We start from the raw sequence: 238,076 nt of genomic DNA, 5'->3' as shown, positions 1-238,076 counted from the left end.
TCACTGTGCGCAGCCTTCTTCTTTTCTCCCCAAAACGTGATGTGTGCTAGCTCCTTCTCCAAAACCGTCTTTTTTTTTTGTACAAGCCGTGATACCTCTTCTTATATTTTCACAAGTGACCTCGTTCCTGTTTCTTTTCTCTGTCGGGTCACATAAATCCTTGGGTCAAAGCCCAATTGTTTCCTGAATGCATATCACTTCCACTTTTGTTACAACCATACTAATTGACCAATAATAATACTAATAATGCACTACTTGACTCAATAAATTAAAAACTACGATTTATTTAAAATGACTCTAAATTAAATACTAAACTAATAAAAATAGACTAAAAAGTTAATTAAAACGACTCTAAAAATAGTGAATGACTGACTGTCATCACAACCACAAACTTGAACTGTTACTTGTCCTCAAGGAACAAACTTGTTAAATTGACAATCGACAGTAAAATAACAATTATCTGATCAAGCAGTAGTACCCAAAAGTTCATCTCCTTACTAGCTAAAAGTGAGCTAGTTTGACTTGAATGCAGCCACCAATTCACAACTCCACGCAACAATATGAAAAAGGTTCACACACAGTCGACATGCAATCTACATATTACCATACACTTGAAAAGTTTCTAAACGTCAATCAAAATCAATGTCAATGCACACTTTGAGGTCTTTAAGGGTTATAACGGGGCTTAGGTGAAGGTGGGATAATATTTGGATAAGTAGGCTACACAAAATTTGAGTTAGGCATTCCTACGGAAGTTAAGCACAAAATTCAATCCATAATCACCATGCTGCGAGTACGAACGAGCTCTCACTGAAATATCCATCCGGCTGCTACCTTGACGTCCAACCTGTTTATCTAAAACAAATAAGGATTTGGATGAGACATAATGTCTCAGTGAGTTCCCCTAAATCCTAGGCTATAGGTAACCTCAGGGAAAACCTACAGTCACCACATGTCTACAATACAACCTGACGGTTGATTATACGTGTGTGGTCATGCTTCCTAGACGGTCGTGCATACTAGATCCGTCGTAGGCTCATCTTAACTTGTTATAGGCTTCACTTCCTATACGTGTCATGGCGATCAAGGGGAATCTAACACCGCATTGCCAAGAATACGCTCTACGTATCGAGGCCTAAGCATAACATAGTCATGGCACGATTCTAAACCCGACTATTAAGGGAAAATTAAGATCGTCGTCGGTATTATATTCTTTACTTGTGCTAATCATAACTTGTACTTGTCTATTAGCATCTCGTGCTCTTGTTCTTCATTTAATCGTACATGAGTACATTCATGATCATAAACATAGTCGTGCATGGAATCATAATCATAACATACATGCTCGTGCATAAGTTCATTCATTATGTTAGCGTTGAAAAAACAATCATTATCTTGATTCATTTTACGGAAAGCCCCGGGTGGAGTAACCCCGAGAACAATCCCATACATGACCGATGAAACCTAGCAAGGGTACATCGGACTCCCTCGGTGTCGTGCGGGTCCCTTACGGCTTGAATCGTTCTCCTTGGGTTGAGAACCTCTCGTATCCCCCTAACGTGGATAACAAGAGACACGAAGACCTACATCTTGTTTATTCAGTGACATGTGGGTCCCTTGCGGCTTGAACCGTTCCCATAATGAGAACCCCTTGTATCCCCCTGGTGTGGATAGCAAGAGACATGCCACCTAATTTATATAAGTCATGGTCTTGTCGTTCATGTAGGTTAAACCTAATCATGCTTGCTTGTTTACCTCGGAACCTTGATCGAACCGATTAGCGGTAAACTCATACTTGTTCATGCTTGTACATACTTAATCATGCTTGCTATTCTAGCTCATGTGCGAAGAGATTACACTTCGCGTCTTATCATTCTATGGATTCTTGCTTAACATGCTAGTTCTTAATAACTATGTCGAGGCTCTAGTTTTTCCCTTGCTTAAGAATAACTTGCTACCCCAAATCGTATCGTATCATGTCATTCTCTCATGTACCAAGTATTACTAAACATATTAAATACTTGCTTCATTCTTGAGAAAACCCTTTTAAAAGATCATCATATAGGACCTTGGTTTGAGGGGTTTACGTTTATAAAAGATTGTACAAAGAAAACCGCTCGAAGAATGCCAAAACCTGCTGGAAACGAGCAAACCATGTGTGACCACACAGTCTGCTCGCCATGGCGAGTAACTTTACTGGGGAGGCGAGCAGAACCTTGGTTCTGCTTCGTTCTGCTCGCTGTGGCGAGTAATAGCTCGCTGTGGCGAGTTGTGACAGTCCAAAACTTGTAAAAATGGTATTTTTGACCCAAAAACCTCAAACCAAGTGTCGCTAAGTATTTTGGAACATATTTGATCATAGAATACTTGTAAAACACTCAGTTTGAACATGTTTAGTATACATGGCAAGAAAAGGGGCAACTAATCACATAACTAAACCCTTGAATTTTCATAGTTTTCATATTATTCATACAAGACATAATCATGATCCCAAAGGGTGGGAAAACTATCTATGGAACTCACCTTAACATAAACTTGATAATCCTTCAAGCCCTAAGCTCAAGCAATCAAAATCCTAGTTTGATTCTCTTGCATTCTTGGCTCATGACATTCCATTGTTCATATTACTTCTTTCTATTTGGTTCTTGCCTATAAAAAAACCACTTCATGCACAAGTTCAAGCTTCAACATCATCTTCACTCACCATCTTCCAAACCCTAACTCTTGATTCCAAAATAAACCCAACTTCCATCCAAGCCCATACTTGTTTCTTGCTTGATTCACCAACCCCATGAAGCATGTTCAACATAAGCTCCCAAAACAACAATCTAAAGCCTTAGCTTCTTGATCAAGACCAAACCCTAGATTTGAATCTCTTCATGAAAGGAATCAATGAAGAATCAAAGAAGACTAAGCTTCCATAAGTTAGAGGATCATGAAGGAACAAGAAAATATGCTTGCCATGGAAGGAGAATTAGAGAAGGATTGGAGAAAGAAAGAGAGAAAGGGGCGTGAGAGAAGAGAAGAGAGAAGGAAGAGAATTCTTTGCCAACATAGAGAGAGAAAGGATAAGGGAAAATGAGATATTTTCCACCCAAAAACATATAAATATCCTTTTTCGTGAAATTACAATTATACCCTTGCCTTAAGCGTGCTGAATCCGACACTGATACTTTATCCGTATTAAGCTGACACCTCATGATAAATATTTTCCATTAACTTACTTTCCATGAGCTTTAATCCTCTGACACGATTGTCTGATGAAAATTTCGGTACTGACAGGCGAGATATTACATTCTACCCCCCTTAAAGAAATTTCATCCTCGAAATTTAGAAATCACTTACCAATCATCATGAAATTTTTTTACCATCTTTGGTCTAAGTCATACATATTCTAATCATACATTCTCAAGGGGTTCATCGTATAATTTCCCATCTAACATGTGTCTCAGGACATTGCGATCTGGAACTTACCTTGCTACTCATAGACTTATAGTCTCGGATTTATATCTTATCCGCTTACATAAACCTTTCACATAAATAACTTATCATTAAATGGAACACTCATGATTTGCCTTTAAACTGGGGTCCGACCGGAAACCAGGTTTGCCCTGCAGTGCTCACTTGCATTTAAAACATCTTATCGTGTAAACATATAGTTCATACATCATCTTACTATACCTTGAGACACATGCCTCTTATTTACATTACTCATCTTGACGATTCCATGATTCACTTATCACTTTTCTGAGCCTTAGGAAATCTTCCGATCTCATTGCGAATCTCTTTGCACCCGAATTAGAGGGTAACTCATATAGCTTGACATGGAGAAGTGAAAATCAAAATTGCCAATTCATCTGACAATCTAATAACCAGTGTTGTGGTTCACATGCTCTTGAAACTTTCCACTAAATCCGTTTGCACTTGCATCGGACACTCTTAGCTAAAATCCATGTATCCCGTATGATATTGGTATCATACGGACATTGTTGTTTCCATAACGTTTGCATACTTTAAAGTGCCGTTTCTTGTTAAATGATAACGATACGTGTTCTAGCATCTTGCTTTAAGAATTTTTTTCTAAACTTGGAACGAATAGATATGATGACATGCTGTCATTGCGTAATTTTTAGGACTTATTTGACAATTTTATAGAGTTCTCAAGCAACTATAAGGGTCTAAGAGTGTTACAACAGCAAGAAAACATCAAAGTATCAAAGGCTTACAATCACGGCGCGTTTGTTCATAGCGTGACGCGATTTGGAGGAACAGAGAGACATGATTTTCAAGCTAGTCAAATCGTGACGCGTTGGTATCTGGCGTGACGCGATTAAGAAGAAGGATCCAGATGGACTCGAGGTTTTCAAGTCATCGTGACGTGATTGGAAGGCAACGCAGCGCAATTGAAGCTTCAGGAAATATTTCCTATATAAACAGAAGTCAGTCTAAGAAACAAGGGTTACGATTTTGGAGAACAAAAGTGCGATTTTGAGATCTGAAGACTGCTGGAAGGGCGATTTCATCATCCTTTACTCAGTTCATGTATGTTTTAATTATTTCATTGATTATGCTATTTGTAAACTCGATTATGAGTAGCTAAATCTCTCAGAGATTAGGTCAGAGATGAATCTATGTAACCCTAATTATTCCATGTTGCTGTGAAACTCTATTCGTTATTAATGAATTTCTAGTTTTTATTCAATTCAATTGTTCTTAATGCTTTTTGTATCCTGATCAAATATAAACATGATTTAGTGAGATCGAGTGACTACTGACCATAGCTTTCGACTTAGACCTAATTGAATTGTTCTAATAAACATGGTTAGTCTAGGAATGGATAATCGTTTGTTAATGATATTAGGTTAACGTTCGTTAAACCTTCAAAGATTATTAGACCACCTAAGGAATTAGGGGCTGTAGTTTAAGAAGAGGGTCCTAACTCAAGGGATTGATTAGGGCTAATTTGTTAACTATCGTGAAACTAGAGAATCAATAGTAATAATAGGTGCAGTAACCAATTAGGGGAACATAGAGGATTCGACGGACCTAATCTCATCTCTCTCCATATTTTCTTAACCAATCTTTATTTTTTGTTATTTGATTTCATAAAATCAAACCAAATCTTCTGCCTGGTGGCAAATCAAAAATAACTTTTATACATCCTATTTCTATAACGCAATTGAATTATTGAGATTAAAACAGTCCTTGTGGGATCGATATTTTTACTACTTCGATAGTTATTGGTACACTTGCCAATCTTCTATCAAGTTTTTGGCGCCGTTGCTAGGGACTGTTGATTATTTCAACAAGGCAATTACGTTATAATTTAGGATTTCTGCAATTTAATTTTCTGTTATTATTTTATTTTTCTGTTTTAGTATTCATTGATTATTTTGCATTGTGCAGTGCTACTAAGGTATTTTGCTGTTTATGCGAGGTAAAGTGAGCTCCGACGATCTCGAATTCAATCTAGAAATTGAAAGGACTGCTAGAGCACTCCAGAAAGCTGCCCGGTTGAAAAGGTTATCTCATTCCGTTCCACCGGGTGTTCGAGAACAAATACCGGAGCAAATCTCTCTTGAATCTGAAACATCTGCTTCTCCTAAATCTACTATCATGGGAGAACAAGTACCACCGAGACCTAAGCTAGGAGACTATGAGTTAGCAACTCATCGCGGACTGACCCACACTTTTCAACCAGCTAACCCCATTGCTTTTGACATCAAGACAACTGTTCTCAACGGTTTGAGGGACAAACAATTCGATGGGACTGAAGCTATGAGTCCACATGAACACTTGAGCCGCTTTGCTGAAACTTGTGAGTTTTGTGTGCAGCCAGCCACCGTGACTGAAGCACAAAAGAAACTGAGGCTATTTCCTTTCACCTTGACGGGAAGAGCAAAAAATTGGTTGCTAACAATACCAAACGGGATTGTCCAAACATGGGAAGAGTTAGAGCTGAAGTTCTTAGAGAAATATTTCCCTATTTCTAAATATTGGGAAAAGAAGATGGAGATTTCTAACTTCAAGCAAGGGGAGAATGATTCATTATATGATGCTTGGGAGCGACTCAACTTGCTTTTTAAGAGATGCCCTAATCATGAGTTCACCGAGAAACAATAGCTCCAAATCTTCACTGAGGGGGTAACACCAAACACTAGGATGTTCTTAGATGCTTCCGTGGGAGGTAGTCTCAAGAGCAAAACTGATCATGAAGTCCAAGCGTTAATAGAAAACATGGCTGGGAATGAGGATCGTGCTGAAGCTAAGAAGAAAGAAAGAGGAGTGTTTGGGGTAAGTGAACAAACTGCCATCTTAGCCAACCAAGCAGCTATGAACACAAACAAATTGAGGCTCTAACTAAGGAGTTTCAAGGCTTCACTTTGGCTCATAAGCAACAACAAGTAGCTGCAATCAAGTGTGACTTATGTGGTGAAGAACATCCCAATGGTGAATGTGTACCAGAAGGATCAAGTGAGGAAGCTAACTACATGGGAGGATATCAGAGGCAAAATCAATACTACACTCCAGGAATCAACAAGCATCCCAATCTAAGCTACTCAAATAACAACGCTTTGAATTCTCAGATGCTTGCTCCTCCACAACAACAACAAAGAAAGCCTTCAGCTCTTGAGGAAACTATGATGAACTTTATGAAGATGACTCAAGGCAACTTTGAGGAGATGAAGAAAAGTCAAGAAGCTGAAAGAAAGAACAATGAAGCCTCCAGGAAGATGCTTGAAACTCAATTGGGGCAATTAGCTAAGCAATTGGCTGATCAAAACAAAGGCGGATTCTCAGGTAACACTAAAGAAAACCCTAAGAATGAGTCTTGTAATGCTATTGAATTGAGGAGCAAAAAGGTTTTAACACCTTTAGTTCCAAAAGCTCCAAAGAAAGTTGATGAAGTAGTAGTGGAGGTGGAAGAAGATGGCGAAGTTGAAAAAGAAAGTGAAAATGGTGTAGTTGAAAAGGAGAATGATCATGGAGTAGTTGAAAATGAAAAGAAAAAAAAATAGAGGGAGAAAAAAGTGAGAAATTGATAGATGAAGATTCAATCTTGAGGAAGTCGAAGAGTCAAATATTGAAGGATGGAGATAAACCACAAGTTATTCCATCTTATGTGAAGCTTCCCTACCTTCACTTATCCAAGAAGAAAGAAAAGGATGAAGGTCAATTCAAGAAGTTTATGCAACTTATCTCACAACTCCAGGTGAATATTCCTTTCAGTGAAGCTCTTGATCAAATGCCTTTGTACGCCAAATTCATGAAGGACTTGTTGACTAAAAGAAGGAAGCCTAAGGATGATGAGAACATAGCACTTTCAGAGAATTGTAGTGCTATTCTCCAAAAGAAGCTGCCACCTAAGCTGAAGGATCCTGGTGCTTTTACTATCCCTTGTTCCATTGGACCGGTACACATTGGTAGAGCTTTATGTGATTTGGGAGCAAGTATCAACTTGATGCCTCTTTCAATGATGAAGAAGCTTAAGTGTGGGGAGCCAAAACCAAGAAGAATGACCATTACTTTAGCTGATCGGTCAATCTCTTATCCTTTCGGTGTGCTTGAAGATGTGCTAGTCAAAGTTAATGATTTGGTATTTCAGGCAGATTTTGTGATCTTAGATATGGCTGAAGATGAAGAAATGCCACTCATTCTAGGAAGACCCTTCCTTGCAACAGGTCGTTCTTTGATTGATGTTGAGAGGGGAGAGTTAATGTTGAGGTTCCATAAGGAGCAGGTAGTGTTTAATATCTTTGAGGCAATGAAGCACCAAGATGAGAACCCAAAGTGTTACCGGATTGACGTTGTTGAAGGAATAGTTGAAGATAACTCCCGTGAGCCTCTACCCATTCAACCAATGGAAAGAGCAATTGTTAAATCTATAGAGAGTAAAGAAGTGTTTGAAGATGTTGAGGTGAAAGAGTGTGGTAATGAGCTTGAAGCAAGCACAAAACAAATGCAACAACAATCATCTGGAGACATCCTTGACAATAAGTATGAGGGATTGGAAACTTGGAATAATGAAAAAAAGACTACTCTCACTGATCCATGTGGTATATTTGCTTATAAGAGGATTCCCTTTGGGATGCGTAATGGGCCGGCTACCTTTCAATGGTGTATGCTTTCGATCTTCTCTTATACAATAGAAAGAACTAGGAGGTACTATGACAAAGGGGTGGTAAGGAACAAACCTTCTGATAAAGCTGTGGAGCTAAGGAAATTTGGTGCACAAGGAACTTCCAAAGGTAACGAACAAAAGATGAGATTGTACTTTGAAGGTGGACTACCAAACAAAGAGGGAGAGATATCAAATGATCTTTAGGAGTCGTCATCAGTCAAGCTAGTGACGGTAAAGAAACGCTGGGTGGGAGGCAACCCACTGAATTTATTTTCAGGTAGTATTTCTTTTATTTTCCTTTTACTTTTCAAACAACAAAACATAAAGCTGGCAGGATTGTTTTTCTCTAAAAAATTACATATATTAGCCTGCCAAGAAAATTGTGATGCAATACTGATGTTGTGTCACAATATTCTCCTCATCAACTCTTTTTCAAAAACTCATGTCCAGGAAAATTTTTCACTCAGCCATTAAAATCGCGTCACGCTCTTCTTTAATGCGTCGCGATTTTAAGGTCAAATGTAACCTGGACTTGACTGCTTCAATCGCGCCACGCCTGTCTATATCGTGACGCGATATCATTCAAAATTTTTGAGTAACTCCCTGTTGCTCCAAATCGCGCCACGCTCTATTCCAACGCGTCACGATTGAAGCAGTTAATGCAAATCTTTCAACCGTTACAAGTAAATCGATGCAGTTATTTAAATTTTTGACCGTTACTATTGCAATCGCGTCACGCCACAACCCAAACGCGACGCGATTTCACATTTGCCTATAAAAACCAGACCATTTCTCAAACTTTCCCAAGCCATTTTTCCCTAGTGTTACTCTGCCCAAACTTTTCTCCAACCTTCTTCAACCTTCTAACACGAAAATCCAACCATTCTCATCACTATTTCATCTTCTAAAACTATCCCAACACCAAATTCATTCGAAAATCATCAACCTACACCATCATATTCCATTACCCTTTTCATCACACCTTCATACAATCTTTCATCTTCATCAAACCTTCAATCATGGCACCCAAAAATCAAAACAAACCCAAGAAAACTACCAAACAAACAGCCACCTCAAGCCAAAACCAACCCAAACGCAAACAAAACGACCCTATCCATCCATCCGACATTAACCCATTCATTTCCGAAGAAGCAAAGGAAAGGTTTGATGAGATCAAAAGTTATGAAGTTGTGGGTGAGCAAAAGTTTGAAGTCAGAAAGCTCACCAAATATCCAATGTTTGACACAATGATTAGACAAAGGGGATGGGAGGAGTTGAATGGTATGATGAAAGGTCTCAACAACAAATTAGTGATCATGGAGTTCTTTGCGAATGCTCGGTTCTCGCCCACAGTGTATCAAGCTTATGTTAGGGGCAAGATTATTGACTATAGCCCTGATGCTATTAATTCCTTGTTGGGGTTGACACCACCGGAAGAGTGTGAAGTGCAGAGGTTGAGGAGGGAAGCTGCAAATATGACTGATGATGCGTGGGAAGAATTGTTGGTGAAGATGTGTAGGCCAGGAGCGAGATGGAAGAGGGCTATGATGCTTACTTATTCCGATTTTCTGCCTATCCCAAAAGCTTGGTGATCTTTTGTTATTCAAACCCTTGAGAGTACATCATGCAACTCGGAGATTCCTCTCAAGCGGGTTTTTACTGTGGCTGTGATTCTAGATGAGAAGGAGATTGATATTGGTAGATTGATTGCTAACAATATTCATGAGTTGGTCACGCAGAAAAGAGCGGTTGTTGGACATGGGAGTATTATAAATTGGCTTTGTGAGAAACAACTTGTGGAGGAGTATGATGGTGACCTACATACTTCGACTGTTCAGCCTATCACCGACACTACAATGGATGGTTTCTATAAGAAGTACGAGGCTTTTATGAGAGAGAGAGGAGGCGCACCTGAAGCACCACAACAGCAGCAGCCTGCTCAGATGGAGCAAGGAGAGGGTAGCCAGCACAGTTCTTATCCTCCGGTCCACCCTATGCTTCTGGAGTACATGTTTACTTCGGCGAATTGGATGAATGAGACTTTTGATCAGATGTAGGTAAACCGTCCTAGGTTTTCTGCTGAGTTTGCTGCAGAGGCCGAGATGCATAGGAGGCCCATCACTGGCTCTTACGAGAGGTTTGACAAATCCCGTGAGCGGATGGATGCTTATTTTGCTCACCAAGAGCAATTTGCTGCTTTTATGAAGAAGGAAATCACTGATGATTTCGAGGCGGGAGAGAAGAGAGTAGCTGATGACTTCTTTGATGGGTTACCGACTGCTGGAGGTGGTGTAGCTGATGAGGATTTGGATACGGGACTGGACCACTGAGGGTTCAGCATGACTTGCTTTTATGTTTTTGTTGTACTTTTCTTTTAGTACTTTGTTTTTGTTTCGTACTGTTTTTATTTTCCTTGTATTGTCAAAGTCCGTTGAACTTATTATTCCCCGATTTGTAATAAATCTGCACTTGTTTATTATTAACGAATTTGTTTGCTAGTTGACTCTTTACAGTTTAGTAACAATTGTTTGATCAAGTGATATTCTAAAAGTTCTAAAGGAGGAGTGACTTGGTATTTCAAAGGCGAAGTGTACGGCAGTTCAAGATAGGTAGTCACAACTCCCAGAAATCTCAGCCATAAGGTTCAATGCCAAATTTTATTTTTCAATTTACTTATATTAGATTATTCCATGCAACTACATTTCTAGAACTTGCAATTTTTCTCTACTGTTGATTGGTCTTTGTCATTAGCACATTGAGGCAAAAGTGCTTGGTCATGTGAGCCTTTTGAAGCCTTAGGACTTGTCCCATAATGTTTTTCTGAGTTAGGCATTGTAGAATGTTGCTAAAGATTAAGTTTGGGGTTGCTATTGGAATTTGCAACCAATTAAGTTTGGGGTGGGGATACTAGAGAATAATAGAACAAAAGAATGAACTTTATCATGAAAAATACACACAAAAATGGTGTATAAAAAAAAAAAGGAATGAAAAATGAAAATGAATGATGAAAAAAGGGACAAAACATTGAAAATCCGAGTAACTTCAAACTCGATTGTCCCAACTGTTATGAATATTCTCTAGTACCTTTGTATTAATTGTTGTTCCATAAGGTGAATGAATGAAGGATTGAATTTTGTGCTTTAACTTCCATAGGAATGCCTAACTCAAATTTTGTGTAGCCTACTTATCCAAATATTATCCCACCTTCACCTAAGCCCCGTTATAACCCTTAAAGACCTCAAAGTGTACATTGACATTGATTTTGATTGACGTTTAGAAACTTTTCAAGCGTATGGTAATATGTAGATTGCATGTCGACTGTGAACCCTATTCAATTTGTTGCGTGGAGTTGTGAATTGGTAGATGCGAACAAGTCAAACTAGCTCATCTTTAGCTAGTAAGGTGTTGAACTTTTGGAAGTATTATTTGATCAGGTTATTGTTATTTTACTGTCGTCTGTCAATGTGTAAATGAATTCCTTGAGGACAAGGAATGGTTTAAGTTTGGGGTTGTGATGACATGCTGTCATTGCGTAATTTTTAGGACTTATTTGACAATTTTATAGAATTCTCAAGCAACTATAAGGGTCCAAGAGTGTTACAACAGCAAGAAAACATCAAAGTATCAAAGGCTTACAATCGCGGATCGTTTGTTCATAGCGTGACGCGATTTGGAGGAACAGAGAGACATGATTTTCAAGCTAGTCAAATCGTGACGCGTTGGTATCTGGCGTGACATGATTAAGAAGAAGGATCCAGATGGACTCGAGGTTTTCAAGTCATCGTGACGCGATTGGAAGGCAACGTGGCACAATTGAAGCTTCAGGAAATATTTCCTATATAAACAGAAGTCAGTCTAAGAAACAAGGGTTAAGATTTTGGAGAACAAAAGTGCGATTTTGAGACCTGAAGACTGCTGGAAGGGCGATTTCATCATCCTTTACTCAGTTCATGTATGTTTTAATTATTTCATTGATTATGCTATTTGTAAACTCGATTATGAGTAGCTAAATCTCTCAGAGATTAGGTCAGAGATGAATCTATGTAACCCTAATTGTTCCATGTTGCTGTGAAACTCTATTCGTTATTAATGAATTTCTAGTTTTTATTCAATTCAATTATTCTTAATGCTTTTTGTATCCTGATCAAATATAAACATGATTTAGTGAGATCGAGTGACTACTGACCATAGCTTTCAACTTAGACCTAATTGAATTGTTCTAATAAACATGGTTAGTCTAGGAATGGATAATCGTTTGTTAGTGATATTAGGTTAACGTTCGTTAAACCTTCAAAGATTATTAGACCACCTAAGGAATTAGGGGCTGTAGTTTAAGAAGAGGGTCCTAACTCAAGGGATTGATTAGGGCTAATTTGTTAACTATCGTGAAACTAGAGAATCATTAGTAATAATAGGTGCAATAACCAATTAGGGGAACATAGAGGATTCGACGGACCTAATCTCATCTCTCTCCATATTTTCTTAACCAATCTTTATTTTCTGTTATTTGATTTCATAAAATCAAACCAAATCTTCTGCCTGGTGGCAAATCAAAAATAACTTTTATACATCCTATTTCTATAACGCAATTGAATTATTGAGATTAAAACAGTCCTTGTGGGATCGATATTTTTACTACTTCGAGAGTTATTGGTACACTTGCCAATCTTCTATCAAGATACATAACTTAAAAGAATTATCATTTCAAAACTGAATCTATATTGGTACTACAAAACCACAGGACGAGTCTTTATATTTCAAAAAAGATTTTTCAACTCGCCTCAAACTCGTTTATAACGAGTCGGTTCTGAAATTCTTACGTCTTAAGTGAGTTTACTTACTTACGACGTACCTCTTTAGTTTCGATAATGTAAAATTTCATGTTTTAAAATAAGAATCGTTCCCAAGTTCCTTAATACCAATTTTAGCATTAAAAGTTACAAAACCATGGCTTAACATATCTTACCAAGTATCATTTCTACTCAACAAGTGTTGCATACGTTGGTATAAATCTCATTGTACAAAACTCATGAGTTGCGTCTCCTTCGTGATAACATGCTTAACTTCGAAGGTGGATTCTTCCCTTCTAACTGATATACATACTTCAGACACACATTAATGCATAGCATAAACCATAGAAGATCCTTGACCCACTTGACGTTAACTTGTTCCTCTTCACTAGGAACACTAAACTTGCATCTTCAAAATATCTTGCTCGGACATTGCTTGAGTGTTACCACCTTTTCCGAATACCGGTCATCATACTTGATACTTCGATCGTTACTTTGAGTCACAAGAGGAAGCCTTCTGAATCTTACTTGTATTCAATATTGCCAATTGAAGTAACCTGATTAATTCTTAGGTAGTGACTCTAGTCTTTCACATCTCACCTAATGATGATACATCCTTTATACTTTTACCTTATCCATCACTGACTGTATGAGCATCAATACTTACTTATTCTGTCGAGAACTCCTTGCTTGTCTTGATGTGATCCTAAAATTCTCTCTCGTGACAAGAATAATAAAGTCATTGTGGAATAAAAGAACCAAATTAATTTTGGGTTCAAAGTTTTATTTTCGTAGGTCATGATATGTCTGTCTGGTTTTGGCTATATCTGGAGCTCTGGATGTCCGTTTGAGGTGATCTTTAACTCGTTGGAAAGCTTACGAAATTCTCTACATTTCATGGTATAGAATGAGCTGTAAGTTGACGACGTGGTTAAAGTATGTAAGCTGAAGAATTAAAGGTGGTGTATGTGGAATTGTAACGTGTAGAAATAATAAGCCTTCACAAATCAATGTCAAAATGAATATGTAACCTCCTCATGCATTGATCAGCCACCAACTTTAAAGATCCAATTAAATTGTAACCTTTTTTGTAATAACTAGCCACCTAGGAGTTATAACACTAATTATGCTATGATTGTAAGCTTTTCAGCATCCAAGCCTATTTCCTATATAAAGGGGGCGAAAATAATGAAAAGGATAGAGAATTTTGATTAAAAAAAGTCACTTTATGTGAGGTTGGAAGCTTTTCTTCTTTTTGGTTCTGGATTGAACCATGCATTGATCTTATCAAGAAACCACGTTTCTTGTGGCGATCCTCTACCAAATTAAATATCTTCCTTGGATTGGGAGTTTGTTTGGTTACCATTTCTGTCTATTTCCACCATTATTCAATTTTTATTATCATATTTTATCCAACATTCACAAAAAATACAAAACTAAAATTACACCCTTTTTTTGTCCTTTATCATGTCTTATGATGCTTCTTGTTAAATTCGTGTTACCAACCGAACATTCTTCACGAAGATTCATACATACCAAAATTCCATGCTCCATGATTACCGATTAACTTCCATGGCGCTACTCTGATTCCCACCGGTTGGCTTAAACCAATACTCTAATCCGTTGAGATGAGTGAAACTTCACATTCTTGTTTAGTACTTGTTTACTATCTTCTTGAACTATTCTCCAAATCTTCCATGTTGCAACCAACGTCACAATCTTACCCTTACCACCACTTGTAAGATTAAAACTCACGATAACTTATCATATACTCATATCACTTTACTTGGTGATAGACCTTACGTTCTTGCTGGTTAGGTTTACCTGTTGAGGTATACATATCATACTTAAACTTTGTTTCCGAGCAATCTCGAATTCTTGTAAAAGACTCTTCTTGCACTTGGACATACCTTTCTTAAACATTTAACCTTGTACCTTCGCATTCTCGTATACTAGGTTTTGCTTAACCATTTCTATGCTTGCTCATTAATTTTTCTTTCTAAGAAAATTTCGTAAGTTAGCAGACGGGTCATGGAAGTTGATGATTTTTCCACTAAAAATATATATGTATATATACTGAATCTAGGCCCCAGTCGTTACTCTAAAATCATAGAACGAGTTGACAACACACATGTGCCATCAAATCGGGGTTCTAATGAGTTTAGTCCACTCTACGCGAATCGTAACGAGCCCATACCTACAAAATTTCTTTGGAATTTCAAAATGTCAACTTCAATCACCCATATGCATATATCTTTCTAAACTCAAGTAAACTTTATGATTTATCATCATAACGAGCCTTAGCAAGTCAATTAAGCAAAACATAGGTTCGAGAGATACTCATAATTCTACATAATCCGAGAACCTTGCAATTTCATATAACTTTGCACCACTTTAACTTCTTACTTCATGCCTTCACATTTATGACTTCCTTTGGAAACTTTAGAATGTGATATGCATTCGTCACTTGATATCATAAAAGGTTTTCGTCGCATAAAAGATTATTTTGAAGACAACTCCCCAATAATCACTGCAAACCCTAGAGACGAACTGATGGTTTTCGGGAAAACAGAAAATTTCGCCCCAGGTTCGCTATTGGTGAGCTTCTCCAACCCAATTTTTCCGGAAAACATTCTTTTCATGAAAATTCTTATTTCTCAATTAATCCAATGCACATCATTCATTTTCCACATCATAAAATATTCTATAACATATGCATGGTAAACATCAACCTATTTCGATACAATTCTCGGCATGTCGGAAGTCACTGCCTTAATCCTGATAACATAAAACTTTCACTTACATCCTTAACTTCTTCCACTACTAGTAGCCTATCTCATTACGTTGCCACTTAACGTAACTTCACGAACACGAGGACCTTGTCCACTCTGAACATACAAGTCCAAAACTTCAACCACATAACGTCATTCCTGAGAGCCTACTAATTTCGTCAACATACGTCAACTTCTTACCATCTTGTAGCCTTGTACTTAATTCCCAGAATACAATCCCTTTCTATACAATAAACCCGTTCCAACAACGACTCTTATCATAGCTTTATATCATACTAAGATATTTCCAAACTCTTTACTTACGGGTATACAAAGTATTACTATCATCTTACCCAACGATGTCAGAACGTCCCTTCTTAACATTGCCTTACATTCCCGGCAGATTCACACTTCTACTACTTAGTTCACCGGCCACCTTCTAGCACGACCAAACTTCTTACTAATACTCATTCCGAGTTCTTACTTCTGAGTTCACACTTTACAGTGTATCTTTAACATATACTTCGTTCCACCTGGGTCCTATTCAGCTCTCAGGCATCCGTTCTAATCTTCGAATGCTAAATTGAGTTGATCAGGCTCAACTAACAACAACAACTAGAACATTTATCCGGAACCTAATGGTCCCACTACCTTAGTTGTAACTTAATGACCCATGGCACGATCTGAATTGACCTGCTCTGATACCAAATGTAACATCCATACTAGACGTATTTAGAAAGTCTAGCATGTGCGTTAGTTTAGTACTGGATACATTAAAATTTTACAACATAAAAATTTCGAATGAATATATTATACAACAAGACGTGTTCGTACATTATCAATCCAACAATTCTTGTCTAAGATAAGATAAATGCATCCATGTAATAAGTAATCACCATGATGCGAGTATGAACGAGCTCTCGCTGAAATATCCATCCGGCTGCTACCTTGAAGTCCAACCTGTTTATCTGAAACAAATAAGGATTGGGATGAGAGATAATGTCTCAGTGAGTTCCCCTATATCCTACGCTATAGGTAACCTCAGGAAAAACCTACGGTCACCACGTGTCTACAATACAACCTGACGGTTGATTATATGTGTGTGGTCATGCTTCTTAGACGGTCGTGCATACTAGATTCGTCGTAGGCTCATCTTAACTTGTTATAAGCTTCACTTCCTATACGTGTCATGGCGGTCAAGGGGAATCTAACACCGCATATGCTCTACGTATCGAGGCCTAAGCATAACATAGTCATGGCACGATTCTAAATCGGACGATTAGGGGAAAACTAAGATCGTCGTCGGTATTATATTCTTTACTTGTTCTAATCATAACTTGTACTTGTCTATTAGCATCTCGTGCTCTTGTTCTTCACTTAATTGTACATGAGTACATTGATGATCATAAACATAGTCGTGCATGGAATCATAATCATAACATACATGGTCGTGCATAAGTTCATTCATTATGTTAGCGTTGAACAAACAGTCATTATCTTGATTCATTTTACAGAAAGCCCCGGCTGGAGTAACCCCGAGAACAATCCCATACATCACCGATGAAACCTGGCAAGGGTACATCGGAATCCCTGGGTGTCGTGCGGGTCCCTTACGGCTTGAATCGTTCTCCTTGGGTCGAGAACATCCCGTATCCCCCTGACGTGGATAACAAGAGACATGAACACCTACATCTTGTTTATTCAGTGACATGCGGGTCCCTTGCAGCTTGAACTGTTCCCATAATGAGATCCCCTTGTATCCCCCTGGTGTGGATAGCAAGAGACATGCCACCTACTTTATATAAGTCATGGTCTTGTCGTTCATGTAGGTTAAACCTAATCATGCTTGCTTGTTTACCTCGGAACCTTGATCGAACCGATTAGCGGTAAACTCATACTTGTTCATGCTTGTACATACTTAATCATGCTTGCTATATCATTCTAGCTCATGTGCGAAGAGATTACACTTCGCGTCTTATCATTCTATGGATTCTTGCTTAACATGCTAGTTCTCAACAATTACTAAACATATTAAATACTTGCTTCATTCTTGAGAAAACCCTTTTAAAAGATCATCATATAGGACCTTGGTTTGAGGGGTTTACGTTTATAAAAGATTGTACAAAGAAAACCGCTTGAAGAATGCCAAAACCTGCCGGAAACGAGCAAACCATGTGTGACCACACAGTCTGCTCACCATGGCGAATAACTTTACTGGGGAGGCGAGAAACTGCTCGCCATGGCGAGTTGGAGGCGAGCAGAACCTTGGTTCTGCTTCGTTCTGCTCCCTGTGGCGAGTAATTGCTCGCTGTGGTGAGTTGTGACAATCCAGAACTTGTAAAAATGGTATTTTTGACCCAAAAACCTCAAACCAAGTGTCTCTAACTATTTTGGAACATATTTGATCATAGAATACTTGTAAAACACTCATATGGCAAGTTTTAACATGTTTAGTTTGCATGGCAAGAAAAGGGGCAACTAATCACATAACTAAACCCTAGAATTTTCATAGTTTTCATATTATTCATACAAGACATAATCATCATCCCAAAGGGTGGGAAAACTATCTATGGAACTCACCTTAACATAAACTTGATAATCCTTCAAGCCCTAAGCTCAAGCAATCAAAACCCTAGTTTGATTCTCTTGCATTCTTGGCTCATGACATTCCATTCTTCATATTACTTCTTTTTATTTGGTTCTTGCCTATAAAGAAACCACTTCATGCACAAGTTCAAGCTTCAACATCATCTTCACTCACCATCTTCCAAACCCTAACTCTTGATTCCAAAATAAACCCAACTTCCATCCAAGCTCATAGTTGTTTCTTGCTTGATTCACCAACCCCATGAAGCATGTTCAACATAAGCTCCCAAAACAACAATCTAAAGCCTTAGCTTCTTGATCAAGACCAAACCCTAGATTTGAATCTCTTCATGAAAGGAATCAATGAAGAATCAAAGAAGACTAAGCTTCCATAAGTTAGAGGATCATGAAGGAACAAGAAAATATGTTTGCCATGGAAGGAGAATTAGAGAAGGATTGGAGAAAGAAAGAGAGAAAGGGGCGTGAGAGAAGAGAAGAAAGAAGGAAGAGAATTCTTTGCCAACATAGAGAGAGAAAGGATAAGGGAAAATGAGATATTTTCCACCCAAAAACATATAAATATCCTTTTCTGTGAAATTACAATTATACCCTTGCCTCAAGCATGCTAAATCTGACACTGATACTTTATCCGTATTAAGCTGACACCTCATGATAAATATTTTCCATTAACTTACTTTCCATGAGCTTTAATCCTCTGACACGATTGTCTGATAAAAATTCCGGTATTGACAGGCGGGATATTACAGTAGTACTAGGATGGGTGACCTCCGGGGAAGTCCTTGTGTTGCACCTCTCCCACCTTTTTTTTTAATTTTAAGACTTCAATATATTTTTAATTTTTTGTTAATTGTCGTAATTTAATATTTTCTTGCAACACACAATTTGAGCGTACTACTTTCAGGTGGTATCGTACCAGCACTAATGCACCGGATCCCATCAAAACTCCATACTTAAGCGTACTTGGGCGAGAGTGGTACTAGGATGGGTGACCTCCTGGGAAGTCCTTGTGTTGCACCTCTCCCACCCTTTATTTAATTTTAAGACATCTATACATTTTCTTATTTTTTGTTAATCGTCGTAATTTAATATTTTTTTGCAATGAACAAACACATATATACAATTAGAGCGTATTACTTTCAGGTGCGATCATACCAGGACTAATGCACCAGATCCCATCAGAACTCTGCGGTTAATCGTGCTTGGGCACGAGTAGTACTAGGATGGGTGACCTCCTGAGAAGTCTTTGTGTTGCACATCTCCCACCCTTTTTTTAATTTTAAGACTTAAATATAATTTTAATTTTTTTGTTAATTGTCATAATTTAATATTTTTTTGCAACGAACAAACACATATATATAATTAGAGCGTATTACTTTCAGGTGCGATCATACCAGCACTAATGCACCAGATCCCATCAGAACTTCGCAGTTAAGCGTGCTTGGGCGAGATATATACAATTAGAGCGTATTACTTTCAGGTGCGATCATACCAGCACTAATGCACTGGATCCCATCACAAGTCCGCAGTTAAGCGTGCTTGGGCGAGAGTAGTACTAGGATGGGTGACCTCCTGGGAAGTCCTTGTGTTGCACCTCTCCCACCCTTTTTTTAATTTTAAGACTTCTATATTTTTTTGCAACGAACAAACACATATATACAATTTGAGCGTATTACTTTCAGGTGCAATCATACCAGCACTAATGCACCGGATCCCATCAGAACTCCGCAGTTAAGCGTGCTTGGGCGAGAGTAGTACTAGGATGGGTGACCTCCTCCTGGGAAGTCCTTGTGTTGAGGAAGTCCTTGTGTTGCACCTCTCCCACCCTTTTTTTAATTTTAAGACTTCTATATTTTTTTGCAACGAACAAACACATATATACAATTAGAGCGTATTACTTTCAGGTGCCATCATACCCAGGAGGTCACCCATCCTATTAAAAAAAGGGTGGGAGAGGGGCAACACAAGGACTTCTCAGGAGGTCACCCATCCTAGTACTACTCTCGCCCAAGCACGCTTAACTGCGGAGTTTTGATGGGATCCAGCGCATTGGTGCTGGTTTGATCGCACCTGAAAGTAATACGCTCTAATTGTATATATTTGTTTGTTCGTTGCAAAAAAATATAGAAGTCTTAAAATAAAAAAAAGGGTGGGAGAGGTGCAACACAAGGACTTCACAGGAGGTCACCCATCCTAGTACTACTCTCGCCCAAGCACGCTTAACTGCGGAGTTTTGATGGGATCCAGCGCATTGGTGCTGGTTTGATCGCACCTGAAAGTAATACGCTCTAATTGTATATATTTGTTTGTTCGTTGCAAAAAAATATAGAAGTCTTAAAATAAAAAAAAAAGGGTGGGAGAGGTGCAACACAAGGACTTCCTAGGAGGTCACCTGTGGGAGAGGTGCAACACAAGGACTTCCCAGGAGGTCACCCATCCTAGTACTACTCTCGCCCAAGAGGTCACCCATCCTAGTACTACTCTCGCCCAAGCACGCTTAACTGCAGAGTTCTGATGGGATCCGGTGCATTAGTGTTGGTATGATCGCACCTGAAAGTAATACGCTCTAATTGTATATATGTGTTTGTTCGTTGCAAAAAAATATTAAATTACGACAATTAACAAAAAATTAAAGATATATAGAAGTCTTAAAATTAAAAAAAAAGGTGGGAGAGGTGCAACACAAGGACTTCCCAGGAGGTCACCCATGTTTTTAAGGTGAGGATTGCCTCCACTATATAAACTCTTATCAAAAGTCTTATCTATTCGATGTGGGACTTGGAGTTTTTTCGAATACACCCCCCTCACGCCCAGCACTCTTTGGGCTTGGTACTGCAGAGTTCTGATGGGATCCGGTGCATTAGTGCTGGTATGATCGCACCTGAAAGTAATACGCTCTAATTGTATATATGTGTTTGTTCGTTGCAAAAAAATATTAAATTACGACAATTAACAAAACATTAAAGATATATAGAAGTCTTAAAATTAAAAAAAAGGGTGGGAGAGGTGCAACACAAGGACTTCCCAGGAGGTCACCCATGTTTTTAAGGTGAGGATTGCCTCCACTATATAAACTCTTATCAAAAGTCTTATCTATCCGATGTGGGACTTGGAGTTTTTTCCAATACACCCCCCTCACGCCCAGCACTCTTTGGGCTTGGTGCGTGAAAAATTATCAAGAGTCTTATCTATCCGATGTGGGACTTGGGGTTTTTTCCAATACACCCCCCCTCACGCCCTGCACTCTTTGGGCTTGGTGAGTGAAAAATTATAGCATGCCTCGAGTTGTTACGAATATCAAGGCCTAACTCATCCTTAATAAACCAGCTTTTAAGGTGAGGATTGCCTCCACTATATAAACTCTTATCAAGAGTCTTATCTATCCGATGTGGGACTTGGGGTTTTTTCCAATACACCCCCCACGCCCAGCACTCTTTGCGCTTGGTATGTGGGACTTGGGGTTTTTTTCAATACACCCCCCTCACGCCCAGCACTCTTTGGGCTTGGTGCATGAATAGGTTTAGGCGGCTCTTGATCTTTGGGCTTGGTGCGTGAAAAATTATAGCATGACTCGAGTTGTTACGAATATCAAGGCCTAACTCATCCTTAATAAACCGGCTTTTAAAGTGAGGGTTGCCTCCAATATATAAACTCTTATCAAGAGTCTTATCTATCCGATATGGGACTTGGGGTTTTTTCCAATACACCCCCCTCACGCCCAGCACTCTTTGGGCTTGGTATGTGGGACTTGGCGTTTTTTCCAATACACCCCCCCTCAAGCCCAGCACTCTTTGGGCTTGGTGGTGAAAAATTATAGCATGACTCGAGTTGTTACGAATATCAAGGCCTAACTCATCCTTAATAAACCGGCTTTTAAGGTGAGGATTGCCTCCACTATATAAACTTTTATCACTTTTAAGGTGAGGATTGCCTCCACTATATAAACTATTATCAAGAGTCTTATCTATCCGATGTGGGACTTGGGGTTTTTTCCAATACACCCCCCCTCACGCCCAGCACTCTTTGGGCTTGGTATGTGGGACTTGGGGTTTTTTCCAATACACCCCCCTCACGCCCAGCACTCTTTGGGTTTGGTGCATGAATAGGTTTAGGCGGCCCTTGAATTTGACAAGCTCTGATACCATGTTACGAATATCAAGGCCTAACTCATTCTTATAAAACCGGCTTTTACGGTGAGGATTGCCTCCACTATATAAATTCTTATCAAGAGTCTTATCTATCCGATGTGGGACTTGAGTTTTTCCCAATACGAGTCTGAAGGTGAGAAAAACACAAGAAGGGGGGGTTGAATTGTGTTTTGGAAAATTCTTCGTTTCTCCTAAAAAGTGAACACACTGGTCAGAAGCTAAGTGAGACAGCTTCTGAAGTGATAATCAGAATCTAAATGCAGCGGAATAAAACAGAGAGAGAGAGAAGAAGAACGACACAAAGCAATTATACTGGTTCCTTCCACAATCCGGAAGTAGTCCAGTCCCCCTTGCACTTCCAAGGAGATTTCACTAAGAGTAATATCTTATTACAATTGCTCAAGCACACAAGCAAGAGACTTCCTTTGCTCAAGCACACAAGCTAGAGACTTCCTTTGCTCAAGAACACAATCAAGAGACTTCCTGCTCAAGCACAACTGCAAGAGACTTCCTAACTAAACAAAATTACACAGAAAATTGTTTAAGGTTGAACACTTGATATACAATCAGAGGTGCTCACAATACAAATCAGATACAGACTCAATGGACTCAAGAATTTCTAAGATATGACTTTGAGACACAGAAATTCTAAGTGAATGCAGAACAATTTCAGCAGAGGTTTGGCACTTGTAAAAATATTGAGAGTCTGTCGTTCAGCATTAGCGTTCTTGCATTACCAAAACTCTAAGTCTTCACTCCTTTATATAGAGGTGTGAAAGAGACGTTGTGAAATTGCCAGCACACCAAAGAGTCGTTGTTTGAAGCTTGATCTTTCACCAATGATCTTTTGCCTGATTTGGTTGTTGTCCTATGAAGAACCAATTTGAAATCCATTCCTTATCCAAAGGAACATCTATGCAGGCGAAGCCGTATTCTGGAGTTGTTTTCTTGTCTTGTAGCGTGGACACAAAACAGAGTAGTGGAGAAGGTGGTTGTATAGTTCGTACAATAGTACAATGTCAACGCTTTCTTCCAAATTGCAAGCACATGCCTTCAAACACCTTTGAAATGACCGTTGCAATGTTCCACTAATTTTCTGCTATGTTTTCGAATCCAATAGACAGCTTTTGCAATGTAGATTCTTCAATCTTTGAATCTTTTGCAAATCCAGTTGATCTTCAGCTTCTGGTGAAATGACTTCTGATGAGGCAGCTTCTGATGATGCAGCTTCTGATAATGTGGCTTCTGGACCTCTTGTCTTCAGGAGCACTATTCTTCAGGAGCACTATTTCTTCAGGAGCGCTTTTACTATCTTCAGGAGCAGCTTGACTTCAGGAGCGCTTTCCACTTTCAGGAGCGTATTGCCTTCAGAATCGTCTAAGCTTCATTTTCTTTTGCTCTTTATTTGCTCATTCAGAACCAATTAATGATGTAACTTTTTAACTGTGGTCCTGTACACTTGAACAAATATTAGCTAGTCCAATTTACAATTTTTAATACCTTGTTATCATCAAAACTCTTTGAGGTTCATTGTTAAACACATTTTGTTCCAACAATCTCCCCCTTTTTGATGATGACAAACAATAGTATTTAAAATTTGTCAATTGTTGTTAATCTAATTAACGAGTTGACTTTGGGGTTTCTGAGGTTTGTAAGCTCAGAGTCTGAGGTTTGTAAGCTCTAACTCCCCCTGAGTCTGATAGTCTTTAAGGTGAGGTTTGTAAGCTCCCCCTATGTTCTATCCAGGTTAATTAAATTCATTTTTCGCACAATAATATCAGAGCTTAAAAAAAATTAAAAGAATTGACTTATAGATAAGAAGAATGGTTCAATTAACTTTTATTTGAAATTTGATACTCCCCCTTTTTGATACACCGTTTTAAGGTTAAAAACAAAAAAGGATAGAAATTTTCAAAATTTTCAAATATTAATTAATAGGGCTCAGAGCCTTTAAATACTATCACATATACTCCCCCTTTTGTCATTAGCAAAAAGACATAAACAAAAAGAAGAGATGAGAAAAACATAAGATTAAAGGTTCAGAGCATAATTCAAATAATTTTAAAGCAAATTTAACCATCTTCAAAAACTAAATAAACAGGTCATAGCAAGCATTATTATCAAAGCAAATAACAACACACATGATATAAACAGTTAATGATATTCAGAAGCAAGAAGAATTCAGAAGCTTATAATATCATAAGCGAAAAGAACTGAATCAGAAGCAAAGATGAACCAAGAATATCAAAAGCTTAAAAAGACAGAGAAAAAATAAGCTAAAAAAAATGCGACTATGGGTTTGGCTTATTTCTCTAAGATCTTCTTCAGAAGCTCTTGAACATCAGCATACTTCTTGTCCATCTCCTTTTTGTAGTTGTCTTCTCTGATCTTGGCTTCTTGCATATCAGTTTCCAATTTTGATATCTTCAGCTTCTGCTCTAGTAGCTCTGTTTCAAGCCTTTCATTTTCTTCTTTGAGCTTCTCGTTCTCCTGAGCTAGAGCCAGGTTAGGTGCATCATTCTTCTCCAGGATCTCAGAAGGAATAATCAGATGCAGCTCCTTAGGCAGGAATTCATCAGGTTCTCTGCCTCTGATACTGAGTGGATTCTTCACCCAAGTACCAAGAACTTCAACATCTCCAGTATTCTCTTCTATTCCATTCAACCAATCTTCCAGCTTCTGCTTGGCTTGCTTTTGAGCCTCAATGCAGGAATCATGCAAAGCTGAAATCAGGTTGACGACCCTTTCTTTTATCCTCTTCCATTGCTTCTGATAGCTTATTGTATGACCCAAGTCATTTCTACCTGCTATCAGTCTGAGAACTTCAGAAGCAATATCTTCCCACACATCTTGTAGTACTTGAGAATCCAGGAAAATGGTGGGAGGTGAAGGTTGTTTAGAGGGTTTTGGAGGGGCTAAGTGTACAATGGGTAGGTTTGATGATGATTGGTCATTTGTAGTTAAGGATTGGCTAGTTGATGGTTGGTCAGGAGTGGGGTCAACTACCATATCAGAGGCATGATCATCTTGATCATCCTCAGAGTTTGTGTCCATATCACATACACCAGTATGGTGGGTGATCTTGATGACTTGTACTGATGAAGAAGATATGGAAGCATGAGTTGGCTCAGAAACAATGTGTTCAGGAGCGACAGTTTCAGATGCAGGTTCTGGTATGGATTCAGGTTCAGGAGTGGGTTTAGTAACTGGTTGTTCAGGAACAGTATGTTCAGGAACAGTCTTTTGAGGAGTGACTTGTTCAGGAACAGATGGTTCAGGAACAGTTAGGGGTGATGAAGTTGTAGAGGGTGAAAATACTTTTTCTGGTGAAGGTTTTTGTTGTGGGGGGTCTTCTGAAACAACTTTATCAGAAGCAGCTGCTTCTGGAGTTGTCTCAGAGGCTTTTTCTGAGGTTGAGTTAAAGCTAGATTGGGGTAGTTCACCTAGATAATGACTTTCTAGGTGGTCTAAAAAAGAAGTGTCTTCAGAAGGAATAGAGGATGTGGTACAAGATGTGTGAGAAACTTGAGGTACCTTAGATAACATTGCTGAGTTATCTACTGCTTCTAAAGTTCGAAGATTATGAACTTGCTCTACATTTTCAGCATCAGCTTCATCCACGATTAGCATCCTTTCTCCTTCCTCTTCTCTTTCAAGTTCTTTCATGGCTTTCACTTCTCGCCTATTTGCTAAAAAGTCATCAGAATGTTCCTTAGCCATTCTCTTCATAGCTGGAGTCACTTGAACCATGGAGCTTTTCTTGTCAAGTGGAGCCTTCTTTCTTTTTAGCTTAGGCTCTGCCTCTTCTTCCTCTATCTCATCCAAAGCTTCATCCAGTTTTTCCTTGTAGTAAACTGTTTCAGCTTTCCCTCTCTTTCTCTTAGCATCCTTCTTTTGCTTGGGCTTATTATCAGTGGCTTCTGACGCAGTAACTCCTTTAACTTTCTTCCCTTTGGTCTTAATAGGAGTAGTTACCTCCTGAGAGCTTGCATCTTCCTCCAAGACATACTCAACTACAGATTTAGCTAAAATCTCAGGATTGCTCTTCTTAAATATGGAAGGAAAATCCCTGATAATCTCAGATTCAGCTGTAGTCATTTCCAACCATTTTTCATCTTTAGGGGCTGTCTTAAAATAATGCATGGAATGCAAGGTCCTGCTACTTATAGTCTTCTCAGCAGTAGAGGCCTTGAAGCATTTGTCAGATGCATCCCTTGATTTCTTCAGAACCTTCAGTACTCCTCCTTGGTGGAAGATTTCAGACAATAATCTTCCATAGGGTACTTGTTTTCTTCCTTTGATAGTGCCTTCATTAATTGCCCAACAGAGATGATCCAAGACATATCTTGGGAAGTTGATCTTGTTCTGAGTTGCCATGAAGTAAATAGCTAGCTTCTGTTGGAAATTTGGTTGATCAGATCCTCCACCTCTCTGAAAGAAACAATCAGTGCAGAACTTCACCAACATTCTGTGGTGAATCTTCATTTCTGATGTCTTGGCTTTTGGATTCCCACCCAGAAGCAAGTTGCAGTAGCTTTGCAGAAGGATATCTTCCGTCTTTACTATTTCTTGGAATCTTCCTTCTGCATCCACTTTGCATGCTTTAGCAATTATCTCCTCTGTGATGGTTACAGGAATACCCATCACTTCAGACCTTATCTCAAGGCTACTGAAGGAAGTGGGATTCAACTCTATCTCCATCTTTTTCTTCTTCGACCCAGCTTGTTTCCCTGCTACCTTCACAGGCTTTCCATTGACGATTTCAGCTCTTAACCAGAAATCTTTGACCAAGTTCACATAAGTTGGCCCATTTAGCATCTTGAAGTATCTGGACAGCTTCTCAGTTTCTACATAACCTTCCATGTCCACTTCGTACTTCTTAAGTGAAGCGAAGTCCACTGGCGATTCTACTTGGACGATTAAGGATTTCCATGGAATATCCATAGTCTTTTCTTTGTAGACTGACCCAGATCCTGATGCGCCTTGCTTGCTTGAAGTAGATTCTGAAACTTTTGAGCTTGATGATGCCATTTGATGATGATTGAAGAAGATTTAGAGAATTTAGGGTTCTAAGGTTTTTGCGCTTACTTCGCAAGAGGTTTGAGAGCAAAAGTGTTTGTTGTGAGTGAGTAGTGTGTGAATTGACAAAGTGTTAAAAGTAAAAACGATTGCAATTCAAAAGAGACAAACAAACATAACATTAATGAAAAATTGGGGGCGCGTGAAAAGTACTTTCAAAGCTATTAAATCATCATTGCCCTTTTAGTTATACACCAACACATACAGGCCACGTCAGAAGTTCACAGAGTAACTACCAAGTTAGTGGGCCAGAAGTTACTTTTAAAAAGTAACTCCCAACGTTTCCCCTAATTCAACTATTCAGAAGCAACAAATCCAGCTTCTGGACTTCAGATGCTGACGTCATCATTATCAGAAGCGAGTTTTCCTCAGAACCTCAATAAAGAGCTTCTGATGGACTACTGCTTCTGAACTAACTTCAGAACCTAAAATCCTATTCAGGAGCAAGCAAGCATTTAATCAGATACAAAGTGCATGTTCAAATTTTTCTTTTAAATCAAATCTTTCAACAGTTAAAGGCTTAGTAAATATATCAGCCCATTGATTTTCAGTATCAATGAATTGTATATCTAAAATTCCTTTTTGAACATAATCTCTGATAAAATGGTGTTTGATTTCAATGTGCTTAGCTCTTGAATGCAAAATTGGATTTTTAGACAAACAAATAGCAGCAGTATTATCACAATAAATGGGAATACTGTTAGCAATTATCTGATAGTCTTCCAACTGATGTTTCATCCAAAGTAGTTGTGTACAACAACTTGCAGCTGAAATGTATTCTGCTTCTGCTGTAGACATAGCAATAGTTGTTTGTCTTTTGCTAGCCCAGGATATAAGATTATCACCCAGAAATTGACAATTGCCACTGGTTGACTTTCTTTCAATCCTATCACCAGCATAATCAGCATCACAGAATCCAATTAGCTTATAATCTAAGGATTTCTTATAAAGGATTCCAAGATTAGTTGTTCCTTTCAAATACCTGAAGATTCTCTTGACAGCAGTCATATGAGATTCTCTAGGATCTGATTGGAATCTTGCACACAAGCATACACTGAATAAAATATCTGGCCTAGATGCAGTGAGGTATAACAAAGAACCAATCATACCTCTATACAGCTTCTGGTCAACTTTAGCTCCTTCAACTTCTTTGCTTAAGTTGCACGTAGGGTGCATTGGAGTGTTCATCACTTTACAATCTTCAAGCTTGAACTTCTTCAGAAGATCCTTTGTATACTTTGATTGATGAACATAGACTCCATCTTTGCATTGATTGATTTGAATGCCCAGGAAGAACTTCAGCTCTCCCATCATGCTCATTTCAAATTCATCCTGCATTAGCTCAGAAAATTCCTTGCAAAGAGATGCATTAGTAGAACCAAATATTATATCATCAACATATATTTGCACAACAAGAATATCTTTCCCAAGGGTCCTTCTGAAGAGTGTTGTATCAACCTGTCCTCTTTTAAAATCATTCTTGATTAAGAAATTACTTAGTCTATCATACCAAGCTCTGGGAGCTTGTTTCAAGCCATATAGTGATTTCTTCAGTTTAAAAACATGGTCAGGATATTTAATATCCTCAAATCCAGGAGGTTGCTTGACATACACTTCTTCTTCTATGACACCATTTAGAAATGCACTCTTGACATCCATTTGATATAATATTATGCCATGATTAACTGCATAGGAAAGAAGTAACCTGATTGCTTCCAATCTTGCAACTGGAGCAAATGTTTCAGTGTAATCAATGCCTTCTTGTTGACTATACCCTTGTGCAACAAGCCTGGCTTTGTTTCTTGTTACTTCACCTTGCTCATTCAGCTTGTTTCTGAATACCCATTTTGTTCTAATAATGTTCTAGTGCTGAGGTTTGGGTACCAGATCCCACACATCATTTCTTTGAAATTGATTCAACTCATCTTGCATAGCTAAGATCCATCCATCATCTGAAAGTGCTTCTTCAATTTTTGTAGGTTCAATCATTGAGATCAGTCCAATCATTGATTCTTCTTGTCTGAAGTATGATCTTGTTCTTCTTGGACTATCTTTGTTTCCAATGATTAGCTCCTCAGGATATGAAGACTTGTGTTTGAATGTGTTTCTGTGAGGATCTTCTTGATGTGAGCCATCTTGTGCTTCATCAGAAGCAGTTTCATCTTGCGCTTCTGATGTGGGTTCAACTTCTGGACTATCTTCAGATTCAGCTATCTGATCAGGTTCTGGAGTAACTTCAGGAACCTGTATCTCTGCAAAACTTTCATCTTGCTTTGAAGTTTTATCTTCAAGCTCCTTGTCATCAAATTTAACGTGCATAGATTCTTCAACATAGAGTGTTTCTGAATTATACACTCTGTATGCCTTTGACCTTTCAGAGTAACCTAAAAAGATTCCTCTTTGGGCCTTGGCATCAAATTTCTTTAGGTAGAGCTTGTTGTTCAGAATGTAACATGTACATCCAAATTGATGAAAGTAAGAGATATTGGGTTTTCTTCCTTTAAAGAGTTCATATGCTGTTTTCTCCAAAATAGGTCTAATATAAATCTTGTTTTGAACATAACATGCTGTATTCACTGCTTCTGCCCAAAAATGTTTAGCCAAATTGTTTTCATGGATCAGGGTTCTGGCCATTTCTTGTAAAGTTCTATTCTTTCTCTCTACAACCCCATTTTGTTGTGGAGTTCTAGGAGAAGAGAATTCATGGATGATTCCATGTTTTTCACAAAAAGCTTCAAATGGCTCATTTTCAAATTCTCCACCATGATCACTTCTGATTTTCAAAATCTTTGACTCTTTTTCAGTTTGAATTTGTGTGCAGAAGTCACTGAATACCTCATATGCATAATCCTTACTTTTCAGGAATTTCACCCAAGTCCATCTGTTGTAATCATCAACAATGACTAATCCATATTTACTTCCATATAAGGATGCAGTACTCACTGGTCCAAATAAATCAATATGGAGTAATTCTAAAGGTCTTGAGGTTGAAACAATGTCTTTGGTTTTAAAAGATGATTTCACAATTTTCCCTCTCTGACATGCACCACAGAGTGCATCTGAATGATAGTCAATGTCTGGTAGCCCTTTCACAAGTTGTAACTTACTAAGCTTAGAGATTAACCTCCAGTTAGCATGTCCCAACCTTCTGTGCCACATCCATTTCTTATCATTCACTGATAGTAGGCAAATCACCTTCTGATCAGCCACTTCAGAAAAATTGATTTTATAGACATTGTCAACTCTCTTTCCCTTGAACACAATGGATTTGTCTTCCTTGTTGATTACTGTACAGTTGGGTTTTTCAAAAAGCACATCATAACCATTATCACAAAATTGACTAATGCTCAAAAGGTTATGTTCAAGACCATCTACCAACCATACATTATTAATTGAGGTAGAGGAATTACCAATAGTTCCTGTACCTATGATCTTGCCTGACTGGTTGCCTCCAAACTTCACATTTCCTCCCTCTTTCATTGTTAGGCTGAGGAACATGGACTTGTCTCCTGTCATGTGTCTTGAGCAACCGCTGTCTAGGTACCATGATCTTTGTTTTGGCACTGCTCTTAGACATACCTGCATCATTGACATTTTTAGATTTAGGTACCCATTGTCCTATGGGTCCTGGAAGGTTAGTACTTAAGGCTTTACTCTTCACTTCTTGTACCTTGTGTTGTGAGTTGGGTTGCTTCTGATTAACCATCACCTTAGGTTTTGGTACTTCAGAAGCAGTAACTGTCTTCTTCTGAAACTTAGACTTCAGAGCCTCAGATTTTGGTTTCACCAGACTCTAAGGAATAGGTTCTGATCTTTTCAGGATCCTAACCTTTGAAGTCTTGGAATCAGATTTGATCATAGCCTTTGACTTAGAGTTCTTTTGCTTTGAAGTAATCTTAGCCTTAGAACTAGAAGCTTCAGGTTCTGATTGAACAACAGTTTCCAACTCAGCCCCTTCTGGTACAAAGAAGGTTTTCAGTCCTTCATTGATGCATTCACAACAAGATTTTAGATTGGTTTTCTCAAGTTTCACTTCTGGAAAACCAATTCCTCTGCCATTGTTCTTGTAAATGCTATAAATCATAGAAGCTACTCTGCTTCTGTCAATGCCAGATATAATAAAATCTTCAAGAGCAATATCATGGTTACTTAAAGGTTTTTCATTACACTTTTCTTGTAGCTTCTGACATAAGAACCTGAGCTGATCTTCATATGTTTTACACATGAAGTCAAAGCCCCTAAGTCCTTGTTCAGAAGCTTTTAGATCCAATAGAGTTGATTTTTGCTGTTGTACCAAATCAGCATATTTTTCTTTTAAATCCTTCAACTCATTGGTTCTTACTTCAAAATGTGTAAGAAGTTCTTTAAGTGACTCAACAAGTTCATCTCTGGGAATTTTGGAATATACCTCGTTTTCATCTTCTGAGTCTGAATCTGATCCAGCTTCTGAAGTTGCTGTTGCTACCAACCCAACAGCTACCTTTGCATCTTCATCAGCTTCCTCTTTATCAGATCCAGATTCACTTCCCAAATCATCCCAGGTTGCCATTAAACTCTGCTTAATCTGGTTCTTGAATTTGCTTGGTTTGAATGTAGACCTCTTTGACTTGTCCTTTGACTTTTCTCTTTGAAGATCAGGGCATTCAGCAATGAAGTGTCCAGGCTTCTTACAGTTGAAGCATCCCTTCTGATCTTCTTTCCTTGAGCTTCTGGAGTTACCCCTTCTGGCGAGAAACTTTCTGTTCTTCTTGGCCAGATACTGAAGTCTGTTTGAGAGCATGGCCATTTCAGAAGGATCTGGTTCAGAATCTAGTTCTTCCTCTTCAGATTCAACCACTTTGAGAGCTTTTGATGACTTGCCTTTGGATGGAAGAGCTATTGATTTACTCTTCTTAGTAGACTCATGTTCATTAAGACTTAACTCATGAACTTTAAGAGAACTAACAAGATCTTCGACACTTAAAGTGTTTAAATCTTTAGCTTCCTCAATGGCAGTCACCTTTGGTCTCCATCTGGCAGGTAAGCTTCTGAGTATCTTGCTTACATGATCAGAAGCAACATAGCTCTTCTTTAGAATCTGTAGCCCAGAAACTAAAGTTTGAAACCTTGAGTACATCTCCTCAATAGTTTCATCATCCTTCATCTTGAATAACACATACTGATGTACAAGCAGGAGAGCCTTTGCTTCTTTGACCTTCTTGCTCCCTTCATAGTTTGAACAAAGAGAAGCAAACATAGCTTTAGCAGTGGATTTGTCACTCATCTTCATGTATTCTGCTTTGGGTATGGCAGTGACAAGGGCTCCTCTGATAATATGATGTTTCTTGTAGAGTTTCCCCAGTTCTGGAGTATGTTTCTTTCTATCCACAGCCGCTCCATCTTCATCAAGGACTAAATCACCAACACCATCTTCCAGAATATCCCATAATTCTTCATCTAGGCTCATGATGTAACTGTAAAAGTTGGTCTTCCACCAAGAGAATTCTTCAGCATCTCCATTGAATTTTGGAATCTTCCCAACACTGGATTTCTTACTATCACTATAATCATGTGAGACATTTTTATAGCTAGTATCACCAGAACCAGTAGGAGGAGGAGTACACATGTTTTTCTCAGATCTTTGACTGTTGCACGGTTAAGTGTTTCACAACAGACCAAGGCTCTAGATACCAATTGAAGGTGAGAAAAACACAAGAAGGGGGGGTTGAATTGTGTTTTGGAAAATTCTTCGTTTCTCCTAAAAACTGAACACACTGGTCAGAAGCTAAGTGAGACAGCTTCTGAAGTGATAATCAGAATCTAAATGCAGCGGAATAAAACAGAGAGAGAGAAGAAGAACGACACAAAGCAATTATACTGGTTCCTTCCACAATCCGGAAGTAGTCCAGTCCCCCTTGCACTTCCAAGGAGATTTCACTAAGAGTAATATCTTATTACAATTGCTCAAGCACACAAGCAAGAGACTTCCTTTGCTCAAGCACACAAGCTAGAGACTTCCTTTGCTCAAGAACACAATCAAGAGACTTCCTGCTCAAGCACAACTGCAAGAGACTTCCTAACTAAACAAAATTACACAGAAAATTGTTTAAGGTTGAACACTTGATATACAATCAGAGGTGCTCACAATACAAATCAGATACAGACTCAATGGACTCAAGAATTTCTAAGATATGACTTTGAGACACAGAAATTCTAAGTGAATGCAGAACAATTTCAGCAGAGGTTTGGCACTTGTAAAAATATTGAGAGTCTGTCGTTCAGCATTAGCGTTCTTGCATTACCAAAACTCTAAGTCTTCACTCCTTTATATAGAGGTGTGAAAGAGACGTTGTGAAATTGCCAGCACACCAAAGAGTCGTTGTTTGAAGCTTGATCTTTCACCAATGATCTTTTGCCTGATTTGGTTGTTGTCCTATGATGAACCAATTTGAAATCCATTCCTTATCCAAAGGAACATCTATGCAGGCGAAGCCGTATTCTGGAGTTGTTTTCTTGTCTTGTAGCGTGGACACAAAACAGAGTAGTGGAGAAGGTGGTTGTATAGTTCGTACAATAGTACAATGTCAACGCTTTCGTCCAAATTGCAAGCACATGCCTTCAAACACCTTTGAAATGACCGTTGCAATGTTCCACTAATTTTCTGCTATGTTTTCGAATCCAATAGACAGCTTTTGCAATGTAGATTCTTCAATCTTTGAATCTTTTGCAAATCCAGTTGATCTTCAGCTTCTGGTTAAATGACTTCTGATGAGGCAGCTTCTGATGATGCAGCTTCTGATGATGCAGCTTCTGATAATGTGGCTTCTGGACCTCTTGTCTTCAGGAGCACTATTCTTCAGGAGCACTATTTCTTCAGGAGCGCTTTTACTATCTTCAGGAGCAGCTTGACTTCAGGAGCGCTTTCCACTTTCAGGAGCGTATTGCCTTCAGAATCGTCTAAGCTTCATTTTCTTTTGCTCTTTATTTGCTCATTCAGAACCAATTAATGATGTAACTTTTTAACTGTGGTCCTGTACACTTGAACAAATATTAGCTAGTCCAATTTACAATTTTTAATACCTTGTTATCATCAAAACTCTTTGAGGTTCATTGTTAAACACATTTTGTTCCAACAGAGTCATGCTTGAGCTTGACCAAAAACTTAAAAATAGTGTTTTTGAAAAGATATGCATGATATGAAAAAGTTATGTTCGAATCTATGATCATGAACAACAACTGAGAGATACATTTACATTAAATTCTAATCTTACCAGATAATTCCTTCCACCAAAGAGAAGAGTGATTGGCTCTTCACTCTTGATAAATCCGGCGATGAGACCACCCCCATCATATTTTGCGTTCAACACCTTCTTCCAAAGTGACACCTCATCCACTACCAATAAACGCCACCGCTTATGATTGATTGTAATTTCCTTAAATCATAAAATATTTTATAGTGCCAATGTAAATAGGAATTAAACTCATATTTATGATAATATAAAATACATTTAAAAAAATCATATTTTTGTATTAAACAATAAGTAATGTTATCAATTTCTTATGCTATTTAGAGTTAATCAGATTTTGGAGAATTGACAACATACCATTCAATCCAATGTTTTATCTGATATTTAGACAAAATGCATGACATTATTAAAGTTTTATCAGTTAAACCTCACTCTCTTATCATTCGTTATTGTATACAAATATGATATAGTACAAAAACTAATCAATGACTATCATTGTGTGATGATACCTTTGTGATTATAAATATAAGATTTTGCAAAGTAAATGAACAAAGTAAACCCCATGACACTTAATCCAGCAAGTAGCCAATAAAAGTAATCAAGATGTGCCTTATTGATATTGTCACAAAACCAAGTTTCATGTCCATCTTTGCCACTAAAATTTTCTATCAAAGAAATGAGAAAGCCACTAAGAAAGCTTCCAACACCAATAATACTCAAATAGAGTGCAAGTCCCATGCTTCTTAGTTCATTTGGGACTTGATCATAGAAAAACTCCTGAAGACCAACCATAGTAAAAACTTCAGAAACTCCAAACAAAAAGTATTGAGGAATCAACCACCATATACTCATTGGAAGAGTTGCATTTGGATCATCAACAAGACCATGCTCTTGTGCTATCTTTAGTCTTTTCATCTCAACAAAGGCTGCAACTACTACTGTGAATATAGATAGAAAAATTCCAGTGCCAATTCTTTGAAGCATTGTGATACCTGAGGGTTTTCCAGTTATAACTCTTGCTAGTGGCACGAATAAACGGTCATAGATAGGGCTGAAGAGAATAATTGCAACACCGCCTATCGATCCAAGAGAAGCGGGAGGTATGTTGAAACCAGGAAATATTGTTCTCTCCATAGAACTCCCTTGCTTGGTGAAGAATGTAAATATTTGAGCAAAGATAATACCATAAACTAAAGTTGTAGCCCAAATTGGAATCAACCTTAGTACTGCCTTTGCTTCTTCCACCTCACCAAGGCTACAATGATCAGCATCTTTGGATCCCTTAGGTGTTAGCAATGCCTTATTGAGGAAGCTGCAAATGTAGAAAATATAGGCCAAGTCAAAATAGTTTAACTTTATGACAAATCCATAAGTTGTTTTCAGTTTATTTCCATGAGCACGTCCAGATAACTTATGAAACCAGTTTTAGCATATATGAAAATATTTTGACATTATTTTATCTTTTGTGATAGAAATCACTTATACATAAACACTTATACGATAAACTCTTATGTTATGAGTGCTTAATTATGCTGTCTATCCAAACATGACATAATCTTTCATAGCTTTGTCTAGGATGAACCTTTAATTAGATAACACTGATATCTACACAGTACCCTCTCCAATCTTAGTACTCTTTAATTAGATCAGTCTTAAAATATGTTATTATGTATTTGTACCACATGTGGAACAAATCCATAGCTAACCGGTTTTTGCTAGATATAAGCAAATATGTTATTAGTTCCATTTTTATCTGTAGGAAATCACCGATTTTCTTGTAGTGTACATACAACAGCATCCTAGAGTGAAATCATGTTCTGAATTTTGTTGCCTTTATTTATAGCTCTTTCCACGAGTCTATTTCTCTTTCTTAACTCATCCCTCTTCCTTTCTTACCCTTGTCTCTCTCAAAGTCTCTTGTGCTGTGCTATTGTCCCTCAATGTATATCAAAGGCATTTATCAAAATAGTAATAATATTCTTGTCCTACTTCAAAACCAACTTCAACACCTACCCTCACGCCTAGTGTGGGTGGCTTGAGGCCAATTCCAACAGCCATGTTAAATAGGCTTGGATCTCATCCCAAATGCTATCTCAAATGATGAGGGCACTCAAGCATATTTATACACTGAACAGCCCGGAAATATGAGCAATGTGGAACTAACAACAAACTACAAACAACTTCAACAGATATAACAAGAAAACTCATTTCAACACATTCTAATCTATCTTTCCATTTCCCAAATGAATAAAAAACGATAAAAAATGCGTTAACCCTATTGGTTGTAACCCGGCTATGATGCCACCATATTATTATATTCTTGACAAAAGCTATTGATAAGAGGAAAGTATAATGCAAATTATATTGATAATGAAATAATTGTTAGATCAAGGGAAACATAAGACTTATATAGTCAATGAGAAACTAGTTTAACTAACTTTTATATCTAATATATACCGTAAATTGCTTCGAGATGCTTCGAGATGGCAACCACAATAATCAACAATGAGAATTGCTAGAATTGATTACTACAGTGTAACCGTTACTATAATATGTTTCAAAGAATGCATTTCATAAAACTCCAAAGACGAATTCAACATGAGTCCCATAATGTATTTCATCATATTTGCTGCTTTAAAAATCACTTGGTAGATATAATATTGAAAAACAAACAGAAATTAGCATTGTTATTCTTACTTGAAATGTTCAGAACTTTGATGGCGGCGAAGTAGTCCATCATGTTCCTCTTCAATATCCGTCGTTGATAAGGTATTTCACCAATTTCTTACAGCCACGACGAATACACGACCAATTCTAAGAAAGGGACTCTTGTTATTATCATTCATGTTAAACCTATATGTAATTGTTCCAATCAAGAAAACAATCAAAGCAATGATCATTACAACACAAGGTATTCCAAATCCAACAACCCAACTATAGTTATCTTGTATATAACTCAAGATTAAAAGTGTTGCCGAGGCACCTGCAACCATTGTAAAATACCACCAATTAAAGAATGAGCTTCTAGATCTATGTGTTAGCGTGAGCTGTCAATAGTAAGAAAAGGGAACAAATTATGTACAATATCCCATTATTTATGGGTCAACCATAATTCTAGTCTTTGACTATGTATAGCAGTAATTAGGTTTTTATTACTCTACCTATATGCTCTGATGTATATATAATTGTACAATGGAGAAAAGAAATATACAAGAAAAAAGAGTACTGTTTTGACATGGTACCAGAGCAAGGTTCAGAAACCTCTGCTCCATCCTAATCAAAATACACTTCAGATTTTCTGATCATGGAGAGTGATTCTGAGGTGGCGTCACACCCAAATACTGCTGAATCACTTCTTCAAGAATTGACCCAAAAGATGACAGAGGTTCTGACTAGAGCCCAGACCCCATCTAACCCACCAGTCACAGACACACCAGTTGCTCAAATTGGCATTAAGTTGGATGGTTCCAACTACGCTTTGTGGTCCCAAGTTGTTGAGATGTATATCTCAGGCAAAGACAAATTGGGATATATCAATGGAGACTCTCCTCAACCTCCAGAAAACGATCCATCTTTTCGAAAATGGCGAACCGAAAATGCCGTTGTCAAAGGATGGTTGATCAATTCGATGGATTCATCTCTGATTGCAAACTTCATTCGATTCCCAACTGCTAAACAGGTATGGGACTCTGTTGCTGTAACTTATTTTGATGGAACTGATACTTCTCAAGTCTACGATCTCCGCCGGCGCGTTAGCCGCATGAGACAAGACGGAGGATCTATTGAAAAATACTACAACGATCTTCAAGGATTGTGGCGAGAAATTGATTTTCGCCGTCCCAATCCGATGACCTGCCCTAGTGATATCCAGAAATACAACACAATCCTACAAGAAGATAGGGTTTATACCTTTCTTGATGGATTAGACGAAAAATTGGACAAAACTCGAAGCGATGTATTACAGATGAACCCATTCCCTTCAGTTGAGCAAGCCTATGCTCATGTCCGACGTGAAGATGTCCGGCAGACGGTGATGATCTCTTCCGCTGAACTCGGTCCTGGTGCAGTTATGACATCAAAAGGAATCAAGACAGGGCACTCTCAGTCAAAAATGGGGTCGCTGTCTTTGAGTAGTGCTGCAAAAGTGAATCAATCCTCTAAACCCAAGCATACTCAATCTGATGGAGAAAAATGCACTCACTGTGGCAATACAAGACATACACGGGAGACATGCTTCAAACTACATGGATATCCAGACTGGTGGAATGAACTTCAGGCACGGAAGAAACATGGAGCCACAACTACTGGTGAAGGCATGGGCAGAGTTGCTGTGGCTACTGCTGAATCTCATTTATCTCTTATTTCCCAAGAAGATGACTCTCTTAATGATCAAGGTAATTGTGCTCGAGTTTTTCATTCTTCGGCTCAGCATAATAACAGCCTCTGGATTATTGACTCTGGGGCAACAGATCACATGACATTTGATTCAAATGATTTCTATGAGTCGACTCCTCCAAGACGGAATTGCATTGCTAATGCTAATGGGGTCACATATCCGGTTACAGGAGCTGGAACAGTGTCTTTATCCCCATCTCTTTCCTTAGCTCACACTTTACTTGTCCCGTCTTTGTCAAATAAATTAATTTCTCTGAGTCAAGTTACTACAGATCTTAATTGTGTGGTACTGATATATCCTAACTTTTGTCTAATTCAGGATATTCTCACCAAGGAGATCATTGGGCGTGGTACTAAGAAGGGGGGATTGTATTACATGGATGACTTTAGTGTTGGAAGTGCTAATCACACACATCACATCGGCAACAGCAAGGAGAGAAAAATTTGGCTACTGCATCGACGTCTGGGGCATCCATCCTTTAGTTATTTAAGACATTTATTTCCTAATCTTTTTTCAACTGTAAAGGATTCTGACTTCACTTGTGACACATGTATTATGGCCAAAAGTCATAGAGTTCCTTACCCTTTAAGCATGAATAAAAGTAACATTCCTTTTGCCTTAATACATTCTGATGTGTGGGGACCTTCTCCTTTTACTGCTTTGTCTGGCTATCGTTGGTTTGTGACTTTTATTGATAATTGCACTCGAATGACATGGCTTTATTTGCTCAAAAGCAAAAGTGAAGTCTTTAGCGCCTTTCAAACATTTCACATCATGGTTCAAACTCAATTTTCAGCCAAGGTTCAGATTCTTCGCTCTGACAATGGGGGTGAATATATCAACCAACAATTTCAGACTTACTTCCAGCAACATGGTCTTATTCATGAAACATCTTGTGCCCAGACCCCTCAGCAAAATGGCATTGCTGAAAGAAAGAATCGTCATATCCTAGAAACTGCCCGCACTTTGTTGATTGGAGCACATGTCCCAAGACATCATTGGGACGATGCAGTTGCCACTGCTGTGTACTTATTGAACCGCATGCCTACAAAAGTCTTAGAATTTCTAACCCCCCTACAAGTCCTCGCTAAACATGTTTCTCTTCCTAGTGTTTTAATGATTCCTCCCCGGATCTTTGGGTGTGTTGCATTTGTGCACCTGCATAAGAACCAGCGCACCAAGTTAGATCCGTGTGCTGTCCGTTGCCTTTTTTTGGGTTATGCCTTACATAAGAAAGGTTATAGATGTTATGATCCTAAGACCAAACGTACCTATATCTCTATGGATGTTACATTCCTAGAATCAGACACTTTCTTTCCACCCGTATTTAATTCTTCTCCTCAAGGGGAGATTCAAGAGGAGGAGCAGAATTGGTTGAGTATGGAAGGGCCAGAAACAGTGACGGTTGAAGGGAGCCCCAACTTAGCCCAACCGCAAGGAAATGAAATGATAGAACCTACTGTTGAAGATGTCTCTGAAGAAGCTGGACATATTTCCTTGTCAAGTGAAGATCAATCCCCCCGCTCTTCAGTATCTAAAGGCTCTACTCCTGAGAATATTCCTGAGGTAAGATCCCCTATTACAACCCCATATATTAATATTGTGGATACTCCTGTGAATTATGTGTTACCATTTAGGCACAATCGTGGTAAACCACCAAATCGATACTCCCCAGATGTGGAAGAAAGAAGATCCAAGTATCCCATTACCAATTACGTGTCTACTGAAAGACTATCTGAACCTCTTAAGGCCTTTGCTCACACTATATCCTCATGTCACATTCCCAGCAGTGTTGAGGAAGCCTTATCTGATCGTAATTGGGCCCAGGCTATCGAAGAAGAAATTGAGGCTTTGGAGAAAAATAAAACATGGACAGTAGTTTCTCTTCCTAAAGGGAAAAAACCAGTGGGATGCAAATGGATTTTCTCTATTAAATACAAGGCCGATGGGTCTATTGATAGATACAAAGCGAGACTTGTGGCAAAAGGATACACGCAAACATACGGCATCGATTATGAAGAGACCTTCTCACCTGTAGCCAAACTAAATACAGTCCGAGTCTTATTATCTATTGCAGCAAATTTAGATTGGCCGTTGCATCAACTTGATGTAAAAAATGCGTTTCTTCATGGTGACCTCAAAGAAACAATATACATGGATATCCCACCTGGATATAGTGCAGCCTCCGGTGTTGAAATGGCTTGCAAGCTACAACGATCTCTATATGGATTAAAACAGTCACCTCGAGCATGGTTTGGTCGTTTCAGTTCAGCCATGAAAAAGTATGGGTTTCAACAAAGCAATTCTGATCACACTTTGTTTCTAAAGCATCGAGGGGGAAAGGTGTCAGCTCTAATAGTCTATGTAGATGACATGATTATTACAGGAGATGATGCAGAAGAAATTACTAGGCTTCAAAAGCAATTGTCAACAGAATTTGAAATGAAAAACTTGGGGGGGCTGAAGTACTTCCTTGGAATTGAAGTTTCTAGATCAAAACAAGGTATTTTTTTGTCTCAAAGGAAGTATGTGTTGGATCTGCTAACAGAAGTGGGTCTATTAGACTGTAAACCAACTGATACTCCAATTGTACAGAACCACAAACTTGGAGTATATGCGGACCAAGTGCCAACGAATAAAGAGAGGTACCAAAGGTTGGTTGGTAAACTTATATATTTATCCCATACTCGGCCAGACATAGCCTATGCTGTAAGTGTAGTGAGTCAATTTATGCATTGCCCGAGTACAGAACATATGGATGCAGTAACTCAAATTCTACGATATTTAAAATCGTCTCCTGGAAAAGGGCTTATGTTTTCAAAGAATAATCATCTGAAAGTGGATGGCTACACAGATGCTGACTGGGCAGGGAACATTTCAGATAGAAAATCAACCTCAGGCTACTTTACGTTTGTAGGAGGTAATTTGGTTACATGGAGAAGTAAAAAGCAAAAAGTGGTGGCATTATCCAGTGCTGAGGCTGAATTCCGCGGGATGGCGAAGGGTTTGTGTGAGTTACTGTGGCTTAGAAGACTGCTGACTGAAATTGGCTATGCCCCTAGAACAGAAATGAACTTGTATTGTGATAACAAGGCAGCCATTGACATCTCCCATAACCCAGTCCAACATGATCGCACAAAGCACGTTGAAGTGGATAGACATTTTATCAAACAGAACCTCGAAGAAAAGATTATTCGATTTCCTTTTGTCAAGTCAGAAGACCAATTGGCAGATATTCTAACAAAGGCTGTATGTAGCAAAAACTTCCATAGCTCACTTGACAAGTTGTGCATGAGAGATATATATGCACCAACTTGAAGGGGAGTGTTAGCGTGAGCTGTCAATAGTAAGAAAAGGGAACAAATTATGTACAATATCCCATTATTTATGGGTCAACCATAATTCTAGTCTTTGACTATGTATAGCAGTAATTAGGTTTTTATTACTCTACCTATATGCTCTGATGTATATATAATTGTACAATGGAGAAAAGAAATATACAAGAAAAAAGAGTACTGTTTTGACACTATGCTCCTTAGGATGTTTTTCGTCAAATTGATCCGCCCCGAAAGCTTGAGCACAAGGTTTATGTCCACCTTGTCCAATGGCAACTAGATAGAGTGAGATAAAGAATAAGATTACTTGTGACTGAGGAGAACAAAATGTGATGGAAGGCAGCATAGCCGACAATGTTAACAAGCCTAGTCCCTGCAATTCATTAAGCCAATGACCAACATTAAAACAATGCGTCAATGGAACAATCTTTTTGTCTATCTATTTATTCTCTAAAACGTTTTTCTCTAATGACATATGTATGAATTTCACGCGTCTATTTCATGCTCTCTTTTTTATATCCATGCAATTTTGCACGAGATCTCTTCTAGTTATTTCTAAAAAGTATTGGCTCTTATGTAAATTTAACTAGCAGATACGACATATACTCAGTACAGAAGCAAGGATATTAGGAATTAGGATGTATGGAATAAATCAGTTTCGTTGAAGGTGATATCTTTGGCTTGGAGGATGCTACAAAATAAGATCCTTACGAAGGATAATTGGATCAAAAGAGGTATTTTGAACGAAGATCAAAATCATTGTTATAGTGGATGTGGAAATGGCGAAAATGTTCCTAGTGTATTTTTTGAATGTTCTGTAAGTTCATTGCTCGCACACAAGGCTTATCGTGGCTAAATTTGTCTTCGGCACTGCACAATAATGCCTCATTAAGCTTTTATCAATTCGAGGGACTGTTTGGTAAAGGTAGCGTGTTTGCAGAAATATTTATAGTCATTTGATTCGCCTGTATTTGAGTTCTATGAAAAGCTCGTAATGAGAGGATTTATAAGATCAATGCTGGATTGCTGGAAAAAATGTTGGAAGGAATAAAAATCATGTCTTGGAAATGTCTAAAAAGAAAAATGTCCAACTTTAATTATTCTCTTAGCTGATAGATTTTATATCCGTTAGACTCTTTATGGCATGACTTATAGATTTTAACAGACTTGTAATTAAAGTAAAGTACATTTGAAAGATGAGTTATAGTTTGGCGTACTAGTGGTTTGAGTAACCCTTTTACTCGCATTAATACCATTTTGCCTATTGGAAAAAAAATATTCCAAAGTTTTATTTTCTATCTGAAGCTTTAATACTTTGTAATAAGGATTGTCGTGGAGATTAGCCGTATTGAAGTTTGTTGCAATGAGTGGTGAAATTGATTGTTCATGGCATGTTGGTTTATTCTTTTCATATTTATCGTTGGGTGGTCAATCTTTTGAATATGTTAGATCGCTGGATTAAAATTTCTGTTTGGAGTGGGGATATTTATACTCGCAAAGTTTGTACCGTGGCTTAGAAACAAGTTTGTCTTCATTGGGATTCTGGTGGCTTAGATCTCAAACTCACAAGGATTATTAATGACTCTGTTATTAATGACTCTGTTATGGCCCACCTCCTCAGCTTGAGTGGGCCACTACTATTTGGAGATCTTGCATTCTGCCATCCCACTCCTTCTCTTTTTTTTTGGCGTTTAATGCATCACAAGCTCCCCACATATGAAAATTTAAAGATTCGACGTTGTACACTGGTTTCTATTTGTGTGTTTTGTTATGCTACTAATGAGACTTTTTCCCACTTGTTTCTATCTTGTTATTTTACGGTTAGATTATGGCAGTGACTGGGTTCCAAGTTGAATTATTCCATTCTGTTGGTGTCTGTCGCCTCTCTTTTGAAGTGCATTCCAGCGCTTTGTAGCTTTCAGGTCCGTGATGTGTTTGTGGCTGCAATTGTACACACGCTGCACACTATCTGGATGGCAAGAAATGTTTTGCGCTAAAGTTCTAACAAGTTTTCTCTGCATGTGGCAAAAGCTAAAATTATTTCCTCTTTGGCGATGAGTGGATCCATTTCGACAGGTAATTGTTTACCATACTCTGCTGATGTCTCTTTGCTGGATAACTTCATGATCTCTCCTACTTATCGTCGGTTCAAGGATATTATTCTTGTTGTTTGGAAACCCCCTACCATTAACTGGGTCTAGGTTAATACTGATGGTTTTGTTCTTAATTTGCTGGCATCTTGTGGGGGTATTTTCCATTATCATAGAGGCATCTTTATGGGTTGTTTTGCTAGTAATCTTGGTGTAGTTTATGTTATTGAGGCGGAACTTACAGGTATGATTTTAGAAATGGATTTTGTAATAAATATTTACCATTTTATAGAATCCTTAACATGTGCCCTAAGAGCACAAGTTAGCATAATCCAGGGAAATGATAACTTGTGCCCTTAGGGCACATGTTAAGGAATCTAAAGTGGCAACATTGTCTAGGAAATTATTCCTTCAAAAAAAAAAAATGTCTAGGAAATTATGCCAATTTATTGTTCTAGAGATTAAAAATTAATGTTTTGTAATAAATATTTACCATTTATAGAATCTTGAACATGTTCCCTAAGTGCACAAGTTAGTGTAACCCTTTATTTAAATATATCCTATTGTTTGAGGCAAATGTAATATATTTTTTAGGTAGTAAAAAAATATGTAATAGTCCTTATGAATTTAACTAAGTTTGTAAAGACATTGCATAATATATGGAAGGGTCGGGGTTCGAACCCCAACATCTCATTTATATTACTAGCGTTTAGACTACGTGTAAAAAAAAAAGTAACATAATTCAAAATATAAATTAATAAAAAAATAATTAATGTAGTTAGAAAGTGATAACGCTACTAGTGCCGGTCCAACAATTTTAGAGGCCTAAAGCAGTTTTTTTACGAGGTCTTTTACAATAAAAAAATTGCATATGTTTTATGAAAATTAAAATCTAGATTCTATGGAGCCAAGATTTGAACTTTGGAAAAAGAGAGTATGAGGTCTTTATGTTTACCAATTCAACTTGGGAACATTCATTCATATATTTTCATATTAGATATTTATAAGTAAATTAAGATATTTTGAGGTTTTTTTCTAACCGAAAATTTTAAAGTCTAAAGCCCTTACTTGAGCCATGTGGCCCTTGGCCCGGCCCTGAACGCTACAATACTTTTTTTAAGGAGATCATGCTTCAATACCAACATGTGGTAAAAAGTTATTTAAAATATTATGCGGTAAAAAAACCTCAGAAAAAAAGGTTAGAAAGTGAATAATTGAACTAACCAAAATATAGATGAGAGAAGCAAGTATTATTGTACGGTAACGTCCAAGAAAAGAATCAGCAAAAAAAGCACCTAACAGAGGAAGGAGAGCAGCAGTTCCAGAATATTCACATTCTTAGCAGCTGTTGCAGTGCTCTGTTTGAGTGGTCCTGTTAGATATGATATCAAATTCCCTTGAATTCCATAATATGATACCCTCTCTGCCACTTCCACACCTATGATAAAGCAAGCAGAACGCCAATAACCAGATTTGGATCTGATGGCAGGTTGTCCTCTATAATCAACGGCACCATCTACAAGATCAACTAATTGAGCTTCTAACAAAACTTCATTGTATTCCTCCATTGAACCAAATTCTATTCTTTAATAAAAAATGAGTTGTTTGCGTTTAGGTATTCATTACTTCTTGACCCACAAATGTCACAACAACTTGCTTCTGGATCTGTCCTTCTTGTTATGGTGGTTGTTCAAGAGTGTTGAACTCTTTTTTTAATTGAAAATAATGTGTTTTTTTTTTCTCATTAAGGTATTATAATGAAAATGAAGGATACTTTTATAGAACAATGGGTGTACAAATTTGAATCACATATTTCTATGTTATAAATTTTGTTTATATACACACAACGCAATAAACGAGCATGCATTAAAATTTAAAGTCAATGATCAAGTACCATCTCTAAAATTAAATATTCATAATGAATGGATATCTACTTCGAATTTACAACCTGTAGCTATATGTCAGTAAATATATGTTTTATTTAGAACAATTTATTTTTTATAAATATTTAAAACAAATTGTTGTTAAATATATAATAAGTTCTTATTCTTCAAATTATTATTTTTTCGAGAAGGTAGAGATAAGTAAGACATCAGGGTGATTCTCAATAAAGTAAATATCTATTTTATACCACCTACTTATAATATATTATTAAAAAGGAAAATGCTTGTTTTCCCGAATAGAACTGTCCCGAGATTTTCCAGACACATGTGGCATGTATGTCATCCATCCATTAGTTATGATTTCCATCTTTTTCTCCCCCACCTCCCATGATTTCCGCTCACAGCTGTTTTTTATTGGCTTATTTTCATTCTTGATGGATTCGGGACAATACTTGTCGGGGTAAATAGCAAAGCTGTATTAAAAAAAAATATATATATATACAAGGAAGACCAAACCAAAACTCTCAAAAGCAAGAAAAAAGGAAAACAAAGAAAAATGGTCCTAAAAAAAGGTGCAGATCAATCACCTTTAAATTTTCCCCTAAAAAGAAGGCAAATCTCTTCTCTAATAAAAGAAAGCAAAGCGGTCCTCTCCCCATTATTGAGGAGTGGGGCGGATGGTGCCCTTTGTTTAAGAAAAACTCATAATTTATTTATTACATAAATTTTGGTATCATTGTTTAACTAAAATACTAATTGATGGATAATCTTGTTCACCGGTGTTTTTGGTAAATAAGAATGGTTGTTTTTGGTGAGGATGTGCTTTTTTAAAAGGCATGATTAGACTTAAATTTAAATCTTTGACAAATAATAAATTAGACTCTATTGAACCAAAAATGAGTTTTATACAATACCTCTGAAATTTTGATGATAACAAAAGTATAAGAGAGTACTTGGATATGCTAATGTTTTTCAAGTATGCAGGACCATATAATTAAATTCATATTGTTTAATCAAGTTTTGATTATGAAATAACAATACTTTGAGTACATATAAGAGCATCTGAAAAAAGTGAGAAGCTGAAGACTTGGAATGACTCTGAAGATGTCAAGCATCTGAAGATCACAAGACTCTGAAAATGTCAAGCCTCTGAAGGATTGAAGACTCTGAAGATCTTAAGACTCTGAAGAACACGTTAGCATTAGAAGACTCTGACTAGTTTTATCGTCTTCTGATGGAAGGTCACTATTAGACTCTGTAAAGTTCAATTAATTTGTCGCCTTCTGAACACGTGCAGAAATAAACAAAGAAATTCATGGACAAAGAGAATGTAACAGATCATTATAAAAGAAGCAAAAGAATTTTGAATGACTATTCAACGCCATTAACCAAATCAAGCACTATTTCAATGTTTCTGATCAAGCTTCTCAAGGACTAAATATGCATTGGCACTCTTCAACGTCTCTCAAAGTTTCCACTATATAAGGACCTGAAGAAAGAAATAACACTGCTTTGAATTCCACAAGTGCCCTTACTTTGTCAAAATCAATAACGCACGATGTGATAAATATTTCCTTCTTAGACTTGGATGGATTTTGATGATAACAAACTCACATCATGAAAGAAGAAAATAATCGTAAGTATGGTATTTATCTTTGATTTATCACTTTCAATAGTTATAGAACTTAAAATGCCAAGAAATTCATTTGAACTTAATCAAAAATTATTTTCTAAGTTAAATATAAGAGTCTATGAGAAGCAAACTTTTAAAATGTTGGAAAACTGATTTTCATTGTCAAGTAACATGTTACCAAATATGTGTAACATATTACCAATTCAAATTTTCATTGTCAGGTAACAAGTTACCACATACGTGTAACAGATTACTAGTTAAAGTTTTCAAATTTTTTTGAATGTGTAACAGGATAACAAAATTGTGTAATAGATTGTTAAAGAGACCTTGGGGTGAGGCTTGTTTGTAAAAAAGATTCTAATAAAGTGAAATCCTTCACGGGTTATGGAGGGACTGGACTACCCTTAGGTTAGAAGGGGAACCACAATAATTTCTCTCTGTTCTTTTTCTCTTCCCTACTCTTTTCATTTTTCTGCATTTCCTTCATTCTTTCATCAACTTTTAAAAAAAATAAAAACTCTAACATCTCTAAAATAACCGTAAAAGTTGCAAAACCTAATTCAACCCCCCCCCCCCCCCCCCCCCCCCCCCCCCCCCCCCCAGGTTGCACTCTGAATTAACGCATAAACACTACGAGAATTTTTTTATAAACTTTCTTAGAAATTCTTAAGTCTGATAGTCCATTTTGACTTTTGTATTACACCTCTGATTGTATATAAAATGTAAAACCAAACAATCTTTTATTTGATTAAATTAGATTGTAGAAGTATCTTTGAGTTGTGATTGAGCAATAAAAGTATTTTCATTGTGTGATTGAACAAATAAAGTCTCTTACTTGTGTAGCTGAGTAACATGTAATATGTGTAATTATAGAGAAATCCCTTTGAAGTGCAAGGTGACCAGACTACTCGCGATTTGTCGGAGAAACCAGTATAATCTCTCTCTCTCTCTCTCTCTCTCTCTCTCTCTCTCTCTCTCTCTCTCTCTCTCTCTCTCTCTCTCTCTCTCTGTGTGTGTGTGTGTGCGCGCGCGCGCGTGTGTTTTTTTGATTTCATACCGTTGCATTCAAACTTTGTTTTAGACTCTAAACAAACTTTGTTTTGTTTCAGACTTTGAATAGTTTTTACAAACACTTAGAAATTTTTTTAAAAAAACCAACACAATTTGACCCCCTTGTTGTGTTTTTCTCACGTTCAGACTCATACTTTAATTTTTTTAAATTAGATCTAACTTATCTAACCAATGTCTGGCCTGGCCCAACTATTCCCACCCACAGTGATAGAAATTAATGAAATTCTATCAGAAATAATAAATTAAATAAATTAATATTTGTTAAGATTTTTGCTTGGTCAATCTGTCATTACGGTCAAATTATAAAAACTTTTAAATTTAATCATAACCGCTTCTAATATTTTTTGAAAGAAAGATGCTTATTATATTTCATTAATAATAATATGTTCAATATAAATCCCAAGGTACATTGATATAAATAATCAGACTAGCTGATAATGTGACAACCCCCACTACTCGACTTTAGAATTGCTAAAATTTGTTGTAAAGAGACCTCTACATGCAAAGGGTACTTGACCAAATTTTGTGACATCGACGCAGTGTTGGTTGAAGGCATTTGTAGTAAGCTTGGAATCCAAAGCAAAATCAACATTTTCAAAACCAATATCACTCAACCATTCCAAAGCATAGAATAATCCCAAGGCTTCCCCCACCGGGGCAGAACACATAGGAGTAATTGGGACCGTCTTGGCTAGCACAATGATACCATCGTCGCCGCGTATGCAAATACATATCCATGTTCTATTGAAATGTTCTGAAAAAGAGGCATATATATTACATTTAACCCGCCAATTTGTGGTTTTGGCCAACAAAATTGATTCATATACCTGAGATAGCCATCTCATCTTGAGCATGAGAAAGAGATGCGGCTGACATCTCACTTGAATTCTAAGATGAGAATTGCAAGTTGTTGAAGTAGGAACATTAAACTCCAGTCCTCGATCAAAAGAAAAGCTCGATCAATAACATGTGTAACTGTTTATGTGACATCTTGACATAACTTGAGATTTTTATGCTTCCGTAGGATCCACATAAGAGCCGCAAAACATTGTTAATTTTCGCACGTAAGATGGTGAATATTGTCTCAGCTGCTGTAGTTATACAAGTGTGCACGTTATGTATCACACCCCCATTCCACTTCTATGCCAAACCTGCATAGCAAAAGAGCAATCGAAAAATACATGAATAAGATCTTCAAAAAGAGTCTTCACAAGTGACACAATTTATGGGACAATGCACCCCTTTATCCTATAGCTTAACTCTTGTGGGCAAACATCCTCTACAAATACACCAAAGTAAATTCTTAATCTTTGGAGAAACTTTCAACGCCAAATGCCATCCCAAAACCCCTGCCGGCAAAGATGGGATGCATCAATTAAATCCTCAATGCAAAGTCTATACCCACTTTTAACTTAGTATAACCCATTCCTTTCAAGTAAAGGAATCCGCATGATTGATTCATCCACGTCATTACTGAAAACATGTCGTATGACATCATAGTTCCACGTTTTTGAAGCAAGGTGTATTAGGCTACTCACAAAAAGACCGTTAATGAAGTGTTCCCCTTGAATATTTGCATCGATCCTATATCCATTCGCCAACTTCTAACATGACACTCATGATTCATCATAATTCGTAATAGTAAAATATTTTATAGCGACATTGTATAGAAATTTAATTCAGTTAAATATGTAAACATAATATATTTTAGTAAATAATAATTTTGTATAAAAAATAATAACATTTTCAATTAATTATCCTATTTAATGTTATGCAGAAAATCAACAAATATAGTGTATTTCATGCCATACAATCCAATGTTTTATCTGATATTATCAAAATACATGATATTATTAAAGTTTTATCAAACACTATACAATTAAACCTTAATCTCTTATCATGCATACCAAGCTCCCTTCAATACAGATATGACATAAAAGAAATATTAATCGGTTATTATCCTTGTGTGATGACACCTTTATGATTATAAATGTAAGATTTTGCAAAGTAAACGAACAAAGTAAACCCCAACACACTTAATCCAACAAGTAACCAATAAAAGTAATCAAGATGTGCCTTATTGATATTGTCACAAAACCAACTATCATGACCATATTTGCCACTAAAATTTTCTATCAAAGATATGAGAAAGCCACTAAGAAAGCTTCCAACACCAACAATACTCAAATAGAGTGCAAGTCCCATGCTTCTTAGTTCATTTGGGACTTGATCATAGAAAAATTCTTGAAGACCAACCATAGTGAAAACTTCAGAAACTCCAAAAAGAAAGTATTGAGGAACCAACCACCATATACTCATTGGAAGAGTTGCATTTGGATCATCAACAAGACCATGGTCTTCTGCTACTTTTAGTCTTTTAATCTCAACAAAGGCTGCTAATACTACTGTGAATATAGATAGAAAAATTCCAGTGCCAATTCTTTGAAGCATTGTGATACCTGAGGGTTTTCCAGTTATAACTCTTGCTAGTGGCACGAATAAACGGTCGTAGATAGGGCTGAAGAGAATAATTGCAACACCGCCTATCGATCCAAGAGAAGCGGGAGGTATGCTGAAACCAGGAAATATTGTTCTCTCCATAGAACTCCCTTGCTTGGTGAAGAATGTAAATATTTGAGCAAAGATAATACCATAAACTAAAGTTGTAGCCCAGATTGGAATCAGCCTTAGTACTGCCTTTGCTTCTTCCACCTCACCAAGGTTACAATGATCAGCATCTTTGGATCCCTTAGGTGTTAGCAATGCCTTATTGAGGAAGCTGCAAATGTAGAAAATATAGGCCAAGTCAAAATAGTTTCACTTTATGACAAATCCATAAGTTGTTTTCAGTTTATTTCCATAAGCACGTCCAGATAACTTATGAAACCAGTTTTAGCATATATGAAAATATTTTGACATTATTTTATCTTTTGTGATAGAAATCACTTATACATAAACACTTATATGATAAACTCTTATGTTATGAGTGCTTAATTATGTTGTCTATCCAAACATGACATAATCTTTCATAGCTTTCTCTAGGATGAACCTTTAATTAGATAACACTGATATCTACACAGTACCCTCTCCAATCTTAGTACTCTTTAATTAGATCAGTCTTAAAATATGTTATTATGTATTTGTACCACACGTGGAACAAATCCATAGCTAACCGGTTTTTGCTAGATATAAGCAAATATGTTATTAATTCCATTTTTATCTGTAGGAAATCACCGATTTTCTTGTAGTGTACATACAACAGCATCCTAGAGTGAAATCATGTTCAGAATTTTGTTGCCTTTATTTATAGCTCTTTCCACGAGTCTATTTCTCTTTCTTAACTCATCCCTCTTCCTTTCTTACCCTTGTCTCTCTCAAAGTCTCTTGTGCTGTGCTATTGTCCCTCAATGTATATCAAAGGCATTTATCAAAATAGTAATAATGTGTGCTATTGTCCCTCAATGTATATCAAAGGCATTTATCAAAATAGTAATAATATTCTTGTCCTACTTCAAAACCAACTTCAACACCTACCCTCACGCCTAGTGTGGGCGGCTTGAGGCCAATTCCAACAGCCATGTTAAATAGGCTTGGATCTCATCCCAAATGCTATCTCAAATGATGAGGGCACTCAAGCATATTTATACACTGAACAGCCCGGAAATATGAGCAATGTGGAACTAACAACAAACTACAAACAACTTCAACAGATATAACAAGAAAACTCATTTCAACACATTCTAATCTATCTTTCCATTTCCCAAATGAATAAAAAACGATAAAAAATGCGTTAACCCTATTGGTTGTAACCCGGCTATGATGCCACCATATTATTATATTCTTGACAAAAGCTATTGATAAGAGGAAAGTATAATGCAAATTATATTGATAATGAAATAATTGTTAGATCAAGGGAAACATAAGACTTATATAGTCAATGAGAAACTAGTTTAACTAACTTTTATATCTAATATATACTGTAAATTGCTTCGAGATGGCAACCACAATAATCAACAATGAGAATTGCTAGAATTGATTACTACAGTGTAACCGTTACTATAATATGTTTCAAAGAATGCATTTCATAAAACTCCAAAGACGAATTCAACATGAGTCCCATAATGTATTTCATCATATTTGCTGCTTTAAAAATCACTTGGTAGATATAATATTGAAAAACAAACAGAAATTAGCATTGTTATTCTTACTTGAAATGTTCAGAACTTTGATGGCGGCGAAGTAGTCCATCATGTTCCTCTTCAATATCCGTCGTTGATAAGGTATTTCACCAATTTCTTACAGCCACGACGAATACACGACCAATTCTAAGAAAGGGACTCTTGTTATTATCATTCATGTTAAACCTATATGTAATTGTTCCAATCAAGAAAACAATCAAAGCAATGATCATTACAACACAAGGTATTCCAAATCCAACAACCCAACTATAGTTATCTTGTATATAACTCAAGATTAAAAGTGTTGCCGAGGCACCTGCAACCATTGTAAAATACCACCAATTAAAGAATGAGCTTCTAGATCTATGCTCCTTAGGATGTTTTTCGTCAAATTGATCCGCCCCGAAAGCTTGAGCACAAGGTTTATGTCCACCTTGTCCAATGGCAACTAGATAGAGTGAGATAAAGAATAAGATTACTTGTGACTGAGGAGAACAAAATGTGATGGAAGGCAGCATAGCCGACAATGTTAACAAGCCTAGTCCCTGCAATTCATTAAGCCAATGACCAACATTAAAACAATGCGTCAATGGAACAATCTTTTTGTCTATCTATTTATTCTCTAAAACGTTTTTCTCTAATGACATATGTATGAATTTCACGCGTCTATTTCATGCTCTCTTTTTTATATCCATGCAATTTTGCACGAGATCTCTTCTAGTTATTTCTAAAAAGTATTGGCTCTTATTTAAATTTAACTAGCAGATACGACATATACTCAGTACAGAAGCAAGGATATTAGGAATTAGGATGTATGGAATAAATCAGTTTCGTTGAAGGTGATATCTTTGGCTTGGAGGATGCTACAAAATAAGATCCTTACGAAGGATAATTGGATCAAAAGAGGTATTTTGAACGAAGATCAAAATCATTGTTATAGTGGATGTGGAAATGGCGAAAATGTTCCTAGTGTATTTTTTGAATGTTCGGTAAGTTCATTGGTCGCGCACAAGGTTTATCGTGGCTAAATTTGTCTTCGGCACTGCACAATAATGCCTCATTAAGCTTTTATCAATTCAAGGGACTGTTTGGTAAAGGTAGCGTGTTTGCAGAAATATTTATAGTCATTTGATTCGCCTGTTTTTGAGTTCTATGAAAAGCTCGTAATGAGAGGATTTGTAAGATCAATGCTGGATTGCTGGAAGAAATGTTGGAAAAAAATAAAAATCATGTCTTGGAAATGTCTAAAAAGAAAAATGTGGAACTTTAATTATTCTATTAGCGGATAGATTTTATATCCGTTAGACTCTGTTTATGGCATGACTTATAGATTTTAACAGACTTGTAATTAAAGTAAAGTACATTTGAAAGATGAGTTATAGTTTGGCGTACTAGTGGTTTGAGTAACCCTTTTACTCGCATTAATACCATTTTGCCTATTGGAAAAAAAATATTCCAAAGTTTTATTTGCTATCTGAAGCTTTAATACTTTGTAATATGGATTGTCGTGGAGATTAGCCGTATTGAAGTTTGTTGCAATGAGTGGTGAAATCAATTGTTCATGGAATGTTGGTTTATTCTTTTCATATTTATCGTTGGCTGGTCAATCTTTTGAATATGTTAGATCGCTGGATTAAAATTTCTGTTTGGAGTGGGGATATTTATACTCGCAAAGTTTGTACCGTGGCTTGGAAACAAGTTTGCCTTCATTGGGATTCTGGTGGCTTAGATCTCAAACTCACAGGGATTATTAATGACTCTTTATTAATGACTCTGTTATGGCCCACCTCTCCTCAGCTTGAGTGGGCCACTACTATTTGGAGATCTTGCATTCTGCCATCCCACTCCCTTTTTTTTTTGGCGTTTAATGCATCACAAGCTCCCCGCATATGGAAATTTAAAGATTCGAGGTTGTACACTGGTTTCTATTTGTGTGTTTTGTTATGCTACTGATGAGACTTTTTCCCACTTGTTTCTATCTTGTGATTTTACGGTTAGATTATGGCAGTGACTGGGTTCCAAGTTGAATTATTCCATTCTGTTGGTGTCTGTCGCCTCTCTTTTGAAGTGCATTCCAGCGCTTTGTAGCTCTCAGGTCCGTGATGTGTTTGTGGCTGCAATTGTACACACGCTGCACACTATCTGGATGGCAAGAAATTTTTTGCGCTAAAGTTCTAACAAGTTTTCTCTGCATGTGGCAAAAGCTAAAATTATTTCCTCTTTGGCGATGAGTGGATCCATTTCGACAGGTAATTTCATGATCTCTCCTACTTATCGTCGGTTCAAGTATATTATTCTTGTTGTTTGGAAACCCCCTACCATTAACTGGGTCTAGGTTAATACTAATGGTTTTGTTCTTAATTTGTTGGCATCTTGTGGGGGTATTTTCCATTATCAAAGAGGCATCTTTATGGGTTGTTTTGCTAGTAATCTTGGTGTAGTTTATGTTATTGAGGCGGAACTTACTGGTTTGATTTTAGCAATGGATTTTGTAATAAATATTTACCATTTATAGAATCCTTAACATGTGCCCTAAGAGCACAAGTTAGCATAATCCAGGGAAATGATAACTTGTGCCCTTAGGGCACATGTTAAGGAATCTAAAGTGGCAACATTGTCTAGGAAATTATGCCAATTTATTGTTCTAGAGATTAAAAATTAATGTTTTGTAATAAATATTTACCATTTATAGAATCTTGAACATGTTCCCTAAGTGCACAAGTTAGCGTAACCCTTTATTTAAATATATCCTATTGTTAGAGGCAAATGTAATATATTTTTTAGGTAGTAAAAAAATATGTAACAGTCCTTATGAATTTAACTAAGTTTGTAAAGACATTGCATAATATATGGAAGGGTCGGGGTTCGAACCCCAACATCTCATTTATATTACTAGCGTTTAGACTACGTGTAAAAAAAAAGTAACATAATTCTAAATATAAATTAATAAAAAAATAATTAATGTAGTTAGAAAGTGATAACCCTACTAGTGCCGGTCCAACAATTTTAGAGGCCTAAAGCAGTTTTTTTACGAGGTCTTTTACAATAAAAAAATTGCATATGTTTTATGAAAATTAAAATCTAGATTCTATGGAGCCAAGAGTTGAACATTGGAAAAAGAGAATATGAGGTCTTTATGTTTACCAATTCAACTTGGGAACATTCATTCATATATATTCATATTAGATATTTATAAGTAAATTAAAATATTTTGAGGCTTTTTTCTAAACGAAAATTTTGAGGTCTAAAGCCTTGCTTGGGCCATGTGACCCTTGACCCGGCCCTGAACACTACAATACTTTTTTTTAAGTTGATCATGCTACAATACCAACATGTGGTAAAAAGTTATTGAAAATATTATGTGGTAAAAAACCTCTGAAAAAAAGGTTAGAAAGTGAAGAATTGAACTAACCAAAATATAGATGAGAGAAGCAAGTATGATTGTGCGGTAGCGTCCAATCCGCAAAAAAAGCACCTAACAGAGGAAGGAGAGCAGCAGTTCCAGACCAAATATTCACATTCTTAGCAGCTGTTGCAGTGCTTTGTTTGAGTGGTCCTGTCAGATATGATATCAAATTCCCTTGAATTCCATAATATGATACCCTCTCTGCCACTTCCACACCTATGATAAACCAAGCAGAACGCCAATAACCAGATTTGGATCTGATGGCAGGTTGTCCATTATAATCAACAGCACCATCTACAAGATCATCTAATTGAGCTTCTAACAAAACTTCATTGTATTCCTCCATTGAACCAAATTCTATTCTTTAATAAAAAATGAGTTGTTTGCGTTTATGTATTCATTACTTCTTGACCCACAAATGTCACAACTCAACTTGCTTCTGGATCTGTCCTTCTTGTTATGGTGGTTGTTCAAGAGTGTTGAACTCTTTTTTTAATTGAAAATAATGTGTTTTTTTTTCTCATTAAGGTATTATAATGAAAATGAAGGATACTTTTATAGAACAATGGGTGTACAAATTTGAATCACGTATTTTATTTTTTTTTAGGGATTGAATGATCACATATTTCTATGTTATAAAATTTGTTTATATACACACAACGCAATAAACGAGCATGCATTAAAATTTAAAGTCAATGATCAAGTACCATCTCTAAAATTAAATATTCATAATGAATGGATATCTACTTCGAATTTACAACCTGTAGCTATATGTCAGTATATATATGTTTTATTTAGAACAATTTATTTGTTATAAATATTTAAAACAAATTGTTGTTAAATATAATAAGTTCTTATTCTTCAAATTATTATTTTTTCAAGAAGGCAGAGATAGGTAAGACATCAGGGTAATTCTCAATAAAGTAAATATCTATTTTATACCCAGTGGCGGATCCAGGACCCTAGCTCAGGGGGTGCAAATTTAATTAGTTTTTCATTGTCAAAGCTACTTTTCTTTTATTTTACTTACTATATTTTTAATTTCAATTTGAATTCTATTTTGTTTATAAATAAATAAATTTGAATTATAATTAAATGTTTATTTGAAAATATGGTATCTGACCTAAATACCGACTAATCTGAAGAACCAATCCCACCGTCCACTATATAAAAAAAAAAAACTACATCAGTATATAATATACTATAACACACAACGAGTATACATAAAAAACTTGGCCAATCCATACATATATGGATGGCCTATGCTCTATAGTGATAGTCCATCAAATAATAACTATCTTCAAACTTTTTAATTTAATTATCCAAAAGAATGTTTATAAGTTATATACTGTTAAAAAAAAGAGAGTTATCTAGCAGTAAAAACTAAACATCTCTCAACCCAAAGTAACATAAACAAACAGAAGCTGGTTGGCCCAAACCCATGATAAAATACAACCTTAATTATTTAAAGAATATAGCCGCCACCTTTCATCTTCTCTGTTTCTTTCCTGTCTTCTTTTCCGCTCCTTCCACTTCTTCTTCCAACAAGTGAAGTGTCAATCAAACTTTACTTCTTTTCTTCATATTTTTATTTCTTTATGAGAGAAGTAACAAGCCATGGGTGCAAAATGAAAATTTCAGGGTGTGCAAAGTGCAATAACTAGAAGGTTATCCAAGTAAATTTTGAAAGTTCAGGGTGTGCAGGTGCACACCCTTACTTGCATGTAGATCCGCCCTTGTTTATACCACCTACTTATAATATATTATTAAAAAAGAAAAATATATATACAAGAGGAAGACCAAACCAAAACTCTCAAAAGCAAGAAAAAAGGAAAACAAAGAAAAATGGTCCTAAAAAAAGGTGCAGATCAATCACCTTTAAATTTCCCCCTAAAAAGAAGGCAAATCTCTAATAAAAGAAAGCAAAGCGGTCCTCTCCACATTATTGAGGAGTGGGGCGGATGGTGCCCCTTGTTTAAGAAAAACTCATAATTTATTTATTACATAAATTTTGGTATCATTGTTTAACTAAAATACTAATTGAAGGATAATCTTGTTTACCGGTGTTTTTGGTAAATAAAAATGGTTGTTTTTGGTTAGGATGTGCTTTTTTAAAAGGCATGATTAGACTTAGATTTAAATCTTTGACAAATAATAGATTAGACTCTATTGAACCAAAAATGGGTTTTATACAATACCTCTAAAATTTTGATGATAACAAAAGTATAAGAGAGTAATTGGATATGCTAATGTTTTTCAAGTATGCAGGACCATAGAATTAAATTCGTATTGTTTAATCAAGTTTTGATTATGAAATAACAATACTTTGAGTACATATAAGAGCATCAGAAAAAAGTGAGAAGCTGAAGACTTGGAATGACTCTGAAGATGTTAGGCATCTGAAGATCATAAGACTCTGAAAATGTCAAGCCTCTGAAGGATTGAAGACTCTGAAGATCTTAAGACTCTGAAGAACACGTTAGCATTAGAAGACTCTGACTAGTTTTATTGTCTTCTGATGGAAGGTCACTATTAGACTCTGTAAAGTCCAATCTGTCGCCTTCTGAACACGTGCAGAAACAAACAAAGAAATTCAAGGACAAATAGAATGTAACAGATCATTATAAAAGAAGCAAAAGAATTTTGAATGACTATTCAACGCCATTAACCAAATCAAGCACTATTTCAATGTTTCTGATCAAACTTCTCAAGGACTAAATTTGATGCATTGGCACTCTTCAACGTCTCTCAAAGTTTCCACTATATAAGGACCTGAAGACCTGAAGAAAGAAATAACACTGCTTTGAATTTCACAAGTGCCCTTTACTCTATCAAAATCAATAACGCACAATGTGATGAAGATTTCCTTCTTAGACTTGGATGGATTTTGGTGATAACAAACTGACATCACGAAAGAAGAAAATAATTGTAAGTATGGTCTTTATCTTTTATTTATCACTTTCAATAGTTATATAGCTTAAAATGCTAAGAAATTCAGTTGAACTTAATCACAAATTATTTTCTAAGTTAAATATAAGAGTCTATGAGAAGCAAACTTTTAAAATGTTAAAAACTGATTTTCACTGTCAAGTAACATGTTACCAAATATGTGTAACATATTACAGATTCAAATTTTCATTGTCAGGTAACAAGTTACCACATACATGTAACAGATTACCAGTTAAAGTTTTCAATTTTTTTTGAATGTGTAACAGGATAACAAAATTGTGTAATAGATTACCAATTATATTTTTGAACGGTGTAATTGATTACCAGAACATGGTGTAAGAATGCATCTCTAAAATTATCGTAAAAGTTGCAAAACCTAAGTCAACCCCCCCCCCCCCCCCCCCCCCCCCCCCCCCCCAGGTTGCAAACCTACACATAAACACTACGAGAATTTCTTATAAACTTTCTTAGAAATTCTTAAGTCTTATAGTCCATTTTAACTTCATTGTATTACACCTCTGATTGTATATAAAATGTAAAACCAAAGAATCTTTTATCTGATTAAATTAGATTGTAGAAGTATCTTTGAGTTGTGATTGAGCAATAAAAGTCTTTTCATTGTGTGATTGAACAAATAAAGTCTCTTACTTGTGTACCTGAGTAACATGTAATCTGTGTAATTATAGAGAAATCCCTTTGAAGTGCAAGGTGACCAGACTACTCGCGATTTGTCGTAGGAACCAATATAATCTCTCTCTCTCTCTCTCTCTCTCTCTCTCTCTCTCTCTCTCTCTCTCTCTCTCTCTCTCTCTCTCTCTCTCTCTCTCTATCTGTGTGTGTGTGTGTGTGTGTGTGTGTGTGTGTGTGTGTGTGTGTGTGTGTCTGTGTGTTTGATTTCATATTGTTGCATTCAAACTTTGTTTTAGACTCTAAACAAACTTTGTTTTGTTTCAGACTTTGAATAGTTTTTACAAACACTTAGAAAAAGTTTTAAAAAAACCAACACAATTCGACCCCTCTTGTTGTGTTTTTCTCACCTTCAGACTCATGCTTTAATTTTTTAAATTAGATCTAACTTATCTAACCAATGTCTGTCCTGGCCCAACTATTCCTACCCACAGTGATAGAAATTAATGAAATTCTATCAGAAATAAGAAATTAAATAAATTAATATTTGTTAAGATTTTTGCTTGGTCAATCTATCATTACAGTCAAATTATAAAACTTTTAAATTTAATCATAACCGCTTCTAATATTTTTTTTGAAAGAAAGATGCTTATTATATTTCATTAATAATAATATGTTCAATATAACAACGTACATTGATATAAATAATCATACTAGCTGATAATGTGACAACCCCCACTACTCGACTTTAGAATTGCTAAAATTTGTTGTAAAGAGACCTCTACGTGCATAGAGTACTTGACCAAATTTTGTGACATCGACACAATGTTGGTTGAAGGCATTTGTAGTAAGCTTGGAATCCAAAGCGAAATCAACATTATCAAAACCTATCACTCAGCCATTCCAAAGCATAGAATAATCCCAAGGCTTCGCCCATCGGGGGCAGAACACATAGGAGTAACCGGGACCGTCTTGGCTAGCACAATGATACCATCGTCGCCGTGTATGCAAATACATATTCATGTTCTATTCAAATGTTATGAAAAAGAGGCATATATATTACATTTAACCGCCAATGTTGTGGTTTTGGGCAACAAAATTGATTCATACCTGAGATAGCCATCTCATCCTGCGCATGAGAAAGAGTGCGGCTGACATCTCACTTGAATTCTAAGCTAAGAAATGCAAGCTGTTGAAGTAGGAACATGAAACTCCAGTCCTCGATCAAAAGAAAAGCTCGATCAATAACATGTGTAACTGTTTATGTGACATCTTGACATAACTTGAGATTTTTATGCTTCCGTAGGATCCACATAAGAGCAGCAAAACATTGTTAATTTTCGCACGTAAGATGATGAATATTGTCTCGGCTGCTTTAGTTATTCAACTGCGCACGTTATGTATCACACCCCCATTCCACTTCTATGCCAAACCTGCATAGCAAAAGAGCAATCGAAAAATACATGAATAAGATCTTCGGAAAGAGTCTTCACAAGTGACACAATTTATGGGACAATCCACTCCTTTATCCTGTAGCCTAATTCTCGTGGGCAAACATCCTCTACAAATAACACGAAAGTAAATTCTTAATCTTTGGAGGAATTTTCAATCGCCATGCCATCCCAAAACCCCTGCCGGCAAAGATGGGATGCATCAATTAAATCCTCAACGCAAAGTCTATACCCACTTTTAACCGAGTATAACCCATTCCTTTCAAGTAAAGGAGTCCGCATGATTGATTCATGCACGTCATTACTCAAAACATGTCGTATGACATCATAGTTCCACGTTTTTGAAGCGGTGTATTAGGCTACTCACAAAAAAACCGTTAATGAAGTGTTCCCCTTGAATATTTGCATCGATTCTATATCCATTCGCCAACTTCTAACATGACACTCTTGATTCATCATAATTCGTATACATAGTAAAATATTTTATAGTGACATTGTATAGAAATTTAATTCACTTATATATGTAAACATAATATATTTTAGTAAATAATAATTTTGTATAAAAAATAATAACATTTTCAATTAATTATCCAATTTAATGTTATGCAGAAAATCAACAAATATAGTGTATTTCATGCCATACAATCCAATGTTTTATCTGATATTATCAAAATACATGATATTATTAAAGTTTTATCAAACACTAAACAATTAAACCTTAATCTCTATTCATGTATACCAAGCTCCCTTCAATACAGATATGACATAAAAGAAAAATTAATAGGTGATTATCCTTGTGTGATGACACCTTTATGATTATAAATGTAAGATTTTGCAAAGTAAATGAACAAAGTAAACCCCATCACACTTAATCCAGCAAGTAACCAATAAAAGTAATCAAGATGTGCCTTATTGATATTGTCACAAAACCAAGTTTCATGTCCATCTTTGCCACTAATATTTTCTATCAAAGAAATTAGGAAGCCACTTAGAAAGCTTCCAACACCAACAATACTCAAATAGAGTGCAAGTCCCATGCTTCTTAGTTCATTTGGGACTTGATCATAGAAAAACTCCTGAAGACCAACCATTGTAAAAACCTCAGAAACTCCAAACAAAAAGTATTGAGGAACCAACCACCATATACTCATTGGAACAATTGCATTTGGATCATCATCAAGACCATGCTCTTGTGCTATCTTTAGTCTTTTCATCTCAACAAAGGCTGCAACTACTACTGTGAATATAGAGAGAAAAATTCCTGTGCCAATTCTTTGAAGCATTGTAATACCTAAGGGTTTTCCAGTTATAACTCTTGCCAGTGGCACAAATAAACGGTCATAGATAGGGCTGAAGAGAATAATTGCAACACCGTTTATCGTTCCAAGAGAAGCGGGAGGTATGTTGAAACCAGAAAATATTGTTCTCTCCATTGAACTACCTTGCTTGGTAAAGAATGTAAAAACTTGAGCAAAGACAATACCATAAACCAAAGTTGTAGCCCAAATTGGAACCAACCTTAGAACAGCCTTAGCTTCTTCCACCTCACTAAGGCTACAAATTTCGTCTTCTTTGGATCCCTTTGGTGCTAGCAATGCCTTGTTGAGGAAGCTGCAAATGTAGAAAATATAGGCCCAGTCAAATTAGTTTATGACAAATCCATAAGTTGTTTTCAGTTTATTTGCATAAACTCGTCCAGATAGCTTATGAAAACAGTTTTTAACATATATGAAAATAGTTTGACTTTATTTTGTCTTTTCTTATAGAAATTACATATACATAAGTACTTATAGGATAAACTCTTATCCTATAAGTGCTTAATTAAGCAGTCTATCCACACATGACGTAATCTTTTACAGCTTCGTCTAGGATGAACCTTTATTTGGAATATAGTGATATCTACACAGTACCCTCTCCAAGCTTAGTACTCTTTGTATTCTTTTGCCTTATCAGTAAACACATTAAAATATTCTTTTTAGAAAAAACTTCACTGAATTTTAAGGTTGCATTTAATTTGCTAGGTGAAAATGGTGGATTGGATATAAAACATAATGAACTATTCAAACATAAATACTTATTCTATGTTTGATTTTGAAACTAATCATGAAAAAAACGAAAATAAGAAAAAATGTTATTAAGTATTTGTACCACATGTGGAACAAATCCACTTCTGTAGTCAATTCGGAACAAATCCGTAGTTAACCAGTTTTTGCTACATATTAGCTACGAAATAGCTAGACTTATCTGTAGCAAATTACCGATTTTCTTGTAGTGTACATACAACAGCATCCTAGAGTAGAATCATGTTCGTAATTTTCTTTCCTTTATTTATAGCTCTTTCCACGAGTCTATTTCTATTCCTTAATTAACTCATCATTCCTCTTTTCTTACTACAGTGTAACATGTTACTATAATATGTTTCATAGAATGCATTTCATAAAACTTCAAAGACGAATTCAACATGAGTCCTATAATGTATTTCTTCATATTTGCTGCATTAAGAATAACTTACTAAACATAATATTGAAAATCATTCTTAATCTTACTTGAATTGTTCAGAACTTTGATGGCGGTGAAGAAGTCCATCACGCTCCTGTTCAATATTTGTCGTTGATAAGGTATTTCGCCAATTTCTTACAGCTGCTACGAATACACGACCAATTCTAAGAAAGGGACTCTTGTTACTATCATTGATGTTAAACCTGTATGTGATTGTTCCAATCAAGAAAACAATCAAAGCAATGATCATTACAACACAAGGTATTCCAAATCCAAGAACCCAACTATAGTTATCCTGAATATAAGTCAAGATTGAAAGTGTTGCCGAGGCACCAGCAACCATTGTAAAATACCACCAATTAAAGAATGAGCTTCTAGCTCTATGCTCCTTGGGATGTTTTTCGTCGAATTGATCCGCCCCGAAAGCTTGAACACAAGGTTTATGTCCACCTTGTCCAATGGCAACTAGATAGAGTGAGATGAAGAATAAGATAACTTGTGACTGAGGAGAACAAAATGTGATGGAAGGCAGCATAGCCGACAATGTTAACAAGCCTAGTCCCTGCAATTCATTAAGCCAATGACCAACATTAAAGCAATGAGTCAATGGAACTATCTATTTGTCTATCTATTTATTCTCTAAAATGTTTTTCTCTAATTACAATTGGAAGAATTTCACGCGTATATTTCACGCTCTTTTTTATATCCATGCAATTTTGCACGAGATCTTTTCTAGTTATTTCTAAAAAGTATCGGTTCTTATTTAAAATTAACTAGCTCAGTACAGAAGCAAGAAAACCATGAAAAAGAATTTTCCATTATATAAGTATAAGGAAAATGGGATTTCAGGAATAGCGGAGAGGTTGGATATCTGAATGTCTTCCCACTACTTCCATGTCTGTTTTGATGAATCTAAGACTTGCAAAAGAGTTTCCGGTGAGAAGATGAATCAGACAAGGATAGCCGTTGTCACATTTTCTCTTTCTTTTGGCAGCTGAAGGTTTAAATTTGATGAGGTCAAAAGCGGTACAATTGAATCTTTTTGATGGGTACCTGTTTGGTATATCACACTTACAATTAATATTGCAACGACACGAAGATTGTGGTGAAGAAAAGTTGGAAAATCGTATGGGTGATTAAGGCAATTTTGCAAGTGTTTGAATTAGTATCTAGATTGATGGTAAACTTTCACAAAAACGTTCTAATGAGTGTAAATATACAACATACATGGAAAGTGGAGGCAACATATGTGATAAATTGCAAAGATGGTAGTTTGTCATTTAAATATTTGGGTCTATCAATTTGGGGAGATCCGCCGAAAGAAGGAATGTGGAAACCGGCGATTGATGTTGTTTGAAGAAGATTGTTTGGTTGGAACAATGCAGTTTCAGTATTTTTTTCTTTCTTTTTTTAACACTCCATCATATATCATTTCTAAACTTTAATCGCTTTTAAAAAGTTTATGCGGGGTGCGAGCTTGGAAGCTAGGACAAATAATTTGATACATTGAGCAAAGTGTGTCAAGAGAAAGATGAGTGTGGGTTAATGGGAATGGCAAATTCTTACGGGAAAAGCAGTTTGTGGTTTAGAACTTTCCGTGTTACTGTTGGATCAGATTATAACGAAACTTATAAGAAAACTAAAAAATATCAACAATTTCAGGTGATGTAAAATATATTTCTTTTTGACCCAAGGCAAGCTCAGGACAAAACCTTGTAGGTCATCCCCCACATATATAAATATTACTAGTGGGTATGTCCTCTCCTATGTGGGACATTTTTTCAATTCACATCAACAATAGTTCTATCCAATGAGACTTGTGTTTACTCTTCCAACTTCCACTTAATTTCAACTAGTGTTTCAATAAGTATTCATGGAGAGTAAAATGACCACATTAATATGGAAGAGAGATTTTGTTCAACATGGAGGAAATACTTAAATTCTTTAGAGATAGCGGTGGCGAATTATGTCGAATTGGTTTCAGAAAGTCTAAGAAGAGAGATTGGAAATGGAGATGAAACTACCTTAGATACTTTGGGGTGTTCCATGGATGGAGGGTATTAGACTATAGTTAGTTAGAGTGTTTGAGAAGCTTGGTTAAAAGTTAGTTAGAGTTAGTTACACAACTAAACTCTATATATAGGAACACTCATGTATCATTTCATTTATCTTTTATCAAATCTAGTTTACTCTACTATGAGTCACTATGGGTATATCCCACATGAATACACCTATGCTCTCTTTCTAGCTGATCACTATGATCTTTATCCCTGGGATTCCATGATTCATAACAGAGGGGATGCCACTAAAGTTCAAATATCTGGAGTTGTTTATGTTATCGATGAAAAAAACACTCTTGTTAGAGGTATAATTCATAAGGAGAGGGAAGAGTGGCAGTGGAGATTTAGTTGGAAAAGGAGGTTAAATAGAGAGGAAAGTGAAGTAATGGAGGAAATCAAAGTAAAATGTCTTATATTAGTAGTGCATAAAAACAAATAGGATAAATGGCTTCTACTAACTTATTCTAAACAAAACAAGGCCTTGGTAATTACATTTTTGCCCTCATTTTGGGCACTTTAGGGGCATTCATGTAATTTTCAATTTGATGAAATTTTGTTATTGACACATAATCTGTTTTTCTTCTATATATATATATACGAGACTACTTCCCTTGCCTCCGGTTCCCTTCAGCATCGCCGCTACTCTCATCATCCTGTCCGGTTCAGTTCTTCTTTGCTGCTGTTCAAAGGTTGGTGTTGATTTTCGTTTGCATGTCCCTTATATGTGTTGGTTTTGGGTTATTTTTTTCTTCTTCTCTGTGTTTTGCGATGTGTTCTTCTTTGTTTTAGTCATGTCTTTTGATTTAATGGCTTAATCGATTCAGAGATTATGATTGTTGTATGTGTTTTGTTTGTTTTGGTTGTTTGAGAGATTTTTGTTTAGTTTTGGCCGATTGTGTTTTAGATTTTTCAGATTTCATTTGTTGTTGGAAAGCTTTGTTGTGTGTATGTGTTTTTTCTGAGATTGTTTGTGTTTGTAAGATGTTGGATGAATTTGTTTGTATTTTGCATGTGTTGTGATATGTTTCTGGGTATGTTTGGTGGTTTTTTTTATGCATGTATGTTGATTTTTTTATTTGGTGAATAGTCACAAATGAACTTACAAGCTTATTTGATTATGGAAGTGATACTATCTAATTATTGCTGAAAATATGTGTTTGGATTTTGAAAATACTTTTATGGGTTTTGAATTGGTGAAAATGAAAGTATACAATTGGAGAAGTGAAAATGTCAACTTCAGAGTTTTCTGCAAGGGGAAAGGGGTGTGAATAGTAATAACAATAATATGAAGATGGTGAAGGTGAAGAATGTGGAGATGAAAGGAGAGATGGGTGGTTTTGTGGTGTGGCAGAAGAGACTAGAGTTATGGTGTTTAGAGTTGGTGGTTTCTGGTAACAAGATTAGTGCAGGAATGGAAAAGTTGCTTGGAGACAAACTCCTTGGCATAATTCTCATGCTCCACCTAGACCTCTTAGAAGTTTCTTACAGTTTTGCAGAAAAGTTTATGACCAAATCATTTGTTTTTTCTTTCTTTAAAAGGTTTGAATTTACTGAGCATGCTTAATTATGATTGTGATAAAATTGATGATGTTTGATTGTTTGTTTGTATGCAAAAAAGTGGAGCATGCTTAATTATGGTTAGTATAGTACTATATAGGTGGAGTGAAAAATGAATCATTCTACTTGAGAACTTTTTCTTTTTTGCTGATTTTCCTAAATTTAGCTTGCCTATAAAAATGCATTTTCCTTTAAGCCACTCCAGAACCAAGAGGTCTAACATTTAATAAGAAAAGCCAACTGTCTTGAGTAGAATGCAGGGAATTTTCTTCCCTTTTAAAGGTTAAAGTCAAAAAAGAGAATGTTTCTTTCCTAGCAATTAAAATAAGTCAACCATATCTTAATTTTTCCTTCCTGTGTGAACCTGTTTTTTGTCCATGCTAAAGTTGTTTATTCTTTTGCCTCTAACTAACCATAGTCTTAAGACAAAAATTGACCTATATGGTGCAATACACATACACTTTACTATATTCACATTTGATTCTTTTAGCAGATTTTACAAGACTTAACAATATTCTTAGCATATGATACTTAAAAAAACAATGATTTTTGTAACAGGGTCTTGATCCAAGGTCAACAGCTAATTTATTCAGCACCTCAATATGCATCGGGGAGAAAACAGTGAACAAAGAAGACTGTTTCATATTGAAACTCTAAGCAGAGTCATCAGCGCTACGAGCAAGAAGCAACAGAAACGTAGAGATAGTTCGACACAAAGTGTGGGGATACTTCAGCCAGAGAACAGGTCTATTGGTTCAGCTAGAAGACTCACACTTGCTCAAACTCAAGTCCTCAGAAACCGACTGCGTATACCGGGAAAACAAAGGTGTAGGAGTGTTAATATTATATGTGGTTGTAAAATTCATGGCTTTCTCATCCCTCATTTTCCTGATTCTTTTTCCTCTTTTTTGCAGGTTGTGAAATTATTTGAGTGGGTTGTCTTTTGGTTCTTTTTCGTGCAGTTTGTTTTGCCTCTTTTTTTTTATGGCCTTTTTCATTTTCTAAGTAATTGTTTTATGTTTGGTTGATGTTTAGTTAGTTTTCTCTGATGCAATATTTCAAAACTATTAGGTTGTTTGGTCATTAGTGTGACCTTTGAGACTAATCTATCAATCTACAAGATGCGTATTTCATGCCAATTTTGCCTTTCACAGTAGTCACATTTTTTACATCTTTAGAGTTTTATGTAGTTGAGTATGTCATATATATAATTTAGATCTATATAATCAATCTACTATAATGGAATTTGCAGTTTTTAACTTTCTGCTTCGGTACATTATTTTTTTTATCACATTGTATATATCCCTTTTTTTTTTTTTTTTACGATTTTGCAGGTTTTTTATGGAGAAATTCAGATCGTTACTCATTTGGTAAGTTGTTTTTGCAGGATATTAACTTGAATTGATTTGAATATGTTAAATTTTGATGAGTTAATTTATCTGAACCTCATATATACTGATTTGTATGTGTTGAATGTTGTTTAGGAGAGGTATTGTTGCTTCCAATTCACATGAATAGGGGATGGAAGGTCAAGTACAAGCTTTAATTGGAACTGCTGCATCTTATGCAAGAGGTACTAGCATCAATGGTTACTTACCTCAGATTTGTAAGTTGCTATTTGACTGCACTCTCTCTGAGCAAACAATATGCCTCAGATTTAAATGTTGTGACTACTATTTGATAGGGATTCTATAAATTAACTTAAACTTGAAAAATTTTGTGAACAAGAACTGAAACTTGAAATTAACTTGATAATTGAAGAGTTTCTTCCTTTGTCTGAAATCTAATTGATGCTCCATAAGTTTTAGTTCTATATTTCTTCTCCTTTCTATTTATCACCTTCTCACAAGGGGCTGTGGCCTGTGTGTATGTGAGAAAAAGATGCCTGTGAAAAGCTTTAATCTTGCTTGATTATAATAAGTTTTTGTTCTATATTTTATTAACATTAGCTCTTGAGTAGTGTTTGATGTAGGTTCATTGGGACACAAGCTAAAATAATTATGGTGAAATTCATCTAGGAAAACTGGATTTATGATTTATGATAAGGCTGATAGTAAATGTTCTTTTATCTTCCATAAGTTTTGAATAAAATATACCTATAAATGTTGTGATTATTTTTGACATTTAGTGTTTAACAAATGTAATTGTAGTCTTTTAGGTCATTTGTTTATGTTTTGAACTTATTTTTTTTTATTAATGGCAAATTCACTGATGTATGTCAAGGTTCAATTTATTTAAAATGGTTAGATAGGAGAAAAAAAATGAACAACTAGATATCATAATTACCAACATATTGTTAAACTATTCATGATTTCACCAATGAAGCTTTGTGTGGATTGTCATATTTATTGCTGCTTGTATCAGATCATATTTAGCTCCTTTTACAATTGACGCTTATACTTACCTCCTTATACTTGCCTTTATGCAGCCACTAAGACTTTAATCTATAGAAAGTGAAAGACTATGTAGAAATGAAAAATATTATTCCATGGATCCTTTCCTCAATGTATGATATATTTTCAAAATGTAATCTTTTGACTTGAAAAGGAAATATCTATTTAGACATTTACAAATCGCCGGAATGAGAAGTTGAGGAGTCTTCTGCATTTTCTCCCTTATACTGAACTGTCTAGAGCTTTTTGTCATAATAATATGTTCAATTAGAGAACTTCAAGTTATATGCTTGACAAGTAGATTTGGTTTGTACTTTATGTTGACAAATGATTTTATCTTTAAGAAACATTGATTCTACATTTGTGGTGTGCATGTAGAGATGCAGATTTAGTTCAAAGAATTGGAGCTACAACATCACTTGAACTTAGAGCAAGTGGAACTTGCTATAATTGTGCTCCTTGTGTGGCTGTAAGGCATCACAATCAACTTCTGAATTTGCTGTGCTGATTAACTACAGCTTTCTGTTAATTATTTTTCCTTATTATATTGTGCATAAGTGTCAAAGCTTGCTTGAAAGAAAATTGTTGAGAGAACCACATTGAATATGATATGGCCTAAAAAATGTATATAAGTGAGAAATATCCCTTACCTAAAAATGTTTAGATTACCATACAGGAGGTAAAGTTCTATTACAATGATATCCTAGCTGCACGTTCCATACTCTAGCAATGTAGCTATATTTGCTTCTTCTTTTTTTAATAGTATCTCCATTAGCCACAATGAATATATTCCCTAAAGTAATATCAGGCAAATAATCCTTTTTTCTGCTGCATTATCTTTTTCTGCTTGTGAGATGAACATGGACGTCTTATGCGTCAGCTATGTCTTCATTTTCCATTATAGTTACACACGTTTTTTGAATTTCCAAGGTTGCCTCATTTGCTTTCATGAGGAAGATCCACTCTTCTTGCATGGAACATGCTCTTTCTCATTGCTTTCTCATTTGATGTCTGAACAATTCATGATATAGAAACTTTTTGTTCTCAAGTACTATTATACAAGAAGAAATGAGCAAATTAAGGAAGATAGTATAATTTTAAAATCAAAAGTGTTGATCTAATTATAGGTTCGAAAATGCTTCCTGATAGTAAGTTCGTAATTTCATGGTTTGCTTTAAATACAAGATTATCATGATTGGTACTTCTTCAAGCATTGTGATTCGTAAAAAATATCCTTTCCAATTAGTCACTTCTATCATTACTTATTAATTATCAGTGTTGGTTAGCTATTTATGGTATTCATTTCAGGAAAGGATGGAAGTTGGATTTGATTTCTTCTTAAGAAATCAGAACACCCTTCAACTACGCCAACATGGCTTTGTTAGGGATAACAATGGGAGAGGCATAGTCATTCGTCTAGGAAGGGATGATGTAGGAATTTTCATGTTAAATGGTGCCTTAATTGCTGAGAAGTTTCAATTGGCAGCACCAACAAGAGCAAGATTTGAATATATGGGACCGCTGACATGTTCATGATAACATTCCTACCTAATGAGAACGATGCAGCAAATAACAGAGAAGTTGCTAACAATGCGGAGGTGGTACAAGAGGTTGTTAACGATGCAAAGGCAGCGCAAGAGGTTGCTAACAATGCAGAAATGCAACAAGAGGTCATAGACATCAGTTCTGATGAAGAAGTTCATATAAGCTCTGACGAGGAAGAGGAAATTGAGGAGATGCAAGAGGTTGAAGATCTACACCACTTTTATAACAGAAGGTCACAGCTGCTATGTCTCGGATTGATAAGGAGCAGGTTTTGGTATGTTTACATTATTGAATAATTAAGAACAAACATTTAATAATTGAAATTATATTAGTTAATCTATGGTCAGTTTCCTTATAGCCAAGACATTAGGTTTTATATTTACCTCTTATACATAAATATGATATTGTACATAATTTACCAATTATATTGCACTATATTCAGTTGATCTTTTTTGCATTGTATTAGCATTTTCCAAACCGAGTTTCGAGGGAGGTTCTAAGGCAACCAAGAAAGACAATGTGGTTGCTTTATGTGCTTACCGGTCAGGAATACGATTGCCACCTTATTACCGCTGAGCGTAACAAAGCTGAAAAATTCTTGGGAGGAGGTTGGTTCCAATTTGTAAGGGACAATCACCTACAAGAGGGCGACAAGCTACTATTCGATTTAGGTGTTCCTCCTACAATGTTGTTTGTTGAGGTGGGTCCGTAGAAAGGATCTTGCTTGAAGAAAAGTTCTAAAATTTTGGAAATTGTATGATGGCATGTATATTTTGTATAATATTTCGATGACAATATGTTTTGAATGTGGTTTGGATTTAGTAATCCAACCTTTTTTGGTAATCAACCTTAAATTGGTTGTACACTACATGGTAGCATCTATGTTTCTGCTGCAGTGCACTATGTATGTAATGACAATGATTGTTATGTTATCTTTTATGCCATGTCTTAGATTAGGCATCACAAATATTCAGATTATGCGACCTTCGTTCTCAAATTTATGAAGAATGACAATGTTTCGTAATTTGAACATTTCTCCTTTAGGCAATTTTTTAAAAAAGTACGTAATTCAACCCGTGCGAAGCACGGGTTTGTAACTAGTTGTTTAAGAAAAGATGAGTTATAGTTTGGCGTACCAGTGGTTTAAGTAACCCTTTGTCCATAAATATAAGATCTTTTGCTAAATTTTGTTGCCCTTTTTTCAAGACATTTTTCAAATATCAATGTGCATTAATTAAATTTTTTTTAAAAGACCATTAGTTAAATTAAAAGAATTAAGAGATCAATCATTTCTCCTCCCCTAAAAGAAGTTTGAATTACACTCTTCTTCCCTCTTATGTTAAAATATACACATCCCTCTCTTCAATATAATTAAATATGTACTACACATTGATCTATTTTAACTTAAACACTAATTTTGAATCGTCATTTTAAAAAAAAAAATTCGTTTCTTTATCATTTAAATATCAATGATAATTAAATTTAAATATTTTGTTATTAATTTTATAATTTAGAGTATAAAATTCACTTTTAAATAATCATACTTAATTGACTTTAATAATTTTTCACATATTTTAATTTTATTTAGGGCTGTTTCATATTTTAAAATAGGGTTTAAAACTATATGTTAATGAAATTGTGAATAAAAAACAGCGAAAAATATGTATTCAAAATTTGATTACATTAAAATGGACCCACAATACTATTTTTCTTCAAAGTGTGTTAAATTTTTTTTTTTAAATAGATTATTAGAAATATTTTTTTTAACAATATAAATAAAAAAAATTATTGAAGGAGTAAAACATAGATTTTAACATGAGAGGGAAGTGGAATGTAATTTAAGCTTCTCTCAAAGGAGGGAAGTGATGAGTCTATATTTAGTCTATTTTTATGCATTATTTAGTTTAGTTTTATTTAGATTTGAATTTATTTTATTACAATAATATTTCCTTTTTGAATCCTTTTACTACAATTGCATATTTTATATTTTAGGATCGAATATATGATGGAAGGTGTCTTGGAGCAAAAGAAAGGAGTCTGGAGCTGATTTGGAGCAAAAATACAAAAGATTCGGAACAAAAATATAAAACCCCCAAGTCAGAAGCTTGGCACGGCCCGTGCCAATATGTGGCACGGCCGTGCCACCTCACAGAAGGCCTTTTGCTGCTTTTTGCTTCGGGCCCAAGTTACTTTGTTGTAGTTTTACTGATTAGCCCTTATAGTTGCTTAGATTTTAAGTCAATTGTAAAGCTATAAATAGAGTAGCACTTCATCATAAACATTCATCTTTTGTTCTTGGAATAAAAGTTCACTTTTATATTATTGTTCTTTTACTTTATTGCTTTCTCTCTTCTTCCCCCATGTCTACAATGAACGTTAGTGAGTAGACTCTTCTTTGTCTTGAGATTGTTGGATAAGTCTAATAACGTAATCCGGATCAAGCCAAGCCTTAAACCCTAATTATATGTTACCTTAATTCCTAATCTAAATTCACCGTTTTAACATGAATTAATTATTATCAAACTGTGGAAGCGAACGCGGAGGGTTTGATAATGATTAATTCATCATCTTAGATATCAATTCATAAAGCGAACGCGGAGCTTTGATATCCGAACAAGTGAATTTAGACAAGGTTTGCGAAACATGAGAATAGTCTAGCAAACCTTGGGACACATAAAGTTTCGATCTTCAAGGGTCCCAAAGGCAATCACCCATGAGAATAGGTGTGGTTGTTGGAGGGATACACTCACTGACTTCGAGAGAAGCTGTGATATGCTAAAGAGAAACTTGTCCTTAGTAATTAGGATTAACGCATAATTATAAGTTTAAGGCTTGCTTGTGAAAAGATTCGTTGTTATGATGAACCAATAATCCCAAGGCTCTTTTATTATTATTATTGTTATTTACCTTCAGCAACTAAACCTCCCTTTTTATAATCTTTCTTCTTTTCTAACCATTCTCTAAAAGTTAATCGAATTCATAACTCCCTAGCGGAACGATAACTCTACTTACTACTATTACTTCGATAGGCCGTGCACTTGCGGTTTGGCCCTATCAAGTTTTTGGCGCCGTTGCCGGGGAGTTAACTAATTTAATTAGCTTTTTCTTAGTGATTAGAACTCTCTCTTCTTCTTTCTTCTTTTTTTTTTACTTTTTCTTTTCCTTCATCATTAACTTCTTGGAAAGCATAAAAATAATACCAAACATGGCTGAAAGACGTGCTCTTAAAGAATACGTGACTCCTTCAATGGGAGAGCCATATGCTATTATTGTGTATCCAACGGTTGAAGATGAAGATTTTGAAATTAAGCCTGCCCAACTTAAAATGGTGCAGCAAAATTATTTTTCGGGATCCCCCGATGAGGATCCCAATCTCCACATCTCAACTTTTTGGCGGCTCACCGTAACATATAAGAAAAACCAAGAAACCTTGAGACTACATCTCTTCCCTTTTTCTCTAAAAGATAAAGCTCTCAATTGGTTCCATTCCCTAAGAGTTGGTTCCATCACCTCATGGGACCAATTGAAGCGTGAATTTCTCACCCGTTTCCTTCCCCCATCAAAAATTGGCCAACTAAGGGCAAAGCTTTTTCAATTTACTCAAAAAGAGGGGGAATCTCTTCACGATTCATGGGGACGTTTTAAGGATATGCTTAAACTTTGCCCCCTCCATGGACTAGAGGAATGGTTGATCATTCACACTTTTTACAATGGTTTATCTCATGCTACTAAAATCTTTGTTGATACAGCTGCAGGTGGTGCTCTAATGAACAAAGACTTCGAAACAGCCTATGCGTTGATTGAAGACATGGCTCGAAATCTCTTTCTATGGACCGATGAAGAAATCACTACAAAGTCTTCACCCTCCAAAAAGAGGGCAGGTATGTACGAAGTCTCTAATTATGACCACCTTGCTTCTAGGATTGATGCACTAACCCACAAATTTGAAAAACTTAATGTTAGTGATACTACTCCTACATCACCTTGTAAAACATGTAGTGAATGCAAACTAGGTAGTGTTGAACAAATAAACTTTATTCAAAACAACCAAGGGGTAAGTCTTGACCAAAGCCCTAATGAAAATCCCTTGGTTCAAAGGACAACACCACCAAGTTATGCTAATAACCAAAAGGTTATTCAAAAGTCTAATCTTGAACTTTTAATGGAAAATTATCTTCTTAACCAATCCGAGCAGCTCAAAGAGCTTGCAAATCAAACTAGACTTTTGAATGACTCTTTTGTTTCACTTACATCAAAAGTAGACTCTATCTCCTCTCACAATAAGGTCTTAGAGGCTCAGCTCTCTCTAGTTGTTCAATTTTGCCAACCTAGAATGAACGCCGTTACACTTAGGAGTGGTAAGCAATTAGAAGACCCCTTAAGAGTCAAACCTAGTGAGGAAGAGACTAGTGAACCACAAGGTGAGATGGCTGAAGAAGAGAGTGAGAAACCACAAAGTGAGGAAGTTACTCCACCTCCCTTCAAACCAAAGATTCCTTTCCCTCAAAGATTTGCCAAGTCTAAGCTTGATGAGCAATTTAAAAAGTTCATTGAGATGATGAATAAAATCTACGTTGACGTTCCCTTCACCGATGTCCTAACTCAAATGCCCACCTATGCTAAATTTTTAAAAGAAATTCTTTCAAAAAAGAGAGAAATTGAGGAAAGTGAAACGGTGAACCTTACGGAGGAAAGTAGCGCCATCATCCAAAATAAGTTGCCACCCAAGCTTAAGGATCCAGGAAGTTTCTCAATACCTTGTGTCATAGGGTCTGAAATAGTAAAGAGGGCAATGTGTGATTTAGGAGCCAGTGTCAGCTTGATGCCTTTATCTCTTTATGAGAGATTAGGACTGGGAGAGCTTAAGTCAACTAGGATGACCCTACAATTAGCAGATCGTTCCCTTAAGTATCCAGCTGGAATCATAGAGGACGTCCCTGTCAAGGTAGGAGAAATCTACGTCCCTACGGACTTTGTTGTGATGGAAATAGAGGAGGATAACCAAGTACCTATACTTTTGGGAAGGCCCTTCCTTGCTACCGCTGGGGCTATAATAGATGTTAAACATGGGAAATTGGAATTTAATGTTGGTAAGGATACTGTTGAATTTGAACTTGCTAAACTAATGAAAAATCCTTCCATTAAAGACTCTTGTTACATGTTTGATATAATTGACCGTTGTGTGAAAGAGTGCCCTTTGGCATCAACTACACATGATGGTTTGGAAGTATGCTTGGTTAGTGATGCAGGTACAAAACTAGATGAAGACGCCAAAGAGTATGAGAAGATGTTAGATGGAACTCCTCCTATGGAAGATGTGGGCATAGAGGAGCTAATAGGAAAAGAACCAACCCCTTCACCGAAGGAAGCACCAAAGGTGGAGCTTAAACCACTCCCACCAAGCTTGAGGTATGAATTCTTAGGCCCCAATTCAACCTACCCTGTCATTGTAAATGCAAATCTAAACGAGGTGGAAACTGAAAAATTACTTTATGTCCTCAAAAAGTATCCTAAGGCTATAGGTTATACCATTGACGACATTAAAGGAATAAACCCCTCATTGTGCACACATAGGATACTACTTAAGGAGGACTATAAGCCCTCCGTTGAACACCAAAGAAGGTTGAACCCTAACATGAAAGAAGTTGTGAAAAAAGAGGTCTTAAAACTCCTAGATGCAGGTGTCATTTATCCAATTTCTGATTCCAAATGGGTTAGCCCGGTTCAAGTAGTACCTAAAAAGGGTGGTCTCACTGTTATTAAGAACGATAAAAATGAATCCATTGCCACTAGAACCGTCACCGGTTGGAGAATGTGTATTGACTATAGGAAGCTCAACAAAGCAACCCGTAAAGATCACTTCCCACTCCCCTTTATAGACCAAATGTTAGAAAGGTTAGCTAAGCATTCACACTTTTGTTATTTAGATGGCTATTCTGGATTCTTCCAAATACCCATTCACCCTAATGACCAAGAGAAAACCACTTTCACATGTCCCTTTGGTACCTTTGCCTATAGGAGAATGCCCTTTGGTCTTTGCAATGCCCCCGCTACCTTTCAAAGATGCATGATGTCTATTTTTTCTGATTTTGTTGAAGATATAATGGAAGTTTTTATGGATGATTTTTCTGTGCATGGATCTAGTTTTGATAATTGTTTGACTAACCTGGAAAAAGTTTTGGAAAGATGTGAACAGGTAAACTTAGTGTTGAATTGGGAAAAATGTCACTTCATGGTGAGAGAAGGAATTGTCCTAGGACACTTAGTCTCTGAGCGAGGTATAGAGGTAGATAAAGCAAAAATTGAAATTATTGAAAAAACGTCTCCTCCTACCTCGGTCAAAGAAGTTAGAAGCTTCCTAGGACATGCGGGATTCTACCGCCGTTTCATTAAAGATTTTTCTTCAATCACTAAGCCACTAACAAGCTTGCTCCTTAAGGATGCAGATTTTGTGTTTGATGATGTATGCCTAAAGGCATTTTGCAGGTTAAAAGAAGCTTTGGTCACTGCCCCTATCATACAACCACCGGATTGGAACTTGCCTTTTGAAATAATGTGTGATGCGAGTGACTATGCAGTAGGGGCTGTGTTGGGACAAAGAAAAGACAAGAAGATGCATGCCATTTATTATGCAAGTAAGACCCTTGATGGGGCACAGGTAAACTATGCCACAACAGAAAAAGAATTGTTAGCGGTAGTTTATGCCATTGACAAATTTCGGCCATACTTGGTAGGATCAAAAATCATCATTTACACGGATCACTCGGCAATAAAATATTTGTTAAACAAAAAAGATGCCAAGCCGAGGTTGATCCGATGGATTTTGCTCCTTCAAGAATTTGACCTTGAAATAAAAGATAAAAAGGGTACCGAAAATGTTGTAGCTGATCACTTGTCCCGCCTTAGGGAGACCAATGAAAATGAGCTACCCCTGGATGATTCCTTTCCGGATGATCAACTCTTCTTATTGGCACAAACTAACGCACCTTGGTATGCAGACTTTGTTAACTTTCTTGCAGCCGGAGTACTACCACCTGGATTGAGCTACCAACAAAAGAAGAAGTTCTTCCATGACCTCAAACATTATTATTGGGATGAACCCTACCTTTTCAAAAGAGGCTCAGACGGGATCTTCAGAAGATGCATTCCTGAAAACGAGGTAAGTAGTATTCTAACCCACTGTCACTCCTCTTCTTATGGTGGCCACGCCAGTACTCAAAAGACCTCTTTCAAAATTCTTCAATCTGGTTTCTGGTGGCCCTCGCTTTTCAAAGATGTGCATAAATTCGTTTCTAAATGTGACAAATGTCAACGCACCGGTAACATTACTAAGAGGAATGAAATGCCCTTAAACAACATTCTTGAAGTCGAAATTTTCGATGTATGGGGTGTTGATTTCATGGGACCTTTCCCCTCTTCTTTTGGAAATCAATACATATTGGTGGCAGTTGACTATGTGTCCAAATGGGTTGAGGCTGTTGCCTCACCCACTAATGATGCACATGTTGTTATAAAATTTTTCAAAAAGATTATCTTTCCAAGGTTTGGAGTGCCAAGGGTTGTAATAAGCGATGGAGGGTCTCACTTTATATCTAAACTTTTCGAAAAACTTTTACAAAAGTATGGAGTGAAACACAAAATTGCTACACCCTATCACCCACAAACTAGTGGACAAGTTGAGGTCTCCAATAGACAAATAAAAGCCATTCTTGAAAAAACAGTTTCAAACTCTAGGAAGGATTGGTCAAGTAAGCTCGACGATGCTCTTTGGGCCTGTCGAACGGCTTACAAAACTCCAATTGGAATGACACCTTTTAAGCTAATCTACGGAAAATCTTGTCACCTTCCGGTTGAACTTGAGCATAAAGCCTATTGGGCCATAAGAAACCTCAACTTAGATCCCAATCTAGCTGGTCAAAAGAGAAAACTTCAGTTAAGTGAGTTAGAAGAACTTAGAATTGATGCCTATGAAAATGCCCGTATTTACAAAGAACGAACTAAAAAATGGCACGACAAGCATATCCTCAAAAGGAACTTTAAGAGCGGTGACCTTGTACTGCTCTTTAACTCTAGGCTAAGGCTTTTTCCAGGTAAGTTAAGATCAAGATGGTCTGGTCCATTCACTGTTCGTATTGTTTACCCCTATGGGGCAATTGAAATTTTTTCTGAAAAGACTGGACCTTTCAAAGTTAATGGCCAAAGACTAAAGATTTACAATGCAGGTGAAGCTGTTGAAGAAGAAACAATACTAGCCCTCTTAGATCCTCCATGAGGAACCACTCTTGCATCTTTCGTCAAGCTAGTGACGGTAAAAGAGCGCTTCGTGGGAGGCAACCCACGCATTTAACTGCTTTCGTTTTGTTCTAAGTTGTTTTGTAGGTAATTGTCCGAATACGATTCAAGAAAATGAAAAAAATTGAAGTCCCTGGAACCAGAAGGTTGGCACGGCCCGTGCTAAGGTTGGCACGGCCGTGCCATGATTTTCAAAGAAAAAATAGGAGCCAGCCACAGAATGTTGGCACGGCCCGTGCTGAGGTTGGCACGGCCGTGCCAGCTTCCAGAGTCCAAAAATTCATTTTTTTTGCTATCTATACCACCTTGTGAGCTTTCTGCACCCCTTCTTTCTTCTTCTACTTCTTCTTCTTCTTTTACTTTCTTTTTTCTTTTGAATCATTGAGGACAATGCTTCCCCTAAGTGTGGGGGGGGGGGGGGCCTAATAAAGTGTCTAGAGTCGTAGTGTTCCCAAACTCCCTTGAACTTTATTCTTTTGTTTTGTTTTTATAGCAAGAGGCATGATTAGTAGCTTGTTTTTAATGTAAAATATGGCATAAATTTTTTTGTTTTGTCTCTTCTTTAAAAGTTGTTTCTTGTACATGAAAGTAGTTTCTTGTGTTTCTTGTGTTCTTGCTATGCCCATATCCTGTTTTAATGTGAAAATTCTCCAATGAGAAAAGCACCCGGTTGCAATCCTTGAGCAATTGTATGAATAGGTATTTTAAGGAACACGTTCTATCTTTAGTGTTAACTTAGACCCTTTAAAGTCTTAAGAGTAAAAGTAGTATAAGTTTGTGTGGGAAAATTAATCAAATTGTTCTTAATTGTTATATTCTTATTAATTGTTAAAGTTAAAATGGGGCGGGAGAATGGCACCAACATGTGGGGGAAAGGATAATCCCTAACTTCCTAATTGTGGTGGTGACTCCCTGATTTGAACTTAAAGTGAAACAAATTCATCAATGCTAGGGGGAAAGGACAATTACATCCAAAAAGACTTCCTACGCGGAGATGAAACAAATTATAATTTTGCAGCACTGCTTAGGGTGATTTTGAATCTAGGGGGAAAGGACAATTACATCCGAGAAGACTTCCTATGAGGATAGATAGCCCCTAAGCATCTGCAGCCCCTTTGTGCTTAATTGTTAATTTAATTTAATTTTAACTTAAATTCCCATCACTCTTATATGAAATGAAGAAAGGACTTTTCTCGGTTACTTTAGCATTAAGGATAGAACCTGTTCCTCATAATATCTGTCTTATACAGGAGCAAGAAAAGGGTTGGACTGCACACACACACTCACTTGAGACTTGATGTTGGGTTGAATAGGTTCACGAGGAATGTTTGAAATTGTGATTAGTGTACTTGAAACAAAACCTTCAAAGAGACTTGTGTTTTCAATTGCATTGCCATAATTAATCCTTTTAGTTGCTGCTATGTCCATTGCCTTTTGCTTGAGGACAAGCAAAGATTCAAGTGTGGGGGAGTTTGATGAGTCTATATTTAGTCTATTTTTATGCATTATTTAGTTTAGTTTTATTTAGATTTGAATTTATTTTATTACAATAATATTTCCTTTTTGAATCCTTTTACTACAATTGCATATTTTATATTTTAGGATCGAATATATGATGGAAGGTGTCTTGGAGCAAAAGAAAGGAGTCTGGAGCTGATTTGGAGCAAAAATACAAAAGATTCGGAACAAAAATATAAAACCCCCAAGTCAGAAGCTTGGCACGGCCCGTGCCAATATGTGGCACGGCCGTGCCACCTCACAGAAGGCCTTTTGCTGCTTTTTGCTTCGGGCCCAAGTTACTTTGTTGTAGTTTTACTGATTAGCCCTTATAGTTGCTTAGATTTTAAGTCAATTGTAAAGCTATAAATAGAGTAGCACTTCATCATAAACATTCATCTTTTGTTCTTGGAATAAAAGTTCACTTTTATATTATTGTTCTTTTACTTTATTGCTTTCTCTCTTCTTCCCCCATGTCTACAATGAACGTTAGTGAGTAGACTCTTCTTTGTCTTGAGATTGTTGGATAAGTCTAATAACGTAATCCGGATCAAGCCAAGCCTTAAACCCTAATTATATGTTACCTTAATTCCTAATCTAAATTCACCGTTTTAACATGAATTAATTATTATCAAACTGTGGAAGCGAACGCGGAGGGTTTGATAATGATTAATTCATCATCTTAGATATCAATTCATAAAGCGAACGCGGAGCTTTGATATCCGAACAAGTGAATTTAGACAAGGTTTGCGAAACATGAGAATAGTCTAGCAAACCTTGGGACACATAAAGTTTCGATCTTCAAGGGTCCCAAAGGCAATCACCCATGAGAATAGGTGTGGTTGTTGGAGGGATACACTCACTGACTTCGAGAGAAGCTGTGATATGCTAAAGAGAAACTTGTCCTTAGTAATTAGGATTCACGCATAATTATAAGTTTAAGGCTTGCTTGTGAAAAGATTCGTTGTTATGATGAACCAATAATCCCAAGGCTCTTTTATTATTATTATTATTGTTATTTACCTTCAGCAACTAAACCTCCCTTTTTATAATCTTTCTTCTTTTCTAATCATTCTCTAAAAGTTAATCGAATTCATAACTCCCTAGCGGAACGATAACTCTACTTACTACTATTACTTCGATAGGCCGTGCACTTGCGGTTTGGCCCTATCAGGAAGTGAAACATTTTCTAATATGTTTTGAATAAGAAGGGAGAGAAATGTAATTCAAACTTTTTGAACGGAGGGGGGGGGGGGGGTGTAGTTTACTCTATATAAAATTAGTTAACAATTAAAAAAGACTTAAATATGCCTTTAGTCCCTGTACTTTCATCAGATTGGCGTGATTCAACTTGAACTCTTAACATTGCGATTCAATTTCAAACTTCATCCATCATGTTTTGATTTCCTCCTCAATCAATAGATATGATTTCAACCTCCATCATTCAATTAACATTTCGTTTTCGTTACGGTTCATGATTTCTATCTCCGATGTCGCCTTCGTTTTTGTTTTGAGTTGCATTTCCATCATCGTCAGAAGCATTCCTACCACTGAATTGTTGTTGCTGTAAAATTGTTTTTGTTCTTTTGTTGTTTAATTGTTCAATTTATGTTTGTTTCACCTTTCTGCTATTTCGATTTTTGTTTGCTTATATTCTGTTAAATTTTTTTAATTTCTGTTCTGGTTCAATTTGTGATGAATTTAGGTTGAGTTTTCATGCCAACTATATGTAAAATCTGGCCTTTGAATCTATGTTAAATTAAAGGGCTAATTATGTTTTTGGTCCCTACAAAATTGCGACCTTGTAAGTTTAGTCCTTACTTAAATTTAATAGCATTTTTAATCCCTATAAAAAAAAATTTACTTATAATTTTAGTCCCTGCTAAAATAAATTTTGTTTAATTATCCTTAAACTTTTTAACGATTCTTTTTATACAAGTTTATAACACTATGAAAGGTTCATTTACTAAAATATATAATTTTTTAACATGAAATAAATTAAATATGAATTTTTTAAAACGACAAAAGTTTAAGATATAAGAAACAAAAATATGGACGTAGAAATCAAATTTTTGCGATATTTTTTTCGGAGGACCTTTTAATAACGTTCTTAACACGCCTGTAAAAAATTGTTGAAAAACTTAAGAGTTTAAGTATAAATTAAACAAATTTGGATTGAGTAAGGACTAATATTGAGTGCAGAAATTTTTTTTAGGGATTAAAAATGCTATTAAAATTAAGTAAGGACTAAACTTACAAGGTCGCAATTTTGTAGGGACCAAAAACATAATTAACCCTAAATTAAAAGAGAAGAAGAATGTGAAACTTGAGATGGGTGAAGAAAAAGAAGAATAGGAATAGACATGGTGGTAATGGTGGTGATGATGGGTTTTAGAGGAAGAAGATGTCTTACGATCAATCCTTCTTTGTAGAGGATTATTTTTTTTAATTAAATCTGTATAATAATAATAATAATAATAATAATAATAATAATAATAGCAATAAAACTAATTATTTTTTTAACCTCCTAATGGACGAGCCTGCCATGGAGAATGGGGGCGTTTTGCTCTGCTAGGGTTTCCCCTCCTAGGGTTTCGTGGCTGATCAGCTGGTTGTTGATCCTTCACGCTTGCTTCTTCTCCGATTTCTGGCTCCTTCTCACCCTAACCATGTGACCCAGTTATACAATTGAAATCGAAAATTTGGGTGCAATTGCGACCGTGTTTACATTGCCTCAGTGGTGTTTCGTGTTAGTTTTATTCAAGTTAGAATAAGTGTGTTTAGTGACTTAATCAAGTTTGTTTTGGTTAAGATCACATATTTCAATTAGTTTTGTTTGTTAAGCCCATTTACGGTTTGTTAAGCCCATTTACGGTTTGTTATAGTTTGTTACAGTTGGAAAACAACTTGTTTTTTAAGTAACACTTTGTATATAAAAACCTTTGTATGGTGTGATTCAATAATAGAATGCAATCATAATTTCACAACCTTCATTCTTCTATTCTTCTTTCTTCTCATTCTCTCAAATTCACTAAATCACAAAACCTGAAAACCCTAACAAACCAAAACTGTTTCTGGTTTTCTATTGCTTATGTGACAAGCATTGATTTGGTGCGCTAACATTTCGAAGGTTGATTCACAATTTGCACCTACATCGATTTCTTGTGGACATAGACACAGTGTTGTTAAAGGGTTCCGGCAGGGAGCTTTAGCTCGCGTTTGAAGCGGCTAAGGCTTTCTCCTGTCCATGGCCTTACGTGGCGGATTTTCCTGCCAAACTTCTGGTTACGCAGCAACAACGCTCTTTTGCACAGGTTCTATCACTTGCGGTTAACCATACTGCACCATTGCCCCTTCTGAAAATCCGTGGGGACAATTTGTCTATTAGAATTAACGAGGACATGTATGTCAGAGGGTTGGAAAAATGCAAACATAATCTGTTTTTGAACAAAGGCTGTAAGTCGTATACTGCCAAAGAAATCACTGCTAAGCTCTCCCAACAATGGAAAACAAAATTTCCTTGGCATTTAATCTCCCTTGGTCATGGTTTTTACGAATTCTCTTTCTCTTCTGATGATGATATGAGCACTTCACTTGCAATGGGAACAATTAACCTTAAATCGAGCATGTTGCGGCTTTCCCGTTGGTCCAAGGACTTTAACAAGTACTCTCAATGCCTCACTCATGTGCATGTTTGGATACGGCTACTTGACTTACCACAAGAATACAGGTTAGCAAGAACTTTACTGGAAATTGCAGGTGCGATTGGAACTCCGCTCATTATTGACGCCGCGACTCAGAAACGCTCGTTTGGTCATTATGCACGGGTGTTGGTGTACATAGACTTTTCTCATCGGTTGTTTTATGAGATCATGGTGGAAAGGGAAGGCTATGCGTTCCCTGTTGAGGTGGAGTATGAATGGCTGCCTAATTTTTGTACGCACCACCAAATTCTTGGCCATTCGGTCACGAACTGTCGTTGGTTGCACCCGGAAAAAGTTGTGAACAAAGATAGCGAAAATTCTCCATGGTTCAGGACAAAGGAAAGAAGTTAACCGTTCAACATAAATCGCAAACTAAGAAATGGTAGGCTCGCGAAAATCCGCATGGAATTGGGTCTTATGTTGCTTTTGAACAACCAGCTTCTGGTTCTACAGTACAGGTGTCTGAAATTATGGTCGCTGATGCGGCACCGGAGCAGCCTACTGAACATTAGTCCCCCCATGGTTAGTGATACACATCTCGAAATTGCTAAGGCAATAGGAATAATTAATAATGAACAGATGTCCCCCACGGATAATGATGTACATATTGCTAAGGCAGCAGAAACAAATGCTCTTGAAAACGTGACTGATGAAATTCTTAAGGCAGTGGAAACAAATAATAATGAACATCAGTCCTTCACGGTTTGTGATGCACATCCCGAAATTGTTAAGGCTATTATAATAATGACATTGGCGATAAATCTGCCTTCTGTTATCACTTGGCTCTTGACAACGTGACTGATGAGATTGTCGGTACAAATGAGCTTCCCAATGCGGTTGAACCGGTGCTGCAATTACAACATCAGATTGTGCTAGACTCACTTTCAATTGAAAATCATCACAATGAGGAGGAGAGGACTGCGCATGGTGGTACTGATGGGTTGGAAATTGCCGTAGCATGCACCCCCTACCATACAATCACATCCCTTTGAAACCGTTATTCCACATCGCTGTTTTATTACTACAAGAGACTTGGAGATCATTCAACGGGCACTGGTTGTTTCTAATGTCTCTGATGAGGATGGGTTCACCACTGTTGTTTCCAAGTGCAAACGAAAGAAGAACAAAGGCTATCAAACCCGTTCCCGGGGTCCGTTACCAAAGCCTCCTCAATGAAGTTTCTTTATTGGAACATTAGAGAAACTGTGAAGAAGCAACCTGTTGTACATATTTTTCCCTCTCTCTCTCTCTCTCTCTCTCTCTCTCTCTCTCTCTCTCTCTCTCTCTCTCGGGTTTGCTAGAACACACCTACTAGTTTTTATGTGGGAGTGTTTTAGCAAAGTTACACCTTAGGGTGTAATTAACCACTTTTTAGTTATTTACTTGCTAAAACACTCCCACATAAAAACTAGTGAGTGTGTTCTAGCAAATGCCTATAGGATTTGCTAGAACACACCCACTTGTTTTTGTTAGAAGGTGTGTTATAGCAACATACACCTTAGGGTGTATTTAACCACTTTTTAGTTATTTACTTGCTAAAACACTCCCACATGAAAACTAGTGGGTGTGTTCTAGCAAACCCCTATATATATATATATATATATATATATATATAATATGGGTGAGTGGCAGAGGATTGGAGTTCCCTAAGTGCTGACCTAGTCGGGATCGGGATGTCTAGCGGCTCCTTGATGTCTTCCTTACTCTTGATTCACTAAAAATAATTAATTATTTTCTTTGATTTATTTTTTTTTCATGCCACGTGGAGTGAAATGATTGGGCCACGTGGCACTCCGTTAGATTTGTTTTTTTTAATGAAAAGTTAACAGAGGGATCAATACCAATATTTTTACAAAGTGCAGGGAGTCAAACAAAAAAAGTGCAGGGACCAGTACCAAAATATGGTGAAAATGCAGGGATCAATGACACATTTAAACCTTATTTTTTTATACATATTTGTGTGCAATTTGTAGTAAATCAATAGTATATATATAAAGTAAGGTTTTTTATGCCACGTGTTACTTCCACATTCATTCTCAATATTTTTATTATTTTTTCTATTTTTAAAAATCAATATTTTATTGGGTTAAATAAGTAAATAGTCCCTGCTGTAAATATTCAGAATTTTGTTTTTAGTCCCAATAAAATAAAATCATACTTTTTAGTTCTTATAAAATTTTCCATCAGCATTTTTAGTCCCTATAAAATTTTTCCATTAGCATTTATAGTCCATATAAAAAATTTCCATCAACATTTTTGGTCCCTAAAGTGCTTAAGGAAAATGTCACAGGGACTAAAAAGTGTGATTTTATTTTATACTTAAGGAAAATGTCACAGGGACTAAAAAGTGTGATTTTATTTTATAGGGACTAAAAACAAAACTGTGAATATTTATAGGGACTAAAAACTTAATTAACCCTATTTTATTTAACATAAATATCTCAACAACATTTTGATCATATCCACTCAATATTTTCTTTCAATTTTTATTTAATTTCTAATATTTTTTGTAGCAGAAATATTTCAATAAACTACACATAATACTTTCAACAAAGTTTACATATACGGTCTTATTTTATGATTAAAAGACTCCAATTTGTTTATTTGTTTTTAGGAAAAGAAGTTTCCTTCAAAAAAGTTTCAATTAGTTATTACTAATCTTTTAGCACTATATCATTCAATTAGTTTTTATGTTTGAGGAAAAAAAGGTTCCATTAGTTTTTTTTTTTTTTATAAAAAAGGTTCGATTAGTTATTATGTTATCTTTTAACAGCATATTCTAATGCAAATGTTAACTATAAATAAATAAATTTTCGTTAATCACATATTTACATATTTTGAACACAAGCAAAAACCCCAAACCTTCTTTTCATCTAACGTTTTTCCTTCTTCAGGTTTGCCAAACACCAATTTTATTATTTCAACCACTTTCTTCCCTTTCAATCGATTTTTCTCTCTCATACGTATGGGCCACGAAACAAACCCATGACCACATGTTTAAAGGGACTCAAAACTCTTACCACTTGGACTAATTCATTACTGATTTTGTTACACTTTTAATTCTTGCATTGGACATTCATCTCATCATTTATATTTTTTTTATGATATTATTATAATTTTAAATTTAAATAAATTCAATCTAATATACTACACGTGTATGCATGTACACAAACTTATAAAACTTATTTAATATCTTACCCGGGCAACGCCGAGTCTCTAACCCGGGTTTGACCGTGAGAATATTTAATGAGGATTATCAGGATCGATATTGGGTCACTTATGGGTGTTTATTTGAATAAGTATTGACCACTAGAGTTGATATCACAAACAACTTTTTTAATTCACATAATTTATTTAAATATAGAGGAAATAGTAACTTTAGTTCTTGATTTTGCACCTCCTTGTCATTTTAGTAACTGATTCAGGGTAAAATGAAAAATAGTCGTTGTTATCAGTTTAGTCCTTATCGTTAAAAACTTTTGTTAACTGATGATGTGTCGATCATAGGGATCAAAATGAAAGTAATAAAAAATAATTATTTTTTATTAATGATAAAAAACCAAAAAAAGAATATTCATCATCTTCATCTCTATTTTTAATGTTATTGATGCGATCTCAAAATTAAACATTGTCTAAAACAAGAATCAAAATTAGGCAATAAAGCAATCTTAAAACTGCTTTTAGATTATGTTGTTCTTTTGGGTTTATTAAAGAAGATGTTGTTTTTTGAGTTTAAAGATGAAGATAGATATGGAGATGATGATTTTGTATCATTAATAAAAAATAATAATAATTTTTTACTTTTAATTTGATCCCTATGATTGACACATCATCAGTTAATAGAAGTTTTTAACGGTAAGGACTAAACTGATAACATAGGTACACATTCAGGACTATTTTGCATTTTATCCTGAATCGAGGACTAAAGTGACAGCGAGGACTAAAGGACTATTTTGTATTTCAAAGGTAAGAAAGTGAAGAATTGAACTAACCAAAATATAGATAAGAGAAGCAATTATGATTGTGCGGTAGCGTCCAAGAAAAGAATCAGCAATGAAAGCACCTAACAGAGGAAGGAGAGCAGCTGTTCCAGCCCAAATATTCACATTCTTAGCAGCTGTTGCAGTGCTTTGTTTGAGTGGTCCTGTTAGATATGATATCAAGTTCCCTTGAATCCCAAAAAATGACATCCTCTCTGCCACCTCCACACCTATATTAACATTCATAATTCATTTCAATGCTCCTTGCATTTAGAAACACATAAACAAAACAAATAAAATAAAAGTTCACGGGGACACGAAACAAACACGGCGTCGTGTCAATATCGAACACAACATGTGTCAGACAATATCGGAACACGCTTTTGATCAGAAGTGTTAGTGCAACAGAGCTCCCTGTTATTAAAGTAGTCCATTAAAAATGTACTACATCAATGCCCGACAAACTAAGGATTTTCTGAGTAATTCTTGGACTATCATGTCTCAGAACGGAGAAAATCTATTTCAATTGGTGGTTCCAAAAAAAAAAAAAGACGAGCAAGTTAAATCAGTCAGAAGCAAACTGAGTGAGACTAAAGGATTCAAGATAAATGGCTCAAGTAGTACCTATGATAAAGCAAGCAGAACGCCAATAACCAGATTTGGATCTGATGGCAGGTTGTCCACTATAATCAACAGCACCATCTACAAGATCATCTAATTGAGCTTCTAACAAAACTTCATTGTATTCCTCCATTGAACCAAATCTTCTTCTTCAATAAAATAGAGTTATGTGCGTTTATGTATTGATTACTTCTTGAGCCACAAAAGTCACACAACTCAACTTTCACTTTTTTATCTGTCCTTATTATAAGTGTGGTTGTGAAAGAGTGTTGAAGTCTTTCTTTAATTGAAAATAATGGGACCCCTTTTTATGGTACAATGTTGGATACTTTTATAGAACAATGAGTGTACAAATTTGAATCACATATTTTTTAGGGAATGAATCACATGTTTCTAAGTTATAAATTTTATGGGTCATGTTAACTTGTGCCCTTAGGGCACAAGTTAAGGAGCTTAAAAAGGAAATTAAAAATAAATTTTGTGTTGAAAGCATGACTTTTGCAACTTTTAAGGCATTAAATACACAAGTTCCAAAAAAAACCTTCTACATTTGATTTCTTAACTTATGCTCTAAGGGCACAAGTTAACATTTCCCAAATTTTATTTATATAATACATACAACGCAAGAAACGAGCATGCATTAAAATTTAAAGTCAATGCTCAAGTACCATCTCTAAAATTAAATATTCATAATGAGTGGATATCTACTTCGAATTTGCAACCTGTAGCTATATGTCAGTAAATATAAGTTTTATTTAGAACAATTTACTTTTTATAAATATTAAAAACAAAGCAGAACGCCAATAACCAGATTTGGATCTGATGGCAGGTTGTCTACTATAATCAACAGCACCATCTACAAGATCAGCTAATTGAGCTTCTAACAAAACTTCATTGTATTCCTCCATCGAACCAAATTTTCTTCTTCAATACAAATGAGTTGTTTGCGTTTATGTATTCATTACTTCTTGACCCACAAAACTCACCACTCAACTTGCTTCTTGATCTGTCATTCTTATTAGGATGGTTTTGCTTGGTTAGGTGATGTGTCTATTGTGTTTGTATGGTGTTTCTTTTGGTGTTCCACCTATATACCGGTATCTGGTATCAGTTTCCTTGAACAGGGATAAGTTTTTAATAAATTTTGACGTTAAAAAAAAAAAAGATGGTTTTGCAAGAGTGTTGAACTCTTTTTTTAATTGGAAATAATGTGATTTTTTCTAAGGTATAATCAAGGATACTTTTGTAGAACAATGTGTGCAAATCTGAATCACAATTTTTTTTAGCGATTGAATCACATATTTCTAAGTTATAAATTTTATTTGGTCAAAAAAAAGTTATAAATTTTATTTATAATATACACACAACGCAATAAACGAGCATTAATTAAAATTTAAAGTCAAGGACCATCTCTAAAATTTAATATTTATAATGATGGATATCTACTTCTATTTTTGGTTACCGATGGATATCTACTTCGAATTTACAACCTGTAGCTTCCTTAAAAATAAAAAAAAACTGTAGGCTATATGTCAGTAAATATATGTTTTATTTAGAACAATTTATTTTTTAAAAATATTTAAAGCAAATTGAGGGAGTATAATAAGTTCTTATTGTTCAATTTTTTTTTTCTTTTCGAGAAGGCAGAGATAGGTAAGACATCAGGGTGATTCTCAATAAAGTAAATATCTATTTTATACCACCTACTTATAATATATTATTAAAAAAGAAAAATATATATACAAGGAAGACCAAACCAAAACTCTCGAAAGCAAGAAAAAACAAAAACAAAGAAAAATGGTCCTAAAAAAAGGTGCAGATCAATCACCTTTAAATTTTCCCCTAAAAAGAAGGCAAATCTTTTTTTTTTTGAATGGCAAAAATATATATATATATATATATATATATATATATATATATATATATATATATATATATATAAAACAAATGTACAAGTACACCAACAAGATGCCAAAGGACACCCCACACACCGCACTAGGGCCCACCCGAAGCCTCACAGACGAGGGAGGGGGAGGACCCCAAAGGCACCAACCAAACAACACACCAAGAAAAAGAAAAACCACCCAACAGGCCCCCGGAAAGGGACCCACCACTCCTAACCCACCCAACAAGGAAAAAGGGCAAGGAGAGAGCGAAGAAGACATGCCGGAAAGGTGAAGGCAAGGAACCCCACCAGCACCCCAAGAACCCCAGAAACACAACCAGCACAAAACCCTACCGATGCTAACAAAGGACGGGCTACACCTCCCATTCATAAAAAGAGCAGGAACTAGCAGGGCACTTAGCCAGGAACCACTTCCAAGCTAAGAGTTTTGCTCTATCCACCACCGACCCCTCACTATGGGCGCCACCAGAAAAAATAAGGTCATTCCGAGAGGTCCAGATGGTCCAAATAACAGCATGCCAAACTATAAGTAAACCTATCCTCACACGCTTCCCCCTACCTAATCCTGTAAAGGAAAGGAACTGTCGGGCTAAACCTAAAGGGATCATAAACTCCCAACCCAACCACCTAGAGACCTGGTACCACACAGGAAGGATAGACGGGCACGAGAGGAACAGATGCACCGATGACTCAGTCGGCTCATCACAAAAAACACACCCTACGCCCCCGACCGGGAGAGGGACACCACGATGAATAAGATTGGACCTGGTAGGAATTCTATCTAAGATAAGCTGCCAAGAGAAAACAACCACTTTAGAAGGAGCACCAGATTTCCGAACCCGCGACACCGCCTGCAGAACCTCACCACCCGAGGCGTCGGTACCCGACAACATGCCTGAAAGGTGACTGTAAGCCGATTTAACCGAGTACCGACCATCAGAACTGCGGGTCCAAACCCACCTATCCTCTCTATCAAGACGAGAGTTCTTGGTCACCACCACTAACAGCTCTTCCAGCAAGCCCGCCTCCCAAACAAACAGAGGCCTCCGCCACCTAAGGTCCCACACCCAAACACTCCCCTCCCAGGCACCTAACTCCCCCACTCTACCCTCAGACTGGAGCGAAAGCTGAAACAACCGACGAAATCTAACTCTCAGGAGGGTACACCCACACCACGGGTGTAACACCCTCCTTTTATTTAATTATTTTTATTAAGTTAGAATTTATTTATGTGATTTATTTTTACATATGAGGTGTTAGTATTTTATTATGTGGCATTATTCTATTATTTATTAGAATATGAGAATTATTAGTGTAAGTAGAATTGGAGGTTGGAATAGAAAGAAGAATAAGTTATTGGGCCTAAATAGATTTAGGAAGAGTGATTGATATTATAAATAAGGAAGATTAGGTTAAAAAGAGTTGGGGGACGTTAAACCGCTTTTTGGAGAAAGAGGAGAACTCAGAGAGAGAGAACCCTAGGAACGAAGAACGCTGCTTTTGATTTTAGAAAAACAATCTAAGGTAAGGGTGAGACTATCTTTCACTAATATTAAGCTGTAGATCATTAGATTGCATCTAACATGTTTTTAGGATGAGTTTTGTAAGATTATGAGAATTAGGGTTTGAGTGAGAATTGATGATTAGGTGATGAAAAACCGTTGAATTGATGTAAGGGGGGAGTCTCTATTCATCATAAGGGTTGTATGATCATATGGGTAGTGAAAGGTTTTGTTTTCTATTTTGTTTTTCATGGTCTTTTGATATTTTTATTTATTAATGACTAATTATTTATCGATGCTTATTTGTTTTTTTTTATCCATCGATACCTCTACATTAATGGATCCTATTTTACGTAAACTATATTTGAGATTTCAAGTTATGGTTTTATCAAATGCCTCTGCCGAAATTGATGTGAAACAAACCCTTCTATTTGTTCTACCTTATACTACTATTTTGAATTAATTTATCTCCCTTTCCGTTCTCCTTGAATTTTATGTTGTCCTTTTATGTCATCCATGCTGTTGAAAAACTATAGTCACTTTAACATCTATCATCTTGCATTCATTTATTTATTGTTATTTTTAATCAAATATAATTGATACAAAGTGATTTATAAAGCAGAATCTTATGTATTGATTGAATCCTTTACTTTGTTGATGTAATTGTTTGCGTCTTTAATTGATTCACATATATTTGTACTTCAATTTAATTTTGAGACATAATGCAAAATAAAGACTATATATATATAATATAGGGTTATGATAGAAGACACCTTTTATGAAGGTGTCTTTTATCAAGTTACTCTATGAGCATTTGTTAAAAGACACCAACTACTTTTTATGAAGGTGTCTTTTATCAAAGTTATAACTAAAAAAGTGAAAATCACACCTTGAGGTGTGACTTGATAAAAGACACCACACTACTTTTTATGAAGGTGGCTTGTAACATAACCCTATATATATATATATATATATATATATATATATATATATATATATATATATATATATATATATATATATATATATATATAGGGATAGGATAGGGATAGGATCAAATGACACCAAGGTGTCAAATTAAATTTGACACCAAATCCTAGCCATTAATACTTTTTTAATCTAACGGCTCTCATAAATTCATTAAGTGCTCACATGCTTGATCAAATGCCCTACCTTTTAATTTTAGAAATAATTTATTCTTTCTTCTTTTGGTTAATTCATTTCCAAAAATTATCTGATTCTATGTTTTTTTTAAGGATTATACATGGCTTATTATTAAGGCTCTCTTGCACATGTTTTATCCCTATTTCATTACTTCAATTAACCCTTGTTTTTGTGGCGGTTGTCCAACTCTTAATTTTCGTTTTGCTCATCCTTGAGTTTATTCCTGTTATTTGACTTTTCTTCTTAAAAAAAAAGTGGCATGGAAGTGGTGTAAGGGAAGATAGAAAAATAGAAGATGGAAGTTGTGATGGTGAATAGCTTGGGAAGTGAAACATAAAATTCTTATATAGCAAAAAAATAGTGGCAATTGGGTTTTGGAGTAATGAAATAGGGGTAAAACATGTGCAAGCCCTAATAATAAGCCATGTAGAATCCTTAAAAAAAATTGAATCAGAGAATTTTTGGAAAGGAATTAACCAAAAGAAGACTGAATAAATTATTACTAAAATTAAAATGTGGGTCACTTGATCAAGCATGTGAGCATTTAATGAATCGATGGAAACCGTTAGATTAAAACTGTATTAATGGTTAGGATTTGGTGTCAAATTTAATTTGACACCTTGTGTCATTTGATCCTATCCCATATATATATATATATATATATATATATATATATATATATATATATATTCGGTTATCAAATATTTTGAGGAATATTTGTTTTAACCATCATTTTTTTTAGAATATATGTTCAGTTCATGCATTATTGCTTTCTTTGAGTGCCTATCTTCAATTATGGAATGTGTGGACTACTTTGGTTGTTTATGTGAACTTGTGCATTAAAGAATTATTTGATGATGCGTAAAGATGTGCAGTATAAAGATGTGTATTCTAAAGATGTGTAATTGTCGAGTCATATAAAGACGTGCATTGATGAGTCATTACTTGGTGTCCATGCATATATTGCTGAGTCTTATTTAAGATGTAAGTGTCGGTCTAAGTCAAGGAGTTATAAGATGTTCATGAAGTTCTAAGACGTAAGATGTTGAGTCCATGCATACTCATTTATAGATGAGGGCTCATGCCCTGGAGCTTTTGCTCAACCACGACGATGGAGCTTTTGCTAAACCACGACGATGAGAGCTTATGCTCAACCACGACGATGAGGGCTTATGCCCTAAAATGGTACCACATGCATTTGCATTTTCATGATGATCAAAGATGGTTTAAGACGTTAAGAGTTGCATAGTCGAGTCAAGATGGTTGAAGATGAAGAGTTGCATTGTCAAGTCAAGTCGTTAAGTTATGAAGTTAAAAGAAGTATTTAATGATGAATTATTATGATGATACATGACGATGTTTATGAGTATATTTATGATGATGCATGACGATGTTATGATTAATATTTGATGTTATGTGATGATTGTTTGCGACCAGTAATCGGTGATATATGAAGGTGTTCATAATTGATAATTGATGATATATGAAGATGTTTATGATTAGTATTAAGATGATATATGATGATGCTTATGACTAATATTTTGTAGATATGTGATGATATTTATATGATGATATATTGCTAAGATGAAATGATGATGTCTATGTATTTGATTATAGTTGTTAAATTATAAGATGTTTATATTGTTAAATGTAATTTATGATTTATGAGCTTAATATTATTGTTTGAGAAATCTCACCCCTTTGCTTGAAAATGTTGCCCTTCGTATGGGTAACTTGCAGGTAATCAAGATTAGGCGTGGTCGTGAGTGGACTCCTCACAGTGTGTCTTTAGGTGCTCTGATACGTAACAGGATGGGAGTTTTGACATTATTTCTATTCCTTACGTATTGTTTTAAGAGATTTATAATGAAGTTGTTGGATTTGAACTAATTATTATGTTTTAGACTATTTATGAGATTTTTATGATGAGGTCTTCGTGCCAAAGACTATTTTTAGAAGTTGATAAATTCCGCTGCAAAGTATTAATTAATTGTTGATTGAATTTTGAAGGATAAATATTAATTTATTCCATTTATGACTTTTAAGAAATGTGACATTCGGTTTTGTGATGAAAAACTCTGATTCTATTTATGAAAATTTTTACGTTGGGAAAACGGGGTGTTACAACGGGTCATGCCATAACTGGGTTGAGAGGCCATTCCCGATGACCCTGGCAACCCCCTCCGAAAACCAGTCTCCAAAAGCCTCCCTGTCACCCCCCAAGAGGGAGACATTCGACCACCACGATGACACCCCCCGAAGGCCGGACGGCCTAGCCCCAAGATGGGGAGAGGGGAGACACCCACCATAACGAGCAAAAATGATATCTCTCCAAATACCACCCTCCCCCACAAGATACCGCCACCTCCACTTAGCAAGGAGGGCGAGGTTGACCTGACGAAGATCCCTCACCCCCAAGCCCCCCTCACGCTTCGGCTTACAAACCACTGACCACGAAACCCATGTGATACTCCTGGTCCGCTTGACCCCTCCCCAAAGGAAATCCCTCTGAAGATGAACAATTTTCTTCCACACCAAGACAGGCATTTTCATGACCGACATATAGAAGATAGGAATCAAATTCAGAACAGAGTTCAGAAGGACAACCCTACCCCCAAGGCTAACATACTTATTGCCCCAGGAGCCAAGCCTACTAGCAAGAGACTTAAGGAGGGGCTGCCAAGTCTTCTCAAGGCGGGGATTCGCGCCGATGGGCAAACCGAGATAAGTAAACGGGACACTGCCCACCTTACAGTAGAGAAAACGCTCCGCCAATCCAAGAAATTCCCCCCTCCCCCCCCCCCCCCCCCCACATTAACCCATGACCCGGCTCTTCGAAAAATTAACCTTGAGACCAGAAGCAAGCTCGAAACACCTAAGAATCGTTTTAAGAGCCCATAGGTTTGCCATCGTCGCCTCCCCTATAAATAAGGTATCATCTGCATACTGGAGATGGGAGATGGCAAGACCAGAGGCGGCCACTTTAAAACCTTGATACGAACCCCTAGATACAGCGGAACGGACCAAACCACTCAGCCTCTCCACCACCAGAAGGAACAGGAAGGGAGCCAAAGGATCTCCCTGCTTAAGCCCTCTATGAATATTGACCTCCTCGGTTGGGCAACCATTGACAAGGACAGAGAGATTCCCACTGAAGACACAAGCACGATTCCACCTACACCACCTATCACTGAATCCAAGCCGCCTCATCATGTAATCAAGAAAACTCCAGCTAACAGAATCATAGGCCTTTTCAAAATCAACTTTAAATAAGACACTCCTTTTTGGACTTCCTGGCCACATCAATGATCTCATTGACCGCAACCACCCCATCCACAAGCTGACGACCTTTAATAAAAGCCGATTGATTGGAGGAAATCAGCTTATCCATTACAGGTGCGAGCCTACCCGCCAAAACCTTCGCCACCAACTTGTAAAGAGAACCAAGAAGAGAAATGGGTCGAAAGTCACCTATGTGAGTAGGGGAGGGAACCTTGGGGATGAGAGTGATAAAGTACGATGAAAAGGACCGAGGAAGAGTAGCAGAGTAAAAGAATTGATCAAACATGGTAACCACCTCTTCCTTTAAAAGATCCCAAAATCTTTTATAGAAGGAAAAATTGAAACCATCCGGGCCGGGGCTTTTCTCCCCATCAGACTCTAGAACAATCTTCCTTATCTCCTCTTCACCAAACGGGACAACCAAACCACCCAATTCCACCTCAGAGAGGCTAAGGAAAGCCACCCCATCGAGAGTAGGACAGTCCACCAAAGCTTCTGAGAAGTGATTCCTAAAATAGTCCACAATCTCCTTTTGAATCTCCGGAACACTCTCCACCCACCTACTACCCACCCTAAGCGCCAAAATAGAGTTCCTCCTCCTTAACTTAATACTAGAGTGAAAATAAGCAGAATTAGCGTCTCCTGCACGCAGCCACTTCGACCGCGATTACTGGAAGAGCTGGGACTCTCTAGCTCTCAGGAGCGCCCAAAGATCATGGAACCCCTTGAACCTTGCTTCCGTATCAGCCGGGGACAAAGTGGCGACTTCTGGCTTGAGATCAAGAAGTTTGATTGCCTCGACCTGCGCCTCAATCCGACCATCCAAGCAACCAAAAGCCTAAGAGTGCCACACCTTAAGGTCACTTTTCAAGGTCTTGAGATTCGCCGAGAGCCTAACCGCCATCCACTCTGGCGGCCTAGAACGGTTCCAACTACGATCCACCACTCCCCCCAGGTCAGGATGAGATAACCAAAAATTATTGAACCTAAAAAGCTTGGGTCCCCAACTTTAGGAGGAGTATCTCAGAACCACCGGGTTGTGGTCTGAGACATCTTTAGGAAGTGCCCATTGCGTCGCCTCCCCCCTAAGGTCCCACCATCCTCCTGAAAGCAAGAAACAATCCAGCGTACTCAAAGCACCTCCATTTGGTTGGCACCAGGTAAAAAGCCTACCAAGGAGAGGAAAATCGAAAAGACCCATTCTATGCACAAAGACGGAAAAGTCACGAATCTCGCTCCCCGAAGAGTTGCCATTACCGAACGGGGTGCCCCTCCTTTCAGACTCATGAAGAACAAAGTTGAAATCACCAGCCATACACCAAACATCCCCCCTGAAGGAATCTTTGAGAGATATCAGCTTATCCCACATCTCCCTCTTATCGGCAATCGAGCATTTAGAGTAAATATTCACCACAAAGCAGAGGTCCCTCAAAACCCCCCACTCCAGGCACACACCAAAAAACACCTGCCCAGCAAAAGAAAACACCGCATGACCTTTAGAGGTGCACCAGATGGAAAGAATACCCCCACTATTACCTACGGCCGGGACAAAACTCCAATCGCAAAAAGAATTGCCCTATAAGTAATGAACAAGGGACTCCGACACCGAACACAACTTAGTCTCTTGAATGAGCACACAATCGAGCCTATTAGAAGAGAAAAACTCTCTGACCTTCCTCCTCTTAATCCTACCCCCCAACCCACGGACATTGAAGGAACCAATAATCATGAAACACCTCTAGTCTCACCCATGGCGGCCTTAGCCGCACCATCACATGCCTCTAAGGACACTAACCTAGACTCTGAAATAAGATCTTCAACATGAAACACAACACCTAAAACCTTCCCATCACTAAGGACACGTTTGGCAATAAAGCTGTCAGATGGACCAACCGGACTCAACGGAGAACCTAAATCTGGAGCAATAAAGAGAAGGGCCGTCGCAGACGGCATACCCACAAGCTGAGTAGTATGACAAGCACTCGGAGTAGTCCCCACCCCCACCATGATGGGCGATGTGACCCCCTCACCATGCATAACACCAATAAAGAGAATAGGGGTAGTAGTACCTGATGCCCTAAAGGATGTCGAATGAAAATCCACCGCTCCACGCTGCCCCGAAAAATCCCCCAAGCTCTCCCCATGATATCCTTCCTTGAAAAGTTGTCGAGAAGTACTAGAACCAACCCCCATACTCAAGGATCCTTTCTTCTTCGGTCTTCCTCTTGATTTCTTACGCGGCCTCTCTCTTTTCTTCTTGAGTTGAGCACCTCTAGAGAAAAAATCGGGATGAGGTGGGGACCCCGAACGAGGCGAAGAGATAGTAGACGACACCACCCGCGGCCTAGAATCACCACGAGATACCACCGGAAAAAGAAGGCAAATCTCTAATAAAAGAAAGCAAAGCGGTCCTCTCCCCATTATTGAGGAGTGGGTCGGATGGTGCCCCTTGTTTAAGAAAAACTCATAATTTCTTTATTACATAAATTTTGGTATCATTGTTTAACTAAAATACTAATTGAAGGATAATCTTGTTTAGGTGTTTTTGGTAAATAAGAATGGTTGTTTTTGGTCCGAATGTGCTTTTTATGATCGCATTGCGATTCTTTTTCATAATGCGATTCTTTTTTACGATCGCATTGCGCTTTTTCATGTTCACATGTTATTTAGGCATATATTTAAGTCTTTGTTGTAAAATTTTAGGTTATTATAAAAAAAAAGGATTTTTTTACAATATGTTTTTAAATGTTATTCATCGATATCTGTAAATATTCATGGATACTTTGAAATATGTGGCTAATCCGCCTATGAAAAAAATATAACATCATTAAAATTATAAATTAGTAGAAAATAATTAATGTAGTTAGAAAGTGATAATGCTACAATATTTTTATTTTTGTGGTGATCGGAGTTTGAACCCCAAATCTTACATATATTATGTGTTGTACCTACCAATTGAGCTAAGCTCACGAGGACTAATGCTACAATAATAACATGTGGTAAAAAGTTATTTAAAATATTATATGTGGTAAAAAGCCTCTTAGAAACAGGTAAGAAAGTGAAGAGTTGAAGTAACCAAAATATAGATGAGAGAAGCAAGTATGATTGTGCGGTAACTTCCAAGAAACGAATCAGCAACAAAAGCTCCTAAGAGAGGAAGTAGAGCAGCAGTTCCAGACCAAACATTCACATTCTTTGCAGCTGTTGCAGTGCTCTGGTTTAGTGGCCCTGTTAGATATGATATCAAGTTCCCTTGAATTCCATAATATGATACTCTCTTTTCCACTTCCACGCCTAAATTAACATTGATAATTCATTTCAGGTGGCCAAAACTGCCACAGGTGCAAAACTTAGTGGGCGGTTTTATTGTTTTTTTCTTAGGGGGCCAAAATCGCAACTTTGAAAAAGTTAGGGGGCTAAAACTGCTATTAAGACTAAATTAAATTTTTCAAAATTTATAAGTTAACAACTATTATATATTTTGAAATGTGCTTAGGAAATTTCATAAGATTTTTTTAAGAGGGCAAATAAGTTATTTATTAAACGAGTGAATCATCAATTTAGTCCCTGAATTTTCACGCGTCGGCCAACTTAGTCCCTCAATTATGCAAAATTTCTAATTAGTCCCTAAATTTGTAAATTGTCAATCAATTTAGTCCTTCTGTTCAAACGGAGGGTTAACGGGCTGACGTGGCCGTTAACCTCTCACATGTCATACGCCACGTAGGTAGGGACTAATTTGGCCGAAAATAACAAACATTTTGAAGGACTAAATTGATTGATTTGCAGAAATTTTTTTGGCTTCTTCCCAAACAGCTCTTTTCTTCCCCAATGTATCTATCTTCCCCAATTGTATAAAATTGGAACCCTAATTAAACAATCTGCAATCTACATTCTAATATCACCTAAATTTCCTCCAATAATAAGTGGTCCAGTTCCAATTCTTCCCCAATTTAAAAAACTTGAAACCCTAATTTTTTCGTATTGAATTTGAAAGCCAAAATCCACAAAATTTCTTGAAGCAAAACTATTTAAATTGAATCTCCAATGATGGGGGGTGGGAATATGGGAAAAAACTGTTATTAAAGTCGAGCTTCATCTTCAAGCTCCAACTTTAATGGTGATGAAAAGAGGTTGAAGATGATTCAGAAATGTAACCTTCAAATACATCCCTAAGTAATATTAAAAACCATCAAATAAGTCCCAGAATTTTTTAATCATATATCAAATAGATCCTTGAAATTACAGAACATACAAATTGAAACTGAAATATTATATAGGCAAAAGTCATAGGTCATAAGTCATAAGTCTGAGAAATTACATAGGCAAAAGTAACCCAATTTTGGGGCATTAATAAGTCATAAGTCTTAAACGGCAAGTTAACCAAAAAGAAACCCAACTATGGGGCATAATTCAAACAAGCCTAAATATTACAAATCCAAAACATCTATTAAACTCCAGGAAGCATCGCTTCTTTGGAAATCCGGGAGTTGGTATAAAGTCCATGAATTTAGTAGGTTGAGTCGAACCAGGTGGACCATAGGTAGGATATGGAACCCTAATCATGCCAGCAGGAGGTTGATGAGTTGATGCAGGACCCCTCATTGGTTTTTGCTTAGGTCTATCAGCTGAAGGAACCGGTCCTCTAAGGCCATACCTCCTTGGTGCAACACGCTGAAATTGCAAAATCAATCAAATTAGTCCCTAAAATCATAACATAATCAATCATATCAGTCCTTCAGTTAATATACTAATTGCTAAAACGATCCTTAAAAATTAAGAGTCATACCTGTCCAGCATTTACAATAACATTTCCTGCAGTTTCTGCATTTCCAGGCACAACATTTTGTGGCACAGAGTATGAAGCATTTCCAGGCACAACATTTTCTGGCACAAAGTTAGGAGCATTTTCTGGCACAACATTTTCTGGCACTTCATTAGGAGCATTCCCAGCATTTTCATCCACAACATCTACATTGCCAGCATCAATCCAGTCCTTTGGTCTTCTACTAACACCTTGCTCCATACAACTTCTTGCATTATGACCAAGCAATCCACACCTCCCACATTGAGTGTCATTATAGGTCTTCTTTATCTGACTTCCACAAACAGATTCCTCATTACCATCCTTTCTTCTAGCCTTCTTTGGTCTTCTTGGAGCCCTTTTAACCTTTGGTGGCACAGGTTTGTCATAAGGAGTTGATTCCCAATATATTTGGGAATTAACTGGCTTAATGAAGTAGTTGTATGTTGCCCTATAAGATCCAAGGGTCAACCAAGCATGACAATGGTCTTCTGGCTTTAAACCTCTCAATGCAAGGGCTGATCATGCATGCATACATGGCATTCCTGTTGCATTCAAATCCAACATGTTCCAGTTCAAATCCAAAACACCAAAATAAATCATGTTCAACTATTGAAATCCAAACCAACACAAAAGTATAAAAATAAAACACTTACCAGTTAATTGCCAAAATCTGCAGGTGCAAGTTTGCTTAAATATATCAACATCCACCTTGATTCTGCAGTTGTTTTCTATCTGATACCTTTGCCTTGGATTATCACCACTCCACACTGGTGTCCAATTGTGATTGGCAAGCTTCTCTTTCTCTAGCCTACTTTGCTGCCAAGGACACAGTGGTCCAGCTCTCCCATCAAGTTTCATCTTGTTATGACTCATTTTTCTCATAACATAGCATCTAACATCCTCAGCCAAAGTGAGTATTGGTTTCCCTCTATAGTTCAAGATCTTTGCATTGAAAACCTCACAAGCAGTGTTCACTATGTTATCTGCCTTGCAATTTTCACTAAAATAAGCTTTAGTCCATGCTTACTTTGGCCATTTATTAAGATACTCCCATGCCTTCTCATTAAGCCTCTTCACCCTCTCCATAATGCGGTTGAATTGAGTGGGAGTTGTTGCCCTTGCACACTCCCATACCACTCCTCTCAATTCCTTTACCTTCCATTGTTTTGTGAAGTTCCTCCATAGATGCATCACACAATATCTATGTGGCACCCCTGGCATCACTTCCTGCATGGCTGGAATCAAACCCTGCCAATTTTAACAATGACAGAAACAATTTTCCCTGAATTATATCAATATCCATCAAAATAGTCCCTGAATTATATTAATTACTAATCAACATAGTCCCTGAATTATATTACTTACTATCAAAATAGTCCTTGCATTATCTTACATACTATAACATCAGTTCTAAAACTATAACATTTTCAGCTATTACTATACATCAGTATGCATGCAAAAAGGGACATAACTTGAATGAGAAAAAGACTAAGATGGTTATTCATACCTTTTGCATGTCTGAGATGAAGTTCCATCCATTACGCTCATAATTTCCTAGATCTTTATGTAGTAATTCCAAAAACCATTTCCAATTATCTTTATTCTCCACATCCACAATGGCATAAGCAATGACATAAATATGGTTATTTCCATCTTGTCCCACAGCAGACAACAGTTGCCCTCCATAATACCCCTTGAGAAAGCATCCATCTAACCCAATCAATGGTCTACATCCTGCCTTAAAACCTTGTTTACATGCATCCAGACAAACATAAAACCTTTTGAATTGTGGAGGGGACTGTGGCATTGGTGTTGTATTCATCCTCACAGTTAAATTTGGGTTACTCCTCATTAGTTCATTGGCATAATCCCACAACAAACCATATTGCTCCCTTTCACTGCCTTCAACCAAATCTCTTGCTTCCTTTGTTGCCCTAAAGATCATATTGTCATCCAATATGACCTTATAATCAGTCTTGAACAAATCCTGTATCTGTCCATGCTTAATTTCAGGATTAAACCTCAACACTTTCTCAAGCATCTTAACCACCCATTTCCTATTTGCCTGTATATTCTTAAAATCTGTAGGGCAGTCATGTTTACTTACAAAAGTTTTTATCTGAAAACATTTACTCTTTTTATTCCTCCCACAGAATATTACCCAGTTGCATGTTTCATGCTTGCATTCAGCCCTTTCCCTGTCCTTATCATTCTTCAACCACTTAATATCTTTCCCCTTGTGAATGGTGTAATCCTTAACAGCATCCTTAAATTTTTGAAGCGTTGGAAACTCCATTCCAAGTTCCAATTTTACCTCACCAAATCCAGCATTTTCATTAAATTGAGGATAAACTATATTCCTATTTCCATCACCTTAATCATCAGTGCTTATTGGAGTCCTTAACTCCTCAGAAACATAGTTGTCATTGTCATTGCATACGTCATTAGGCTCAGACATTTCAATGTTAACCTGGCTAGCATTACCTACCTCACAGTGAGAGTCCCTATGTCCAGCCATATAATCTACCTCAAAATCACTGTCATCACTAGAAGAATCAAACACAAGTGGGCCATCATCATTAATGGTCACCCTAGTCCCTCTTGAGTATCTCACTGGTCTTTTTCTTTTTGGTGTAGTAGTTTGTTTTTCCTTGCCTTTGTTTTTAGCTCCTTTTGTTCCAACCTTTTTCTGAGTTCCTTTGGTGACATTTTCCTCAACCTGAGTTTCTTGCTGGGTGACTGTTTCTTGAGGCTGACTTTCTTCAGCCTCACTTTCTTGAGCCTAAGTGACATTTCCTCCTCCATCATTATCAACCATATTGTCTTCTTCCATTCCTTGAGTTGCACCAATATTGCCTTCTTCCCTTCCTTCAGTAGCACCAACATTTTCCTCCTGCATATCATCAACACTTTCCTCTTCATTACCAACCCTATTTTGCACATTAGCAACCAAACAGTCCACCACTTTTCTTTCCTCAGCAGTTAGTATGTCAACCTCCATAACTTTAAATGGTTCCTCCTCAGTTGTTTTCCCATTTCTCAGAGATTCTTCCATTGCTCTCTCAAGCTCCTCCCTCTCTTTAGTTGTTAATGGAACAATTTCAACCTCATCGCTATCAACCACATGTTGTGCATATATTTCAAGTTCATTACCATTAGACCTTGCAGCTTGCACCATATCCAAAACATGTTGATCACTTGTCAATGGAGTCAAGCAGATGTTCAGATCATTTGCAACACCCTCATACGACTTCATGTACCCTAGTTTAGATACCTAGAAGTAACTTATGCAATGTTTCACCATCTTCTCAATATCCCACAAACACAACTCATCGACATATATCTTTTCCCATACACAAAATTCACCGCCAACGTATTGCAGCCTCCGATTCTCATTTCGCACTAAATCACCACCATGATGCAGTAGTATTAGTGTGATATGGTCTTCCATCCTATAGATTTCAGCATTTCGGCAAGCTTAGTTTTAATCACAAACAAAATAACAACAAAACACAAACCCTAAAATACAAACCCTATTTAGAAACTGTTTTATTCAACCTGTAATTTCCTTCATTACAAAGTTAAATGTTCATCAATTTTAGTAACCAACCAAAAAAAAAACCAAATTTTCAAATTTTTACAACTTAACCCAAAACCCTAAAAACGAATAATCAAACTAACTGTCTCAAAAACGCAAAACAAACACAATCAAAGAACAATGCAAGCATCAACGATCATAGAAACCAAATAAACAAGATGATCCAAACTTAAAACGAAAAAACCAAAAAACGGACATAAACAGGGTCAAAACGAACACAAAATCTTGATGAACAACAGGAAATGTGTTACCTTTAATCACAGTCTAACAGAGGAACTTCAAAAACGTCAGAATCGCCGGAGATGATGATGATTTTGGAGGGGTGAGAATGGAGAAATTTTTAGCGGGAAGGAGAAGGGTGAAGGATGTTTTTGATGGTTATGACTGAAATGTGAAGAAGGAGGAATATGTAATGCAAGGGCAAAATGGGAAAAGCAGGAAAAAAAACTGAAAAGTGAAAAATGAACTTTTTCCAAATCAATCAAATTAGAAATTTCGCATAATTGAGGGACTAAGTTGGCCGACGCGTGAAAATTTAGGGACTAATTTGATGGTTCACTCTTTATTAAACCCAGCAATTAAAGTACTACAAGTATTAAGATTGAAAGAATATATAAATTGCTAGAGGAGTGTGGGAGTTTACTTAAAGATATTTCTTTGCAGTCTAATTTTACAAATCAGTAGCAGTGGAGGTATGATCATTGCGGCAGTTACTCGGTTAAGTGTGCGTATAAATTGCTCACTAGCCAAGAGTCTTATAAAGTTACAGCTATCTCATATCTCATTTGGCACAAATAAGTTCCCCTAAAGGTTTTTATTTTGGCTTGGAGACTTCTTTAGAACAGGCTTCCGACTAAAGATAATTTGATGACACGTGACATTATTTCTCTTGACTCTTAGTTAACCGTTAATTGTTTGTCTTTAATATCTTTTGAATTAAGGATAAGAAAAAAAATATAAATTTTCAAGTTCGGGGGACATTTTGCACATAAGTGCAAAACTTCAGGGGGGGTATTTGCAAAACGTCATGTGGACTAACAGAAAAATTTGACGGAGGGGGTAAGTTGATTAACATTGTGCAATTTTTGGAGGGTAATTGACGTTTTGTTAATTTCAGGGGGGGTAATTGACGAAACTTACAATTACAGAGGGGTAATTGCCTATTTACTCAATTTTTATTATATATAATTTTACATATGTTTGACTTGTATTTTCAAGATAAGATTTCTTTTTGTGTGTACCATAAACAATACTTTTAAAACACTTGTTAGCTGATCCCTAAAAGATATATGTGAAGTGGTTGCATATAAAATGAATTTAGGAATGGGGGAGTATTTAATTACTTAAAATTAGAGATGGTTGACTTTGGTACTTATTTATTCTTCATGTGAGTAACATGCACGATTAACAATTTTTCTTTTTACAATTAAATTATTATTATTATGTAATTATTTAAAATTAGGGACGATTAGACTTGGATACTTATTTACTCTTCCTGTGAGTAACATGCACGATTAAAAATATTATTATTTTTTACAATACTTAAATATTTATCTTTACTTTTTTTCATCTTTCAAAAAAAAAAAAAAAACTTTACCTTTTTTCAATTTAAAATTGCACATATAAATTGCTTTTTCCCATTTCTCTCTGTTTGATGTCACTTTGTTGCATTCAAATCTATTTCAGACTCTAAATAAGGGGACTTCTGCAACGGACTATACCACCCAAACCGACTGACTCTTAACTGTTTGACAAACTCTTAGAAAAAGTCATATCGAGTTAAGAGCAATAATAACAATGAGACTGACATCACATCTTCATCCAAATCCTTACGAAATTAGGTGTATAGATACTAAATTCGGTTGGATAAATAATCATATTGAAAAAAAGAATGTGAACATGAGAGATGATAGGGGAAAAATAATTATTGTGCGTTCTGTTCGTGAGAGAATATAAAATAGTGAGTTGTCGGTAATTTTATGGATTTGTCAAAGGAGTTGGAGATTTTTGTGTAATTATTTTTCCAAACAATTTGATTCAATTAAAAAAACGTCACTTAATTTTAATTGTGTAATAAACATGTATTTTGTCCGCTCAACATAACACATCTGCAATTTTCCATTGTCGCTTGCCACAAAGCTCAAAAGTGAATGAATTTGAAATAATAAAGGTTTAATGATTTGTACAACAATAAAGTTGAATAAAAAAATTCACATAAAATAGAATGACATTTAAAAACTAAATTTTAAGATAAAAAAGTAAACAAATGATATCCAAAAACTAAATAAACAATTCATGTGACTTTTGAGAGATTCTACATTGAGTTTGATTATCACTTTAGACAAAAGGAATCCATAAAAATGATTTTGACACCACATATTTACCCTAAACCTTAAGAAATTAGGTATATGGGTCATATCACTTATATGTTGCTCAACATCTACTTCTGCATCCAATGCAGAACTTTAACTCACACTTAACACATTATTATTTTTCACTCAAGTATGAGACTCTCCGCATACGAGATCAACCATCATGAGTCAATCGCTTCCCCACAAAGTCGAAACGAGCTATGATGCCATCGTTAGACCTTATGAGGGAGCCATCACTGGTGTGGATCAACCCAATAAACAGAGAGGAACTAGACAAATGACAATGATACCACATCTTTACTCAATTTTTTTTAAGGAATTCTTTACTCAATTTTTAAGTATCACAAAATTCTAACACGTGCTTGGCACGGATATCTATACTACTTGTATAAAGATCTGACATATTACAAAAATTAATCAATGTATATCCTTATGAGATGATACCTTTGTGATTATAAATGTAAGATTTTGCAAAGTAAATGAACAAAGTAAACCCCATGACACTTAATCCAGTAAGTAGCCAATAAAAGTAATCAAGATGTGCCTTATTGATATTGTCACAAAACCAACTTTCATGACCATCTTTACCACTAAAATATTCTATCAAAGAAATGAGAAAGCCACTTAGAAAGCTTCCAACACCAACAATACTCAAATAGAGTGCAAGTCCCATGCTTCTTAGTTCATTTGGGACTTGATCATAGAAAAATTCCTGAAGACCAACCATAGTAAAAACCTCAGAAACTCCAAACAGAAAATATTGAGGAATCAACCACCATATACTCATTGGAACAGTTGCATTTGGATCATCAACAAGACCATGCTCTTGTGCTATTTTTAGTCTTTTAATCTCAACAAAGGCTGCAAATACTACTGTGAATATTGATATGAAAATTCCAGTGCCAATTCTTTGAAGCAATGTGATGCCTGAGGGTTTTCCAGTGATAATTCTTGCTTGTGGCACAAATATCCGGTCGTAGATGGGGCTAAAGAAAACAATGGCGACATTGGTTATCGTTTGAAGAGAGGCAGGAGGTATGTCGAAACCAGGAACTATTGTTTTCTGCATAGAACTCCCTTGCTTGGTGAAGAATGTAGAAACTTGAGCAAAGACAATGCCATAAACCAAAGTTGTAGCCCAAATTGGAACCAACCTTAGTACTGCCTTTGCTTCTTCGATCTCACTGTGACTACAAGTCTCGTCTTCTTTGGATCCCTTTGGTTTTAGCAATGCCATGTTGAGGAACCTGCCCTTGTTGAAAATACAATCAAAGTAAATTATGACATGTTCATAAATTACATTCTGTTTATTTCCATTTGGGACATTGATGTATTTTCATCATACAATGTATTATAAAGCTCAAAGAGTGACTTTAAAAACTGAAGAGAAAAACAAGATGAACTATATAATGTATTTCATATGTTCTACTTTCAGAATGCTACTAATTATATTAACAAAATTTAGTTACTAGACACAGAATTTCAAAACAAGCAGAAATAAGCATTTTTATTCTTACTTGAATTGTTCAGATTTTTGACGGCGAAGTAGTCCATCCTCTTCAATATCCGTTGTTGATAAGGTGTTTCGCCAATTTCTTACAGCTGCAACGAATACACGGCCGATTCTAAGAAAAGGACTCTTATTATTATCCTTAATGTTAAACCTATATGTCCTTGTTCCAAGCAAGAAAACAATCAAAGCAATGATCATTACAACACAAGAGATTCCAAATCCAAGAATCCAACTATAGTTATCTTGAATATAAGTCAAGATCGGAAGTGTTGCCATGGCACCTGCAACCATAGTAAAATACCACCAGTTAAAGAATGAGCTTCTAGCTCTATGCTCCTCGGGATATTTTTCGTCGAATTGATCCGCCCCAAAAGCTTGAACACAAGGTTTATGTCCACCTTGTCCAATGGCAACTAGATAGAGTGAGATGAAGAATAAGATTACTTGTGATTGAGTAGAACAAGATGTGAGTGAAGGAAGCATAGTTGAAAATGTTAACAAGCCTAGTCCCTGTAAATTATATTAAGCCAATGACCAACATCAAAACATGAGCCAATATGGCTATCTGTCTATCCCTATTTGCTTCTTTTTTTTTTTTTTTTTTTAAATATATGTGAAATCGTTAAAGGTTACTATAACATAGATAATTAATTGTAGCCACTTGATTGATATATCATACTGCCTCCGGTCACTGTTATAAACAAAAAAAATACTTTTTAGATTCAATAAATAAATGATGTATGTTGTCTACCACATACATCACTCATTCAATGAATCTAAAAAGTAGTTTTTAGCTAATAACAATGACAGGAGGGAGTGTACATCAAGATAATGAAAGATCGTGTGTTAGGATATGTAGAGTAAAGGGAAACTAATGTGAGATCTTCTGCTGAGGGAGTACAACAAATAGTGAAGAAAATAGTGCACAAAGTTAAATCAATATATAACTAAAGCCCAATCTGATTCTGCTCAGATCCGGCCCGAGTCCATTAACCATGCGATACCATACGACGAGCACACCCTAAAATCCACCAGATTACGGTGCAGGCCGATGGTTACCCACGAGGTTCAAGGGTTGACCACGCTCACGCAGGCCGAAGGTAGCTCCCCAGGGCTAAGGGTTACCCACATCCGTACCAACAGGTACAATTCTCATGATAAGGTTTGCCAGCCAAGTTGTACCTAACCCCTATATATACCTAGGCCTTAGCCTTAGGTCAGGTATGACACATCTTACCCTAAACTTGTGACCTCTCCTCATGAACCTCTCACTTTCTTGGGTGTCGGAACGTGTGCATGTACACAACCCCCCTTTGTCTCTACCAGGGGCTGACGATCAACCAACCTCACCAAAGTCATCATCTCACCACTGTTCAACCGAACCAGGAAAACGACAAATAGATCAGCGGATTAACCCCAACAGACGGCAGAACCAAGTAGCTCAACCATCCTCTTAGGTCATACCGAATCATTTCTAGACATACATTTTGAAAATTTCTCTCATAATTAGAGAATTTGATTTAAGTAGGGTTAATTAGTTTGTTATTTGGATTAGTCAAGGAAATTCTCTGTAAGTTTACTTTAGTTGATAAGGACATTGCATAATATATGTTGGGATCAGGGTTCGAATCCTAAAAAACTCACTTGTTCACCTTAAAAGATGAATGTTAACCACTAGACTACTTGACAAAAAAATAATAATAAACAAACAATGTAGATGGAATTTTAAAAAAAATGGTTTTTTACTTATAACAGTCATGGGAGGGAGTATTAAAATTAGAGTGTACTCCTTTTATTTTAAAATAAGTAACATTGTTTGACTATGTGCATTATTCATATAACATACTTTATCCATATTTTTCTACTATTAAATAAAGACAAATGGTCGAATATATCAAAGGTCAAAGATGTGCATTGACATGTGTGCAACAGTTAACAATATCACCTATTTTGGGACGGAGTGAGTATCTTTGAATACAAGAAATGTTAGGAACACTCTTTTTCTAGCACTCTCTCTAACAATCACTCTCATATTGAGTGAAATCCATGTAGGTCTAACCACTTTATGTGGGATCCATTTTCAAAATTTGATACCTACATGAATTTCATCAAATAGAAGAGTGAATATTAGAGACTAGAGAGTGTTAGAAAGAAGGTATCTATAACACTCCTCCTTTTTTTTGGTCGAAATAACACTCCTCCTTTGAATACTACAATTTTGAACATAGTATTTTAATGTGAAAGGTCTAGGAGAAAAATTGTGTAATTGTTACATTTTTTTTACTTGCATTTACAAAACAAAATTAGGACACTTGTTATATAGAAAAATTGAAAAACACATGAAAAGAATTTTGCAACAAATAATTTAAGGCCGTGATAATAAGTGGTCCAATGATAGTTTTTAAAGACACTAAAAGTATAAATTTTTTATTGAAAATAAAAATTTTAAAACGTAAAAAAAGTTGAATACACATTTTCCAAAAAAATAAATCTTTATTTAGTGTCTTTAAAGCATTAGTTGACGTTTTTCGATAATTTATACTTCTTCCAGAATGAAATATAAATGTAAAAAGTAGGTGAAAATCTGATGTATGTTGATAAACTTTTAACCATGTACATCGACTTTTCAACTATTAATTTTTGTTATTCTGATTATACCCTTAAACATATTTTCCTATAATAATGTTATATTGTTGGTGTTATTAAAAAAATAAGAATTTTTATTAAATTTTTTATATTATTGTTGTCAATACAAAATTATAACTATGGTTTGTTGAGTTTGTTACATTTGAAAATCACAAATATTCATACTTATAATTTTAATCTATATCAAAAAAATTATATAAAATATTGTTTGTAATTTACACGTAAATTTCGATAAAATATCGTTGTTAATATACACGCGTTAACGCAATAAAAAGATAAAAGAAAACGTAAAATATGATTGTTGTCAAATATAATAATTATTTAATAGATTAGAATTAGAATTGTAATGAAATAAAAGAAAATGTAAAAAAAAAAAAGTAAAGAACAGAACCAACCAATATATAGATAAGGGAAGCAAGTATGATTGTGCGGTAGCGTCCAAGAAAGGAATCAGCAATGAAAGCACCAAAGAGAGGAAGTAGAGAAGCAGTTCCAGCCCAAATATTCACATTTTCAGCAGCTTTTGCAGTGCTCTGGTTGAGTGGTCCTGTTAGATATGTTATCAAGTTTCCCTTAATTCCAAAATATGATATCCTCTCTGCCACTTCCACACCTAAACATAACATTTATAATCCATTTCAATTCTCATCATAATTTAAAAGGAATGTGAAAAGTAAACATATATTGTCCACTTTCCAGTGTGTTAGGAACTAGAATCTGTAGCAGCAATAAATTAATCCATTTTAAAATGGACTAATTCAAACTGCAGAAGATGATATAAAATTGAATTGGTGGATGACATAAGAAATATTAAATAGTAGAGTTTTTTTTGGTAACAAAATTTAGTTGAGTTGGGTTCCAAAGTTTCATCTGAGTCATACCAAATATCAAAGTTCAAAGAGCGCCGACACTTATATTTAGAGTAATATATCATCGTTTAGCAGCGGCGGCTGTAGGAGTTGAATTCATGCATTTATAGTGTCTAGACAATGAAGCACATTCACTCCTCGGATAAAGCGTGTCTTGATTGGTATCTAACACAGACGCGTATATTTATATTGAATTATGTGATTTTCTCAAACGGCATCGGCGTATTAGTGTCCAACAACCGTGTTTGTGCTTCATAGGTATAAACTAACTCTTTATGAAACCAACCTTTATTGTCACTATTAATTAATTAAGAGATATATGAAATTGTGTACCTATGATAAACCAAGCAGATTTCCAATAACCAGATTTGGACCTAACGGCAGGTTGTCCTCTGTAGTCAACGACTCCATCAACAAGAGCTAACTGAGCTTCTAACAACACTTCGTTGGATTCTGCCATCAAACAAACCTATTCGATAATTCACTTCTTTTTCATGAAATATAAGATTGTTTGTGTGTATGTATGTATCTGAATTGCAGAATTTTGAGCCTTGATTGATTGCTATGTCTCTTTCTTTATTTCTTTATTAAGGTGGTTCCGTGTGTTGAACTCTTTTATTGAACTGGTTTAGATTCTATGTGTAGGGTAATGAAAGATATTTTATTGAACAATGATGTCATCATGTGCAAAACATATATATATATATATATATATATATATATATATATATATATATATATATATATATATATATATATATATAGGGTTATGTTACAAGACACCTTCATAAAAAGTAGTGTGGTGTCTTTTATCAAGTCACACCTCAAGGTGTGATTTTCACTTTTTTAGTTATAACTTTGATAAAAGACACCTTCATAAAAAGTAGTTGGTGTCTTTTAACAAATGCTCATAGAGTAACTTGATAAAAGACACCTTCACAAATGGTGTCTTCTATCATAACCCATATATATATATATATATATATATATATATAGGGTTATGATAGAAGACACCTTTTATGAAGTTGTCTTTTATCAAGTTACTCTATGAGCATTTGCGAAAAGACACCAATTTACTTTTATGAAGGTGTCTTTTAGCAAAGTTATAACTAAAAAGTGAAAATCACACCTTAAGATGTGACTTGTTACAAGACACCACCAAAGGGTGGCTTGTAACAAAACCCATATATATATATATATATATATATATATATATATATATATATAGGGTTATGTTACAAGACACCTTCATAAAAAGTAGTGTGGTGTCTTTTATCAAGTCACACCTCAAGGTGTGATTTTCACTTTTTTAGTTATAACTTTGATAAAAGACACCTTCATAAAAAGTAGTTGGTGTCTTTTAACAAATGCTCATAGAGTAACTTGATAAAAGACACCTTCACAAAAGGTGTCTTCTATCATAACCCATATATATATATATATATATATTTTCTTTAATCTTTTTAGTTATACGGGTCAATTAAATAAATGGTCTTTTTAAATATCTAAGGTTTTATTTTTAGTCTTTGTAAAATAAAATTACACTTTTTAATTTTATAACATTTTCCTTTGACTTTTTAAGGACCAAAATCGGTGACAAAAAATTTGTACAGGAATATAATTGCCGATGAAATTTTTTACAAAGATTAAACATGTTGACGGAAAGGTTTATAAGAATCAAAAAATGTGATTTTTATTTGTAGGGTCTAAAAACAAAATTCTAAGTATTTATATGGATCATTTACTTAATTAACCCTTATTACAATATGCACATTGCAATAAACGAGTACTAAAACAATTTGAAGTACACTATAATAACTTTGCTATCAACTCAATGGGTTGCACTTAGGTGACATAATTTTTGGTGACATTAGTGTATTTTAGATGAGAAAAATTATAAAGAAATTATTTAAATAAATTATTTAAAATAGGAGAAAATAATTGATTAAAAAAAATATAAGAACAATATCATTAAAAACTAATATCATCCAATACAATCTAAACTTTATCAATTATCAATCCATATATCATTAGAGTAGTGTTATTTGAAAATCTATTTGCTTGACAACCAAATAAACAACCATGTTTTTACAAAGAAAGGTATGTATTGACACAAAAATCAAAGTAATAGAGATAGAAAATAAAAATATAATGTGAGTATTAGAAAGAAAGTTGTCACAAAAATTATTATAATATAATGTGAGTATTATAAAGAAAGTTGCCACAAAAATTATTATCTTAGGTGCCCATATCTTTATGGGTCCTTTTGGGTAGGCATGTCAATGGGGCGGGGTGGGGACGGGTTTTACCTTCCCCATTCCCATACCCTATTCTCATATATTTACCCGTTACCCTACCCATACCCAACGGGGATGAGAAATCGAACCCCATCCCCGTCCCCAACGGGTTCGGGGATCCCATCCCCATCCCCGTACCCGCAGTGAAATATTTTTTAATAAAAAAAGATTTTTTTTCCAACCCCAATGGCAATTTTGTAAAGCATTATGTTCCCTTTAACATTTCCTTAACATAATGATTTGGTTGCTCCTTTAAAAATCAAAGGCAATTTTTATAACATGGGAATTATTAAACCAAATAACATAACATGATCTAGGATTGTGTTTCTATTTATATAAAAAGGGGTAAAAAAAAATAATTTTTTACATTTGGGACGGGTATGGGTATGGGTTCGGGGTGGGTACATAAAACCCCGTTACCCGTCCCATACCCGTGTTTTGAGATCGGGGAAAACCCAAACCCATACCCAAACCCAGTCAAAGCGGGGAAAACCCGTCAAATCGGGGTGGGTTTGGGCGGGTACCCATGGGGACGGGTATTGTTGCCATGTCTACTTTTGGGTTAATTCTTAAGGGTTTAGACTTCTTTTGTGCCTTGTGCCTCAAGTTATATGACTTAAGTTCATTTAAGACTTTGGGTTTAACACCTTTAGGTCTTAAATCCCATATAGTGTTGGAGTAAGCCCTAATAGCCAATCTATATTGATTGGGTTTGGCTTTGTATCATGATATTGATATAAATATATATATATATATATTGTGAAAATATAAATTATAAGGCATTTCTTTATTGATTTTGTTTTGTTTCAAAATAATAAAGTCCCTAGAATAGTTAGTCCGTTTAATGGAACATTAAGTATAACTTAATTGTGAGACCCTGTTAAACGTAAGGAAACTATTCTAAAAGTATCTGTAATCAAGCTTTATTGAGAAGTGGGATATCATTAAAGCATAGAGACTATTATGTGGGTAGACTGATGATCACATCTCACAGATCATGGATAAAGAGTTATCAAGTCTTCACATAGATATAAATATTAGGAGTAATATTTATATTGGATTGACCCGCCGTGAGAATACTACATAGTAAGTTATGAAACTGTCATAAGATATTCTCACAATGATAATAGTGTATATAGCTCTTAGACCTGAAACCACTATGATCCCTAGATGTGGACTCAAGTGCTTTGTTGCCATTCTAACGTTGTCTGTAAAAGGATAACCATAACGTTGGTTGATGGGTACTTGATGAATCATGCTGAGGGACATGAGTGTCCTAGATGGGATTTGTCCCTCCTCATAAACAGGAGATATATCTTTAGGCCTCTTGATGAAATATGACTGTAAAATTGCATGGCCATGCCGAACTAAGTTAATATAAGATATTGGACTTATTCGTTATTCAGTATATTTCGGAATCAAGAAATATAAACATTGATCTATACAAGGGTGACAATATCTATGCCTTGGGATCAATAAAGATTTTGAGACAAAGGAGTAATTGTACACATGAGTATTATCATGGAAAGGTTTCGTCAGATCACTTGACATTCTTGTCACTTGGGTAGCAATGATGTGTTGCTAGATACCGCTCATTGTTTATAATATTAAATATTAGATTTAATATTATTGCCAACGTAACTAGAACCTATAGGGTCACACACAAAGAACAGTCAAAAGAGAAATATAAAAGTATGACTTATATAAGGGGTGTGTTTAGTAAATAACGCTAATTAGTTAGCAAAATTACTAAACTCGTTGTTGGGCTTACTGAAGCCCAATAGTGATTTCTGACTTGCAGAGCACACTAGAAGTTCTATAAATAGAACTCTAGTGCTGAAGTTTTTGGTTACAGGTTTTGGAGCAACCCTTTCTTCTCTGCACTTCTGATTCCTTGGCTAGCACCGAGTTTTGGAGGAGCACTGTTCGTGTGGACTAACTAGAGGCATCGCTGCTTTGCTTTGCTCGTGATCAGAAACAATTCTACTACAAAGATTCTGCTCTTCAAGAGGTAAACACATGAATCCTTAAATTGTTTAAGCATGTGTTTGATTTGTGATTAATGATTTAATCAAGATCCTTTTCAATGGGATTTCTTCCGCAAAGAGAGGATTAAATTTTTTGAAAAACCCCTCTTAAAATCCCTTCATATAGCAACAAGTGTTGGCCTTCTCTAAGCCTTAGGCTTTAAGACTCTAGATTCTGAGTTCATAAGAACCTGAGACTTAGGTTCTTGTCTCTTCAGAATCTGAATCTTGGAAGTCTTAGGTCCAGAGTTACTCATAACCTTAGACTTGGGAACCTTTGACTTTGACTTGTTCAGAGTCTTAGGTTCAGAAGCTTCAGGTTCTGACTGGCTCACAACTTCAATTTTATCATCTTCTGGCACAAAGTAAGCATTTAAACCTTTCTTAATACTGTCAGAACAAGGTGGAGGAGTGACTTTGGGTTTGCCAAACTCTTCAGTGAATACAATTCCTTATCCCTTGTTCCTTCTGACATTATAAACCATAGAGGTTACTTTGCTTATGTCAATACCAGTCACAATAAACTCTTGAAGTGAAATGTCTTGCTCACTTAAGGGTTTTCTATACCACTTATCAGTTAATTGTTTAAAATATCTGTTTTCATCTTCTATGTTTTCCAAATCTAAAAGAGTTCTTTCATATTGTCTAATCAGACTAACATATCTTTTTTTAATTCTTTTAACTCTTTGAATCTGGTATGGTAATGTGTGATAAGTTCTCTACAGACTCAAAAAGTTTAGATATAGTAAGTTTAAAGTATACCTCATCTTTATCTTCAGAATCTGTTCCAGATTATGCATCAGAAGTTACTGTTTGTACTAGAGTCAGATTATCTTTTACTTCAGCTTCATCTTTCTCAGATTCTGATTCCTTGTCAAGATCATCCCAAGTAGCCATCAGACTCTTCTTGATTTGCTATCTGAAATTGCTAGATTTAAAGGTTGTTTTCTTTGACTTGTCCTTTTGCAAATCTGGATAATCAGCAATGAAGTGACCAAGTTTCTTGTAGTTGAAGCATCCCTTATGATCTTCTTTCTTGGAGCTTGATCCTTTGTAACCACTGCTTCTGTTTAAGAACCTTTTACTTCTCCTAGCCAGATACTGAAGTGTTTTGGAAAGCATAATCATCTCCTCAGCTTCTAAATCTTCCTCAGAACCTCCAACAGAATATTCATCTTCAGATTCATTAGCTTTGAGAGCTTTTAAAGACTTTCCCTTTGACTTCAATGCAATAGATTTGGATTTCTTCACAGGTTCTTATTCAGTGAGGCATATCTCATGACATTTGAGAGAGCTTATAAGATCTTCAAGACTGAGTGTATTTAGATCTCTAGCTTCCTCAATAGATGTCACCTTAGTTCTCCAATTAACAGGTAAGCTCTTTAGAATCTTTTTCACATGATCAGCAGTTACATAACTTTTCTTCAGAATCTGAAGTCCAGATACTAGAGTATAAAACCTTCAGTACATAGCCTCCATGTCTTCATTCTCTTTCATTTTGAACATTTCATACTATTGAACAAGAATAGTAGCTTTAACTTCTTTGACCTTCTTGTTGCCTTCATAGTTGGAACACAAAGATGTAAACATGGATTTAGGAGTAGATTTGTCACTCATCTTCAAGTATTCTTTGTGAGGTAGAGCAGCAACAAGAAGACCTCTGATCTTGTGATGTTTCTTGTACATCTTCTTATGAGCAACAATGTGTTTCTTTCTATCAACAGCTACACCTTCTTCATCCAATGTAAGATCAACACCATCTTCAAGGATATCGCATAATTTTTCATCTATACCAATGATGTGACTGTACATTTTGCTTTTCCATCAAGAAAATGTTTCAGGATCACCATTGAACATAGGTCGCTTGTAAAAACCAGATTACTTGTCATCAGTACCATAATCATATGATACAGCTGCTCCAGAGTTTGCAATATCACCATCACCACATGCATACATGTTTTTCTCAGGATCTTTTCTGTCACACTGTTAAGTGCTAGAACAACAGAACCAAGCGCTCTGATATCAACTGAACGTGAGAAAAACACAAGAAGGGGGGGTTGAATTGTGTTACCTTTTTTTTTTTTTTACTAAGTCCAAAGTTCAGAGCTTGATAGAGTTCAGAGTCTGGAACAATGTTCAAAGTCAAATGCAACGCATAATAGAGAGAGAGAGAGAGAGAGAGAGAGAGAGAGAGAGAGAGAGAGAGAGAGAGAGAGAGAGAGAGAGAGAGAGAGAAGAGACACAAGCAATTATCCTGGTTCCTTCCACAATCCGGAAGCTAAGTAGTCCAGTTTGCATTTTCAAGGAGATTTTTCACTAAAATCACACAAGATTACAATTGCTCAAACACACAAGCAAGAGACTTCATATGCTCAAGCACAAAAGCAAGAGACTTCCTAACAAACAGAATACAAAGAATAAGTTTGGTTGAACACTTGATATACAATCAGTTGTGTTCACAATACAAAACAGTTCAGACTATAAGACTTAAGAATTTCTAAGATATGAAAGTTTATAAGAAATGCTAAGTTTTGTATCACAATGATTTTGACAGAGTTTGGCACAAGTTAAAATATTGCAGATTCTCTGGTAATCTTCAAGTTTTCATTCCTTTATATAGAGGTATGAAAGAGACGTTGTAGAGGTGTCAGCGCATCAAAGAGTCGTTAAGGAAGCTTGATCAAACATCATTGATTTGTTGCTTGATTTGGTTAATGTCTTAGGAGGGAATAATTTGAAAACCATTCTTTGATAGAGAATTAACCGTTCCAATCCAGTAAAGACACAGTTGTAGCTTGTACTATGCGCAGGAAATGTTGGAGTAGTGGAGGTAGTGGTTGTACAATTGTACTATTTGTCCTTCACTGTCCTTTCTCTGAGGATAAGCATCCAAAGCCTTCTAATTCTTCAGAATATCCGTTGCTTCAGTCTTCTAATCCCTTCTGCATCTTTATGTCTTCAAATAACCATAATAACTAACTTCAGGGTCTTCACTTCAGCTCCGATGAACTTTAGACTCTGACAATTCTTCAGATCCTAACTTGCAAATAAGCTTCCCTTGAAAATTCTTTTGCTCTAATTTGTTCTTCCAGAACCAATACTTTGTTTTAAGACATAAATTTTAGTTTATGGTCTTGCAACAAATAGTAGCATATCCAATTGAACTTTTAATACCTTGTTATCATCAAAACTTAAAAGCATTGTTTAAACTCATTTTGTTCCAAGAGAAGCATAACAAAATTATACTCCCATCGTCATCTTAGAAATCCATCTCGTATGTACATTAAGAATTCAGACACACTGACATGTTCCACTACCTTTAGCATCTCGTCTCCACATCAAGAATGCATTTGCAATACTTTTTCTAAAAAAGTGATAAATGGTAATATGTTACTGACCTATGTTAAGGCGAGGATGAACTTTGCAGCGCGCATCGCATGCATCTCTTTCTAACACCATTTGAAGGTCTTCCTCCAAAAACTCCTCCTGATATAAGGATGATTTCCCTAGGTGGAGTTTTTGCTATCCTACACTTTCTAACATCTCTGTTTTACCTCCTTTTAGGAATTCGTGGCTTCTTATGAGGTTTGAGCGACTTCGAATTCTACCTCCAATGTCGACACATGTATGAATGTTGGGGGCGATCCTTCTTGTCTACGTACTTTTGAAAGTGGAGGATGCACCTCTAGTTGCACTAGTAGTTGTCTATTTTGATCATCGAGAACTTTTTACCAATAAAAGAAAGTTTCCAACACGGAATAAGTTGTTGGAGTGGGTTCAAGAGGAAGAGAAGAAGCTAGGATTTACCGTCGTTATCAGAAAAATTAGATAAGTATAAAAATGGATGAAATGCATTTGTTACATTGATATGTGAAAGAGGAAGTTCATATATTAGTACATGAAGTTGTCCAAGTGTAAGATATCTGATTCAGTGAAATGTGAGTGTCCCTTTCGTATGAGAGGTTATTTTTTGATTGTTGGTGATTCGATTCTTAAAGTTGGTAACGGAAAACACTTCAGTTGTAGCCAAGGAAACATTTTTTATTCATTTAATAATAATTCAGAGAATTTTATCAAGTTCTAGTGGATTCCAAAATCCTATTTCACAGGTTTATCGCTTGCAAACTTGGACTTTTGCTATGTTTCGCTTCCGTCTACGTCACAATATGCTCCTCTAAACACATGCATAATACAAAGCCAAACAGCTCCTATATACAAATATGTATAAAACAAAAAATAATCAATGACAATCCTTTGACAAAAAAACAAAAAACAAAAAATCCTTGGCTATCCTTATGTGGTAGTGCCTTTGTGATTATAAATGTATGATTTTGCAAAGTAAATGAACAAAGTAAATCCCACCACACTTAATCCAGCAAGCAACCAATAAAAGTAATCAAAATGTGCCTTATTGATATTGTCACAAAACCAACTTTCTTGACCATCTTTGCCACTAAACTTTTCTATCAAAGAAATGAGAAAGCCACTTAGAAAGCTTCCAACACCAACAATACTCAAATAGAGTGCAAGTCCCATGCTTCTTAGTTCATTCGGGACTTGATCATAGAAAAATTCCTGAAGACCAACCATAGTAAAAACCTCAGAAACTCCAAACAAAAAGTATTGAGGAACCAACCACCATATACTCATTGGAACAGTTGCATTTGGATCATCAACAAGACCATGCTCTTGTGCTATTTTTAGTCTTTTCATCTCAACAAAGGCTGCAAATACTACCATGAATATTGATATAAAAATTCCAGTGCCAATTCGTTGAAGCATTGTGATGCCTGAGGGTTTTCCGGTGATAACTCTTGCTAGTGGCACGAATATGTGCTCATAGATAGGGCAGAAGATAACAATTGCAAGCCATTTTATCGTTTGAAGCGAAGAGGGAGGTATGTCAAATCCAGGAAATATTGTTCTCTCCATTGAAGTCCCTTGCTTGGTGAAGAATGTAAAAACTTGAGCAAAGACAATACCATAAACCAAAGTTGAAGCCCAAATTGGAACCAACCTTAGAACAGCCTTAGCTTCTTCCACCTCACTAAAGCTACAAGTTTCATCTTCTTTGGATCCCTTTGGTGTTAGCAATGCCTTGTTGAGGAAGCTACCAATGTTGAAATTACAAGCTAAGTCAAAATAGTCATAATCTTTCAGTGTTTTAATTTATTGGAATTAGTTTGAGTTGGTTAGGATTTGTTAGTTTTGTTATGATTACAATATAAAAGGTATCCAACACGTATTGTAATCAAATTCCAAATAATCAATCTTTCTCTCAATTTATTTTTTTCCTTGTTGAGCTCTACCTAGGATGAAACATTAATAATGTACAATAATTGTAGATGAACCAATACATTGAAATAAGCAGATGAATCAATACAAGAAAATACATATTAACAGAAGATTCAATACCAAACACTAACTGAGCTCTAAAGTAATCAACACTTAGAAGGTAGTTGCTTATAATGTAATTCATCATATTTTCTTCTTTCAGAATGCTACTAATAAGATTGAACTTAATAGACATAACATTAAAAAACAAGAATAAGTTAGCATTGTTATTCTTACTTGAATTGTTCAGAACTTTGACGGCGAAGTAGTCCATCACATTCTTCTTCAAAATCCGTCGTTGATAAGGTACTTCGCCAATTTCTTATAGCCGCAACAAAGACACGACCAATTCTAAGAAAGGGACTCTTGTCATTATCCTTAATGTTAAACCTATATGTCCTTGTTCCAAGCAAAAAAACAACCAAAGCAATGATCATTACGACACAAGGGATTCCAAATCCAAGAACCCAACTAATGTTATCTTGTATATAGTTCAAGATCGTAAGTGTTGCTGTGCAACCTGCAATCATAGTAAAATACCACCAATTAAAGAATGAGCTTCTAGCTGTGTGCTCTTTAGGATGTTTTTCATCGAATTGATCCGCCCCAAAAGCTTGAACACAAGGTTTATGCCCACCTTGTCCAATGGCAACTAGATAGAGTGAGACGAAGAATAAGATTACTTGTGACTGAGGAGAACAATATGTGAGGGAAGGGAGCAAAGCTGATAGTGTTAACAAGCCTAGTCCCTGTAAATTGTATTAAGCCGATGACCAACATCAAAACATGAGCACACATAACTATCTGTCTATCCATTTTTTTAATATATCATACATCAAAATAATGAAATATAGAAAGATTAGCAAAAACCATGGAAGACAGTGTTAGGATATGTAGAATAAAGGGAAACTAGCATGAGATCTTGTGCTGGGAGAATATTGCGAATACTTGAACAAGACGATGAAGAATATGATGATGGATGTACAAATAAATTCGAAATGGTGTGTGAAGACACAAAGCTTTAAGTTCGATTTGTCTCCACTAGTTTAGATGCAAACTAGATGCAAATGGGTAACTAGCAAATCCCCTTCAAGATATTTTCATGATTGTTGATTTGAATCGCACACTCAAATCAATAGTATCGATCAATAAAATTTTACAGAAAAAAATTCTCTCAATTAATCTCGTCCATGAAAGCATAAAAGAAATGATTCTAAAATAATTTTGGCATATAATTTTGAGTCAAGAAATCATGATTTTTGTCTTCTGTTTCAGCCTCCAAAAGTGTCTCTATGTATAAAGAAACTTGTGTCATTTAGTTAAGAGAGAGAACTTTCTATGTAATTCTGGTAAATTGAAATAAAATGAAATGTTAGTCTGATGTCACCTTTACCAGGGATGCAACTTGCAACTGCTGTCATTTAATGTCATGTAACTTTTTTATAGTAATTATTTTAAACTAAATTAATAAAAGAATTAATTTGACTAATGGTAGCACAACAAAAAAATGAGTAGAAATCACCAAAATAAAAGTTCTCATCCAAACTCCATGATACCGAAAATTTCTCCTAAAATGAACTATTAACAATGGCGTAAAAATTCAAGTTGCTGGAGAGAAGCCATTCATTTTAGAGTGTAAAAATTGAAGAGACAAAAATAAAAGAGACGAACTGAACTAACCAATATATAGATAAGAGAAGCAAGTATGATTGTTCGATAGCGTCCAAGAAAAGAATCAGCAATGAAAGCACCTAAGAGAGGAAGGAGGGAAGCAGTTCCAGACCAAACATTGACATTCTTAGCAGCTGTTGCAGTGCTTTGTTTGAGTGGTCCTGTTAGATATGATATCAAGTTCCCTTGAATTCCATAATATGATACCCTCTCCGCCACTTCCACACCTAAACAAAACATTCATAATTCATTCCAATTCTCATCACCATTTAAAAAGAAAGTAATTGAGCTGCAGAAAGAGATATAAAATTGATTTGGTGGCAGGGATGAGAAAGGTTAAGAAGTAGAGCTTTTTTTAGTAAAAAGTTTAGCTAGGTAGGGTTTCGAAAGTTCATCATAGTCAAACCAAAACTAAAGGTTCAAAGAGTGCTGACACTAATATTTAGAGCGACATATCATTCGTTAGCAACGTCTTATCACCGGTAGCAGAAGTTGAATCCGGGTGCGGGGTATTGACCAACTCTCTATCAAACCAACCTTAATTATTATGATAAAAACAAATCAGTACTGAAAATGTGTACCTATGATAAACCAAGCGGATCTCCAATAACCAGATTCGGACCTAACTGCGGGCTGTCCTTTGTAATCAACGGCGCCATCAACAATAGCTAATTGAGCTTCTAACAGCACTTCGTTAGATTCTGCCATCAAACAAACCTATTCAATAATTAAGTTTCTCTTTCATGAAAGATGAGCCACAAACACGACTTGATTGATTGCTATGTCTCTTTCTTTCTTTCTTTCTTTCTTTATTAAGGTGGTTCTGTAAGAGTGTTGAACTCTTTCTTTTATTGAAAACCTTGAGTTTTCTTTATAGAACAATGTCAATGAGTGGGAAACAAGTATTTTTATGTTATGTTATATAATATACACGCAACACAATAAACGAGTGGATAAACAATTCCAAGTTCATGTGCCGCTAAATACCATCTCTTCTCAATAATTAAATATTCATAATAAAGTAGACTTTTATGTTATATGATATGATAGGATATTGCTATGTGTGTGAAATCGTATTGTGTCAAGTTGTCACCTTTTCCTTATTTAATACTAGCGAAAAGACGGGTACGTATCCGTCTGTCTGGTTTTTCTACTGCGCTAACGCATGTGACTGTTTTATTATGTTTGTTTGTATAATTTTGATTAAAATTAAAACTTTATCCAAAAATACTGTTCATAATTTTTAAATGTTAGCGCAATAAAAAGAGCAGAAAGACGCGCACGTGAGGGAAGGCCATGTGAAAATATATGAGGTCCTTATCAATGATGGGGCGTCACAACTTGCATGTGAAGAGGACAACCATTGCTGACTAAACTAACTACAAAAAAACTTGAGTGGGGAAACAAAGATCACGTAGGAAGCATAAAGGAGTTGAGTGATAGAGTTTTCAATGTCATCATCGGCACCGACGTTACATACGTTGCTGAAGCTATATTGTCTTTATTAAACAAAATAATGATTTATTTAATAATTAAAAAAAACACGGTTCTCTTTTTATAAAAAAAGAAAAAAAAAAGTCACGCTAACATAGTTTGTATAAGCAATTATAAATCAGCAAAGTGAAATAATCCTTAAAATTAATCGTAAACAATTTGAATCATAATCACTTATAAACCAGCAAAGTCAAATAATCCATAAAATTAATCGACTTTGATTATTTGTAACATGAAAGAATTACAGGTTAATTATGAATTCTGATGCAAAGGGCTGAGAGAGGTTGAGAAAAACTAAACAATGCGGAACGATCTATGAACTGTGAGAACCCTACTAAGTAATATTTAATATATTGCTAACAAATCTTTTTCTAAAATATTCTAAGTCCTAATTTTTTTTAGAGGATTTAAATGTACAATCTTTAACATTATTTTTTTCTCACGTTTCTTACGAATCTTTATTTTAGAGGATTTAAAGTCCAATCTTTAACATTATATTTTGCTCACGTTTGTTACTAATCTTTTTTTCAGAGAATATAAAGTTCAATCTTTAACATTAGTTTTTGCTCACGTTTGTTACTAATCTTTTTTTAGAGGATTTAAAGTCCAATTTATAACATTATTTTTTTCTCATGTTTGTTACTAATCTTTTTTTTAGAGGATTTAAAGTCCAATCTTTAACAATATTTTTTGCTCACGTTTGTTATTAATCTTTTTTTTTTGAGGATTTAAAGTCCAATCTTTAACATTATTTTTTGCTCACGTTTGTTACTAATCTTTTTTTTAGAGGATTTAAAATTACTAAGATTTTTTTAGAGGATTTAAAGTCCTATCTTTACCATTATTTTTTGCTCAGGTTTATTACAATTGATCAAAGGCTAAGGAAGAGTAACTTATATTAATAACATAATAAAATAATATGGAAATATTGTTTTTGTGGAAGGGATATGAAAATACTTGACAATCTTTGTCGGTTGTATTGAGGGGAACAACACAGATGTACAACATAAAAGCGGCTGATAAAAAAGTAACATGAGTTTTTGTTTTGTGCTAGTTTTTTGAGAGTTTGATATGTGGTTAACGAAGTAAAAGATGGTTAACGGGGACGATTAGTGACATGGATTAGTAATCCACGTTATTTTATAATTGGCTAACAGTAAGAACAGTTTATAAGGAACTGTGTAAGTTTTCTCCTTAAATTAAATTTATTCTTATTTATTTGCTACATGTGTTATTTGTATTTATTTGTTACATGTGTTATTCGTATTTTAAATTTAATGTTAAGGATATTTTTGGAATGAAAAGTCCAACTCAAAAGTGCTGAAATAGGTAGTTTTCTTTATACATAGTATATAGATACACGCAAGTGACCTTGTATCATCTTCTTGATTTGTATTTGTGCAAGTGCAACAAGTGTTGAATCAAAATAGCTTTTGAATAATGCTTCTGAATAACAAAGTATGAAAGAATAATTGGATATGTTAATGCGTGTTCAAGTATGCATAACCATATAATTGAATTCTCACTCTCAAACTTAAGTTTTAATTCTGAAATATCAAGACTCTGAACACATATGAAAGCATCTAAAGCAAAACAGAAGCTTGTATGACTTAAAACAAGATCAGAAGAAAGGTCAACTAGAAAGTCAACGCTCTAATCAGAAGAGGATATTCACTCATAATTAGCTTATGAAGGAATGATGACTCTGAAGGAATGAAGCATCTGGAAATGACGCCAGGAACTAAAGACTCTGACTTGGTTTGTCGTCATATGAAGGAATGACGCTATCAGAATCTCAGTAGTACAGTTTGTCGTTGATGGTCAGATTAGGCTAGTGTAATAAATCGTTTACCAAGTAATAAAGTTATAAGTACAATATCGTATCCACAGAGATTGTCGTTACGTCTAAACAATTCGTGTTACTTATTTCGAAACAAAATAATAAATAAAGATAAGGTTTTAGAGTTTGCAATTTAATATGTTTGCAACAGAGCAAGTTTACTTGTTTTGATTGTTGAATGTTAGCGATGATTCTTTGAATCCCTTCTATAAATTTGTTAGAATTAATTAGCATTCAAGTCGTGTTCAATTATTCTAAGTAGACTATCTACGTTATGAGTTCGTCGGGACGTGATAACCTAATTAGTTTGTCAAGGTTCACTTGTTGGTCGCACGGTGATCCTTACGTGTTGGGTCTTACTCTCGGCCGATTTCGTTCTATCCCTCCGCCTGTTGAGTTGCACTTGCTGGTCAAACGGTGATCCTTACGTGTGGGGTCTCACTGCCTCAGGGGTAATTGAAACAAAAACTTAAATTGGATTTCCTGAATTTCCAAAGGTATGGTGGCCAGTGTTCCTAAAGCTTCTCTAATCTATGAATCTTAGAAGTACATTGCACACTCTCCCTCTCGGTACGTATAGTTCTACAAACGGGAAGCACTATCAGCGTCTACCTATCCAAGGTGCGAGGAGAATGGAGTTATTGGGCTAATTTAAGTCGTGAAGTCATTTGTTTCCTTAATTACTAACTAGTTACTACCTGATTTCAGTCGATGTTCATCAATATTAGGTATGTCACCTCCCTAAGTACTTACTATCAGGGTACACTCGCTTTCAGTTTATTTCGCTAGTTACTAACTAATTACTTCTGGTTAGACAGATATAAATATCAAGATATAAATAGCAATATTAGGTCTTGTCACTACAGTAAAACTAAATAGCGCACAGAAAATAACTGAATAAACTATTTTAAATTAAATAATTATCCAAAAAATAAAATAGTGGTTCATCTTAGAACGCTAGCCTAAAAGTATTTAGTTAATCATGATAACTAAAGACAAATTACAAAAGAAATAAAACATACCCTAGAGAAACTTGGAGTGAGGAGAGAGAAACTCCTCTCTGGAAGCTCGTAGTGCACGCCTTCCTCCGCTTCATTCTGAATGAGAAATTGTGAATGAGGAATGTGGTATTTATAGGGAGAGTTTCTAACTGAAGTCGGGCCTAAAAACCGAGATATTTCCCACTAAAAAGTAGCAAAAAGTAGTTTTGGCCCGCACTCAGCAATGCTCGGGGGCGCACACGCTGTGCTCGGGGCGTATGAGTGTGCAGAAAATGCATGCTCGGGGCGCCTGAAACATCCTCGGGGTGCATGGACCATGCTCGGGGTGTCTGTGAGTGCGTTCTGAAGCATAAATCTCTGTTTTTTCGCCCTTTTAGGTGTTTGCTTCCATATAAGATGTCTTGGGACTTGGGAACAAAATTTCTACTCTTCAATGCCTTCTGGGGCCACTTGAATCTTTATTATTGATCTTCCCGGAGTCTTCACTAATCTTCAGATGTCTTGATTTGCCGATTTGTATGATTTCTTCATGAATTACATCAAAAACACCCTAGAATTGCTATATTTCGGGAAGAATAGAATTGCATACTCAAATATAGAAAACATTACAAATGTCCCAAAATCATAAGAAATTGTTCTAATACTCCTCTGTTATGCTAGTATAACCTACTGGAAATGACTGAAAAACATGCTAAGAATAACGTAAGATGACTTGTCATCAGTCGTCTTCTAATTACGTGCAGAAACAAACAACAAAATTCAAGGATAAAGATAATGTAACAGATCATTCTATTAGAAGCAAAGAGTTTTCGAATGACTATTTAACGACATTATCCATTTGAAGAAACATTTCAACGTCTCTTATCAAGCTTTTCAAGGACTTAATTGATGCGTTGACACTTCTTCTACCATTTTACGAGTGCCCTTACACTATCAAATTATATAGTGCACAAACACTTAGAAATTCTTACAAACTTTCAATCTTAAATTGTTAAAATTTCATAAAATTTCTCTAAGACCTCTCTCTCTCTCTCTCTCTCTCTCTCTCTCTCTCTCTCTCTCTCTCTCCTCTCCCTCCCCCCCCCCCTCTCCCTCTCCCCACTCTCTTTGTGTTTAATGTGATTTCGCTGCATACTTTGTGTTTCAAACTCTGAATAGAACTCTACTTCTGATGAGACTCTGAACTGTTTTTGATAAACAATTAGATTTTTTTTTAAAAAGTCAACACAATTCAATCCCCCTTCTTGTCACATTTGACTCATAATTTGCAAATGACTTGATGAGAGAGATTGTGCTCTGGCGATTTTTTTAGGTCTTTTGATACTGTTCACCAAACAAACCCACTCACGAAGCAATCTTCTTCCTCCACCGCCCTCTCCACCGTGACCACCGCCCCAACCACCACCTCCTCTCCACCAAAATTTGTTGTCCCTTGGCCTTGTATTCCCGATGATGATGTACCTCCACCCATCAAACCGTCCAACACCAACATGCAGCAAAAAACCTTTGCCCAAGCCCTAAGCAATGTGTGTGATATACCTTTGAGCCAACTTCCCCAACCTTGCTTGAAAGGAGATCGACTAGCCATTGAGATTCCTGAGGATGAATACTTAGCAGGTGTTGATGAATGTAAGCTTGCTCTACAGGGGAGAATCATCTGGCCAAAAGGGTAAAGTCCTGTTACTATTGACATCTTGCGCTCTAAACTGTCTGTTCTTTGGAAATCAATTGGTAGATGGGGAATCACATCGATTGGTAAGGGATACTACGAATTCACGTTCTCTACCCTTGAGGACATGAAAAGGGTTAGATCAGTGAGTTCTTGGTCCTTGAATCCAGGTATCCTCAAGCTTTTTGCCTGGTCCAAGGAGTTTAACCCTAATCTGCAGCAACAAACATCTGCCCAGGTTTGGATGCGCATTTACGGATTGTCTCAGGAATACTGGAGGAAAAAAATCTTATTTGCAATCGCCTCTAGTGTAGGAACGCCTATATGTACGGATTCGATCACAAACAAGCCAAGAATGGAACGATCTTTCGGTCACTTCGCTCGTATTCTTGTTGACATGGATTTATCTCAGGAGTTGAGATACAGAGTTCTTGTGGAGAGGAAAGGGTACGCGTTTTTTGTGGACTTTGAATACGAAAATCTCCCTGATTTTTGTACTCACTGTAATTACACAGGTCACTCTTTAGAAAATTGCAAAAGGTTGAAGGAAACCAAAGGTAAACAGCCCTTTGTTTCTAACCCTAAACCTAGACAGGAATTTGTGCAGAAAGTTAAGGTGCCAGAAGTTGTTCCTTTGGAGTCAAACGCGAAAAGCAATGAAGATATTGAATTGGAAAATGAAATCAACGAGGCTTTGGAGGCACAGAAGGAAACAGACAAGCAGAATGTTGATATTCAGAACCTGGAGGAAACATCCGACGCTGATGAAATACTTAGCAGTGAAGGTTCCGAATTTGTAGAGGCCACTCAACAAAACTTTGAAACTGAAAGCAATGAAAGTTCCAGCTCAAAACACTCTGAGGATTTAGCGCAAAAAAATACAGAGTTCCTTAAAACATCCTGGGCAAATTTGGCAGAGTTAGAGGTCCCTTTGCAAGATGCTTCACCTCTTGAACACGTAAACAGGCAAGTTGTTCCCATTCTTACACCTACTGCTATCATTCACTCTAAGCATGCTGAACCACAAAACATTGATAAAGATGGCTTTCAACCAGTTTTATCTAAAAATGCAAAAAAGATACAGAAAACTGTTGCTGTTAAGAATAGTTACCCTATTAGATCAAGGGTTGGTACATCCAAATCCTTGAAATGAAGTGCCTCTATTGGAACTTAAGGGGAATATCCAACTCCCCCACTAAGTTGGCCCTGAAAAAACTTATAGTTTCCAATAAACCTGATTTCATTTTTGTCTCTGAACCATGGCTTGACATCTCTAAATTTTCTACATTTTGGCTTCACAAACTTGGCTACAAACTGTTTAGTGTTAACAATAGAGGTAACCTTTCCCCCAATCTTTGGTGTTTTTGTTTAATCAACCTTAGCCCTGTTCCTATTCATATTGATGATCAACTTGTTTCTTTTCAAATCATTTATAATGGTAAACCATTTGCTATTGCTGCTATTTATGCTTCCACTTGTCACATTAAAAGAAGATTTCTTTGGGAAACCTTAACTCAAATCCAAACCAACCACTTGCTTCCCTGGTGCATGATAGGAGATTTTAACACTATTTTAGGCTCACATGAACAAAGAAGTAACTTCAGACCCTCAACAGCCCCCATTCAAGACTTTCAATCCTGGACCAATACCAATAACCTCATCCACATCCCTACTAGAGGCGCGGCTTACACTTGGTCAAATGGCAGAAGGGGAAGATTTAATATCCAAAGAAGACTTGATAGGGTAATATGTAACCAAGATTGGTTCAGTTCTTGCAATTTGGTTAGTTGATCTACTCTCACAAAACTTAGATCAGATCACTTTCCACTTCTATTTGAATTCAAAAATGAAGATGTTCAATTTATTTCTCAATTCAAATTCTTGAAAATTTGGACTACTCATGAAGACTGCATCAATGTGATAAAGAACAGTTGGAATACTCCCTTTGTAGGTTGTCCTATGTTTGTTCTTTCTGAAAAACTTAAACACTTGAAGAACGCCCTAAAAGCCTGGAACAAAAATACATTTGGCAACGTGCATGATCATGTTAAAATTGCTAAGCTTAGAGTGGATCAGATTCAGAATGAGATAGACACTTTAGGACACTCAGACAACCTCATGTTACAGGAAAAGAATGCCCAGATCAGTTTGGAACATGCTTTGAATGTTGAAGAGTTATTCTGGCAACAAAAATCAAAAGTTAAATGGCATTGTGAAGGGGACAGAAACACTGCCTACTTTCATAGATTGGCCAAGATCAACAACTCATCCAACCTTATTACATCTATAACCAATGGTGACACAGTGTTAACAGATCCTAATGATATCTCTGAGCACATTATCAATCATTTCTCTTCAATTTTTAACGGTACTACAAATACTATAGACAATGGTTTAGTTGATGAAGTGATTCCTTCTTTGATCACAGACAGAATAAATAACTTGCTCACTATTCTTCCTTCTGAAGAGGAAATCCATCAAGCAGTCTTTTCTTTAAACAAAGATAGTGCCCCTGGTCCTGATGGATTTGGAGCACTATTTTTTCAAACTTATTGGAACATCATCAAGAATGATGTTTCAAAAGCAGTTTTACAATTTTTTTCAACTGGTTGGATTTTGCCAAACTTTAATGCTAATAATATTGTGCTTATTCCCAAATCTAACAATGCAGCTGCAGTTGGTGACTATAGACCTATAGCAATAGCTAATTTCAAGTTTAAAATCATATCCAAGATACTTGCAGACAGACTTGCAAAGATCATGCCAGCTATTGTTTCTGTTCAACAAAGAGGTTTCATCAAAGGTAGGAGCATTAAAGATTGCATATGCCTCACATCTGAAGCTATCAATCTTTTGAATAAAAAATCTTTTGGAGGCAATCTAGCTTTGAAGGTGGACATTGCAAAGGCTTTTGACACTGTTGATTGGTCATTTCTCCTAAATGTTCTCAAAAAATTTGGTTTTAACGAGAGATTCTGCAGTTGGATTCATTCTATTCTCTCATCTGCTAGGCTTTCTGTTTCTATAAATGGTAAGTTGCATGGTTATTTCTCCTGCTCTAGAGGAGTTAGACAGGGAGATCCTCTCTCTCCTCTTCTTTTCTGCCTTGCTGAAGAAGTTATTAGTAGGAGTCTAACCAAGCATGTTATGGCTGGCAAACTGAAGTTGATTCAAGGAACTAGAGATATAGCAGTAGCTTCACACATTCTTTATGCTGATGATATGATGCTTTTTTGCAAAGGTACGGCTTCCAATATCAAATGTTTGAAGAATATCTTTCTTGATTATGCTGAAACATCTGGTCAAATGGTTAACCCTCAAAAATCATCAATATATTCTGGCTCCATCTCCAATCATAGATTGAATCATTTAGCTAATCAAATTGGTTTTAAAATTGGCTCCTTCCCTTTTACATATCTTGGAGTTCCAATCTTTAAAGGCAAGCCTAAAAAATCCTACTTTCAACCTATTGCTGATAAAGTTAAACTCAAGCTTGCAGCTTGGAAAGCTTCTCTTCTTACCATGGCTGGTAGAGTGCAACTTATAAAGAGTGTAGCCCAAAGCATGCTCCTTCATTGTCTCTCTATTTACTCTTGGCCTGTCAATTTGCTCAAAGATTTAGAAAAATGGATGAGAAATTTCTTGTGGAGTGGGGATATCAACCAAAAGAAATTAGTGACTGTTGCTTGGCACAAAACTTGCAAACCCTTGAAGGAAGGAGGTCTAGGTATCAGAAATTTATCTAATATCAATGAGGCAGGTAACCTTTTGCTTTGCTGGGAGATTGTTCAATCTGACCTTCCTTGGGCAGTTTTTGTTAGAAATAGAGTTTTTAGAAACAGGAAGCCTATCACTCATCACATTTCTTCCTCTATTTGGACCAGTGCTAAACACAAACTTCCTACAATTCTTAACAACTCTTCTTGGCAGCTAGGTAATGGGGATCACATCAACTTTTGGTGCGACTCTTGGTGCGGAGAGCCTCTCACTTCCACTTTTAATATCCCTCAAATTCACCATAACGTTTTGACTACTACTGTTGATCATTACATTCTCAATAACCGTTGGAATGTCCCTCATGATATATTACTTGCCTTTCCTACCTTGCAGCAAATGTTAAACTTGGTTACTATCCCTTTGATCCATAAGGAAGATAAGCTCATTTGGAAAAATTCCCATGATGGTAATCTCTCCTTCAAAGGTGCATATCTGTTCCATAGCACATCTAATCAACAACATCTAAATTGGGCAAAGTGTATATGGCAGGCGGCTATCCCTCCCTCAAAATCTATTTTGGTTTGGAGAATGCTTCATCAAAAACTGCCAACAGACGAAAATCTTCTTCAAAGAGGTTGCCAACTTCCTTCTATATGTAATCTTTGTGCCATAGCCTCTGAAACCTCAGCTCACCTTTTTCTGGAATGTAGTTTCGCAAAGCAACTTTGGTGCTGGTTGCAATCTCTTATTAACATTAATTTTGGCCTGTCATCCTTCATGGAACCTCTGTTAGTTTATGAGAGAAACTGGTCTCCTCAATGCAAAATAGTAATTCTCTCTGCCATTATTAATTGTTTCAATACCATTTGGTTTTGCAGAAACCAAAGAAGATTTCAAGATAAGGTTATCAACCTTAGAACTGCTAAGAGTTTGATAATTGCTAATACCAACATGTCAGGAAATTTAACCAATCTTGCTGCTAGATCTTCCATCACTGATTTTGTTATTTTGAAGAACTTTGATGTTAAAATAAATCCTCCTAAGCCTCAAGTCATCAGAGAAGTTCTTTGGTCCCCTCCTTTGGTTAATTGGGTGAAATGCAATTCTGATGGAGCTTCTTTAGGTAATCCAGGAGCTGCAGCATGTGGTGGTATTTTTAGAAATTCCAACTCTGATTTCCTTGGAGCCTTCACTATTAATCTTGGTGTTTCTACTGCTTTATGCGCTGAACTCATAGGGGCAATGGTGGCTATCGAGATTGCGCACAAAAAAGGTTGGCTTTATCTTTGGTTAGAAACTGACTCCATGTTAGTTTATATGGCTTTCACATCTCTCAAAATTGTTCCTTGGCATCTTCAAAATAGATGGAACAATTGTCTTCATCTGATATCTTCCATGCATTTCTATGTTACTCATATTTATAGGGAAGGTAACAAGTGCGCGAACACTCTTGCTAACACTGGCTTAAGCATTGCTTCTCACTGTTGGTTCTACCAGATTCCTGCTAATATTATGGCTGATCTAGTGAGTAACAAACTAGGGTTACCTAGTTTTAGGATTTCCTAACCTTTGAGGGTTTTGGTTTTATGTCCCCCCCTCTTTTTGGCTTTGTATCTTTCTTTTCTTCTTCAATATATTTTGGGGTTACAGCTCTGGCTGTAATCTCCTTTGCTTAAAAAAAAAAAAAATCCCCCTTCTTGTGTTTTTTGTCACGTTCAACAAGGTCATTGTCACAGGGCTTCAAACATAAAGGGACCTCAAAATTTTCAAAAAAAAAAAAAAAAACTTGTACTTAAGGCCATAATCCGTCAATAAATGTCCTTTTTTCATAGGTAAAAGTATGAAAGACAACAATTTCAAAATGGGGTTATACAGATAATCACCAAATATAGAGCATTTGCATGCCATTCAATCCCATATATTATTTGATATTAACAAAATACACGATATTTTTAAAGTGTTATCAAACACTATACAATTTAACCTTAATCGGTGACTATCCTTGTGTGATGACACTTTTATGATTATAAATGTAAGATTTTGCAAAGTAAACAAACAAAGTAAACCCCAACACACTTAATCCAGCAAGTAGCCAATAAAAATAATCAAGATGTGCCTTATTGATATTGTCACAAAACCAACTATCATGCCCATCTTTGCCACTAATATTTTCTATCAAAGATATGAGAAAGCCACTTAGAAAGCTTGCAACACCAACAATACTCAAATAGAGTGCAAGTCCCATGCTTCTTAGTTCATTTGGGACCTGATCATAGAAAAATTCTTGAAGACCAACCATAGTAAAAACCTCAGAAACTCCAAACAAAAAGTATTGAGGAACCAACCACCATATACTCATTGGAACAGTTGCAATTGGATCATCAACAAGACCATGCTCTTGTGCTACCTTTAGTCTTTTAATCTCAACAAAGGCTGCAATTACTACTGTAAATATAGATAGAAAAATTCCAGTGCCAATTCTTTGAAGCATTGTGATACCTGAGGGTTTTCCAGTTATAGATCTTGCTAGTGGCACCAATATGCGATCGTAGATAACGCTGAAGATAACAATTGCAACACCGTTTATCGTTTGAAGAGACGCAGGAGGTATGTCAAATCCAGGAAATATTGTTCTCTCCATAGAACTCCCTTGCTTGGTGAAGAATGTAAATATTTGAGCAAAGATAATACCATAAACTAAAGTTGTAGCCCAAATTGGAATCAATCTTAGTAGCGCCTTTGCTTCTTCCACCTCACTAAAGCTACAAGTTTCATCTTCTTTGGATCCCTTTGGTGTTAGCAATGCCTTGTTGAGGAAGCTACCAATGCAGAAGTTACAAGCTAAGTCAAAATAGCCATAATCTTTCAATGTTTTAATTTATTGGAATTAGTTTGAGTTGGTTAAGCTTTGTTAGTTTTGTTATGATCACTATATAAAAGGTATCCAACACTCATTGTAATCAAATTTTCTCATTCTTTCAATTCCAAATAATCAATCTTTCTCTCAATTTATTTTTTTTCTTTGTTGATCTCTATCTAGCATGAACCATTAATGTACGATAATTGTAGATGAATCAATACAACAAAATAGAAGAAGTTTAAGTAACCACCGTGATTAAATAAGAAGGGAGTTGAACTATCTGGCGACACAATCACAATAACAATAGTGTGTTTAGCGGAAATATATTTTTTTAAAGTTGATTCTAACAATACCATTTAAAAGAAATAACTACATAACAACATACAATTTTCAGAGAAGAATAAAGACTAGGTATATTGAGTGAATGAGTAAACACTTAAAGATTTGGAACTAGTTGAATGAGATGATTATAACAAACTAATTTAGATCAAATTCATTGATTATATGGATAAAAACCTATGATTTTATCCTTGTGGAATGTAGTATCACAAGCTCAAGATTCTATCATGGTGGGTTAGATGCAATTTATTAATGCTACAATTTGTTAATGCAATGCAACACATGACTATTATATATTTCATCATATAATGCATCTCATAAAACTCAAGACAAACTCAAGATGAGTCTAATAATGTAATTCATCATATTTTCTTCTTTCAGAATGCTACTAATAAGATTGAACTTAATAGACATATCATTAACAATGATCACTTGCGAAAACCAGGGTATTGGAGTGGAATCTGGAGGTTAAAAGTACCTCCTAAAGTCAAGAATTTGGTATGGAGAATCTGCAGAGATTGCTTTCCAACACGGGTGAAACTGCGTAGCAGGGGGATTAACTGTCCGTCAAATTGTGTCATGTGTGAAGACCCTCATGAGGATAGCTACCATATTTTCTTTCACTGCCAGGCAGCCATTGATGTCTGGCTTGCAGCAAATGTGTGGCACTTGATTTCCCCATCTCTGAACGAGTTTGATAACGCTCTGGATATTATTTTTAATTTATTGCAGGAATTACCATCATCACAGATTGAAATTATCGTCACAATAATGTGGAGCATCTGGAAAGCTAGAAATCTCAAGTTGTGGCAACAGGTATCAGACTCGAGTATTACAGTTTTGGAAAGAGCTACACACTTGTTAGAAGGATGGAGGAATGCGAATTGTAAGCAACATCCGTCTAGTCAGAGTACCCTACCTGGTGCGCAAAGTACGTTACACCAAAATGGGGATGTGAATCTCAGATGGAGGAAACCCAGTAGGGGAAGATACAAATGTAATATTGATGCCTCTTTTTCAAATACTAACAATAAGGTAGGATTTGGAATGTGCATCCGAGACTCAGATGGGAATCATGTCCGTTCTAAAACAATGTGGATTACTCCAGTTTGTTCTGTCGATGTTGGGGAGGCACTGGGTTTATATCATGCAATTCGGTGGATACAAGAGCTTCAACTAACAAATGTTGACTTTGAGGTTGACTCAAAAAGAGTAGCCGATTATTTCAACAAAGGTCGTGGAGATGTCACCGAATTTGGTTCTATCATGGATAGTAGCATCCAATTATGTAGAAATCATTTAACAAACTCTCATGTCGAGTTTACTAGGAGGCAAGCGAATGAGGCTGCACATGTGTTAGCTAAGGCAGCCACATCTAGTACTAGCTTCCATGTCTTTGATGTTATTCCAGCATGTATTACTACTTTAATTCTTAATGAAATGATATAAGTTATTTTCTCTCAAAAAAAAAAAAAAAAGACATATCATTAAAAAACAAGAATAAGTTAGCATTGTTATTCTTACTTGAATTGTTCAGAACTTTGACGACAAAGTAGTCCATCACATTCTTCTTCCAAATCCGTTGTTGATAAGTTATTTCGCCAATTTCTTATAGCTGCAACAAATACACGACCAATTCTAATAAAGGGACTCTTGTCATTATCCTTAATGTTAAACCTATATGTCCTTGTTCCGAGCAAAAAAACAATCAAAGCGATGATCATTACAACACAAGGGATTCCAAATCCAAGAACCCAACTAATGTTATCTTGTATATAGTTCTGTGCTCTTTAGGATGCTTTTCGTCGAATTGATCAGCCCCGAAAGCTTGAACACAAGGTTTATGTCCACCTTGTCCGATGGCAACTAGATAGAGTGAGATGAAGAATAAGATTACTTGTGACTGACGAGAACAAAATGTGAGGGAAGGGAGCAAAGCTGATACTGCTAACAAGCCTAGTCCCTGTAAATTGTATTAAGCCAATGACCAACATCAAAACATGAGCCGACATAGCTATCTGTGTATTCATTTTTTTTTAAATACGCAAAACCGTCCAAAGACCCTATAACATAGATAATTAATTGTCGCTAGTTGAATGATATCTCATATATCAAAATAATGAAAGATAGAGACAGATTAGCAAAAACCATGAAAGGCAGTGTTAGAATATGTAGGCTCAGTTTGGCAAGGCCAAAAAACTTTAATTAGCTTATCAGCTATCAGCCATCAGCTATAAGCTATCAGCTAGAGTATCAGCTATCCGCTATTTTTACCAAACAGAGCCGTAGAATAAAGGGAAACTAATATGAGATCTTGTGCTGAGAGAATACAGCAAATACTTGAACAAGACGATGATGAATATGATGATGGTTGCACAAATAAATTTCAAAATGTGTGTGAAGACGCTAAGATTTAGATAAGAGAAGCAAATACCGTAAAAATTGAAGAGACAAAACTAAAATACGTAAAAGCAAGTGAAGAACTGAACTGACCAAGATATAGATAAGAGAAGCAAGTATGATTGTGCGATAGCGTCCAAGAAAAGAATCAGCAAAAAAAGCACCAAAGATAGGAAGTAGAGAAGCAGTTCCAGCCCAGATATTCACATTTTCAGCAGCAGTTGCAGTGCTCTGCTTGAGTGGCCCTGTCAGATATGATATCAAGTTCCCTTGAATTCCATAATATGATACCCTCTCTGCCACTTCCACACCTAAACAAAACATTCATAATTCATTTCAAGTCACGTCACCATTTTAAAAAAAAAAAAAAGTAAAAAAATAAATTTTACCAGTCAAACCAAAACTACAAGGTTCAAAGAGTGCTGACCAACTCTTTTTGAAACCAACCTTTATTAATGATAAAAACAAAACAGAAAATTTCAAGGTTCAATGATATATGAAATTGTAACAAAAAGTTTAATTGAGTTGGGTTTTATGACCAAATTTCAAGGTTCAAATAGTGTCTCAAACTTAGGTCAAACCAACCTTTATTGTCAATATAATAGAGATATGAAATTGTGTACCTATGATAAACCAAGCTGATCTCCAATAACCAGATTTGGACCTAACTGCAGGCTGTCCTTTGTAGTCAACGACTCCATCAACAAGAGCTAACTGAGCTTCTAACAAAACTTCATTGGATTCTGCCATCAAACAAATTGAATAATTCACTTCTTTTTTATGAAAGATGAGTATGTTTGTGTGTATGTATGTATCTGATTTGAAGAATTTTGAGCCTTGATTGATTGCTATGTCTCTTTCTTTCTTTCTTTATTAAGGGGGTTTTGTAAGAGTGTTGTTGAACTCTTTCTTTTATGGAAATGCTTTCTATTCTTTTTGTCTAAGGTAATGAAATTGAAAGATATTTTATAGAACAATGATGTCAATGATGTGCGAAACTATATTCTTTGTTATAAAATAATGCACATGCAAACCACAATAAACGAGTACTAAAACAATTCTAAAGTCCATCTGATGTGATGAGTACCTTCTCTAAAATTAAATAATCATAAAGATTACCTGCTCCGAACTGGAGTAAAAAAACAAAGCATTAAAATAACTCTTTTTCACTATAACTTTGCTTCCAACCTTGGAAGCTCATATACTTAATTGAACGTTTGCTTCCAATCTTGTATCATCTTGATTTGTATCTATGCAAGTGTAACAAGTGTTGAACTAAAATGGGTTTGGAACAATAGGGTTAACTAGAAAGTCAACGCATTGATCACAAAAGGTTTTTCACTCAAAAGTTTTTGGAATGAAGACTCTGAAAGACTAAAGCATCTGAAGATGACGTCAGAAATTGAAGACTATTACTGAGTTTGTCGTCTTTTGAAGGAATGTCCTATTAGATTCTGAGTAGTATAGTTTGTTGTCTTCTGACCGTGTGTAGAAACAAACAAGATGATTCAAGGGAAAAGAGAATGTAATAGCGGCATATTTTTGGATGACTACTCAACGATATTATCCATTTGATGAAACATCTCAACGTCTCTGATCAAGCAACTCAAGAACTTAATTGATGCACTAACACTTCTTCAACAACGGCTCTCTCATTCTCTCCTATATAAGGACCTGGGCAGTTGAAGATAAACAACAAGACTTCTATGATTTTATGAGTGCCCTTACTCTGTCAAATTATATAGCGCACCACTTAGAGAAATTTTTACAAACTTTCAATCTTCAAATTTCTTTAGTATTTCAAAAATCATCTGAACCTTAATTTTTCTTACACATTGTATATTTAGTGTAAACACAATCTCTTTTATTTAATTAAACTTAGATTATAGAAGTCTCTTACTGTGTGTTTGAGCAAATTGTAATCTTGTGTGATAATAGTAAAAAAAATCTTTGAAGTGCAAGGGGACTGAATTAGCTAACCTCGGATTGTGAAGGGAATCGGGATAATTTGTTTGCTCTCTCTCTCTGTGTGTGTTTAACTTGATTTCCATGCATACTCTGTTTGTGACTCTGAATATAACTATGTTTTTTATCATATTTTGAACTGTTTTTGATAAGTACTTACAAAACTCGTACCTACGGCCATAATCCGTCAATAATGTCCTTTTTTCTTAGGTAAAAGTCTGACAAACATCAATTTTAATGTCAATTATAATGTCAATTATGCATTTCCATAGATAAATATCTATTTGTCTGTAGATAAAAGTCATATTTAAACCATTGTACATATATATAACTACAACTTAGTTGTTTAACTATAAGTGGTGTTAGATTATTTTTCAATTCCTTAAGTGGTACTCACATTATATCCTTCGTTCTGCTTATGGTTTTAACTCTCATAATTGGTGAGGTAGATTGATTAAACTGAAATCGTATGTATCTCAAATGATCCTCTTGGGATTCTCCGTAAGTGGAGTGAAGTTGGAGAAGTATTATCTCATTCGATTTTTCCTTTTTGACTACGACCTCCACTTCGATCCTAGTCATTACTTAGGGGCCTCATGTGATCACCAATTTTGAAGTTGTTATGTCCTCCCTGACAATGTATACTCTTGCTTTCATTAGAATATCATCAATCAAATCAGTGGGTCTTGTTGCCAAAGATTAAACAAATGGTCTAGGTTTTAGACCAGCTACTAGTGTGTGTAAGGCCACATCTAGATTCAAATTCTTGATTTGAGAAGTTTCTCATTTATTAGTTGTGAACTTTCTCTATAAATAGAGAGCTCACACAATGCATTGAACACACCGAAATTCTCAGTTGATGTTTCCTGGGCTTTTCCTCTCTTCTCCCTCCGACTTGTGTTGACAAGTCTTTCTCATTTTTCTACTCCTTTTGTCCCTTCGGAATTAAGAGTGTTCCTAAGACCATAGTATCTATTCGGTTTATTGTCCTTTCGGAAATAAGAATGATCTTAAGAGCATAGTCCCTTCAATTTTTTCGGTACAATAAGAATGATCTTAAACACACAGATATATATATATATATATATATATATATATATATATATATATATATTCTTCTATTCATGGAGAAGTTAGATGTTAGAATGGTAGTAGCACCATATTTCAGTGGTTGAAGTACCATATTGATATTTGGAGAAGTTAAAAATTAGAATGGCGGTAACACCATATTTGAGTGGTCTCAGCACCATAGTAGAGCGGTCACAATACCATATTGGTTTCAGTATTAAGAGTGGTCTTAGTACCATATTTGAGGGCGTTATTTCTCGAACGATTATTTACGGTGCAGTACTTAATCGAACAGGTGAACTGAGCTGTTTTATCCTGGAGGCGCACGGTTGTTAGTCTACCTTGCACAAACTCGGGTAGTGTTGTGAAACGTCTTAAAGAAAGCAAGTGTCGTGACTCAACCCGTTAGTATCTTCGGCGGTGATTTCAATTTTATTAGGACGTGAAGCAGACTCAACCAGGCAATATCTTCGGTGGTGATTTCGATTTTATTAAAAGGTACTTTTCTGAACTCGAAAATCAACAATTTTAAGACATTTCAACTACTATGTCTACCGAAGAAATTACTTATTGAGGTTTCGTTGTCCCTAAATACAACAAGGATAAATCAAGCTATAGAAATACATCTTTTCGACTGAAACAATGAAGTGCTTGTTGTTATAACAACAACACTAACGAAATTCACATATGCTACTTTGAATATGTTCGAAATTTATTTTCAAAAATCAAAACCTCACTGTGAATAAATAACTCTCATTGCCAAAAGAATAGGTTCCCCAAAAAGGTCCTAAGTGAAAATCAGCAACCACCATCAAGAATTGACATTGGTTCACAATTTATTTTTAATACAATTGTGAGAAACCATGTCATATGTCCCGCAATTATATGATCATGTCAAGTGCTTTGTAGCCTAACATGACTAAAGATAAATTCACTGATATCACTAGTTAAATCAATCTAGTTGGTGAATAAATGAATGGTGGATAAACATTAGCGACAAACACCATGTTTTCTATGATTATGCTATGTTCAAAAACATATGCTACTGCTGAAAATAAGAAAGTATTGTTAGAATCTTCTTACACCATTAAAGTAGTTGGTATATTGGAGATTTGAAGTTACAATTCACGTCCGAAAAGAAAAATTATTCTCTAGGATGTGATGCATGCTCCAAAAATAAGAAAGAATCGGAATTTCAAATTTCTACTGAATAAGACTGAGTTGACTCAAACTTAAAGAGAGACTTGTGTACCATGCTTTCTTGTGGGAAAAGATTGCGCTTTGATGGTGTTATACCCTAATTTTGGACCTAAAAATACTTGTTCAAAATTCTCTGTCATCTTTGATACATGTCTATTACCCTTGAAGAATTGCCAATTTGTTATTGTTTACACTGACATTTCACTCTGCTTTATCTCTCAATTTAGTTTTACATATCTTTTCAACTGTGTGTTTGTCCATGTTTTCTTGCATTTCAAGTCATCCAAAAACATCTTTCTTGCATTTTAAGTCATTTGATATGTTTCTGATCAATTGCATCTTTCTCTGCATCTTATTTCAATGTTATTTGCAAAATTCATGAAAAAGGGTATTTTAGTCATTTCCTGTATCCAAACTCATTTTAGTCCTTTAAAAATTGTTTGAGTCTTTTTGGTTTGAATAAGTCTTTATTTCAATTCTATGTCAAAATCCATTTCAAAAAATTACATTTGAAGTCATTTTGAGTCAGTTTAGCCCCTAGGGGCATTTTAGTCATTTCCTACGTTAAGGTTTCTTTCAATCTTTGAAAAATTGTCCCTGAGTCCTTGCAATTGGTTTGAATGAGTTTTTGTTTAACTCCATGACAGAATCCACTTCAAAAATTGTATCTGAGTCATTTCGAGTCGTTTTAGCCCCTAGGGGCATTTTAGTCTTTTCATGTGTTAAAACTCTGTTTAATTTCCAAAAAAATTGTCTCTGAGTCTTTTAATTTTGCTTGTATAAGCTCTTGCTTTAATTTCCTGTTAAAAATCCATTTTAAAATTGCATCTGAGTCATTTTTAGTCGTTTTAGTCCCCAGGGGCATTTTGGTCATTTCACACGAAATTTCGGCAGAGAGAGGTTACTTTAAAGTACCTCATTTAAGTAATTGGTTCGTTTTAGTCCGTTTTGTCATTTTTAATCGTTTCACTTTACGTTATTTTCCGTTTACCAATTTTAATTCATTTTATTTTAATTTTCATTTTTTTAGTCCTAAAATTTCCAATAATTGCATTTTTAGTCCTTGTTGTCATTTTTCTTTTTAGTCCTTCAATTTTTAATAATTGCAGATTGGTCCAGAAGTTTGTTACAAGCTTGTGTCCACGTGGCAGTGTCCTATTGGTCCAGAGTGCACAAGTGGCAGCCTATAAAAGGCCACCTCATCAGTCAAAGTCACACAGATCCATTCACTTTTTTACAACTCATCACAAACACTTTTGCTTTCTCTCTCTCCACCAAAAACAGATCAAACCATCAAGATTCATATGAACTTGATGAATTTCATCAAGAACACATGAATCTCAAACCCTAACAAACTCAATTTTCTCCCAAAAACAACAAAATTTCCAGAATTCACCAAAATTCAACATCACAGAATCATCATCACCAAACAACAGTACCAAATCACAGATTCGAATCGAACAATTTCAGTACCAAATCATCACAAATTCGAATCGAACAATTTCGGTACCAAATCATCACAAATTCGAATCCAGCAATTTCAATACCAAATCATCACAAATCCGAATCCAGCAAGTTCAGTTCCAAATCACACGAATTCGGATCCAGTTCCAACACCGAATCACACAAAAAACTAGGAGTCGAAGAATCAACACAAAGGATTGCAAGCTCAATGAACTCGCAACACAACAAGAACAACACGCATCAGTGAAGCTCAAAGCTCAAAGATCCAAACCAATCCAGAGGTAATCCTCTATTTTATTTTCGTACATGTTTGTTTAGATCTAGACGAATACGTGTTTGTTTCTGAGAATCCATGTTCAGAATTGGAAAGAGGAGGAGAAAAGAAGCTGATTCCACAAAAAAATTTACGAAAAAAAAGGAGTTTAAACTTTCCGACGCGGTGGCTCCGCCGCCGGAAACCGGCCGGCCGCCGCGTCGGAACTCTTCTCTTCTTCTTCTCCGTCCAGACTTCTTTAGAGAGAGGGAGAGAGCATTTGTGACCTAGAGAGAGAAAGTATGGGAGAAATGAACCAAAAAACCGGTTCATGGCCTTATATAGGCCACTGAACCGGTTCAGCCCATGGCCTGACCCATAACCCATGGGTTCAGCCTGATCCATCTCTTCCTTTCAGCCCAAACCTGCCATGTGTGATGTTTTGCTATGCGCCCCCCCCCCCCCCCCCCTTTCTTGCATGTTCTTACTGATTTCTTGCTAGTTACACCCCCTGCCTTGCTTAAAATTCTCATAAAAATTCTTAAAATTTTTTCATATGTTCTTGATATTTTGCTTGACCTTCTTGTGATGTTTCTATGTGTCAAAACCTGAGGAAAATATATGTGGAATTTCTTGTTAATTTGTTTACTATTTTTGTTAAAATTTGTGAATTTTTGTATATTTTTTGAGTCTAAAAATCCTTTAAAAATTCCTAAAAAATTCCTATGTGTTCTTGATCTTTTTCTTGATATTTTTGTGATGTTGTTATGTGTTAAATTTTGATTAAAAAATATGTGGTATTTTCTAGTTAATTGTTTACTATGCTTGTTAAAATTTGTGAAGTTTTATATGTTCTTGTGTCTAAAAATTCTTTAAAAATTCTAAAAATTTTCATACACCTTTCTCGATAGTTTTGTGGTATTTTTGTGATAATTTTTGCATATTAAAACTTGGAAGTAATAATGTGATGATTTTCTTGCTATTTTGTGATGTTTTGTATTAAAAAATTTGTGAAAATTTGCTTGATTCTAGTTCCAATTTCTTGATAAATGTTTGTGACCTATACCATATGATTTTGTGAGGTTTTAGCTACTGTTTGTATGTGTTTCTTGCTGCATGTGAATATGGGTAATTAGTTTCTTGTTTTACAAGTCATGTAAATGTGTGTATGTGAAAATAAAGTGCTAAGTGTACCTAAAAATATGTCATGATCCTTGACTTGAATATGCCCTATAATTCTCACCCTCATGGTACAATGAAGCCTTTGAAAATTGCTTATGATAGGAGAATTATAGGTCATGTACTTATTGAGAGGTTATGGTGAATTTTTACTACATTTTGACACTTTATTCTTGTTATTTTTACTATTCTTTGTTTAGTATTTCCTTGCCTATCTCTCTATCATTTTATGCCTTATTTTCACTAACCACTCTACTTCATGTTTCATACATCATGAGCATTTCATCCTCCATCCCACATTCTCATCCTTTTATTTCTTGCACTTTAAAATTCATGCAAGGCTTAGAATGTAAAGACTTAGGAATTTTGTACTATTTTTCTTATGCTTTTACTTTCTTGCAAGACCATAGCATGTAAACTAGGGCATGATGTAAAAAGGACAATGGACTCTAATGATGTACACCGACACATGCACACACATCACATAGATACTTTAGATGTATGTTTAGGGAATGTATGTTTAGATGTATGATTAGGAACTTTAAAACTTAGACGAAAAATCCTTTTTTCCAAAAAACATGAACAACATCACTCAAATAATTTCCTAATAAACTTTGGGATCCAAATTCCCATTGATTTTCCCTTTCTTTTCTTAAATAAAATCTTAATGAATTTTAATCATACTTTGACTTTCTTTTGCAAAATAACTAATTCAACCTCACAATTTCACAATCTTATGCCCTTGAGGCCTCTCTCCCTCATTCTTCAAAATTCCAATTTTCAAACTTAAAATCAACCAACAAAAACAAAAAACATTTTTTTGGAAGAGAACTACGGTGGATTTGATCCCTTAAACGGGTACGTAGGCAAGGAATCAAAATTCCTTCAATTCAAATAAAATAAAAATTCAAACATCTTCGTCTCCCTCCAATTCTTCACTTAGTAAACCCTTAGGTTTAAATATCACTTTTCAAATAGCATTTAAAAATAAAGCGCGCGCGTAGAAAATAAAGACGGTTCCTATAGGATACTATAGTCGTTATGGGTGCCTAACACCTTCCCGTAGCGAAAACAACTCCCGGACCTCGATTCTCAAGGGTTTTGCTTATTTTTTCCCTTCCCAAGAAAAAATGAGATATCAAAAGGTTAAAACGGTTCAAACGTAATCAATGTTTGACACCCGAAAACCAAGATAAAACAGATGGTATGTTCAAAATTAAAGTATCCTTCTATTTAATTAGTTGTGTGATTTTAATATTTGACATATCAAAATTTATCAAGTGAACAAGCTTTTAATTTAAACTTGAAGTAACTTGGACTTAATTCCAAAGTTATATGATTGGACAATTTTATTTTTTGAAGTCAATTTAAATGAACCAAAAGTTCATATAATTCAGTGTTTAGATAATTTGAATCTCTAAACTTAATAAATTATGATATGTGTGAACTTAATGGCACATAACCTAGAAATGATAAAATGATATTTTATCATATTTATTGATGACTGCAAATTTTGAAAAATAAAATTGATATGCTTGATATGTTCAATTTCTATAACGAAAATTGAAATTTATGTTGGATAGAGGACCCAAGTCTATGAAAAAAAATTCTAATTAAATATTTTTTGAAGAAAAGACAACCCAACTTGTCTTATTTTTGAACTTGGGATTGTCTGAACTATATTCGGATTTCAGACCCCAAGAAAGTTAAACTCACTAGTAGAGCCTATGAATGTGTATTTGTTGGGTATGCTATAAATAGCGAAACATATATGTTTTATGACCTAAATGCTAAAAGTGATCATAGAATTAAAATATGTCGATCTCTATGTAAATATTTACCCCTTAAATAAAGAACAGTGGGGGCACTAGTGAGGCGCTAGTGGGAGCACGAGATGTTAAAGAACCTCAAAGAGGTAAGAAAGCAAGAATTGCTAAAGAGTATGAACCTTATGGTTTATACATTGGAAGAAGATCCATTAAGCCTTAAAGAACCTATATCCTCATTGGATGCTGAATTATCTGAAATCATTGTTTATCAACAACATTGATAAGAAAGACCTAGATGAAGTTGAAGTAATTCTTGGTTTCAAGATTACTAGATCAGAAAAGATAACTTCTCACAAGGTTGAGAATATCTTAGGGAAATGTGATTATTTGACTGTAAACTTGCAAGAACACCATATGATCCAAGTGTAAAACTTTTCAAGAACACTTGAGATGGTGTTAGACAAATAGAATATGCGAGCATCATTGGCAGCCCTTAGGTATGTCATTGAATGCATTAGACTCGATGTTGGCCACGTTGTGAGACTTTTGTTCAAGTTTACTAATAGACGGATGAGAAGCACTGCCATGCTATTGAAAGGGTCATAAGGTGCCTTAAGAAGATTATGACTTTAGGATTACATTATGAGAAGTATCATATTGTACTTGAATGGTACAAGATACAAATGAGAAGTATCCTATTGTACTTGAATGGTACAAGATACAAAATAGAACATCCTTCAGATGAGTCTTAAGCGACCAGTGACTGCACATTGAGCATCATTGGAGGAGTTGTTTGTTGAAACAAATGATATTGACTCAATCCACTATGGAATGAATCTGAGATGAAAACACTAAAGAAAACTAGTGAAGAAGCAAGTTGATAAGACGCTTGTTAGTTGAGAACCCTTAGTGGGTAAAACTATTTCCAGATGTGTTAACTCATTGCTGCAGCTATTACAAAAGTTAAGAATCGTTACTACAATGGCAAGAGACAATTATTAAGGCACGAACACATAAAGTATTAGAGAGCTAGCTACTCTCAAAAGGAACGGTTGAAGCATATCATGTACGTACTGATAAAGAATTAGTCAATCCTTTGACGAAAGGAATTATTAGAAAGAAAGTCATAAACACATCCAATAGGATGGGGCTAATGCTTATAGATCACTGAGTGATTCGAACCCGACCTACATGACTGGAGATCCCAAAACTTAGGTTCAATGGGTAATAACAAGTCATGAAGTGATAGAACATGTTATGCTAAGGATTAAGAAAGCATGATCCTGCAGCGAAAGAAGGATGAGGTAATAGAAACTCTTAATGAGATCTATACTCTATGTTGAGTGGGGTACATAGTTACAGGAGTACCCTTGATAGACTCACCTATACGAATGTGGAACAGAGGCCGGTCCTATGGAATTTCGAGGCAAAATTCCTAGAGCGTTCGTTAAAACTGGGATACACGTGCAGGGCCTTAAACGCACGTCCTATGGAATTTACGGTGCAGTACTTAATCGAACAGGTGAACTGGGTTGTTTTATCCTGGAGGCGCACAGTTGTTAGTCTACCTTGCGCAAACTCGGGTAGTGTCGTGAAACGTCTTAAAGAAAGCGAGTGTCATGACTCAACCCTGTAGTATCTTCGGTGGTGATTTCGATTTTATTAGGACGTGAAGCAGACTCAACCCGGTAATATCTTCGATGGTGATTTCGATTTTATTAAAAGGTACTTTTCTAAACTCAAAAATCAACAGCAGCATAGGGAAAATCATGAAACCAATCTTTTGTTCTTTCGATCAATTTGACAACAAAAAATCTCAATTTCTTTTGATATTCAGTCACTATATCTAGGCAATAGAACCGGCATGTTTCATAGAATCTACTCAAATTTACATTTGGGTCTTGAAATGATCCTCCATCATATTAATTTTCTCTAAGACCCGCAAGATTTGAATTTTTTTATATTGAAGGCAATTGGGTCTGCCGGTTGAGACCCATGAGTTATATGGCATCGGTTTGTTATTCTATCCTAGTCTCCTAAGGTGTGTATAGATGGGACATCTCCCATCTTAGATCAAATATTCGTTTCTTTAACAAAAAGAAGATACCTTACTAGCATCACACAACACAAAATAAAGCCACAAGAACAAAATTTTCATTTTGCCATTTTAAAATAAAGTGGCAAAAAAATAAATAAAATATAATTTCAATGGTCTTGTCAAAACTAATCAACAATTTCCGACAATGATACCAAAAACTTGATGGTTTATATATCATCTAGTAATAAAATTTAGTATCCAGGAAGATTGTGTCAATCTCGACTAAAAAATTTAATTAAAATAAGGAATTAACAAATTTGGGGTATGTAGAGCATATTATTTAGTTGAACAAATTTAATTGTCGTTTCAAATAGACAACTAGCTAAACTTATTAAAATAGTAAATAAAAAGAAAATAAAGTAAATAAAAGCAAATAAAATGAGGGGAGTTTGCAAGTTTGATTTGATGACGCAAAAAAGTTGAGTTGATCGCAGAAAATTAAATAGGTTTTGATTGCAGAGTTTAGTGATGGTTAGGATTCTCGAATCCTCTCTATTTCCTTGTTGGAATAAAGACAGAAAATTATCAGTTATGAAACAAGGGTTCTATTTAAGTGATGAGTTTGTGGGATTTTAACATCTCTCTAGTTGTCAAGTTGCTCCATCTAATCACCCTAAAGTTATACACGCGATACAGAGTATATGGTAGTCAATCATCCAAGGTCTTGTATACCTTCTTCGTATGGTTATTAAGATGGGGATTTACTCTCTTTGAGGTAATTGAAACATAAAAGAAGTGGTATTCCTAAATTGTAATCTAAAGGCTCCACCCACATCTATGAATCTTAGAAGTACACTGTATACCCTGAATGGTCCTTGGTAGATTAAATGGATAGGCCTAACCCTATCTTACTAAGGGGACAAATAAACGTTTATAATGCAATGTTCGGAAAAGACAACCAGAAATATCTTTTGCAGCCTCCTATTTCTATAATCAGTCAGAAATTCTAGGTATGTCACTCTAGAATTTGTAAAAGTATTAAAGACTTTTCATATAAAAATTAAATGGATCTCAAAACATAATTGAATAAAGGACTTTAACTAAATTGATCCAACAAACAAATAAAGACTTGTGGCATGATTCTTCACTTAATAACAACAAAAGAAAATAAACTAATAGGTTCCATCCCATTCAACGCTTGTTTTACATATCGAGTCTGACGGATGAGTATATGTTGTGCCTGGGGCCCCTATAGCTTCAGGGTCCTCGTCTTCAGTTCAAACAACCTAATCATAGTCTTCAGTTGTAAGGTTTTCTCAATCCTCTGCTGCGAGTTCAGCCTTGAGTTCTTCCTCCGCATACCTTTCTACCAGTTCTCTAAATATAAACCACACAATGAAACAATTCGTATCATTGTAATCTTCTTCTTTTGGAGTCATTGCCTTATAAGCTTGATACTGGTTGTTTAACTTGATAATAACCTCTCCTTGTGTAGTCTCTACCAACAAATTTGCAGGTGCAAAGAATGGCCTTCCTAGAATCATTTGTTGGCCGATATAACGGGAACAAGGATAAGGCGGGTGAATAGATTATCCCCTTAGTTCTAAAAAAAATTCGAAACCGTGGTTTTGAAACCGTATGACTACAGTGGATTATGCAAAAGCTTCAACGATAATAGAATAAGTAATGATGCACCGATAATTCAATTAGGAACGAGAAATTCACGCTTGAGTTATTACTTAACAATCAATAATCAATACACAACATAATCCACAAAATCATTAATTAACTATTTCAAACCAAACCTAGCCTTAAATAATAAATTACTAATACAAGTAAATGTACCACTTTGATATATGTGATGAATTAATCAACAAGTTAATTTCTAGCATGAAAGGTGATTGAATTGATGAGTCAACAAGTTCTTGAAGATAGTTTTTAAAATTTATTCAATCACAAAGCATATAGCAATTAACCTAATTCATCATTAACATACATCAAAGTAAATTTGTAGAAATTAAAGAGTAAGGGAAAGAAGAAAATCGGAGTTATAGAGGTTCCCCCTTTTCATCCTCGCTAGAGGTACATCCTCTCTTTGTAGAAGAAAACGTCTCTTCTACATGCTTCCACTATAATGTTCAAAATGTTTACAACAGTCAATTTCAAAGGTTTCTTCAATTTCAGAATCACCACGATCCTAAATCTTCTACACTATGTAATCACTCCTCCAATCTTCAAATATGGAGTATTTGAATGCCATTCAATCCAATATATTATTTGATATTACCAAAATACATGATATTATTAAACTTTTATCAAACACTATACAATTAAACCTTAACCTCATATAATGCATACCAAACTCCCTTCAATACATATATGACATAAACCAAAAATTAATCGGTGACTATCCTTGTGTGATGACACCTTTATGATTATAAATGTAAGATTTTGCAAAGTAAACGAACAAAGTAAACCCCAACACACTTAATCCAACAAGTAACCAATAAAAGTAATCAAGATGTGCCTTATTGATATTGTCACAAAACCAACTATCATGTCCATCTTTGCCACTAAAATGTTCTATCAAAGAAATTAGAAAGCCACTAAGAAAGCTTCCAACACCAATAATACTCAAATAGAGTGCAAGTCCCATGCTTCTTAGTTCATTTGGGACTTGATCATAGAAAAATTCCTGAAGACCAACCATAGTAAAAACCTCAGAAACACCAAACAAAACATATTGAGGAATCAACCACCAAATACTCATTGGAACAGTTGCATTAGGATCATCAACAAGACCATGCTCTTCTGCTACTTTTAGTCTTTTAGTCTCAACAAAGGCTGCAAATGCTACTGTGAATATAGATAGAAAAATTCCAGTGCCAATTCTTTGAAGCATTGTGATACCTGAGGGTTTTCCGGTTATAGCTTTTGCTAGTGGCACAAATATGCTGTCGTAGATAGCGCTGAAGACAACAATTGCAACACCGTTTATCGTTTGAAGAGAAGCAGGAGGTATGTCGAAACCAGGAAATATTGTTCTCTCCATAGAACTCCCTTGCTTGGTGAAGAAAGTAAAAACTTGAGCAAAGACAATGCCATAAACTAAATTTGTGGCCCAAATTGGAATCAACCTTAGCACTGCCTTTGCTTCTTCCACTTCACTAAGGCTACATTCTTTGGATCCCTTTGGTGTTATCATTGCCTTGTTGAGGAAGCTGCAATTAATGTAGAAAATACAAGCCGCGTCAAAATAGTTTATGACCGGCCCATAAGCTGTTTTCAGTTGTTTCAATAAGCTCGTCAGGGTAGCTTATGAAAACAGCTTCTAACATATATGAAAAAGTTTGATTTTATTTTATCTTTTGTTATAGAAATCACTTGTACATATCACTTATATGATAAATTCTTATGCTATTCGTGCTTCATTAAGGTGAGCCAATACATCAAATGAAGCAAATGAACCAATAAACCAAACAATATGAAGGAAGTTGAACACTAAAGCGATTAACAAGGAAGAAGAGTAACTAATCACATGGAAACATATGAAAGAAGTTGAATTGTGTTTCTATCCGCACAAGTAAGTATTTTTCTAAAGACAGTGTTTGAAACCAAACAATATACTCATCTTAGGAGTGAGCAATGGATTAAAAAAAAAAACTTAATTGAACCTTTTCCAAATACCTTTAGCAGTACTCCCTCCGGTCAATATTATAAGCAAATTTTGACTTTTTAGGTTCATTCAATAAATGATGTATGTGGTCTATATTGTAGACTACATACATCATTTATTAAATGAATCTAAAAAGTAGAAATTTGCTTATAATAGTGACCGGAGGGAGTAGTTATTTACAGAGAACTCACAGTTTAACATCTATAATTGTTATTCAACACGCAAATAATTTATGAGTGCAACAGACATGAGATTTATACTAGTTCACCTATCTATAAACATTACACAAGTATTCATTGTTCTCAATTTTCAACCCAAGAAACTCACTTAGTAGTATCTACACAGTACCCTCTCCAAGCTTAGTACTCTTTGTATTCTGAGAATGTAGCAATGTAACATATTACTATAATATATTTCATGTAATGCATTTCATAAAACTTAAAAGACGAATTCGAAAATCAACATGACTTCAATAATGTATTTCATTATATTTTCTGCTTTAAGAATAACTTTCTAGACATATATTGAAAAACAAGCAGAAATTAACATTGGTATTCTTACTTGAATTGTTTAGAACTTTGACGGCGGTGAAGTAGTCCATCACATTCCTCTTCAATATCCGTTGTTGATAAAGAATTTTGCAAATTTCTTGCAGCCTCAACAAATACACGACCAATTCTAAGAAAAGGACTCTTTTCATTATCCTTAATGTTAAACCTATACGTCATTGTTCCAAGCAAGAAAACAATCAAGGCAATGATCATCATAACACAAGGTATTCCAAATCCAAGAACCCAACTATAGTTATCTTGTATATAAGTCAAGATTGAAAGTGTTGCCGCAGCACCTGCAACCATAGTAAAATACCACCAATTAAAGAATGAGCTTCTAGCTTTGTGCTCCTTAGGATACTTTTCGTCGAATTGATCAGCCCCGAAAGCTTGAACACAAGGTTTATGTCCACCTTGTCCAATGGCAACTAGATAGAGTGAGATGATGAATAAGATTACTTGTGATTGAGTAGAACAATATGTGAGTGAAGGAAGCATAGCTGATAATGTTAACAAGCCTAGTCCCTGTAAGCCAATGACCAACATCAAACCAATGAGCCAATAAAACTGTATCCATTCTCTAAAAAGCTTTAACAATGATAAATAGCCACATCTAACTTTCATACACTCATTCAACACTTCATTTTCTCTCTAACTCTCTTTCTACCACATCGTTGAACTATCACATCACTCTCATTTTCTCTTTTTTCCTCTTTATTTCAAGGCGTATACATTCACATGGGGTTTACAAAAACAATTTCAAAATATTTTTCTCTAATGACAAGTGGTAGAATTTCTCACGTCTATTTTATATATATTGGAGTTTGGTTGGGCACCGGTAACATGTACTTAAAATTTGTTTAAAATTTGAATTTATTTTAAAATAAATTAATATAAAAATGCAACATGATATTGAATGATTTAGTGAGGAGTACATACTCAACCAAATTACATAGGTACCATTGGATGTATGAGATCTACTAGTTATTTCTAACGCGTATTTAAAACTTGATACAACCCGTTCTTAGTACGTGTTGTGTAACAAGTGTAAGTTAAAAATCACACATTGAATGAAAATGAATGTCGAACAATATATAAGTGAGACGATCCACAAATCCAACTCCATAAGGTTTTAGATTTATATGTTGTGTTAGTCTTAAACTCACTTGTGTGGTTGCTCTTGTCTCAAATGGATGATCTACCAGGCCCCCCCTCATGACCCAACAATGGTATATATACAAGGGAGATCATAATATAATGAATGAACTCACACTTGAAATGGAGATTGTTGTTAGACATGGCACATAATCCACATTTGTGGTTACCCGCCTGAACCCAGCACGATTTGACAGGTTTTCTCCGCGTTGATTGGGTTTAGGTTTTTACCGATATTAAAACACGGGTATGACATGGGTAACACGGATATAAATACTCACCCCGAACCCATACTCAAACCCGTCTTAAAAGTAGAAAATTACTACCCATTGAAATTTGTCATGTAATAAAAACTTTCATTGAAATTTAAAGGAGAAACCAAATTATTAATATAAAGAAATAAAGTGGGCATATTACTGTATAATGCATTATAACATTGCCCTCGGCATTGGGAAGGAAAAAAAAACTTATTTTCTTTTCATGTCACATCATTAAAATATTACTTTGATCACATCACACTCTTTATTTCCTAATTCCCATGATATAATTGTGATCTTTTTACTTTTTAATTTGTGTCCATCGACTATTTTTCTATTTAAAAACTTATAATGTTACAATACTAACATGTGGTAAAAACTTATATAACAAAAACGTGAGGTAAAAACTGAAGGAAGAAATAAATGTAAAAAAGTGAAGAACAGAACCAACCAATATATAAATGAGAGAAGCAATTATGATTGTGCGGTAACGTCCAAGAAAAGAATCAGCAATGAAAGCACCAAAGAGAGGAAGAAGAGAAGCAGTTCCAGCCCAAATATTCACATTTTCAGCAGCAGTTGCAGTGCTTTGTTTGAGTGGTCCTGTTAGATATGATATCAAATTCCCTTGAATTCCATAATATGATGCCCTCTCTGCCATTTCCACACCTAAATATAACTTTCACAATTCATACTGAATTTCATTTCATAAAAATAATTAAAACTAAACATGTATTTTCAAGTGTGTCAAAATTTATGATCTCTACGGCTCTAAATTAGTCCATTTTAAGAATGGACAAATTCAGTGCCGGAGAGATAATAAATTTTTGTGTTTTTAAGTACCTATGATAAACCAAGCGGATCTCCAATAGCCAGTTTTGGATCTAACGGCAGGTTGTCCTCTATAGTCAATGACTCCATCAACAAGTGCTAATTGAGCTTCTAACAAAACTTCATTGGATACTGCCATCAATAAAACCTATTAAATAATTCACTTCTTTTTAATGAAATATGAGTTTGTTTGTGTATATGTATTTGATATGATTAATGTTGAGACAAAAACTCCGTTTCTTTCTTTCTGGTTCTGTAAGAGTTTTGAACTCTTTAAGTTTCGTTTTTTTAGGTAAAGAAATATATTTTATTGAACAATGATGTCAATGAGTACGAAACAAATATTTCTTTATGTTACATAATACAAACGAGTGCTTAAACAATTCCAAGTTTCATGTGCCGCTAAGCTAAATAGTATGTATGAATGTGTCAAGTTGCCACTATACCTACCTACTTACCATCTCCTTGTTAGTGTAACGTAGTCCTTTATCCTTGTTTAGTCACTGCCTAGGTTTTTGGTGGTGTCTGCCCATTTCTTGACAGGTGAATAAGGAATAAGAAGATGAACAATTGTCCTCTAAAAAATATCTTGTCTCTTGGTAGATTCGCTGTTGGAATATGTGGGTTATTATTTAAAGTTGATTTTGAAAAGGCGTGTGATTCATTCCATTGGCAATACTTAGAGGCAATTATGATTAAGATGAATTTCTCAACTTTATGGCGTAAATGGATTTTGGAATGTGTAACCATCACAGTGTCAGATTAGAATGAAATGAAAGAAACGATGAAATGAATTGTAGATTAATCAGATACATAAATTTATATAAAATGTGATGCAATATTATCCACATAAATTGTCGGTGCTTTGTCCTCCACATAAAACATAAAAGACATATTTATGAAAGACATATTATCCACAACACATGTTTATTGATGCCAAATGAGTGTAGAGGCCTCGTAGTAATAATTTTTCAATTATTTGAGAAACATTTTTTACAAATAAAAAAATGATGGAATGGAGTATGGAAGGCTGGTGAGTGAATATTGTGTAGTACAAGTGAGCTGCCTGATATTGAGGCATGTCTAAATGCCTCTATATCAGGATAGTTAATTGTCGTCGGGATATTTTCGTTAGTTCAGAGTGCCTCGCAACAAATGTTGGATGCATGAATAGCAATTTTCTATAAACAAGAGATTGCTCTTTTTTGTGTTTTGATGATTTTTTTAATTAGGGCCCATTTGTAACATTAACAACGCCTCCAATTTATTTAAGACAGTCATGTGATTTCATTAGTGATTTCGCTTTAACAGCATGAACTATTACACCGTTTGGATAAGGTTTATTTTGAGCTTATGTAAAACAGCTGATGCAAATAAATGAACTTTTTGGTATTACTTATAAGCTTGTTGATGTAATTTATGGAAAAACAAGTTATGAAGATACAATTTTCATTAGTAAAAACTTATAAATTAACATAAAAACTTATTTATTTATTTATTTGCATCAACTATTTTTCATAAACTAAAAAAAAAAATACCAATCCAAACAAGTCCTATGTATCTTTCTTGGCTAAACATTCCTCTCCAATTTAAAATTTGATATGTTAAATAAAAATAATTCATTAATGATTTATCCTTCTGGATGTTATTTCGAATTTGATGCTAAATAAAAAAAAAAATCAATGATTTATCCTTTTCGATGTTATTAAGAGCACATCATCATAAATTTATTGTATCATACAATCAATAACTTATCTGGTATTGCAAGAAATATATGATACTATGACAAGTTTATCAATCATAATACCCATTAAACTTGCTCTATTGTCATCCATTATCATTTCATGCATACCAAACTGCTCTTCTGCACAAAAATATGTATAAGAAAAACTAATCAAAGACTATCCTTGTGTGATAGTGCCTTTGTGATTATAAATGTAAGATTTTGCAAAGTAAATGAACAAAGTAAACCCCATCACACTTAATCCAGCAAGCAACCAATAAAAGTAATCAAAATGTGCCTTATTGATATTGTCACAAAACCAACTTTCATGACCATCTTTGCCACTAAAATGTTCTATCAAAGAAATTAGAAAGCCACTTAGAAAGCTTGCAACACCAACAATACTCAAATAGAGTGCAAGTCCCATGCTTCTTAGTTCATTCGGGACTTGATCATAGAAAAATTCCTGAAGACCAACCATAGTAAAAACCTCAGAAATTCCAAACAAAAAGTATTGAGGAACCAACCACCATATACTCATTGGAACAGTTGCATTTGGATCATCAACAAGACCATGCTCTTGTGCTATCTTTAGTCTTTTCATCTCAACAAAGGCTGCAAATACTACCGTGAATATCGATATGAAAATTCCAGTGCCAATTCTTTGAAGCATTGTGATGCCAGAGGGTTTTCCGGTGATAACTCTTGCTAGCGGCACAAATATGCGGTCATAGATGGGGCTGAAGAGAAGAATTGCAAGCCCGTTAATCGATTGAAGCGAAGCAGGAGGTATGTCAAATCCAGGAAATATTGTTCTCTCCATTGATCTCCCTTGCTTGGTAAAGAATGTAAAAACTTGAGCAAAGACAATACCATAAACCAAAGTTGTAGCCCAAATTGGAACCAACCTTAGAACAGCCTTAGCTTCTTCCACCTCACTAAGGCAACAAGTTTCATCTTCTTTGGACCCCTTTGGTGTTAGCAATGCCTTGTTAAGGAAGCTGCCAATGTAGAAATTACAAGCTAAGTCAAAATAGTCATAATCTTTCAGGGTTTTACTTTGTTAGAATTAGTTGGAGTTGGTTATAGGTAGTTATAAGCTGGTCATAATTAATTGTAAGTTAGTTAAGATTTATTAGTTTGTTATGATAACTATATAAAAGGTATCCAATACTCAATGTAATCAAGCTTTCTCATTCTATCAAATCCAAATAATCAATCTTTCTGACAATTTATTTTTTTCTTTGTTGAGCTTTACCTAGGATGAACCATTAATAATGTACTATAATTGTAGATGAACCAATACATTAAAATAAGCAGATGAATCGATACAAGGAAATACATATAGACAAAAGATTCAATTCCAAACAGTCAACATAGAAGAGGTTCAACTAACCACATGGAAATATACGAAGGGAGTTGATAGTGTATTTTAGGAAAACCTTTCCTCAAATTTACAACCTCACCAAGCATTATTCTACTCCAAGCCTCTCAAGTCAAAAAAATGATATTGTGTTAAAAGAAAATATATTTTTTTAGAGTTGATTCTAACAATCTACCATGTAAAAGAAATAACTACGTAACAACATATAATTCTCAGAGAATAATAAATAGGTAGATTGAGTGAATAAGTAAGCTTGAAAGAAATTACTCTCAACCGTGTTATTTATAACCAAGAGATTACGATCAAATCCATTGATTATATGGATAAGAAGCAATAGTGGATTCTATCATAGAATGCAATGCAACACATGACTGTAATATTTCATCATAGAATGCTACTAATAAGATTGAACTTAATAGACAAAACATTGAAAAAACAAGTGTGTTTGGTTCAGTGGCAAATAAATTGATTTGATATGAATGGATTTTGTAAAATTGAATAAATTAGCATCGTTATTCTTACTTGAATTGTTCAGAACTTTGACGGCGAAGTAGTCCATCACATTCCTCTTCAAAGTCCGTCGTTGATAAGGTATTTCGCCAATTTCTTACAGACACTACAAATACACGACCAATTCTAAGAAAGGGACTCTTGTCATTATCCTTAATGCTAAACCTATATGTCCTTGTTCCAAGCAAAAAAACAACCAAAGCAATGATCATTACGACACAAGGGATTCCAAATCCAAGAACCCAACTAATGTTATCTTGTATATAGTTCAAGATTGTAAGTATTGATGTGCATCCTGCAATCATAATAAAATACCACCAATTAAAGAATGAGCTTCTAGCTCTATGCTCCTTAGGATGTTTTTCGTCGAATTGATCCGCCCCGAAAGCTTGAACACAAGGTTTATGTCCACCTTGTCCAATGGCAACTAAATAGAGTGAGATGAAAAATAAGATTACTTGTGACTCAGGAGAACAAAATGTGAGGGAAGGAAGCAAAGCTGATAACGTTAACAAGCCTAGTCCCTGTATTTCATATTAAGCCAATGACCAACATCAAAACAATAAACCAATAGAGCTATCTGTATATCTAATACTAATATGTACAGAAGAAGAAAAATTCAAGTCTTTGGATGTCATATTAAGTAACAACAATACTGACCAAGATATAGATAAGAGAAGCAACTATGATTGTGCGATAGCGTCCAAGAAAAGAATCAGCAACAAAAGCACCAAAGAGAGGAAGGAGAGAAGCAGCTCCAGCCCAGATATTCACATTCTCAGCAGCAGTTGCAGTGCTTTGTTTGAGTGATCCTGTTAGATATGATATCAAGTTCCCTTGAATTCCATAATATGATACCCTCTCTGCCACTTCCACACCTAAACAAAACATTCTTAACTCATTTCAATCCTCATAACATTTTAAAAAATTTAAAATAAACATGTACTGTTCCTGTCTTAAATAAAAGAAACACTTGGGTCAACAAAAATTGACGTATTTAATTCAAAATTTATACTTGAACCAAATACATCAACTTTTGTCAAACCAAATATCTCTTACATTTACGAAAGAGTTGATGAGTAAAACAGATTAATTCAAGCCTAAAAAAAAAATTAACCACTTAAACGAAAGAGTTAACGAGTAAAATGATAAGAAACTAACTAAACCACCAAATTGGTCCTTATGGCTGTAAGCTACTCTCAAATTAATCGCCAACTCTGCTAATATTTCAAAATAGCATTTGTCTTTGTCGAACGATTCTCAATTAAGTCCCTCGGTTAGTATCTATCATGTGATAGAGATTAGATTGAAATTATTAGAATATAAAATATTTATTGTATAAATTATTAGTATATTGTATATTAGTTAGAGATAACTGAGGCCGAAATTAGACATACTTGGTGCCCAAGACAACATCATTGTATAAATACACATTACAGACTAATGAAACAGTAAAGGAAACAATTATTTCATGGTATCAGAGCCTAAACCCCTATCTCTAACACCCCCTCCCCTCCGTCCTCGTGAGCTTAGCTCAGTTGGTATGGACAAACCCCGGCCACCACCAAAAAAACACCCCCTCCCCTCCTACTCTCCCCACACCTACTTCGTCTCTAGCCAATCCTCCATTATCTCCTCAAATGACCACCCGAGCTCAACATGGCATTTTCAATCCACGACAACTTTTTATTCTCCACACTTCTACCTCACCCATCATTTCTCCTTTGCCAACTAACCCTACCAATTCATTATTACCTAATTCCCAAACTCCCTTAACTTCGAACCATGGCCTATATGCACCTAAAATACTCAAAAACCTTGTTTCTCTTTGAAAATTTATCATTGACAATGAAGTTTCTGTTGAATTTGATCCATTTGGTTTGTTGGTAAAGGATCTTCAGACAGGAATGTCGTTAATGAGATGTGATAGCTCGGGTGACCTCTTTCCTCTTACTACTCGACCACACTAATTTGAGAGTGGCTTACAGAGACATGATCAATTTGGTGGTTTACCAGTAAGAAAATCAAAAACACATTCTCACTTACATTGCAATTGTAATGTTAAGATTTACTAACAAAATATTAAAAAAATAAAAAATCAGTTTTGCATAAAGATATGAAATTGTGTACCAATGATAAACCAAGCGGATCTCCAGTAACCAGATTTGGACCTAATTGCGGGCTGTCCTCTGTAGTCAACGGCGCCATCAACAAGAGCTAATTCAGCTTCTAACAACACTTCGTTGGATTCTTCCATCAAACTAACCTATTCAATAATTAAGTTTTTTTTTTTTTCATGGAAGATGAGTTGTTTGTGTTTATGTAACTGATTTGATTAATTTTGAGCCACAAACACGACTTTGCTCCATCTCATTATTTCTTTATTAAGGTGGTTCTGTAAGAGTGTTGAACTCTTCCTTTTATTTAAAGAGTTTTTTTTTTTTTTTTTCCCTGTTAGATATTGAACGATATTTTTTAGAATGATTGAATAAATTTGTGGTTCTTTTAAATATGGGAAATGTTAACGAGTGTCGGGGCGGGGCACTCGTTAAAGTCTTTAAACCGTAATTTTTATGAAAATACGTCTAATCAAAGTATTGAAAGTCAAAATATTTGACTTTTTAATAAAATAATTTATTCTTTTATAATCCTTAAAGAGTGTCACGAACACACTCGTTAACAAGACCCTCTAAATATAATGAATTTTGGTTTTAATCTTTGTAAAAAAAATGTTTTTTTTAAGGAAATAAAAAAAAATGTTTAATTTCTGAGTTTTGGTCCTTCATTTTTTATATCCTCAATTTTAGTTCCTTAGTTTCTCCAATTTCTAGAATTGGATCCAAGCTAAAATGGAATTTCAATAATCAAATCTCTTTGCTTGCTCCGCATAAGGTGTGTTAGAGAGAAGCAAAGGCGTCATCATGAGCTTAGCTCAGTTGGCAGAGACAATGCATAATATATAAAAGGTCCGGGGTCCAAACCTCAGCCACCACAAAAAAAAAAACAAATACAAAAATCAAGTTACATCAAAAATAGTTAAGGAACATTTAAAAGAAAATAAAAAGAACGAGGAAATTTAATAGATTAGTCCACCACAAATGGTAGTCATAAGCAAGATTTTTGTGCTTTGCTTTCAACCAACCAAAAGATTGAGCCTTTATGGTTTCAAGCAAGTGCTGAATAGTATTTCGTGAATTCTTGAAGATTCTTGCATTTCTTTCTTTTCATAAAACTTTAGCTGAAGAAAATAAAATTAAACGAACAATGTCTTTCTTGCGTTTAGAAGAACCAAACTGAGCAAAATGTTCTGAAATATCAAACGGCGTAACCAAGACAAAGCCTAACCAATCGTACACAACAAATCAAATTTGACGAAAAAATCGCAATGAATAAATGGATTAGTGGCGTCCTCTAGATTACCACATCCATCCACACATGTTGAGAAGTATTCCGAAGCACCCCTGTCTTTACCAAATTATCGTTTGTTGATAAACGGTTGAGGATAATGCGCCACAAAAAAAAATTGACTTTGAGAGAGACATCTATGTGCCAAAAAAACATGGAAGTCATCTTCATTGATATGTTGAGTAGAAGTTTGTTTAAGAAAATTAAAAGCACCGCAAACTGTGTAAGATTTTGTAGTGTGAAGATTCCACCACCACCTGTCTATAACATTATCCTACAAACTAATAGAGTACAAACAAACACTACACTTTCTTAGCTCCTCCTCCTCCCACGCCCGTAAAGGCAAATGCCACTTCCAAGCCTCTTCACTCTCACCCTACCATAAGTGCTCCTTTTCAGCCACCGTAGCCAACTTGTTCTTAGAATGCTCAAAAAGGCAACTAAATCTATCTTTCAAAGCTACACTTTCCATCCACGGATCCCACCAAATTATTCTACCAACACTTGTTAGAAAAGTGAGTCTTTGACCTGTATGATTTGTTTCCCCTATCGAATTCAATTTCTGCAGCATTAAAACTTACTTCTCTTTTGAATGATTAGTGCTTTGACCATACATATAATTTTAAAATTTAAATTCTTTATGACAAGTGAAATTTTATATTCTTTTAGTAATTGAGTATTGTCATCCAAGTGGGAGACTGTTGGTTTAATTATTTAATTAATCAATTATAGATTGACAATAATCAATTATTATAAGTTAATATTATAATATAAATTATGGTCTATTGTGTTAAGTACTAATTAGTTGATGAATATGAGCGATTGGGCTATTGTTACTAAATGGACCATGATGGGTTTGACCATTTAGCTAAGTCCAATGAGAGGTCTCTGCCCTCATCCGTTTAGCTATTTAAACGTCATCCCATCAGATGGTTAAACATTCTGAACAACATTGTGAAAACCTAAAGCTGGACGGAATGAAGGTAGTCATCCCTCTCATACTTGTTGGTGGTTATCCTTCATCAACCTAATTCTAAGGTACACAATTTTCTTCTTCCTTCTTTATTAGTGATGATATGTTATAACTTGTATATAGTGATCTGTGGTTAAATACTAAAACTTTTATCAATTCTTAATTCACCAACTAGAATGATTTAACTATTCATATCAGTAAATTTCTCTTTAATCATGTTAGACTACAAAGCAGCACCTGACATGTTCATATAATTGCGGGACATATGACATGGTTTCTCACAATTGTATTAAAAAAAATTGTGAACCAATGTCAATTCTTGATGGTGGCTGCTGATTTTCACTTAGGACCTTTTTAGGGTTACTATTCTCTTGGTTAGTGATGTTGTTAAAACAACAAGCACTTCATTGTTTCAGTCAAAAAAATGTATTTCTATAGCTTGATTTATCCTTGTTGTATTTAGGGACAACAAAACTTTCAATAAGTAATATCTTCGGTAGACATAACAGTTGAAACGTCTTAAAATTGTTGTTTTTGGATTTTCAAACTGTTGTATTTGGATTCCCAAATTCTATTTTGATAGAGAATATCTACCGAAGTTGTTACTAGATTGAGTCAGGACCATGCTCTTTTTAAGACGTTTGGTGGCGCTGCTCAAAATTGTGCAAGACAGATTATCAACTACATCGCCTCCAGGATAAAACAAGCGCAACTACAACTGTGCTGTTAACTACTGCACTGTAGAAAATCGTTCGCGAATTACACCTTCAATATGGTACTAAAACCATTCTTTCTGCTCTGATACAATTGATAAAAGTATTTAACCATAGATCACTAGATATAAGTAATAACATATCATCACTAATAAAGAAGGAAGAAGAAATTGTGTACCTTAGAATTAGGTTGATGAAGGATAACGACCCACAAGTATAAGAGAGATGACTACCCTCATTCCGTCTAGCTTTAGGTTTTTCATAATGTTGTTCAAAATGTTTAACCGTCTGATGAGATGACGTTTAAATAGCTAAACGGATGAGGGCAGGGACCTCTCATTTGACTTAAATGGTCCAACCCATCACGGTCCATTTAGTAACAATAGTCAATCACTCATATTCATCAACTAATTGGTGTTTAACACAATAGACCATAATTTAAATTATAATATTAACTTATAATAATTGATTATTGTCAATCCATAATTGATTAATTAAAGAATTAATCCAACATTTTGTTCTTGTTGTATTGAATAGTGTTTGATTAATGATAATTAATTTTGTTTTGGTAAAAAAAAAAGGATTAATTACGCATGAAATAAATTTTTATAAAAATAAAAGAGGAATGCTAGCAACAATCTCTTTTGAGCACTCTCTCTAACACTCACTTTTATATTGGGTGAAAACATTGTGGGACCTATACTTTGAAAAAGGAACCCACATAAAGTGGTGGGACATACATTGATTTCACCTAATAAACGAGTGAGTGCTAGAAAGAGTGTTCAAAAGAGAGTGTTTTTAGTATTGCTCAAGATAAAGAGGTGGTGGTAAAATTCCTCGTAAGGTGAAGGAATAGTTGGCGCGTGGAGACTCACATTCCTGTCAATGTAGAAAACTCAAGTGCATGACATGTGCGGCTGAGATTAGAAATAGAGAAAGAAAGATGCAAATTGAGAAAGAAAACGGCGGTGGAACGTGGTTGGTTATCATCTTATCCAAAACATAACAACAACACACCGAATACTATTTCTGGAAAACAAACAAACAAACAAACACAAAACAGACAAAATCTAATCTAATATACCTTAAACAGTACCTCTTTCTTACTATTTCTTAGGGATGCAACCTGTTTCTGGTGGTGGTGGTTTGACACGGTTTAACTCAACTCCAGCGAGTTGGTTCGAATCGTTTATTTTGAAAGAAGAAGATGAAGTTGATGAAAGACAACAAGATCATAACTTGAGTTTTACTCAACTGCTTTCTAATAATAACAACGTTGCTGCTGGTCATGGACCTGGTCCTTCAACTCCTGAGTCTCATCCGTATTTATCTGACTATTACTCTTCACCACTTACTCCCACTTCTGCCATTGTTGCTAATAATCCTTTCACTCAGGTAATTTACTTACTTTATTATTGTTCAGTCTGGAATCCGTATTTACTTGATTTATCTATCTTTATTTACTCTTCATTTATGAGAGATAACACTTATCGGATTAGGTGTGTCCCGGTATCAGGCATGCGTTGTGTCTGACACCGACACATATAATTACATTGAATTATTTGATTTTGTCAAATTATTAACGATGTCGGCGTGTCAGTGTCCGTATTGTCCGTATTGTGTATTGTGTATTGTGAGACCCCGTTTGCCATTTAATAAATGGGTCTTGCTAATATTCTACTTGTGAGACCCCGTATTGTCCGTATTGTGTATTGTGAGACCCCGTTCTCAAATTCACTTTTTAAAAGGGTCATGTTAACCGGTGCCCCGGGGCACTGGTTAAGGAAGCCAAAAGTGGAAAATTTAATCAAAAAGAAAACTTTTTAAGCTTTTAATACAATGACAGCACAACTTTCAATGTAAGATACTACTATATTTAACTCCTTAACCAGTGCCCCGGAGGCACTGGTTAACATTTCCCTTTTTAAAAACATTCAATTAATGATGTATGTGGTCTTTATTATATGTCACATACATCATTAATTGAAGGCTAAAATGCACTTTTGGCCCCCTATGTTTGGCTCCGTAGCAATTTTGGCCCCCTATTAAAAAAAATCACTTTTCAGCCCCCTAACTTTACCCCCTTATGCAACTTATAGGTCCCCTCTAATTTTGACCCGGTCAAAGGCTATTATTGAATTAAATTTAAATGGAAAAAATGATAGGAATAATTAATAGCCTTAGGATTTAATCAGTGGTCAAAATTAAAAGACTCAATATAAGTTTTATTGTGTCCCTTTTGTCTACTAAACCCCATTTCTTCTTCTATTCTCTTGTGATTCTTTCTAATAACACCCTTACAAAATCAAGTTACACCCAAAAATGACTAAACTTTGTCTTCCAAGTGTTTCCCTCCTATCCTTCGATTCCTCTTTCTTATCTTCTTTCGAAATTGAGTTGTAATCTACCAATTGTCTTTGATATTCAAAAGCTACTGAACTATTATTTGACTCCAATCCTTTCACATAATCATCCCTGTGTTGTTTGTGATTTACCTGATACTATTCTTTCCTTTATTATTTGACTTAATTCCTCCTTTAATTGCAGACTTGAATGCACCCACATTTTTAGAGTTTCTAATTAACTGCCCCATCTATTTTTCTTCGCCGTAATTAGTGGAGTTTTCTTCTTTTTACGATTTACCACAAGCCACTCACTGTGAGTATTTATTTGCACCTTTGAGTTTTTTGGGTTTGATTAGTTGATGAATTTGTGTTTAGAATTGAAGGGTTTGAGTTTGTTGGGGTGATGAGTTAGGAAGATGATGTTCCTGTCCTTGTTCTAGGTTTTTTATGTTTGTGTCGATGGATATGAAGGTGATGGAATTTTCTAGTTTCTGGGTCTGTGTTGATGATATGAAGGTGATATTGATGGAGCTTTACATTTCTGGGTTTGTGTTGTTGAGAAAGAGAAAACGAAGTAGTAATGAGGGGAGGAGGGAAAATTAGGTAAGAGAGGGAGCATGTGAGTTCTTTTAATCTTGACCACTAATTTTTAATCATAAGGCTATTAAGTATTTCTAATTTTTTTTTGTTTTTTATTTATTTTAAGTGGCCTTTGACCGTGTCAAAATTAGAGGGGGCCTATGAGTTGCAAAAGGGGGTGAAGTTAAGGGGCTGGAAAGTGATTTTTTTTAATAGGGGACTAAAATTGCTACGGAGCCAAACATAGGGGGTCAAAAGTGCATTTTAGCCATAATTGAATGTATCTAAAAAATGGATTTTTGCTTATATTAGTGACCAGATGGTGTGTTAAATAACGAATGATCCCTTTATAACAAATGAATAATTTTTGCTTATCATTGCATTGAAACTAAAAGTAACACTTATTTTAAAACACAATTATTTTTTATTAAAATGACACTTATTTTTAAACGGAGATGGTAATCAATAATTTTTTTTAGTAGTGTCAAACCTTTTTTTTTTTTGGTAGTGAGTAATCAATAAATTAATATAACTAATGTAAAAAGCAAATAAATAAATCAATAAAACACTCTATGTGCTAGGTTCCATACACTCCACGCGTTTGGCTTGGAGGCAACTAAAAACAAAGATATCATGGAAAGTATTAGCACATAGATCATAGATCATATACGTGTGAAAACTCATGGAAGGGATAAAAGATCTCTCATCAGATTTGCCTATCAGATTTACTTTGAAAAGTGCAACTAAACATATTTTATAGCATTATCCTTGTACTTATCCTTGCTAAAAGACAAAAACGTCCCATTAGATTGGATGAACAGTACTCCCTCCGGTCACATTTATAAGCAACTTTTGCTTTTTTAGGTTCATTAAATAACTAATGTATCTAGAATATAATATAGTCTAGATACGTCACTTATTTAATGAATCTAAAAAGGTAAAAGTTGCTTATAAATGTGACCAGAGGGAGTATATGGGAGTGAAAAACATCACGTAGCATTACAGGACCATGAGAAGCCTTAGACCACTTACAATGGGCTTGTTGAATCTCAATTCAACCTATTGAAACCATTGCAAGAGGCTATTGAATATCATGCAGAGGAAAGAGAGGATGAAAAAATTCAACAAGCTTAATCCCTGTCCGAGGTGCCACGTGGCGTTGCGTTATTGGACAAAACTGGCGCGTGCACGTCACGCGCCGACAGGGAGGGTGAGCAGCAGAGGCACGCGGTGAGAGAAAGGGAAGGGGTAAAGATAATGCCACGTGGCTTGCGTTGATTGGCTGCTTGGATTTTTATCTTCTTAATAATTTGGACTCAATTATTTCATTGTAAATAATTTTTTTTTTTTTTTTTTACCAAAATTCGTGATTTTTTTTTCTCTATAAATAGAGACTTGGATCATTTCATTTGGACACAGAAAAAAAATCGAGTTTTTCACTCTCTTAATCTCATTATTAGTCTTTCTTTTAAAGTTTTAGTCTTTGATTAGTGAAATGGATCCCAATAACAATCAATTCAACACCCAAAATTCTTCTGATTACCCATTTAGCTACCAAAATCCCAACAATTATCAACACCCAAATCAATTTCTCAACCAACATCCTCAAAACCCAAATCAATTTCCCAACCAATATCCTCAAAACCCAAATCAATTTCTCAACCAAAATCCTCAAAACATGCCTAATTTTGGTTTTGCCTCAAATTTCAATCACTCATCCTCTGTTCCAAACAACTTTCATCCATATTCTAGATCTATGATGGGATATCCATCTCAAACACCCCCATTTAATGGTTATATGCCGATGATGAATGAAAATTTTCAGAGTGTTGGAGAAATGACAAGAGACAATGAAGTCACTCCAGAGGATACAACTCCTAAGAGCAAAAAAAACCCCCAACCATCATGGAACACTGAACAAAATTTGGTGTTAATTAGTGGGTGGATAAAATATGGAACATCCAGTGTTGTCGGGAGAAACCAGACAAGTGAATCATATTGGGGTAAAATTACTGAGTATTGTAATGAGCATTGCTCATTCGATTCTCCACGCGATGTCATTGCATGCCGAAACCGTTTTAATTATATGAGCAAATTAATAAATAAATGGGTTGGTGCTTATGATACCGCTAAGCGTCAGCAAGCAAGCGGTTGGTCGGAAGATGATGTTTTGGCAAAAGCCCAGGAAATATATGCATGTGGGAAGAATGGTAAATTTACTTTAAAGGAAGAATGGCGCGCTCTTCGTGATCAACCACGTTATGGCAGTCAAGTAGGAGGCAGTCAAGTGGGAGGAAATGTTGGCTCAGGTAGTAGTGGATCTAAGAGATCTCACGATGACTCTGTAGGATCTAGTGCTCGTCCAATGGGAAGGGAGGCAGCTAAAAAAAAAGGAAAAAAGAAAAGCAATGACGCTGGCTTGAAGGAGGTGGAAAACGAGTGGGTTCAATTCAAAGAAATGAAGGTGCAAGAGATGGAACAATTTAAAGAGTACACCGAAAAAATGGAAAAGTACACTGCAGTGCAACAGGAGAAAAACAGATTGAAGAAAATGGACTTGTACATGAAGTTAAGTTCTCAAGAGCATCTCGATGACAGGAAAAAAAAATGTTGGAAAACTTGGAGCGTGAGCTGTTTGGAAATTAATTTCACTAATATTTGTTTGTATTCGGTCAAAATTGTCAGTGTTGTCTAGTCCCCAATGTTTACTTTAAATAATTGTCAGTGTTGTCTAGTCCTCAATGTTGCTTTAAATAATTGTCGGTGTTGTTTAGTCCTCAATGTTGCTTTAAATAATTGTCAGTTTGCTTTAAATAATTTGTCTCGTGACTTTACTATGCTTTACTATGCTTTTACTATGCTTTAAATAATTTGTCCCGTGACTTTACTATGTTTTACTATGCTTTTACTATGCTTTAAATAATTTGTCCTGTGGTATTCATAGCCCATGGTATTCATAGCCCATGGTATTCCTAGCCCATGGTATTCGTAGCCCATGGTATTGCTTCAACTATTTTCTTATATATAGGGACTTGAATAACATTCATATCTACTTCCAAACCTATTTGCCACTTCAATATTGTTTAAACTATTTCCTTTCTCAAATTACATTCATATCCACTTCCAATATCTACTTCCAAACACTATCAATGGATCCTTTTGGTTTTGATATGAAAGCCTACTTCCAAAAACGTGATGCTGAAGACACTTATATGGTCAACCGATTTATTCAGCGTCGAAAAAAACTAGAGGAAGGTAGTGGATCCGGTAGTGGATCTGGTAGAAGAAAATATTTAAATAGAGATCATGCAGCAGCTAACCAAAGACTCATTGACGACTACTTTGCCAATGAGCCTACATATGACGATGCAATGTTTCGTCGTCGGTTTCGGATGCAAAAACATGTTTTCCTTCGAATCGTTGGAGACCTTTCAAGTAGTGACAACTACTTCACCCAACGAGTTGATGCCACCAACAAAGAAGGTATATCACCCTTAGCAAAATGTACCACAGCAATGCGAATGTTAGCATATGGTGTGGCAGCAGATGCGGTCGATGAATACATTAAAATTGGAGGTACTACAGCATTGGAGTGCTTACGTAGATTCTGTAAAGGAATCATACGATTGTATGAGCATGTGTACTTGAGAGCACCAACCCAAGATGACCTTCAAAGAATACTCCATGTTAGTGAAATGCGGGGGTTCCCAGGGATGATCGGGAGTATTGACTGCATGCACTGGGAGTGGAAAAATTGTCCTAAAGCATGGGAAGGTCAATTTACTAGGGGGGATAAGGGAACCACCACAGTTATTCTTGAAGCAGTTGCATCTCATGATCTATGGATCTGGCATGCCTTTTTTGGATGTCCAGGAACGTTGAACGATATCAACGTTCTAGATCGATCACCGGTGTTTGATGATGTGGAACAGGGAAAGACTCCAAGGGTGAATTTCTTTGTGAATCAACGTCCCTATAATATGACATACTATCTAGCTGATGGTATCTACCCTTCTTATCCAACTTTCGTCAAATCAATTAGACTTCCTCAAAGTGAACCCGATAAGTTATTTGCAAAACAACAGGAGAGCTGTCGAAAGGACATCGAACGTGCTTTTGGAGTGCTTCAAGCTCGATTTAAAATCATCCGTGAACCAGCTCGCTTGTGGGACATAGCCGATTTGGGTATCATCATGAGGACATGCATCATATTACATAATATGATTGTTGAAGATGAAAGAGATACATATGCTCAACGTTGGACCGATTTTGAGCAATCTGAGGGAAGTGAATCTAGTACACCGCAACCATACTCGACCGAGGTGTTACCCACCTTTGCAAATCATGTGCGTGCTAGATCCGAGTTGCGTGATCCAAATGTTCATCACGAATTGCAAGCAGATCTCGTGAAGCACATATGGACAAAGTTTGGAATGTTTCGTGATTGAAGATGATTTGTATCAGAATAAATAAATTAGTTGTGTTTTGTGTGCTTGTTTGTTGTCTTGCATTTTAAGCTATTTGTGTGTCGCGTGCTTAGTTTGTTGTATTGCATTTTAAGTTAAGAAAAAAAAATATTTCAATAAATATTGTTTTTAAAAAAAATTAATTGTATTATTTTAATTTAATTTAAATCGATAATTATAATTTTATGTAATTATAAAAACAAAAATTAAATAAGAATAAGAAATAAAAAGTGGTGGGGTAGGGTGTTGAATATTTACCATTGGAGTGATAAAAATTGAATGGGTGTTGAATTAAGAGAGAGAAAATGATGTGGAGTGTTGGGAATTGAAAAAGTGGGTGTTGAAGGGTATTGAAAAAATTTTCCCATTGTATATGGTCTTAGAGGAAGGTGTGAACAGTTCTCTAAAATTTTACTCAATATTGGGTATATTGATGTAGTGATTGTTTATGTTTACAAAATTTCATATATTGATGATATTTAGGGTTAAATATGTTTTTAATCGCTATAAAATTACAAGTTTTCAATTTTAGTTCTATAAAATTTTAATCGTAATTTTAGTTCTTCAAAATTCTGTAGTTTGTAAGAATAGTTCCTATTTTGAAAACTTTTTACAAAAAAAATGTACATTTTTAGTCCTCCAAAATAGTCCTTATAAAATATAAATAAAGACTAAAAAAGAATAAAATTTTTGTAAGGACTAAACTTAAAAACTTGTAATTTTGTAATGACTAACAACATGTTTAACCCAAATATTTATGACTTCTAGAGAATTACCCATCAGACAAATAGTGCATTGTATAATTGTTGATTATCATGTCATATATTTGATCTAGCAATTTGGATTATCTTGGTTAAGGAAGGAGGAGTGGGTTGAAAGCCAAAGCTATCTTTAGATTTAGAGTAATGATATTTTGACATATATTTGATGACAACTTTGTTGACAACCTTGTTTTTCTCACTTCTTATTGGTCAAAAACAATGGAGAGAGAAAAAGGAAGAGAGAGGATAACAACATCATGTGAGTATGAGAGAGAAAGTTGTCCAAAAGTTGTCAAAAGGTGATTGTCAAAATATCATTTCTCTAGATTTATCAATGGGTTTTGATTTTGGTATTGGTATTGGTTTTAGATTTATCAATCATTTTTTTACTCATGTCTACTTCAAACTTATCTTAACTTGAGCTATGTAACACACTCTACTCTCTATTTAGAAATAGAGAAATGATATTTGAACAACTATTTTTTGACAATTTTCTTCTCATATTTACATTATGTTTTTACTTTCTCTCTGTTGCTTTGATTTTTGTGTCAATACTTCATTTTCTTTATAAAATTTTGAGTATCACAAAAGTTGTAATATAAATAGATGTTCAAATAACACATCTCTTACAAATATAAGAAAGTGTACACTTCCAATGGTTATGTATGATGTTTATCATTTAATGAGAAATAGATGTAATAATTGATTTATTCAATCTGATTGCATTGTCTTGGTTGTGCAGTGGTGTTAAATTATACTGTATTTTTAAAACGGTTGTTTTTTTTTTTTGAGTAATAAAAAGGTTGTTGTTATTCTTATTATTATTAGCACACATTTTATGGAAAGTTTTAGATGGGCACAACCCCAAATCAAAATGATTTGGGCACACTCACAAAACATAGAAAAATTTAAATGAGAATAAAATTAAATGATATTAATTGATGTGACTGATTTATTTTTGTTTTAATTTTTTCATTTTATGTGAATGTGTCTAAATCTTTTTGATTTAGGGTTGTGACTATATTAGACTTTTTCGTTATTTTGATGTGTTTTATTTTCGTGTTTGTAGTATACTTCTAAATTTTTATGGCAAATTTTTTTGTTAACCGTTTCGTTATCATGTGAAGATGGTTAAATCAAGAATTATTCCATCAAGAAATAAAACTCAAATTATATTAAACAAGTCGTTGTTTATTGAGTTCATTAATTAATAATTTAAATATTTTATTTTAAATTGAATTCATAAGCTTTGTTTTATTATTAGGGACGGAGAGAATACATTTTTATAAAAATAAAAGAGTTGTGTTATTTGATCAACTATTTGTGTAACAACTTATGTGACAACCATAAATTTACAAATTAAAATAAATATTTAGGTCAACAAAAGAAATTTAGGTCAACAAAAGTTAATGTAGTTGGGCTGATTTTTTTAACTAGATACATCAACTTTTGTTAACATAAGTTTCTCTTATAAATAGAACCGAAGAGAGTATTACACAACAATCAAAACAATAGAAAAAGAAGTAAGAATATAATGTGAGTATGAGAGAGAAAATTATCACAAAAATTCTAAAAAATGGTTGTACATATATCATTTCTCAAATAAAAAAGCGGTGGACCCAAGAGCGGTTAGATGTGATGAAACAAGTCTCTTCTAACTTAATCAATGTTTTGGGTTTCGAATCCAGCCTACGCATGCAGCAATGTTAAAACTTTTAGGGAGAGCTTGCTCCCCATTTGAATCCTACAATGCTCGATCATTTAAATCATACAATGCTCAACTGATAAATGTTTGCAGTTGCGTGCGGAGGATACCCTATTTACACATAAAGAAAATAAAAAAGTGGTGGTAAAATTCCGCGTGAGGTGAAGGAATGGTTGGCGCGTGGAGAAAATAAAAGTGAGTGACATGTGCGGCTGAGATTAGATATAAAGAAAGAAAGATGCAAATTGGGAAAGAAAAGAAAACGGCGGTGGAACGTGGTTATCATCTTATCCAAATACAATAAACTAAGTGCCTATTTCTGGAAAACAAACAAACAAACACAAAACAGACACAATCTATCTTAGATACCTTAAACAGTACTACCTCTTACTATTATTTCTTAGGGATGCAACCTGTTTCTGGCGGTGGTGGTGGTTTGACACGGTTTAACTCAACTCCGGCGAGTTGGTTCGAATCGTTTATTCTTAAAGAAGAAGATGAAGTTGATGAAAGGCAACAAGATCATAACTTAAGTTTTACTCAACTGCTTTCTAATAACAACGTTGCTGCTGGCCATGGACCTGGTCCTTCAACTCCTGAGTCTCATCCATATTTATCTGACTTTTACTCTTCACCACTTACTCCTACATCTGTCAATGTTGCTAATAATCCTTTCACTCAGGTAATTTACTTACACAAGTTGAATCCGGATTTGCTTGATTTATCTATCTTTATTTACTCTTCATTTATGAGAGATAGACATAGGAAACACGAACACTTATCGGATTAGGCGTGTCCCGGTATCAGACATGCGTTGTGTCTGACACCGACACATATAATTACATTGAATTATTTGATTTTCTCAAATTATTAACGATGTCGGCGTGTCAGTGTCCTTATTGTCCGTATTGTGTATTGTGAGACCCCGTTTGCCATTTAATAAATGGGGTCTTGTTAATATTCTACTTGTGTATATCGCTCTCATGAATGAAGCTAATACGAACTCTATCAAGATGTTCTCTTATTCATTTTATAACTTTTGTTTTATATGTAATGATTTAATTTGTATACGTCATAGGTTTTTTTATGTGCATTCAACCATATATATCAGCATGTAGATATTTTTAGAAGTGTTTTAGCAAGAATTAAAATATTTTTATGTGCATTCAACCATATATCAGCATGTAGATATTTTTAGAAGTGTTTTAGTAGGAATTAAAATATCAAAATGATATTAACATGTGATTTGATTGGATGCCTGTGTTGTTGGTGTGTCGAATTAGAGTTAGAAGCCCAATACTAGACGGAAAGTGAGAGGAAACATATATCTAATACATTCAAGTCTTAGGTAAAGATGTGGTGTCCAATTCACTTGTATGGTTGCATATGAGTTTTGGCCATGATTTATTAAGCTATCGGCATGTATAACATAGTTTTACAACTTTTAGGTACGTAATAATTAATTCTATGTATGAAAATTGAGTGAGCATTCATTTTGATTCTTTAGATTATAAGTGTTGGTCACACAATTTATTCTCTCGAATTTGCGAATTATCAATTTAGTCCATTAACTTAACAAAATATCAATCAATTTAGGTATTTTTCTAAATTTAAACCACTATTTTAAATGTTCTATTTAAATCTTCTATGTTTGTCTTAATGCAGCAAAAAAGTATTCAAATATTCAAGACAGTATGAGACTGTTCAAGCACGAAAAACACCTTAGAATCACTTATAAGGAGGATTGACTAAACCAAAAGATATTCATATAGTTACAGAAAGATGATAGGAATTAAGTTATCTATGTAATATACTGATATGGAGGTGTTATTATAGTGACATGGAGGAGTATAACTGAACATAATGAGGTTGTTTGATATGTATAAAACACTACTTAGTGAACAAATACTTTGGTTTTTGTTCTTATTCCTTATTGGGAAAAATTCAACTATTATTGAATTAACATGTTCTGTATTTGTGTGTTTAAAGGGACTTGAGGATAGTGGTATAGCAATTGACCTTAAAATGGACAAAATTTTAGAGGGTTCAGTTCCGTGTAAGATTCGAGCAAAGCGTGGATTTGCTACTCATCCAAGGAGTATTGCTGAAAGGGTAACTATCTTTACTTGTCATATTGCTAATACTAATTTGGGATTTGCTTAGTAATTTGTTTAATCCAAATTGGGTGAACTTTTTCTGTTTTTGAGTTTCTTGTTGTTATGTAGGTTCGGAGGACTCGTATTAGTGATCGCATAAGAAAACTTCAAGAACTTGTGCCAAATATGGATAAGGTTTAGCTTTTCATCTTAAACCACTATAACATGTTTGTTTAATGGTTTTTATTACCAAGAAATGATTTTGTTCAAGTTGTTATTTACCATACATTATGCTTTGTATCTTTTAACAGCAAGCAAGATGATGAATTGTCATAAGCATAACCTTTCTTTTCTTTTATTACATGTGAGGTTTTGAGTGAAATTTACTTGGAAAGATATTGCAATGATTATTTAATTCATCTATGATCAACGTGTGTTGTGTTTTATGATCGGTAATTCTTTCACTTTTGAGTAGTGTCTTAACTGTGAAGAAAAGTTCTGCATCCACTTAACTACCCTTTCTCTTTGAATTTGAAGTTAATTATTGACATAATGACATTGGTTAAGGAAACAAATTTAGAAAGTACTAATTGGGGATATTAAATTTTCCTCAAAAGTTCCTTTACTCAAAACTAGTAAAGTTGGGACCAGGTTTCTGTGTAGTTGAAAAGCAGTGCAGCAGTGCAGTCAGCATGCTCAAGGCCGTCCGATCAAGACCACATGGTCCAGATTTGAACCTCAGAATTTTATATTAAACAAACATAAAAACAGTCTTGATATCTGAACTGTCTGATTCTGATTGGGCGGTTCTAAGGTGCTGACTGCATACAATCATATGACTGCACCTAATCCAATTCCGCCAAGTTGATATTGTGTGTGGAGTGGAAAAGAGATGTTCTTTACTATTTGAATAAATCAGCAATCCGAAAAATGCCAGAATGTATGCACTGAATTTAAGTCCAACTTAACTACAAATCCTTAGGTTTTAATCCCCTTTTATACTTTTTATTCAGGTTCTTTTTTCTATGTATAAGTTTATTAGAAAATTTCCACTTTTTCAGTAACCTTAATGATTGAGAGATATCAAAAATCATAAATGTGAGGTAACCTTGTCTGATATGTCTCAGTTTTTTCCCAAACAACATATTTGGACATTTTGGAAGGTGAAGTCTTCCTCTATGGTAAACACAGACACGCTTGGACTACAATCTTAGGCTTTGTTTGGGAATTTGGAGGGGAGGGGAAGGGAGGGCTTTGGAAGGTGAGAAATATAGGGGAAAGTAGATAAATCTTTCTCATTTTTGGGAAGAGTATTAATTTTAGAGAATGATATATTTTTTTCTGGTAAGTTATGCTGTTCAATGTGGCAGTGTCTGTTAGGATCTCAAATGAGAACGTAGGCCCAATGGTAAATTGGCTACCTAGTTGCACAAGTCCATTAGGTGGAGAGTGATGTTATCAAAACGAGTCATGCTATTTGTTACAGATCTTGTTAGAAACGAAAGACAAGAATCAATACGTATGAATGTGTTAAAAAATATTGACACTATTAATCTCTTTTTTGGCGGAATTCACGGGCTTAGTGGGTGTAAAGAGCGGTAGAGATTAGTTCGTACTATACTTGTGTTGACAGTTTTGTAAAAATAAGCATTTCTCTATCAAAATATAGGAAAGGATAGGGAATAATATGATGTGGTAGGGAGCGAGGGTGAGCAAATGGTGTGACCAATTCTGTTATAAGAGGGAGAAAGGGAGAGAGGGAAGGGAGGGCATTGGATATTTTTGCAGTTAGTAACCGTTTGGGTTGGGCAGAGAGTGTTTCATCTCTTCTGCGAGGAGCATTTGATCTGGGATTACACGGGTTTATCTTCTATAATATCTTCTTTTTCGTCAATAATACAATTTCATTTTCTCTCTTAATTGTGGTTCCTAAGTTTCTTTTGTTCTTGTAGCAAACAAATACCGCAGAGATGTTAGATGAGGCGGTAGCTTATGTCAAGTTTCTACAGAATCAAATTGAGGTAATCTTTTGTGTGTGACTAAATTTATGCTTGTCATTTGGTATTCGGTACTCTCTGCATTTTGTCACGCACTAAGTTGTTGACTAATCTTGCATGAATTGATACATTACAGGAACTATCAGAACAGCAAAGGAGGTGTAAATGCACGATTCCCGAGTAAATGCATAATTCCGTTTGCATATTCTCTTTTGAATTATCATATTTTTGGTGTTTTGATGAAGATTAACCATAACTCAGAGTGAAGTTTGTGTCACATTACTCTACAACAAATACATGTTGGGGGTGCCATTATCAATTTCATGAGGAATCCACTTCAGATAGAGTTCTTAGATAGTGTGTTATAGTTTCATAGTTATAGTGTCGTACAACTCATACACAAATTTGCTAATATAATTTAGTAGCTTCTTGAGCTTTGTTTTTGCTGAGATATAATTAGTCATTAGTCATATGTAAAATTCTTCAAATGATCCGAAGTTTATGCAAATTGCCCATATAGATGATAAAATTTTGCATTAGGGTTTTAGTCATTTTTGTTAAAAGTTAGGAATTTTCTACTATTGACATATTGGCGTATGGAAACAAATCTAGACCGAAATAAATGAAAAACAAAGTAGTTATTATATGAAGAATACATACTTAAATAATTTGATACTTGCTTCTCATATAATGGCTAGCACCGGATCGGATTGAGTAGAAACGTTGCCGTTCGTGCGACACTCGTGATCCATCTTTTATTCGGTTCTCCTCAACGTTTCAAGAGGTAACCGTCGATCATTAATTCGATCCCAGCTAAAGAGATTTGTTTTTCTTCTTTTTTTGTTGCGATATATCTGTTTGTATGATCGCTATTTCCCTTCCATGTGAGTGTCCTTTGACTTGAAGTCATTATAATCCCAACTTGTAGAGTTGTAAATTTTAAGGCCATCAAACATTGTTTGTGATAGGAGAATCATAATGGTGGGTATTATATCAAAAGGTCTCTTCCAGGAAAACCATATATATATATATATATATATATATATATATATATATATATATATATATATATATATATATATATATGTTGCTCCTATATGAGTTTTGCTAGAAGACACCTTTTATGAAGGTGTCTTTTAGCAAATTTATAACTAAAAAGTGGAAATCACACCTTGATGTGTGGATTGCTAAAAGACACCTTCATGGGTGCTTCTAGCAAAACACTATATATATATATAGGGTTATGTTACAAGACACCTTCATAAAAAGTAGTGTGGTGTCTTTTATCAAGTCACACCTCAAGGTGTGATTTTCACTTTTTTAGTTATAACTTTGATAAAAGACACCTTCATAAAAAGTAGTTGGTGTCTTTTAACAAATGCTCATAGAGTAACTTGATAAAAGACACCTTCACAAAAGGTGTCTTCTATCATAACCCATATATATATATATATATATATATATATATATATATATATATATATATATATATATATATATATATATATATATATATATATATATAGACACACACACACACGGGATGTATCAAATGAGAGGAGTGGTAATTATGAGAGGGTGAGAGGACTAAATAATAGCCATTAGATTTAAGCCAACGGTTGAGATTCACTTTTCATTTAAAACTGCAAAACGCGTGTAACCACATCTTTCTCCACGTCCTTCTTCCTTTTCATTCTCTTCTCAATTATACTTTTCTCTCTCTTCTTTCTCACTTGAAATGCAACGCCATTCTCCCTTGTTCATATCTTTTCTTTCAATTGGGTTGTAAAAGCATTATCAATAAGGAAAAAAATAAAAATTAATTTTATTTTTGATAAAATAACTTCATCGAGACATAATAATGTACTGTTTTTATTTAGAGGGTACTATTTTTATTTTTGAAAAATATGTCTTGGGCGTCTCGATAAAGTTATGTCTTGTTCATAAAATTATTTTGATAAAGTCACATTCTTAAACAACCATTGGCGTGGAGTGGGTAGAGACATTATGTTAGTGTTGGTGATTTCTATCCTCCTCTACGCATCAAGAGGTAAACACATAAGCCCATATAGTGAAATTTTGTGCTTACGAAATTCATGACAATGAGTTTATTGCGCTTAGAGTTTTAGATTTTTGATGGCTATCTCGCGAAAACCCAACACTAGATGTATACAATTTTTTTTCTTTTCACTTTTAGTAATGTTTAAGAAGTATAAACATGCCTTGTCAAAAAAAAAAAAAGAAGTATAAACATGTAGTGATTAAAAGTATAATTTGTTTTTAATATTGTGAATAACATGAACAAAAATCTTGTATATGTCTAACCCAAACAACATTAGAGAATTCACTAGCATTTATTATATTTATTCTTTAAGTACCCCTGTCATAACTTACAGGAAAATTTTACATTTAGAAATATCATATAATTAATTTTCAACTTATTTTGTCTCGTATTTACAAATACATCGAAAGACCCAGCACAACTCAGTTAAACCAGAGCGACATATATTAGTATCACAATCATCGGTAGTAACACACCAATATGTATGATCTGTGATTTCAAATAAGAATTAAAGATTAATAATAAAAAAAGAGATGAACGATTATGGCTGTGATAAAGAAGATAATTTAAAATAAATGAGAAAAATAACTTACTGCCACCGGTTACAAGACCAATTAAAGAAAGAAAGATGACTAAAGCATGAACAAATTTGCAAATTTCAGCCATATTTTTCCTCCTTTGCAAATAATAAATAGAAAATTTGTCGATCACTTTATAAGTAAAAATCCATGCATTGTTAAGTGCAATTTAATAGCCTTCTGTATTTATAGAGTTGGAAAGAAATCATTTATAATTTAAGAATTATTGTAAGTGCCTCTTACTTACATCAATACGTTTTGCATATATTTTTAATTTACTTAACCTTAGTGAAAATCTCACATGAAACTTTTGATGATCATTAGAGGTCAATATTTTTCTTTTCTAAAGTTTCATTATATATATTACCTTTCAATAGAGACAATGGAAATATTCGAAAAGAGAAAAGTAGTGCTAAATAATAGAAAGAAAAAAATAGTTATAGTTGAGACTCCTGTCATTTCATTGGTGAAATTTATGTGACAAACATAAATTATTGTTTATAAAATTGTGAATAAATTAAAATATAAAGAGAACACATAAAGTATATTGAAGAGAATGTATGTAAACACAAAAAATATATACAAAGATAAGTTTTTGTGGCTTTTATAAGGTATAGTGATGTTGGTGTATTAACTTAATATATAACCATCATTCAAGCTAAAAATGCAATCCATTGAACAACAATCCAAAGATCATGCCAAAAGATACAACGAAATACCCAAACAAGCTGGCAAACACTATATACATATCGGATCATCACTTGTCACTTTCACCATAATTAAAAACTAAGGAGCCAATTAAGTATATTATGAGAACTTTGATACCTATGAGGACATATAATCCTCCATGGTCGTTCTCACTCTAGTAGCCCAACCACCACGTCTTGCAGTTCCATAAATCAATATGCAATGATAAAAAAAAGCCCCGCAAGTTGATTTTTTTTTTTTTGTGTGAGAGAAATTTGCAAAATATATTTGGAAAGTTGCAATGGTTAAACAATACTTTTTAGAGAAAAGATGTATTGCTTGACAATTGAAGCAATGTAACCATTCATGAATAAACTCTTTCAAAGGGTTGTTTCTCTTCACCAAAGTATATAAGTTTCTCTATAAATAGAGACACTTTGAAGGCAAAGAAAAATGGAAAAATATAAGAGATAGAACATCACATTCTTGTGAGTTTGTGAGTCTAAATTCTGCCAAAAAATTGTACTAAATCATTCTTTCTTTTCACTAGTGCACGAGAGAAGTTGACATAACTTTATTCTGTAAACTACCTTTGTCGATACGCTTGATGTGAATGTGCAAGTCAAGTCAAAGATTTCATCGTATCCTGAAGAGGATTCGCCGGTATAACCCTTTTGCATCTGGTTAGCCTAACTGGTGGGGCGAATCGAACCTAAAAGTTAGTGTATCCCACACACGCTTTGAAATTTAGTGCACACTTCATCATGTTCATCTTCATCATCTTCTTGGTTAAGTTATTGCAGCAGACTCCCAACACAGGTTCTAACATTTTGTTCAATACCTTGTCTTTTGAATTATACAATTGTCTTCTCTAAAAATATGAAAAGTTTGAAACCTCATAAACTAATCCAAACAAAGATAATTTTTGTTTTGAGATTTCAAGGAACAATATAAACTTTGGAGAAGGAATCGCCCACAAGTTTATAATCACACCTTCAACCAAAGATTCTTCCAACCCTTTTTATGATATATCTCAATAAATAACATAGCCTTTGAGAAATTGGTGTGATTAGAAGAAGTCTTACCCAAGAAATAAGAAAAGAAATCCGTAATTGTCGCATTAATGTCCTAAAAAATGCCACTAACACTAACAAAACTAGGCTTACCCAAATGGTAACATCAATGTTTTCTTTGATCCAACTGCAACAAGTCTTATTCCAAATTTCCTCCTTAATAAGGGGAGTAACTCTATGATGAAATGTTACAACAAAATCTTTTAGAATTGAGAAGCAATGATATGAATATAGCTTCTTTTTAAAAGACTTCCAAATGAAGACGATAAAGAGAAAACTAAATATACAATACTTTTAAAAAAAAAAAAACTTATTTGTTTCCTATACAATGTATCAAAGATAAAACACCAATACTGAAATAAGTAACAATATGATCGTGTATGAGAGACCCCCTATCACTATCAAACCTTCCATAAAATAGCACTAGAAAAAGAGTATGACAATGCAATGCACAATCACCCACCTATGTTTCATTTCAAAAGGACAACTCCCTGCACCTCCACCAATGCCACCACCAATACCATGTCCAAGCCCTCCACCAGCACCAAGTCCTCCACCTCCTCCGATACCCCCACCAATGCCACCACCAACTCCACCTCCAAAACCCCCACCAGCACCTTCACCGATCCCACCTCCTAGTCCTAAACCTCCACCAGCACCAATGCCACCACCACCAAACCTTCCATGTTTGAATCCGTGACCTAACAAATGTGGTGGAAGAATCAAATGCTTATCATCCTTAACTTGTTTACCATCCGCCACTTGAAACAAGCCAGTGACAAGTAGAATATTGCACAGGACGAAAGCAACCATAACGTCATTAGAAAAAACTCTCATTGTTACTGAATTTGATAAATGTGTAGTATTGAAGGAAGGAGTAGTGAGTTGGATCCTGTGGTGGAGGTTTCAGATATCGTATTACATCATCATTATCCTTCATCTTTTTTTGTTTTATCAAGTTTATTCTTTATTGTGTATAAATAACCTAACTGCTTAAGTAATTAATCAATGTTGCAGTTTTGTTGGGGAGAGCATGCATGATGATGGAAGCCTTGTGTTTGCTTACTACAAAGATGGTGCCACTGATCCAACTTTTCTCTACTTTGCCTATGGCTTGAAGGAAATCAAATGCTAACCTAAGCACATTTAGTTATCGTGTTAGGCTGAATAAAAGATTATGTTACTCTAGTGTTTTTGGGATTTTGGTTTTCGATATACAATTGAGTTTTTGAGTTTAATATTATTTTCTAATTAGGAGGTTGTTTCAAAATTTACATCTTTACATCCTTTCTTATATTATCATTATAAAATTTTCAGTAGTATAGTTTTTGTTACGTATTTTTGTTATATTTGTTGATTTAATTACGATCGTGTGAAGTTAGTAGGTAGTTGGAGTTTTTGTTAGCGAATAATAGGCCAGCGAAACTTTCATGACACATGTGGAATGTTTTTATATTGCATGATTATTGTTGACTTGTTTGTTATCCATGTATTCCGTTAGCACTAAATTTTAATTGGTCGAAGTTTTTATAAAGATGATTTTGTGAAGCTTTTGTTCGCTGTAAATAGCATAGCTCTTTTGGTACTAACTGAATTCTCGTGTGTCATAAAATAAATTTAGTAGACTTTCGTTGTTTTTAACTCAAGTATAGTGAGCTTTAGATGTGCTCAAGAGGTTTCATTTGGTGATTCCAGAACTGGTAGACAGACACATTTGACTAGTAGTTGGGAAGTTTATTGTTTGCCTAGCTAGGATAAGACCTCATATTGTGAAGATTTTTGCTCTTCACCCTGTGTATTTTGCTCGCGCCCTGCAAGCCTGCCAAATATACCCTTGCGTTAGTTAAGTAACGCAGCGTGACTTAACTAACGCACGTTATCAGCAATGCGTGACTTAAGTCACGCACCACTGGCCTATGCGCGAGTTAACTCACGCACGTTGGCCGGTGGTTTGTCCACAAGAACAGACGTTTTTGTGGACGGTGGTCACATTTTCAACCTTCAATCCACACGTTTTTAACAAACTTTACACGTTTTTTTTTTACCACATTTATGGTAGTTACAACCTAGGCTCCCATTTCTACCTATAAATACATCTACATATTTCCCTATTTCCTCACACCATCTCACTTTCTCCCCCTCCTCACTCTCTCCCTCTATTTCTCTTCGTTTTTTTTTCTTTTCAATATTCTCTAAGGTAAAAAGTGATCAATTGTCGTTGGGTTGAGAGCAAAATGTGCTGGGTGGAGAGCAAAATTCTATTGTGAGCAAAATGTGCTGGGTTGAGAGTTAGAAATTTGGTCGATTTGGATAACAAGTGGAATTTAGATTTGATTCACAATTGGTTTTTTTCTTGAAAACACTTAATCGGATCATTGTGATCTCGCCGATGACATAACTTGGTGGGGTGACAACAGCTCTAATGAGTTTCCGGTTAGCAATGCATACTATTATATCACAACTAAATGAATCAGATATGATGGTGAATGGAAGCTAATATTATAGAAATGGAAGATTAACATCGAATCCAAACTTTAATGTCTTATGGCTCATGAGCGTCTATTGACTGATCATACATTTCATAGTTGTGATATCTTCAACATGAAAGGTGTGCAAATGATGATGAAATTAGAGCTGTGCGTCTATGCTGTGACTTGTGTAAATAGAGAAACAAGAAACAATATTTTACAGCCCAATCCAACCTAATCTAATAATCAGGTCACGTTCGAATATGTTCCTAGATTATGTTTTTGACTGCAAACTATAGTTTCTTGATCTCAAGCAATAACATTACGATCTTGGCGAGCTATATAGGTTACAAATAAATCATGTGAACAAATAAATCATGTGATTAGAGTAAAATAGCACCCCAAATTAAGCTTTCACTTGGCCTGAGATGTCTCAGCTTTTTTTGAACTGAAAAATAGTTTGTTACAGAATCTAGCTTAAGCATAATAGTTCAGGCTTGCTTTCTTCTTTGCTTGGACTTGAATTATACCTTCATTAAAGTCCTCGTGGTTCACCTACATTTGAAACAAAAAGAAATAGAAAGGAAATTCCCACATCAACAGGTAATATAAGAAGCAAATTATATGTTGGTCTTGTACTTGCACTGATTTAACAAAATGGCGAAATCATTATGGCAACAACTATATAAAAGGTTTGATAACTACACACTAGAATTGTTAACATATTTCATTTTATCAGTGTAAGCATGCTTAAAGAGATATTATGCCTAAACGTATAACTATCATGCTCAATTATTATTTTATTAAGATGCCAAATTGGCCCACTGAAATTGCCACCGGGGAGATTAATCGCACAAACTACCAATGGGCAGCTAAAACCTATGCTTGGATTATGATGAAGAGTTGCTTCGTTATATATATATATATATATATATATATATATATATATATATATAAATATATGTTTTAATTAAATTCTCTTGTTTCAATTTTATAAATCTATCTATTATATAAACTTATCTAAATTTCAGTTTCAATATCCATGATGTATGTTTTAAAATTTCAATTTTCAATTAGAATTGTGTTACGAAAATTTGTACAGAAAAATGACCAACTAAAATTATATAAACTTACCTAAATTTCAGTTTCAATATTCATGATGTATGTTGACCAACTAAAATTAGTAAAATTCTCTTCAATTATGGTGTAGATTTAAACTTGAAAACGAAACTAAGTTGTTGCGGGTAAATTTGCCAAGACAAATGTACAACCAATTTTTTTTTTTTTTTTTTTTTTGAGGAACCAAAATTAATTGTTATTGGTAATTTATTTTGGGATATATATATATACACTTCATAGGATTTGTAGTGCTTATATAATTCATAGAATATATCTTGTAAGATGATTCAGGGTGTATAAATTAGTTGTTCCAAATCTGGCAGAAAACAAACCTCAGTTGCATCACGGCGCAGAGCCAACATGCCAGCCTCAACACAGACGGCTTTCAGTTGTGCACCATTGAAATCATCTGTGGACCGAGCTAGTTCTTCAAAGTTTACATCTGGGTGAACATTCATCTTCCTTGAATGGATCTGAAATACCAACATGGAAACAATCATCAAATATTCTCAAAAAAAATAAATAGAACAAAGCAGATGAAGTATGAGGATACCAAACCTGCAGAATTCTAGCTCTTGCTTCTTCAGTTGGGTGAGGAAACTCAATCTTGCGGTCCAATCGACCAGAACGCATGAGGGCAGGATCAAGAATATCTGCACGATTTGTTGCTGCTATCACCTGCAATTTACAAGCGTAAATGAAAACCTATAAATTTGGTTCCAACTTCTAAATCTATCTAATTAATCGCCATTCAAGTTGTTAGATTCAAGGTAGTCTTAAAAAAGTTGTTAAATGAAGGTCAACAAAATTATGGGAGGCCCAAAACACAGCATTCAGGAACATATGACCTATTATGCTTAACCCAAAGCCAGTATTCATCTATCATACATAACTTCATCACCTCAATAAAAACATACCATACAGATAAGAAAATTAAGACAAACCTTAATCCGGTCGTCGCTGCTAAAACCATCAAGCTGATTGAGCAACTCTAACATGGTTCTTTGAACCTCCCTGTCCCCACTCACTTCACTGCAATCAGCCACGATATAAATAAATTATAAGGTTGAAGAAAGTCCACAGTATTTTTACTATCTAAAATTCAATACTTGAATCATTAAACATCCCCTTCACCACAAAGAAAGAAAGAAAGAAAAAATCGAGATGTTGATCTAAAAGCCTGCATGCTAAAATTTAATACCTATCAAAACGCTTTGTACCAATTGCATCGATTTCATCTATAAATATAATGCATGGTGACTTCTCTTTGGCAAGTTGGAAGGCGTCACGAACAAGTTTTGCTCCATCTCCTATGAACATCTGTACAGAATTTCAGGTTACATCATCAACTATTAATCCCAATACAAAAATATAAATTCAATTTATAAAGGAATGAAGGCAAATAAAATAGAGGGATGGGATAGCAAAACAGCAGAAGAGATACTAGTAACCAAGCAAGTTTGTGTTGAAAATAAAGACTAAAAGAAATGAATAACAAAAAATCCTTGTACAATCAGCAGGGGGACGTTGTGCATGCTGAAGAAGAGACTAGCTAAGAAAAGATTGAACTGAAAATAACAGAAAATTCAGGCCCAATTGTACAACTATTCAGTTCAAACAAGGAAAAATGGAAGCTTTAGCCGAGATCAGAAATATATATAATGGTCATATACCTGGACAAGCTGAGGACCTGCTAACTTGAGAAAAGTGGCATTTGTCTGTGCTGCACAGGCCCGGGCCATTAAAGTTTTCCCAGTCCCTGGTGGACCATATAAGAGCACTCCCTTGGGAGGACGAATTCCTAACTTCTGGAAGCGCTCTTTGTGGGTCATTGGCAAAACGATGGCTTCAACTAATTCTTGGATCTGTTGACAAAAACAAAGTTATGACTGGCCACAAATTCATATTAAAAACATATACAAAATAAAAGATTACTACCTGCTTCTCTAATCCACCAATGTCATTGTAGTCCTCTGTTGGCTTTTCATCAACTTCCATGGCCTTAACTCTAGAATCATACTCAGAAGGCAGAGTATCCAAGATTAAGTAACTATCTTTGTTTACACCAACAAGATCACCAGGTTTTAGCTTGTCCGGGTCAACAAGTCCAACAACTGGAAGAAATATCGTCTGCAATCAAAAGAAAAGTATTGAATTTATGGTTGCGACAAGGTATATGAAGAGCATCTCTTCAAAACCTCCTAACTGTGAATAAGTTATTGCTAACTGAGGCCCCTAAAAACAAACAACCTGAAAATGGTATGGTATATATAAGCACAACATATATATATTGAAATATGAAAACATCTATGGAAACATGATGAAATGGTATATCTCACACACCTGTCGAGTAGATGTTTTTAGCACAACACATTTTCCCTTCCTTTGTGAGTCAAGGTCAATATTAGCACCATCTTCCTCAGCCTCATCTTCTGGATTCATTTCCAATATCTAAATTACGCATAGCCCAGAAAAACCATCAAAATCCATTATCATCAAATCCAGAAGATCATCTATATAAACAATACTCAACAGAAACAGAAAGGTACCTCAACAATGTTACCAACGAGATAGGGTAATTGTTTATTAAGCTTAATTTTCTCCTGATTCTCTTTAATCTTCTCTTTATACGATTCAAGTTCCAGATTCGTCCTCTGCAACTCTTCCTGCATCAAAAATTCAACCAAAATCAGGAACTAAGCAAACCCTAATAAGTAGAAAAATGAATGAATATAGAGAACCTTGAGGATGCGAATCTCGTTGTCGAGAAGACGAGAAGCTCTGACGATATCATCGGTGCTCATATTAGCTAATTGGTCATCTTCGAAGTTACCATCTTCTACCATTGCACTCGCCATAATGATTTCAATTCAATTTTCGTAAGATTAAGGGTACTAATAACGTGAATCCAAATAGACGCAGATTTCGGAATTTTTAGGTTGGTTCAATTCAGCAGTAGCAGCAGATTAGGGATTGATAAAGTGAAAACAACGATATATTAGATGCTTGAATTTCACTCTCATCTTCTCTTACGTTAAAATATACACTCTCCTTCCCTCTTATTTAAAATATATTAAAAAATATTTCACTCACCTCCCTTAAGAGAAGTTTGAATTACATCTTTTTTCCCTCTTATGTTAAAATCTACACTTTACTCCCTCAATATTTTTTTTTTAATTTTCTAATATTCTAACAAACAAATAATAATCTAACACACTTCGAAAAAATAGTATTGTTGATCTATTTTAATATATTCAAAATTTGAATACATATTTTTCGTTATTTTTTATTCACAATTTCATAAACATTTAGTTTTAAACCATATTATAAAATAAGAAACTACCCAGAATAAAATTAAAGTATGCAAAATATTACTAAAGACAATAAAGTACCATTATATAAAATTTAATTTTATACTCAAAATTATAAAATTAATAAAAAAATATTTAAATTTAATTATTAATGACATTTAAATTGTAAAGAAATTAATTTATTTTTCTTAAATGGTGGTTCAAAATTAATATATATCATAAAAATATTTATTTATGTTGAAATAGATTAAAGTACAGTTCATATTTAATTATTAAGGGAGGGACTTGTAATTCAAGCATCTTATATCATAGGAGAATATAAATTTTACTTTTCAAAGGAGGAAAGTGTGAAAAGTGTATATTTTAACGTAAGAGAGGAGGTGCGTGTAATTCAACTCAAGTATCTTTGAGAGAGGAGGGGAGTGTAATTTACTCAAAAAATTATGCCAACTCCAACTCATTGTTTTCTGTCTAGAAAAACTCCAATCCAATATTAAACAAAAAAAAAATAGTTTGCGTTTTTTGGTGGTGGCCGGGGTTTGAACCTGAATCTTGAATATATTATGCATTGTCTATACCAACTGAGTTATGTTCATGAGGACAAAAAAATAAAATAGTTTGGGTTTAAAAACAAAAACCCAATAGTCAAAATAAAAAAATTATAGTTATCCAATATTTCAATTTTTGGCGTTTCTTCAGAACAAATTTATTCATCTCCTATCAGACAACTTTTCTTGTCTCTTTTCTCTCAACGCATAAACCCACAACAAATTTAAGATTTTTCGTAACAACTTCCCTTTTTCTCTCTCAAAATTCTCCAATTAAGGATATGGATCTATCTTGTTGTGGATTTCACAGGGGAAAGGCAACATGTTGTGGATTTCACAGGGGACAGAATCGATTCTTGAAGAGAGAACCAAACATGTTGGCAGGTTCGAACGAATTTTCGTAGATTTTGTTCGAATTTTCTCTTATCTTAATTAAAAATCAAGGGTTAATTAAGTTTTTAGTCCTTATAAATATTCACAGTTTTGTTTTTAGTCCATACAAAATAAAATCACACTTTTTAGTCGCTGTGACATTTTTCTTAAGCATTTTAGGGACCAAAAATGTTGATGGAAATTTTTGATAGGGACTAAAAATGCTGACGAAAAATTTTATAAGGACTAAAAACACTAACAGAAAATTTTGAAGGGACTAAAAAATGTGATTTATTTTTATAAGGACTAAAAACAAAACTGCAGATATTTATAGGGATCAAAAACTTAATTAACCCAAAAATCAATGAATCAAAATTACTACATAAATATATTCACGATTGTTTTCACTTCAATTTTCATTCACTGTGTAGTGTAGTTGTTGTTGTTTGATGATTTTGTGAAAGATGAGAAAAATGAACGGAAGTTACGAAATAACATAACCTTTTTGCTTCTAACTCAAGTTTTTTTTTTAAGGAAACTCAAGTTTTTTTTTTGTAGGGTTTATTTACAATATCCAGAGATATATATATCTCTATTAATTTTTGTTAATTAGTTTTTGTTTACTAATTTGGTAAATTGATTGTTGGTTAATTTACTTAATCATTTTTCATTCGTTAAACATCTATTCTATTCTAGTCTCTACACTCATCCTTGAAAACCAAACATAGCCCTAACATTTTGACACGAAGAGTAATACGTGTGTAACAGTCAAACCTTCACAACACGTGTCACTCTTTCATTCCATTTCACAACGCCACGTGGCAACTAACCACCGCCAAAACCGGAACACATAGAAACTCAACAAATAAAACCGAACAAATCGCCACAACACAAACAACCTTGTTACACTCTTCATTCTTACCACAACACAATCCTAAAAATCCTCAAAAGAAGAAAAAACACCAAAAAAAACCAAAAACATAGTTCAATCTCAAACCAAAACAACACAATGATGAACCTTTTAGCTTTGAGTTTGTTCATAACGTCACTAACAACAGCAAGTATTTTCTCTCCAAATCCAAAACAACAACCAAACACAATCGTCAAAGAAGGACACAAAGTTGTTGTTGTTGAATATGATCAAGATGGTTACCAAAACACCAAAATCTCAATCTTACCAGAACAACAAAAACAAGAAGATTACACCAACATGGATTCTGGTTTCATAGAAAACACCAAAGACAGAATCAAAGAAGCTACTTCTGTTCTTCCAAACATGGGTCAAGGAATTTCTCACGATGCATCTTCATCACATTATAATCTTCATACACCAAATGCTAGAGATGCTAAAGAGCTTATTTGTGATGTATATGGTAAATGCAAACATGTAATGGAGAAAGCAAAGGATAAAGCATCAGAAACAATTGATAAGAAGAGAGATATTTTGCATTCAAACAAAGAAGCAGTGAAAGAAGTTGGTAACAATGTTGTTGATAAAGCAAATGATGTTAAAGAGAGAGTTTATGATAAAGCAAATGATGTTTATGATAATGTTCAAGAATACACAAAAGGGTCATTAGAAAAAGGAAAAGAAATGGGACAAACGTTAAAGGAACATGTTGTGAACAACGTGACCGAGACGAAAGACGGTGTGAAGAAGTTTATGTCATTATCTATGGAGAGAGTTGAATCTTTGATGAGTTTGTTGAATTTGTTGGGATTTGCAAGTGGTTATGGAATGTGTGTTTGGATCACATTTGTTTCTAGTTATGTTTTGTCTAGGGTTATGCCTAGACAACAATTTGCTGTGGTCCAGAGTAAGATTTATCCTGTTTATTTTAGGGCTATGGGTTATTGTTTATTGGTTACTTTATTGGGTCATGTTTTTGGACATGGAATGAGAAACAATAATGGTGGTGGTGTTATGCAAACTTGGAACCTTTTGGCTTCTCTTTTGACTGTTTTTGTTAATTCTGTTTACTTGGAGCCTCGGGCCACTAAGGTATGTTCTCACTTTTGTTTTTTTCAATTTTTTTATTGCTGCTCACAATTCATATTGTTTTGGTTTGACTATTTAGTTTAGTTGATTGATAAAAATTTATGTTGATGGACCCACTTGGGTTTAGCTTGGTGATATTGGCTTGGGACCTAAGAGAGTTCCTCCTCGAGGTCTCAGGTTCGATTATCTCCAGTACCATAAAAATTATAGTGTGCTTTACTTTGGATAACTTTGGTAAGCATCAATGTGAAATCTTTTCAATTTTGAGCCTTGATAACAAGATTGTGGACATTTGATAGGTAAAGTCTATTAAGAATTTTGTCTAGGATTTGATTTATTTGTAGTTTTTCAAATAGACAATTGTTACTAGTTAGTTAGTATATTGGGTAGGTCTACCACCCATTATGGCCATGTTTAATTGCGAATGCGATTGCTGGTTCGATGGGAGGCAGGCGCCCCCAAAAGGCTCAAATCATTTTATCGAAGTCACCATCGATGCAAACATATGACATTATTTTGATGCTACTATCTTCTAATGTAGGCATTTTTCCTTTTTGATTGATTAATGGCAAAATGAAGAATGGAAATTTTATAGGTTTAAATGTGTAATTGGTCCCTGCACTTTCAACAGATTTTGGCATTGGTCCCTGCACTCTTTTTTGTTTGGCATTGATCCCAGCACTTTGTAAAAATATTGGCATTGGTCCCTGTACTTTTTTTTGTTTGGCATTGGTCCTTGCACTTTGTAAAAATATTGGCATTGGTCCCTGCACTTTGTAAAAATATTGGTATTGGTCCCAATTAATTCATGCCACGTGGCACCAATACCAATATTTTTTCAAAGTGCATGGACCAATGCCAATATTTTTAAAGTGCAAGGACCAATGCCAAAAAAAAAAGTACTGGGACCAATGCCAATATTTTTACAAAGTGCAGGGACCAATGCCAAAATCTGTTGAAAGTGCAGGGACCAATTACACATTTAAACCAATTTTATATATAACTCTTTGCAATCTCATTGGGCTCTCTCAAGTCTCTGTAGTATGCACTGAATTTGAATAAACATAGTCTCATATTAGTACTTAGAGTGAAATAACACAGTTTTTATTTTCTTAAGTTTGTTATAACTTATGATCATTGAAAAAGAAAATTTAATTAAACTTTTGAGTTCCTTAAATATCAAGTTAAGTTGAATTACTTGCAAAATCTCAATTTCTTATCTACAAAGCTTATAAAGAAATTTCTATAGTCTTATAATTAACATTCAATATTAAAATTTAACTATGCTTGATTATACTCATACATTGTTCTGTTGTTTTCAATGATCAGTTAATGTTTGAAAGGATGAAAATAGAGAAAGAAGAAGGAAGAGGAAGAGAAGACATAACAACTACAGAACGTAACAGAACAGAAGAACATCAAAATTCACCAGATCCTAAAAAAACATCTACAACTACTACTGCCACTGTTGCTGCAGAAGGGACAGAATCTCAAACACAAAGGAAAGAGCATGATGATGCTGTTAGAGCAAAGATAATGAAGCTTAATAACAAGCTGAAGAAATTGAATTCATATTCTTCATTTCTAAACATCCTCAATCTCATGTCTCTTACTTGGCATCTGGTTTACTTGGCTCAAAATGTTCATCACAGTTGCTAATTAACCAAATTAGTGGTGTTAAGGGTTAATTAATTTGTACTTGTTTAAGTGTTGGTGTTTGTGTTGATACATGCAATGACTTGTAGTGTTTAGATTTGTATCTTTCTGGTTTGTTTTGGTTGGAACTCAAAGGTTTATGAGTAGACATATCACATATGTAGTGTATATTTTAGTTTGTATTCATTTTGTTTTTGATGGTGAGGAACTTTTACTATTGCTTTGCTTCATGGTTATTTAGTGTGTAATTCTTCTATATGACTCCTTTATTTTCATAATTTCAAGACCCCTCTTTGGCCATTTGTACTAACCCTGTACGAGGACCCAAGATCTATGTTGATCTTGGTATGAATGGTCAATGGTCAAACATTAACATTATAACCTACTCAAAAGTAATGTAAGAAGGAAAAAGGTAGAAGGAGGATGGAAATGAGTTTTAGATGTTAGAATTTCTTCTAATAATTTGTGGGCTGCAATCAATTGTTAGTTTTGGTTTTAATAAAAACGGACTGATGTTGTGATCCATTTGATGATGCTTAGGCCCTAATAAAAGTGATCAATAGATAATGGGTTTTTGGGCCCTTAATCTGATTTGTGTAGAAACATAGTGTAGGCCCAAACACTAGGCCCATGATGGGTGGTGCCTAGGGTTGCACGGTTATAAATAGAGAGGCTAGGTCCCCTTTGCCATCACTCTGACTATTCTGCTCATTAGCGGTTTGCCCCATTGAAAACCCTAAGTCCGGAGCATGTGAAAGGTAAAGGAAGAGTCTTGTCTCAAATCTCGGCGAATCCGGTAATCATCGTTTACAAGTAAGTGTGTTCTAATTTCATGTAATAACTCGATCTTGACGTATAGATTGTTTACATGTGGTATCAGAGCCTATTATTATATAATTTAGAACCCTAACGTTTGATATTTGTAGACTGCATCACATATTTAAATTAATATAAGCGTTGTGCTGCAAATCGCAATTTATCTCTATTGAGTTGTATCAAAATTTGTTTTAAATTTGATTTGGGATTACAATCGCCGTTCCTAGGCCTCTGTTATACCGTATTGTTGTGTTCTTGACAAATCGTTGTTGTCCCAAACTGTATTTTTAAGCTGAATTCATACCCTTTCTCTAATTTTATTTTTGGATTGCTATAAATTAAGAATTCAGCTTTTACGGCATCAAACTTTTATTTAATTCAATTTCAAGTTAAAGTTGTTGAAATTGTGTGCCAACTCAGTTTTAGTTTCATTCAAATCATATATGCTAATTTTCTAAATCCATATTTTGTATTCAACTGTACAGAAAACAAAAATTTAGAAAAGCTTTTAACTCCCCGAATATTTTGTTAGTCACCATTGTTCTTTGAGGGGACTATAATTACACGGTGATTGCCTTTTTTAAATTTTGTTTTGTTGAATTTATGAATATATATGTCACTCATAGACATATTTGTATTCAATTATAGACAAAAAAAAAAAAAACTTGTGCATCATATACACCGCAGTTAATCAAAGGATGTTTGAATTATCAAACTGGATTTCATTGTAAGACTGTTAGGTGTTGACTCAATATGAATGGGTGCACCTTCTATTCATCTTTTCATGAGTTTCCTTTTCATATGCTCTCGTAGCTTTTGGAATTCTTGTGAACCACTATGTGATATTGATTTTCAATTTCATGCTATGATTTTTTTTTTTTGTTTTAATTTGGACAGAATTTATCATATTTTGGCATGAATTGATTGAATCATATGCTATTAAAGTGATATCCTTTTGGATATTAATTTATTTTACATTAATATGGATCGGAAAAGATATGTTTCTCATCATACAATTGAATTCAAGTTCTTAAAGTGGATATGGATATCGATTAATTTTGAGTGATTTGTTTCTAAAGATTTAGAATCAAATCTTTTCACTTTGGCTCATTTTTCTCTAATATCGTTGCCATATCTTGGAATTTGATATTCTTTTCAACCTTGGTATTTTTTTTTTTTGGCTGATATATTTATATATATGGTATGTACTTCACGGTGAATTTGCATGTTTGTTTATAACGTTCAACTTTGTTCTCAAGAATTTGTTCTTGTTTTAAGCATTCAGTTTGAAGTTTTGAATTGAAAGATTTGTTTGTTAATATTCAATTTGAATCATTGAAATTGTTTCAATTTTCAAAATTATATGGCTGAAAGGGAAATTAAATATTTTCTATTGTTGTATGTGTTTGATCTTTGTTTATCTCACAAACAATTTTTAATCAAAATAAAGCTACTTGAACAAGAGTTTTGATTATTTTCTTTGTGAAATTTTGGTAAATTTCATTAATCTATATCAAAGATTGTTTGAGTTAAATAATTGTTTGCTCAATTATTATTATTATTATTATTATTTTTATATGTGTATCAAAGATTGTTTGAGTTAAATAATTGTTTGCTCAATTATTATTATTATTATTTTTATATGTGTCATAGATGCATTAATATGTGTGAATTTGGTAAATTGATCCAATTTTGTGTGGCTCCTTCTTCTGTTAAGTTTATGGATAGTTTCCTTTAAATATGACTATAGTTTCTATTCTATTATTTGAGTGGATTTGAGATTGGTTTATGCATAGATTGAAGTTGCTTTAAAAATATGTTTATCATGATTGAATTACAATTGCATGTGTGGATTCAGAGACAATTTTGAGTAGTCATGTTCAAATTAAGACCATGTATTTTTGTGCTACTCCTTTTGATGTTGTTTTTGTCACTAAAAATTGATGTTATATTTGTTTCTGTTGCCATAAGGTTTGCGATTTTTGAAACAAATTTCACATGTTGTGATATTGTGCATGTGCATCTAATGTGAATAAATATTGGCATGATTATTATATGAATATTCCATCATGCATAATTTTATTTTATCTCAAATCCGGAAGAAAACACCATGATTAATATTTTATGGATCAAATTTTGCATTTTCAAAAGGATTTGATTTGATTTTGGTGGATTGATTTGATTGGAAATAATTTCCAAACATTGTTTTCACATTTTTATTTATGGGAATAAATTTTATTTTGTGAAATATGTAAAAAAAATTTTTTTTTTTGTGAGATATATATTCCCATGGATGAGTTTAAAATATTATTTGTGAAATTCTCTTTTATAGAAGTGAATTATTCTATTAAAGTGTTGTAATTGTGAAATTACTTTAGACTCAATTTTGTCAATATCACCAAATACCAATGTATATGAATTTATTTTGTATAAATTATATATTGCCTTGTTCTTATTGGTATGTTCGCTTGTGGAATATCATAAAAGTTAATTTTTGAGCAATTCTGAAGGCAATTGAAAACTATTATCCTTGTATTGTATTGATATATTATTGGAGTCTTTCTTTTGTTATACTAGTTTGTTGTTGAATTATGAACCAATTGAGATGACAATATGCCAAATTGTGCGGAACTTTAAGTCATCGAAGCTTAATGACTCTACAAGGAGAATTGATTACACTTTTCGAGGTTAGCCATGATTTAATTAATTTAAATTCTTTTATTGAATTTGATTACACATGTTCCCTTATTTTATAGGGGATGGGCATATCCTATTGGTGTAATATTAATTGACATAACCATTGTGTGATAGAGAATATAGTTGAATATTTGTTTGAATGTTTTAAAAATCTTGGATTGATAATCCAACTATCATTCTCTATCAAGTGGGAGAATCTTACATGTCATCAATTATCTATAAATGAGAAACAAATATCCTTTGTTGAAAAATACTCTTTTGTTTATTATGGAGACTTACATTGAGGATATTATAGTCTTTTATTAAATATTTTTTTGTGACTCTTTTGTCTTTTATCCTCAATTGTGGTAAAATTCAAGTCTCATATATTTCCGCTGCGTAGATAATTGATTTAAATCATTACTTGTTAATGAGATTATGAGTTTAGCGGTAATAGTACTCTTCCAAAAGGATAACAGATAATGATATCTTGATTTTCTTCTATGTGCTTTTAACGTACTATTCTACCGCATTGTATCAAACAAAATTATGATGAATGCAAATTGAAACGATATTGACCAGTCTAGATGCATTTAAATGATGCATATTTTTTCTGTGTCATATTTTGACAAGAGTAATTGATTCCTATGCAAAAAGAATTTCTTGCGTTGATATAGGTCGTTACCACCAAAGTGGGACCGCCTCTATTGATTGATTGATGAAATTTCCTTTTGTAGTTTGAGGAATGTTTTTAATTGTAACATGTAGTTTCCTGCCCAAAGGTGGTTATTGCATTTTACAATTAAAAATTTATTTGGGATAAGTTATTGGAGAATGTTTTGAACTAAGGAATTTGCCTGCCCAAAGGTGACAAATTTCTGAATTCAATACATGTTCATTGATTAACTTACCTGAGGTTTTGACTGGGGTTATAACCTTAGTTTGTACATTCTGCCCAAAGGTGATTGTACAATTATATTGGCCTCATTGTGATAGCTTGTTTATTGTGAGCTATATCTTGTCAAAAGATATATTTTGATGCATTCATGTTTTGTCTCGTATATTTCCTCAATGGATAATTGTTATGCTTTTATTATGCATGCTCATTGATTAACTTATATAAGATGGAGTTATTGGAGTATATGTTGAACCAATGAATTTGTCTGCCCAAAGGTGACAATTTCCCAAGTTCAATGTATCCTCATTGATTAACTCAATTGAGGTTTTGGCTTGGGTTTCAACCTTAGTTTGTGCATTCTGCCCAAAGGTGATTGTATAATTATATTGGCCTCGTTATAATAGCTTGTTTATTTTAAGCTATATTTTGTCTTATGACGTCTTATGACATATTTTAATTCATTCATTTTTTTCCTTATCAATGAATGATTGTTTTACTTCCATTGAGATCTTAACCGAGTCAAACCGTAAGAAATGGAAGTAAGATCTGGAGTTATCTCTAGGAGAACATGTCTGAACTGAAATAACCTTTTGGTAAGTGGGAGATGACTCACAAGTTAAAGTATCTGACCATAATGGTCTCCATGTGTCAATGAAAAGTTATTGGACGTAAAAATCTGACAATGTTGTAATTTAGGAGTAATTGTGAAGTCAGTGGGAGATGTCAACTTAATTTCAAATTAATATCTAGGAGTAATTTTGAAGTCAGTGGGAGATGTCACCATAATTTAACATTCTAGTTTTGAACTTGTTTTGAAAAATATCTTTCACGTAACCTTCATTTAGGATGAAACTTGTTTGTGTTACCTTGTTGGAGCAAATTTGTTTTAGTTTTACTCTTGGAGGTAGAAAACTAAGTTTGAGTTTAAACTCACATAACCTTGCTTCATCCTTTGTTCATCTATATAAATTGTCTCTAGTAGATGGTTCATGACTCCCTGGATCTTTTGTTGATAGTTTATTTAAGTTGTCTTTGATTTCACATAACCTTGCTTAGTCTTTCATTGTCAAAACTTTTGTTGCTATTAGGTCTAATGTTGAGGAAGACATCCTTTACTTTATGACATAAACACTTGGATCATATTTATTGGGGAAAGGGCTGAGAAATTAATCAAAGTAAATATTCTACCTTTCTTAAAGTTTGATGATCCAGGTACTTGTGTGGATTGCATTAGAAGCAAACTTACTAAAACCAAAGGTTACAACTAGCATTTTTGAACCCTTTGAAATTGTCGAAAATGAAATTAGTGGCTCCCAACTCCTATAATTTATGGTAATGAATTATTTATTACATTCATTGGCTTCCTAACCTTGACATTAATTGTTCTTTTAACCAAATGACTTAGGTTCATTGTTTTCAAGAGTCATTTTGAATAACATGAATACTGTGAATTCTTTTGATGCATTTGGTTAGTGGGAGTTTGAATTTTATATTATTAATTTTTTGATGATGAATTTTTCTTTCACTTATTTTCTTTGATATATTGATGTGAATTTCCATTCAATTTAATTATTGATGATGAGATGAATTCTTGTATATATCAAATATCAAATGTGAAAAAATTATAGCTCAGTGTTGAAGGGATCACTATGCCGGTGATCGACACTATTTTGGAGCTGAGGCATTACATGTGAAAAATTTGAGCTCAATGTTGACATGATCTTTATGCCGGCTGTTAACATTATTTTGGAGCTGATGTATTATGTGTGAAAATTAGAGCTCAGTGTCGTTGGGATCACTATGCCGGTGATTGACACTATTTTGGAGCTGAGGCAATGTGGTTTTCCGTGGACCGCATAATTTCTCTGGCTTTAAGGCATTTGAGAGAAATCACACAATTTCTTTGGCTTTAAGCATTTGAGAGAAATCACATAATTTCTTTGGCTTTAAAGCATTTGAGAGAAATCACATAATTTCTTTGGCTTTAAGCATTTGAGAGAAATCACATAAATTCTCTGGCTTTAAGGCATTGAGAGAAATTGAGGATCGACAATGAAAATGATAGTATGGTCGATGATCACGTTGACATATCATTTCTTGCTACACTCTACACAAATGACTAGTCGACGGAATTGGTGATATTTGTAACCATGGAAGGTGTTGTATCAATTAAGGATATAACTACCGCCATGATTCGATATCATTCAGTTCTTAGTTGGACGGAGTCTTTATTAAGTGTTGCATCATGGGATCATGTAGTGGCCACGTTAGGAAGTTTGTTATCAGTCCGAGAGTCGTTTTCAAAAATATTTTTATTTTATTTTTCATTATTTTTATTTTAAATACACAATTGATTTTGCCCAAGTGGGAGAATGTTAGAATTTCTTCTAATAATTTGTGGGCTGCAATCAATTGTTGGTTTTGGTTTTAATAAAAACGGACTGATGTTGTGATCCATTTGATGATGCTTAGGCCCTAATAAAAGTGATCAATAGATAATGGGTTTTTGGGCACTTAATCTGATTTGTGTAGAAACATAGTGTAGGCCCAGACACTAGGCCCATGATGGGTGGTGCCTAGGGTTGCACGGTTATAAATAGAGAGGCTAGGTCCCCTTTGCCATCACTCTGACTATTCTGCTCATTAGCGGTTTGCCCCATTGAAAACCCTAAGTCCGGAGCATGTGAAAGGTAAAGGAAGAGTCTTGTCTCAAATCTCGGCGAATCCGGTAATCATCGTTTACAAGTAAGTGTGTTCTAATTTCATGTAATAACTCGATCTTGACGTATAGATTGTTTACATTAGAATGAGGAAAATGAAAGAAGGGAAGGGTATTTATATGCAACTGTTGAACATATAGTTTATCTAAGTCGATCAAAATGTGTAATACCAAAAAGAAAAAACAGTGAAGCATCATATTTGACCATCTGAAATGATCTCACACTTTAAAGATTTATTGACCAAGTTACTATTTAAATTATAGACAATTATAGATGATGTAATTCGAACTTGTTCTCAGTACTGGTATGATGTAATTCGAACTTATTCTCAATATTAGTTCCAATGTAATCCGTTTGAATGTAATCTGAAATGGGTTTAGACTATATTAAAACCTGTGGTTTAAAGGGTTTAACGTGTTTTGGATTATGTTGTATTATAGATTATATAATTCGAACCAGTCAAATATAGAAAGTTTGAGCAGCGTCGTACAACGATCTACTTAGATGGGCGTGTTCAGTTCACTTTGATGAAGCTCTAGAACGAGAGCATCTCTCTCTTCCCTACCAAATTTCTTTGCGTCAAAATCATGACGAAATTCATTATAAACAGCTTTAGCAATGGTTATAAAGCAACATTATATGAATGGTATTTTGACCGATTCCCTTTCTCTGATACCAAACTTAGTTCCCATGTTTTTTCTTTAAAAAAAAAACTAAATTCAACTAGGTTTGGTAAATCTCAATTTGCAAACAATTTGAAAAACACGTTTCAGAGAAAAATTTCATTTTCGATTGCAGAAAATGCAGCCATGAACATCCGAGAGAGAAGAAATTTGGTAGGGAAGAGAGAGATGCAATGTGCAATGATCCAGTGCGGTGATGAATAACTAAATCATGTGGGTCTATTTAATCTAAAGGTTAAAATTAGTGGTACACCGATGAACCACTTAATTGATGGTTCACCCTAGAATCCACCGTTAAAATCATGTTCTCTATATTTGATCAGTACAATTCAAAAGATTGATCAAATTAGATTCTTTCTTGGTTATCCTTTCACGAAATTCGTGAAAGTTTGATTCGTCTAATTATGTTTTCTATATGTGTTGAATTACACTTTGGATTATTTAATCCGGGCGATACAATTTAATTTTTTTTTATGGCGTGTTTCGTGAAAGTTTGATTCATCTAATTATGTTTTCTATATGTGTTGAATTACACTTTGGATTATTTAATACGGGCGATACAATTTAATTTTTTTTTATGGCGTGTGAAAAGTTAATAGGATAGAAAAAAAGTTTTAAAATAATTCTTTATAAAGGTAGGACGAGCCCAATCACCGAGACCTTGGTGGTAGAAAATTGGTCTTCTCACTTCTTTTTTTGCTTTCACATGCCGCAAAAATATTCGTAAAGTGTGAAGAGCAAAAATAAAAGTGAAAAGAGTTGCATTCTTGCTGGTAAGCCCTAAAATGCAACCCAAAAATAAAGTTTGGTCCATTAAAAAACTTAACAAGCGGTGCCAACCGAGACCTTTCATAAATGAACCTCCCATCACCCAGAAAATAAGATAATGTTATCACAAATTCATGACAGTCTTTTATTTCAGAATGTGTACTTGTTTAAAATTTCATTGTGATGCACCGTTGAAAATTTTTACACTTCTAATAAAGTTTACTTAAAAGGATGTATCAAAAGTGAAGATAAAAAACTTTTAAGGGATTAAAAATCGAAGAAATATTTTAGATAAGTTAAAATAAAAAGTTGGTATATTTATAAAGACAAAAGACATATTTAACTTTATAATTTATTAAAATTAACATGGTTTTTTTGATTGTTTACTTAAAATTATGGTCTCAGGTTGAGGGAGTCTAATATATAGCAATACAATTCGTAATGAAACATATTTAACTGATTGAACAATGAAGGTTAACTAATCCAACCGTATAACCATATTTAAACAGAAAAGATTAAGGGAAGGGACGAAAAGGATCAAAAGCTATCTTAATACAAAAATTAAGATAAAGAATATGTGTTGAAATTTGTCATAGATTACAATATAGTTATTAGTTACCAAACAAATGACTAGAAGTCTAGGCACTTATGAGTTCGTATAGAAAGTGGACCCTTTTCTGCTTGTTAGTCAAAATTGTATGTCGGTCATTGATATACATTGACGAATGACAACCAATACTTTTTTTTTTTTTCTTGGCATAAACAATACCCATTTTAATTAAGGATGAATTAGATAGGACCTAGCTTTTAAAAAAAAAGTTTTCTTGTTTTACTTTTAATTAAAAACATCTCTTTATTTTTACATTTTTCTTAGTTTTTTTTTTACAACTGTAATTAAAGTATTTAACTCTATACATTCATCAAAGTGTCTCTAGTTTTTGGTTCATCAAATTTGTCTCTATTTTTGGGAAAATACTTAGGTGACATAATGTCACCGTGCATTAAATCTGGTTCACACAAAGGTGTTGTGTTGTGTGGCCCAGATGTGTTGTGTGGCCCAGATGTGTGGCTCAAATGTTGTGTGGCAATGTGTGTTGTGTGACTCAGATTTAATGTCACGGTGACATTATGTCACCCAAGTGCGCATGAGAATCAATAATAATCTGTTGAGTTTTCTGACCTCCCAAATAAATGTCCCCCATCTAAGAATCAAATTTAGGTACACTTCCTAAAGGTTCTCAAGCATATGCACTCTAACCAACGGTTGTTGATACCTTGTTCTTAAAGTATTAAAATCAGACATAAAGAAAATAAAATATTTTAAAATTAAAATCCAACACAAAAAACAAAACTAAAACTAAACAGAAATATTTAATTATGTATATGAAAGCTTTAAATTAATGGATGTAAATGTTATTATAAGTACTGAATAGGTAAAATTAGTTATTAGTATTAAATACATAATACTCCCTCCGTCCCGGTATATCTGAGCCAGTTTGGTTTTTCACACAGATTAAGAAAAATATATAAATAAAGGGGAAAGTGGAATATATTGAATAGGGAATGATGAAAGTGTATTAATTAGAGTTATATTGTATTGGGAATGATGAAAGTTGTATTGAAAATTGAAATGACTCAGTTATTTTGGGACATTTTTTTTTAGTAAATGGGTCAGATATTTCGGGACGGAGGGAGTATTATATAAAAAGATGTGATTCATTTTTATAAGATATACACAACAGAGACGTTTATGTATTAATTAGAGTTATATTGTATTGGGAATGATGAAAGTTGTATTGAAAATTGAAATGACTCAGTTATTTTGGGACATTTTTTTTTAGTAAATGGGTCAGATATTTCGGGACGGAGGAAGTATTATATAAAAAGATGTGATTCATTTTTATAAGATATACACAACAGAGACGTTTATTCGAGTATATTCTATTGGTTTATAACATTCTTCTGAAAAGGGCGTAATAGATAGATAAATATGAGAAGAAAGTGATGACCACAAAAGCTGGCATGTGCATGCACTTCCATGTGGAGTACAGCGACACGATGCCAACTTCACTACCAAAAAACTTAAGAAACAAATACACGTATATATTTTGTCAAAAAAGAAAAGTAAAAACAAGAATCAATTATTCACCTTAATCTTTCACTGTGTTAGTTTGATTTTTTGTTAAATATAATCATCAATAGTTACTTGAATGAGATGATAAAAAGTCGTCAGCTTAAAAAAATAATTTAATTCAAACTCAGTTATAAAAATGCATCGATATTAATGTTTTAAGAGAGAATTTGTTATTCATTGCGATATTATTCAACTTGATACCTGACTAAAGAACTATATATAATTAAAACATGTACATTTTTTTCCTCCCTAGTCTCCAATATCTTAAAAGAAAAGTAAATACATATTTTAAGATTTTTGTTTTTGTTTATATTTTATAGACGAATTAACTCAAAGAGAAAACAAATAGGAAAAATGCACTCTTAAAAATAAAATGCTAATAAATTGTATATGAAAACCGACATCTACCTCAATCATTGATCTAAATAGAAGCTTGCAATTAGAAGTTGTCGTAATCGAGCATTGTCCCATGGATAGATATTGACCCAACGTGGATCAACGAAGTAGGCCAAGTTTGTTGAACATGTGTAGAAGTTGATTGAGAGGAGTCAAAGACTTAATGCTTTAAAATTTCAGGTAAAAAAATGATGTTTATTTTACTTGTATGATTGATTCGAATTTAATATAGATCATCCTCTAACTTTCTCTATCATCAGAGAGTGGTATCAGAGTCGTGATTCTATAAGGGTTTGAGCAACTTTTTATTTCAAAAATCTTTTTAGTAAGATGTTCAATCTACGACTTTCGTTGAACAGCGTCAACGACGATATAAGTACAAGTGTATGTAGATTAAACACTCCCGCTTTAGGAAGAGCATAACCTTAAACTCAATGTCTGTAGGTTTTGTGTAAACAAATATAGTACTTCGTCATCCTGAAGGTTGGAATGTTACTCGCAAGTACTCATATTTTCAAATTAGTATCAGATGAAATCAAGTAAATTTATTTCGATTTTACCAAATTTTATTCGATTTTGAAGAAATTAATAGTTTTTAACATTTAATAACTTTAAAAACTGATTAAACTTTGTTTTAGATGATTTTTTTTGGATCTTTTATGATTTGATGAAATTATGTATACAAGTTTGAGAACATATTAGTTTATTACGGCAATTTGATATATTTTTGCTTTATAATTAAGTTGAAATTTTGAATTATTGATGCATTTACAGTTTATTTTTGAAGGGTGATGCATTTATAATAGTTTTAATATTATACTAATCAAAGGTAAACTAGGATGAGTATGATCAAGTAATCTATTCACAATGTAAAATAGATTACTGTTAATCTTTAAATTTTTCTTAAGCTAAAGTGAAAAGGACTAAAATTTAAGCTCCAATGTGGTTGAAGGTAAATCATACTAATATTGTTTTTGATTATTATATACGATGGTTTAATCCCTTTCTATGTTTGAGAGTACACGTTTAGTTTCAGTTTTATTTTGTATTATTTAGTGCGCCGCTTATGTGATTTATCGCTTTGAATTTTCTTAATTTGCTGATGTAACAAATATTTTTCTTCTTTAGCTTTCTTCTGACACTTCTTATAAGTTTAGTTAATATATTTCATTTGTCTCTCGGGTTCAAATACCGAACACTACCAAAAAAGTTAACATATTTCATTTTACCTACTTAATAAAAAGAAAAATACTCAAATTTAATATATGTTCGATTACAAACATTCGTGGCTAATTCAAATAATTACAAACGTAATGACCACACGATAATTTGCTGATCAAGATTCAAGAAATCAAAGCTCCTGCTGCTTCACATGCATGGTATCATCTCTAGCTGTTGATAGTACCATTTTGGTCCAGCAATTGGGGCAAGCAATCCTCCTTAAATGCATGAAGAGTCATCCCCAAACATATCTTGTATCTTGTAGATATATATACTAATGCGCCGTCAACCTAATGTAGCTTGACTATTTTTCATTCTGTCGTCATATCTAGTTTATTGGATGAAAGATATATTTTTCTTGTGTGAGTCTGACAAACATCATCATAAAAAATTCAAATATTAAATATGTTTTTGATTCTTATAAAATTTGGAACTTTTAGGTTTAGTCCTTACTTAATTTTAATAGTTTTTTTAGTTCTTATAAAAATAATTTACATGTAGTTTTAGTCACTACTAAAACAGAGTTTCTCTAATTATCCTTATACTCTTAAATTTTTGAACGATTTTTTTGAGACAAGTTTAGAACATTACAAAAGTTAATTTAGAATTTTTTAACATGAAATGAATTAAATATGATTTTATTTAAAAGACAAAAGTTTAAGATAAAAGTAATAGAAATCTGGACATAGAAATAAAATTTTGAAATAATTTTTTGCAGATGAACTTTTAGTAATGTTCTTAACATTTCTGCAAAAAATTGTTCAAAATCATAAAAGTTTAAGCATAATTAAACAAATTTAAATTTAGTAGGGACTAAAATTGAGTGCATAATTTTTTTTATAGGGACTAACAACCCTATTAAAATTAAGTAAGGACTAAACTTAAAAGGTCCCAATTTTATAGGGACCAAAACCATATTTAACCCAAAATTCAAATAGAGACGAAGTTAGAAGGGATATCTATAGTGGCCACGGTTTTTATCTAAATATTTGAAGAAAAACTATGCTTGTATGTTATTATATTTTTCGGTCTCATTAATTATTTTTTATGGATTTTATATGATATTGTATATTGATCTTTTTTTTTTGGTTTCGTATTTTCTTTCTATGTCATTCAAATATCGTTTTAATCTCATCATTTTTTGACAAATCTTAATGTATTCAACTTTTTTATATTTTTAAAATTTCTTATAATTTTGGATATGTATTAATTTTGAATATATCTTATAATTTTTTTTGAACAAATCAAAATGAGATATATTTATCAAAGATGTTTCCACTCACACAAGACGCGCAAAAGGAAGAAACACCACAAAAGAGTTTACATAATTACAAGATCATGGTGCCCAAAAACGCACCAACCAGAAAACAAAAATTACAAGTTGACACCCATACAGAACAACGGGTGTTTCCACCAATCATAATAACTATAAACTAAGGCTGCCTGTTTAGATTTCAACCATAAGAATGAATTTAGCTTGACTTTTTCAATAAGAATAGAAAGATTGGAAACCGTATTTTGGAATACACGATTGTTCCTTTCCTTCCAAATTATCGAAACAGTTGCAAACCAAATTACCGTTAAAAATAAATGAGAAGATCTTGGCATACCCACCATCTTGGTGAACTGAAGAAAATGATGTCGAAGCTCACCAAAAGACACCAAAGAAATGCCTAACCAATTCAGCACATCTGACCATAAGTTGCTAAAAGTGTTGCAATTCAGAAAAAGGTGTTATGCTGATTCGGTAAGATCACAACCAGCTACACACCCGCTGTCCGCTGGAAGAAGAATACACTGATGCACCAGATTGTCTTTTGTAGGAAGACGATTGCGCAGAAGGTGCCACACCAACAGCGACACCTTATAATTTCTTAAATATCTTGTATATATTATACATTTGAAAATTTATCTTGAATTATTTTAGAAAATTAAATCATTTTCTAAAATTGGTTTTGTAATTTATATTGATATTAATTTATTTGGGTAGATCTAACCGTGTTAATATTGAACCTTAAAACATATACTCTTAGATTTGTTTTTTTTGTTTTGAGAGATATACTCTTAGATTTGTTGTTTCTCTTTAATGTCAATATTAAAGAATTAATTTAACCTCTTATAAAAGAAATTATATTGAAATTGATTTGTATGCTGACTGGTTAACGCGATCTATCAAACGTTTACTTTTTTATTTGTGTTATTTTTCAATTTTCAAAAAGATATTTGATCGGAAGGTAAATAAAATCTAATAAAAAGTTGTTACATGGGTAATCGAACACATACGTAATCAAGGTAGTGTTAAAAAAAATAATAATAATTAAGGTAGTACATGTAATACTACCAAAGAGTAATGCTAGCAACACTCTTTATAAAATGTTGATAGCATTCCTCTACTACCAAATTGTTTTGCCCAAAAGCAGGACTATTATGTTCGCCGACCATTTGGACAAAAGACATAAGCGGTTAAGTTGAATAATAATGGATCCACCTTAATTACTTTGAAAGGGAAATATCCTATATCCTATCAAAAGTGTTTTCTGCTTTTTCTTTTTAAATGTTATTTTTATTATTTATCATATTATATATCATAGTGCTTGTTTGAATGTTCAATTGTATTCCATCTGGCCCACACCTATTGATCTCTTTGTGTATTTTTTTCATTTCATCCACCTAAATTTTATCCTCATCTTTAATCACACGTCATCATAATTGATTACAACCAAAACAACACCAATATTTAATAATTATAATTTGTATCAAAATAATTAATAATTATATGTAAACCCCTAAAAAAGAAATAATTATATGTAAAAGAAGTCAACACAACCATAAGAAAAAAAATATAATAAGTTTGATTTTTAACAAAAGAAAAAAAAATGTTTTACTAGGTATCCAATACAAGTGTATTATTTATGTATTTATATCACAAATAAATTTGTACAAAATCTATAAAATTAAAGAAATCTAATTGTGAACCAATATAATGTGATATATTTGATGGATAATTAAGTCTCTTAAATATGTGGTCATAGATTTTTTTTACTTATAGATTAGTTCCTTATTACTACATATATAATTAAATCCTTTTTTAAGAAACCAATTGTGTATACATACATTTTGAAGAAACCAATTGTGTATATACATACATTTTGGTTTGTCTTGAAGTTAAATAAACAATGTGAGTGTACTTACTTTTCATTCCAAAAACCACTCACCCTAAGCAAAGAGACATGGAAAGGAAGGTACCACACTAAATCTCCTCCTATCAAAACCATATGAATCAATCAAAGGGGCCACCAAATATTATGTACATTTCCCCTCTCCCTCTCCCTCTCTTTCTCTCTCCTCAACAAATGTTTCTGTCTTCATACTCCAAATGAGCATCTCATCACCACCACTACCTCCTTCTCTTGGCCCCTCTCTCCTATTCCCATTTATGTCTATTTCTTTTCCATTCCAACCAACTTTTCCCTTCACTCTCCACTTTTAAAATATCTTCTTTTTATTTTTCTTTCTCTCTCAAACATTAAGGGTAATTCGGTCTGCTAAAGCTTCCGCATACGCAGGATTTGAGATAGGGGGTTACCATTATTTTTTGTGTATGGTACGCAATCTTACCTTATTTTTTACACAAGAGACTATTTCCAAGACTCAAACTCGTGATCTTTCAATCACACGACAACAACTTTATCTGTTGCGCCAAAGTTACCCTTCCTTTCTCTCAAACATTATTATTAAATAATGAACTTTCCAACTCTCCTTTAGGCTTATTTCAAATTATACTAAAATCATTAAATTTTAATAAAAACTCTTCCCTTCACTAACCACTTTTAAAAGAAAATTCTCCTTTTCTTTCTCTCAAACATTATTATTGAATAATGAACCCTCCAACTCCAACTTAGCCTTCTCATTCAAATATCAAAACTTTACTATTCAAATACAATCAAGATGAACAGATTGGTGGTGGAAGTTCATGATGCTAGTAACCTTATTCCAAAAGATGGAAAAGGTTCAGCCAACCCTTATGTTCAAATAAACTTTGATGAACAACAAGTGAAGACACAAACCAAACACCAAGACCAAAATCCTTATTTTAATGAAAAGTTTATGTTCAACATAAACACTTCAAGAGATCTTGCTCACAAAACAGTTGAAGTTGGTGTGTACAATCACAATGACAAAAATCCAAATAGTAAGAAGAATTTTCTTGGAAAGGTGAGAATTTCAGGTGATTCTATTCCTATATCTGAATCTGAATCTACTATCAAACGTTACCCTCTTGAACATTCAAAAGGTGATATTGCTTTAAAAATGTTTGCTTTTCATGACCCTTTTGCTAATACACCCCCTACACCTAATTCTCACCCTCCTCCACAACATTCACAAGCAAAAACATCATCTTTTGAATCATTTGAGCCTGACCCTGATGAGGAAATTCCTTTACAAGAAATCAACACTAACATAAACGTGGAAGATGAAGAAAGCATATTTAGTGATAGTGAGAAAAAGAAGAAAAATAAGAAGAAAAAAGAAAAAGAAGTTAGAACTTTTCATTCCATTGGAACTGAAAAAGAAAAACCTTCTCATTCTCATGGTCATGGTCATGGTCATGGTCATGCTCCTGCTCCTGCTCCTGCTTCTGCTTTTCCTCCTGTTAATCATGGTGCAAATTTTGCATCTTTTGAAACACCAAGAGTTGAAACTCAAACAAGGGTTGATTATGCAAAATCAGGACCTCCAAATGTTATGTTAATGCAGATCCCAAAGCAGAATCCAGAATATGCATTGGTGGAAACATCTCCACCACTTGCAGCTAGGTTGAGGTATAAAGGAGGGAATAAGGTGGAAACTACTTATGATTTAGTTGAACCAATGCATTTTTTGTATGTGAATGTTGTGAAAGCAAAAGAACTTCCTGTGATGGATATAACAGGAAGTCTTGACCCTTATGTGGAAGTGAAACTTGGTAACTACAAAGGTGTTACAAAGCATTTAGATAAGAATCAGCATCCTGTTTGGAAGCAAATCTTTGCGTTTTCGAAGGAGAGGTTGCAATCAAATTTACTTGAAGTTACTGTGAAGGATAAAGATCTCATCAGTAAAGATGATTTTGTTGGTAGGATTACGTTTGATCTTAATGAAGTGCCGGTTAGGGTTCCGCCGGATAGTCCTTTGGCTCCTCAGTGGTATAGATTGGAGGATAAAAATGGGATGAAGATAAATCATGGTGAAATTATGCTTGCTGTTTGGATGGGAACACAAGCTGATGAGTCTTTTCCTGAGGCATGGCATTCTGATGCTCATAATGTTAGTCACGCGAACCTCTCGAATACGCGATCGAAGGTGTATTTTACTCCTAAGCTTTATTATCTTAGAGTTGAAGTGATTGAAGCTCAAGATTTGGTTCCTCATGATAAAGGAAGAGTTCCACAAGCTTCTGTTAGGGTTCAGCTAGGAAGTCAGATGAGATTCACAAGGGTTTCTCAAATGAGAGGCTTTAACCCTATTTGGAACGAGGAGCTTATGTTTGTGGCAGCTGAACCTTTTGAGGATATTATAATTGTGACAGTTGAGGACAAATTTGGTCCTAACAATATTGAAATCTTGGGAAGGGAGATTATGTCGGTGAGAAATGTTCCGCAAAGATTGGAGACCGGAAAGCTTCCGGATGCTCGTTGGTTCAATCTTCATAGACCTAGTGCGGTCGGGGAGGAAGAAACGGAGAGAAAGAAGGAGAAATTCTCGAGTAAGATTCATCTCCGAATTTGTCTTGAGGCAGGGTATCATGTTCTTGATGAGTCGACTCATTTCAGCAGTGATCTTCAACCGTCTTCGAAACACTTGAGGAGGAAAAACATTGGATATCTCGAACTCGGGATACTTAGTGCCCGGAATTTGCTACCTATGAAGGGCAAAGATGGTAGAACTACTGATGCATACTGTGTTGCCAAGTATGGAAACAAATGGGTTAGAACAAGAACTCTCCTTGACACACTGTCCCCTAGATGGAATGAGCAGTATACATGGGAGGTTCATGATCCATGCACTGTGATCACAGTTAGTGTTTTTGACAATCACCACCTCAATGGTAGCAGTGACCACAAAGATCAGAGAATTGGAAAGGTGAGAATAAGGTTATCAACTCTTGAAACTGATAGAGTTTATACTCATTATTATCCTCTTTTGGTTCTTCAACCTAATGGGTTAAAAAAGAATGGAGAGCTGCACTTGGCTGTGAGGTTTACTTGTACAGCTTGGGTTAATATGGTAGCTCAATATTCGAGACCTTTGCTTCCCAAAATGCATTATGTTCAACCGATACCTGTTAGACACATTGATTGGCTCCGCTATCAGGCCATGCAGATTGTGGCAGCAAGGCTAGCAAGAGCTGAGCCGCCACTTCGACGTGAATCAGTTGAGTATATGCTTGATGTGGATTACCATATGTGGAGTCTAAGGAGAAGCAAAGCCAATTTTCATCGCATAATGTCACTACTCTCGGGTTTTACTGCTGTGTGTAAATGGCTTAACGACATTTGCACTTGGAGAAACCCAATTACAACCTGCCTTGTTCATGTCTTGTTCTTGATACTTGTTTGCTACCCTGAATTGATATTGCCAACCATTTTTCTTTACTTGTTTGTGATTGGGATTTGGAATTACCGGTTCCGGCCAAGGAATCCACCTCACATGGATGCTAGGCTTTCACAGGCAGAAGCTTGTCATCCAGATGAATTGGATGAGGAATTTGACACTTTTCCAACTACAAGACCTGCTGATATTGTTCGAATGAGGTACGACAGATTGAGAAGTGTGGGAGGTAGAGTACAAACTGTGGTTGGAGATTTAGCCACTCAAGGCGAAAGAGCTCAAGCCTTACTGAGTTGGAGAGACTCGAGGGCAACAGCTATATTCATCATCTTCTCACTGATCTGGGCTGTATTCATTTACATTACTCCATTCCAATTTATAGCAATTATCGTTGGCCTCTTCATGCTGCGTCATCCTCGGTTTCGAAGCAAACTGCCATCAGTACCAGTTAATTTCTTCAAGAGGTTGCCTTCCAAATCAGATACAATGATTTGATGCTCGACTTGTATTCGATCTTTCTTCACCTGTTGTGGAATTATTATTGTTCACAAATAAATACTTATGAATAAACAGACATGCATCATTACACCCAAATGAAAAGAGGGTATAGGTAAAATGTGCATAGTTCACTTCCACTTTCACTACTTAAAGCACACTTTCATTATATGTATATCCCAAATTCTGAATTTTATTTAGCTATCAGAATAAACATTCCTTTATGCTTGTAATTGTTTTTATTAAATTATGAAATGATGTAACTTCCAATTATTGTATACCGCACAATTATTGTTGTAAAAGGATTCTGAATGAATCATATCATTTATGAATACAACAGCCACAAAACATGAAGCAAGATGTGTGGTGAGGTTTTGCAAGAGAATACATGTGTGAATACTTGATAAAATTTTATCTGACCACTTTGCATGTCAAAACTTTGGAATAACAATGACTCCAGATAAATTTTAAAAAAAGTAAATAATAACAGCCTTTTACTGGGACCAAAGAACACTAAACCTAAGACAAACTAATAAAGCAATAATTGTCAAGATGCTGATAGAGATTCCACCCAAAAGAGCCTTATCAACAAAGTCCCACTTTCTCATGCTCCTTTCTTGCTTTAGATCAGATCCTGAGGCAAGTTCACTTTCTACCCTTTTGTGCAGATTCTTCCTTTTCCTCAGTATCCATCCAAACAAATTTTTGTTATTTTGATTCTGTGGCAGCACTACAGTGTCCCTTGAATTGTCGGTCTTCTCAAGAGTACTCTGACTGCAGCAGCTGTCAACATTTCCACAAGCACAAGATTCTGGCTCTTCTGAGATTTCACAAGTCTTGGTTTGGTTACAACAGAGAGAAGACATATCCTGAGCAGGAACCTGCTTGTTCAAAGCTTTATTGTCACTTGCATGATTGATTGTTTCAATTACTTCCCCAAAAACTGACCACCTTCCCACAGATGTTATCTTGGCCAGAGCTGAACTTCCAAGCATATCATCTGGAGCAATTACAAGAACTTGTATATATCCCTTTGTATGACCAACCTTCAGCATTGAAGAGAAAATTAATTAGAGAAAAAAATACCATAAATGAATGCATTATATTATCCAGAAGTCACATGTTCAGAGTAGGTATATCATTACATGCACGCGCAGTCACTCACCAAAGAGAGGGTGGTGTAGGGAAAAAAACATATTCCTCCCATCACAACCTCTCTTTCTTTTTTCTCAACAAGAGGCCCTGAGACCATGGGAGGTAGTGAATATTAACCCTAACCTGCGCATCAAAATCTGACCGTAGATATTTTTTTCATACATCCAACGGTAAAAATGCATGATAATCTTGTGAGAGATTTAATCTCCCACATCCTAGACAGCACCCTCCGGGCCATGGCTATGCTATTGGAGAACATCTCCAACCAACTAAAGTCTCAAATACTGTATTTCGAAAAACATTGTGACTATCGGGACTGTAAAAGTTTAGAAACAAATAACTGCTTTTTAATATTACACGTTAAAAATGTTGCACTAAAATTTGTCTATGCTTACAATAAAAAATTTCCTGCCACTTTGGCAGGTTCATGACAATTAAAGGGTTTCAACAAAATAATCACGGTTGCCACAAATCCTAATATTAATGGAATAAATTTAAAAGCAATAAAAGCCAAATCATGATTCAATATCTACTACACTGCCTTACCAAGTGAACTCCATCAGTTGCAATATCAGTAATCCAAATTCTTTCCACTTTGCCTTCCATCCCAGAGTATGGCGTGAATGATTCAAAGACATTTGTCAATTCACGGCTTCTTCTCTTCACTACATTACTTGGAACCTTTTTCATTCTTGCCGCAGGTGTCCCTATTCATTTTTTCATTAATATTGTCAGTTTGAAGATAAGGAAAATATTTCAAAATGAACGTAAGATACCCTCTGGCATAAGCATCTTACACAAAGGGGGAATCTAGAAGAGCTAAATTAAAGTTTGTTTGAACTTATCTCATCATGACATACGCACTTAAACTAACCAGTGTTTGAGTACACTTACAAAAACAGTTTATGATATAATAAGTTGCTTTTAACATATTTCAATAAGCTTCCTAAAATAGCTTATGAATAAGAACATATTTAAGCTCTCTATCTTAGTTTATTGAATAACCGTAAACTGTTAACTATTTACCCAGACCATCCAAACTCTATGGGGCCTTTGGCCCGATGGCAACTATTTAAACAAACAGAAAATATAATTTAACTTAGCATATGAACAGCACATTAAGTTCAGATGATTATGAGAAACAAAATCAATCAAAATCACCTAAGATGAAGAGATTAGGGGAGGAAAAAAAGGAAGATCGTCTATGTTGTATCATTAACAAAAAAAGGATCTCCGCATAATATCTTTTTCGTTGCCAAAAATTAGAAAAATGTTTATGATAGTATTTTTTAGTCAGGCAAGAAACATTAATTCACATAGCACATAAGCACCTCTTAGTAACTATTCAAAAGGAAGGATGGAGACATCATGTAGCCCTTTATAACAAGTGAGTAGGCATACGATAGCACCTAGAAAAAGTGGAACTGAAAGTAGAGTAGAAGAACTTATCATCACTGCCTAATATTAAGTCCTGTTGGTGGCATTAATTTTATTTGGAGCACCCTTTTATTGCAAGAAAAAAAATGGCGACAACCTAAATCTTCCCCCCTCCAGAAAAACAAAAGAAAGAATAGAACTGTTCATGCACAGAACCTATTGGAGCCAAGATACCTTGCCTCTAAACTATCGTAGAGGTTTGACACCTACATCAGTTTCATCCTAAAAAACGAAGTTATGATTTTCAATATGATGATGTGCCAGAACACACACCTGGTCGAGGATAAAATTGTGAAATATGAACTTGAGAGAACTTGTATTCTTTAATGAGGTTGACGGTTTGCTCAAAATCTTCATCGGTTTCACCTGAAAAAGGCCAAGAAATAAGTGTTAGTATGATCCATGCACTAGTATTTTATACCATCCAGATTATCTATATCAATTCCAGATCATTTTAATCATGTGCTGTATGATCGCTAAGATTAAGAGAATCTTGTCTTACAATTTCTGTTGACAACAAGTGACACTGACACGCCAATTATAAGATTTCATCAGTTTTCTTGTCATTTATTATTTCAGAGTCTCAAGCTTAGAACAACTATTTGCATGTTTTCATACATATCACTCCTCTTATTCACAAATTCAAGAGTTATTGTACTCTAGCCATTTGTTGCACATAGAATTAAGAAGGTTAGAAAAACATGTAATAAAGACCACCACTAACCTGGAAATCCACATATTATATCAGTGGCAATCTGCATCCCCGGCACAAGCTCAGTTAAGGTATCTACAACAGTTCTGAACTCACCCACAGTATATTCTCGATTCATTGCCTGGGATATTCAGATTAGTCAATATATTATTTAGAATATCATCATCCATAGTATTGTAAGGATTTTTCTGACTTACACTCAAAATAGCATCACTTCCAGACTGAACTGGCACATGCAAAAAGGAGTAAACACATGGATGCCGTAAAACCTCTGCTATCTCTTTCAAGTGCTCAAGGATAAAAGGTGGATTAGTCATTCCAATACGCAGTATAGTGCTTGCATCAGCTGGTAATTCTGCTACTAAGGCATTCAATAAAGTTGGAAGATTGACACCAATGTCACGACCTGTAAAACATCATGATCTAAGAAACCATTGATATAAAACCAAAACTCAACATCAAAACATTTTGCATAACCTAATTGCTTGGATGTATATGCACTAGTCAAAAGGGAAATATCTTCAAATCAGATCTACAAATGTCTTAAATAAGTGAAAGTAATTAAAAGAATCTGACCAATATTAGAAATTACCATATGCTCCGGTATCTTCACTGCTCAGCCATATTTCTTTAACTCCATCAGATACCACAGATTTTACACGCCCAACCTGCATTAGTGATGAATTAATAGATGTGAGGAAAATGAAATAGTGCTCACATGTGTGTGATATGTGAGGAAAATAAAATAGTGCCCGCATGTGTGTGAAATGTGAGGAAAATGAAACAGTGTGTGCGCAAATTTGTGCAAGAGGAGAGTGAGTGAGAGTATAAAACGTAGCTCACTACTAAAGTACTTACAAGGCTATCTATTGTGTAACTCCCTAGGTGACCTCGAGCATGTTTTGTCTTGCAATAAGTGCAAGCACCTAAACAACCAACATTAATTGGAAGAATTTCAACAAATTTGTTCTTTCTCACCTGTTACAAAGGTTGAAAGGCATAATACAACACCCAAATTAAATTAAATAACATAATACATATGGCAGAAAAGATATTTTCCATACAAAATGAACAGGAATTATAACAAGTTTGAATTCACACCTTTGGAAGGTCAAGCGCTGGCAATGTCTTACGGGTCAAAAGCCTCACTTCGTGACCTTTTAAAGTCTCCTCTACAACTTCAACAACGCGATCAATTTGCTGGACTCCTACAATGCTGATCCCTTCCAGCTCTTTCACATCTCGACTTCCTTGAGGGACACAGCCAGCAACAACTAGTGGTTTATTTGAAGATTTTCCTTTTGTTATGATGGTATCCATGGCAGATTGACTTGGGGACTTTACCGTGCAACTGCACCAATAATTACTTAACATGATTTTCTTTTCATACTTATATATGGTTTTCTAAAATATTATGCATTCATGCTATATTGTTCACTTTAATAGCTTCAGATAATAAAAGACATGTCCAGCCTATCTAATACACTAACGCACATGCCTCCATACACATGAATGACATAACACAATGAGACATTGAGACCAAAACAAAGGGTTTTAACATAGTTATTGGAATGTGGCTTGTAAACTCTATAATCACAAACCTTTTGACTTGCAGGTGAATAAACAAAAGATACAAGGACAATCATAGAAAGCATTAGAACGGTTTGCAGTATGATTATTTATTCACACTATTACACACATATATGCACTTAAAACCACATAAAGATATTAGAACAATAACTAGTTCTAGATTCTATGATATATTGACTGCAAGAAAGAAAACTAAAACGTCCAACAAAATCGACTGTCAAAACTGTTTTTCATCATCAAACTGATGGAGACAGCACAGTCTGCTTCAATAAAATGGACTTTTTAATCACTCGATTTCCATATCCTTTGAAATAGAACTGATTCTGATAGGAAAATATTTGAAATTGAAATATGATAAATTGATTACGTTGAGGAAAAAGGGCCCTTGAGAACCATTTAGGTATAAACAATTAATTTAGGATCGACAATATGCAAGTAGCCATGCAGATACGAAACCCATGCTTATTATTATAGATTAGTAACTACTTCAACAACGTAATCAATTACTTTTATACTTTTCTTGCCCAAGCAATGAAGAATATAGATAACAATCTACAAGAAAATACTATAACTAATTTTTCCAAACTTATCCGTAAAAAATGGAGCCGGTAACAGACGTTTAAGTGCAGTACTGGTCATGGTTTCAAATTGCGGTCCGCAAAGGCAATTGCAGCCGCAATATTGAAGATTTTGAAATCTCCGCAACGGCATCGCAACTGCAATTTCAACCTCATTGGCTGCATTTTACCACAATGTAATGGCTTGCAGCGTAATCGTGACCGCAATCACACAATTACGCAAATCATCAAGAAGCAAATCATCAACCAACCATTATAAGCAAATCATCAACCAACCAGTTAATGCAACGGTTCTGAAGGATACGTTTTCAAATGTTACACTTTAAGTGGTTAAAGGGTTAAAGCCTAAAGGTATCAAACAAGAAGCTCTGGCTATCATAGAGCAAATTGGACGCCACATGGGGGAAGGAAAGGGGTGGCGGATCAAGTTTAACACATTGTCATTTCCTTAAAACATTTTGGTGGAAAATATCACAATTCACAACATCTTATCCATCCCTATACCTTCCCCCTCAAAACAGGAAATAAATCATGTAACTTTATTTGTTCTCCTTTGAAAATAAAAAATTTAGGTAGGTTAAGTCGCAGGGGCTCATTAGGGCCAAGTCAGACCTCAAGATTCAAACAACAGTTATTGCAAATTACCCACCAACAAGGACTTCAAGTCGTCAACGAGATTTGAACTCACATCCTTGTGAGATATGAGTCACATCTATACCAACTATGTGAATAAATATTATGTAAGTTTCTTTGTGGATAAGAGAAATGACTATTTTGCTCCTTTCTCTTCCTCCACTTAGTTTTCCTCAATAAAAAAACAATAATAATAGGTAAACAATACATAATATTGTCATTCATCCTTATCTACAGACAATGTTGTCAAATAGAGGCTACAATAGATCTATAGCATAGCAGAATTTGAACAAATCATTATTGTTCTGCAATACACTATTCAGTATAAAGTGTTGCCAAATAGTGGCTATAGGAGCACAATAGCACCAAATTTAAACAAAATCGATATTTTCCACGATTCGCAATTGACAACAATGTCGGCGGTCCTTTAAAATTTAAAACTTACGAGAACCGACATTATCATTTATCAACATGCCCCAAGTTTCCATATCCCCTAAATCCCATTCTATCTACAAATTACATCCCAAAAACTATATAACCTCACAAATTTTTCGGATTAGCATAACCAACAAAAATAACAGAAAAATAATGAAAACAACAACGAGCAAAACATACGTGTTTATGAGCCATAGATCTGCTTCATCAGGATTATCACTCAATGAATACCCAAAAGCTGAAAGCTGACCAGCCATATATTCACTATCACTCTGTTCAAATCAAAACAGTAATTAACTAACTAATCAACTAACCAAACTCAATTAATCATAATCATAATCTTAATTAATTCAAATTATACATAATTCTTTGATCAAATTCAGCTTACCTGGTTATGAGAACACCCAAATGTCTTTATGAAAATCGTCTACGAAAACAAAACAAAAAAAAAATTAGAAATTCAAAAAAAAAAAATCAAAAAAAAAAAGAAAGAAGAAGATAAAGATGAAGAACCTGAGTGCCAGGGATTGAAGGTGAAGGTGAAGGTAAAAGTGAAGAGCGTTGAATCTTCTTCGTTGCAACGCCGACGGTAACGGAGTTCAACGGAGAACGGAATCCCGGTGGAGCTCCGGTAGCGACTCCGACGAGCAAATCTTCAATGTCTTCCATTTCTTCTGTGCTGCTATGCTACTGCTCACACTCTCAAAAGCCCTAATCAAACAAATTCAAACGTATAGATTTATTCATTTGTATATAAGTTTTTATTTTTATTTTAATTAAATTTTATTCATTTTATATAACTTTAGTTTTTTTTTTCTCTAAAAAAATAGTTTATTAACGATTTTTGTTTTAAATCGGGTATTTTTCATATGCAATTGAACAAATTGATCTCTAGAGTCTTAGACGACATAACCCAAGAGTTTTTAGATAGGATGACACGGGTCTCTCTAGCTTAATCAAAGTCCTGGGTTCGAATACAGACTTGACAACAACATTAAACTCTTAGGATTTGTTTGCGAGTTTGGATGGAAGCGAGGGGAAGGGGAAAAAGAAATGGGTAAGTGGAAGAAATAGAGGAAAATAGGAGGGGAGAGCTTTGAGCAGTTAACTTTTCTTCATAATACAAAATCCTCCTCATTTGGGTAACTAAAAAATTGTATTGGAAAAGAGTTTTTGGACGGTTTATGTCAATTTGATATCATATGCACGGAATTACAAAGACTAATTTCTAGAGTTAAGTTAAAAGAGATCATTTATCATCTCATCTATGTGCTCTTATGCATTGGTGTAAAAAAATTACGTTGTCAATATTTATAAAGAGTTAGCATTTGTTGACAGCATGACTTACATCAAATCTCAACCATTAAAATTAATTAATCTCACGGTCACAGTAAAACTAAACAAAACTAAAATATTGGGTTGTTGAACGCACTTTCTCCTTCCATGTAGGGCTGACAATGAACCGAACCAACTCGACAATAGTTCGGAATTTGATTCGATAATTAACTCGTTGAACTTGGTTCATGAACCAAATGAGTTGAATTTGAGCTGAGAATTAAGTTCGTTAAATAAATGAGCTGAACTTAAGTTGTATATAGTTCGACTCGGTTGGTTCATAACTGACCCAATATATATTATGTAATTTACTACAAGCTTGCTGTGATATTTATGTAAAAAAAAAAAAACTAATAACATACTTTTGTGTAGGGAATCACTTAGAATAAGATAGTTTTGTCGATTTCACTTTAGTTCATGAACTAACTCAATATATATTATGTAATTTTGAAGGAAAAAAAAACGGAGTTTCATTGGTTTAAATCACTTAGAATAAGATAGTTTTGTCGATTACACTTTAGTTTATTTTTTTATTAAAAAAAAACACGACCTTAAATATTTTTGAAGGAAAAAAAAATCATTTTAGTACCAGCGGGGATTGAGAATTGACTTTGCAATTTTTTTATTTTGTTTGTTTTACGTGAATATTTTTTTTTGTTTTAGGTAGAAAAACAATCTTAAATTCGTAAAAAATAAAAATCATGCAATTTAACGACAACAGGTGATCAATGGCAAATAAAGATGGAACCAACGGTTAGATGATGTTTCAAAAAGTGTTTTTTAATCAATTAAATTAAATTTATAAAATTACACTTCTATTTAAAATTGGTTTGAATTATGAAAAATGAGTTTTAGTAAAAAAAAATAAATGGGTGTATGTTGTTAATTTACTCTTTTAAGGTTTGGTTGGGAGTTTAGAGGAAAGAGTAAGAGAGAGCTTTGAAAGGTGAGAAACATATGAGAAAATAGAGAAGTGGATGATCATTTGTGTTGCAGGTGCAAGGTTTATTTGTCCCCGTTCTGTTACCATTTGTAATTATTTCTCTTCATCTACTCTAAAAAAAATCATTGGTATATAACAAACTACCATTTGAAAAAATTGAGAGGCTAGAAACAAAGAATTTTTGCAGATAATAAAGTTTTGAAAGAAGATTTAGTTAACGATATTAAAGCCATCTCTTATCCCTCAAAAAACAAAAAAAAAAATTAAAGCCACCTCTTAGAAATGGTTTCTTGCTAGGGTTTTTGTATATTATGAATGGTTTTCGAACCCTCTCATTTGTGTCTTTTGGTGGGTCGAATACTAATTGTACGTTTCTCATTCCTTTCTAACAAAATATTTTACTGTTTATTTTTTTAATAAGTTTATAGTTTTTAATAAAATTGTAATTTAATTTTTGAAATTAGTTCTCTATTTTCAAATAAATAGTATAATAAAAGATAAAAAAGTTTGTTTTCCTTTAAAGAGTGTAATTATATACGAAGATGCCTTCCTAGTTCCTGATAGTGTTTTTAGGAATGTTGTATATGCTAAAACAAATATGTTTCTATACTTAAATAGAAAGTGTGGGAGAAATGCTATTTCCCTATATAAGTCTGTAACACTCTCTCTCTTTGTCAAAGTTGTGTTGTTCTCGAGAGCTAGCTAGGTCACTCTTACGGAGTTTTTAGATATGGAGCATCAACAAACGAGTGTTGATATAAGAAAGACTTTAATTAGAATATTTTGATGTCAAAGTTGTGTCGTTCTCGGGCGCTAGCTAGGTCACTCTTACGGAGTTTTTAGATATGGAGCATCAAGAAACGAGTGTTGATATAAGAAAGAGTTTAATTAGAATATTTTGACAGTATAAGACAATTTTACACTGTCAACCAATTAAAATCACTGTTTAAGACATATTAGCCTAAAATAAAATAAAAAATAAAAAATCAAGTCAAATATGGAGTAATAAATGCCATCATTCCATGTTTAATTTATTTTTGGGTTAATTATGTTTAAGGTCCCTACAAATAAACGACTTTCAACATTGGTCCCTATTTAAATTTTATTAAATTTTTCATCCCCAACATTTTTTCCCCGTTTGTAAGTTTGGTCCTTGCCGTCAAACTGTGCTGACTAGGCTAACAGAATGCTGACCCAGACATGCCACATGGACATTTCAAGTGACATGGCTGCCATGTGGTAAATGACATCATATGTTTTTGGTCCCTATAAAATTGGGACCTTTTAAGTTTAGTCCTTACTTAATTTTAATGGTGCTTTTAGTCCATATAAAAAAATTATAAACTCAGTTTTAGTCCCTACTTGTTTAATTATGCTTAAATATTAAGATTTTGAACAATTTTTTGCACAAGTTTTAAGAACATTACGAAAAGTTCATATGCAAAAAATTATCTCAAAATTTTATTTATGCGCCCAGATTTTTGTTACTTTTATTTTGAACTTTTGTCTTTTAAAAAAATTCATATTGAATTTATTTCATGTTAAATAATTCTAAATTTTAGTAAACGAACCTTTTGTAATGTTCTAAACTTGTATCAAAAAAATCATTGAAAAATTTAAGATTGAAGAGAGCGAAGTAGTACCAAAGAGAAACAGTAACACATATCTGGTTTTTTTTTTGGCAAATTCAAGGAATGACCGGAAATATCTGTAGGGAGAAATATTTTATGGATCTGGAAGAATAAAAAGGAGGAAATTATACCATAAACCCTTACACTTAATCTTTTACCCCTACAAATCATAGAAAGTACCAATTTTACCCTTTTTATTATTTGATTTCACCCCATCAAATTTTTCAGAAAAAAATAGGGATGGTTTTTAGATTCATTTTTCTTCACCAACAACAATAAACAATCCATTCCTCTTCATCATCTTGTAGTCCTCATTTTCATAGAGCCTTTCATATTCGAAAGGAATTAGAAAGGAATTTTTTTTTGATCCGATGAAAAGACAAACCCAGAAAAATATTAAGAATTAAAAACAAAACATGAACTTTCCTTCCTTCGTGAAAAACGTAAAACAAAAAATTAAAGTATTGATGAGTTTTCAAATATGAAGAAAATGAATTAGAAGAAGAATATTATGGGTTTTGGTATCATAATCTTCGATGGCTGCAATTACTTTTTACACGCAAGAAATCCATTTCTTCTCTCTTCAAATTTCAATTTCATCATTTTACATGTTCGCTTCAATCTCGACTTTTCTGATTTACAAATTAATTCACCGGGAGAACTTTGATGTGAGTATTCGTGAAATTGGAGTATTCAAGTTTAGAATAGTTTTGCAGGTGGAATTTTGTGTGGGGGTGAAGTCCAATGACAAGGGTAAAATTGACATTTTAAATTATTTGTAGGGGTAAAGGATTAAATGTAGGGGTATACGGTATAACTTCCTAAAAAGGAATGACGGAAAGTGGTTGCTTTGACAAAAATTATGGGAAAATTTGTAACTATCCCACAACATTCCTTAAATTTTTCAACGATTTTTTATACAAGTTTAGAACATTACAAAATGTTTGTTTACTAAAATTTAGAATTTTTTAACATGAAATAAATTAAATATGAATTTTTTTAAAAGACAACAGTTCAAAATAAAGTAACAAATATCTGGACGCAGAAATAAAATTTTGAGATAGTTTTTTGCAGATGAACTTTTCGTAATATTCTTAACACTTGTTCAAAAAATTGTTCGAAATCTTAAAAGTTTAAGCATAATTAAACAAATTTAGATTTAGTAAAGACTAAAACTGAGTGCATAATTTTTTTATATGGACTAAAAACACTATTAAAATTAATTAAGGACTAAACTTAAAAGATTCCAATTTTTTAGGGACCAAAAACATATGATGTCATTTACCACATGACTATTTTATCTTGGTTTTTCGGGTGTCAAGCATTGATTAAGCTTGGACCTTTTTAACCTTTGATATCTCCATTTTTTCTTGGGAAGGGCAAAATGAGGAAAAAACCCTTGAGAATCGAGGTTCGGGAGTTGTTTTCGTTATAGGAAGGTGTTAGACACCCATAACGACTATAGTATCCTATAGGAACCGTCTTTACTTTCTACACCTAACGCTTTACTTTTATATGCTATTTATTGAAAACTTTATTCACACCTAAAGGTTTGCTAGGTTAAGAATTGGAGGGAGGAGAATGTGTTTGGACTTTTGTTTTATTTGATTTGGAGGAGTGTTGGCTCCTTGCCTACGTACCCTTTTAAGGGATCAAAACCAATCGTAGTTCACTTCCAAAAAAGGGTTTTTGTTTTCGTTGGTTGAATTTTAATTTTGAAAATTGATTTTTGAAGAAAGGAAAGGAGAGGCCTCGAGGGCATAAGACTTTGGGAAAATGTGAGGTGTGATTAGTTATTTTGTAAAAAAACAAGTCTAAGTATGATTACAATTCATTGAAGTTCTTGTTTAAGAAAATAAAGGGAAAAGGGAGGAGTTTTGACTCCTATATTTTTTGAGAAAAGATTTTCAAGTGAGATTGTTCACATTTTTTTTGAAAATGAATTTTTGTCTAAGTTTCAAATTCCTAAGCATACATCTAAAGCATACATTCCCTAAGCATACATCTAGATCATACACGTGATGTGTGTGCGCGTGTCGGTGAGTGTCGGTGAACATGTTTAGAGTCCATTGTCCTTTTACATCATTGGCCTAAGTACACACTACTATCCTTGCAAGAATTTAATCTTGCACCAAAGAATGAACCGTAAAGAGATAAAGTGCGAGAAATTAAGGTGTAGAAAAGGGTGGAGTATGAGATGCTTATGTGACACATGAAACATGAAACAAAAGGGTTAGTAGCACATGATATAATAACAAGAGATAAAGCAAGTAAAACCACTATAACAAAAGTAAGAAAATCATCATAAAACCAAGCAATAACAAAGTAAAAAATATGCCTAAAGGTCATACCACAAAATGCCAAGTTCACATGACTTGTAATCCTCATAATCCAATATATTTTCAAAGGCATACATTCAGGTTATGCAAAGAGGATCGAAGAAATGTGTCATAATAAGCATTTGTAGGAAGAAATTGGACATATCCTTCATTTATTATTCACAAACAAAACTTGTAAAACAAGTAACTAACCACAACATATTCACATACAGTAAAACACACCAAAACAGTAGTAATTTCATCACAAATTCACACATCACAAGCCACAAACATATATCAAGAATTGGACTCAAGATTATGCAAATTTTCACAAGATTTTAACATGAAATTTCACAAATAAGCAAGGAAAATACCACATCATTTTTTTTTTATCAATTTTCAGTATAAAATTTCCACAAAAAGGCCACAAAATTAACAAGAAATACTCATGAATTTTCGTAGAATCTTTAAAAGATTTTAGGCATGGCAGGGGTGCAAAAAGCAAGACACAGAGTGCAAATAGCAAGAAAACAGAGACAACAACGAGATCCAGTACAAGATCAAGCCCAGGCCCAAACCTAATGGATCCGGATCACAGGGAAAGCTCTCAACCATTGGATTGATCCGGATCCATCTTAACCTAGATCTAACGGTTGAGAGCGCTAGGGAGCTTGAACCGGACTGGTTCTTGTGAACCGGTCTAGTTCAGGCGTCTATATAAAGGCTCAGGGACCGGTTTCCTCATTTCCTTCTCTTCTTTCTCTCTCTAACCCATTCTAGTGAGAGAAGCTCTCGCCTCTCTCTTCTCACCGACTTCCTCCCCTTCGCCGGTTTCTGGAAAGAAACGGTCGGGGAAGATGAAGATCGGCCGGAATCTTCATAGATCCGCCAGAATCTTCATCTTCTCCGGCGTGATTTCCAGTTTCCGGCAACACCTCAAACAGCCCCGATCTTCTTAGTTCTAGACCCTAATCCACTTATTTTTTCAATACGAACACAAATATGAACTCAAAACTAGAAAATAAACGGTGAAATGTCGTAGATCTACGTTTGAAGATTCGGTTTCAAATCTTTTCAATCTTTTTCAAAGTTTTTCGAAGGAACAAGTTCTGAGACTTGTTTATCTGCTTCGATTCACCGTTTATTTATCCTTACGAACCTTCGTTGAGCTTTTGCTATGAAAATGAAGAGGTTCTTTGAGATTACCTGGTTTTAGTCGGAGATTCGAATCAAAAGATCCTTAGGAAGGCTTCAGATTCTTCTGGTAAGTGCTTGAACCGAAAATAAATCGGTGATTCCTCCTTTTCTTCTTCTCTAGTTTGATCTTTCACCTTCGATCCCTCTTCTTCTTCTTCTCTGGTTATTTCTTTGTGATCGTGCTTGAGTTCGCCACTAACAATGGTGAATTCACACTTGAATTGCAGGGATAAAGATTCGATGATGAAGATTCTTCAATGAATCACTGAGAATCACCACGAATTCATTGAATTTGGTCTTGAATTTGCATTCTGGAAATTTAGGGTTTCGAAATGTTCTTCACGTTCTTGGTGTTTCTCTGGATTTTGATCTTAACAGAATGGAGAGAGAAAGTGAGGAAGTGTTTTTGATGTGGTGTGTGATCAATGGGATCTCTCTCTGACACATGTGATGAGATGGACGTTATTTATAGGACAACTGTGATCTTTTTGAACCAATAGCAATGCGCCACCCATTCCTGGACTTGAGTGACTCGGCTTTGGATTTATTGGACCTGAGGACCTTTCTGCAAAATAAGAAAATTGAAGGACTAATCTGCAAATGGGGAAAAGGACTTAAAAGTGCAATTATTAAAACTTGAGGACCAAAATGTAAAAAAAGTTAATAAAATTGGTTTTAACAAAGTAATTTGTAATAAACGTAAAGTGAAACCAATAAAATAAAATAAAAAAAAAGGACTAAAATGAAACAATCACAAAGTAAGGTATTTTAAAATACCTTTCTTTCAAAATTTTGAGTGAAATGACCAAAATGCCCCCAGGGACTAAATTGACCCAAAATGACTCAAATGCAATTTTTGAAAGGTATCTTAACATTTAAAACAATAATTTATACAAACTAATTGAAAAGACTCAGAGACAATTTACAGGGACTAAAACGAGTTTGAATGCAGGAAATGACTAAAATACCCTATTTCATGAGTTTTTGAAAATAACATTGAAATAAAATGTAGAGAAAAATATGCAGTTGATCAGAGACAATTTCAAACAACTTGGAATGCAAGAAAACCTTTTGGATGGTTTGAAATGCAAGAAAATACAGACAAAATTACAATTGAAAATATTTACAAACACAGACAGTAGAAATATGCAAATACGGCAGAGTAAAATATCAGAGTAAACAGTAGCAAATTGGCAACCTCTTGAAGGTTAAAGATACATGCCAGAGATAAAGAACATTTGGAGCAAGTATTTTTATGTCCAAAATTAGGATATAACAGCTGCCCCTATTTAAGTTTCTTTGTCCGGAGAGTCTCAAGACGAAGTCTTTATTTGACGGGACAAAGATACTTAAATATCAAACATGACGTTATTTTTGGACATAAAAAATACGCTTTCACATTTTCAACTATCATTGCCATGCAATATTTCAATTATGAATGCAAGACGAGCAAAACCGGAGTCTACAGGCTATGTCATACCACCAGGGGATTGACTGACATCAAGGTAGACAGAACCGACAACAAACAAGCAGGTACAAGCTGTTCTTTGGAACGAACTAACCACTTGACTGGAAACACAGACACATAGGCAGATACAAGCTGTTCTTTGGATCGAACTTGCTACTTGATCGAAAACGCAAACAGATAGGCAGATACAAGTTGTTCTTTGGATCGAACTCGTCACTTGACCGGAAACACAGACACATAGGCAGATACAAGTTGTTCTTTGGATAGAACTTGCCACTTGATCGAAAACACAAGCAGATAGGCAGGTACAAGTTGTTCTTTAGATCGAACTGGCTACTTGACGGATTACAAAACACAAGACAGGTACAAACTGTTCTTTGGATCGAACTTGCTGCTTGACCGAAAACATAGGCATATAGGCAGGTGCAAGCTGTTCTTTGGATCGAACTAGTCGCTTGACCGATAACAAATTATATAGCAAGATACATTGGAAGTTTGTATTAACAAGATGCAAATTGAGAGTAGATTGACATTGACTTGATTTGGAGATAGTCATGACCACCATCATTGGCCCAAAAAGACTTTCACAGAAATTTGAACACAGACGTCAGTCTTGCAGGTAGAGACATGACCAAGTAACATTGACTCACAGAAACTTTCACAGGGGTTTTTCTTTCATAGACATTGAATTGAATTGGAAATTGAGATTGGAAATGCAACATGTATGTATGGTATAACAATTTTACCATTGCATGAGCACGTAGAATGCATGATTATGCATGTATGGATGCTTGGAAATGCATGATTGTTTGCAATTTGGCAGGATGGTTTCACAGAGACAGACAAAACATTGGAAGATTGGGCACGTAGTGGCTCGTGCCACAACATGTACACTTGGAAATCCTCTTTGGGGAGATCGACGTATCGAAACTATGGCTGAGGGCAATATGTCACATCACGTATGCAAAACTTGCAGAAGAGGGAACCTTGGAAGATTCTTTGATACCAGTCGCCATTGCTAGGCGCGTCAGTGCTGGGTAAACATTGGATGTTCGCATCTGTGGTCAATGCTTTTCATATCATTTTCATTTTCCATTTTTCATTTTTCATTTCTCATTCCCATTTTTGCCTGAACCGCCCTTTCGGGTTTTCGATCCACCGGGAACACATTCTTTTCATTGCCCCATTTTTGCCTGAATTGCCTTCACAGGTTGTCAATCCAGCGGGGTGCTCATTTTTGCCTAAGCCGCCCTTTCGGGTTTTCGACTTAGCGAGCTTTTCATTTTCATTTTCCATTTTTCATTCTTATTCTGTTTTTTCATTCTTGCCATTGACCACAGATCATCCTGGGGAACAACTTGCTTGTACCATGTATTGAAATGGACATTGACACTTATTTGCTCATGCATGTTTCACTTGAATGTATCCTGTTGCTCAGGTTTGTTTTCAAAATAGACGGAAAACAGGTTTTTCAATTTTCAAAAATGTTTGTTTCAGACATTGGCATTATCAAATGGAAAGAAAGTATTTTGTACATAGCATTTGAAGGGAAGTAGAATTTCAAAAAAAAACACAGGCTCAAATTGATGTAGAGGAATGAAAATTAGCCAAGGGCATAACTCCACGGATTTACAAAGCTTGGAAAATGGTAATTTTATTGGTTGGTGGTACATTGAGCACGATGACCCCTACATTTCATAGAACTTTTGAATTTACCGGTACAGAAGCTTCTGATGAAGACAATCGTTGACAGTTGCAGATGCCCCAAGGGGTGATGGTGACTTGCCAGATATAGTTACTTGTCTTTTCATTTTCAATCTCATTTTTGCATGAACCGCCCTTTTGGGTTTTCGGTTCATCGAGACACTCATTTTTGTCTGGGTTGCGTACAATCTCAGCGAGCTTTTTCATTTCATTGTTTTTTGTCCCTAACTTTTGCCTGGATCGCCCTTTCGGGTTTTCGATCCACCGGGAAGCGCATTTTTTTGCCTAGGCCACCCTTTCGGGTTTTCGACCTACCACGCTGTTCTTTTCATTTTTTTTTAGACAAAGTATTTCTTGACTATATCGGCATTTACAGGGTTTGGAAGCTCAGCATCATCCATGTGTGTAAGGATCAAAGCACCACCAGAGAAAGCCTTCTTGACAACATAAGGACCTTCATAGTTAGGTGTCCACTTGCCCCTTGGGTTGGGTTGCTGACTTATCTTTCTTTTCAATACAAGTTCGCCTTCCTTGAACTCACGAGGTCGGACTTTCTTGTCAAAAGCATTCTTCATTCGTACTTGATACAACTGTCCATGAGCCATAGCATCCATGCGTTTTTCTTCAATCAAATTCAACTGATCATACTGATTTTGACACCATTCAGCCTCAGTTAATTTTGCTTCCATGATCACACGAAGAGATGGAATCTCCACTTCCAGAGGGAGAACTGCTTCCATACCATATACCAGAGAAAAAGGGGTTGCCCCGGTTGAACTACGCACCGTAGTACGGTAACCATGCAGGGCAAACGGCAGCATCTCATGCCAGTCTTTGTAGGTAGTGACCATTTTTTGAACAATCTTCTTGATGTTCTTATTAGTGGCCTCAACTGCACCATTAATCTGAGGTCTATAAGGAGAAGAGTTGTGATGTTCAATCTTGAATTCTTCACATAAAGCTTGCATCATGTTATTATTCAGATTGGAACCATTGTCAGTGATGATCTTGCTGGGAACATCGTATCGGCAGATGATGTTATTCTTGATAAACTTCACTACCACTTGTTTGGTCACATTTGCATAGGAAGCATCTTCAACCCACTTGGTGAAGTAGTCAATTGCCACTAGAATGAAACGATGTCCATGGAGGCTTTTGGCTCGATTCTTTCGATCATGTCAATGCCCTGTTTTATCTTGGTTTTTCGGGTGTCAATCATTGATTAGTTTGAACCTTTTTAACCTTTGATATCTCATTTTTTCTTGGGAAGGGAAAAAATAAGCAAAACCCTAGAGAATCGAGGTCCGGGAGTTGTTTTCGCTACGGGAAGGTGTTAGGCACCCATAACGACTATAATATCCTATAGGAACCGTCTTTACTTTATACGCGCGCGCTTTATTTTTAAATGCTATTTTGAAAATGATATTTACACCTAAAGTTTGCTAAGTGAAGAATTGGAGGGAGAAGAATGTTTGAATTTTTATTTTATTTGAATTGAAGGAATTTTGGTTCCTAGACATACATCTAAGCATACATTCCCTAAACATACATCTAAGGCATGCATATCCTAAACATACATCTAAAATATCTATGTGATGTGTGTGCATGTGTCGGTGCTTGTGTCGGTGTACATCATTAGAGTCCATTGTCCTTTACATCATGCCCTAGTTTACATTCTATGGTCTTGCAAGAATTTAAAACATAAAGACAATTACAAAATCCCTAGATTTTACATACTAAGTCTTTAAAGCTATAGAAATGAAGTGAGATGAGGAATGCTTATGAATGAGTGAAATATGAAATGAAATGGTTAGTAGAATAAGGTGTAATAGCATGAAAATTATAAGCAAAAGGAACATTAAACAAAGTAGCAAGATCTTGGCAAAAAGGTGACTAAACTCTTAGCAAAATATACCTAAAATTGATCATAATAACAAGACAAGTGTATGACCTATGACCCCCATATCATGACAATGTTCAAAGATTTTTATCACAATCAAAAATAGGAGCATTATAAGGACACATTCAAGTCAAGAATCATGATATATTTTAAGCATATTTGGCATTTAATTTTCATAAACAATATTCACACAACTTGTAAGACAAGTAAACTCACACAATATATTCACATGCATTAAAACACTTCAAAACAGCAAGAAAACCCATTGCAAATTCACACTTCACAAATCAAACATCATGTATCATGATTAAGGATCAAGAACATATACTTTCCACAAATTTTTTAACACAAAACATCACAAAATAGCAAGAAAAGCATCATATTATCTTTTTATCAATTTTAATATGCCAAAATCATCACAAAAAGATCACAAAATTAACAAGGAACAAACATGAAAATTTTTAGAATTTTCAAGGACTTTTTAGACTCAAGAACATACAAAACTCCACAAATTTTATCAAAATAGTAAACAAATGAGCAAGAAATACTACATATATTTTCCTCAGGTTTTAACACATAAAAATATCACAAAAATGTCAAGAAAAGTATCAAGAACATATGGAAAATTTCTAGGAATTTTTTACAAGAGTTTTAGGTAAGGCAGAGGTGTGAATATCAAAGAGTAGCATGAAGATAGCAAGAAAGCATATAAAACCAAAGAAACTAACGGACCTAAGGTCCAAGCCCAAGCACCAACTGGATTCGGATCTCAGGGAGCCACAAGAGCCACAAGATTGATCCAGAGACTCAAACCCAAGATCAAACGGCGTACACACATGGTTCAGGTGGGAAACAAACGAACCGGTGTGGTTTAACTGAACCAAACGGTTCAACAATGTTTATAAAAAGGCAATGGAACCGGTTCATTCATTTCTCCCATCCACTTCTCTCTCTTCTCTCTTCTAGTGAGAGAAGCTCTCACTTCTCTCTTCTTCTCCGTTCACCTCTCCACCGCCGGTTTTTGGAATGAAACGGCTGGAGACGATGAAGATCCATCGGAATCTTCATTGTCACCGCCGTGAATTCCAGATTCCGGCGACATTTCAAACACTTCGAATCTCATGAATCCAAACCCTAATCTATTCTATTTTTCACGCTGATTATGAATTTGAACTTAATTTTACGAAATAAACGGTGAATCATCCTAGATCTACATTTTAGGGTTTCGGTTTTGAACTTTTTCAATCTTTCTCAAACTTTTTCGAACGAACAAGTTTTAAAACTTGTTGATCTACTCTGTTTCACCGTTTATTTTTGATTACGAACCTTCGATGATGATTTACAACGAAAACGAGAAGAGTTCGTGTGTTTACCTGGCTTTAAGTTGGAGATTCGAACGAATGATCCTCAAGAAAGTTTTTGATTCTTCTGATAAGTGTTGAACTGAAAATAAATCGGTGAAACTCTCCTCTCCTTCTTCACCGGTTCGAAACTTGCTTTGATTATTCTTCTTCTTCTCTTCTCAAACCTTCTTCTTGTGATCGTCCTCGACTTGAATTGCAAGAAGATGAATGATATGGTTCGATGATGAAGATTTCCGTAAGGAATCACTGAGAACATAGTATGAATCCAATTGAGTTTTATGAAAATCTATCGAATTGGCATGGTTTTGGTTTCGATTTTTCTGGAAATTTGCACTGATTTTATGTATTTGATGATGAATTCGATGGAGGATTGATTCAGTGATGAATCTGAGAGTTTGTGGTGGTGGTTTGAGGTAGTTAGGGTGGTTTACGATTCTGTTATGGTGGTGGTGGTGTTCTGTTACGGTGGTTAGGGTTTTTGGAGAAGAAAGAGAAATGAAAACGTGTTTATTGAGCTGGCAAATTGTGATTGATTCTGTTGCTGTGCATTGATGAGTTGGCTATTTATAGGCTGCCATGTGTGATGTTGGACCTGTGAAATTGTGACACCTGGATTTGAACTTGTGAGAAATTCGGCCTTGCTGGATTTTGATAAAAGGACCTTTCTGCAAAATTAAAAATTACAAGGACCAATATGCAATTGTTGAATTTAGAGGACTGGACTGCAATTGACCTAGAAAAAGGACTTAAAACAAAAGTTTGACCTAAAAAGGACCAAAAACTAATTTTTTACAAGAAATAAAATGAAAAAAGGGCTAAAGTGCAATTTCTAAAAGTTTGAAGGACTGAAATGCAATTTTTAGAAATTTTAGGACTAAAATGAAAATTAAACTAAAATTGAATTTAAAATTGGTAAATGGAAAATAACGTAAAGTGGAACCAATAAAAAACACAAAATGGACTAAAATGAACCAATTACTTAAATGAGGTACTTCAAAGTAACCTCTCTCTGTCAAAAATTTATGTGAAATGACCAAAATGCCCCTAGGGACTAAACTGACTCAAGATGTCTCATATGCAATTTCTAAAATGGATTTTGACATGGGATTAAAACAAAGATTTACAAATCAACTGAAAAGACTCAGATACAATTTTCAAAGATTAAAAGGACCCTTAACACATGAAATGACTAAAATGCCCCTAGGGGCTAAACTGACTCAAAATGACCCCAAATGATATTTTTGGAATGGATTTTATCATGAGATTGAAACAAGGACTTATACAAACCAATTTGAAAAGACTCAACAATTTTCAAGAATTAAAATGAGTTTGGATGCAGGAAATGACTAAAATACCCTTTTTCATGAATTTTGCAAACAATATTGAAATAAGATGCAGAGAAAGATGCAATTGATCAGAGACAAATTCAAATGACTTAAAATGCAATAAAAGAAGAATTGAGATAGTATTTTTAGGTCCAAAATTAGGGTATAACAGCTGCCCCTATTTAAGTTTCTTTGTCCGGAGAGTCAAGAGATGAAATCTCTGATTTGACGGGACGAAGATACTTAAATATTAACATTTGCACTGTTTTTGGACATAAAAATACGCTTCTCACATTTTCAAAGACATGAATGCCATGCAACATTTTGATTATGAATGCAAGACAAGCAACTGGAGTCTACAGAGCATGTCATATTACTGGGGATCTAAATAGACATTGACAGGGTAGACAAACCAGGGGATAAAGGATAGGTACAAGCTGTTCTTTGGATCGTACTTGTCACTTGACCAAGAGATAAAAACAAGAGATAGGTACAAGCTGTTCTTTGGATCGAACCTGCTACTTGACCTGGAGATACAAACAAGAGATAGGTACAAGCTGTTCTTTGGATCGAACTTGTCACTTGACCGGAAACATAGACGTACAGGCAGATACAAGCTGTTCTTTGGATCGAACTAGCCACTTGATTGAAAACACAAACAGATAGGTAGGTACAAACTGTTCTTTGGATTGAACTTGCTGTTTGACCAGAGATATAGGCAAAAGGTGGATACAAGCTGTTCTTTAGATCGAACCCGCCGCTTGATCAATATCACGATCATGTAAGTAGGTGCAAACTGTTC

General features: G+C 34.9%; 16 protein-coding genes, 2 long non-coding RNA genes, 1 other non-coding gene and 10 pseudogenes across 30 annotated transcripts; 13 read left to right on the top strand and 16 right to left on the bottom strand.

Moving 5' to 3' along the window:
• Window positions 1–19,428: 19,428 nt before the first annotated feature.
• Window positions 19,429–19,547, top strand: LOC146927702 (5S ribosomal RNA; annotated as a pseudogene).
• Window positions 19,548–19,765: 218 nt separating this feature from the next.
• Window positions 19,766–19,884, top strand: LOC146927701 (5S ribosomal RNA; annotated as a pseudogene).
• Window positions 19,885–19,972: 88 nt separating this feature from the next.
• On the top strand, window positions 19,973–20,083 carry LOC146927700 (5S ribosomal RNA; annotated as a pseudogene).
• A 157-nt stretch (window positions 20,084–20,240) lies between these two features.
• On the bottom strand, window positions 20,241–20,359 carry LOC146927699 (5S ribosomal RNA; annotated as a pseudogene).
• An 83-nt stretch (window positions 20,360–20,442) lies between these two features.
• LOC146927698 (5S ribosomal RNA) lies at window positions 20,443–20,561 on the bottom strand (annotated as a pseudogene).
• Window positions 20,562–35,094: 14,533 nt separating this feature from the next.
• LOC146927696 (protein NRT1/ PTR FAMILY 5.10-like) lies at window positions 35,095–46,286 on the bottom strand (annotated as a pseudogene). The gene is made up of 5 exons (XR_015005810.1): window positions 45,786–46,286; window positions 42,669–42,844; window positions 40,186–40,191; window positions 37,438–37,770; window positions 35,095–36,052 (listed from the first exon to the last, which is right to left on the bottom strand). The product of XR_015005810.1 is annotated as a protein NRT1/ PTR FAMILY 5.10-like (transcript).
• On the top strand, window positions 37,777–39,628 carry LOC146927697 (uncharacterized). Its single transcript, XM_085700945.1, has 2 exons — window positions 37,777–39,134; window positions 39,455–39,628. Exons 1-2 carry the CDS (start codon window positions 38,045–38,047, stop codon window positions 39,490–39,492), a joined length of 1,128 nt encoding a protein of 375 aa, XP_085557071.1. The 5' UTR covers window positions 37,777–38,044; the 3' UTR covers window positions 39,493–39,628.
• Window positions 46,287–50,978: 4,692 nt separating the features above from the next.
• On the bottom strand, window positions 50,979–57,214 carry LOC146927695 (protein NRT1/ PTR FAMILY 5.10-like; annotated as a pseudogene). Its single transcript, XR_015005805.1, has 3 exons — window positions 56,739–57,214; window positions 53,357–53,871; window positions 50,979–51,927 (listed from the first exon to the last, which is right to left on the bottom strand). The product of XR_015005805.1 is annotated as a protein NRT1/ PTR FAMILY 5.10-like (transcript).
• Window positions 57,215–62,372: 5,158 nt separating this feature from the next.
• LOC146927692 (protein NRT1/ PTR FAMILY 5.10-like) lies at window positions 62,373–90,214 on the bottom strand. Of its 2 annotated transcripts, none has more exons than XM_085700930.1 (4): window positions 89,911–90,214; window positions 89,299–89,803; window positions 64,306–64,820; window positions 62,373–63,370 (listed from the first exon to the last, which is right to left on the bottom strand). In XM_085700930.1, exons 2-4 carry the CDS (start codon window positions 89,530–89,532, stop codon window positions 62,548–62,550), a joined length of 1,572 nt encoding a protein of 523 aa, XP_085557056.1. In that variant the 5' UTR covers window positions 89,533–89,803; window positions 89,911–90,214; the 3' UTR covers window positions 62,373–62,547. The 2 variants fall into 2 exon arrangements, with proteins under 2 accessions (XP_085557056.1, XP_085557055.1); XM_085700929.1 differs by having other exon boundaries at window positions 89,299–89,516; window positions 89,911–90,212.
• LOC146927694 (uncharacterized) lies at window positions 67,572–71,947 on the top strand. Of its 8 annotated transcripts, none has more exons than XR_015005808.1 (6): window positions 67,572–67,857; window positions 68,434–68,701; window positions 69,210–69,245; window positions 69,360–69,448; window positions 70,647–70,737; window positions 71,577–71,717. XR_015005808.1 is itself a non-coding variant. In XM_085700942.1 (6 exons), the coding sequence occupies exons 4-6, from the start codon at window positions 69,397–69,399 to the stop codon at window positions 71,802–71,804; spliced, it is 363 nt and encodes a 120-aa protein (XP_085557068.1). In that variant the 5' UTR covers window positions 67,572–67,857; window positions 68,434–68,701; window positions 69,210–69,245; window positions 69,360–69,396; the 3' UTR covers window positions 71,805–71,947. The 8 variants fall into 8 exon arrangements, 5 of the variants coding, with proteins under 5 accessions (XP_085557068.1, XP_085557065.1, XP_085557067.1 ...); XR_015005807.1 differs by having other exon boundaries at window positions 68,790–69,245; XR_015005809.1 differs by having other exon boundaries at window positions 68,790–69,245; window positions 69,360–69,481.
• On the bottom strand, window positions 75,385–75,491 carry LOC146927693 (small nucleolar RNA R71). The gene has a single exon (XR_015009220.1). It is a non-coding gene; the product is annotated as a small nucleolar RNA R71 (small nucleolar RNA).
• A 1,952-nt stretch (window positions 90,215–92,166) lies between the features above and the next one.
• LOC146927691 (uncharacterized) lies at window positions 92,167–99,130 on the bottom strand (annotated as a pseudogene).
• Window positions 99,131–100,801: 1,671 nt separating this feature from the next.
• On the bottom strand, window positions 100,802–104,087 carry LOC146927690 (uncharacterized; annotated as a pseudogene).
• A 4,747-nt stretch (window positions 104,088–108,834) lies between these two features.
• On the bottom strand, window positions 108,835–114,155 carry LOC146927689 (protein NRT1/ PTR FAMILY 5.10-like). Its single transcript, XM_085700935.1, has 4 exons — window positions 113,900–114,155; window positions 113,093–113,310; window positions 110,056–110,561; window positions 108,835–109,785 (listed from the first exon to the last, which is right to left on the bottom strand). Exons 1-4 carry the CDS (start codon window positions 114,024–114,026, stop codon window positions 108,969–108,971), a joined length of 1,668 nt encoding a protein of 555 aa, XP_085557061.1. The 5' UTR covers window positions 114,027–114,155; the 3' UTR covers window positions 108,835–108,968.
• A 7,892-nt stretch (window positions 114,156–122,047) lies between these two features.
• LOC146927688 (protein NRT1/ PTR FAMILY 5.10-like) lies at window positions 122,048–125,788 on the bottom strand. Its single transcript, XM_085700932.1, has 4 exons — window positions 125,477–125,788; window positions 124,905–125,122; window positions 123,462–123,973; window positions 122,048–123,000 (listed from the first exon to the last, which is right to left on the bottom strand). Exons 1-4 carry the CDS (start codon window positions 125,601–125,603, stop codon window positions 122,184–122,186), a joined length of 1,674 nt encoding a protein of 557 aa, XP_085557058.1. The 5' UTR covers window positions 125,604–125,788; the 3' UTR covers window positions 122,048–122,183.
• Window positions 125,789–131,026: 5,238 nt separating this feature from the next.
• LOC146927687 (uncharacterized) lies at window positions 131,027–136,182 on the top strand. Its single transcript, XM_085707108.1, has 2 exons — window positions 131,027–132,029; window positions 132,851–136,182. The coding sequence occupies exons 1-2, from the start codon at window positions 131,027–131,029 to the stop codon at window positions 136,180–136,182; spliced, it is 4,335 nt and encodes a 1,444-aa protein (XP_085563234.1).
• Window positions 136,183–136,505: 323 nt separating this feature from the next.
• On the bottom strand, window positions 136,506–141,286 carry LOC146927684 (protein NRT1/ PTR FAMILY 5.10-like). Its single transcript, XM_085700936.1, has 4 exons — window positions 140,839–141,286; window positions 140,309–140,526; window positions 139,340–139,778; window positions 136,506–137,435 (listed from the first exon to the last, which is right to left on the bottom strand). Exons 3-4 carry the CDS (start codon window positions 139,537–139,539, stop codon window positions 136,613–136,615), a joined length of 1,023 nt encoding a protein of 340 aa, XP_085557062.1. The 5' UTR covers window positions 139,540–139,778; window positions 140,309–140,526; window positions 140,839–141,286; the 3' UTR covers window positions 136,506–136,612.
• LOC146927686 (uncharacterized) lies at window positions 138,185–139,328 on the top strand. The gene has a single exon (XM_085700937.1). It carries the CDS (start codon window positions 138,395–138,397, stop codon window positions 139,262–139,264), a length of 870 nt encoding a protein of 289 aa, XP_085557063.1. The 5' UTR covers window positions 138,185–138,394; the 3' UTR covers window positions 139,265–139,328.
• LOC146927685 (protein NRT1/ PTR FAMILY 5.10 pseudogene) lies at window positions 139,539–140,965 on the bottom strand (annotated as a pseudogene).
• Window positions 141,287–153,399: 12,113 nt separating the features above from the next.
• LOC146927683 (protein NRT1/ PTR FAMILY 5.10-like) lies at window positions 153,400–158,412 on the bottom strand. Of its 2 annotated transcripts, XM_085700934.1 has the most exons (5): window positions 158,080–158,412; window positions 157,634–157,753; window positions 157,242–157,459; window positions 155,389–155,903; window positions 153,400–154,372 (listed from the first exon to the last, which is right to left on the bottom strand). In XM_085700934.1, exons 3-5 carry the CDS (start codon window positions 157,449–157,451, stop codon window positions 153,559–153,561), a joined length of 1,539 nt encoding a protein of 512 aa, XP_085557060.1. In that variant the 5' UTR covers window positions 157,452–157,459; window positions 157,634–157,753; window positions 158,080–158,412; the 3' UTR covers window positions 153,400–153,558. The 2 variants fall into 2 exon arrangements, with proteins under 2 accessions (XP_085557060.1, XP_085557059.1); XM_085700933.1 differs by lacking the exon at window positions 158,080–158,412 and having other exon boundaries at window positions 157,634–157,885.
• A 999-nt stretch (window positions 158,413–159,411) lies between these two features.
• On the bottom strand, window positions 159,412–163,633 carry LOC146927682 (protein NRT1/ PTR FAMILY 5.10-like). Its single transcript, XM_085700931.1, has 4 exons — window positions 163,369–163,633; window positions 161,899–162,116; window positions 161,251–161,762; window positions 159,412–160,345 (listed from the first exon to the last, which is right to left on the bottom strand). The coding sequence occupies exons 1-4, from the start codon at window positions 163,493–163,495 to the stop codon at window positions 159,523–159,525; spliced, it is 1,680 nt and encodes a 559-aa protein (XP_085557057.1). The 5' UTR covers window positions 163,496–163,633; the 3' UTR covers window positions 159,412–159,522.
• Window positions 163,634–167,290: 3,657 nt separating this feature from the next.
• On the top strand, window positions 167,291–168,996 carry LOC146927681 (uncharacterized). Its single transcript, XR_015005804.1, has 2 exons — window positions 167,291–167,724; window positions 168,877–168,996. It is a non-coding gene; the product is annotated as an uncharacterized LOC146927681 (long non-coding RNA).
• A 2,016-nt stretch (window positions 168,997–171,012) lies between these two features.
• LOC146927680 (glutathione S-transferase T2-like) lies at window positions 171,013–172,213 on the top strand. The gene is made up of 2 exons (XM_085707107.1): window positions 171,013–171,812; window positions 172,198–172,213. The coding sequence occupies exons 1-2, from the start codon at window positions 171,013–171,015 to the stop codon at window positions 172,211–172,213; spliced, it is 816 nt and encodes a 271-aa protein (XP_085563233.1).
• A 4,295-nt stretch (window positions 172,214–176,508) lies between these two features.
• Window positions 176,509–180,807, top strand: LOC146927679 (transcription factor bHLH80-like). Its single transcript, XM_085700928.1, has 5 exons — window positions 176,509–176,867; window positions 178,175–178,297; window positions 178,411–178,476; window positions 180,234–180,302; window positions 180,415–180,807. The coding sequence occupies exons 1-5, from the start codon at window positions 176,592–176,594 to the stop codon at window positions 180,460–180,462; spliced, it is 582 nt and encodes a 193-aa protein (XP_085557054.1). The 5' UTR covers window positions 176,509–176,591; the 3' UTR covers window positions 180,463–180,807.
• Window positions 180,808–183,809: 3,002 nt separating this feature from the next.
• LOC146927678 (uncharacterized) lies at window positions 183,810–185,929 on the top strand. The gene is made up of 2 exons (XR_015005803.1): window positions 183,810–184,424; window positions 185,696–185,929. It is a non-coding gene; the product is annotated as an uncharacterized LOC146927678 (long non-coding RNA).
• Window positions 185,930–187,445: 1,516 nt separating this feature from the next.
• On the bottom strand, window positions 187,446–191,284 carry LOC146927677 (26S proteasome regulatory subunit 6A homolog). The gene is made up of 10 exons (XM_085700927.1): window positions 191,007–191,284; window positions 190,815–190,931; window positions 190,609–190,716; window positions 190,204–190,395; window positions 189,939–190,130; window positions 189,467–189,585; window positions 189,210–189,297; window positions 188,824–188,943; window positions 188,598–188,738; window positions 187,446–187,701 (listed from the first exon to the last, which is right to left on the bottom strand). Exons 1-10 carry the CDS (start codon window positions 191,121–191,123, stop codon window positions 187,624–187,626), a joined length of 1,272 nt encoding a protein of 423 aa, XP_085557053.1. The 5' UTR covers window positions 191,124–191,284; the 3' UTR covers window positions 187,446–187,623.
• Window positions 191,285–193,392: 2,108 nt separating this feature from the next.
• Window positions 193,393–196,387, top strand: LOC146927676 (late embryogenesis abundant domain-containing protein / LEA domain-containing protein). Its single transcript, XM_085700926.1, has 2 exons — window positions 193,393–194,498; window positions 195,825–196,387. The coding sequence occupies exons 1-2, from the start codon at window positions 193,506–193,508 to the stop codon at window positions 196,152–196,154; spliced, it is 1,323 nt and encodes a 440-aa protein (XP_085557052.1). The 5' UTR covers window positions 193,393–193,505; the 3' UTR covers window positions 196,155–196,387.
• Window positions 196,388–212,411: 16,024 nt separating this feature from the next.
• On the top strand, window positions 212,412–215,819 carry LOC146927675 (C2 calcium/lipid-binding plant phosphoribosyltransferase family protein). The gene has a single exon (XM_085700923.1). The coding sequence runs from the start codon at window positions 212,412–212,414 to the stop codon at window positions 215,547–215,549; it is 3,138 nt and encodes a 1,045-aa protein (XP_085557049.1). The 3' UTR covers window positions 215,550–215,819.
• Window positions 215,820–215,840: 21 nt separating this feature from the next.
• LOC146927674 (Methylthiotransferase) lies at window positions 215,841–222,816 on the bottom strand. The gene is made up of 11 exons (XM_085700924.1): window positions 222,603–222,816; window positions 222,478–222,516; window positions 222,270–222,361; window positions 219,955–220,204; window positions 219,712–219,831; window positions 219,446–219,521; window positions 219,051–219,259; window positions 218,866–218,974; window positions 218,415–218,507; window positions 217,251–217,411; window positions 215,841–216,595 (listed from the first exon to the last, which is right to left on the bottom strand). The coding sequence occupies exons 1-11, from the start codon at window positions 222,756–222,758 to the stop codon at window positions 216,044–216,046; spliced, it is 1,857 nt and encodes a 618-aa protein (XP_085557050.1). The 5' UTR covers window positions 222,759–222,816; the 3' UTR covers window positions 215,841–216,043.
• Window positions 222,817–238,076: the final 15,260 nt, after the last annotated feature.

The sequence above is a fragment of the Medicago sativa genome, chromosome 4, assembly GCF_051527215.1.
Source record: "Medicago sativa cultivar Bolivia chromosome 4, Bolivia_mono, whole genome shotgun sequence".
NCBI lineage: Eukaryota > Viridiplantae > Streptophyta > Magnoliopsida > Fabales > Fabaceae > Medicago > Medicago sativa.
The sequence above is the reverse complement of the archived record's forward strand: the minus strand, read 5'-3'. Positions and strand labels throughout refer to the sequence as shown.

Excerpts from the sequence above, each read along its gene's own strand:
- LOC146927697 (XM_085700945.1), top strand. The coding sequence starts at position 38,045 with ATGGAGAGTGATTCTGAGGTGGCGTCACACCCAAATACTGCTGAATCA. Across the intron at positions 39,135-39,454 it reads TGACTCTCTTAATGATCAAG|GATATTCTCACCAAGGAGAT; the intron begins GTAATTGTGCTC and ends TGTCTAATTCAG.
- LOC146927694 (XM_085700939.1), top strand. The coding sequence starts at position 69,397 with ATGGAAGGTCAAGTACAAGCTTTAATTGGAACTGCTGCATCTTATGCA. Across the intron at positions 69,482-70,654 it reads TGGTTACTTACCTCAGATTT|ATTTAGTTCAAAGAATTGGA; the intron begins GTAAGTTGCTAT and ends GTAGAGATGCAG. Across the intron at positions 70,738-71,576 it reads ATTGTGCTCCTTGTGTGGCT|GAAAGGATGGAAGTTGGATT; the intron begins GTAAGGCATCAC and ends TATTCATTTCAG.
- LOC146927692 (XM_085700929.1), bottom strand. The coding sequence starts at position 90,040 with ATGGAGGAATACAATGAAGTTTTGTTAGAAGCTCAATTAGATGATCTT. Across the intron at positions 89,517-89,910 it reads TTCTGCTTGCTTTATCATAG|GTGTGGAGGTGGCAGAGAGG; the intron begins GTACTACTTGAG and ends ATGTTAATATAG. Across the intron at positions 63,371-64,305 it reads CAAAGTTCTGAACAATTCAA|CTTCCTCAACAAGGCATTGC; the intron begins GTAAGATTAAGA and ends CTACATTTGCAG.
- LOC146927689 (XM_085700935.1), bottom strand. The coding sequence starts at position 114,026 with ATGGCAGAATCCAACGAAGTGTTGTTAGAAGCTCAGTTAGCTCTTGTT. Across the intron at positions 110,562-113,092 it reads CTTCCCTTATCTATATATTG|GGACTAGGCTTGTTAACATT; the intron begins GTTGGTTCTGTT and ends TATAATTTACAG. Across the intron at positions 109,786-110,055 it reads CAAAAATCTGAACAATTCAA|GTTCCTCAACATGGCATTGC; the intron begins GTAAGAATAAAA and ends CAACAAGGGCAG.
- LOC146927688 (XM_085700932.1), bottom strand. The coding sequence starts at position 125,603 with ATGGCAGAATCTAACGAAGTGCTGTTAGAAGCTCAATTAGCTATTGTT. Across the intron at positions 125,123-125,476 it reads ATCCGCTTGGTTTATCATAG|GTGTGGAAGTGGCGGAGAGG; the intron begins GTACACATTTTC and ends TGTTTTGTTTAG. Across the intron at positions 123,974-124,904 it reads CTTCTCTTATCTATATATTG|GGACTAGGCTTGTTAACACT; the intron begins GTTAGTTCAGTT and ends TACAATTTACAG.
- LOC146927687 (XM_085707108.1), top strand. The coding sequence starts at position 131,027 with ATGAAAAGGGTTAGATCAGTGAGTTCTTGGTCCTTGAATCCAGGTATC. Across the intron at positions 132,030-132,850 it reads CCCTATTAGATCAAGGGTTG|GTTGTCCTATGTTTGTTCTT; the intron begins GTACATCCAAAT and ends CTCCCTTTGTAG.
- LOC146927686 (XM_085700937.1), top strand. The coding sequence starts at position 138,395 with ATGTGTGAAGACCCTCATGAGGATAGCTACCATATTTTCTTTCACTGC.
- LOC146927684 (XM_085700936.1), bottom strand. The coding sequence starts at position 139,539 with ATGATCATCGCTTTGATTGTTTTTTTGCTCGGAACAAGGACATATAGG. Across the intron at positions 137,436-139,339 it reads CAAAGTTCTGAACAATTCAA|CTTCCTCAACAAGGCATTGC; the intron begins GTAAGAATAACA and ends CTGCATTGGTAG.
- LOC146927683 (XM_085700933.1), bottom strand. The coding sequence starts at position 157,760 with ATGGCAGTATCCAATGAAGTTTTGTTAGAAGCTCAATTAGCACTTGTT. Across the intron at positions 157,460-157,633 it reads ATCCGCTTGGTTTATCATAG|GTGTGGAAATGGCAGAGAGG; the intron begins GTACTTAAAAAC and ends AGTTATATTTAG. Across the intron at positions 154,373-155,388 it reads CAAAGTTCTAAACAATTCAA|CTTCCTCAACAAGGCAATGA; the intron begins GTAAGAATACCA and ends CATTAATTGCAG.
- LOC146927682 (XM_085700931.1), bottom strand. The coding sequence starts at position 163,495 with ATGGAAGAATCCAACGAAGTGTTGTTAGAAGCTGAATTAGCTCTTGTT. Across the intron at positions 161,763-161,898 it reads CTTCTCTTATCTATATCTTG|GGACTAGGCTTGTTAACGTT; the intron begins GTCAGTATTGTT and ends TATGAAATACAG. Across the intron at positions 160,346-161,250 it reads CAAAGTTCTGAACAATTCAA|CTTCCTTAACAAGGCATTGC; the intron begins GTAAGAATAACG and ends CTACATTGGCAG.
- LOC146927680 (XM_085707107.1), top strand. The coding sequence starts at position 171,013 with ATGGGATATCCATCTCAAACACCCCCATTTAATGGTTATATGCCGATG.
- LOC146927679 (XM_085700928.1), top strand. The coding sequence starts at position 176,592 with ATGCAACCTGTTTCTGGCGGTGGTGGTGGTTTGACACGGTTTAACTCA. Across the intron at positions 178,298-178,410 it reads CAAGGAGTATTGCTGAAAGG|GTTCGGAGGACTCGTATTAG; the intron begins GTAACTATCTTT and ends GTTGTTATGTAG. Across the intron at positions 180,303-180,414 it reads TTCTACAGAATCAAATTGAG|GAACTATCAGAACAGCAAAG; the intron begins GTAATCTTTTGT and ends GATACATTACAG.
- LOC146927677 (XM_085700927.1), bottom strand. The coding sequence starts at position 191,123 with ATGGCGAGTGCAATGGTAGAAGATGGTAACTTCGAAGATGACCAATTA. Across the intron at positions 189,298-189,466 it reads GGTACAAAGCGTTTTGATAG|TGAAGTGAGTGGGGACAGGG; the intron begins GTATTAAATTTT and ends GGCTGATTGCAG. Across the intron at positions 187,702-188,597 it reads TGCGCCGTGATGCAACTGAG|GTGAACCACGAGGACTTTAA; the intron begins GTTTGTTTTCTG and ends TTTCAAATGTAG.
- LOC146927676 (XM_085700926.1), top strand. The coding sequence starts at position 193,506 with ATGATGAACCTTTTAGCTTTGAGTTTGTTCATAACGTCACTAACAACA. Across the intron at positions 194,499-195,824 it reads TGGAGCCTCGGGCCACTAAG|TTAATGTTTGAAAGGATGAA; the intron begins GTATGTTCTCAC and ends TTCAATGATCAG.
- LOC146927675 (XM_085700923.1), top strand. The coding sequence starts at position 212,412 with ATGAACAGATTGGTGGTGGAAGTTCATGATGCTAGTAACCTTATTCCA.
- LOC146927674 (XM_085700924.1), bottom strand. The coding sequence starts at position 222,758 with ATGGAAGACATTGAAGATTTGCTCGTCGGAGTCGCTACCGGAGCTCCA. Across the intron at positions 218,975-219,050 it reads GAAGTGATGCTATTTTGAGT|GCAATGAATCGAGAATATAC; the intron begins GTAAGTCAGAAA and ends TGAATATCCCAG. Across the intron at positions 216,596-217,250 it reads CAACTGATGGAGTTCACTTG|GTTGGTCATACAAAGGGATA; the intron begins GTAAGGCAGTGT and ends TCAATGCTGAAG.